Genomic DNA, 269,027 nt, shown 5'->3' on the forward strand with positions numbered 1-269,027 from the left:
TCTCTCTTTCTCTCTCATGCACCCCCAGCACCCACACATCTGCTCTCTGGCCCTTCATTGGCATTTGTGCACCGAGCTCTCAATAACACATCAACTTTAGTGAGTGCCAGCCCTCTGCATGCATGGAATCACTAATATGCTGTAGTTATTTTTGTTCTGAGGAGGAAAGCAGGGAAGAAAGGAAAAAAGAAAAGGTTTTGTGAGCCAGGTCTAAGGGTACATGAAGAAACAGGTTTCTTCTCACTGCTAAAAATCAATTTATTTCAGTTTCTCTGCAATTGTGCCAGCTCTTCACACTTTCAAGTACGGCTCTGAAGCGCTGATGCAGTGGAGCAAAGGTTTGGAGAGCTTGAATCACAACAGCATTGTGAGTGAAATGCTGGATTTTGTTCTTATTGGAAAAATTAAAAGTGACAGCTTTAAAATTGGTTCCACTGCTTTGATTGATTAGACAGAATATTTAGCTCAAAATGATTATGGCACGATTTTCTACAGAGGCTCATGGCTGGGATGGAAATTAATTCGGAGAAAAGGGGAGGGGGAGTTGTTAAAAAGAAATTATTCTGCAAAGGAAACTGTTTATCCCTGGAATCTGAGATGAGTAATCTCTCCATATTCAGCCTGATCTCAATAATTAGATATTCTGTGAGTTCCTATTTGAGGACAAAGGGGGCACAGGGAGATGGTGTTAGTGAGGCTTCACAGGTGTGTATCCCCTGGAGGTGCTGCCAGTGCTGCTCAGTGCCCAGCAGATGCAGATGGCCTGTCTATGGGAATGTCCTGACTGGGAAACCTGCCCTGGGCAAGGTTGGTGTTCAGGGGAGCTGCAGGGCACCCACTGGGGAGCTGAGGGCCACTGGAGGTGCTGTGGGCACAAGGCAAGTTCAGGCAAGAGCTGGAGCCACCTCTCCAGCTGGAGAACCAGGGCCAAGCACAGCTTAAAGCAGACTCACACAAGGCTGCTCCAGTGTCTCCAGCTGCTCTCTTGCTCTGGATCCATCCTGGAATGGGAGGGGACACTTGGGAGGGAGGGGACAGGCAGGTTGGGCTGTCACCCAGGGAGACACCAATAGCAGAATCACAGAATGGTTTGGGTTGGAATGGACCTTAAAGCTCATCTTGTTCCACCCCCTGCCATGGGCAGGGACAGCTTCCACTATCCCAGGTCACTCCAAGCCCATCCAGCCTGGCCTGGGGCACTTCCAGTGCTGGGGCAGCCACAGCTTCTCTGGCTGCTGCACAGGGAAGAATTTTTCCCTGATATCCAGTCTAAACCTACTCTCAGTTAGAACAGATTTCCCCTTGTCCTGTAACTCCAGACCCTTTTAAAAAGTTCCTCTCCATCTTTCTTGCAGGCTCCCTTGTCAGGTACTGAAATGCCATAATTGGGTGACTCCAAAGCCTTCTCCTCTCCAGGCTGAACATTCCCAATTCTCTCAGCCTTATAGCAGTGGTGCTCCAAACCTCTGTCCCATCTCATGGCTCTGTCCTGCTGCTGGTGTCCTGCCTTTGGCATTTATCTGATTCATCCTTGTTCCTTGCACTGAACAGGCAGAAAAGTGTTTCTACTCTCTTCATTGGGTTATCTTCCTTATTCCATTCTTTATCAGACAAAGTCACATTAAAGGGCCCAGCCAAGCCCAGCAGACTCACAGGCTGGGCATTGTGCACATTGTGCATCCAAGACAGAAACAGAAAATGGGTCCTTCAGGAGAGGACTCAGGCTACTTGCCCAGCAATTTTAAATTTCAACTTGAAAAATAGGTTTGAGACTTTGGGTGGTGCTTTTTCATTTTTGGGTTTTTTTACATTTTAGGTTTTCACATTCAGACATGCTTCCTCTTGAAATAGGTACATGATTTATGAAATAAAATATAAAAGAACTGTAACTGCAGAAATATGAAGTGGGTACTGTATAAGGAAGTAATTTAAAGTAGAGTTAATGTTTTTCTTTATACAGAAAAGCTCCGTTTTGACCAGTATCAGATATGAAACAAGGAAACTCCAGAAGCAAAGACAGCTGTAGCCACAAGCCACAGCTGTAGCCACAGACCAGCACAGCACTTAGAGGATGTTTTTCCATGGGTGTCTCCTGTCTCATGCACAGTGAATCCTGGATAATCCCCACATGTCTTTTAGGACTATGTGTTGGCCAGCACATCCTGGCTGGAAAGAGTAACGCAGATGTAACCTGGGCATTTAATCCCATGTAGGAATTTAGGCTGTGCAGGGGCCACGTTACAGCAGCCCCAAGGTCACTTTTAGGTAACAATCCACAATTTTCACAGATGGGTCACTCTTAGGCAACAATCCATGTGACTCTTCTTGGCCTGGCAGCCGTTCTGCCCAGGTGTGTGGGGGCACAGAGCCCATGGCTGAGGGATGCAGTGCCCACAGCTCCTGGGCTGAACCGATCTGCATCTTACAGGCACCACATGTTGTGAGCGACACGTTCATCTCCTCACCTGCACCTCCAGTTTGGGTCAAACCTGCCACCAAAACAATGCCGATTGCAGCTGGCGACACACCTGGAGCCCTGCAAGGAGGATTTCCCGTGGTGCTGCTTCCCGGGCTGCTGGGGAGCCTCTGCTCCGCCTCGCCCTGTCCTGCAGCGCTGCTCACCTCCATCCCCTGCAGCACCAGGCAGGAGCACCGGGAATCCTGGTGCTGCTCGGGCTCAGCACTGCTGGGGCCCGGTATTGCTCTGCTGCACAGCGATGGGTTAAACACACCTAAGGAAAAAGAAAAACAATCCCTTTTGGAGGGATTCCTTCCAGCGGCTCAAGCCCTCCCTGCAGCCGCGGGCTGGGTTCCTCTAGAGGGTGCTGCGGGCTCAGCCTGCGCTGCCCCGCAGGGATGCGGGGTTTGCGGGGAGCCTGCGAGCCCCATCCCGCTCTGCCCGCTCCCTGCAGCTCCCTGCAGCTCCCTGCAGCTCCCTGCACTCCCTGCAGATCCCTACAGATCCCTGCAGGTGCCCGCGGCCACAGCCCAGCTGCAGATAACCCACACAGCCCCTCCGGGCTCCCTGCTCCAGCCTGCTCCTGCGGGCTGTCCCCACCTCTGGCCTTGCTGCAGGTCAGCATCCCCCCTTCCTCTGAGCACGGCCACGCTGAGACATCTTTAAATGAAGCACTGCGTGTACCGTGACTGTTGGGGCTTAAATGCATTCCCTGCCTGCCCTGTCCTTCCCAGAAGGCTGCCCTGGCTCTCCAGTGACTCGCTGCAATGTGTATCTCCCCTTGGTTTCCTTGCAGACCATATCTGTACGACATCGATTGTACCGGCTAAGAATGCTTACAAACCTATTTCCTGCTGCAGGATGATCACATTATACACAATTACACACTCTAGGAATTTCTCCTGAGATCCAGCTGGGTACAGGCTGGAGTGGCGGAGGAGCCGGAGCGTGTGTGGAATAATGAATCACTCATTCAAGCTGACTCCAAGCTCTCGGGTTGTGCGAGCATGTGGTGAGCTGCACTAGCTGCTAACTGCCCCAAAAAAAGCCTGAATCACCTAAATCATCCCAAATTTGGTTTCCACTGGGTGTACACTTTCTGAGTCTTGCCACTTCATTATTATTATTTTTACCATACCAGGAAAGTTTGAGCAGAATTTATTCTGAATGTCTCAGCAGGAGAAATCTCCATGAGCTGAGACATGCTGTTCCAAACTGAGACTTTCTCAGCAGGAGCCAAATCCACGTCCACAAGGTTCCCACCCTCAGGAGAGACACAGGATTGCTTGTCCTGTTACTGGTGGTGATGGCAGCAGCAGCAGCACTGTGATGATGCATTTCCATTGCAGCTCCATGGGGCACCTTCCCAGGATCCTGGGATACCAAGGGATCCAAAACCTCAGCATTTCCCTGGCCTGGAAATCTCACAGTCTAAGATGGGACAGAGCTGCCTGGAAATCATGGAGATGTCATTGAGAAGGGCAGGGATGTCTCATGCAGAGTTTTTCTATAAACAAGGAAGCTGATGCTTTTCTTTGACCCACTGTTGGATCTGTCTGGGAAAGCCATGTGCTGTAGTGCCACAGGAGGGACATGGAGATGACCATGATGAAGCCCCAGTGAGGAGCACAAAGCCCATCAAGCTGGGCTGGCTGTCCCTGAGAGCAGCACTGGCAGAGCCTCAGTGCCAGGGCTGCAGTGTGGCACACTGCAACACCCAAAAACCTGACCCTCACCTTCCTCTTCCTCCTCCTGGCCAAGCTGCCCCAGGAGCAGCTCTCCTGCTCCACATGGTGAAACACCTCCCTGCACAGCACCACCTCCCTGGTATCCAGCTATGTTTTATCCACTGTTCCATCCTTATCTGCCAGCTCAAAAGGCTGCAGCATGTTTGTTAGCTAAAGATTTCCTTTTAGGGAGCTGGAGGCAGATTATCCTGGCTGTTTCTAACGATGTGTAATCTAAGCTGTCACCCACATTTCCAATATTTTACTCCTGCCAAGGCTACAGCAAGGCTGGAGTGGAGCTGAGGGGTTGGAGAGCCTTCCTCATGCTGGATGGATGGTGTCTTTGACCTGGGACCTCACCAATCCCATCACCTCCACCCTCAGGTCACCTAAACTTCAGTTTCTTTAACCCTCTCAGGGATCATACTCTATCGCTTTCCTAAAGTTACGACTTCCAGTTGTTTATTTTAAAATAAGAGCTAAAATTCATATATGGAGGTTCCCATCCCTGCAAAAGTACTGAATCTTGTGAGAGCTGGGAGAAAAATCAAGCAAAATGTCTCCACAGAAACACTTCAGACACACTGTTTGGAAGACCCACCCTTGCCAAGCAGGCTTGTGTACTCCCCTTTTGTTCATCATAACTTTTGTTTATGTCAACCTCTGCAAAGAGAATTTAGCAGAGGATTTATTGGCACACTGAATTTTTTTACAGTTTTCCAATGTGGCACATCCACCCACCTGAGTGTGTTTTAGAAAGTGCCCAGCCTCCTGTGATAATCTGAAGGGACATTTCCCTTCAGTGCCACGTGAGATAATGTCACCTTGACCCCATATGTTTCTTTCTTCCTGACTAAATGGCTGCTGCACTGGTGGTTTTGCTGTGCTTAATCTGAACTCAGTATAAGGCTGATGTGCTTGTTATGTTCTCACATTCCTTTATCTACAAAGCTGAAACAAAACCCAGGCAATTCTGTAAGGACAAACACAACTGTTTTGCATGCCTGGAAGAAATTGTTGTCTTGCAGTTGTCTTACAGGTTTTTTCATTATTTTAATGTGTAATCCCAGACCAGCTGCATCTCAGCTCTAACACTGGATCAAGTTAGAGACCGAAAAGTAATGAAAAACCAGGCTGAAAGAGGGCCTGCGTGTTTCAGGAGCTCAAGTCCTATTTTTCACAAGCAACCTGGGCTTTTAGCAGCATAATTGCCATTTACTAGCAGCTGGACTAGCTCTTAATGCTCAGTTTTGCAGAGGAAAAGGCTAATTCTCTTTCAGTGAACAGCGTGTGTCAGCCACAGCAAATGCAGAACTCAGCCTTGCTGTGTGTGTCATCTGGTGCTCCTGAGAGCTCACAAAGGGCTGAACCCACCACCTGCCTGTGCGGAGGATGGAGGATTTTCTGTCAGAATACGGCCAACTTGCTTCTTAAGATGTTGTGTAAAGCACTGAAAGCTTCTATAACAACTAAATAATTCAGAGAAATTTCGCAGAGAGGTCCCTTGTGGAGCTGCCAGCACCTCCCCTCTGTATTTTGGTGGGATGATTTGGTACAGAATGGCTTTATCCCCTCTGTCCAAGCATGTGGTGGAAGGGAACCAACAGGACACAGCTCACCACAACCACCTTTGGTCAAGTAGGATTTGAAAGCGGGCTGGACGACTGGTTCATTTTTACATCTCCCTTGGCAGGGACCAGGGGGGAGGATTCTTACTGTCAGGACAGGTTGGAGCTCTTCAGTATCCAAGGGCACAAAAGCACCTCCTGCCTTTGCCACTGCCCCAAGGCTTCCAGCTGACTCCTGGGCAAAGGCTGGGTTAGAGAAGCACCAGTAACAAAGCAGCAGTAACAGAGCAGAGCATGGAACAAACAATGTGCTTGGTATGTGCAGATGACTCAGCTTGCCAGAGCCCTCACTGAACGGGGCTGGAGCACCACTCTGACAGCAGTGATGGACAAAGAAGTCAGTCTTCAATCTCTGTCATCTGTGCTGTGCCCCTTCCCAGTCATCTCCGTGTGCTTTTGAGAAGCTTGTAACTCTTGGGGTGACAAAGGTCTTGGCAACCTCTGTGCAGGCTGCAGTACCGCATGTGCTAGGAGCCACAAACTGAGAAACACAAATTTCTGAGTTAATTAAATATATAATGACATTTTTTAAAAGTCTCTGTAATACTGTGGTTGCTTTGAGCCTGTAGGGGATAGAATTTCAAAGGAAATTTTCCGGCTTATCCCTCCCACTCAGAACTGGTGCACAGAGGAACTGGGTCTCAGTCATGTCTTTGTCGTTTGGGGTTGATGTGATTTTCTCACCAAGGTTCTCCTGAGTGTCCTGCCCATTCCCAGCTGATGGTTCCCTTGTAGTAACCTACTCATGAGAGCCCAGACTGCAGCTCAGATGTGGGCAGGGTTTCCCCCTGCTCTGAGGATCAGCCCACTCTTTTCTGCTTTCTGAACTGAAGATGGAGTCACTCCAGTGAACATGCAGAACGCCTTCATCAGATATTTTCAAAACCACACAGCTTCCTGCCTGGTGTTTTGGTAGTTATTCAGAAATCACATGTTAACACTAAAGTTATCAGCTTGTTTAAATGTACCCGTTTTATTTTGATCTATATATCCTTGTGCTGACAGGGTATATAGATCACACAAGTGTGACAGTGCTTTTCCCATCTTGGATGCTCCTTCATTCCCAGGTTCCTGCTGACCAGGAGAAGGTCCCCTTGTCCCTTCCTGCTGGGTAGGGAGGGTACAGAGGTGTCAATCAGTGTATATAAAGTCTACAGGACCTCCTGGGCCCAATGCCAGCCTCCATCCACATCCCTGCAGAAGGCCTTCCATATATAAATCCAGACTCAAGTGCCTCCTCTCTGAGATGGTGAAGTGGTATTTTTGGGTGCTCTGGTTATGATTTTCTCTTTCAGCAAGTCTGAAAGCCCATGCCTTGATATTCTCCACCCATTTCCAAAGCGTACAGCATGTCTTACCTTTGGTGAATATTTGGGTGAGCTTTTTAAAGCTTTTCCTTGTTATGACATGACCTAGAACATACCCCTCCTTCTTTTATTTTTCTTTAAACCATTTTCATCTAATTCCAGGAGAAGTGCTTTCATAGACTGCCACATCTCCATGAAGGCATGAGGAAGTAAACACCTCTGAGCGAAGCCTCCCCAGAAAGGCAACAGCAGTTGGCTCAAACCCCGTCTTCCTACTCAAACCTCACACTTTACTCAGACGATTTCTTTGAGTTCCTTTAAGTACCTCCAGTTGTCTTCTGACTCGCTTCTGCTTTGGGCATTGATGATGAGTGGGAAGCCTGAAACACAAAGTCTATTCTGTAGTTTAACTCTTTTTAAATTAAATTAAATTTTATTTTATTTTACTTTATTTTGTTTTATTTATTTTATTTTATTTTATTTTATTTTATTTTATTTTATTTTATTTTATTTTATTTTATTTTATTTTATTTTATTTTATTTTATTTTATTTTATATGTGTGTGTGTGTAAAAGACTTACACCTTTTGCAGGGAAAAGTGGCAAGTACTCAACGTGCTCCCAACAAGGCAGAAGCATCATGTGTTTGTGGCCCTCTCTTTGCAGAACAACAAATTTCACAAGCCATGGTGAAGACACTGATAATTTTTTTTTAAAAAAAGGGAAATCTGGAAAAATATATGTGCCCAGGAGGTTTAGGACTGTATTGCCTCCAGTCTCAGTGGTCTGAGAGAGCCGTGCATGCCTGGCTGCCACCAAAGCCCTGTGGGACCTTTGTTGTCAGCACGTTTGCCAACTGCAGTTCGAGTTTTGTAACCCCTTTCCCGAGGAGAGATGTTGAACCCTACCCACACCTCAGGATAGATTATAATTTAAAAAAAAACCCCAAACCTCACTGTTCCTGAAATGTGTCTTAATTAACTCTCAGCAATTTGCATTTGACAAAAGATAGAAGCCAGTTTCTCTTGTTCTACTGATCTGTGCTTCATGCCAGATGGGGGTGGCTTCGGGTCAGGTGTTTCCCAGACCTGGGGCTGTCTTTGGGATGCAAGGCAACCCAGGAGAGAAAAGGGAAAGAGAGAAAATAAATACTGGTTGGCTTAGGGTAGCTCAGCTCCAGACTGAGCCACATTAAAAAAACCATATTGGGATGATAAATAATTTTGATAAAAGGCCCTTGACAAATGGAGCAGCTGTTCCACCCCGTGGATGGGGCTGTAAATCCAGTATTTATGGGCAGGGGCTCCCAAAGGACTTCCCTGCTGTGGCAGGTGGGTCCTGGGGAACGTCCCTATTCTGGCAGCTCATGCATTGTGGATCTTACACACACTAATATCATTCCTGAGATGCAGGCACAGAAAGGACAGATTAGTATTCCTCAGCAGGACTGTGGGGACATGGTTTGCTGGGGGCAAGGCCACGTTAAGGTTTTTGCAAGCAGTGCAAAAATGGGGTTTTGATTGGTTTCTAACCAGTCACAATTGGCACATTTTAAATTACTTTAAAAGACCTGACACCCTCCTGAAGAATAGGGTCGCCCTTTAATGTATTTTTTTTTCTTTGTAGAGGAGGCACAAAGGAAAGAGGTTAATTGACAAACCAAAGTCCTGCATCTCTAGTGTGCAGTGTTCCCAAATAGCAACATAAAAACATATTGCCAAAAGAACATGTTAAAGCCCTGATCCTGCAGCCAGGCTGAGGGGAGAGACCTCAGCCCCTGCTGCATCTGCTGGTGAGGCACACACATTATCACATACAGCTCTGCTTTGGCCAAAACCTGAAATCTTACATTTAAATTTTAGCATTCTGGTAAATGCTACAGAGGCGCCTCAAAGGATGTGGGTGCTTGCTACCCTGGGGAAGCCTCCTTCAGCCCAGGCCAGACACAGAGTGAGTCTGAGCTGCACAAACCAGGCATGGGCACAGCAAACACTCCTGCTGGGGTGCCTTCTAGGCTGGAGTGTCCGTGGTGCCTTTGGCCCACAGTGGCAGCTCTCAAGAGAAGACAAATGCAACAGAAGGAGCATAAAGAAAACCCTGTGCTGGTTCTCAGTGTCAGATATTTTGGGGAAGAACAGCACTCCTGGAGGATGGCTGTGGGTGAGTTAAGCTCCTGGAAGTGAACCATCCCCTGTCTCTCTCCCCGTGGTGCCCCAGGAATTTGCTGGTTTTTCAGTGCACCACTCTGTTCCCTGGTATGAATCTGTAGAGGAAGGGCTTCCCAAAGAGCTCTTGCTGATTTTCCATTTACTCCCCCATCACAGTGATTACAGAGGTTTGTACTTCACAATGCTTAAATAAGGGAGTGATGAACTATTTACAGGGGGTTTTTCTTTTGTATACAGCTATAGGAAAAATCCTGACAGCAGGGTTCACTCACATAGCCCTGCTCTGCTCCAAGGATGCAATGGAAAAACACTTCTCTCCCTGGAGAGAAACCCACATCAGCAGGAGGACGAGCAACCAGTAAGTGATAATGAATCAGTTAAAGTGCATTTGAGATCAATAGATGTAGGTTAGGACACATGTAGCCAGTCATTTCTGAGTCTCTTTTAACACAGCTGCATGTTAGCCTAAACCCCAATTATTATGCATTTTACAGAGTATAAATTTTTCAGCATCTCTGTTCAGTTTGTTCAGTACTGTCTCACATGGGCTAAAAGTGGGGTAAACCAGCCTGGATTTGGAAAAATTGGGGCCACATGGTCACAGAATTATTGTGGAATAAATAATATGTTGGGGCCCAAATGTGCTTCCTTGTTTGCTTCATTCCTCTTCTTGATGATCTTTTGAAGAATGATCCAAAGCCCAAAGCACCTGAAGCTGTTGCTAACTGGGCAATGGCTTATGTGTCACTTAGATTTACTCATTCTACATACACCCCCTCACAATATAATTAACAGTGATGGCACTGTTAGATAATTAAATTTAGTTTCAGGCAGAGGTCAAATGACCTGGATAGTTTATATGAGGGCTCATGCCCTTCAATGAGTAAATCAAAAATTGTGATTTCAGGGTCCCCCACTCACTGCTGACAGCTGAGCTTTGGGTCATTAAGGTGCTCATTGCTCACCAAGGCCTGTGGGAAATATGGAATTTTCACATTTCCCCACTTCCCAAATGGAAATTAAATAGGAAAAACAATGGCCTGTCAGAGAATGATCCCAGTGTGTGGCAGAAGAAATGGCAATGGAGCTGATGAGGGATGTGGGGACTGAGCTGGGAGGGCTGTGTGCTTTTTCCATGGTTGCTGTTTAATGAAGGATGGGATGTGGTAACCTTATTTGTTTTATTATTTATTATTTATTTTATTAAATTCCTTTATTTGGCCTGGTGGTGCCCTGCCCGTGCTGCACCTCAGCCATAGCTGTGCCAGGGCTGGCTGGAGCTGCTGTGGCACAGCAGGCTCTGGCTGCCATGCCCAGGGGGCACCTGCCAGGTGGGAACTCAATCTTGTGCTGAAATGACTCACGGCAAAATATTTTGAGCCAGTTCAACTGAGTACTTTGTTTTGAGTCATGGTGACTGTAACTGCAAGGTTTGTTTAGATGCAGAAAAAAAAACCAGTGTACATAGAGACACAGATAGATAGGTAAATGTATAACTAAAAGAATAACATATTGGAAACAATTTTTTAATGGAAAAAGCTTCCTGCAAAAAATGACTGCTCAGTTTAAGCTTTTCCTGTAGCCTGGCTGGGTACAGCCCACATAGCACCCCTGGCATCTCCAGAGGTCACCGGGTGCTCATCTCCCCTCCAAGGCTCTGAATTTGCTCCTGGAAAGCAGCAGCCTGGAAAACAGCAGCCCTCTCTGGGATTTCCCTGTCACTTCCCTCCATCACTTTATGCATTTCTTATTTCAGCGATAACAGGAGGATCCTCTACATTTTCCCCATCTCTATAGGCAGTGGATAAATCATAATTAAATCACAGCTTAGCTTGGGACTTGGCACTCGTGCTGAGGATCAGGGCAATCTGTCTATTTGCAGGATTAGACATACATAGATATATATATGCATATATTAATCCTTATGTTTTTCACAAATAATCCTGTGTATTCTTGGATGGAAAGTACATTAGAGCAAGCCAGCATCCTCTCTCATCCTGTTTGTTCCTCCCTTCTCTGCCTGAGAACAAAGACAGCAGGAGGAAGTCTCGCATTGGTTTGTTACCAGTTTCCAGGCAGTTTTGCTTCCAGCTCCCCAACTACAAGCGCAACATTGCAGACCCTGGGCTGGAACAGACACAGACAACATCTGGTCTAGAAAAACATCACCAAAGCTTGGGGACTTTGTTGAATTTAGCATTTTGATAAAATTTGTTTCTTTATATGTGAGTGAGGGCTATTGACTGTGCACGATATTAAGGAGGGATGATGTGCAGCTCGGGAAAAGGGGTTAAATCCAGGCAGGCTGCCGTCACTGCGGGTGATGTGCAGCCCCGTGCGACTCCCGCTACCTGCCACTTGGGCAGTTCATTACCCAAAAAAATCACATTCTGCTGCGCCCTCGCAGCCCTGCAGGCTGGAACAGACACAGCCAGCGCTGCAATCGGGATTCGTACGTGATAAGGCAGAGATGCAGTCCCCGGGGAGAGCCGAGGGCAGCGGCAGCACCAACCCTGCTGTTTCTAGGGAGGTTTCAGCAGCTCCTTCTGGCCCTTGGTCCATCCGTGTGCCTCAGTCCTGCCTGGTGAGGCTGCACCTCCCACATCAGCAGCCTCCCCACAACTGCACGGCCGTTTGTAATACCATTTATTATTACATTTTGGAGCACATCTCCAATCAGAGAGTGTAAGAAAATCCCATCCGCCTGCCAGTTGACTCATGTGTAGGGTTTCCGCTTCCCAGATCTGCATATTGTAAGCTCCTGACACAAGTTGATGTTGTAAGTACAGCTTCCATACGGCTCTCTCAAAGGCAACAGATTTTTTTATACATATATATTTATATACGGCACCTGGTTTGGCAGGAACCACATCTGAAAAGGGGAAATAAGGAAAACTAAAAGCTGACTCTACCTAGCTATTGCTGGCTTGGGAGGCGGTTTGGCCAATTCCAAACACAGCATCCATCCCTTATCCCTACTGAGGATCAGCCTGGGAGTTGGTAGGGCTGGGATGGCTCCCAAATGCCGAGGGAACAGGTCGACAACCGGTCAGCAAAGCCAGCTGTGACATCTGGATCCAGCTGCAGAAGGGCCGAATCTCCCTGAGCATCCCGAGGAACACCAAGCAGGTTCCTCCGGCCTTGGTGCTCCCATCTCCTGCCTGCAGGATTCGGGTTCAGCACCTGAAACTCGGCAGTTTTCCCACCGCACCTGACGGGCACCGCTGCCGGGCTCCTTGCGTGAGGGAACCCACGCGGCCTGGAGCCCTGCGCCTTTCCGCCCAGCCCCAGCCCGGATTCCGGGACCTTTCTGTCTCGGGGGGATCTGCGGGCTGAACGAGCCCGTTTGTGCACCCCGGCGGGTCCCGGTGCCCGTTCCCTCCGCGGGTGCGGCCGCCCCACACGCCGCGTCCCCCTCCGTGCCCTCGCTGGTCGCAGCCGCGGTGCCGGCGCAGCCCCCGCCCGCCCCTGAGGGGGCTCTGCCCGCCCCCGCGCGGCGCCGCCCCCTGGCGGCGGGTCGGGCGCCGCCCCCGCGGTGACAGACAGGGGCGGCGCGGGGCCGTGCGGGCGCGGTGCGGGGCGGGCGCGGCGATGCGCCGCCGCCGCCGCCATCCCGGCGCAGCCCGCGGCGAGCCCTGCCTGCCTGGCCGCCCCTAGGCAGCCGCGCTGCGGGCGGAAGGACAGGGGCGGCGGCGGCGGCTTCTCCTTCCCGGCGCCCCGCATGAGGAGAGGCGTTAAATAGCGCCAGCGCCGCGGCGGCCGCCACTGCCCGGTCGGTGGCGACGGGGCCGCCTGGCCGGCGGCGGAAATATGGCGAGCGACTCCCCGGCGCGGAGCCTGGACGAGATAGACCTCTCGGCGCTGCGGGTGAGGCGCAGGGCCGGGGATGGCCGGGAGGCATGCGGGAGCGGCACCCCTCCCATCCATCCATCCATCCATCTATCCATCCATCCATCCATCTATCCATCCATCCACCTATGCATGCATGCATGCATGCATCCATCCTTCTCCCGGTGGCGGGGAGATGGGGCTGGGGGTCCGCGGGGCTCGGTATGTGTGTCTGTGTGTGTGTGCAATGTGCGCCTGCACGTATGTAAATGCGGGTAAGATAACCGTGTGCGCGTGCATGTGCGCGCCCGCCGCCGCGCGCTCGTGTGCGCGCATCCACACGTGTGTGCATCCGCACATGTGTGCGCGTATCTGCGAGTGTGCGCATCCGCACATGTGTGTGTCTGTGTGTATGTCTGTGTGTGTGTGTGTGTGAGTGTGCCCGCCCCGCAGGTGTGTGCGTGTCCGTGTGCGCGCACCCGCGCAGCGCCGTGGGGACGCGGGTGCGGGCGGCCGGGCGGGTCCCCGCGGCGGGGAGCGGGGCCGGTCCCACCCGGACACCCCCGCGCTCCGATCCCCTCACCGTGGGCAGGCGGACACGCAGGGATGGCGAGGCCCGGCACCGCCGGGGTGCAGAGCTCAGCCCCAGATTCCGCTTTCCCCGCCCCGGCCCCGCAGCCTCTCTCCATCCCTTCTCTCCATCCCTTCTCTCCATCCCTTCTCTCCATCCCTTCTCTCCATCCCTTCTCTCCATCCCTTCTCTCCATCCCTTCTCTCCATCCCTTCTCTCCATCCCTTCTCTCCATCCCTTCTCTCCATCCCTTCTCTCCATCCCTTCTCTCCATCCCTTCTCTCCATCCCTTCTCTCCATCCCTTCTCTCCATCCCTCTCCCGCTGTGTCCCTTCGCGCTGCCTCCTCCTCGCACCCCCGGAAAATGAAGCCCAGCATGTACCCTTGAAATGTCAGCCTCGTCAGACGTGTCAGCCTCGGCGTGGGCTGTGGCCTGATGTCCCCCCCGGTCCATTTCTCTTGTAACTTTCTTCCTTTTCCCCGTCTTTCTGGCCGTAAGAACGGCTCGATGGAAACGAGCATGGGGAGTCATTGAGAGAAACAGCATTTATGCGGGAGGCAGCAGCCAGGCTGCTCCACACAGCCCGCTGCATAGGCAAATAAATAAAATCAAGCAGAATCTGCTGAAGACTTGAACAAGTGTATTTTTAGAAATATTATTTGCTTCAGTGCAAGGGAAAAAAAAAGAGAAGTCTATCTTTATTCACTTGCCCTACTTTCTTTCTGGTGAGTTTCTGGTTGATTAATAGTGTAAATGATTGCTCAGCAATACACAGTGTAGATGAGACTGGAATGGGGGAACCATCTGCCTTAAAAACAGACTTGGAGCTGGTTTCCCCTCTTAGGTGGAAGGTGCCTTGGGAGGAAGGTTGCTGAAGCTGGTAAGCTGGTGGAGTTAATCCAGGAGAACAGTATAATTTGGGAGAGAGGGAGCCCTCCCCTTCTTCCCCACCTTTTGGTTGTTTTTTTTTTTAAATTTTAATTTTTTGTTTAACATCTGTGCTGGGAAGTGTATTTGAACTAGGATATAATGTCTTTTTAAAACCATATCCACACGTGCTTAGGTTTTTTTTTTTTTTTTTTTTTTTTTTCCCCTCCTGTTTGTGGCTTTTTAATAGCAATGCACAGCAGCCACAGTCGGGGTTTTGTTTTCGCTTTAGGAGGAAATGTATATTGCCTCCCTCCCCCTGAGACGCAGCAGCAGCAGCGCCTGGCTGATGAGCAAAGCAGTGCTGGCATTTCAGGGTAACCGGAGACAAGGGGGACCTAAAAACCCTGACTTTCACCGAGGTGGGATAGCAAAACCCTGACTGTCACCAGGGTGGGACAGCAAAACCCTGCTCTCTGCCCAGCAGTGTCCACTCTGCCAGCACGGAGCTGCTGCCGCCACTCAGCCCTCTGCCCCCTCTCATGGGGACAGACCTGCTGTGGCACTTTCCTGTAAATGATGAGGGATGTGGTGGTTTGCAAGCCAGACAAGAATAGGAGCTTAATTTGCCGAGGAATAGATCTCCTTCTAAACTGAGCTCCTCCAGCACTTAGAATAATTGTTAGAGGTCGTAAATTCAGCAGATTTAGGGCACGAGGCGTGAATCATTCCGTGGGGTCTGAATCAGAAATCGATAGTAAATTTGCTGCCTGAGCACAAAACATGGCAGGGAGGAGTAATTCCCCAAGCCTTGCAAAATTTTTATGTATTAGAAAAGAGGTGTCACATTGCAGTGGGTTTGTGGAAGGGTCTGGGTGGAGGAGATGTTGCTCTTGACCCGCCTGTGTGTGTAAAGGGGTGAGAGGTGCCTCTGTGAAATGCTGGGAGCAGGTAGTGACTCAAAAACCTGGCGATTTGTTCCCAGCAGCGGGGAAAGGAAGCGCTCAGGACACTTTATCTCTGTGAGTTTGAGTCACTGAAATGTTCCAGGAAGCTGAGATGAGCCACAGGCAAATGTGTGTGAGAAAGGTGGGCTGCCAGCTTGCCCAGTGCCTTGCTTTGGCTTGCCTCCTGCTGTCCCAGGGAAGGGAGCTGTATCTGCAGGATGGCTCTTGGAGGCTGAGCGCTAGCAGAACCCTGCACACCATCATTCAGTTCAGTTTGCCACTGCCCACGGGCTTGTGGGGTGGGATTTACAGATCTGGGCTGGAAGGTGACATAGGAGGTGGCAGGAGTTCTGGTTTTTGCCACGCTGTGGAGTTTATTTTGGCCACGCAGTCGGGCTCCAGTGCAGCAGTGCATCTGCTTGATGTGCTGGAGGCTGGGCAGGAACAAAGCACTGAATTCTGATTAAAATGCACGGCCTGGTGCACTTGGGGTTGGCTCCTGCCTTCCCTGTGACGTGCTTCTATCCATCACTGGGCACCATGCTCATTGCCCTGGTACCCAGGAGTGCCCCTGTGTGTGCCAGGATAGGAAGGATTCTCAAAACACAGATCTTCCAGTGGTGGTGCTGGTAATGGGGATCGTTAATGTTGCAGAAAAATGTAATTTAAAACAATGAGGCCAGCAAACAGGTAGCACTGCATATTATACTGACAAGAGATAAACTACATTATAATGTTCTTTTGTATGGGCAAGGTGATATTTTTGCTAGTCCACTCAGCATGTTTAATAGCCAGATGACCTGGCAGTGTTATTAACAGAATAATGATTAACATGGGGATTCACACAGGCTGTTGACAGGCATGTTGGAGAAGCAGATTTTTGCAATAAAATGAAAAAGTGTGAGAAGGGATGCAGTGGGCCATGGTCTGTGGTGGGAAATGCACAGCTCATCCCAATAGGAGAGAGCAGAAAGATGGGGCTGGGTTTGGTGGATTTTCCCCCCCTTTTTTCATCTCAGCAAATGCAAGAGCCTGTCATCTCTTGCTGAAGGCAGTGGCCTTGATCCTTCTCAAATATTCAGGTCAGTAGCTTTTCCCGTGCTGCATCCATCTGCAGGGCTGGGCCTCTGGCTGATGCTCTCAGAGCAGTGGTGCTGGGCTCTTCTGCAGTAGCTGCCACAGCTGGATTCATCCCAGTTGCTTTGCAAGGTGTGTGGGAGTTACAAAAGATCTCAGGGAGGAAAAACCTTTCCCAGGGAGCTGATAACCCCTGGGCTGGGTCTGGCTTGGGGCCAGCAATCCCCCTGCTCACAGCTGCTGCTCGTCTTGCAGGCAGGGGCTCGCCCTGGGCAGAGGGCACCAGGCTCAGCTGGGATGTGCAGCTGGGCTGGGGGTTTCCTGCAAGGCAGGGAGTTTAAAAAGAGCCTTTTGGGGAAGAAGCAATTGTTTTCTTCATGTACCTGGACGTTGCTTTTGTTTTGAGCTCATTAACGAACGCCAGGCTTTTGTTGTTTGCTTCAGCAAAGTGCTGACTGTGCACTCTTTGGAAACTGTATCCTAAAATCGTTTATTGTTTTGAAAAAGCCTGGCCTTTAATGCTCAGGCTTGGAGGGGAGACAGCAAAGAATTTAAGGAGCCGGTGAGTATTAGCTGTTGCTGGGAAGAATTGGATGAAACCCAAAAATGTCACTACTCTTCCTTTAGCCTGCTTTGTGTAGAAGTGAAGTTTCAGTGGCCCTTTGTTTGCATTAGTTGATCACTGTCAATGAAGATAAAAGCTGACATGTTAAAAACCCACAAAACTCAAGCATTCTGGCATTGTCCTGTTTCTAGAACTTTGTCAGTTTATGGCATATTTCAGCATCATTAAAGATTTAGGAGAAGCTCTATTGTGGGATAAGCACTGCAAGCCACCACTCAGGAGCATTACTCTGGCAACATTATTTTAGGTTTCTTCTTCCAGCACATTTAAAAAAAAATTCTGTAGCTCAACAGAATTTGGGCAGCTTTTGTAAAGGTCACCTTCCTAAATAGAAAGAGGAACAAACTTGACTGGAGATGACTTCTAGAGATTAAAAGAAAAAAGACATGAAAAGCTTATTTTGCTGTATTTTACATGATAATGCTATATTTGCAAATAACTTTGCAAATTAATATCTAATTTAAAATTAAAATAGTTTAACATTTATTTTGCAAATAACTTTGCAAAATTTGGGGCAGATGTTCAACAAATGAAAATATATATTCACAGTTCCTGAGGAAAGACACTCTCAAGAGTATTCCATCAGGAACTTAATCTGTCCTCTTCCAGTGTCATTCAGTGCACATGTAAGCTATGGAGCATGACAGCATCCATGTGCTTTGTCTGTTTTGGAGTCCTTTGAGTTCTAAACCATAAAACTGCAGCAGAATACTGGTCCTGAATCACAGAATCATGGAATGGTTTGGGTTTGAAGTGACCTCAGAGCTCATTTAGTTTTAAACCCCTTCCCTTAGCCCAGGCTGCTCCAAGCACTGTCCGGTCTGGCCTTGAACAATTCCAGGGATGAGGCATCCACAGCTCCTCTGGGTTTTATGTTGCAGTGCATTTCTACCCTCTGAGAAAATAATTTATTCCTAACATCTAATCCAAATCGTTCCTCTAATTTAAATCTTCCCAAAGGGATGGCAATGTCCAACTCCATTCCTTGAGCCGTGGGTGCAAATGTATCCTCTGTGCACCTATGCATGTTCTTGTGTGTGCTCATGCAAAGTTACCATGGAAAAGGGTCTGTCTTCTGTCACATCTTTCTCTGGGGTTGATTGTGTTCTTTTCTCTGCCCTTTGGAGTTGTGCAGCCCAGCTGCTGCTCTTCTGCTGTTACTCTTCAGCACTGGTCTTCCTTATCTTTGCAGTTCTTCCACAGCACAGCAGTGTATGGTGTGTTTGAGGGCATGGAGAATTCTCTGTTCTCACTGATGTTCTTTTGCTGGGCAGCCATAAAAATTAATAATTTGGAGTGAATTTATGGCAAAATGTATGCTTGAGCGGGCTGAAGTTTGAGCACAAGCACTTTGTTGAATCAAGCCTTGAAGCAACAAAGAGCATTTGGCTGGTGTGCATATTTAAAATAAAGGGTCTGTTTTTAATGCATGTGACAAGGAGGAGTTAGAGGAGGTTTTTAACCTTGCTACCTGAAGGTAGTTTTTTATATGCCAGGCTTGTAGCTGTAGTGGTACAGCCTGTATGAGGTGAGGGATGAGTTTCCATTTGATCTGTGTGTGAATCCCCATGGATGAATCACCCAGCTGTGGGAGAGGTGTCCTTGGAAATCATAATTCGTGTGAGGCCAGGTCAGGGGAGAGCTCCTGGGCTCAGGCTCTGAGCTGCTCCCTGCACCCCCTTCCTGACTCCTCCTGATGCACCCTCACCCCTGGCAAGGGCAATTACAGACACCAGTGGGGGTTCTGTGGCTCTGACCTGCAGGCCAAGGACAGGCTATTGATCCCTGTCTCAATTCTTCATGCCTCATCTGTAAAGGGGCAGAATCCTGCTAGATGTCCCGTGCTTCCCCAGGGAAAGCTACCAGCAGCCAAAAGGGTACATGGTGTGGAGAAATACCTTTGGCAAAAGCTCTTGTGCCTTGGGGTGTGGAGGATGGTTGAGGGTTCAGGACCTTCCACCTGAAGGCAGCTGGCTGCCAGGGGAGCACACACATTGTTTTCCCTTGCTGCAAACTACAGAAAAGACCAGGAGCCTGATGGAGTGAAGGACTGACCTGCATCTGCTCTCCCAGGATTTGGCTGATCCTTTCTCCCTGCTGGTGGCCTTTTTGGCCCTGACTACCCTGCAGGTGTAGAGCCTTTCTGTTTGCTGATGCTCAGGTGCCTTCTTTGCTACCTTTCACACAGCCATTAAAGCGGGATGCAGGTTAAAACCCACAAGCCTAAGTCATTTTTTAGCTCCATTGGGTGAGAGGGTGTGTTTCCCGCTTAGAAAGCCAGCAGCTTTAATTTCCTTCTCCCCAGCCCCCTTCCTCTGTCCGGTTTTGTCACTTTGCACTGTGGCTCCACATTGAAAGTGATGGCCAGTCTGCTCTGGGCACAGAAAGACAATTTATGTAAGTGAGATTTGATGTTTTCCATGTAAATTGTTTATGATTTCTAAAGGAGCTGTGGCCAAGGAACGCGGTCCTTGGGAAACGGATACTCCCCCTCTCCCTGTGCTCCTCCTCCATGGCTGTTTGTGGATGAGCCCTGCAAAGGGCTGAGCATCCCCTTCCTGCCCTGGGATGAGGATGCCCAGCACATCAGCCCCCAGCCCTGGGGAGCTCCTGCAATGGCTCATTAGAGAAAGGAGAGGAAAAGCCACCAAGGTTGGAAAGCACTGATAAGAACTTTAGTTGGCACTCAGTTCTATCTTTCTGCACGCTTGATTTTTATTTTGTAATGGCCAATCAGAAAACATTTCCCTTTGATCCAGAATGTCACTTTTCAGTGCTGCTTTGCTGCAGTGCTTGCCAGAAGTTCAAGGTTGTGTCTTGGTAATAAATGATGGCAATCAGACAGGCAGCACTGGAATGGCCAGGCTGGATAGCAGCTCCTGCTTCCATCCAAGGGAGCCAGCAGCCTGTCCTGCCCCACACTCAGAAACTGAGTTACCCTGGCCAGCAGAAAGTGTTCCCTTTGCTCTGCTCTGCCACAGGAGCCTTGTCAGATATTCATGGCTTTGTGCAAACAGCATCCACTGCCAGTCAGTGAGGAGCCACCTGTGCAGGTGACACTGTCCCGTCCTTCCTATGGTTGCAGTCTGGTGAAAACAGCCCTACCCTGTGGCAGGCACCTATTTGTGCTGCTGTGAGCAGTGAGCTGCTCCTCTGAGCAAAGCCTGAGCAGTGCAAGCTCAACATCCTCCTGGTTCTGAGGCTCCTGCTGCAGCGAGGGTGGGTGTTTCTGCTTGCCTGAGTGCACGTGTGGTTTTCAGCCTCACACTGCACACAACCTTTTGTTACAGATTTTGCTTGTTCCCTCCAGCACAGTGGCATTTCAGGGTGCAGAAAGTGTTGCTTTCAGAACAGCAAATGGTTCCGAAAGCAGCTCTCTTTAAAAGCCAGGGATATTGCCTCACGTGCATATTTCTTTATAAGCTAACAAGAAAAGTAAAAAATTTACATGGCTGACAGTTTCCCCTCCCCTTCCTTTTAAAAATTCCCTTTTCTCCTGATTTTGAAACTCAGCAGGAAAAAGCCTACTGCCAGCTGAGTCATGTGTTCAGTGCATGACAGAAGTGACTGTTTGGGATCATGCCCTGAATCTGCTGGATGGTGACTTTAGGATGGATTGGAGGTGGTAGAGCCTTTGCTGAGGAAAAGATCTCACAGCTTGAGCCTAATAAAATGTGTCTAATAACTGCTGTAGCATGCTATAGAAGTACAAGAGATCAAAGCTTCAGAGGCATTTATTTTCATAATTTGTGGGTCAGATCCTTGCAGGACTAATTGGGTGCTGTTTGATGTCCAGGCAACAATAGAAATCTCCCTGTACATCGGAATATATTTGTCTCTTCCTCTTTCTTTCATACCAAAGCATAAAAGCTTAGTGTGATTTTGAGATAAACTGGCAAAAGGGGAAGAGCAGACCTCACTGCAGTATTAGGAGGATAGTGAGGCACTGGGACAAGTGCCCAGAGAAATGGCAGATGATCCATGCATGGAAGTGTTCAAGGCCAGGTTGGATGGAGCTTGGAGCAGCCTGGTTTAGTGGGTGGCATCTCTGCCCATGGTGAAGGATGGCTTAAGGGTCCCTTCCAACCCAAACCATTCTATGCTTCTATTACGCTGGGGCCATACAGCTGATTCAGTGGCCAAAACAACGTGTCTGCTTACCAGATGTTGATTGTTTAATTACCATCAGTGCTTCAGGAGCACTAAGCCTCATGGCTGTTGCCTACCAGGCTGCTGCTCCCCAAAACATGAGCCAGGATGAAACCAGAGGATGAGTTTGGTGGTGCAGCTCAGTGTGCTCCCCAGCTGTGGCTCTCCAGTTGTGAATCTCTGGTGGTGTCTCAGCACCGTGGGTGGTCACCCCAAAACACAGCAGGTCAGAAATGCTTTGGGCTTTGCAGGGCACTTACAAAGGTCTTGTATTTATATGTATTAAAAGAAATTGTACAAATATAAATAAAAATAAGCGTGGGTCTAACTGTTCCCTCTTGAGTGGAACAGGACAGCACAGCTTGTCCTTGTGCCTGGCAAATAGACCTTCTTCAAAACAGGCCAGAATTTTCCAGGCTACTCACTCAGATGGGAGATGCCAAAACAGTCATGAAACATGGCTGGAAAGGAAGGTGCAGTGTTCTTAAACTTGTGGGTTTGTGTTTTATATTCCCACTGAATACTCAGGATAGGTGTTTGGGGAAGGGGATTCTCTCAGGTGTCTGCAGATATCACCATTTGAGGAGGAAAGAAAGATGGGTGTGCAAGGCAGATGTTTCTGGAGAAGAACCAGAGGCCAAAGGAACAAAATGAAAAGGACTTTAAATGCATTTTCTAGCCATGCAGACAGGCTGTCTTCAGTGCAATAAATCTTCAGCCTTTATATATTGATTAGCTTCAGTAAATAGTGTGATGACTCTGCTCTTCCCATCGCTATTCTGTGGAGATCGGTGTGTTAGTATGGCTGAAGAGGCTATAAAAGCTAAATGGGATTCCAGTAGTGAGAGCCGTTTACAAATGCACTCCAAAGTGATCCTCACAGCCAGTGGGACTGTGTTGGACTGCTGTAAATGTAAACAGAATGCTCCACTGGTGACCAGGCTCCTAATGGCCGTGTTTTCTAATGGGCAAAGCTGTTCTCTGAGCCAAGTGTCCTCCAGTGCCTGTGCCCTGCCCTGGCAGGGATGCTGTCTGCCCCTGGTCCCTGGCTGGGCACCTGTCATGGACACATTCTGAAGAGGAGAGTCTGAAATATGGGGATCCCTGGCTAGAAAACAGAAAATGGCTGAAAATGCCCCTTTTTGCACCAGCCATGTAAAAATTTCTTCAGTATTTGTATGATGCTGGGCATAATTTGAAGCGATTTTGCTTGTTAAGCTTTGCTCCTGCTCTTGGAGCCAGGTATGTGATGTGGCAGCCTGAAGGTGGTTGTGTTTGAGCTCTGGGCAAGCCCCAGATCCCTGAGCATTTGCTACAAAAAAGCATGGACAGAGCAGGAAGATGGCAGGAGCAGCATCTCATTGTCCTTGTGGAGGATGGATGGATGGATGGATGGATGGATGGATGGATGGATGGATGGATGGATGGATGGATGGAGAGCTGCTTTACCTGTTGCCATAGCTGGAAGCCCATCCAGAAGATTTCCATAGGCATCTCCCTGTTTTGTGACTGTCTGTAACAACACCCTGGTGAAAGAGCTCTTCCAGAGGTGGTTTGGACCATGAGCTGAAATCCCAGGTTGCTCTGGAGACAGCTGAAGGAAAGATAGGATGGAGCAGTTACAAAATTACCATAACAATGCACCTTTAATTCAGCTTGAAGGAAATAATTGAAGACTAGTTGTCACTTACGTTTGTGACCTCTGCCGGGATGACTCACACTGCAATATAATATGAGTCACTTGTTAATGATGGCCTGTTAAGGAGAAAGTGCCAAATCCCTGTAACTTCTTCTGTAAAAGCCAGGATGGGTGTTCAGGATATTATTGCCTAGAAGTAACTGATACTCAGGAGCACTGAACACCTTGAGGTGGCTCTGGGTGACTCGGGTGTGAAAAGGCAAAGGTCCTGAGCAGAAATGCTGCTTCTTCTTTGGCCTTGGTTTGAAAGAGCCACAGAACACGGTGTGGCTCTCCTCCCCAGTGCTGCCTTGACATGCCCAAGGGTGGGGACCCTGATAGCTTTCCTTCCTGCCAGATGGCCCAGCTGGCCAGAGGGCAAGTGCCTGCTGGTGGGACAGAGGCTGGGAGGGAGGGAAGGCGGGTAGTGGGTGCTCAGCTGTGCATAGATCTTTTATTTATATGTATTATGTCTTCATGCTCTTCTCTACAGAGCATGGGGAGGGAGGTCTTGGAGGCATCATGGCTGTCGGGAGAACGTGAAGGGAGCACTAAAACACTCTGTGGGAAGGTCCCTGGGGTAGCACTGATGTAGAGACCTGGGGGAGGAAGGTGAGGAGCTGCAGCCTGTGGTGCCATGCAGGGAGGGCTTGGCCAGGCACAGCTTCCCCCTGAACTCCTCGTCTCTGACGTGTGAGAGAAGTTTTTTATGGCCTCAGGAGCTCGCGGTGCTCCTGCAGCAATTGACTTGAGCACTCACTTGTTAATCATCTACCAGCTGTATTAAATGCTTCCTCTTACCGAGCTAGTGTTTTTCCTCAATAAATGAGATTTCACAATCCACAGAAGAAGTGAGGGACTGGTGTGGAGATGCTTGTGACCAGGGGTAGGAGCTCACCAAGAAGTGACCAGCTCCTGTGCTTGGGAGGGGGTTTCTCAATTGACAGAAGAATGATTTTGTCTGTAGTCAGGAAATTCTGTGAAGTGCTGACACCAGAAGTTAGCTTGGAAAAGGGAGTATTTTCCCCTTGATCTCATAATTGTAGAGAAGCATGGAAAAAGGTCTTCTGGAAAGACCATAATCCAAAGGGCAAATAGAAGACTTCAAGTAGCTTATTGAAAATTCAGAAGAAAAAATGGAGATAAATGTGTGAGGCTCTGCCTGCTTTCTTCCCCGAGTGATAAAACAGAGATCCCTGAGCTGCTTGTGCCATGCTTTCATCCTGCAGGTGAGAAGCTGCCTTCCCTCTCTTCTGCCACCTGCTCCAAGGTGTATCTTGCCCTCTGGGCTTTGCCTGGTGGCAGTCCAGAAGGACTGGTGCCCATACAGGATCCTGCTGCCTTAGGTAGCACCAGTGTGGGCACAAGGAGGCAGGAGGGTGGTGGTGAGGGGCTGTGGAGGAATGGACCTGAAGGAAGAGAAATTTACTCTTGGATGTTCCTATCAAGGCATGTACGTGTTGGTTGCATGGCAGAAAATTGTGTTTAGGACCTTAGGAATAGCTCTCTGTGAGGGGTGGGGGAATGAGACTTCCTGAAGAGAAGCTGCCAGCACAGTGGAACCCAGATCTTGAGCACATCTGTGTTTTGTCTTGCTCGTTTGATAACGATCACCCACTTCTTTATCAGTTCCTGCTTTAGCATAGTGTTCCTGCTGCTGTGGGAGCTCTCATCATGCCTCTTGAATAGGCAGAAGTTCATCATCTGATGGAACTGGAGGCACACCTTGCAGGTGGGCAGACCAAACCCCCCAAAAATGGAGCAGTGTGGTTGACCAGCGAGACGGGGCAGAAGTTCAGAGGTGAAGCTGGTTTCTCAAGGCCCTTTCACCATAAATGGTGGGTTTGTTTTTGCCTGTTGATGTGACCTCTTTGTGCTGCTGGTGTACAGCAAAGTGCCTGCACAGATGAAATGTCCTCGAGAGAAGATGCAAAAGCTCTGCTCATTATCAGAAACGAGTGAAACTGCTCCAAGCTAATATGGCTGCCTAAAAATAGAAGTGGTGTTAGGGGGAAGGGCTGTCTTCTGTGTTCATTTGCCCTTGATTTTCATGACATTTTGCTGCTCTATATTGTGTGTCTTATTCAGGAGACTGCGTGTCCTGGTCACACTGAAGTAATTCACAAGAATGTGTGCTTGTGTCAAAAAAACATCCTGAGGAGTCTGAAGAGCTTGTTGGGGGTTTATCAGTTAACTGGCAGAATGCAGTTATTCAGGTTTATTCCCTCATCCTCCTGCCCCTCTTGTGTCCCTTGCTGTGATCTTGAAGCCTTTCCTGAAGGAGTGGGAGGCCTGAAGAAGGGGATGTGACTGACAGTGAGGCTCTGGGATGGGTGCTGTGAGGTGGTGGTTGCACAGGCCATCCATCATGTGCAAACCTTGCCAGAGAGGACACTCATACCTCAGCTGAAGGTTGCAGCATCTACTTTGCAGTTAAGCGAAAAAAAAAAAAAAAAAAGGAGAAAAAATTACTTATGAGACTTAATTACTGAGTTATTGTTATTCAGTATTTAAAGCCCAAGTTTCATAACTGCCTTGTGATATCAGCATTCATGTTCTTTGTCAGTATTATGCAAGCAGCTCACCTTGTGATCATGGAATACTGAAAAGTGCTTTCTAATGCTCACCCTCGTTCCTCAACGAGTCCATAAAACCTCTTCTGCTTTCCATTAATTATGGAACAATGGAGCATTTTCCTCTTAAAGGGAGCTGAGCCTTTTTTGTTTTTTCTTCAAGTTCTTGAGCCAGCTGCTCCTCTGAGACATGTCTGTTCCAGAGTGGACATATCTCCCGTCCTTCACTGCATTGTCTTTTGCCACTGGGGAGAAAGCAGGAGGTTTGTGGGCCAATCTTAGGGGCAGAGGTCTTGCTCTGCTGAAGCAGTTCCAGCTGGTGCTTGGCTGTTTCTGGCACTGCTGTGGTTGGTGTGATCTGCCTTCAAGGTTAACTGAGGCAGCTGGGAAAGATGGGAGCAGGTCCAATGGGGATAACTCCATTTCCTTCCCAAAAGAGCTGAAATACTGGCTTGCTTGTTGATATTCAGTTGTTTTCCAAGTGAGAGTTTGTTTAAAACCAGAAGAATCCTTTCTGGCCCCAGCAGGAGCCGTGATGTGAGACCCTGGCACTGCAGCTCTGGTTTCACCTGCACCAGGTCTGGATTTTCCCCACCTTCCAGATTTTGCAGAACACTGAGAGCAGACCTCTAGTTTTCCTGCTGATCAGTCCAGTTCTGCCACTCAGTGGCATCCAGAGAAAGGCTGGGACAGGGAGGGTTGTCCTGTTCTGTGGGGGTTGCCTGTGAGGTGGTTCTGCAGGTGGCTCTCCAGAGGTGGTGGGGTCTTGTGATGTTCTTGGGAGAGTCTTGAATGATTTCCTTGACTTAAGAGATGCAAAATTTAATCTTCCCTCTGAGCTTTCTCGAGAAAAAGGAAATGATTGTTTTTTCCCTTCCCTGTAGGGGGAAAGGGTTCAGATGTTTCTCTGAGCCCAGATGTGGAGTGCTGAAGGGGATGTGTGCTCCCTGGCCAGTGCTGCTTCTCCATCCTCCAGACTTTTCCTCAGGTGCACATCTGGAGATCCATAACTCTTTTCACATGCTAATGAGGGCTTTACAGATAAGATCCCCTGTGAGGAAAGGAATGCTAGGACAGTCTCATAGCAGGGGAAATCAAGGTGAGGAGTGGTCAAACATCTTCCTTAGATTCACTCATGAGCCGTGCAGCCCCAGCAGAGCTCAGAGTAGAAGTCAGACCCTTTGGCCTCTCATCCCGTGTTGTGGCCATTAAACTCTGCTCTCCTAAGATTAGATAGCCTGTGGTTTTACTGTCTGCAAGCCTCGATGAGCAAATTCCTTTGGATAAATGCTTTTCTTGTACACTTGCCAACACTGAGTGATGTTTGGGACATGAGGGAAGGGAAATAACTTGCAGGCGTCAATTTTCAGGAGATGAATCAGATGAAGAGATGATACCTAACAGGTCTGAGCTGTTGGAGTGGCTCAGTGGTGAGGATCACATTCTGTGTCTCTGGTTTAGACTAAGTGATATGGGAAACCCAGGGTGCAGCTGTACTGCCAGCAGCTTACCATGAATTTGAATATTGCTGAACACTATCCATTCATGGATATTGCTGGACAATTGGATATTGCTGAACAATATCCAGTTCCTCTGGGTCTCTGGCAGGATGAGAAATGGCACTGGAGTTTGAGCCTTGGAATGGGTGCTAAAGGGATTGGAGTTGCATACTTGGTGTTACCCTGACCAAAAAGTCCATCCTGGCTTTGCATCACTTGCAGTCTGGGAAAGCTGATAGTTGAGGTGGTTTTCCTGCATAATGAATATTCCTTTTCAACACAGGTCTTCAGAGAAGGATTGCAAAAGCATCTTGGTGTTGTGGTAGTTTGTGTTTCTTGCTGCAGCGTGAGGCTGTAAGGTGGACCACAGCTCAGCTGAGCACATGCTGCCTTTGGCTTTCAATGAATCTGCAGCATCTCCCCTCCCTTCAGACCAGAGAGACAGTGATGGGCCAGCTGGGTCTGCAGAGAGGGATGAGGTGAAGCTTTCTGAGCATTCAGGGTGGCCTGGCAGAGTTTGTTGTGCTGTTTATTTTGCTTTCTGTGGGGTTGTGTTGTCGCTGAAACACGTGGGTTTGATTTCTGGTTATGAGCATCCTTATCTGCCTCTGTAGCCATTAGCTCTCTGTCTTGCCCATGTGGGAAGCTGTGAGCTGCTTCATCCGATAAGGCTTCTCTTATCTCTTCTGCTCTTTATTGTGTAGAATTGAAATCACTCTAGGAACTATAAAAAAGAGGATGAGCCTGGGAATTGCAGCTGAGGAGTTGTGTTTCTCTTCCCTGCACAGACCAACGAGATGTCAATAGAAAGTTTGAATGTCTCCAAGCATCAGCCAAAGCTGAGTTCTTGGTCATGTGTTATGTTAAGAGCAAAACATATGTCCTGAGATTTCCTTCCCTTACTTTGTGCAGCACCATCACAGCACCACGTTTGGCCTTCTAAACTCATCAGCCTGCTTGTGAAATATTCAGTAAAGCTGAGTTTGCATCACTGTCAGTGGGCTGCATCTTTTTGGAGTGACTTTGATCTTGCTTTTACTCCGTGCTGAGTAATTTACAGCCCTCTCCCTCTGCGAGTCTGGCCCTTGCAGGCTCTCTTGTTTCTCCTAATCATCGTAAGCATTTAAGTGGTATTAGAGCTGCTTATCCCCGTCTTGTTCTCTTGTAGAGTCATTAACACCTCTGCAAAGAAAGTGTCAAACTGTAGTAAAGTCAGCTGGTGGCACTTGGCAGTGGTTTGAGTGGTTCCAGAGGGAGCAGGGGGCTGAGCAGGGTGTTTGGGAGGGATGCTGGTGGTGGGTTCACCCTTGGGAGGTGGTGTTCCCCTTCAGCCTGGGGTCAGGGCTCCTTTCTGGGTATGACAACAGGCACCTCAAGCTTTTGTTGAGTTCTTCCCCCACCCCAATTCCCTAGAGCCCAGAAACATCCATCTCTCTATGTTTGCTGTGCCTCGTTCAAGGGCATGTCTCTAATGATGTCAGCGTTTTTCTTTTCTGTTCTGTTACCTTTACAAAGAGATGTTCAGGGGTGATCCCAGCAGGAAGTCATACAAGAAAACCCAGAGCTGGTTTTGCTCTTCACCTTGTCTGTGTTCCTGTGCCACAGTGGTCTGATCTGCCTCATGGCCATGGAGAAGTCCCACTCATTGCTTGGTCCTTGGAGCCAGTTGAGCTCTTCACTAATTAATGGGAGATTGTCATGCCTTATGTTAGGCTGGCAGGAAAAATTAATGGGGGTGAATAATAGCACAAGATACATGGGAATCAACGTTTTTCTCCTTGGAGGCTGTAGATGTAATCCACTTAATATTCTGTGGAACACAAGATTAATATTCTTCAGCATAATATATTTGAGGGCTTTTCTTTTTAGTTTGCTGGCAGAGGCATTGCTGCATTGCTAAAGCTGAGGGCAGGGGATTGGGAGGGGGGGGAAGGATGCTGACCCAACTTCCAGAGGATTCAGAAACAGAGAAATCTGGCTAGAGGAGATTAAACTTCTTCCTGGCTAGCAGGACTTTTATGCAAAAAATGTGTCTCACACTGGGACAGCCCCTGTTGAAAGCTGGTAGGGTGTCTTTCAACTCTCTGGATGCCTGAATTATTGGGGAACAGATCTGATTTGCTTGGACTGTGTGGTGTGACTCTGCTGGTGGGCTCCCAGTGCAAAGCTGGTGCCTGCAGAGTGTGGAAACCAGCCCCAGCCTTGCACTTGTCCTCCTTCACAACAGAGTTTTGCCATGATTTAAACTCATAGAGCTGCTAAGCTTCATAGAGGTTCCTTTAAAATAATAATAAAGCAAAGCCCCTGTTCTTTTTCTTTCACAGGATGGAAAGAATGCAGTGGGTTGCCAAGCTTAAAGAGGAGTAGATACAGCAGAAATAAATAAATAAATGAAGACCATTTATTTAAAGTTGATTAATCTGATATGTTCATAGTTTTCTAAAATAAAATCTAGCCCCAGAGAGTTTAGCAAATCAAATAACAATAACGGCAGTTAATTTAGAAGCAGTTACTAATGTTTCTCATCCCCTTTTCAGATCCTTAAACACTCATGATTAATCTCACATCTTATGACTGTGGGCCAGATCCTCGTGGGGATGTGCACTGTGTCTCTTGGGATGAAGGAGGTGGGTTTGAAGAGCTGACCCCATTTCTGAGTATGGGAAGGACTGAAGGGCTCAGAGGAGTGGCTGGTGGTTGTTGGCACCTTGTGCCTCCAGGAGGAATAGTTCTGATTTTTCAGTTGAAATTCCAATTATTATGGGCTTCCCCACCTGCTTTGTTTTCCTGTCTTGTACTGGTCTTCAGCAGGTCCCTGTGGTCTTACAGAGCTTGCTTAGCTGCTGTGTGTGTGTTTATATTAACAATTCCAGCCTGCTTGTGTGAACTAATAAAAAATGGTGGAGCTCTGCAAGAAGCCAGATAATGTCACAGCTGGTTCCAGGGACCAGAGCTAGCTCCCAAGGCAGGGAGGTGTCACAGGGCTCCAGTTTGACCTGTGGGTCAAATAAAGCAAAATATGGTGGTTGTGTTTATGGGACATCAAGGTGATTTGCAAAGCAAAACCTGCACATCCTCCTGGGGTGTCTGGGATAATGGTCCCTCACCTTGTCTCATCTAATGCAGATATCAAATGAGCTAAACTAAATAATCTGTGTGCCCCTGCCAAGTTTAGTAGTTCAAGACATTGGGGTTTGAAATAAAAAGCATCTCCTTCAATTTCTGAGTGTGTTTCACAATGTAGGAAGCCACCAAGAGATACAGAAGACTTGCTATAGGAAATACTTCACACCCTGGCAAAAAAAAATCTTGCAAATCACTTCAGCAACTGTGGACCAACCCTGATTTTAGGCTTTTTTTTGGGCGTGGATCAGGCAGGAGCTTGATTTTTGCTGTGGAACCTTGTTTTACACCCAGTTTGAGTGTCTATCATAACCAACCTTTTGGACTTCCTGCTGGGTCATTTCACAGCCTGTGAAATGTAGGAAAAAAGGTGAGAAGCCTTCCTTTCCCCTTCCCCACATCTTGTTAACTCTTGGGTGAGCCACGTATTTCTAAATTGAAACATGCAAATTAGTACAAATTTGATAATATTTTAGATAATTCTGCTGATTTGTCAAGACAATTCAATGTAAAAGTTTATAATACAAGGTTTTGGCATCTTATTGATATAGTTGTGGAGTTTGGGATTTTTCTACAGTCTATGCTGCAGAGTTCTGCTGAGTAATTTAAAGTGATTTGTTCCCCATATTGTCCTGGCTTGAAACTGCTGCCACTGGGGATTTATCTGCATTTCTTGCTAGCCAGCCCTTGTAGAGCCAAGTGTGAGCAGCTGATGACAAGTGACAGGCTGTGGGTAAACTCCTTGAAAAGCACAAAACCAGCAGATAACTCCATCTCCAGATGATCTGTGAAAACTGGGCTGATGTGAGAAACTGAATCCAGCAGGGGAGGTGGTGTTTCTCCAGACATGTGTACAGGGACAGGAAAATATTGAAAAGTAATGGCAGCTGCTTTAATCTGGGATTCGGGGATTTCTGGAATGCTTGCCTACACGCCTGGCTGTGTGTTGGTTGTTGCACAGATCCCTGCTGTTGAAGGCTGTAGTCCTTGGGTTGTTGATGCTGCAGTCCTTTCATCCCTGACGAGATTTCTGATAACTGAAAAATGGGCATAAGAGGTGCAAAACCATCCTAGTTTAAGAAAGCAAAAGGTTTTAAGATCGCTTTTCTTTTCTTGCTCCAAAATGCATCTGGGAGTGAGACGTTCTCCCGTTTTAAGCCATCCCTCTGGGCACAACTCTCACTGCAAGGAGGGAGCAAGGCTGTCATTTCTTGGCAAAGGTGGTCCCAGATGGTGACCCCAGCCCTCCTGTGAGGGCTGCAGGAGCTGGAGTGTCCTGCAGTGCCTCAGGAAGGTGCAGACTGGCTTCTGTCACCCCTGCCGACAATGCCACAAGCAATGTCCTGCTGTTGGAGACTGAATGTTTGTTTGCCTGTGTGTGAGAGGGTGCTCCCTTCTCTTGGCACAAGCTTGGCAGCAGTTGTGCTTTACACAGTGCATCTCCAGGAGTGGGATGTCAAGGGGCTGCAGTTCCCAAAACAGCTGCCTTGGTAAGTGATTAAACCAACTCCTCCAAGAGCCCATAAACCTTTGACAGCGTTCAGTGGCAGGTAACGACTTCAGCTTGATGCAAACATTTGCTGGCCAAGGTTGAAACTCTCTTTCTCAGAGGGGTGAGATCTAAACATTTAGGAATAATATCTTACTGGTCTGAAACTACATGAATGACTTCCAGTGAGGAGAGCATCCAGCTGCTGTGCTCTAATTGATGTCTGCATCTGAAGAAGTGTGGTACAATAGTGGTAGTGACTTCAGATCTTCTGGGGGCTATAGATGTGATTTATAATTGGCACTGCAGCTTTTTAGAGACACTGAGCTCAGCCAAGCCTTTTATATATTGCCTTGTTGGAGTTGTGTGCTTGAATTAGGCATATGTTGAAGGGGTTGATGGCGCTGAGGCTGCATTCATCTAGCAAGGCATTGAAAACCTTGGGGTTCACTTAGCTTTTGCTGATGCTTCTGGTGCGATTGGCTTCTGGCTCTCCTGGGTGAACAGTCTGCTGTGAAACTGGGAGGTGGGCTTGTCATACAGCTGCAAACAATTCATGGAGTCTGTCCTGGTGATGTATGGAATGTGCTGTGGAGATTTAAAGGGGTGAGAGGAATGGCTGCTTTGGAGGGAAATTAACTTCAAATGAAGGATAAGTACAGTTGTGTTGTCTTGAGGGTTATTGAATATCTCAGCATTTCCTTACCGTGCTGAGGCTCATGGAGGCCAAATGTTCATTTTCATTAGCCTCAAGTCAAAACTCGCTGCCTTTTACTCAAATGACATCAGGAGAGATGAACTCACCTTGTTGTGAAGGAGTGTCAACAACTCTCCATGCTTTTGAAGGAGTGGGAAGGAGGCTTGGACCTTTGTTTTGATTAATGTAAATGTGTAGCTTGTGGGTGGCTTTTCCTTGGCCTGGACTGCTCTGACATGCTGGAGGAAGGTTAATTTATATATGTCATTGTTGTCCTCTCCTGGTATCACTAGTGCATCTTGGTCTGTGGGACCCACCATTTGCAGTGCTGTAACTGCATCATTCTGGTTGGAGAAAACCAATTTTTTTCCAGGTCAGTATATATGTGTTCCTTACAGGCTTAGAGCTCCCACATTTCATATTTATGGAGAGGGTACAGAATGGCTGCTTTTTCTTTTGACGTGCTAGAAAGGAGAAACTAGGTCAGAAGAACTCTAATTTTGTGTGTGCAGGTTTGAGTCTGTGAGCAGGAAATCTGGAATACTCAGTTTATTGTAGCTGCAGTGGCTTGGCCTCTGCAGAACCAAATGGGAATGAACTGTCTATGTGCATAAGGGATTTTGTATTTTTCTTCCCTAAGCACTGGTGTTGGCTATTCCTCTGCTGGCTGGGGGCTACAAATCTACACTTACATCCTAAATTGAACAGGTAATAGTTGAAGAAGTAATACACTTTTATTGACTGAAAAGCCCAATGTGGTGATTAGTTCTTATTTAATTTTGCTGCTGCCAGCTATTGGCAGGTCTTAACATTCTGGAAAGGAAAGAGACGCTCACATGGTGGCTGGAGCTTTATTGCAGTGAGAAGCTGGAGAGGAGACTGCTGGAGACCTGGGAGAGAGAGTGGATTTATGGTTCAGGAAGGGGGAATGGACAGAGCACAGATGTGGCTCTCAGTGGGGCCTGGAAGAGCATCTCCTGGTGAGATGCTGCACAGGATGGTTCAAATAGATTTGTAAACAGCCTTCTCAGCTGTCCAGGGGAGAAATTTCTGTTAATAACTTTCCTTCTGTTAATAACTTTGCCTTGAGAGCAGTTTTTCTTACGCTGCGTAGTAATGCTGTTTCTTGACTAACATCTTCTTTTAAGCTACGGAGCTGGGTGTTTGGGGGTGAGGGAGGACAAACTGCTTCTCCAAAACGAAAACAAAGCCCTTGGGGAGTTCATTATTACCCTTCCAAGTGGAGCAGCTTGTATTGCTTGAGTGGGCAGGAGGTGCAGTGGTAGATGGCATTGATGATAGCTTGTTTTGTGAGTCTCTGGATGGGTGGGCGAAGGAGGGGAAGGTACCAGAGCTAGCAGGAGAAGGCGTGAGATTAAACAATCCCTGTGAGGGCTGAGGAACATCCAGGAGTCCAGCATGGTTCTGCTCCATTGCTTGGCTTTTATCTCAGAAATACCTGTGCAGCCTTTTGAGGTTTTTTGCACTGCTTTAATTAATGGGCAGCCTTAGGGCTATGTCTGTGTGATTGAAACTTGAAAAAGTCATGTCCCCAGCATCTTTTTTAGAAAGTTGCCAGTGACTCAGTCAGTATTTTGTTGCCTTGGCCTCTGCCTTCCTGCTTTGTTTGCTGCTGTATTAGCAATCCTCTGCTGGCTTGTGCAGTCCATCTTCACATTACTCACAGGGCTGTTAACTAGAAGTGCCTTGGAGATGGAGACAGCCAGCTGATTACTAAAAAGCAGCTGTGTCTTCAAGTGCTCTTCAAACCCCTCTGTTTTTCTGTGAACTGAGTGTCATTTGGGGTAACTTCCCCAAGGTAATCCAGACCTTGTTTTGTCACACAAGTGCTCAGTTCCTGCTGTAGAAGCCAGTGCAGAAAGTGCTGCAGAAGGAGTGAAATTATGCCCCTTCAGAAGGAATAGCAGGGGAATTTGTAGAGCTTGGGGTTACTGGGGTCCTGATGGCTGGGAGATTTATGGATGTTTACAGAGTTTCTAAAGCTTCCTGCTAATATGAGAGGTGGCTTCACAGAGTATGGCCCAGCCAGCATTTGGCCTTGGGGAAATGGAATCTGGGCAGGTGTACAGTGTGAGAACAAAAGGCTTCATCCTTGTACTCATCCCTGGCAGTGGTGCTTTGCATAATCAGGAATGTTACTCTGACGACAGGTTTTGCCTATTGAGCTCTACTGCTGAAAGGCTTTTCTGTCTCCCCTGCACTCCTTGCAAAACCTTTCTCACATTCTCAATCAATGATCTTTCTCTTCTGGTTGGAGCTTGGTTGGGTTGGAAAACTCAACTTTCTCCAGGCAATTGACACCTCAAGACAACCCCTTGGGTTGGCAGTGCTGCCATGCCAAGCTGTGTGGTGCCAGGTGGGATTATGGTTTTCCTGGGCTGTCTGGGCATTGCCATTAGTTTACAAGAGCCAGCTTTTTGGGATGAATGGCCCTCTGGTGCTTCCCAGTGCCAAAATTTCTCTTTGTAACTCCCAGGAGTTGCCTAGGCAGAGGCACCTGCCCACAGACAGAGCTCCCTGGGTCTCGTGTTGAGGGTGATGAGTAAATGGCTTTGTAAGCCTGCTTTGTTTTTTGTGGGATCTCCTGTTGAGGCTGTTTTATGATGGAGATGTAAGGCAGAGGCTCACAATATCCTGATGCTTGGGAGCATTAGTGCATAGGCTTTATATTTTGGTGGAGGTTAAAAAAACTCTTCTGATGCCGCAGAGCTGCTTTAGCTGATTGGAGCCTGGGGACACTCCTCTGTTACTGACCCGTAACTCTGCTGCCTCTGGTTACACACTGCTTTTTCCTTCTCTAGGGTTGTAACATTTGCTTAATGACTGGGTAGCTCCATGATTTTTGGCTGGAAGTTGTCATTAGCTGCTAGAATTGGGGGACTAAGTGCACAATGATTGCAGAGGCTCCAATCTCTGATTTCCCCTCTCGCGCATCCACAGCAATTGTGGTTTAATTGATGCGCCCCTGGGTTCCCCTCTCCTGAGCATCTTTCCACTGTCTCCTCATGTAACCCTTCCTGTTACATCCCCTTTGTGTGGGCTAGAAGAGAGAAAATTGAGTCTCCTTCAAGGAAAACAAGCAGATTTGGTGTACAGGCTGTGGGTAAATATTTCTCATGTTCATGGACACTTGCATAGTGGTATTTAAAGATGGCTAACTTGTGTTCTGCTCACCATAGCCAACACTGATACACACCTGCAGGCCTTGGCCCTCGGGTGACTTAGCCCTGGGTGTGGATACTGCTCTCTGAATTGTCTCCTCAAGAAAAGTGTTGGCTGTTTTGTGCCTTGGACTTGTTGGGACATTGTGGTGTGGGCAAGGACATCTCTCAGCTTTAGTTCTGTGGGTTAGGCAGAAGGAAAGAAGCAGTTTTAACCAGGAACCTGCCAGCCCCACTGTGTGCTCCATGCTGATAAGTCTTCAAAAGGGAGGCCTGTTTTGTTACTGAAATTTGAATGTGTCCTGCTTTATCACCCACACACAGAAGTCCCTTTTCTGATAATGCACCAGTTTCAAATGCACTGTTTACTGAAATAAAGTGGCCTTTTTTGTCCTTAGCCATGATATTGCTGGAAAGGATGATGCCTCTGTGTTCTTCTGTGTCTCAGACTGGTTTTAGCCACTGAGACGTTTGTGCCACTGATTTTCTTGAGAGATTAGGAGAAACATAACAATTTCCCACTTGAATTTGAGCCTGTCCAGGCTTTACTCGTGGCAGCATGGCCATACCCTGGCACAAGAGGCAGTTCCAGGCATGTCCCAACCCATCTCTGCCTGGAGGAGCCCTGGGTCTGCAGGTGCTGCTCTGAAACATTTCCCATCCCATGGGCAGATGAAAAGTCCTGTTGAGTGTTTTGTTGCTTTACAGAGAGAATGCTTTATGGAGAGCCTGAGTTTCTGTGTTTTCTGGCACAAGCTCTGAGTAGCAGGGAGGAGGGAGGGACCCTACCTTAGTTAAAGGCATCTTGGCAAAGTCCTGGTGCTGCTACAGCTGTAAAAATCCTTTTCTAGTTAGAGTGAGGCTAATGTAGAGCTGAGAATTATTTGTGGGTTTGTCTCAGATGCTATCTCTCTCCTCCCTGTTTTAAACAATGCACCTTCTTTGCCTAAACTAACAGCTCACCTCATTTTTTCCTTTTATTTGTGGGCTTGTCATTCAGTGCAGCTGTCTGCAGTTACACGAGGTAGTACTCAGTACCTCTTACTTGTGTGCTTACACAGTAGCTCTTGTGCAGGCATTCTGGGGTGTGGGAGGAATGGGTTGCAGCAGCCTTATCACCTGTGTGTCCCTCCTGCACTGAGGAGAGGCCATCAGCAGGCTGGGAGCAGCTGTGTGGGATGAGCCTTGCAGCCACCCCCAGCCAAGAGCTGCTGTGAGCCCTGATCTGCAGCACAGGCTATATTTGGTCTGAGATTATTCCCTGCTTGGCCTGGATTGGTCCTGGCTGGGGCTCTGCAGGGTGGATTTCTTTTTCCCCTGGCTAACATCACCCATGCTGTGTGCCTCTCTCTTTTTTCTCCCTCCCTGTCCTCTCCAGCCTGCCCGAGCTGCTCTGGTCCCTCCTGCAGCCTCAGCAGGGGCTTGGTGGGATGTGCAGGGACAGCCTATTCCCCAGCAGCCATTAAGATGCAAATCTCCTTTCTGTGCATCAGTCGGTCCAGGGGAGGCCAGTGGGAAGCAGGGCTTTTTTTTTTTTTTTCCTGGAAAGGCCATTAATAGCATATTATCCCTGTTTCTTGGGGAGAAGTTTTTCCCTTTAGCTGCCTGCTGGATGGGAGGAGGGCAGTGGGTCTGGGAGGAGGGATCCAGCCCCCTGTGCTCCCTGACAGTGCTGGGGCTCCCAGTGTGCTGGCTGTGCTGAGGTGGCAGCAGTCAGGGGAGCAGTGTCACTCCTGGCTGTGCTGAGAGATGCCCAGTTGCCTTGGCAATGCTTCTGGAAAAATGCAGGGAGAAAACAGGATGGAGAGGAGGGGACATTGCAGCAGGGAAACTGCCTGACTGGTGGGAGACAGGAGTGGAACTTGTGGGTGATGTGAGCTATGGGGAAAAGCCCTCCTGGCACAGAGCTACCCTGGGCACAGTGACAGCAGAGGCAGTTGTGGATAGCATCCCAAACAAGTGATGGATGGACTCAGGCAAAGCTATTGGAGCTACAAATGTGACATTTACACACATAAGACCAGAGAACCTGGGATGGTGGGATGGGGTGCTCTTGAGTTTTAGGATTTGTAGAAAGAGGCTGGAAAGCATGTTGCAAAGAGGAATTCTTTTTATCAGAAATGGCCAGCTGCATCCCCGCATGTTTCTCCAAACCTCCTAAGCATATGCCCTAGGCACGGCTTTCTTCTGCCATAATCTCCTAGTGAATATTCAAAAATAGATATACTTGTAGCACTGGAAAAGCCTCTTTCAGAGTTGTTTCAGCACTGCAGAGAACAACCCTTAGGAAAGAAACTCGAAAAATAAACAGCAGCTGCTGCCATGTTTCCCTGTCCCCACCTCCTCACCCACTGTGGAAACCCGGTGTCAGTTCCCTTTCCCATCCATTCCTGGCATTTCCCTGCCTGGTACCAAGGCAGCAAAACCCACAGGCTATCTACAGCCAGCTGAGATGCTGCATGCTGGAAACCTGTTGTGCTGCAGCTTCACCTGTGTCTGGCCCAAGAGTGTGGAGGCAGGTGTGTTTGTACATGTATGGTCTCCTCCAGCACAGCTTCCCTGCCCTTTGCTGCAGATTGTCCTGCTGAATCTGAGTGTTGTTCCCACCCTGGAGTACCCCAGGGTTTCCCAGGCAGCCTGAGGAAGCTGCTGATAGATGATGGAGGAGCAGGCAGAGGGGGGATGTGGCATTTCTGGATGATCAGAGTCATTATGTCACCCTGTCACGGAGCTGTGCCAAACCCCGGCTGCTCCACAGCAGCTCCTCGAGTTCCTGGCTGGGTGGAAAGCTGCCCCAGCCATATCAGGACTCAGATTGATTTACTTTTGTGGCCCTGTTAACTGGATGAACCTTGCTTCTCAGCTTCTCACAAAGATCCAGTGTTTGACTTTTGGACCCAGCAGCATCTTGAGTTCCTGCAGCTTCGTAATGAATGAACCCTCTGTGTCTGTAGTGGGGTGGTGGGTGTCCATCTCCTCTCTCCTCAGGAGTGCTGCTGGCTGATCCTCCTTGGGAGGCATCCCTGGGAGCTGGTATCCCTGGGTTCAATGGGATGCCAAGTCATTCAGCAGCTCAAGTAAACCCAGCAGGGAGGATGAGGATGGGTGGTGGTGTGGGAGGCAAGGTCACACACAGACCCCTGGGATGTCAGGATGCCTCCGCATCTGCAGCTTCCAGGGGGATTGTGCTCTCCAAAATTGGAGTGATGAGTACAGGAAAAGGAGGAGGAGCAGAAGGGAAAAACGCACCTAGAGGAGAAAATAGCAGCAATGGTTATTCTTTCTTTCTTTCTTTCTTTCTTGCTTTCTTGCTTGCTTTCTTGCTTTCTGTCTTTCCCCACCCTCCCTCTTATCTCACTGCTCCTATCATCTTTGGGCTGTGCTGGTGGGTGCACGAGTGTGTGTGACTGCACTTCCCCTGGCTGGGCACATGCCAAGTGCAGGGGGTGTGGGAACAGGGTTTCCTGCTTTGTTGCCACCTTTACAAGGTGTTGTGTCCTCATATATGGCATTGCCTTGGAGCTGCTTATCTCAGCTGGCAAACTGGGATGTCAATAGCCAAGATGCACCAAACCAAAAATGGCCTTTAGACCAAGTAACACTAATGGTGCTGACCTCAGGAACAGACCTGGAAACCCCTGCTTTGAGCCCCAGAATGGCATCCTGCCAGTTGGCTTGTTTTATTCCAAAGCTGATGCATAAGAAAATCTAACTTTTAACAGCAAATGTTTGCTGTTGCATTTAAAGCTTGCCCTGAGTGTTCATAGATGGAGCAGATGACAGTCAAATGGATGGATGCTCACTCACAGGCACCTGCCTGGCATCTCCCAGGCCAGGTGCTGGAGGTGGGCAGCACCTGGCAGCTCTGTGCTGCCCAGAGTGCTGGGGCTGCCCACACAGGGCTGGCACCTGGACAGTGCCACACTTGTGCTCATTGTCCCTGTAATTCCCATCTCTGGTCTGCCTGAAAACCTTAAACCACTCAAAACCCTTGTCAGAGAAATGCTGATCTTCATCAAACATTTATTTTTTCAGAAGTCTATAAATATTGCTTATTTAACATTCTTTCTCTTTTCTCCTAGGATCCTGCAGGAATCTTTGAACTGGTTGAGCTCGTTGGCAATGGCACCTACGGGCAGGTCTATAAGGTAAGAGCTCCTGCTGAAGTGATGCTGTTTGCCTTGGCTGGGTGTTGAACACGGAGCATCCCAGCACATCACCTTGACTAGGTTTGACCATTTCAAACCTGACAAGAAACCTTGCTGAACTCTGACCCTTTGGTCCTGTGTGCAAGCACCGTGCAGCATACACAGCTCTTACAATAAGGAATTCACATTAGCTCTGAAACTGCCACAAGAAAATGAATTGCTTTTTATTCTCCCCCTTTCCCCCCAGTTGCTTTTATTGATTAGATGATGAGGAGGGAGTGAGAAGTCTGTGCTTTAATAGCTAAATCTCGATCTCGTCTGAGAGCTGAGTTTACGGCTGCAATAGGCTGCCAAATGAGTTTGCTACAGTCTAGTGCTCTGCTTGCACACAGGCTGGTTGCCATCCTTTCCACTGGCAGCAACCTGCTACAGGATTAAAAACACTATTAAAATGTTTTTATTAAGGTGCCTGTTACAGTCAGTAGGATTGCTTTAAGTTTTTCTAAACATCTAGAAGCAGCAATCCACATGAGAATAGTGAAGGGACTGTGGAGAGCAGGATTTTTAAAACATGAACTTCTTTACAAGAATATTTAAAATGCCCTTCTCCTGTATTGCATCACCTGTCCCAAACACTTCTTAGCTTGGGGGATTTCAAGATGATGTTATCTTGGTGGGGTCTTTTTATGGACTGTTCTTGTGCATTTTGGGTGGGATTGAATTATTTCAAAGTCTGGGGTTATCTGTGTTTATATGTGGTGAGGAGTTGTTTCTTGTCATGGTTGCTTGAGGAATTTGCCAACTTTTATGGTTCTGCTGGGAGTCAGTACCTCCCCTGGGCCTCATTCTCCAAGGAACTCCCGTGTGTGTGTGTGTGTGGGCACAAGTGCTGTGTACACGTGTACTCATGCGTGTGTGGGCACACAGAGAGCCTGTTTACCCGTCATGCCCATGTTTCACTTTGACTACAGAAAAGAATATACTCATGTGCTCCTACTCTGTGGTTTTGGAGACACAGCTCTTGCTTGTCATGCTCTGAAAGCCAGCGGGCTGCCCCTGCTGCAGAGAATGGTGTTCAAAGAGCCAAAATTCCCCCATCCTCCTGCTGCTGTAGACTAATCCTGTCAGTAGAAGGATCAAGGGATTGAAGCGAACCGAAGATGAACTGGAACTTCTGGAGTTTTAAATGTGAGAATGTTTGAACTGAAACAGATTTTTTTTAAAAAATAACAAAAACAAAAGAGAAACCGGCCCACCCCAAAGCTGTTGTTATCAAGGTTATATTCCAGGGAGCCTTCCCCTCTGGTATTCATTGTTTTCCCACCATGTGCTCCCTGCCACGGGAGCTCCCTTCTGAACTGTTTTTATTCTCAGCTGCTAAAATAACGGTGGAAGGTGACCTAATTTTAACTGGTTCATATTTCTAACAATCCGTGGAAACTATGTGCCTGTAACAGCCTTTTCAAAGCGTCGTGTGTTTTTGTGGAGAGCAAAAAAGGGAAATAAGCTGGTGCTGCTGGTTGTGCGGCTCAGCTGATCGGGTTTCCTCTTGCTGGGTTCAGTTCTTTCTGTGTGTTACCTCAAAGGGGAAAAAAACTGCCCAGAAACGTCCCAAGTGTAGGCTGAACGTTTCTGTGTTCCTTTTCCCCGTGCTGTACAAGAGGAAAATCCTCCTGCTAACTGTTTTTAACGTGCTGGAGTGACTGGATTGTCCTCGGTGTGATTCACGTGGTGCCGGTGCCAGACGGGACGGTGACGGGGGTGGAGGGGAAAACGCTGCTGTCCAAACCAAATTAGTAACTATTGAGGTATGAGCTCAGGCTAAGCCTGACTCCACAGCTCCCTTAAACTGGAGTCCTGGAGTAGCACACGGCTCTATAAACAAAAGGAGACTTTGATATAAAACATACATAACTGTTTATGGTGTCCCACCCTAAAACCCAGTGTGGAAATAAGATCTCTGCCATTCTTTTTCTCCAGATACCACTGCTGTATTTATCTCTTGCAGCAAAACAAATGGATCAACTTTCAAGACACACAGACCTTCTGGCTCCATTCTAAATCAGCCCTTAGAAGTGATCCATACCTAGGAGCAGTGTCCTCTGTAATTAGATGGTTGTTCCATTGCCATTTCCAAGCCCTTCTCAGGCAGGGCTGGACTATTCACAGAATCATTTAGTTTGGAAAAGGTCTTTAAGCTTGAGTCCAGACAATAACCCAGCACTGCCAAGCCCACCATGTCCCTAAGTGCCACAGCTACCCATCTGTTGAGTCCCTGCAGGGATGGTGACCCACCTCTGTGTGCTGTGTTACCTGAGGTGCACCTTTGCTCCCCTCCTAGAGGCTGCTGCACCTCTGGTTGGGTTTTTGGGTTCTGGTGCTGGCTGCCAGCCCGAGCTCTGCAGGTCCAGCCCCTGTGCTCTCAGCCAGGAGCAGTCACCTGGTGAGCATCACCCCCCTTCTCATGGTTGGTCCCTCTCTGGAGCGAGAAAAGCAACTTTGCTGTTGGAAAGAGGCAGAAGTGAGATGTTTATTCCAGGCAGGGGATGATGTGCTGCAGCCTTGATGTTTCCCCTGGAAAATCTGATACAGCAGCAATGTCTGACCCTGCTTCATGGCCACGTTTGTGCTGGAGACTGCAGGTGTCCTGGTGAGAACCAGCTGGCCTGCCCAGGACCTGGGGGGAAAACGTGCAAGGTGCAAACTTCCCATTGATCCCATGGGATAAAGGGCATGGTTATGTTCTTACAGCTGGACGATCTCACAGGTTGAGGAGCCTGAGAAGTGTCTGGGGGTACCACAGCAACAGGAGCCCTCAGAGAGCAGGGATTCATGGAGCCTCAGCATCTGCTGTGTTGGAGAGGCGGGGAGCCCCTGGCACAGCACAGCACATGCCTTCTCCTTGCTGGTGGGAGGACAGCTGTGTTGGCCAAACCTGGAGCACCCTGAGAGCTCCCACAAGGAGGGCACCACTGCCAGAGCCTGAGCACTGGGGTGCAGCTGCTGCTGCTTTGATCCTGCTTTCTGAGTCATGGTCTGAAGATCCCTTTCAGGTGGTTCACTGTGCTCCTGTGAATCAAAGCCTTGTTTTCTGAGCCTTGTGCTTGAGGCAAAGGCCATGGGTTCTGTTTGACCTCGGTATTTTCAAGTAAAGGTCTTCCTTTGCTCAGAGCAGCAGGTTAAAATATCCCTTTGGTTCTTCCCAGTGACACCTGGGCACTGCAGGAGCCCTCAGCACAGACCTGCTCTGCTCTCACTTCTCTAACCCCAACCACAAGCTCCTCACTCTGGAAAAATGCAGAGAGAAATACATTCCTTGTTCGCTGCTTAACAATCTCCTGTGAATAGCTCAATTTTTATTTTAATGAGGGACTGCACTGGTGATGATTTATCTCTCTAATTGAATCGGAAGCTTTTCTTTATTTTCTAATAATCCTGCATCTGATGTTACAGATTGTAAACTGGTTTTGATGAAAGACTGAGAACTTGCTAGCTGCTGTGCCAGACATTGTTGCAGTAGTGAATTTTTGTGTCCTTGGATTTTATTTTTGTTATAGGTATTTAAGGAAATGACTATCAGGAATACAATGAGTTGGACTTGGGGAATTAAGCCTTTGCCTCACTGGTTTTTAGCTGATGGCTGAAAGCAACTCTAAACACAAAACTCACTAGGACTCTTCAGAGCATTATCTAAACTGTGAGGAAATGCTCCTTTTATGTCCCAGAACATTATTATTGCTGTTTATTTCTACTCTGCATGGGAGCAAACAAATACTCCTTAGAATACAGTGTGTGCTTAGATTGCCTGGATAGATCAGGGCCATAACCAGTGGGGTGTCCAGCACCAATAAAGAGAGGAGTTCAAAGGAAAAGGACACTGGGCTACTCAGAAATACCTGCCCAGTAGATGGGTGCAAAGCTTGGGGACACATCCACTTACTGTGCATTGGGTAAGTGAAAAACTAGAGCAATTCCTTCAGTGTTTTTATGGACTTAGCTATGGCCCATGGATGGTGTCAGCCAGGAAGGATTTTGATGCAAACCTTCACAGTAGTGAGAAAAAGAATCAGGAAATAGATGAGATGTAACCTTTGTACCTCTCATCTTGTGTGTTTTACAATGTGGAAGTAAATGATGTTGAGATTACAAATTCACGTGCTCCTTCCCCACTGTGCCAGGAGGACAGCGGTCATTAATGCCAAGTGCTGCTTCGCCTGGTTCCCTGGGATGTGGCTCTCCATTTGCAGCTCCAGCAAGGTTTTATTTTACAGGGTACAAGATAGAGTATGTGGGCACCTCTGTAACTGCACAATAACTATTGATTGTTTAATTATCTGGTAAATGCCATATAATCAGCGAGCTATTACCCAGCAATAGTCTGTGCTCTAATTTAGAGCGTGTGGGATCCACGTGCCGCCCGTGTCAGCTGTGCCCATCCAAGGAGCTGCTTTACCATCCCCACCTGATGGGGCATGGCAGGGAATCACCCAGGGCAGGTGGAGCACCTCTGCAGCCCTCTGCCAGTCCAAGTGAGGCAGATGTTTGAAGGGAATGTGGGGTTTGTAATTGCTTTTTGTTGTCTCTCTGTCTGGAGTACAATACACATGGGAAAAGATTGAAGAAATGCATCCCAGAGTCTTTAGTCAGGACTTATTTATTGCCCAGCTGGTTTTTGCCAGAAGTCAGGGCTAATCCACCTGGAGGCAAATGCCCAGGTTTGACCTGGTAGGTGGAGATGTTGAGGTGTGTGGGTATTAGAAAGTGAGTAAAATATTTGAAATCCAAGTCACCTATTGCTGTAGAGCTGGGACAATTTGGGTGCTGAGACAAGCCTGTGTTTGATAGTGTTGTCTTGGAGTTTGCAGGTGCCAGAGGAGGGATAATGCATGTTCTGCACTCCTGGGTGCTTTTTGTGCACTCCATGCACAGTGGCATCCTTCCTCCTGGCATCCCCAGGCATTCCCCCAGTGCAGGCTGGTGGGGTAGCAGATAAATATCTTAAAGAAAGACTATTAGAAGACTCCTTTTTCCTTTAACTTATTTTTGAGAAAACAGAGTGGAGTCTGTGCCATGTTTAACTTGCCTGACATCTGTCTCAGTCTGGCTGCTGCTGATCAAGTGCTGGGCCTTTGCATGTGCCCTGGTGAGAACAGAAACTCTCCAGGTTCCTGGGTCATTAATAGGAGTTCAGATAATTAGCCTGAGTGAAGAATGACAGTAATTGTTTTTAATCATCAGTTGGTTTATTGTCTCCCTCTCTGAAAGGCTGATGGTCAATAGCTCGATAATTAATCACTGCTGCTTTACCCGTGTGGAAGAAGCCACCATGCTGCACACAATTAATATTTCCTGGGGATTGTTGCTGTAAAGAATTAACTGTAGTTTACATACACAGCTTTTATAGCTGCAGACTGACTGCTGTGCCTTGCTTGAGAGGCCAGGCTGAATGTGTGCACACTAGTGCCTGCAGAGCAGGATGTGCTGCCACACACCCTTGTCCCAACACCTGGCCTGATGTGCTGGTCCTGAGCACACCCAGGGCACCTGCTGCCCCCACTCACAGGCTGCTGAAGGAATTCAGAGCCCCATCATCCTGCAGTCTAAACAAGCAGCTCTAAGCCTAGACAGCTGTTGCATCTGAGGGAGCACTGTGAGCATTTCTCTTTTCCCACCTTCGTGTTTATGAAATGAACTGTGATGTTGCAAGGTTGGGTGTGACTTGGGCATTGGTGGTTCTAGTGTTGTATCGTCAGCTTTGGGTCTTTGTTTTTATGTTTTCAAGCTCTTCAGAGGCTGCTTTTGGTGCAGGCTGAGTGTAACCACACGTGTGTGAATGTGTGTAGCCATCCCTCCTCATGCTCTTGTGGTCCCTCTGGTTTGGGAAACTTCTGGCCTTCCCCATGGTTTGGTGCAGCTCTCAGAGCCTGCTCCAGGGGACTGAGGCAGGGAAGCACTTTGTGTCTGCCCACCCTGCCCTGCCCCAGGCTCTTCCTTCATTGGGATGGTTTTGGTGTTGGCTGGAACGCTCACACGCACATCCACACACAGACCCTTGTGGGCAGGCCCTGGCTGCTCATCACCTTCAAGGTCAGGGATGGCCTGAGTGTGGAATGGATTTACAAGACTTACAAGCTGCTTTATAATCCTTCTGTATGACAAGCACAGTATTAAATATTAAGCCATTGTTTCTGCTGGGATGGCTCTGTGTGCCAGCAGAGAGGGTGCTGCTGCTGTGTGGGGATGCTCACCAGGGCTGGGGTCTCCATTGCTTCCATTGCTGGGCTTTTACCAGCTCTTTCTGGGTTGCAGGAAGGCGCTGGGGTGGAGTACTGGTGTGTGATAACTCCTGCAGCCTTATCAGAAGGAAAATGGGCAACCTCAATGCATCAGCTTCCCCACGATGTTATAGTAGCTCGGGAGCAGAAGGTCCTTTCCATGCTGACTCAAATGGAGTGTGTGTGTTTCTGAAATGCAGATTTGTTTTTGCCATGCAGGCAAGGAAGTCTGAACTGAAAAATGCTTAAAATGATGCTTCATTCTTATTAAAAAAAAAAAAAAAAAAAGGCAAAAGCTTTGTTACCAGAGCAACTGGTACATCTTGTGCTGCTTCATTTCTCTGAAACACAGAGCGAGCCCTCAGCCCTCCCCTCCCCCCGACAAGAAACCAGCCCCCACACACCTACACACCAATATGTCACATTAGCTTTGCTGCTTTCTGAATAATGTAAGGGAAAGGTGCTTTTTCAGTCCCGGAGAATGCAGGTTATAAAAGGTGATTAAAAATGTCTGTGTTGCTTCCCTTTAAATCTCTGCTCCCTTTCCCTCCCTGCTGAGTTTGTGAAGGGAAAGGGCAGGGTGAAGGTCAGGAGCAGGCTGATGTGTCTGTGGAGTGACATTTGTCCACTCTGCCTTGCATTGCTGGGTGCTCTCATTTTATAAATACTGCACAGCTTTGCAGGACAAAAAAAAAAAATATTTGCAGTGTCTTAGGGTTAGAAAAGCTGCTTTTGAGAATGCCAAGTAAAGTCAGTGGTGCTGCAGAGCGTGGGGAATGTGGTCCTTGGGCCTGCAGTGCCATTTGTGTGGGTGCCAGGCATGGATGGGGACAGAGGGAGAGCCCCCTCCTTGGCGTGTGGCATTGCAAGGTGCTCTGTGCAAGCAGCTGCTGTGCTGATCGTAGCAGCAAGCCCCATGTCCATCCAGTGCCACATCCCCCTGCCCAGAGGAATGCCTGGGCTGGGAACTCAGCCTTGGCTTTTGTCACATCTTCTGTGGGGGCACCGAGAGTGAGAGGTGAGGGTGCAGTGTGTGAGGGAGGTGTTTAGGAAAGAGCCAGCTTTCAGAACTGGGGTTACTGTGTGTGAAAGCAGAACTCTCTGTTTTGGGAGGGGTGGCTTCTCCTCTGCTGAAGCTCCCACTGCTCTGCTCACTGTAGTATCTTACCAGCAGTGCTCTACAAGGGTGTGGCTGTGGCTGGTGGGTGCTGTAAGGCTTGGGTGGGCTACAAAACACGTTTGCTTTTGGGTTATAGCCCTCTAATGGGAACCCTGGGCTGCAGGGCACAGGTGAGGAGCTTCTTGCTCTCAGCAGAAGCTGGTACCTGCTGTTTTTTGCAGTTGTAAGCTTGGATGCTGTATTTAGGAGGTAACAGGCTCTTGTAGTGAATTGGAGCCTGTGCAGTGCACAGGGAGCTGGGGACCAGGACCTCACTGCTGTGGATTCTCCAGTGACCTTTGCTAAGTGCCTCCTCTCTTCTCCTTTCCCATCTTCCTTTCCCATCCCTGTCCTTACCCCATTCCCAATATAATCAGAAACAGAGCAATGCTGGGGTGGTTTGGGGGGCAGAGCTGGGAGCTGCTGGGTGGCACCAGCATTGGAAATCCATCTCTGAGGCCATGGGGAGGCTGAGTGCCTCTGCACCAACATTTCGGGAACGAAATGCTGAGAGCAAGGCTGATTCCCAGAGGAGCAAGTGGAGCAGCTGCTGCTAGGTCAGCTGAGGAAAACAACCGAGAGAAGCACTGAAAAATAGGTTTTGGAGCTGGGAGGTGTTTTGTTCCTCCCAGCTCTGGAGGTGCCACTCTCAGCTAGGAAGACACTTTTTAGAGAAGGGGATGGGAGGAGCAGCAAGCTGTAAACGCTGGTCCAGGCTGTGGATTTGAAGCTTTTGCAAATGCTGTGGTGTTTGTCTTCAGAGACGTTTCTCGCTTGTCACTTTTTTGTGTCACTCCCAAGTTTTGATGCAGCTTGACTCATGGCTGACCCTGAGGACTGGGAGGCAAGTGATGCCTACAGGGAGCTGGCTGGAGCTCTGCAGCTCCTCCTGCTTCTGCTTTGAAGGCTCACTGCAGAGAGAATGGTGCCTCTCTTCAAATCTGCTCTTTATTCTTAGGTTTACCTGGGAAGCCCTTTACACTAATTACCTAAAGATGGAAAGTGCCAAGCAAACACAGCCTGCTTCCAAATGTTGTGGGATTTTTTTTTCCCTCTTCTTGCATAAGAATGGCAGATTGGTGTAATTTTTTTTTGTTTTGTTTTGTTTAAGTCTTCATATTTTTTGCGTGTCTTTAGGTGTCTTAAATTCTTGTGTTGAAATGTGCACAAGGCAGTGTGTGGCTAGAAACCCAGCTCCACCCTCCCATGCCCTTGTCTCCAGCCCATCTCAGCCTGTGTGTAGGTGGCTGGGAAGGTCAGTTTGGGCTGGAGAGGGATGTAGGGGAACCTGAGCCTTTGTTAGCACCAGCTGAGGTGATCCAGCCCAGAGAGTCCTGTCAGGTGCCACAGCCTCCTCTCCCTGTGCCCAGGGCTCATCTTTGGGTGTAGAGCATCCACATTCACCTGTCTTGGGCTGGGCTCCACACCTGGGCACTGATGTCCCACTCCTTGATGGAATTCTCTGACTTCCCTCCCCAAGCTTTTTGTGCTCTCCACTGGAGCAGGGCAGTGCTTTTAAAGTATAGGTAAATGCTCCTTTTTCTTTTTTTTTTTTCTGATGATGGTGTAAGGACCAGGGCATTGGGCTGGTGGGGCTTTGTGCCTGCATTCAGGTCAGTGTCTTGTGTGGCAGTGTTGATTTGCATTTAAAAAGCCCCAAACTTATGGTGGCTGTTGTTGAGGAAAGGTTGAATGTGTCAGCCTCAATGACAAAGGAAACAGAGGTAAGCAGATGTGCTGGGAGAAATGAACATCTCTCCTGCTCTGATATCTGGGCCAGCAGAGTGAGATGGGGACAGGGAGCCATTTTATCCTTCCAGCTTAACTCTGTTCTTCTTGCTTTGCATCCCCTTTTGGAAAAGATGGGAGGTTTCTATCATATCTTGCAGTTTATAACTCTTTATGCCAATACTTTCCTTGATGTTGTAATTTCTCCCTGAGCAAAGCCATTATTTGAGGATAAGATGCCTCATTCAGTAACTTGAGCATTCACAAGTCTCCAGCAACCTCCCCTGTCCCCACCTGGGACATAAAAAGAGTTGGAAGCTCTCACAGACCACACGAAAGGCTAGAAATGCATCTTTGTTTTCCAGAGGTAGAAATTCAATATGAGCAGTCATCAGGGCTAAGGAAAAATTGCAGATTCCACTGGACTTGCCATTAGTCTCTTGTTTTTTTTAGAGCAGTTGTGGCTGTAGTTGAAGTGGGCAGCACCAGTGGAAATTCCTTTGCATTCCTGGACTTCAGAGATTTTCCCTTTCACACTTTTATTCAGCAGGTCCAGGATCAAGGCCAAACCTTTTCTACGTAACTAATAGAAAGACAGCCAGTTCAGCAGAATTTCTGTAAATAGCCTGTTCCAGATGAGTTGTGAATTGTGCATGTGAATGCCAATAAGGCTAACACTGGGGGTAGTTTGCCAAAGAAGATGGAAACCTTGTGTTAGAGAAGCAGGCTTCTGAAACACAATGTCAGATCACATTTTTGGACTCTGCAGACACATTGTTTGCTGTAGTCATGAAACTGCCCAAAATGCAGAAGAGTTTTGATCCATGGCACTGAAGGACAGCATCCAGGGGGTGAGTCCTGGTCACACAGAAAACACTCAGCATCAGCTGAAAATCCTGCAGCAGCCCAGCAGTGAGCTGGGCCCTTGAAAGAACTCCTCCAGTATTTTTAATGGTTTTTTTAATTGTCAAAAGCCAGCATGTGTTGGGATAGCCTAGCAGGCAGTTTGCCAAAGGGCTCACAGAGAGCACAGTTTTGGGCTATGCCATGTGTTGCACACATCTTTTCATTAAAAATCCTTTCCTTAGGATTTTTCCCTTCTGAGAAGCTGAGAAGCCTCAGGAACAAAATGCAAACAATGGTTATCTGCTGCTGTGGAATGCAACAGGTGCATCTGTGATTGATCTCGTGTGGATGTTTGTAATTAATGGCAAATCATGGCAGAGCTGGCTCTCTCTCTGTCCGAGCCACAGACCTTTGTTGATTCTTTTCTATTCTAGCCTTCTGAGATGAAACTTTTCCTTCTATTCTTTAGTATAGTTTTAATCTAATATATATCATAAAATAATAAATCAAGCCTTCTGAAACATGGAGTCAGATCTACGTCTCTTCCCTCATCCTAAGACCCCTGTGACCACTGTCACAGCCGTGTGTCTGAGATCACTCTTCTTCCTCCAAATCACAGAATCACAGAATCACAGAAGTTCAAGACTGGAAGAGACCTATAAGATCATCAAGTCCAGTCGATGTTCTAACTGTTCACTAGATCATGGCAGCAAGTGCCACATCCAGTCTTTTTTTGAATTCTTCAAATCTGTCATCTTTCTTCTAGAAAGAGCCCTAAATGTGTGTTACAGTGCCTGGGGTTGTGTTTAGAGGACTCTGCACATCAGCAGATGGATTTAAACCCAGTGGGGGCAGTGTGTGAGCCCCTGGCAGTGCAATGTGCCTGCCTGTGAGGGTGCAAGAAGCCCCAGCCAGCTGTGAGAGCATCCCTCATCCCTGGGTAGGGGATGCAGCTCCTGGAACAACCACAGCAATGTGTGCCTTTGCCTCTGCTGGTCACTGCCTGCACACTATTCCAGGGCTAGGGAATGTTCCTTGGGCTTGGGGAGCCCACAGCTGAGCTGGCATGGGGAGAAATCCAGTGGCAGGCAGCAGCAAACGCTCTTGAAAGCTCCAGCAGATGCTCCCAGTATTGAGTTTTCTTCTTCCCTCACTGGTGACTGTCTACAACCTGTTTGGGAAGGCACTTGAGAAGAAATAAGGTAATTACATAATTGAATAACAGGTGTGAGAGTGGCATTCTGAGCACAGCAGCAGTGAGGAGGAGCTGGGGCTGTGGGACGTGACTTGTCTTGCACGGCACAGATTAATCACATCAGCTCCTGGGAGACAGGTCTGCCAGAGAGGTGCTTGTGCTGGATGCACTGTTCATACCACTCAAATTAGGCTGTGTACAAGAGCTAATAAAAACAGGGGGAGAGAATTCCAGCAGAAGGGATCAATAACTTGAAAGCATTTTAATTCAGAACTGGAAAAATGAGAGAGGTTATGGGCAAGAAGAGTGTGTTAATAAAGGAAAATGAGTATTTGTTACTGCTGGTGTGAAATGAGATAATTTAAGAGATGTTCTAGGTGCCTTTTGTCACAGTTAATGCCTTTTGTTAGGTTTCCAAGCAAAATGGAGCCTGCGACTTTCAATTTCAGGGCTCTCAGATGATCAAAATACTGTGGGGCAGCTTGATCATCTCATGCTTTACTGGAATGAGGTCATCAATAACTTTTGCCTGGGTGTGATTTACACAGTTGTCAGTGTCTGGATTGCCATAATATGTCTCTGCCCAGGAAAAATGCTGCATTTGGAGGGGGGGAAAAAACCAACAAAACAGAAGCTCTCTGGGTAGTTGGTTCACTGCTAATAATGGATACAGAAAAGTGATTACTTGTGATCCATTCAAACAAAAAGGCTCAGCCTCTAAAGCTGGAGGCATGGAAGCTGTTACAAGGTCAAGCAGTGTCCTTTAAGGAGAAATAGGTGGCAAATACTGTCAGTGGCAGATAACACATCTGCAGCATCGTGAGAAGTACATCTGAAATTAAGATTAAAGGTGCTTTGCACTCGTATGGAGAGGGGGAAAAGAGAAGATAGAGATGAAATCAGAAAAAAGAGGATTAGCTTTTGGCGGGTGACAGGCAATAGCTCTGGCCAGGGAGAGATTTAAGCAGCAAAGTGCTCAGTAACCCAGGGAATTATCAAAGGTTTCTGCATCTGCTTCCAACTGATGGTCTTCAAGAGCCCCAAATTCTTTGTGTTTGAACCTTTCTCTCACCCCAAGCCTGTGTGTGTGTGTGTGCACATGCAAAATCTCATCTGCAGCCCCATATGTCAAGCTGGGAATGCAAAGCCCAGAGGCCCTGGTCATTCTCACTTGCAGGAGTCTGCTTTAATTTTAGATGCCTTATTTACATTGAGGAAAAGGGGACCTGACCTGTAGCTATGGAGGCAGACCTCGTTCTTTGATTGACTTACGCTGTGGGTCAGGGCACCAAGAGTTTCTGAAAATGAAGTCCTTGTGTCTGGGCAGATGTTTTCAAGTCTCTGCTTTCCTAAATGGGGCTGGGAAGCTTTGCTGAAGGTCCTGCAGGAGAAAGTGGATCTGTTGACTGATGGGTAGGAGGTAAAATTAGCTTATTTGAGGTGTTGAAGAGGGTGGCACTAAGTTTTGTCAGTCACGATGCTGTGAAACCCTAATATTTGAAGATCGGTTTTGGCTGTGACCTCTTTGAGAAGTAGAAATACTTTGACCCTTAATAACTATGGTATGGCAGTGGCTTCACGGGTGGGAAATTTGGATTTGTGTTCCCAAAGGAAAACACGTTCCCTGAAGCAGAAGGAATAAGATCCAAGGCATCAAATGTGCTTCTCCTGCACCTTGGGAAAACACCACAGCCCGCCAAAACCTATGAGGTTTTCATTCACATTGGACCTCTTGGTGCAAATCTTGTTTTTGCAAAAACTTTAAAATGTCTGGAGTTTATTCCATTGTGGGGAAAAAAGAGTGTGTTTGCAGATCTCAGACATTTAGGAGAATGTTGTTGGTTTCCTGGTGGTGGTCAGTGGTGTCCAGGGCTGCTGGTCTGCAGTTCTGCTTGTTTCCTCTGTGGCAAGATGCTCACTGACATCCAGATTATCAGGTCCATAAATACCCAGGCATCTGGGAGCCCTTCCTGGTGTCTGGTCTGTAGCTGACCTTTCATTTTGCTGGCAGAAAACGAAGATTAGCCTTGAGATCAGCAGACTGCAGTGGAGGTTGCACATCCATGCTGTCAGATAGAAATAGAAACAGAAACTGGAAAGGGGAAATATCATATCTGTTAAAGATCATCTGTGTGCTATTAATGTACCAGTGACCAGGCCTCTCCCTGAGCTTGTGAGAGCTTTACCTGCTTTAAAAAGTTGTGTCTGAACTACAACAACCTCCCAAGTTTGTGTCCTTCTTGTACATATGTGGACCTTGCCTCCTCCATTTTCTCATGTGTCTTATCAAAGGAGCATAGTGTTTAATCCAAGGCAAGTCTCAGAAGAATAAACTGCTTTGGTTTTCATAGTCTGGTGCAAAATTCTTTCTGCATTTCTTGGCACTTGGTTATTAATGAGGCATTTGTTCTGTTTGCTTGAAAACCTCCCAGCAGCCAGCACGTGTGGGCTATGCAAATTATTTGTGGTTTGGTTAAATACTGTTTTACTAGGAAGGGGAATAACTGAAATTAGTAGAGGAAAAATAAGTAATATTAACCCTCTGTGGGCTGTTCCCTTGTTCATTGTTTTGGTGATTTGGCTCTTGAACTGAGTGTGCCACTGTTGTAAATGGCAATTTGGGATGTGGGCTTGAATAGTCACATACCCCTGAGTGCTTATTTTGTGTGGCAGTGGGCCAAAAAACTGCCAGCGTCCTAATTAACACACTTTTTCAATGGACAATATTAATATTCATACTATTATAATGTAAAATGAGTAATTTGAATAGACAGAATACCTTGCACTCTCTTGCTCTCTTGTGGATTAACCTACAAAAGGCCACTGGCACTCATCCTTTCAGGCCTTAATGGGTACAAAGGCTTCTAATAAAACTGTTTGGAGCAGAGGTTCCTAGAAATGTGTAGCAGATATAGTGCATGTGGTAGGGATGGTGATAATTTGTTAGAGTGGTGAAGGGAAACGTGAAGGGAAATGGTTTTGTAATAGATGAGCACCTCCAAATGATGGAGGAGAGAGGCAGCTCTCGGGGGTGACTGGCCCCACAACATCCATCTGAATGGTGTCAGCCTGGCAGCAGTGATGCAGGAGTCCCTCAGCTGAGCTGGTGCTCAGAGGAAAACAGCACTGAGGGGGAGGAAGCAGATATATGTCTGACTGGAAAACAAAGGACTCGCAAGGCTGGTTTGTTTTATTGATGCCCACCATTAGAGGCTACCACAAGATCTACTGCCGAGTGTAGAAAAAGGAATGGAAGTGCAGAGAATGCTGTGAAAGAAAAGGGAAAGCAGGTGCAACTGAAGCAGGAAACATTGGATTTAGCCAAGAGGTTGAGCTGTGAGGGTTGTGGGGTGTGTTTGGGTAAGCCCAAGTCAGTTACTGGAGGATCCAGGTTACTCCATCCTCCTGAGATATGTGCCTTGTATCTGCACAAACCATCCTCTGCCTCTCCCAAGGTCTGACTGACCTTGAGTCCTCAAAGAAGAACTGGCTTTGGGGTCACTATTGAGGGAAACTGCTGCTGAAAAAGCCAGACAGGTCTGAGCACATCTTCAGCGCTCAGTGCAGAGAAGGCTGTCAGCTGGGGGAATCAGCTTTGCAGATGCTCCATCCTCTAAAGAACCCTTGCTGGTGCAAAGGAAGCCTTGGTAGCTGCAGCTTTGGCTGTGGTCCCTGCAGGTCTTGGGGTCCTGCAGAGAAGCTGCTCTGTCTTCAGCAGCAGAGGAGAAAACCTGTGTGAGTGCAGAATTGATGACAACAGATTTGAGTGGCTTGGTGTAGGAACAAGATCACTTTTAGAAGCATCAGGGGAGACTTTGAAGAATGGATGAAAGGGAGCTGCGTGAGCAGGCAGCTGTGGACACAGATTACCTGGACCCAGGGTAGTTTTTGGTGGCGTCACACACAATCTGTGCATTCCCAGGGCCTGGCACTGCTCGTGGTCTCTTATGGAGGATGCAGACACACCTTAGAGCTCAACAAGCCAAAGGCATCTGTGAGGAACAGCATTTTCAGCAGAGGAAGGTGACTCTGTAGTGCCACAGGGTTCAGTGTTGAAACTGATTTAGTTCATTTTGTGTATGGGTAGCTTTGGCTTCTGAATGAAAACTTAACCATGGAAATTGTAGCTGCTCAGTCAGAGCTGCAAACCCCTTTCTGCAAAGCCTGGCCTGATTCTGCTCTGGTGCCTGTCTGTGGCCCGTACAAGTTGCTGGAATGGGGCAAACCACTTTTCCTGAAGGTTACTCATCAGCTCCTCTGCCGGCATCCAAGATGGGCAGACCAGGCTGAGTTACCCAGCTGACTTTGGGTGCTGCCTTCTGCCTGGGGGTAGGACCTGAAGCCTTTGTGTGTGCCTGCCCAGGATCATCCCTTGACTGGTCAAAGATGGGTGGCATCCCCTCTTCTCAAACAACTTCAAATACCTCTGTCTATGGTGTGTTCAGGATGAGCTCTTACCTTTGGTACCACCTGTGGGCTCTTCCCATAACTTGGGATTTGGTACATCCCATGTAAACCCTGAACATGGGTGATTTACACTCCATTGCACTTTCAAACCCAGCACGTTTGTGCATCCAACCAACACCAATAGCCACATTAGCTGTCACTTGATGCATCGTGTTCCAGTGGAGCACATCCCCATCTTCATTAAATAATCATCCTGAGAAATGGACTCATAGCCCAAAGATCTGCACTGAGCTCTGGTATCTGGAGAGCAGCTCTGTGGGTCTGTTCCCATCAACTTCTGGGCAGGCGCATTCCCTTAGATATCAGCAGGACTGCCACTTAGTCTTCCTTACTCTGTTAACTCAGTTTAATATTAATTATTATAGATCTTACTTTATTTTTTTAAAGTGAAAGGGGACAAGAAGTATGTTTTCAGGCTGTGACAGAGATTGCTTGAGTCCGTAAACAAAGGACCCACTGGAAAAGTTGGGGATATCCCATTAGCTGGGAGCTCATGGAAAAACTAGAAGCTTTTAGAGCCCAAGTTATTGTTGTGAATTAAAACCTGATTTGTTATTGCAGCATTACGTGAACTAGCAAACCTCCTACGAGGAGTTTGTGATTTAATCATGCAAAATAAAAGTCCACATCCCAGATGCTTCTCCATGGGGGCTGGCTGGGGCTGGCAGGCTCCCTGTCAGCCCTGGCTTTCACCCTCTGCAGCTCCCTTCCTTGAAGATATTTTGGTGAGCAGTGAAACCGCCAGCGAGGCAAGAAAAAAAAACCCCAAAGAAAGGAGAGAGGAATAATAATACATGTAATACTGAAGGCAGCTGGGAGGGGAGGGGAGCAGGGCCGAGTGGTGCAGAGCTATGAGTCACAGGCAGCTCGGCTCCCGTGCGGGCGCAATCCCGCAGCATCGCTGCTGCCAGCCTTGCCGTGGGGCTGCCCTGCTTCCACAGCCCTCATCCTCCTCCCCGCTCCTCTCCAGCCCCGTGTGTCCCACCATGGGCGCTGGGGATGCTCATGCCCGTGCCCTTTGCTTCGCTGAGCTCCAGGAATGGGAATTGTGTCTGCAGCGAGGTGCCCGGTGCTGGTGGCACTGCTGGGCATCCTCCCGCTGGGCACAGGCTCTGCTCAGCTGAGCTCCCTCGCTGCTGCTTCCATCTGCCCGTGTCTTTGCTGCCAGAGTTCATAGAAGTACCGAAATCCATTTTCCTGCCCACACTTGCTTGTCCTTAGGTGTCCTCTTTTCGTGGAGTGGTTTCATTTAATTGATTATTTTTCGGAACTTTTGGGAAGAAGCCTCAGAGAAGGCCTTAAAATAGAGAAATCATGTAAGTTTAAATATTTTTGAGGAAGGCTGGGAAAATATTGTGCAGCCTGCTCTGTGACCTTTCCATGTCTCCTAGGAGGCTGAGATCAACTTATTTTTGAATAATCCCCCATTTGCATTGAAAATATGGAAAAACTCATTTGTATAGCTGCATGTTTTGCTTCAGGGTGAACAGAAGTCTCAAATGTACTGAGTGGTGGCAAGCCAGGGCTGATGCCAGGAGGGTGCGTCCATCAGAACACCAAGGCACAGAGTATGATTTTTTTATTTTTATTCAATCTCACGAGAAGGCTGCAGTTAGCCAGGCCAGGCTTAAGGTCAGGCTCAGCTCCGCCTAAAAGCTCTCATGGTATTTTGTTCAGTTGAGCTTTAGAGGGTTTATTGCTTCATTTTTTAGCCTCAAGCCAGAAATTGTTTTCCCCCTTTTTTGCAGGAAGGATGTTTTCTCACAGATCCTTTGCTTTGCTGATGACGGAAGGAAATTCTTCCGAGCCAAAATATTCAAATCATGGTTTCCTTCTAAAAAAAAAATAATATCCCTTTTTCTTTGTTTTTTTTTTCCTCTCCACTGTAAAATGTGTGTATAACACAATACCTGTCTGGGAAATGTGCTGTATTTTTAAGCTTTGGTTCCCATTCTGGGGTTTTACTTTGTTTTTAACACGTCTTTGCAGCATGAGCTGCTGCTGTTCCAGCTAGCTCTGCTCACTCCACATGGAGACACATTTAATGAGAGGTCTTCCAAGGCTCCCCTTCCTGAGCCACATGCCCTTTCCTGCCCTGGCCCGAGGTGAAGCCTGGAGGAGCCTGGAGTGCCCTTTGTGGGGGCAGCTGGTGGTGCTGAGGTGACAGTGCCCTCCATGGCAGCTGGAGCAGAGCTGTCAGCCAGCAGCCCGAGAGGAGCACAGGAATGAACTCTGCATTTCCTAATTACTGTTGTTTGGGCAGGTTGTTCTGAAGGGCCTGTAACTGATCTCTGCTGCGGTGGCTTTGGCGAGGGGTGGCTCACTCCAGCCTCGCCTGGTGCAGCATTCTCAGCCTTTGTCAGGGCACTGTTCCTTGCTAATTTTCTGTAATGGTGGAGGTTCTTCAAGCTGGGACTGAGCAGGCAGTGAGAGCTGCAGTGGAGGAATCTGTGTGTTCATCCATCCTCCCTTGCCCCCCTGGCTGCCCCAGGCAGTGCAGGTAGCAGAGATGCTGTTCTGGAATGGCCACACTGATGTCAGGACACACATATTGTTTTGAACAGAATGAGGTATCTGCTTACAAAGCAAATGACTTCTCGTGGTTAGGTTGAGATCCTCACAAATTTGCAAATTCTGGGCTGTGTAGAGATGAGGCACCCAGCTTGCTTGGTGTTGCAGTGAGGAGAGGAGATCACCTCTGTGGTTATTTAAGGATAAATCAATCAGTGCTCAATCTCATCCATATTTGTTCCTAATGTGTTTATTTACGTGCTCAGCCCAGGCATATGAACATCCCTTTTAAAATCAAGGGGGAGAGAAGATGCTCCAATCAAAATGGAAAAATTACTTTCTGCAGCATTTTATCTTAAATCCAGTCTCAGTTATTGCTCCAGGACTAGCTGGGTGTGATGAAGAGCCAGGAGCCAGCAGATTACTTCCAATTCTTTTTTTTTTTTTTTTTTTTTTTTCCCTGAGGAGACAGAGGAGGGGGAAAAGCTGTCAGGGTTCTTACACCAAGAGGGAAGGGAGGGATAAGAGGGGAGCCCCAAGGGGTTTGCTGGTGCCAGGGTGGAGGCACAGGGTCCCAACCCTGCACCTTGGGGCCACATCCTGCCCTGTCAGAGGGTTCCTTCAGAGGGATGCATGGTGGCAGGACACCTTGAGACAGGCAGCTGAGTCATAACTGCAGCCAGGGGATGCTTGGGGAGCAGGGCCCATCACCCTGGTGCCCCCAGAGCATCCCTGCAGGGCTTCACATGGGCCCCAACATCACCTCCAGCAATTAAGTTTTTCTTCATTCCCCTCATCTTTCAGTTCTGAAGCAGCATTTACATTCATATCCATTTTTTTCCCTGGCTGCTGCTGCATTTTGTGCCGGGGGAACCTTTTTGGAGAATGCCTTTGACAGAAATGTGTTTTCTTATCCCTTGAAGCTGAAAGCCATAAAGAAAGAATGAGTTTAATGAACAGACCTTGCCGAATCACCACCTTGAAGCTCTGGCTGCTCATGTGAATCAAAACTGGCTGAAAGTAGGTCATATAGTAAAAATGAATTAGGCTTACTTCACATTTTATTGACTCTGCCAGTTTTTCATTCATAAAGGCCTATAGTTTGGAATGTATCTTGTCTTTTTAATGCTAGGCTGAGGTAAAAGGGGAGAGCACTGTTCCTATTCCCTCCCTTTTGCCTTGCATGTTTCTGGTGGTTGATTTTATGATGGCTGGACTTTCTCTTTCCCGTTTATTTATTCTTTTGTTCTCCTGCACTCAAGAACTACTTAAATGATGACCATAATATGTTCACAAGTGGGAATTCAGGCTGGTCCCAGAAGCTTGTGTAACACCTGAATTAGTCTTAAAGCTTCTGAGAAGGGTTGAAGGGGTGAAGTGGTGGTGGGGGCAGAGGGGTTACACTGGCATCTTCTCCATGGGCCTGGGCAGCAGGATGGCACAGGGAGGGGTCAGTCCTCTGCTTCCAGCCTCTGCCCCTGTGAGAAATCCTGGATTTTGGGGTGGTTGGAGCTACCTCACCGTCGGGCAGATGATGGGCTCCACCTGTTAATTCATTCAGTGATGCTCAGCTGCATCTTCGGCAGCGTATTGGGATCAAACTTTTAATTTTGGTGTAAATCCTTCAAGTGTCAGTGGTTCCACTGCTAGTCCATCCATCCCTGCTCGTGATTAATTAGTCTCACGCATAAATGGTGCTCTTTATTTCCCATTGGTCTTTGTCTGTTTTCAGTTTGGAGTCATTTCGTCTTGTGGTCTTGGTCTGCCATTTTCTGCCTCTGTCTGGAATTGTGATTTTTCCTGAAGTTTCTGCTGGAGTTAAACACTCTGGTCTTGACTTTACAAGAAGCTGGGAGAAAGGGGATGGAGAGAAGGCAGAAACATTGCAGTGGTGGGATCCCTGACTCTGTGCATGCAGTGTTCATTTAAAAGACATTTTTTAAGGGAGACACACAATACACAGCACTGAGATCTTGTCTTTGGGATTTCTGTTGTGGCTAGTGGCAAAACAGGGAATGAGGGCAGCTTCTGTAATGATGGATGATTTTTTTTCCTGCCTTCCTGTCTCTGTTGCCTACTCTAGATGGCACATACTTTAAGGAGGTGAAAAATCCCTACTGTTAAATTAGGATTTGTTTTGCACCCTTTTCTCTGCAATTACAGCTAACTGCTTTGATCTCAGCTGAAGACCTTTATCCAATGACAGAATATAAATCTTCTCTACCTGTGGTTTCATAACTTAAAGAAATACAGCCAGAAAGTGTCTGGGTAGGAAGAGAAAGTCCCTGCTGGCAGCGCTGTACCAGCTGACTGGGGAGGGCACAGCAGATAGTACAAGTACCCTCTGTCCTTATAATTACTGCTGGACAATCCACACATTACCTAAAATCCCAGCTTGAAAAAATTAAACCATTTAATCTTGTGTAATACAATGTGAGACATAGATGAAGGCCTGTAAGTAAGCCACTATTCTACTCCAGAAAAGACCTTCATTGACTATTATGTGAACAATAAATCTTCCATTTTCTGTTAAGAAACAGTAATTACAGAATCTTCAGCTGCGATGGGTATCTCCTGCTGACAATAAAAGTCTGTCCTCTAGCACATCATCAGTATCTTGGTGATGGATGCTGTGGACTACACTGTAAAGATAATATAAAATACTGTCTGTAGTATGTGCTGGCAGCCCCTTTTTTAAGCCTTGTGAGTACAGATTGGGAAGGTGCTCTGTGTATCCAGGAACACTTCTTGTTTGTCACACTTTCTGTTTTTACCAGTTCCAGGGTATTTTTGCTGTTTGGCTCGGTTGCTAGCAAGGAGCTCCAGGGAGGTAAGCGCTGGTTTTTGGTAGGTAGGAAGCTGCCTCAGCACACATGGCAGAGAGAGATGACCTCTTTCACTGCTTCACCAGCAGAATCGAAGTGGAAAGCTGAGTGGATCAATGGAGCCATAATCCAGTTTCCCAGGGTGGAACTGGGTCACGGGAGGCATGGGCTGTGGCCAGGAACCTGCCTGTGGGTGCAGCTCCAGCACTCAGGGACACCTCAAGGACACATCCAGCTGCTGTTCCATTCAATCTGATGGACACTGGCTGCCCCACAACAGGTATTGGTATGGGAAGCAGGCGAGGGGATCAAAAGGAATTGTTTTCTGTATCTGTGACGGTGTTCACAGGGGTCTTGTGTTTAGGGAAGAGATGAGGATCTGACTCTATGTTTCAGAAGGCTTAATTTATTATTTTATGATATATATTACATTAAAACTATATTAAAAGAACAGAAGAAAAGGTTTCATCTCAGAAGGCTGGCTAAGCTAAGAACAGAAAGGAATGAATAACAAAGGCAGCTGTCCCAGACTCTCTGTCCAAGCCAGCTGACTGTGATTGGCCATTAATCAGAAACAACCACATGAGACCAATCCCAGATCCACCTGTTGCATTCCACAGCAGCAGATAACCATTGTTTACATTTTGTTCCTGAGGCCTCTCAGCTTCTCAGGAGGAAAAATCCTAAGGAAAGGATTTTCATAAAAAGATGATGTGACATGTATCCATCATCATTAGGCTGATGTGGACGCTGCTGGAAGGCAAACGTGGAGTCTCTGGCTCAGGATCTACAGCTGGAGGCAGCTCTGCTGCCCAGGCTGTCCCTGGAAGGTTCTGCTGCACCTTGTCATGACTGCTAACAGGGGATCTTGGCTCAACATATCACAGACCCAGCAGGACCATGGAGCTCCTGATAGAAACCCTTGTGATGAGTTGGGCAGAAATGGATGAATAATTGTGATGAGGTCAACATGGAAAAGGAAATGTTGCCAAAACCTTGCAAAGTGTACATTTTAAAATACACTCCTCAGCACTAGCTTGATGCCCACCAGGCTTTGGCTCTGCTTCCAGGCCATCCATAGCCACTGAGGGCTCTCTGCCTTTAAAGGTGGATTCCATTTTTGTGGTGTTGAGGAAGACAAGTGCTAGATGGACTCTGAGCTATTTTTAGTTCTCAGACTGTTTCTTGAGAAAATATTTCTTAAAAAGAGTTGCAATCTTATTAAATGGCAGTACATCTAAATTTACTGACAATTTTGAGATTTTTTTAGTTTATTTCTTTTTTCGTGGCCTGATGTTTTATAGTCTTGCAGGAGTTGGGTGGCAGCAGAGACTTGGCCTCTGTTTTGGAGAATGCTCAGGTAGATCTGGTTTTCCAGGAGTCATTACAGAGCCTCTTTGATTCCCCTGGAATTCAGAGTGAATCAGGGTCAGGGTGTCAGGTTGTTGCCTGCTTTGGCTGTCATGTCACAGCACAGAATTCTTCCATGCAGGGTTCACATGATTGAGCCTTGAAATGCCCCAATAAATGTTGGGAGGTTTGTGTGTGCCTCCATCAGTGCTGCTGGGGGCTTTGGCCAAGTCCTAGCTGGGGTTCTTTTGAAAAGACTTCAATTAGACAAGCAGGTGCTGTGCTCTGACCCTCAATTTTCTCTCTTCTCTTCCGTCTCCCAATCTGTTCTTAAACCATTGTGCATCAGGCATGTGAGAAGCACAATAATAGTTTGAAGACAGCATTAAATAGACAAATAGCCAACTTTCATCTTTAGTAGCTTCATTTCTTTTCTCCCCTTTCCCTCCTGTAATGTACTGTTTCTCTGTTATTTCTTTTTTCCCCCATTTCCTCATTTATTTATATCTTTCCCTGCCTGAAATTGCCCTAGTTACAGCTGTCACATCCTCACTTGGTGGTGGTCTGATTTGGCAGCCCTGTTCCCTCGTAAAACTTAGAGACAAATGACGGCGTTTAACTCGCGGCATCCTCTGGATGCTCTGCACTGTCACAACAAGATTAGAGCAATTCACATAAAACTAGAAAACCCAGCTGTCTCCTAGGAGGAAAGTCTATTCCTCCATTCCTTCACAGGGTGTGAAGATGGAGCAGTTTTTTGTGGAGAGCTGCAGGCCCTGTGGTTGCATTTCTGTGCTGCATCCTCCATTGTTAGTGGTGGTTTCATGGTGTTCTCTGTCCACCCTCTGCTTCTTTTCTGAACTTGGAGTCAAATGGGCACCATTTCATTGCTGATGGTTTAAATCCCAGGCTGAGGCATGTTGTTCCTTGGAAATGAGCAGAAATAACTCGCTGAGATGACTGCCTAAATAGTTCACTCTTGGAGGAGCGTTCTTTGTGCACTCTCTGAAGCAGTGATGAGGAAGGAAGCAGAATGCTTCTCCTGCACAGCAGCACGTTGAAAAACATCTCCACTTCTTTTTCAGTGGCACAAACAGATTTTGCAGGCCATCCTAATGTTCTGCTACCTCCTGTCCAGTGACTGACGTGATCCATTTCAGATTATACACTATTTTTCTTCCCGTCAGGAGCAAAAATTGGCCTTGCCTTGTGGCTGGTGACAGAGGAGCTCCTGGCATTTCCTGGGGTGACTCATCTCTCGCCATGTTGACACATTTGGAATGACTTTGAACTCTGTGGTGCTTTGGTAATTAATTTGGCATCTTCCTGAAAGGGCTTTCAACAGTGACTCCTTGTGACTTCTTTTGCTGCGTAAGTCATTGAGGAACTTTGTGGAAAGGGGAACTTTTTTGGGTTTCCTTGGTGCAGGATTAGTCAGATAACACCCAGTGTGCTACAGCCTGCAAAGGATCAGAGGTGTGTGGTCAAGGCACAGGCTTGAGGAGCTGAATGTTTCTGCTGTGAGAGTGGTTTTGGTGTTTTCAGGGCTGTCGACCTTTCTGTGCCTCCCTTGGCTCATCAGTACCATCAGCCCAATGGGGACATTCCTCACTTTGTTGCAGTTCTTGGGTAACTGATGCCAAAACCGCATTTTCTACCCAGTCCTTCTGACTCCCTAGGGCATGCTGAATGGGTTTGTCAGCCTTGTGAAGTTCAGGGAGGGTCTTTGGTGTAGTCTGTGGGTTTGGAGAGGGGTCATGGAGAACCAGGTCCTGTGCTGCAGGAGGGCTCCCCAGACACGAATCTCGGTTTTTTGACCAAATATCTGGGACCTAGCTGTGATCTTCACAGACTGACTTTTGTACAGATGGTTTGATAAGAGCCTCAGCTGTGCCACTATGAAAAAGCTGGGATTTTTACAAAGGCTGCTGTTCATGGAAATAATGTAAAAATTTCATTTGTTGTCAATACATGAAAGCCCACGCTGAAGATGAAAACTCATCTTACAAACTGCTCTCTAAATTATACCCATGTGGTGTTTGGAACATTCTGCTCAACCCTTTTAATTAAAGACTAAACTCTATGAGACAATTGCTTTGCATCCCTCCCCTCATCCCCCTTTGCTTTTTTGGCTGTTTCCTTAAAACATATTCCCTCTGTTGGGAGGAATGACTGAATTCTGTTGCTCCTTCTTCTCCCAAATGTTCCAAAGGTATGTTCTTTCTGAGTGTATGCAGTGGGATGGGCTTGCTGTAGGACCAGCAGGACTTGTGGTAACTATTTTACAGTGAGCAGCAAAGCCCAGTGGATACCACACTCTGACCCCAACCTGTGGGTAAGTTGCCATGGCCAGATAATGTGTCACCCAAAAAGCCTTGGCTGTTACACACCCTGCTTTCCTGCTTTTACTGGCAAAGTGGTCCCATGGAGAACTGATGGTCACCTCGGGGATGGCCATCACAGCATTTTAGTGCCCTGTTGTGCCTCTTTGGTGAGCGTCACTTTTTGTGGCTTCTTTTGCCTTCCCATCTGTGATGTGGGGTTGTGAGTGGTGTTGTACATCCTGGTGCTCCTGCAAGTGCTGTCAGTGCTGGGAAAGCAGTCAGAGGCTTGATGTGTCAGGTCAGCTGAGCTCAGCCTAGCGTGATTGTGACGCCTAAATAAACAGCATTTTACCCAGTCAGCTCTGCTCTTCCTGCCTGCTTTGAGAACAGCCAGAGGTGGGGTCGCTGAGAGCAAAAAGGCAGCAGGGATGTGAAGAGATGAGTGAGGGGCTTCTCTGATAGACAAGTGACCATCACAGAAGGGCCTGGTGCTGGACCTTGCATGTTGCTGTTGTCTGTGGCCTGTGCAAGGAGCAAGGCTCTCTCTATAATCTGTTCTTGTTCTTCTTTATCTCTTAATGTCTATTTTCTTCTTGATACCTTGTGAATAAATGGCATCAGTCCTGGGATTAAAGTTCAGATAAGAATCTGCTGTAAGATTGAGACCATTTTCTCTTGTGAAGGCTGTGCATCTACACTAAATGGCTTAGGAGTCAGGGAGCAAACGACTAATGAAAAAATTGCTCTCATGAACCACTGTGTTCTCACACCCTGTTATAGGAGAATCCCAGAGTGTGTTCAGTGGTGTATTTGCAAGAAATAGATGGGCAGAAGGGACTGTAAGTGGGACAGGTGCTCTTATATCACACAGAAGGAGAGAGCAATCTCATTCTTGCTGTTCAGAGGAGCAGAATGCACCTATATCACAGCAGCAAATTGAAAAGTCGTGGGTAGAAGATTAGGTTTACTAGCTGTAGAATGCCTCCTGGAATTCAGATAGAGCTGTGCCATTAATAGAGCATTAAAATTTGATAGCTCTTGGCTTTGCTGGAAGTCTGAATTTACAGCTAGTTACTGGGGTGTGCTGTGGACCTGGAGGAGGTGGTGGAGGTTGACCATGGTGGCTGATGGATTGTCCACCAGCATTTCTGTGCTGTGGCCCTGCTCCCTCCTGTGGGTCAGCCCCAGCTCCTGGGTGGTGGTTGTGATCTGTGGTGGCCCTGCCTTGGACAGGGCTTGCACCAGATGGAGATCACCTCTAAGCCATATTCAAAAGCCACATTCAAAAAAGTCAGGATGCTGTTTTTGTCTGTGAGGAACTGGCTGAGCTGAGCAAGTCTTGGTTTAGCTGTGCTTCTTTCTGACTGTCCCCACATGTGAAGTGAGGTGACATCCCCATCAAGAGGCAGATTAATGTGTGATTTCTGCACCATCAGTACCGGGATGTGGTGCATGTTCCTTTTGCCTGTGCACAGTGGCTAATCACTGGGAACCAAGGGAACATCCCACTGAGCACCATCACCTTGTCTGGCAGCATTCCTGGTTCAGGGCCCTGGTGTTTCCCAGGCAGGCAGGGCTGGGCTGGGAGCAGCAGGGCTGGCTGGGCACCCTGCATGCCTGAGCACAGCACACATCATCCCCACTGCTCCCTTCACAAGGTTTATTATTTTTAGAGCAAGCAGGAGATGGGAATGTGCTGAGCTGGCTCATAAGACCTGCCAAAAAAAGAACATCTTTCAGGGCTTTAACTTCCATCCCCGTGTCGACAGAAGAGCAATCTACCTGGAATTGATAAGTGGTATAGCTTGGAGTCAGTAAGACTTTTGTAGCACCTCCATAAGGTATGAAATCTATTACATGACTGTTGGAGGAAATCTGTCAGGATAAACATTAGGGTTTAAAAATAAGCAGGTGTTTTGCACCCAGAAAAATTTAATGACTGGATTTTTAATGCTAGTGCTAAGAAAGACCAAGGTGTTTTGTGGGACGAATCATGGCAGCCCCTGTATGCACTGGGGCTGTTGGTGCTCATGACATGCTGTTAGGCCCACAGCCCTCTGGATGGGAAAAGCAGTGAAAAACGCCAGAATCCTGGTGCAAGGACAGGCAGAGCTGCTGGCACTGACATCCATGGGGTCAGGCTTTTTTCCATCTGTACTTCCCCAGTTTCATGAGTTAGACTCTTGAGTTGCTTCATGAGTTCGTTAGTGATCCTCTGCAGCTTTCCGCGGGCTGTGATGCCCTGAGGTGGTCCCAGTCCCTCTGGGCAGTGTGGGCTCCTGGGGACACCCTGGCTGTGGGGCTTGCCCCTGTCCCAGCGTGTGCCACAGCCCAGCAGCAACTGCAGAGCAGTTTGTGTGGCGGGAGGAATGCGAGGCTCCCATGACGTGCACCTTCAAATATGCTCCTTTATTCTGGGCCCTTGCAGCCAGCAGATAAACCCGTGACTTATAGGGTAAAGACAAACAGCACAAGCACACCCTTGAGTTATCTTGGGTGACATTATTACTGTGATGAAGTGCCTTGCAAGGACGTTATCACGTTGTTTTGCTCCATTATAAGGTCAGCAATTGAGGGCTGAGTCAAGGAGGGATATGGCGTTTTTGTTTTGCACAGTGAGCTTGATAGGGATAACTCGTTTTTTTCCCAGACTGATAAACTGCATTAAAAGTTTTCAAGACCTGTAAAATTAGGAGTAAACTTAAACTGTATGGAGTAGAGATAGCTTTTTTTATTTAAATCTTTTTGTGAAACTAGTCAGCAAAGCATTTATAAGTAGTGTTGGCTGTAGCTTCAGTGAGCCAGGGGCAGAAGAGCCCCAGGTTTGTAGTGAGAGGTAATGTCTTTTATTAGAACAGCAGTTTTTAGCCAGCCTGGAGGAGCTGCCTGAGCCTTGGGGCATGCTCAGCCCTTTCCTCAGCCTGGGAAAAGACGATGAAAATATTTTCAGCAGTCTGTTGACCGTGTTAGGCAGGATTTAAATCAGCTTCCTGGCGCAGTGATTCAGGTAGGGTGGGAAAGGCTGGTCCATCTCCATGCAGAATGGGTGGGATTTGTCTGCTGCCATAAGGAGATCCAAGATCCATGGGTCAATGGCTGATGTGAAACCCACTGAGATCAACTGGGAGGCATTAGGGATCACTTGTGTTTGGGGCCAGAGCCCAGGCAGCCTTATTTATGTCCCCCTCCAGCTGCTCCCACAGAAGACAACTTGCAGGTGTCCCCGGGAGCGGGAGGGCTGGCTCAGCCAGCTCAGCTTTCTCCTTGGCTATCAGTGCTTTGCTTCCATAAGTGAATGTTTTCTGCCAGAAAAATGTTCCCAGCTATATTTTTTTTTTCCCCCACTGGCTTTATTGAAACACTGTGCCTTTCTTCTCCTGGTGTCCCAGCTGGTGCCTGCCCTTCCTTTGGTGCATACCAAGTCCTCCCTTCGTCACGGAGAGGGGATGCCCAGACTCTCTTGCTCAAAACTGGTTTACATTAGGGAAAAAAAACAACAAAACTTTTGTGCAAGTTAAAAGTTTGTTTTCCATGGGGAGGCTTGGATTTATTTTCATAGTATCTTGGCAGTTTTGGGGATATTTATTTTCTTTTGTTATGGGGTTTTTAAACCATCTTTACTTGGTGCCAGCCTGGAATTGAGCATGGAAGCAATGATGTGCTTTTCAGCTGAATTTCCCAAAGAAATGAAGCTGTGCCAATGGCATGCTTATCAGTGAGTCTCTTCTGTCTCCCAGTCAGGGAAATTTCCAACCTCCCAGCTCATCCCAGCAGATGTAGCAAGAGTAGAGGTCCCTGGGACCAGTGAGAGTCCCTGAGACAGGTAATTGGAATAAGGAAGAGACCCTCCATGCTGCTGAGGGAACAGCTGCAAACCCTGACATTACTGAGCATCCACGAGTTTATATTTATGAGTGGCAAAAAATAGTTTTGATAAACTGCAGCGCTTGTTTCTCTTCTCCTTTTTTTAATGAACAGAATGGCTCGTTTATACAAGATGCTTAAAGGGCCTTGTGTGCACCACTTATTTAATGGCCTGTAGTGGAGCCTTCCTGGGAAAGTGACCTAGTTCAAGTCCCCTGAGGCTACTGCAATAAAAATGATTATGAATAAAACTGCTCTTATCACCATATGGCAGTTTCAGGCACTGCACATCCAGAGTCTGCAGCGGTTTTGTCCAGAAATGGTGAGCTTTTTCTTAAATAAATCTCTCCAGCAAAGGCAGCAGAGGAGGGGTTGCCATTATTATTGGTGCTGTTCCCTGTGAACCAGCAGCAAAATCCTCGGTGGCTGGAGAGGGGAGGATGGGTTTTGTTCTGCAGGCTGCCCTGGATAATGTGCTTTGGGGAGCTGAAATCCTCCCATGGAACAGAATCCGTTCTGCAGGTGCAGAGCACTTTACTTTTTCCTTATAAGCCCAAGCAGAGATTTAATTGCTGCTCTTCAGAAGTGCAAAACAAGAGAATGTAATAATTAGAGCTGTCAGGGTGTCCTTTCTTTCATGCTGATGCTGACATTAGCTGGTTTAAAGCCTATTTTTAACCTCTGCAACATTGAAGACTGACTGTGTATTTTCAGTCTGACTTTATTTGTTTCAAAGTTTGTAAATTTTAAGTAGTGTAAACTGGAAGAGGTGAGGAAAAACTGGATGAAAAAAGGAAAGAAAGAGGAAAACCAAACCAAATAGAATGAAAAATGCATTGGTAAATTATGTTCATCTTACAGTGAGTTTTTTTTCTTTCTATGATCCTGCAAAATTCCTTCTAACTGGAAGTTGAAAAATCTCAAAGCATAAAACCACAAGTGCCTGGTAAGATAAATATTGTGTTTAATGTACCTTCAGACAGTGCCCTGGATACAGCAGGCAGCACGGGGACTGTTTTTCTTCTTCAGTAGTCATGGCTTTATCCAGCTTCATCCCTGACTCCTCTGGGGTTACCCTGATGAGCCAACAGCAACAATAGGAAACCATGATGTGCTGATTTAGCATTTTGCATATATTGTATATAGGTATGTAACTCTGAGTGGATATCTATGTACATGGATTAAAAAAAAAAATTAAAAATATGTATAGTAAGTGTTAAAAGTGAGCCACTGCTCCCCTACAGCTTTTCTGGGGCAATGGGGATCCACTGTTTTTTTTGGAGGCTTACAAAAGGCTGAGCTGGTGGAGATGCCCCCATGCAGGGCACTGAGGACTTTGCCGTGTTGTACTAAAGGGTCTCTCCTTATCCTGGAGGAATGAACCAAAAGGACACAGTGAAACTGGGATTTCTTGGGATGTCAGAAAGGTCACAGTCCTCTGGTGCTGGTTAAATACCCCATTTAAAGTGAGTCAGGGATGGAAGAAGAGCAGTGTGGTTGTGTGGTCTCAGTCTTGCTAAATTAGTGCCAGAATGGGATGTTCAGACAATCTCACCACATGGCTTCCCATATATGTTCTCATATATTTTTCTCTGTCTGGCATTTAATTATCATTTTTTTTGGTACCTGGCAGTGCTGCCAGCAGTAACTGGGGGCTGTAGGGAGAGGTGGGGATGGTTGCGTGGTGAAGGAGTCCTCTTGGATCCATCTGATGGTGGCATGAACTTTGTCACATTGCTGATTAGGCACTGATATCTTGTGGCTGTAGCTGGACAGTCCCAGTGAAGGCAGTGGATCTCTGCAGAGGCACGTGTTACTCCCCTGTTGTTACAGGAGAGCTTAGAACGTGGTGTTGGCAATGGATTTTTTGTGTATTTTTGGTGTTTCTTGGCATGGATGGCTCATTCCTTGCTTGCCCTCTCGGTTCCTTGCAGATGGATTATCATGCCACTGATGCTGGCCTCTTGTCATGCAAGGTATTGACATCCAAAATACAGATTTCTAATCCTAAAATTACAGCCTGCTCCTTCATAACGTGAAATCAGTTAGTTAACCTCCAGATAGTTCCCCAGCCCCTCGTTAGTCACTTTGCACTATTGAACTCTGAGGCATTGAAGCACAAATGTTACACACACCCCCTGGCTCTGAACCCGCCGGCCCCACGTGAGGATGGAGTGGCAAAGGATGGAGCTTTCCAGCTCCAGTGGGCTCAGTGCTGCCCTGGGGAGTTGGTGTCCTCACCTTTCCCCCTCAAAGCCTCTTGGGGTGCATTGTGACACCCAGTGATCCTGATTTTCCTCTTACACTGGGGAAAGTGAGATACTGGAATTGCTGGGAATCACTGATTAAATCTGACCTGGGTACTGGAGTTGAAAGCTTCTTCCCATAAGGCTGGTTCAGCTGTAGTTTGTGTTCTGTAACCAGAGGTCAGCCAGAACCTGGCTCCCTCCATAATGAGCTCAGTTACTTGCCCATTGTGAGTGCCATGGTTCTAGAAGCTCTTGAGTTTTGGTTGGTTTTGTGATTAACTTTTCCTGAAAGATCAAGCCAGGACTGTGCTGTTAAGATTACTGATCTGTTTTATCCCTCCCCCAGTAATCAGGAATGAAATGGGCATTTCTGCCAGCACCAGAAGTAATAAACCTGGTTTCCGTTGTATTTATGTCTCTTGGTTGATTGAGTACTTCCCTAATTAAATTAGGATTCTATTATGTCTGCTTATACCTATAGTCTCTCACTCCCATTACTTTTTTGGCAACACTGAGGCTGCTATAATTGACTGGAGAAAGGGGCCAGCAGGATTAAAAGCTGTTGGAGATAAACCTTGTGAAAGGCTGCATCCAGCATCCTTTGCCACCCAGCTGCCTGTTGCCATGAAGTTGGTAGAAAATAATTATCTTTGATGTCTTTGAAGTTAGCTAATAGTGTTAAAGCTCCCAAGTGCACACGTGCATGCACCCATGTGAGTCAAATCCCAGCTTTTCCTGGGGAAGCTGGGATAAAATGGAGGAGGAATGGTATCTTTTCAATCCAAGCTGATGGTTTTGCTCTGGAAGGTGAGGAATAGGTGTGGCCAGCATGTTAAAGGGTGGTTTGGCAGGCGTGGATGAGTTGTACACCTGTGCCATGGTAGCACAGTGTGAGAGGGAGAAATGGGCTTGCAAGTGAGCACTGAGGGGGTTTTGTGTAAGCAACAGCTCTTCCCAAATGTTTCTGTTCACAGAAAACCAGGCTGTGCCTAGAAAATCACGTACCAGAGTGCTGGGGTAACTCTTACTGGTTTTGGGACAGGTGGGAGATGGTTGGGTCTGTCTGAAAGTGTTTCTCCTGGAGTGCCACAGTGCAGGCATCAGTAGGAATAAATAGAGTGGAATACCTCTGGAAGGCTCACGGCCCTCATTCCTGCCTGGGAAGGGGTGACATTACACCCTCTGAACAGGAGACCCTCCAGGCTTTGTCTTTCCACACAGGAACCCTGCAAGATCCTGGAACTGCATTTCAGGAGCACTGCAAGAGCTTTCCATTCAGTGTACCCCAGACGTGACAGTGGGACCTCTGTCCTGTGGCAAGGTTGAGAAGACAAGTTAGTAGGTTGAAAGGTGGTGGTGAAATCTTCCTCCATATGTTATGAAAATCATGGAATGATGGGAATCCTTGCTGGAAATCCGTCTTTAGGCTGAAATGTTTGTGTCAGGTTTAGTAGTGTAGAAAATATGTGAAAATAGAGGCTTTGCATGGCAGATACCCTTTCGTGAATAATTACGCGGCAGCAGAGCTCAATTAACAGTTTTTTTTAAAAAAGAAACAAAGCAAATTTGCAGAAACACAACCTTAGGACTGCAGTAAAAAAGGGAGTTACCTGAGAAACATCAATCTTTATGTTTGTCTATATGACAAGAAGGGGGAAATGCTGAATACTGGTGTGACAGCACAGCCAGGTCTTAGAAAAGTAATTACATAAATGTTCTCAGCCCACCTTCCCACCTTTTTTTGCCCTTTTTAAAAAATATGTAAATTCTTTTAGAACATGGAACAATTTTGCAGGCTTGGAATTGCCATTTATTCATTTTCCAGTAACTAAATTAGATGTACTTCTGCTTTTCTGAATTAGCCTGTTTCATTTTCCATGCTTTTAGGTGCTGTTAGCTCTAATTTGTGTGGTGTCCAGGTACCACAGTCAGAGAAGAATGGGTGGGGGAAGGAGAAAAGGAGAAACCCTCCCATCAGTCCTGTCCCTGCACCTTCTCCAGATGAAGCTGTGGGGTCAGTGGCTTTTTAACAAGTCCTCCAACTTCTTTTTCAGAGGGATGCCAGGTACCAGGGGGGATAGCTGGTATCAGCTGGATGCCTTGCCAGGACTGAAGTTAAACCTTACCAGAACTGTTGTTGAAATGAAACAGGGAAAAGCAGAATGTGAAAAACAGAGGAAAATGGAAAGAATGAAAATAAAGGAGTAAGAGGAAGGAGGCAGTAGGGGCTCGTAGGACTTGGATAAGCTGCTGTCAGACGATGCTGCAGAAAGCCTGAACTTGTATTTTTAGGGACACTTGGGTTTATACTTTACTATAAATAATGGGTTTGGGGGGGAAGAAGAGAAATGACTGTTCTTCCTGCAATCTGCCCCACTAGGCTTTGTTTCACTTCTGCTTTCCTTCCTTGGAACCACAGCATTTGCAGAGTGAGAGGTGCTGGCATCCTCCCACCCATCGCTCCTGGGGCTTGCCCCAGCACAGCAGAGAATTTCCAGGTGGCACAGGAGCCAGGGAACCACCCTGTACCACCCACCTCCTGGAAATCTGCTTTGCCCACTCATTCAATAACAATTTATCACCTCTTGCCATCCAGGATCAAGTTTGCTGTATGTTGGAAGATTTCCCCTAAGTGTTTGTATTTCTAGTGGCTCTGGGCTCAGAGCAGAAGAGCAAGGGCTGGTAATCTAATTTGCATGAAATCATTGAGTAAAACAGGATGCTTTTGGAAAGACAGGTGTATTTTTGACCTGTTCACTGAGCTTTCAGAAAGAGGAAATGATTTGAGATTTCCTCAAAGGGATTTCAAGCTGTCCAGGAATTTCAGGGGAGACCAAGAATCTGCTTTTCTGTTGTCACATGGGGTGTTTCTCACTTCTTCTTTCTGCCTTGTATTTTCACAGAAATGGGACACATTTGTGCTAAATCACAACACTGTGCATCACTGATAGTTCAGGCAGGGTTTATGAGCACTTTTAAAAGACTCTTCCCCCATCATCATTTAAGACAGAGAATGACTTTTATTTATCATCAGCAGGATGGGAAAGGACCATGGTTTTGTAGCACATTAATAGGCTGCTACAGATGGTGTCCTGAGCAGGTCTAAGGAGCTTTTCCCAGGCTGCAAGTGCTGCTGAAATCTCTCACTCTTAACAAGTGTCCTCCACAGCCACAAAACCCAACTTGCAGTCAGGGGACAGCTTGGCTTGCCCATCATTCAGGGCAACTAGTGGTGACTGATCTCCTTGCATGGCTTTACATCACATCAGGGCAGTTTATCCCCTCTATATCTACATTTATCTTCAGGGTGGGTTTTATTTGCTGAATTCCATTTCTTCCTGGTCCAGCACATAAGTGCTTTGAGAGCCTGAGAAGACAAGGAAAAATACTGCAACAGAAATTTATGGGGTGCTTGTGCATGAAAAGGAACAAGATTTATTGGATTCTCTGGTTCTTCTTGATCTGGAAAGTACTGGGAACAGCAGCCTTCAGGGAATACTTCAGCTCAGCTCTTTCAGAGACAGGAATTTGGAGATCTGGAGGAAGGAAACAAAATGTTAAAAGCTTAAAAAAGATAAATGGAAAAAAAGAGACTTGTAGCACAGGTACCTAATCCAGTTGAGACATTTGTGTCAGAAGTTTTGATGATGGCTCATTCTTTTGTCTGAAATTACTCATCTTCCTCCTTTGTTTGAAGCACTGGAGGTTCATGGGTTGTAGGCAGCAAGGATGAGTTGTGGCTTCTGCAGTCACCTCCTGTGCCATCCTGGTGCTGCTGCCAGTGACTTCCCATTCACATCACTACTGTGAGCATTAATCACAGTTCTTCACTTGCAGTTAAATAGCCAGGGTGGGTTTCAGTGGCCTTGCAGGCTCCCTAGAGTGAGCTTGGTTGGAGGCACCATCTAGAGAAGTGATGCTGGGATCAGCAAACCTGCTTAGGTTTTCCATCTCAAGACTGATGCTCCAGTGGCCCTTGGGTCTGGCTCTGGGTGCAGCTCTGCAGCACTTGTGACAGAAATCTTCCACCCATTTCCCTGTGCTGCCCTTTCCATGTTAGTGATGCATCTTCCCCTTCAGCCAGCACTGCCCTTTGTGATACAAAACAAGCTCTTCTCCGGAGGAGCTTTTTTGTTCAAAGGGATCTGTGTGTGCTTTTGTGAGGTGAGGAAAGGAACATCTTTCCTCTCTGGAGAGGACCCAGGTGGCAGACATGCACCCAGGAGAAGAACAGCCCAAAACAGAGACACATGCAGAGGTTTAAGTTCATGGCCCCCTCATGCCTTTGCTGTAAACATCCTCTGCTCCTCACAGTGCTGCTCCTGTGTGAGCAAATGCTGCCCTGGCTTTCCTTTATCCTCTGGGAGTCTCCCAGGTTCACCTCTTGCAGAATATGAGGAGCACCAGGACATCTCTGCCTCATCTCAGCCCATCACCTGCGTCATTTGGGACAGGAACAAATGGCTTCAAGCTGCATCAGGAGAAGTTTAGATTGGCTCTTAGGAAAAATTTCCTCACAGAAAGAGTTGTCAGGCACTGGAACAGGCTGCCTAAGGAAGCAGTTGAGTCACCAGCCCTTAGGGATTTAAAGGATGAGTAGATGTGGTGCTCGGGCATGTGGTTTAGTGCTGGACTTGGCAGTGAAAGGTTTACAGTTGGGCTCGTTCATCTTAAAGGTCTTTTCCAACCTAAACGATTCTGTGATTACTGAAACAGCAACATCAACAACAAAAGAAGAGCCAAGCACATCTTGTAGCTCCCTCTGGGAAATGTGGTGTCCGTGGAAATGTTAGAAACTGAATCCCAGGGTGGTATTTCTGCAGCCGGTGTGTCCTGCTGAGCTGCAGCTGCGGGAGGGATGAGAAATACCAGGCAATCTGATTTCAGTTTTCTGCTCCAAAGGCAAAGGAGCAGGTTACATTTATGATGGCATTTGTACAGAAAAACACATCTGTCCAAGGGCTTTGTGTTGTTTTTAGGGCATTAGGAAAGGGGTTGATCTTTTGCTCTCACAGGCTGCTCGTTTCCCCTCTGATGCTGGTCAGAAATTGGGTGATAGTAACTGAATTTTATCTTTTACCCTTCACATTTAAGGAAACCTTCCTCTGTTCTCTCAAATGCTGGCAGCTCAGTGTGTGCTGATTGGAAACAGTCAGTGCTGCACTGGCAGAGCTGGCTGAGGCCAGGGTTGAAGCTGCAGAAGCCTGAGTCATCTTGTGAAGCAGATCAGCTTTTAATTACAATTTCTAGTGCACTTTTTAAGCAGTCTTGTGGAAATGCTGTGCAGAAGCATTTGAATTAAAAATGTAAAGACATTTTGTTGACTTTTTTTTTTTCTTGTTAAGTTTTCTGGGAAAACAAAAGCCCTTTGCTTTAGAAAAAAATAATTAAGAATTTATAGACCGCTGTTGTTTGAAGGTGTGAATGCAGGGTATGGCTGTGTGAGGAACAATTCCTGATATTCTCTAACATGTCTCTACACTTAGGCAAGGCTTTGGAGGCTTTTTGCAATATGGCATCACCCACTGCATCATCATTATGGGGTAATTAGTATTATTTTGCCCAGTTTACCGGGGGATAGCATTGAGCAGCAAAGAGCCCAGACTCTCACCCAAGGCTGAGAGCACTTGGTGGGGATCCAGGAATAGCACCCAGCTGTTTGCCTTGGCCTTGGCCTTGCATCCCAGGAAATTGTCTCACACCACACAGCAATGGCTGTGCTTTCCAATCCTTTCTTGGAGTTTAAGACTCCACAGTGCACTTTAAAATCTGCATTAACTCAGTCAAGGCTCCAATGTAAAGGAAATTTATACAGCCTGGTATGTGTATACCAAAACTTACCCCTGAATGTGAGTGTTTGGAGGATTGGGCAAACTGACAGGTTGGGGTTTCTTTCCCTGGAAAAATACAGGGAGGTCGTTCCCTGCTCTTGCATGTTAGTGGCTTCTACAAATGATCTTTGCCCAGGTGAACAGTCCCTGAATACCAAACAGCATAACCAAACCAGCATTTTGTCTGACAGCCAGCTCTTACTGAGGGGAAAGACCTTGAATATGAAGGAGCTTTTTAATATGAATCTGCCTGTAACTATTGGTGACATTGCTCCTACTGAGAAAGGGCTAACAGCCTGCAGTGGGCTGGGAGGAGTGGCATGTTGTCCTGGCTCTAGGGAATGGGATTTCTGGGTGGCCTGAGCTGCCTTTAGGTAGGAGCAGGATGCAGCTGGTCCCGGCTGATGCTTCTAAAGCTGTACCTTACCAATTTCTTTCTCTTAGTACAGCTGAAATTGCGGGTTTGTGGCGTGACTCAGTGCAGTGCCTGGCCTTGGTTCCTTCCTGGCGTGCCTGCAGCATGGCATAGTCCGTGTGGATTAGCTGTGGATGAGATCTCACACTGAGCTTTTCAGATTTCCACTAAGATCTTTATCCACTGGAATAAAAGGCCATCACCCCCTGCCCATATGTGTTCTCCCTGCAAAGCTGCAGGCAGCCTTCCTGAGCTGCCCACGTTCCTGCAGGCAGCTTTTTGGGCTGCTTTGAGAGCTTTTTTGTCTGCTTTGTTTCGCTTTGCAAATAACTGTGAGTAAAATCCATAGCCTTCAGTCGGTTCCTTCAAACTGTACAGCATTGATTTGTGTCTGTACATGTTATTGCTCTCTAATGGCTGCAGAGCCCTCCTGCCTTGGTAACCACATCAGGCAGTGGCTGCAGTCCTGAATTGCCAAATAGTGACTGCTGTGCTGGTGCTGGGCTCCTCCCTCCTGTCCCCAAGTGCTGAAGGTGGCAGGGACACATGGTCCTTTCTGGCTTCCTCCCACTCATTCCTGAGCTGTACTGTTCCCATGCAATCCCTGGTACTGGCTTAACCTTCCCCTGCTAATCCCAAGTCCTCCTCCTCCTCTTCTGCCTGCTTTCAAATCCCTGGCTAAAGCCCCTCTCTGCTGTGCTGCCTTGTGGAAAGGCTGGATGGGGGGCTGTGTGCAGGGCTGGGGAGGGTCTTCTGCTTTGTGGGGTCTTTTAGGGCTCACTCCTTTCCTGGAGGAGCCCTTGCACCCCAGTTTATTTAGCAGAGAAATGAGGAGCAGTGAGGAGCCCTCGGTGTCCTGGGAGAAGGCTCCTTTGGCATGCAAGGGTGCCCAGTGGTGGCATCAGGTCTGTTTTGGAGCAACCTGGCTGCCTTACTGCTTCACAGAAAAGCTTTTCCTTGCCAGTGTGAGGGTAGGAAATTCCTGTTTGGGAGAGGAGACTGGGAGATGGAGAAGCTGTAGGAGCAGAGCAGTTTAATCTGCCGATCGACACTGTTGATCCCAACCCACAGGACTGGCTTAGAGGGTGAGCCACAGAGGGGCTGTTCTGCAGCACAGTCAGAAATCCTATCTTTCTCCCAGACAAAGCAGAGAGTGCCCATGTGACACACACAAAGCAAATACAAGGGTGAAGGGGTCTGCATGTCATTCATCAGCCTCCCCTTTCCAATAAGCAGTTCTGAAATTTTGCTGCTCAATACCTGACTTGCTTGAAACATTAGACAACATGAAAGCTTTGATGCCTCCCTGTGCAGCCAGATTAGTATGTTTATCACAGAGGATTGCTCTAGGCATGGCTGGGTCTTTTAAATCAGTAAAACACAGCACTGCAAAACGTTTATTGACTCCTGACAGTAAGTGACTCAGGGTTGGATGGGATGGACAATAAGTTGTCAAGGCTGCTCAAGGCAGACAAAGAGCCTGGAGGCAAGTCTGGATGAAAGGGAGTGTGATGTCCATCTGCCTTCAGCTGTGTGAGGTCTAAAATTGATATTTGAGCTGACATAGATAGAGAAATGTGCAACACAGGGTCTGCAGTATCTTGAGTTACAAAACCATTGGGATTAGGGGAGCACCTCAGCCCTCCACAGAAGAAGATCTGGGGTATTTATGTCATTCTTACACTCATTTTCCTCATGCTATGACCTCAGTCACCCAAGAGATACAAGTGAGACTTTCTGGCAGCTGTGGCATTTTCTCCTAAGCCCCATAAAGTATAAGTACCTTTATCAGCTTGTTCTTGTTCCTCCTGCCACCCTGAGACAGGGCCTTGGAGTCAGCTCAGGATTGATGAATGAGTGAAGCCTGAGTGTGTGAATTGGCTCAGGTGCCAGTCAGCCCTGCCACGTGGGCAGGAATCAAGGGGCTTAGATCTGTGCTGACCCAAGGGTCTGCAGGACTGGAAAGGCTCAAAGAGGGAGGCAGTGGAAGGGTTGGAAGGATGGCTTGCTAAGAAAGTGGTTCAGGGTGACTGGATGTGAATCCTGGCTCATGTTCAGCTGTTACCAACATTGGGACTGGACCTCAGAAGTCCCCAAATTTCTGCTGGATTCGGAGTGTTAGGGTTGGTGCACAAATGAAACCTGGTGGATTTGTGTTTAGGCTCCTTTCTACAAGCAGAGAGTCGTGGAGCAGGTGGGGCTGACAGAGATAAGAGCCTGTTTGATAACCTCTGCTGAGGTGTCCAGAGAGATCCATGGTGGGATCTCATCCTGGGCCATCGTGTCTGCAGACAAACAGGGCCATGGGGGGCAACTGTGCTGTGCTGTGAGCTGAGATAAAAGAGCACTGCCCTGCTGGAGTGAAACACGGAGAAAAGAAACATGGAGAAAGAAACACGGGGAACAGGACAAACATGTCAGGGAGAGCAGGCTGGGCTGCTCAGCCAGCTGTGGTGATCCATGGGAACATGGACACGCTTGGTTTGTGCCATTGGCAAGTCAATGAAATGCAGTGGAACCCCTTCATGAAAACCCATTGACAGCCATAGACTTAAACTTCCTGAATTAAATGGTTGGGAAAACACCACAAATATTGGGCTTTCCTTCTTACTCAGTTTTCTTTACACAGCCACAACAAAAATCACAAAACCCTCAAGCAGCTTTGGATAACAGATGCCTCTGTGTTACCTGGCTCCCCTGTTGCTGTCTCCTGCCACCAGTGCTGTCCATCCCTGCTGCCAGAGAGGATGCCAAGCACTCAAGTTCACAGAAGGTGGTTCTCCCTTGCTGTTGTTGGTTGAAAAATCACCTTGCACTTCACATGCCAACTCCAAAATTGGATCTTGCTACTATGAAACTCGAGCCGAAGTCAAGCAGATGGCAGTGCAGAGGTGTTTCCAGAAAATCCCATTTCCATCACTGTGTAGTGTTTTTTCCAGAAGGGCCATTTTTAAAACTCGGTTTGCAAGACAGTTACCGATTTGGGGAGTGGCTTAAAGAGCAGGTGACAGTTCAGATGTTGAAAAGCAGCTGTTTAATGTGAGGCACAAATAAATGGGGTACCAAACACCTGAGAAGGCTGAGGGGTACCTGTGTCCTTCAGTGTTCTGGGATGGATTGTCATGGGAGGCAGCAGCACACATTTGCAGGCACTAAGCCCTGTCTGCTCTGCAGCAGGGAGCAGGTTAGGAACAATCTCTTTTGAAGGTAATTGTTTTTCTTACAAGTACAGAAGACATAGCAGCAGCTGCCAGAGCACACGGTGTTGTAGAGACCATGCTGGTGCCCCTGAGCTCTGGACGCAGCAGCTCGTTCGCATGCTGAGCTTTTGGTCTGAAGTCATGAGCAGCTCCAGTCATTAAATTAAATCCCTGATGCCCTGGGATGCCTTTTCCTGTGTCCTGCACAGAGCCTGCTTCATCTGTGATGGGAGCTGGTGCCTGAAGCTGCTGGGCTCGTGCTGGAGTTTGAATGTTGGAGCTGAAGTGGTTCTGACTCCAATAAAGCCAAGGTGACCTGGGTCCAGGTAGAAATGGGTTGCAGACAGCAAAAATGTGTGGAGATGGGGATCTGTGTGGCATTGTGCAGGTGTGACAGCTCCTGCTGCAGCCCAGGCCTGGCCAGGTGTCCCATGTCAGTGGGACAGTGCTCTGGGGTAGGTGCCAGCTGTGGGCCTGGAGCCTGGCTCCTTCTTGGGCCACCCTTGAGAGCCAAGGATCTCTTTGGGAATGCTGGCTGATCCAGGCAGTGCTCCCTGCACGCTCACTGCTTCCCACTGGGAGGAAACCTGGTGCTGCTGTCAGGACATGGCCTCTGTGCAAGGGTGCCTTGTGGGTCTCCTCAAGGCAGATTTAATTTTAGTTGTGAGCTCTGCAGCATTGAATAGGCAGTGAGTGAAACAGAAGCACAGTGGGGGTGTTAAGGGTGGTAATAACATGGCTGTCATGAACTAATGCTGCTGGGAACAGGCTGTGCTGCCTCCTTTTAGCTGTGAAAATGTGCACTTGCAGAGGAGCTGGGGCAAAGGGAGGACAGGCTGTGTGGCAGGGGAAGGAGCACCCCAAGGCCTGGCTGCTGCCCTCCTTGGCAGAGACTCGTGTGGAATGCCCCATGATGGATCTGGGGATGCTGGGGAAGGGGGCAAAGGGAGGACAGGCTGTGTGGCAGGGGAAGGAGCACCCCAAGGCCTGGCTGCTGCCCTCCTTGCTGCTCCCCATGGCAGAGACCCATGGGGAGTGCCCCATGATGGATCTGGGGATGGTGGGCAAGGGGGCAAAGCTCACAGAGGGCCTGGGGAGGCTGCATGGGGTTCAGTGGTAAATGGTGTCATCTCTTTCCTTCATCCCACTGATATGCTCTTGAATCCTGCAGCCTTCAGTGTGGGATCAACTCAGTGAATATTGCCCTGAGACTGCTTGTCCTTCCAGTTTTTCTTATATATACATTGCTCTTTGTCAGGAACATCTCTCCTTAGGCCTTTGGTGCCTCAGGTTTCCATAGGCTGCTCCTAAAACCCGCTATTGGGGTAATCTTTTGTCTGTTGATGATCTCCATCTCTCTCTGCTCCCTGCTGTGGTGTTCAGCCCACTCCTCTTCCAGCCCAGACCTGCTCCTGTTGAGGCTTTGACCTCCCTTTCCCAGAGCAGTGTTCATGACAAATGCAGAAACACCTTGAAATCTGCTCTGCTGCAGGGTTTGCTGTGACCATGAAGAGCAGACCTTCAAAAGCTGCATCTTCAAACACTTGTGGGCAGAATCTGTCACGGTCCTTGGTGTGACCATGGAGGAGATGCACAGCCTGACTTGCCCAGTGGGCTGGTGCTGAGTGGTGCCACAGAGAGGGGGGACAGGCTTTACAACCAGTGTTCTTCCCTGGGTGGAAATTAAAAATGGGGCAGGCCATATCTAAAAGTGGGTTTTAGGAACCATCTGCAGAAGCTTCTGGAAGGATTCAGCTCTCTGATGCTGATTTTGGACTATTTAAGGCAATGGTTTTATCCATGGAAGAGGGAAACCTGGTTCTTCCTGAGCTGGAGGTGGGAGTCTCCAGCCTCATTTGAGCTACAGGAGAGATAGAGGATGGAATGAGCACAAGCACTCACCTGAGAGATGTGTTTCCATTATATAGGGAATATAAAACTGTAGTCTTGCTCACCTATAGGCTGTAGTGCATGTTATTTCTGGAGATGAATAATGTGCTAATTTAACAATTTCGTTTGTTAATCTAATAATCCTGCCTTTTCTTAACGTCAGAGCTATTGTGGAGCTGCACTAATGGAATTGCAGCTCTCAGAGCTGCAGGGTCCTGATCAGAGCTTGGATTGATACAGAGGGCTGGAATACACTTCAGTCCAAAGGCCAGCTCTGTTGGGTCAGCACAGAGCATTAGCTTGGCCCTGTGCAATTAGAGGCATCTGTGCTGGGAGCAGATTTAGGCTTTTCCAAGGGGAAGCTCTGATTGTTCAGTCCAAACTGAAGTATTAATAAAAATGCCCAGCTTAGCAGCAAAAAAGAAAAAAAAAAATCCATTTTGTTTAGTTTCTCTTTGAGTTTTTTGAATGTTTTTCAATATTTGCTCTCTAAAGCCTTGCAAAAGATGACAGTTGTAAGGGGAGGATTGGCCATGAGTGAAATTTGTGTTTTTCCCTCCCAGTGAAAGGTCTTCTCCCCAGATATAGCCCAAAGGAAGGTAGCATGTTGGGCAGAGATGAAAATCTGTCCTCAAGTGAGCAACCAGTGTTCTGAGAGCTCAGGAGTGAGAGGAGAGCCTATCCTGGCCACCAAGTGAGATGTCAAACACCGGATGCAGCTTTTTTTTGGTTTTCATAGGTTTTCCATTTCTTGGAGTTTCAGGTGTGTCATGTTTATTGGAGGATGCCATTTGCAGAGTGTTGGAAGTCTGGGGAAACGGGCTGTTTTAAGTGGGGTTTGCCCCAGGTGGAAAGGAACTGCAACAAGTCAGATGTGTTCCTTTGGTGCTTCGAGGCAGTGGGATCACTCTGAAGATCTGCAAATCTGTTTGTGGGACAGGAAATGATGGAGAGATGGAAGGAAGGACACTGCCATTGTGGCCAGCTCCTGCTGTAGTAAAGCAGAGAGATGGGGCTGAACAGAGTGAGGGCTTGGTCTCCAGCCCCAGTGGCTTGAAATCCCACTCCTATACTGGAGTTAAATGCAGGCAGCAACAATAAGGTTTGGCCCATGATGGTTCTGTTTTAATCAAAGAGATATGTTACTCTTTGTTAAAATAAACATTTTCCCCATCCTGTTACATGACTCAGTTTTTCTTATGCTGGCCTCCAGTGTTTAACTGCCTTCTCAGATACATGGATTTATTTCAGATGTATTTGAAGAGATCTGTAAACCAAGTGCAAAGCTTGGGTACGTCATTTTTAGCCAGCTTGTTTTGGAGATTGCTGAATTTTCACACTAAAATAAGCCTATTTTTTACATCAGTAAGTATTTTAGCCCCTCAGACTAGCTGGAGAGGGGATTTTGGCACCCTCAAGATTGTTTTCAATGGGAAACCAAGTACATAAATGTGCCTGTACTCTGTAAAAGCTGAGAATAAATCATGCCAGGTGCTATAAAATGGTCTAATGTACAGCAGGATGGCAGCTCAGCTTCACAGCTCCTGTCAGAAGGCAAAGCTCCTTCTCCCAGGAAAAATTGGATGCAGTTTTCAGTGCATTAGTGCTGAAGTGCCTGCATGCTAAAAATCTTGGATTGAGTCCCTGGATTGCCTTGAACTACAGGAAAAGAACTGGCAGACCTAGACCATGAGGCTGTGAGAGGTTCTGGCCCATCCCAGGAGATCTGAACTGCAGAAGGTCTTGGATGCTGAAGCAGAATCTGGAGGAGATGGGACTCAGCAGTGGACACCTTGACTCTTGTGTGTGCAGAAGTGGGGCTGGGCAAAGAGTTTTTTGTAGCATTTAGCAAAAATTATATGTGGACACAGAAAAGTGAGCTGGTGACTTCTAACCTGGTAAAATGTCTGGTGAGATTGTTCTAGGAAGAGCAGGCAGGGTGTGGTGATGCTGAGGATGTGCTGGGTTTGGAGGCAGGGGTTGGACAGTAGAATGGGTGATGGTTGGGCTGCTGGCACCAGGCTCAGTATTTTAACTGCAACAGAAATGAAATTGAAGAAATTTATTTGGGAGGATTCTCTTCAGCCAAAGTGGTGATATTTGGAATTTTATGAGAGTTTTTGTTGTTTGTCTCACTGAGATTTCTGTGTGAGACACAGTGTTCCCCAGTGGGGAGGGCTGACACTGTGGCCTGGTCCCAGCAGGGCTGTGCATGTTGAAATTTCAGCAGTGCCTTGCAAGATCCCACTCATTTGAATATTTACATGCAGCACTACTAAGAGCTGTGCAAAATGGTTGGATTTTAAGTGTTTTGCTGTAAAACATCAGGCATACAACATGGTTACTCCATTGCAGAGGGGATTTTGTGTGCATGGGGCATTGGTGCATGTCCAGGCTGGGAAGTGTAAGAGATGTTGCTCTGCCTGGCAGAAGGACGTGGGAGCTCTGCATTTCCCAGCAAAGTGACAATTCTGTCGTGTCCCACTGGCTGCAGCAGGTGGTGGGTCATTTATTTTGTGGGATGAATAAAAGCCGACAGCACGAGTTAAGTAAATATGATGGAATACATTTCTGGGTACAGAAACTGCAGGTTTTGCTTAGAGGTGAAATTCATGCTTGTGCAAGGAAAATTTTAAAAAGCAACAATCAATCATCCTCTTTCTGTCCTTAAAATGTGGGCTTCAGTTTTGGGCCAGGATATGCAGTTGTTTTCTACAAAGGCTGGTATTGAGGCCAGGGTTTATTTATTTAGTAAACATAATGCCTGAATGCACCAATTGATGTTTAAAAGCATTTACCAATGTTCTGATTGTGTGCTGGTCCATTACACTTTATGGAGTGTGAGGACCACAACCTTTGAAGAAAAAATTTGTGGTGCTTGCTTCATTTGTAGAAATTAGTCTTAATACTTGATATTATCAAGTTAGTGATAGTTGATATAACATTTTGAGAGTAATTAGGAGCATGAGTTTATGCTCAGATGGATGTTCAATTAAAAACTATGGCAGCTTTGAAGATCATGCTTGAATAATCCTGAGGCTGAAATGTGGGTTTGTACCCAAGTGAACCTTGACAGCAAATCTGGAGAGGGGGAAATGCTTTAGTAGCTCAGTTTTCCTGCTGTATGTTTTATGCCATTGTAGCCCTCTCCCATGCCCATCGGGGCACCAGAGTGGAGGACTTTTGAAAAAGTAGAGATTTTCTGTTGAACCACAACACTTCTTGCCTGTTTTGAGCCACATCTTTGGTGTCGAGGAGGCAGAGTTGAGTAAGGGAGCAGGAGTAGGGCTCAGTCTTAATGTGGTTTTTGGATAGGTGGTGGCTGATGGTGTGTAATGTTTAAAGGGAAAAAAACACTGCTGTGGTGATGGTTTAAAGGAAAAAACCAACAAGTTTTGGTGGGTGGAGGACACACAGGAGGTAGAAGCATCACAACAGAGCTTTTTGGTGCTTCTCTTGTATTGATACGTCAGTACTCTTTTGTAGCTTCCTTGCAGCAGTACAGATTAACACTGGACAAATTAACACTTGACATTAATTAATTCCCAATTTCAGCTTGTCTTGGCTTTGGCAGAGATGGTTCCACTTCCTGATCCAACTGATAATTTGGAGAGACTGCAGGGGCATGGGTGCTTCTGGACTTGCTTCCAGGCTTTGGGCACAGGCACTGGGATCTGCATGGCCAGGGTGCCAGAGGTGGCTGATGCTGTCAGAGGGGTTTATTGCTGCCATGGCATCTTTTAATGGGTACAGGTTGGATGTTGATTTATTTCCTCTGTTGCATCTCTCACTTCCAGTTCTTGGTGTCTTCCACCAGCCTGTCTGTATCTTTATTGCAAATTCAAGGACATCTGCAGTAGGGTAGAAATCAGCTGGGTTTTCTAAACTGTTTATGAAGGTTTCACAGCAAGTCTCAGTGCTGAGCGGTAGGTTGAATTAAAGGGGATGGTTGACTGCTGAGGAGATGCCTGTTTTCCCTGGATGGCTTCATCTGCCAGGGTGAAGCTCTGCAATCCATTATTGTGAACAAACTATAGAAAAAGCAAACCTTTGCTACAATATCCCAGGGTGAGCACTTACTGGTTCTACTCCACCTGATTTTTGCGTGACTAAGTGCCCCTCATGGCTTACATTAACATATGTTTCCAAGTGGTTTATTTTGTTTTGGTAAATGTTTACACGATATTAAGTTCTTACCATTGTCTGTAAATGTTTGGGAGGTGTGCGAGGAGGCAGCAGATTCCTGGGAGGAGGATGCTGTGAGCATACAGGGATCCCTTTCCCCTTGGCTGGTACTGAGGGAAGCAGGAGCACTTCACCACAGCAAAGCTGGGGCATTTCCTTAAAATACAAAATGAGGTGGTGGTGCATCACATGAAGGAGGTATAACTCCTAAATCATGGTTTGAAATGCTCCAGCTTGCTTCCCCCTCCTCCTCCTCCAGCTCGTGGGAGATGGGGATGCCATGGTCCAAGTGTTTACCCTGCTGGTGCTCTGTGGGCTTTAATTAAAGTGTCAGTACACGTGGGCACTTCCTGGGCAAGCCAGCAAGGACAAATTTAGGAAGAGGAGGATTTGTTTCTGCAGATCATGCTGTCTAAATAGATGGTGTCTCCTGACATGCCCCTCCTTCCCCACAGCCACATCCAGGGGATGCTTCAGCTACAGCCTGGGCTGCTGGGCTGCGCTTGCTTTCATTACTTTTTGTGTTGCACACTCTTTAAAGTAAAGCTCTTTTTCCTCTGCTAGAACATGGGCTTGCTCAGGACATATAAATTGTGTTAATAAATGAGCGAGGAGCCCTGGTGGGTGAATTGGCTTCCTGGTGAAGTCATAAATTTGGAGAGGATGATGCTGCCTTGCTCCACAGCCGGCGCGTGGGTTTGCTTCCCAGCGCCGTGCCTGGAGACCTCAGGGACCAGGGAGAGGTTCCCATGTCTGGTAATTCAGGGTTCCTGAGCTGAGGTGGTGTGAAAGACCATCTGCAGTCTGCAGGAGGGATGGGAGACCTGACACACACCCCAGCTCATCAACACACACACTGCTGTGGGGGCGGGAGGAGCCTCCAATTCAGGAAAAGCTTCTATTTTTCCCTGTTTCTGCCACTCTGCAGCTTGATCCCTCTTTGTCTCTGCTGCTGGTTCTGTCCTTGGTGTGTTAATTATCAATTAAGACACCAAGGACAGGGCAGGAGCTGCCACTGCCTCTGTGTCTTCCACACCGTATCTCACAAGATGGGGCCTTGGGCAGCTCCACAGTAAATAGGGATGCAAACTGGAAAATAGGGATGCTTCCCTTTGCCTCCTGTGAGAACCAGCATTTGCTGCCTTTCCTGGAGGAAAATCATCTTTTCCTCAGGCTGCCTGGTTTGGAAGCAGAGCACATGTCCTGCAGTTGGGGGTGGGAATGATTTGATACGAGCAATTTGGATGTGATGTTGGGTGATCAGTTTCTCAGGAAAGGAGGAAAGGCTGGGAATTGACTTGCTTGATAGCAGTTGTGTTGGTTTTAAGGCCTCATAAATAGTTGGAGCTCTTTTATATTTTCACCGTCTCTCCCAGGCATTTTCCCATTAGGATTAATGTAGTCGAGCACTGTGCAACAAACAGTTCATTGCAGTGATTTGCTGGTTTTTTCAGTGGCTGAAAATTGTAAAAACCTCTCTAGCCCGCTCACCAAGTGTTTCTGTAAAGAGATAAATTACTGGGCAGGGTGAATATGGTGCCCTGCAGGGCAGGGGTCCCTGGTGTGTGCCCAGGGAGCTGGGATGGAACCCAGGTGTGCTGAAGGCAGTGTGGGTACCCCAGCCAGCACATTCCCATCCTCTCAGCTCCAGCAGCCCATTTCCAGCAGAGTCATGCTCTGTGCTCAGCAGAAGCCCCAAGCTGGTTCTTTGTGCATGGCTGAGCATTAAAGGGTATTTCCAGCACTTGTTTGCCAGGAAAACACAGCACTGAAGGCCCTGTACTAATTAATTGTAGTGGCAGGAGGAAGGGGAGGGAATTGCTTTCTCATCATGGCTGCTGTGAAGATGCTCTTGAAAAAGCAACAAATAATGCATGGATGCTGCCAGGGCGAGGAGATTGTTTAAGGATATTGTTCACTGCGAGGAAAACATTGTCACTGAGCAAAACCAAACAAATTTCTCCCTTTTCTTTTGCAGGGTCGTCATGTTAAAACAGGCCAGCTTGCTGCTATTAAGGTTATGGACGTCACCGGGGTAATGTATCCTCCTCCTTCTGCATCCTTAAATTACAGATAAGAGGGGAAAGGGGATGGGGTGTGACAATGTGTGGGGGTGGGTGGAAGACTGATGTTTCCTGGGATGTAAATTGACTTTGTCTTAATAGGATATGTGCCATTAGGAGGTTTTAGTTTTAATAAATATGTGAGGAAAAAATACATCTGGAAGAGTTTTGGAAATTAAGTACTTCATGCTGAAGCAAAGCAGCATCCAGTTCCAGCAGTGGCTCTTTTAAACACCCTACTAAATTCTGGAAAAGATCATAGAATGATTTGGGTTGGAAGGGACCTTAAAGATAATCCAATTCCAATCCCTGCCTTGGGACACCTTCCATTGTCCCAAACTGCTCCAAGCCCCATCCAACCGGGCCTTGGACATTTGTGGGGATGGGACAGCCACAGCTTCTCTGGGCAACCTGTGCCAGGGCCTCACCACCCTCACAGGGAAGAATTTTTTCCCAATATCCCATTTAACCCTGCCCCCTGTCCGTTTAAAGCCATTCCCTCTTGTCCTATTGTACATGATTTTGTCAAAAGTAGCAACAGGATCGTGTATTCATATCTCCTTTCTGTTTCTCTGCATGTGTGATTATCACTGAAGAGCTTTTGTTCACCAAAAATATGTTGCAATTATTGTAATGAATAACTTCACGAGGCAAGTTGAATAATTCCTGTGCATCCTACTGATAAAGAGGAAAAAACCCACACCACCCTGGTCTCAAATGTGGCGCTTTTGAAACTTGTGTCAGACTGAGAACCGAGAATTTACAAATCAATAAATTAATAACAAAATTATAGGGAAAGGACGCTTTCACCATTTCCCAGTTGCCGCAAAAGAAAAAATTATTTAAAAACAGAGATACATTTTGGAGCATGACATGAAGATGCTTTTTTCTTGAGTATTTTTTTCCTAAGTGCAGTACTATCCCTCCCAAAGTTCCTGCACTGGAAACAATGCCAGGCTTGGGAGTAAGAATGTGTTTTGTTATGTTTTGTCTTTTTTTTTTTTTTTTTTTGGACTGGAATAACACCTTTCAAAATTAGGACTAGATCACAATCTACCCACCTTAACTTTTGAGTTATTGTTTTGGTAGCTTACAGGAGCTCAGCACATGCAGAAATGACTCTCTGTGAGAGCAGTCAGCTGGCCTTGGGAATCTGTTTTGAAATACCTTAGATGTTGTGGTGTGGTATTAATATCTATGGGACCTTGATCCAGGTTATTTTTGGTGCTAACAGGTGAAATGGTGTGTGGAAATCAGTCTGTAAATGTGAATGAGATTTGTTCCTGTTTACTTGTAGTATGTACAAGTGCCATTTATCTTGTTCTCGTGGGAAGCAGGCTCCAAGGGAATAGGCAAACTCACCAAGCATAAACCCATGGCATAAATAGCAGTGAAATTCCCATGGGATGAAGCCTGATGCTAGAATGAATTTTAGCTGAGAAATCAAAATATTACTCTGAGGCCAAACACAAGCTTAGATTTAAATCCACCTTTAATTCAGTTGTTTTAAAATGCTTCCAAGGAAAGATATTGGAGAAAAGGAGCAACCTGATCTGGTGGAACGTGTCATTGCCCATTTGGGGGGGTTTAACTAGGTGATCTTTAAGGTCTCTTCCAACCCCCAACCCTGATGATTCTGTGTTCAGTGAGCTCCCAGACAGCATTTCATCCTGGCCACGTGCTTCGTGCTAAACCCCAACAGGCTCCTGACAATCATGCTTTGTTTAACTCATCTCTGCTCTTACTTATTATCTGTTTGGGAAGATTGCAGAATAGAGGTCCTCACATTGCAGCACTTCATCAGTTTGGGCAGCTGCTCTCTCTGAGTTAAGGTTCAGATCCATTGTCCAGGGCTGGTCCTGCTGTGTGCTGCATGACCCACATCCAGCAGTGGATGTCACAGAATCAGCTGATGGAGGCAAAGTGAGGCAGCAGAGCCTGGCCTGTGACTTTTGTTGGATTTGGGATTGGAGTAGTTGCAGCAGCTTGCTGTGATGATTCCATTTCCGTCCCTACCTCTCTGGATTTGTTGAGGATGATCGTTCTCAGTAGTCCTGCTTGGAACAGGAGTTTGGGCTGGAGCCCCTGAGCCTGGCCATGCAGACATGTCCTCAGGTGCCATCCACAGATCTTGTGCTTAGGAGGCTTTTTCCACCCATTTTGAGTTCTTCAACGTGAAGATGGAGTCAAAATAAAACTTTAAACCAAGTGTTCCTCTGGCTTGCCTCCATTTCTTCCTAGAGAGCCAGGCATGAATGGAGGGATGACTGAAAAGCTGGATGGGTGCTCAGAGCTGGAGGGATTTTGTGCTGAGCACTGCTCCCAGCACTGTTGAGCATCCAGCTGCTTTTTAGGGCTTCAATTAATAGAATCATCTCTGATAACCTTCATGTTATGTGCCCTGGTTTCCTGGACAAATGAAAACAAGCAAAGTTGTGTTGACTGCTTGAAGAGAGGTGATAAAGGTTCTTCCAGAATAGTCCCCTGGTTTCCTTTGTAATGTTTGAGCCTGTTCCTCCTCCTCTTTGGTGCTTATACCCTCCCTGTTCTTACCAAAAATAAAACTGGAGGTTGTTTATGCAAGCTCCATCCAGATATTTCTCGTACTTTTTCCTCCTGTCTTCACCTTTGCTGTTGTTCCCTGGATGGTATTTTGGGAAGAGAGATGTGTTTCTGTCTGTGTTAGGTGACACCTGGTCAGGGGGCACTGCTCCTCAGGAAAAGCTGCTCCTGCAGCTCTGCTGCTCTCTGGGTCCTTGTCCTTTGCCCATTTGTAAAACTAAGGTCAGGAGAGGCAGGTGAGGGACACAGGGGAATAAAGGAGAATAAAGAACAAGCAGCCCTTCTGGTCCTTTATACCAAAGCTGGCTGACATCAAGGTGCTGAGTGCTTCCTGTGCAAATACAGGGGGCTGGAATTCAGTCAGCTTAAAATAAAACCAGGGCACCTTTGGTGGGTGTGAGAACAAAGAGGTGGGACATCAAAACAGGTATTATTGTGGCTCCTCTGCCTCTGCTGCTTCAGCTAAAGCCACTCTGCAGGTGGGACAGAAAGGAGTTGGGACAGCTTGGAATGGTGCTTGTCACCAGGACTGAGTTATCCTGATGGAGTTTGTGGGCAGGCAGCCCCTGCCTGTTCCCCATGTGGTGCCACCCCACCACCAGCAACTCCTGGTATCTCCAGAGGTCTTCAGGAGTGATGTGCCAGAGAGCTGGGAGCCCAGCAGCCCTTCTGCTGTGCAGTGGTTTGTAGAAAAACACCTCTGGTGTGTCTGTGAGGGTTGTTAATGCATCACTGGGGTAACACAGGTATGGTTGAGCCTCCCAGCAACATGAGTCTCCAGAGCAGCTCACAGAATCCACTGCAAAGTGGCTGTAAAAAATGGTGCAAAAAACCCCCTGGGATGCCAGTCAGGAATGGGGTGCTTGGAAGTTCACCCATGTGCAAAGACAGCTCAGACCCTGTGAAGTGCAGTCTCCTAATGCCTCTGGTTTTGTCTTTCTTTTCTTTTCACCTCATCCCAGGATGAAGAGGAAGAGATCAAACAAGAAATTAACATGCTGAAGAAGTATTCTCATCACCGAAATATTGCTACGTATTATGGTGCTTTTATTAAAAAGAACCCACCAGGAATGGATGATCAGCTCTGGGTAAGTTGCTTTCTTTTCTTTAAAATAACTGGGATTTAATAGAGATTTTTTACTCTGAATTGTCCTCTTACCAGCACCCAGCTTACACAGAACCCCTTATTTTGCATTCATCATCTTCAAAGCCATGGCTTTGATCAGGCTCTTGCTGCACTGCAAAACACATCTCCATTTTGCCATCAAATCTTTGCAGGCTGATTGTAAACCCATTTTTATTCTGAAGTGTCATTAGCAATATCTTTATTACAATAGTCATGTTGGAAATCATTCCATCTTCTGGCAGCTGGAGGGAGCTGGGAACATCTCTAGGAAGATGGAGGTTGAGGGTGATTCCTGCCAGCTCTTGGTGGTGCCTCTTGTAATTCACATTTCATGGAGCCTGTGCAGGCAGATAAAGAGGAGGGGACAGTGAGGGGAGGTCAGGGGCATCTGTGGCTGCTCAGCCACTTTGGTGGAGATGCTGATGTTGCTGAAGGGCATCGAGCTGCTCTGCATCTCCACAAATCCTCATCTGCCTCCTCCTGCTGCTTCCCTTGTCGGGGCCTTCTTGGTTATTAATTCAGCATTCCCAGCGCAGGGAGGATGGAGTTTGAATCTGCTCCATCCCTGGGGAGAGACAGAGCATCAGAGCCCACTCCCACAGCAGCAGCTGGTGCTCAGGGCAGGGCAGTGGCACCACGAGTCAGGGCTCTGGTCGTTGCTGTAAAATTAATTAAAGTTGTTGTGCTTGGCTGTGCTGGTTGGAGTCTCTGGAGCAGCAGCCTGCAGTGCCTCTGGCCATCAGAGCAGCAGGGTAGGACCCTGCTTTCCTTGGAGGTCTCTTGGAGAGAAGGCTGTGTTATCAGTACAAGGACTTGGCTGTTGTGGTTGAAAAAGTCTTTATTTCCTCACAGAGTTGTAAATCCAGTAAATTCTGCCTTACCCATGTGAGGGGGTTTTTAAGTCTGTGCCCAGTGTTGGGATGGTGGAGGCATTCCTGGGAAAGCTCCCCAGCCCTGGAGGAGAGGTGTGCAGGTGCCACTGTGTTAAATAGCTGTTGTTTCAGGATCTGATTGAATTAGGGCTCCTGTGAACTCTATCAGTCTTTGCCTCACAGATAAAGGCTTGTTTATTTTTCATTGGCTCTTTGTTGGAATAAAACGGTTTCTGATAATGCCCAAGTAATTCTTTTTATCGACACTCGGGAGGCTGATACGGAAATAAAAAATAGGGAACTCTTTCAGAGGAGATCAAAATCTCTCAGAAACGTGGCAGGCTTCCGACATGAGGTATTGTCAGTGCTGCTGCTCCATTCCACAGCAGCCACTTGCCCTGAAAGATGAGCTGAAGCTCACTGAACAACCCTGTTTCCAGAAATTAGGGAGCTGTGCAGGCGGTGTTATAGCAGATGCATCACAAATATGCTGTGTTAGGCAAAAAAAAAAAAAAAGGAAGCAAAAGTCATAGGGACAACCTTTATGGACCATTTAAAAAAGAAATTTAAAAATATGAGGTCGGTTTATTCTTGTGTTGGATAATGTGTTGCATTCTGGGGTGCTGTGGGTTTCAGGAGGGTTTGTGTATCTCTAGCTGAGGTGAGGGGCTCCTGATCTGGTGCAAGGGAACAGGGTGAGGGTGGGCTGCAGAAACTGGGGAAGTTCCCAGGGATGTGAGGATCCAGATAATCAGTAAACTGCTGCTTCTCAGAGTTAAACTCAATAAATTCCCCTTGCTCTTCTCAAATCTGAGCTATGGGATACCAGGCTGTGCATAACCCAGAGAGGTTGTTGAGATATTTTGGGGTGGGTGATTTTTAAATGGTGGCAGATGAAGCCTTCATTTAGAAGTGAATTTAGCATTCATTTTAGAGCTGGATGTGGGAGGTGACCCCATCCCAAAGGACCCCTTCCCTGAGCACTGCTGGAAGCTGCAGGCACTGTGACCCCCATACCCTGTGCCCCTGTGCAGGGTCGTGGAGGTGCCACTCAGCTGGACACTTGTCACCTGCCCTTGCTGTCCCCTGTGCCCTGAGGCCATGGACAGAGCAGGCCCAGGGGCTGTGCAGAGTGTGGGGGCTGAGCAAAGGCTGGCACAACCCAGAGCCCACCCAGGGCAGGGCAGAGCCCGCACGGTCCCCAGGGCCAGCGCTCGCTCCGATGGATGGGCTGCCATGGCAACCCTGCCCGCAGCTGCATCTGTCACCAAGGGGGACAAATTGCTAATAGGCAGGCTGCCAGATAGCCACGTGGTGGGGTGGCCTCTGGGGTGTCCTCTGCAGCAGATAATCTGGGCCAGTGTGGGGGAGAAAGGAGTGGGGGTGATGTGGGAGCAGCCCCTGGGGCAGGGTGGCACTGCTGCAGCTGTGCAGTGCTCAGGGCTGGGATTGTGTGCTTGCAATGTGTTTTTTTCACTCTGTTGAGCTCTAGGGGCCCATTGAATTGCTTTAGGGTGATGTGAACAGTCACACCAGGGATCTGCAGAGCAGAAATGGGGGCAGCAAGGCTCTGTTGAAAATTGAGCATGAGTTGTCAAAGCACTGGGTTACACCTGTGCAGCTCTGAGCAAGATTGCTCTTAATCTGTTTATATACCCTGAAAAATATTTTTGGGCAGTTGCTGATTCTTTGCATGACAGAAATTAGATCATGAAGCATTTGAGAGGGGTCAGTTTTCGGTTGAGCTGTATCTCTCTTTAGTCTCTCCAAGCTCTGCAGTCCCAGGGGAGTGAGAGAGGATCAGGGCTGCTCCTCTGGCCCCTGAGCGAGAGCTCAGGGTTACCAGAGCAGATTTCTTCTGCTGTCTGGCAGAGTAATCCAGCACTATTTAACTCTCGCTGCTCTTCAGAGCAATGTCAGTGCTGTAAACACTGCAGGACTGTGAGCGCAGCTCCTTCTGCTGCCATCCCTAACCCAAAGACACCAGCCTGCTCAGGATCCCTGGTGTCAGCTGCCTCCTCCAGGGGCATGGCTTGTTTGGCTGGGCTTGACATCCAGGGAGATGCAGGCAAGTCATTTATTGAGGAATTTGTGTGAGAGCACTTGGATGCTGCAGTTGGAGAGGAGAGAGCAAAGCAGTGCTGGCCCCCTGCTCCCACCCCAGCACCAACAGAAACAGTGAAAACCTGGCCTTGTCTCACTGCTGAATATTTTAGTTGCTGCTAAACACCAGTTTGATTGCTATTTCTGTTTCTGAAAGGGGCATCAGCTTTTCTGCTGATCCCCCAAGGGAAGGTCTCTGTGTTTTTAATGCTTCATCCCTGCCTCAGGTGCCACAGTGTGGGGCATGAGGGACTCCTTTGCATGGGAGCCAGGCTGAGGGGTGGGATGAGGAATTTGAGTGGCCTGGTCTTATGGGACCATGTTGCACCCAGGTCCTGCTTACACACACAGCAGAAGGATTGATTTCCAGCAGCATTTAGCCTGAGGGTGTTGTGTACTTTTTTCTGTAACTTCAAAGAAGTCAAATTGTTTCTGAGCTGAGGCATAGGGACACAGGAGTATTTGTCTTGTGTAGGAAAATATTTAATTTGGGGAGTTCCTCTGGACAAGCTGAAGCAGTTCACTGCAGGATGAATTGGCATTGGTGTTCTGGAGATGCTCAGGTTTGAGCTCTTCCAGGTAATACCCAGCAGTGATTGGAACAGAGGTCTTGCCATTCCCAAACTGAGTAAGTAGTGGTTGATTTGAAAACTGAAAAGGCTCTTTAAACAAAAAATTCATGAGACAGCAGGACACAGAGATATACAGCTGCAGCTTCTGAATTTGCCTTGCTTATGAAGTTTGCTGTCACTCTGGTATGAAGAGCTAAGTAAATGCTAAATGAACTGTATTTAAATATACTTCTTCAATAAATGTCCTTGCAAATTAAATTTCAGAAGATGATCTTACCTTTAGCCCATCTTGATGATAATTTTAATTATAGTTAATATAAATTCAATATGCGTTTGCAGTTTATTGTCTTACTCCATCATGGCTTCATCCCTTAAGAAAATTGGTGATGATGCAGGTGTGTGAGGGCAAAGCACTCACCCAGAGCTATGAGATTTGTGAGAAAGTATTTCAGTATCTAAGTGCCCTTTGAAGCCTTTTCTGAGTGTATTAAGTTCTGCCCTAAAATCAGCAGGAACTTATGCTCATTTTAATTTTTCTCCTGTAAGACTGTTGGTTTCCAGCCTAAACATACCCATAGTGTTCATAAATTGATATTGTGGTAGTAACTTCATTGTTCTTCTCCCTCTCTGGTGCTTATCTGTCCTTGGTCAAAGCCAAGTAAGGTATAGTCTGCTCAAGTGTTTTATTTAGCCTGAAGGTTTATGGCAGTCCTGTGTCTGGATTTTATGATCATTATAATTTATGATAGTCCTAAATCACTGCATTTGTGCAGTTTGGTCAGGAGTAACCCTTCTGCTGTTTTAATTCTCTTCTTGGCCTGTGCTTTTAATCATGATGTCACTTGCTTGGAGAACGTTAAATGCCATATAAGCCTCATGTGATAAGAAACTTGAAACATGCACATTGAAGAATCTGGCAAGGGAATGTCTTCAAGTAGGAAGCATTCTAATTGGAAAACATGGTTTCACATCAGAGAGGAAGGCACTTGCCCAGGCCTTGGAGGAGGCTTGTTGCACACAGGGGCTGTGCTCACTTTCTGGAGCACGCTGATGGCTCCTGCACACCCTGGGGTCTGCGAAATCCCAGGGAGGCAGACTCACATCCCGTGCTATTTTTGTAATTTTTATTTCACAGTTGTACAAGGAAGATTAAGTTTGGGCAGGGTTAGATCATTACATTTCTGTATTTGATATTCTAAAATTTTGGAAGTGGTACAAGTGGCCAGTCATGGTGGAACCAGCCTGAGCAGTAGGACAGCAGCTCTCTCCTGGGAAATCTGACACTGCTTGGTAACCTTCCTCTCAAAGGAGGTTTCCTGCTCAAAAACATGGTCAGAACCAAAGTTTGTCTGGTTAAATAAAAAATAAAAATTGAAAAGTACACCTGGTTTCTAAATCATAGGAAGCTTTCAAATATCTGCCTCGGTGCCTTTGTATTTTCAGGTTTGAAGAACTTGCATGCAAGAGGCAGAGTTTTGTTTTATTGCTGTTGGCACTAACATTGATCAGAAGTACAAAGTAGGGCATGTAGGGGTAGGGTTTGAGATTCTGATCTCCTCCACTGATTTTCAGCACTGGATTGATTCCTGTTTATTGCTCCCAATCTTCTGGAGGGCCACAAGCCTCTCAAGCCTTTCAAGCCTTTTACTGTTTCATTTTCTCTCAAACCCCAAATGGATTGCAAGCTGATAGGTCCAGGATGATGTTCCAATGGCTCTGTTAGCACCATAGTGTCCCCACAGAAGCAGTGCCAATGTCAGGATGCTGCTGCTGGTGTCACTGCACAACATTTATGTCATTAATGCCATTCCTGTTCCCTCTGCAGCTGGTGATGGAGTTCTGCGGCGCGGGCTCCGTCACCGACCTCATCAAGAACACCAAGGGGAACACCTTGAAGGAGGAGTGGATTGCCTACATCTGCAGAGAGATTTTGCGGGTACATGTCCAGGGGGAGCTGGGTGTTGTTGGGAAGGTGGCAGTTGAGGGCTCAGGGGACACAGGAAGCCTTTGGCTCCGCAGATTTCGTGGATGCTGTGCTACCATGGGCTGGAGCCTCTGCGCTGCCAGCAGGCGTGAATGATTCATGTGCCTGTATGATGCATAATAAATAAGCCCTGCTTAATGCCCTTTAGCTCTGTTAGTTGCCTGAATTTTAACCCTCTTTTTCCTTCAACAAAAATATAATCTCCTATTAGTATTTAAAGGGCAAAGATTTATTTACGTTTGAATTACGTTTGTAGTTAGCAGAAAGGTGAGGACTAATAAAGTCTGTGGAAAGAAGAATCTTCATGATTAAAAAGCATCCTATGTTTTATTAAATCCACATATCTGATTTTAATGAGGATGCTGCAGCTTTTATACTCACAGTATAAATGTTTGACTGAGATGTCTTAAAATGGGCCATGCCAGAGTTTCATGTACTGGGAACTGGCAGCTTCAGCAAAGACTTTCCTGCAGTTTGCATTGCTGAGCTTAGAGGATGGGGTTGTAATGGTTGCCCTACATTAAAATCTATTGCTGTGTGAGCCAAAGATTTGTTCAAGAGGAAGCAGCAATATTTGGCATGTTAAGGAAATCTGCACAAGAGCTATCAAGTGATAGGATGAGAGGAAAACTCCTCAAGTCACACTAGGGGAGATTTAGGAAAAATTTCTTCATCAAAGGGGTTGTTAAGCATTGGAACAGGCTGTCCAGGAAAGGATGGATCCCCATCCCTGGGGGGATTTAAAAGCGTGGCTGTGCCACTTAGGGACATGGTTTTGTGGTGGCCTTGGCAGCTGTCAGGGTTATGGTTGGACTCTGTGGTCTTAAAGGTCTTTTCCAACCTGAACAATTGTTTGATTCTATGAATGAAAATGAGGCAGAATGACCATTCCAAATGGATGTGCCTAACACTGAGCCTGCCATGGGTGTCCAGAGGTGACACAGCATTTCTGCATTGACCCTGAATGCCCCTGCCCACACCACAGTGATGTGCAGGAGGTGCTGGTGCTGTAACTCATCAGCTTTTGAATGGACACTGCTTTCAGTGCCAGGAGGGCACAGTTACATGGGCTTATTTTTAGTGTATGAGCTCCATGAGCCTCCTCCTTAAAATAGTCCTGGCAGTGAGTCAAAAGCCAGCCTCTGACTCATGTCCCAGGGCCAGCATTGGGTGTCACCTACTGCATTTTGGCCACGCATTGGGGTGGTGGTGGGTGACCTCTGTGGGGTGTGGGGTGAGGAAAGGCTCCCAGCTTCACACTGCAGAATGTGGCTCAGCCTTGGTTCAGACAGTGGTGGACAGTTGGAATTCTAACACGAGGCTCAATCCCACGTTGTTAAAGGATTTATTGAAATCCTGTGGAATTTTTGTTTTGCCTCAAATGCTGAAAAGTGCCTGTAATCAAGTATAATATGGCTAAAAAAAGGACTCCTATACAGATATAATCTGTTCCACAGTTTTCCCAAGGTAACGAGCATAAAATTACTAATAGCTACCAGAAACGATAGCTGAAATCCTTTTCTTCCTCAAATATGAATGTTTAATGTGAAATGCAAACCTAGTGCAAAATTAGTTTTTGAAGTAATCCATATTTTTCCTAAGCTGGCAATCTGGGTGGATTTTGCTTTAAAACTGAAATAATAAATGAATGAAATAAAAATGTGGGTTGCAAAAAGAAATTAATGAGCTAATAAACCAGCACAACAGCAAAGCTAGTTTACCTTTAGCCTTTGAGACAGGCTTTTCACTTGAGCTATATCTCTATTAGGGATATGTGCAAGTTATAATATTTGTATTTGCATGGTAGCTTTTTTAATATGAATTTCTCAGTGTACTGAAATCCAGTTTATTGGACCGATATAACAAGAGAATTGTTTTCTTCAGTTTCTGGATGATGGAAATGGAAAAGGGGGACAAACCCATTCTATTATTTCTGCCACAGAAATGGCTCCCTGAGGCAAGGGAGCACATGGAGGAAATCATGTCCGGAGTGATAGAAGAATTTGGGTTATTACAGGTTCCTGCTGGAACGGGAAAGATTGGGTTAAAACCCCACAGAATGGGCAGGCTCCTCGCCAGGCCTGTCCTCCCAGCATGGGACATGGGACAGTGTTTGGAGCCTGTGATAAACAAAAACATTCTCAAGTGCTTAACTCCAGCTGTGAACCTTTCATTTCTGGAGCATAATTGGTTGAGGAGGAATGTCAGAAAATAACATACTTTGAACTTGGAGTCCTCTAACCTTTCTCTGAATTCTCCAGGGCTTGAGTCATCTACACCAGCACAAAGTAATTCACCGAGACATCAAGGGACAGAACGTGTTGCTGACAGAAAATGCAGAAGTGAAACTAGGTAAGAGTGGGTTAGAGCTCCTGGAAACTGCAGGTGGGCTGGCTGGGGAGAAGCAGCAAAACTGGCTTGTGCATGACCTGAAGAAAGAGGATGGGTACCAAGAGCTCCTCTCTGGGCTTTGTTATGTTGGCTTTGATGCATGACCTTGGGTGTTGACCAAGTGCTGTGCCTCACACTGCCAGGGGTTGATGGCCAGGTTCTGCTTGCAGAGATGCACCTGCAGTGGTGTTTCTGCTCAGACAGCTCTGCCACCAGGTACAGGTTAAGCAACCAACACCAATTTTTCATGCCCTGGATTGAAAATTGCCCTGTGATCACCACCAGATGTTGTCAGTGGCTGTTCCCCCACAGCTGCATAGCAGTGTCCTGGAGAATAATCCATTTTCAGTTTAGCATGACATCATCCAGACTCCCTTTCCAGCTAACCTGATGAAGGGGTTGAATTTGCAAGAACTGCTCTGAATTTTGTGCACCCTGTTAGTCACTCTGGAGAGGAGCAGGCATTGGTGTGGAGATCATATGGAAGGCAGCAGATCAGTGGAGATTGTGTCTTCACATCCTCACTTGTCCAATATTGATGTTATTGAGGCTGTCTTTGCACAATTAATTTATGTTGGTAATGGAAGAGCCCTCACACTGGCCAGGTGTGGTGCAAGTCTGGTTTTCCTGTGCCTCCTCTCTCCCTCTACAGCAGAATAAACCCCTGGCTTAACAGATGGCACCACCAGCCCATTGGACTTTATGCTGGTGAGGATTCCTCTCCAAGGGGAAATTCTCCAGGGCAAATCTCTAGCCATTGTGTTGTGCAAAGTGCAGTTAGTGGACCATAGAGTTTTCTCTCATTGGTTTGATTTCATCATTTTTTGCTTCATTTTGCAGCTCTCTGCTTGACATTTCTCATTGGCCTTTGTCCTTGGTCCTTAGCTCCTTAAGTCTTTTGCATTTCTGCCATTTGCAGCAAGAATTTAGGTAGAAAAATGAGGCTTCCACCAGTATTTGGCAGGCTTCAATTCAAATGAGCAAGCACAGAACAAAGGCTGCTGCTTATTCATGTAGCTAACCCTGTTTCTCATTAGTATGAGGAGCTGTGATTTCTTTTCATTGCCTCCTGGCAAGGAGGAGAAGGCACAGGGTTTTGTACAAAACCTGGACATCAGATGATGAGGTCTGTCCTTGGCTGACCTCTGTTGATGCCAGCAGAGATCAAACAGGAATGTCTTCAGCCACGTCCCCCTTTCCTGGCTGTGCAGAGCTGTTCTGAATGAGCACGATGTTTTACATGGAGCAGAGCATTGCTCAGGTTTGTCCCTGACCTTGCCATGCCCTGCTGTGTCCCTGCTGCAGTGGATTTTGGTGTCAGTGCCCAGCTGGACAGGACTGTGGGCAGGCGGAACACCTTCATTGGCACGCCTTACTGGATGGCCCCCGAGGTCATCGCCTGCGACGAGAACCCCGATGCCACCTACGACTTCAAGGTACCTCAACCAGCCTCTCCCTGCTCGGGGAATCTTTGCAGCACTGAACAACACATTGGCAGGCAGCACAGGCTCCTCCTGCTTTCTGGCTGTGGGATTTTGGGATGCCAGTTCAGGTCCAACCTGAATCTTGGTTGTGCTGCTCACGTATCCAAATTTACTGTGAGGAGTCTTTCGCCGTGTGGAGAAAGTGTCAGACTCAGGCTCCCTACCTGCTACTCTGCTTTTTGGTGCTGTGTATTCAAATACTCCAGTCAAACAGGCTGTATTTGCTCTATTTACTCTGGAGAGGAGTCAGGTCAGGTTTAGAAAGGGTAAAATCACATCCTCTGGCCTGCAGGCTGATATTCACAGGGAGATGTGAAGGCTGCCACACAATCAGACGTTTAGGGGGCTGACCTACTTTTCACATGTCTCTCCAGCCTGTTTGAAGTTTATTTTTGGATCAGTGGCAGCACAATATCGCTGCTAAGTTATAATGTGGCACAGAGCCCTGTGCCATGCAGCAGATCCACAGGAAAGTTAGGAGTCCCACCTGCCCATTCAAACTACAGTGAGGTCTGATGTTTAAAGCAGAGAGAGCTTATTATAGTTTATCTATTATAGTTTATCCTGTTTCTGCCTTACTACAAGTTTCTGGCCACACATCTGTAGAAATATCCCTCGGTTTTTTGTCGCTTGGTTTTTTGAAGTGTCCCAGAACTTGAATTTCCAGCTCCAAACCTCCTAAGGTCCACTGAGTGTGTCCAGAGAGGAGGGCAGGGCATTGCCACATGAACCCTGGGGGGGAAGCTCAGGCACATGTGAAGCTTGCTGTACTTCTGTTCATGTGCCTGCTGAGAGGTCACTTCACAAGGTGATGTTTAAAAAGGACTTTGAGACCCTCTGGTGTGAGCTGCTTTCTAAAAGTAGAGCACTCCAATGTAGCAGAGCCACAGCCCACCATTGTGATACAATTTTGGCTGCAATTACTGATTATTCAGGGAAATATTTGAGAAATGAATGATTTTAAAGAAGTCAAATGATGCTTTTCTCTTGCAGCCATTTAAGTGCATCAGTCAACTTTTGAACTGAGGCTTTTCCAGAGAGCAGCTCTCCAGTCTGAGTTCAGACTCTGGGTTGCAGAAATTGTTAATGATGGGGACACGTAGAAATAGTTTAATCTCCAATTACTTATTACTCTTTGATTAAGCAATTACAACAAGCATTTCCTCAGCTCTTCTGAGGGCAGTGCTTCATGACAGGGCTGCACCCTGCACTGGCCGCTCTCACTTCTCCACCAACAGCTGCCTGTGCAATACTCTCATTAATCACAGCTTTTTGTCATTATTTCTTTTTAAAAGGACTGATATCTTCATAGGCTACTTCTACCCTCTGAAATCCCTGAGGATTTTCCTCCTGCCAGAATAACTGGGGCACTTAATATGCCATGGGCTGCTGCACAGGCTGCGGGAGCAGAATCCCTCTATTGTCCCCGAGGATCAGATGCTCACAGCGAGCCTCTGAAGTTGGCTCTGGCCGTTTTCCCGTGGCTGGGGGTGTGGAACAGGAGCTGATTGCTGCTGACACGCTCCTTGCAGGGTGCTTTCAGAGCTCCTGGTGGTGTGGGAGCCGCTGGACATTAGTCCATACCCCGGATCACAGCCTTGCACCTGATGCTCCTGCTTTGAAGTAGGGTGGGGAGGATGTAAATTATAATTATTTCTTTTAAAAGGGATGCAAATCAGATGCTCTCAGGTTTGGCTGACTGGCTTAAAATACTGAATGCAAAAAAATGAGATTTATAGGGTGAGAAAAGCAATCCTCACAGGCTTAATCTCTTGGACAAAAAGCCTCTGATCTCACTGTTTTCTTAGCCAGAAAGAGATGGCTGTGTAATCTATGGAAGGAGGCAGTAAATACCTCCTCACATAAATAAACCACTTTAAAAAAGAACAAATAGAACCCCCCCTGCCATTGTTGAGGTTATTTGTTGTTTTTTTCCCCAGCCAGTCTTCCTTTTTTCTTTAGAGATATCTTGTCAATAAGCTTAGAATCAAAAGGAGGAGGAGAAGGGAGCCTGCTTCCCTTCCCAAGTCAAGGCAATGCAAATACATTAGCACAGCATCCCTTTGCTGGATGGACTGAAAGGCTTTTCAGTCTTAAAAATAAAAAAACATAAAAAAAAAATCCTGAATTCCAGATCATTATAGAATGTGTGCTTCCCGCTGAGCTTTCTGCTTTCTCTGGGAGACTTAGAGAGATGATAATCCCTTTCTGTGTTCCTCCAGCTTTAAGATCACTTGGCATCTTGCATATAACACTGGGCACCTCAATATGGAAAGACACATTAGGAATTTGGAAGGAGTTCAGTGACAACCCAGAGGGAAGGGGTCATGTGTGCTGAATCATGTGGAAAGACTGTGATAATTAAGTATGCAGCAGAAATCCCAGCTGACCAGAAACAAAGGATGGATGAGACTGTGCTGTGAAAGGGCTGAAAATAATATTTGAGAGAGAATTTTTAAGCAGGTGCAAAGATGTGTAGCAAGGACAGCATTTGTTGAGGGAGAACTTGAGCTAAAAATGAGGAAAAGTGCCCTGGAATTGGAAATCCAAGTTGCCTTTCCTGGAGGGTGTATGTGAAAAGGTGATTGTGGCTCCTGGAGCTCTCTCTAGCTCTGGCTGGGCTTTTGGGACTCTGTACTGGGAAAAACAACCTGTCTGGGATTTATTCACTAAATGGTGGGTTTAGCGGCTTGAGGCAGTTTAGAAAGAGCAGCTCTTAAAGTGGAGAGGAGAAAAGTGAAGTGGGACTTCGGGGACGTGGCAGAAAGCAGGGCAAGGGAGAGCTGGACATACAAGAGGAAGGTGGAAGGCAGAGTCCATCCCTTCCAGCCTTGGTGGAAGCACCAGCACTGGTCTGAGTCGTGTTCCCAGTCCAGCAGATGGGTTGTGCTCATTTTCTCTCACTGGGCACGTCCAGCCTCTGCCTCCTGCACTGCCAGGAGAGCAAATCCATCCCCTGGGCTCATTGCCAGGGCTGGGAGCGCAGCCAGAGCTCAGGAGTGATGGTGGGGTGGGGAGGAGCATGGAGGACAGGGAGCTGGGGATTTGGGTGATCCTGCTGGCAAGGGAGAGGATGGAAGGAGGAGTGTTAGAGGCATGAAATCAGATTTTCCCAGATAGGTGCATTGTCTCTGCTCTGACCCTTCAGGAGACTCAGGGCTGAGCAAGGCTTGGGAGCAGGGTAAATAAATGTGTGCATTCCTCCTTGCACTGGCAATGTCCCTCTGCTTTCTTCCACAGAGTGACCTGTGGTCTCTGGGGATAACAGCCATCGAGATGGCCGAAGGAGCTCCCCGTGAGTAGTCATGGCTCTCTTCTTTACCCCTGGGTTGTAAAGGCTGGGCTTTGCTGAGCACCAGCCAGAGCTCAGCTCTGGGCAAGGAACACCACCCCAAGGATTTCCCTGGGATTGCTGAGCTGGAGCTCACAGCACCCATGGGGACAAAGCTGCCAGGGAGCAGGGTGGGCAGGGAGCAAAGGCACCTGTGTGACACCTGATACATCCTGGGGCACTCTGGGACATGGTTTCCTCAAATAAAACACTGATGAAGAAGGGATGGAGAACTGGAAGCAGTAAAACACCTCAGAGCTGGTGTGGCACTAATAGTGACACACTGGGTTCACCTGGGTGCAGCTGCACAGGTCACACTGCCACAGTTTCAGCGTTGTCCTCAGGCTGTCCTTGCTGGAAAATGGAAGTAAATAAAGCACAGGATTGTGCAATGTGGTGTGGCTGTCCCATGCTCTGGCCCACTGATGTCAGCACCTGGCAGGTGCTGAGGACCTGGAGCTGCAGGAGCAGAGATGTCCCCAGCCAGCCCCTGCAGTGACCCTGGCAGTGCTGGGGACACTCAGAGCCCTGAGATGGGGACACCAGACCCTGAACTCAGAACCTTGGGATGGGAACACCAGACCCTGAACTCAGAGCCCTTGGATGGGAACACCAGACCCTGAACTCAGAGCCCTTGATTGGGCACACCAGACCCTGAACTCAGAGCCCTTGATTGGGGACACCAGACCCTGAACTCAGAGCCCTTGGATGGGAACACCAGACCCTGAACTCAGAGCCCTTGGATGGGAACACCAGACCCTGAACTCAGAGCCCTTGATTGGGGACACCAGACCCTGAACTCAGAACCTTGGGATGGGAACACCAGACCCTGAACTCAGAGCCCTTGACTGGGGACACCAGACCCTGAACTCAGAGCCCTTGATTGGGGACACCAGACCCTGAACTCAGAGCCCTGGGATGGGGACACCAGACCCTGAACTCAGAGCCCTTGGTTGGGGACACCAGACCCTGAACTCACAGCCCTGGGATGGAGACATCAGCCCTCACCTGAGCCGCAGGGCTGGGGGTGTCTCTGGGGGCTTGTTGCTGCTCTCATCCTGCCACAATGATCTGGCAGCCTCAGAGGAAGCTGTGATCTCCCAGTTGGATGTGTGTGCTGTATTTAATGCCTCTCTTTACAAATTGCAGCTCTGTGTGACATGCATCCCATGAGAGCCCTGTTCCTCATCCCCCGCAACCCGGCCCCGAGGTTGAAATCAAAGAAGTGGTGAGTTTCTTTCTCCATCTTTAGGGACTGTAAAAACATTGCTGGAGCAGTCTTTTTCTGCAGCTGGGCACGCTGGGGACATGGTGTTGATATTTATTTATTTAGTTTTGGGGGTTGGTGATGGTCTCCGGCATCATGCTGGTGAGTGCAGGTTTGGGTTTTGGTCTTCCATGGAGAGGAAATTTGTTCTGAAGGATCCACAATGGCATGGAGGCCTTCCTTGGCATGCAGAGAGAGCAGCACCCTCACCCTGCCATCTCACAGTGCAGAATTTGCTTTTCCTGGGCAGTTTGTGCAGCCTGAAGTCTGATGACACTTTGCTTGGCTCCCATTTCATTCCAGTCAGGTTCTGTTCTCAAGTGGAAACATGTATCCAGGCCAAAGAAAAAAAAAAGAGGATGGTTTATCTTGAAGGCCCAGGAATGCAGAGATTTGTACTTTGTTTGGGCTTTATTTTAAAATTTTGCAGGAAAAGAGACATCACTGTTTTGGAAAAAAAAAAAAGCCAAAAAGGAAAGAAAGTGAGGCGTGCCAATAAAAACCCACTGGAAAAATATTCCTGAAGCCCAGCCAGATGTTGTTTTGTTACTGTATGTTCTGTATTGATGGAAGTGGAGTCCTTAAAAACACTTGTCTTTGGTTTGTGCTGTTTTCCTGCCCCAGTTCAGCAGTGGTTTAGTCAGGAAAGATCTGCCACATGTTGGAGAGACAGCACTGCCCCCTGTTCCCAGATGGGCTGAGCTCACAAAGGGAAGCTTTGCCTTAATCCTTTAAATTTTGCTTAATATCTTATTGATTGCACACCCGTAAAAAGGAGAAGAGCCCATGGTATGTACTGATGACAATTGGAGCAACAGCAGCAAATATTTTATTGCTGACAGAGAAGTGAGAGGGACTTGGAGCTCTCTGCGTTGGATGCATGGTGTTAGGTTTTTAGGACCAGCCTAAAAACTCACCCAGGCTTTGGCAGGAGGCATCTCAGGTTGGTCAGCCTGATCATCAGCTGCTCCAGTACCAAACCAGGAGCAGAGGGACCATTCCCAGCTGGCTCTGCAGAGGGTTGTCAGATATTCTTGCTCTCTTTGCATGACCTTTTGAGGATACAATTAGTCAGCTGAGAAAATAGTGTAGGTGCTTGTTTTCTGCCAGATCACCAGTCTGCTCCTTTGTTATCCTCACTCCTACAGCACAAAGAGGATTGTGAGACTTGAGAGTTTATTTTTCATACAAAAGTGCTGTTTATTCAGCAAAGACTCCCTCAGCCTCCAGGCAGAGGGGAGCTGATGAAAGCAGATTTTGAGCAGGATGTTTCCCCATGTCCTTAAGGTAAAAACAGAGCTGGGATGGAATTTGTGTTTTAATCCTTACCCTGCAAGGTGGCATGTTCCTGGGCACCCCCTTGCCACACTCATCTGGCAGCTGTGCCAGGTTTGCACATCCTGTGGGGTCTGCTCAGAGCTGTGCCAGGGGTGGCATCCTGGGTGCTTTGATGGAAAATCTCCTGGGAAGCCACAGTGTAATGAAACTCCAGCTTCAAGAGCAGCTTGGTGCTCACCTGGCCTCTGCTCCCCTTCCATGATCAAGCAGGCATCCCTGGTGTCCATCACAGCTGGGACATGTGCACCTCAGGTAGCTCAGAGCTCTGTTCATCCTCCAAGCTGTCATTGCAGTGGAAAGCTCCAAAGGATCCCGAGAAAGCTCCACCAGCTCCTTGAAAGCAAATTTTTGCAGCATTTTCAGTGTGGCACTGGGCAGATTCGCTGTCCTTGGCTCATTTCTCAGCTGGAGGTTTTTGAGCTTTGCTGGGATGAATCCTGGAATTCTGCAGGCCCATCCCAGGAAGAGAGGAGATGTTTGACCAGGCTTTTGGGCTTTCACAAGCACTGGTCACAAGAGCAAAGCAAAATGGAGAAAGGTTCAACTTGAGTTTGTCCTTGCTTTTGTGCACAGCAGCACATAAATAAAAGCACACTACATGGGCAGACAATCTTTTTCCTTGCATGTAAAAGTAGTGCAGGGACTCTAGCCCCTCTGAGGGTAAGTCAGGAAAGCCAAGAGAACACTGGTATGGGAGCCTGCCCTCAATTAAAAATTGCAGAGAGGAAAATAATTTTGTTGCTTGCTAAATCCTCAAACTAGCTTTTGAAGCAGTGCTGTATTCCAATGAAATTAAAGTCTTTGGTGTATCATTTTCTTTCCCAATTAAAGGCAGCCAGCAATGAAGTTTTATTTTCCTCTTCCCCTGGTTGCAGGCAAAATGAACTCAAACTTTAGTGATTTTGTTCCCATAAACCTTTTCTAGCCCTGCATTGTAAAAGACATGAAACCTCTTTGTTAATGAGGTGATATTTGCACTGTGGTACCACTTTTCATCCAAGCAGCTGCAAAAGCTTTGCAAACATTGATTTAAGCTTTACAAAGCCCAGGAGCTGGAGGAATGTGTGTGCTTCAGGAAGGTGGGCTGCCCTGGGCCTGGGAGGGGATGAAATGTGTGGTGGAATCCTCCTGGATCAGAGCCAGGGAGAAACCCTTGGTCCTCAGCTCCAGTGGGGGCTGAACCGTGCCCCTGGACAGGCTGGCTTTGAGAGAGGAAGATTTTGGGAAATGCAGCAGCCTGAGCTGGAAAATGGATGGGAAATCCCTGTCCATAGCTGCTCAGGTGTCTTAGGGCATCACAGGCACTGGGACCCCCATCCCATCACTTCCAGAAGGATAATTTTTCAGCTGCTTCGCCTGTATTCTACTTGCACATGCTCTGGACCACACATCCAGGATGGAGTCTCTCCAGCTTCACACCAGCAAGGGAGAATCGTATTTTAAAAGTGATTTTTTTTTTTTGAGCATCACAATGATTGTGCCTTCTGGGTACACTGATACACTGTGTTTCTCAAGGCAAGGTGGGGAAGGCAGATTTGCTCATTAGCAGAGCTGGAGGGAAGATTTAATTGGATCCAGTAGCATATTTTATTTTTGCATCTCCATTTGTATGGATTAGCACTTGAAAGATAAATCACTTTTAGTCTGACAGTTTAAAAGTAAAATCCCTGAAAGCTTATTGTTTTGCTTCTAATGCAATTCTGTAGTATCTGTTGGCTTCTGACATTAATTTATATTCATTTTCTTATTTGCTAAAGCAACATAGACTACAGTAGCCTGTCAACATTTTCCTTTCTTGTAAATCCCTGTTCTCTTGAGTTTATAATGTGGTGAAATTAGTTCCAGGAAAACTTTGGATATGCATCACTTGAGACTAAGACAAATTTATTTATTAAAGATTTGGCTGAAACCATTTTAGCTGAGATTGAATGTGACTTTGTGGGCAGAGAGGAAGGCAGGGCTCTGTTCCCATCTCTATAAGAAGAGCCTGTTCCAGTCTCCCAGGCCCCCTGTCCCAATCTGTTGGATCAGGGGCTCTGGGGCTTGCTGGCCCCCCAGCCCTGGTGGGTTGTGATGCTGCTGAGAGAGCAGGGAAGGGCTGCAGGCAACAGCATCACCCAAAAGTTGCCTAAGCTCTACCAAGCCCTGCAATGTTGACACTTAAATCTAAAAAAAAAAATTAACCTAGCTTGTCCCACTCAGCTTCACAAAGATTCATCTCTTGAAACACTGCCCGGGGTTATAAAATATGAGAAACAATCCACTCAGGCATTGTGCTTATATCTGTGTGTGTTGTATCTCGTTTCTACCTGCAGTTTCACAGGTTCAGAGGGGAGGGAGCAGGAACACTGCCTTTCCTTTTCTTGGGTGCCATTGGTGACATCTTGCTTTGGTGATTCTCTGGTCATACTGATGGTTCCCAGCTTTCTGGGATAACGAGCGAGACCTGGGAAAAATCATCTCAAACTTTCTAACATGAGAATCAATATATTTACCTATTATTTCTGTACCTTCCTTCCCTGTTCTTGACCAGGTCTAAGAAGTTTCAGTCCTTCATTGAGAGCTGCCTAGTGAAGAACCACAGCCAGAGACCAACCACGGAGCAGCTGATGAAGCACCCCTTCATCCGGGACCAGCCCAACGAGAGGCAGGTCCGCATCCAGCTCAAGGACCACATCGACAGGACTAAAAAGAAACGAGGAGAGAAAGGTCAGTGGACAAGAGAGAAGGGTCATTGGAGAAGAAGCAACACTCTGAGCAATCCTTAACCTCTGCCACGTGCTCAGATATGCCTGCCTGGGCAATCTGTGACCTCTGCCACGTGCTTGGGGATCCCTGGTGCACGTCCAGGCAGGTGAAGCTTATGGGTAAAAGAGGGAAGACAAAAAGGACTGGGTTGCCCAGTACTAGTTCCCCTTACTCAGATGGCTGAAATTGTTTGCAATCTTGTTGAATTCTATAGGTGTGAGCCTTCATGTGGTTTTGGGGACTGATTGTTTTGTTGGGTTTGATTCCTCTCAGTCGTTGAAATGAAAATAAATACCTGTAACTAAACAATGCGTGTTCATGCAAAGCAGACAGGTGACTGTCATTAGAGTTAATCAGTGTTTTTAAATATTTTTTTTTGCCTAATGAAAAATGATGCCATTTTTTAGGCCAGGTGGTAATTTCCACATGGAACATCCAAGCCTTGATTCATTAAAGCGTGTGTATAAAATTTACGTTTGCATAGATCCGTGCTGGCGTGTGGGAGGGTGAAGCTGCTAAGCTGAATTTTCCCCAGCTCACGTATTTCATGCCAAGTGTGTTGATCTACGTGACATCCCTGCAGCACCAGCGATGAGCAGAGCTGTGCAAACCAACATCCAGATAAGACCCTTGCCCCAAAGCAATTCCGCTGACTAGGAATAACCCATTAAACTGAATGTTTTCAGTGAACTCTCCAGGCCCTATCAAAGTCCTCTGCAAGAAAGATCAGATAGCAGAAGAAACTTGTTAAAGTATTCAGCTGCTTGTGAACTGAATTTTAATTTGAAAGCTCATTTGTAGGATCCAGCAAATTAATATGTTGCTATTTCTCTTCTTATTGGTAGCGGAATTAATTTTTCATGAGTACCTTCCAGCCCCTTGTAATAGATTTCACTACAATCAAAACAATAAAATGGGATCCCAGTGAAGTATTAAATGTGTTTAGTCTGGCAAATGAAGGTTGGACCCTAGAGATGGAGAGTAATTGGATAAATGCAAGCCTTTCTTTGACTATAATTCCCTTCATCCGATAAAGATGATATCCCAGCAGAAATTGCAGTATGTAACACAACATTGCAGTGAGCTTTTATGTGGATATCTTCATTGCCTGGAAATTACATGGATTTGCATAGGAAGAGCATATGTTTATGGAAAGAGGAGCTGGTGCCTTCAGAGCCTTGGTTAAATCCCACCTTCCTATGGCTGTGGCTCCACTGGCTGGTGATGCACCTCCTGTTGCAGAACCTGAAGAAGGGGGTCACTCACTGTCATATGGGGATAAATTCTTATTTTGTAGACACCCCCATCTTTACATCAAGGGGCTGTGGTTGTCAGGGCTGTTGCCCACTGTGCTGGTGCTTCCCTGCCCTTGTGGCCCCCATAAAACCACAAAATGCAGAGCAGTAATGCTGCTTATTCTTGGTTATGCAAGGTAAAGAGAATTGGCTGTTCTGCCTTTAGAGCTCTGGGGTTTTCAGCCACTGGAAAAACAAATGAGTCCAGCAAAGGGCACTGATGAGCAATTCTGTTCCTAGATGAGACAGAGTACGAGTACAGTGGAAGTGAGGAGGAGGAGGAGGAAAACGACTCTGGAGAGCCAAGGTAAGAATCAGCATTTCATTTGTGCCCTTACATCCCTTGAGCTGTGCATAAAATCAGCTTGGAGCATGGGCTCATATGAACTGGAAATGGAAAAAGGACATTCTGAGCACAGAGTCCTGTTCCCTGGCAGAACAGAGGGAATTCTTGCTGCTGGGTGGTGCGTGGGTATGAACTGATGCTCTGGAGCACCTTAACCAAAAGCTGGGGAAGAAAAACCCCATTGCCTGTTGGATCTGCAGCACAACATGGTGCTGTCATGGGAATACGGATATTGAGATGTGGAAAAATGTGAGGTGAAATTTAAAAATTCTTCAAAATATGGTTCCTTACATCCAAGTGTAACTAACTCCCAGTTTCCATGTAATTTTTCACCATGAAACCTCCCAGGTGCTGCTGCAAGCACCGTGGGGCTGGAACTTTCTTTGCTGACATTTTTCAGAGCTGTTGTAATTAGTATCAGGTTATTCCATTATTTCTCCGAGATAATGTAGTATTTTAATAGCTGGCAGTGATTCATGCTAAATGTGCTTTGTGCACAGCTAAATATAGTGCTTGCCAGCCACTGCAGCACCAGAGGCTTTGGTTAGAAACTTAATGTAAAGGAAACCTTGCCCTTTCCAGTGAGTAAATGACCGATGAGCCATGAGCAAAGCTCTGTCACCTTGCAGGTCCCCATCCCTCCACCCCTGCTGCCCTGACGTTGGCAGGGGGTTATTTACAAATCACAAATGGAATGGGACTGCTGGGGAATGTGCCTTGAGCTCTTTTATTTTTCAGCATTAGTTTCTTTACATGATTATGACAATGGGAAGATGCCAGCCGCTCACATCTCAGGCAGCAGACTAAGAATTTGATGTTACAACTTACTTTATAAGTTTTTTGGCCAATTACACAAAGCAAAAGCATATTGACAGTAGTTCTATTTAATCACCATAAGCACACATACCTTTGGTTAAAACAATGCTTGCTTACTTTGAATACAATACCTGCTTGTAAGCCTTAAAACACAACGCACAGAGCTCCATCAACCTTCCTAATATCTTGCTGGATAAACTTTTCTGTAGCTTAGAGAGTTACTCTAGACAAGCGTTAATACACAGACCGTTGTTCTATGCGTTAATTCACAGATCTTTTCTACAGTTTAAATAATTTTTCTGCTGACCTATCTCATAGCTGCTACTTAGCTCTGCCCACAGTTCTACTGTATCTAAAGCCAGCCTTTTGCAGCTTTCCCAAAACCCTCTATTTTTGCGGATTCCCACAGTGCCCAAGCTCTCTCGGGTGCTTGGATGCTGTTGGGATGGGAGGGGGACCACGCTGGGAAACCACACAGGTGCAACAGCTTCGAGGCTGCAGGGAGGGGATCTCTAACACTTCTGCTGCGTGCAGCTCCATCCTGAACCTGCCCGGGGAGTCGACGCTGCGGCGGGATTTCCTGCGGCTGCAGCTGGCCAACAAGGAGCGCTCGGAGGCGCTGCGGCGGCAGCAGCTGGAGCAGCAGCAGCGCGAGAACGAGGAGCACAAGCGGCAGCTCCTGGCCGAGCGGCAGAAGCGCATCGAGGAGCAGAAGGAGCAGAGGAGGAGGCTGGAGGAGGTAACTGGCCAGGGCTGAGCTGGCTGTGGGTGTGGAGCAGCAGAATTTCTGGTGGCGGGTCTCTTGGCCTCCTTGAGCCAGGTCTCATAAGTTGTTGGAGGTGTATTACTCACCCAAGATAGCTCAGCTACCTTTGGAGGTATAAAATCAGCAGGATGGCTTCTGTCGCAGTGTTGGAAACACTAAAGTGTAATAAAAGGCAGAATAACAAATAGAGAAAAACCGAGCCAGGTGCAAGAGGTTCTTGCTCCTGGTAAAACACCTCACAAAAGCGATTAGTTTCTTTGCTCGCTTCTTTTTTTAGTAAATTGACTTTTTGGCTCCTGTCCAATTAGCTGTCCTTAAGTCTGAGGTGAAGTCCCCTAAGCCTGTGAAATGGCTCTTTCAGCTAACCAAGGAGAGAAACTTCTGAGCTTCTTTCTTTTTTGAGGGGACAAAGGAGAGTTTTGTCACTCTGTCAACAAGGGGCACATTCCTGTAACTGTTCTCAGGTGGTTTAAGGTTATGTGCTGACCTCTCCAGTCAGTAATCCCAAACATTTTGTCACAATGGTCGAGCCCCATCCTTTTGGTGTAGCCTCCTCCAGCCACTCTCCCCACCATAGCCAAGTGTTGCCAACTTTTGTGAAGGTAATAGAACTAGTTTGCTATGATTAAATCCTTGGAATTCTAAACCTAAAGGGGTCCCTGGAAGTATTGAACTACTAACTACAGAGTTAGCCCATGACTGGGGTGACAGCTGTGTTCAGTCGAGGTGTGCAATCCAGCATCTGTCAAGTTCATTATCATTATTTGCTCCTGTGGACTGTTACAGTGGAAAAGGAGCTGAAAAGCTCAATTTGCCCTGTCCCTGGATCCATGTGCCATTTGTGTCCTATTTAATCCATAATTTCAATTTCAGTCTTACAGTCCCTGCCAATTACAATTTCTCTTGCAGGGGAGGGGCAGATGCCTGCCTGACTTGTGCAATGATCCATATGTGCCCTGAAGGATAAGATTTCATTACCCTTGTCTTTACATACCAGCCACAAATGCAGTCGGTCTTAAAATTATCCACCCCATTTAAAATCCAGCTGCAGGATTTGACCTCGTGACTTTGGGTGTCCCTGAGCTGCTCCAGCCTGGCCATGTGCTCTGGAGGCAGTGCTTGCTTTTGTTTTAGCTCCTGGTTCTTGTATTGAAGAAATTAATCAAAAAATAAAGGGGCTTTTCCCCATCTCTTGGGGGTTTTGATGGGGTTTTTCAAAAAGGCACCCATAGCCTTGCTCTGAACTCAGCCAAGTGACTCATTGAAGGGTTCATATGTTGAGGATCATTAAACTAGCTTTCTCAAGAGGTCACCAATATGTCTGATAAAAGGGTTTGCAGTAAATGGAGTGTTAGACAATCCACCCCCTTTATCTGTACTGGGTAATGCCTCAGGCCAGGGGCACAGACAGGAAGGAATTTCAGGCAGCTGATGGTGATGATGGTGATGGTATGGCCCCTCTTCGAGGTGGTCCTCTGAGCCCCTCCAGGGCAAAAATCAACACAGGCAAATCCCAGGCAAAACATTTTTTCAGTCTGGTAAATATGTAGGTCTGTTGTAGTGTTCAATACTTTGTAGGTCAAGGTTTGCTAGAGCCCTGCACCCATCCCAAGGCAGGCAAGCTGCTTTGGGAGAGGACAAGGCTTGCACACAGATGCACCCCAAAATCCCCTGCCCCAGTGGGTGTTTGTGAGGACTGCTGTAAGGGAGCTTGGTTCTGCCTTTGTCTCAGCCTGCTTGCTGCAAGCAGTACAGGAGCAGAACAACAGCAGAATAAAAGCAGACACCAGATTAACTGCAATCCTGTAATGAATACAATGCTTGCTGCTGTATTAATATGTTCTCACAGAAGAAAATTGTTCTCTTTGCTGCTTCCCAGGCAGGTTTTGAATGGAGGACTAATCCCTTTGCTAAGCAGGAGAGCTCTGCCCTGAGCTACAGAGTTGCTGCCTTGCTGGGCTGGGCTGTGCTCAGTCCCCTGGGCTCTGCCAGTTCCCTTCTGTCCCCAGGTCATTAAAAGTCACCATAGCCAGGATTTAAACCCAATGCCTTTTCTAATGGCTTGGAACAGCCCCTTCACCCACTGCCTTCTTCCCAGCTGGCTCACAGCTTTTGGACCTCAGGTGAAAGGGGGATGTGCTGGAGCAAAGCTGGCCAAGAGGTGTTTGGAAGCTCCTGCCATGTCAGGGGAGTGGGGAAAGGCAGGGGGCTGTGGCTGAAGAGCATCCTCTGCCCCCTTGATGTGATCTGTCCCATGGGTTCAGCCAGGATCAGGGCAGATGCTGGGGCCAGCTGGCAGCTGTGATAGCCCCAGCATCTTCTCAAGTGCCCATTTCCTCAGGTCCATCTGGCCAGGCTTAGCCTCACCTGCATCCAGCCAGAGCAAAATGAGCTCTGCTCTCTATTAGACACGGTTTGCGTGGCGAGCGAGGAGCAGCTGAGTTGCTATGGTGAGGATTAAAGCTGGAGTCCTTGAAAGAGGCACAGCCCTTCTGTTGCAAACGTGGTGGGTTGTGGCAGTGGTGGGGACAGATGCTCCCCAGCATGGCTGGCTGTGGCTTTGCCAGCTGCAAGGTGCCCCGAATCTGCAAAACCAGAAAATCTGCAAGGGCAGAGATTAGCAAATGAAGTTTCATGGCTGCTGCAGGGATGTAGTATGGATATAGTTTGGTCTTTGCCCTTGCTGGGTATTTTGGGGTGGGAAGCCTCTGATGGGAAGCCACCAGCAGCTGTCACAGTTGTGCTGAGTGTGGTGTGGCTGTCCTGAGGCTCCCAGCACACTGCATGGCTGTGGAGGGATGCTCCAGCCAGGCTGCTGCTGTTGGGCCTCTCTGCTTTTTCCTACACCAGCTTTGCACTAGCTTTCATCAATAGCTTTCTTGGCCAGGGATTTATTTTGGTTAATGGGAGCAGGATTTCTTCCATGCTACTTTATGGTCTGACTAAGATGGGGTGTGCCTCCAGCAGGCAGCAGTGGTACCAACAGATCTCTGGGGGAACAGACCAGTGGAAGACTCAGATTACTGTGTTTTCAAAATAAATTTGACCTTTAAAACACATCCCGGCAGAGCAGCCGGGACAAATAAACCCTTGGAGCTGGTGGCTTTTGGGTCTCCCAAGTCAGCCTGTTCAAGCTGCCAAACATATTACTGTGTTTACAGAAAGAGCTCCTACTCATCATAAGATGCTGTGGAGGTGTCCAGGCTGAGGGAGTGAGTTGGCATTTGGGACCAAGTGCAGCTCCAAAGGGATTGATGTAGAGGGATGCCAAGCTCAGAAATGCCTGGAGTTAATTTGTACTGGAGATGAACAGCAAAAGAGTTGAAGAAAGGCCTTAGTGGGATAACTGGCCCATTCCCCCATCAGTGCAGACCTTCAGGAGGTTTGTTTAGTGGTTTTTCAGTGTCTTTAAATGCTGGCAGGGGCAGAGCTCCTACCCTTTCTCGTGTCTCAAAATGAAAGAATCACATTTTTTTCTGTCACCTTGATCTTCCTTAATGGGGATTTCTGAACCTCTCACAAAGCACCTCCCACGTTAGGGCTTTTTTGGGGAAATCCACCATCTCCTGATGTTGCTGTGACAATAACATCAAATGCATATAGTAAAAAGTCAAGTGAGGAGTCTTCTGGAAGGTCTTTATGGCCTTCCTGGTGCCCTGCAGACCTTGCTGCCATCCTTTGCGTGTCTCCTTGCATCTGTTGGACACTTGGGTCTCCTTTTTCAGGAGCTGACCAATTTCCTTCTCTGAGGCTGAATCTTCTTCCAGGCAGTCAAAGAGATTTAGATTTGCAGCTGTCTTTAATTGCAGTGGAAGTAAAAATGCCCAAGCCAGCTTTGAAACCGGGGCTTTCATGGGAGCAGAGTTGCAGCTTTGTTTTCCCTCGCACAGAAAGTTGGTCTCATGAATTCAAAATGTGCACCAGAACTAACCCTCAAATTAGGAAATTAAATATCAATAGATCCAACAGCACTGCAGAAAATGTTTGTGTCATGCAGAAGGGTGAATAGGCTTGAATATATTTTAATTTTTCCCTATATATACATATATTAGATATATATAGTTCCCTAATCAGCCTTCCATTTGTTGCTGGCACAGAATGAGCCTTGATGCACTGGTTTAACCACCAAAACTCCAGCTGAGCTGTAGGAATAACACATCCTGGGGTCAGGAGCTTTGGGGATCCTGCAAGACAAATCTCTGTGCAGACCCCTTGGCAGCAGTGGTCAGATGGAGTCAGAGAGTGCTTTACATAACCTCATTTTTCTGCCAAATTGTGGATTTTTCTCCATTCTAGATATAAAATGAAGGTCAGATCATTACAGGGAATGTACCAGGCAGATCTAAGCATCTTGCTGTTTTCATTTGAGGTTCCAGTTAGTGCACTTACAGAGCTGGATGTTCAAGGGATAAAAAATTGCTGAAGCTCCTGTAAATGTTAACCAGCAGAGCACCATTGACTGGAAGCTCTTATAAAGCAATAAAAAAAAAAAAAATCAGCAGTTAGTTGTAGGTAAATTTAGGTTATCTAAAATGGTGGTTTGTTATTTTCTTCTGCATGTGCAGTTGTCCTATAGCTTGTAGGAACCTTGTCACTAAGATGACAGCCCCCTCATAGGTGTGGGGTCCATGGGGACCCTGCAGTGGTCCCAGCAGCATTCCTGCACCCATTTCCAGGGAGAGCTGGGTTACAGCAGCCCCTGTAGTACAGGTAGGAGCTAAACCTCATGTCCCTCTCATTTTTCTTTGGTCAGGAAGCATGTAGGGCTCATAGTTCCTGAAGCATGAGATTCCTCCTGCGTGGGGCATCCCTGCATGGTGATCCTGAGCAAAAGCTCTGCAGTGGTTCAGAGCAAATCAGATCCCTGCTTGCCATGGTGGGAAATTCTGACCCAGATTCTCTACCAGTGGGAAACACCTCTCCATGCTCCAGTGCTTGGTGTGTCAGAAAAGATGATGTTCCAGCCACAGTCACTCTTTCCCTGGTGGCTCAGATAAATGAGCCTGTCACAACAACGCAGCCACCTAGAATATTTGTTTTCATTTGTCACTTGGAATTCCCCTTCCACTTCTTTCCTGGCTCATGCTGGTGTTTGGGAGCAGCAAGCCAGGGTTTCCAGGAGCTTCTTCTTGCCGGTGTCAGTGCCTCTCTGAGCTCACAGGGTTCAAGGGGCAGCTGCAGCTCCCTCATTGCTCATAGCCCAGGATGTGTCTGATCTGGCAAAGTGAGCTCGCTCTTTGAAGTCCTTGTTTCATGCCAGGCCTCCAAGGGCCTCCCCACCAGAGGTTTTGCCTTTGTGTGTCTCCTCTCATCAATATTTAAAACCTGTCATATCTGGTGCAGTGCAAATAAGATCCCGTTCTGGCTTACAAGCAGCTACATATAGCTTTACCTGCAGAGTTATATAAATGCAGCCCTAATTAATTGGTGCTCTTGCCTTGCATGAATAATGGATCTGGATGGTGTAAATACACACAGCAGTTTAAGGCTTGGAGAAAAGTGGGAAGTGTGCTCTTGCAGTGGGAGAGGGAGGTCAGAAAACAGGGAGAAAAGGAGGCAATGAAAAGAAAGAAAGATCTTTGAATCTTTGATTGGTTTTTTGGGGTTTTTGGGATTTTTTTGGTTTGTTTGTTGGTTTTGTTTTGTTTTTTGTTTTTGTTTGTTTGTTTTGTTGGGGTTTTTTGTTTGTTTATTTGTTTTTTGGGTTTTTTGTTGGGGTTTTGGGTTTTTTTTTTTTGTTTCTACATGCACTTGTTTTCAGCTGCATCTCCCTGATCCAAATCCCTCTTTCAAAAATGGTCCATATCATCCTGATACTGGGTAGACTGGGGTTTTGCCCACTGCAGTGCCAGCTCCTCTCCAGATGTTTGCCAGCTGCTGCAGCGGGGCCATACAGGGAAGGCAGCTGATTCAGCCCTGCTCTTCTGGGCTGCAGTGTTCAGCTGAAGGTGCTGGTAATGCCACAAATGGTGACAAGTGACCTGCTTATAATGTGACCTGACAAATGTGCTGTGGAGCTGCAGGGCAGTGCTGCTCTGCTGGCCTCCATAAATGTGTGTGTTGGATCCTGCTCAGAGCCTCAGCCCCAAGAGCCTGCCTGCAGCAGGGTGCAGGGGGCCTTGGAGCATCCAAAAGAGCATCAGGCCTGGCTTTGAAGGAAAGTGGTCCCTGTGGGTCTCAGTTCTCATTCCTGTAGTTAAATATGCTTTTAGAAGGCTGCTGGTGAGGTGCTGCCTGGAAGGAAAGGGGCCAGAAGTGGGGCAAGCTCACTGGGGCATGTGGTACCCAGGAAGGATGAGAAAATTGCTTTTGCCTCCTTGTTTGGAAGGATTTGGATTTGTTCACCTACCAGATTTGAAATGAAGCCCGTTTGGGTGATTTTTATTTAAGAAATAGCTGTGATATTCAGGGCCTTGCCTCCTGCCAGCCAAGCCCAGCCTACACAAGCATTATGTGCCTTATTCAGCAGTGTGATAGTTTAACTAAAAAAGCCAGCCGTTAAAACCCACCCCAAAACCAGTGTGGCACAACTGGGACTGGAAGCTCAGGGTAATTTATTCAACACATTAGTCTGAAGATGTGTGCTTCAGAGGTCATGGGAGCAGTGACCAGCACCTGAGGACATCAGGGAGCACTGGTGAGGCCAAGAAATCCAGTAAACCACCAGGATGCTGCAGAGTGCTTGTGTCCTGGTGGTGAGCCCTCTGCAGTTTCTAGTGCAGAGTCCCAAAAGCTGCACCCAGGCCCACGTTCCCCTGTTGCCAGTGGGGACAGGAGTGCACACAGAGCAGCACATGCATCCCCTGCCCATGTGGGCAGTGCCAGGGACTGTGCCTGCAGCTGGCAGGTTATTTCAGGTTGGAGGCAGTTTTTCCTTCCCTGAGGCAAGTGGAGCAGCTCTGATAAATATTGCTATAGGTGGCACTAAAGCTGTGCTGCAGCTCAAGGAAATCATTGGAGTCCATGTGGATGTTACCTGTGGGTGAGGAGGCAGCAACAGGACAGGCAGTGGCTCCTAATGGAAATGCTGGGGTCTTTAAATGTTTGTTACAACAGCTGTAGATAGATTTATCTCCATGGATATCTATCTGTAAAGATATCCTTGGATGTGTATCTCCACAGAGACAAAAATATATAGAATATGGAGGAAAATACAGTATCTCTATAGGTATCTACAGATTGATACAGATTTTAAATCAGTCTGTGCAGTGCAGGTTCCTGCAGAGCAGCAGTTTCACACGGAGGCATCTTGGCCTCTGCAGTGCTCAGCCAGCTCTTCAGCTGCTGGCTCCAGCCCTCCCCACGGTTTAGAGAACGCATGGCAGTGCCAGCTTCTCCAGTGACACATTGCCATGCACTGCTCAGCCACCGTGTGTCGGCAAGGGAGGGGAAAAAATACAGGAAAAAAAGGAAGGAGAAGGGCCAGGTTTCTGCTGCAGCGGGTGCCTTCCCGCTGCCGTGTGGTTGCACCAAGGAGATGATGGGGATGATGGAGTCAGGGCAGGCAGCTCCAGAGCCAGTCCCGGCATTGGAGTGCCCTCTGCCGATGCTGCATGCGGTGCTGCATGTGTGCTGCAGTGAGGGGCTGCCCTGGCCAGCAGCCTGTGCAGCACTGCAGCACTCTGCTGCCAGCCCCTGCTCCCAGCGTGGTTTAGGAGGAGTCAGGCTGGGTTAAAAGCAGGTGTGTGGGAGCTGCAGGTGTGCCCAGGGTCACTCACAGCAGGCTGTGGGTTGTCATCACCCCAACACTCCCTGTCAGCAAAGGTGCTGCAGAGTGGAGGAGGCAGGGATGCACCCAGGAGGAGTGGGACAGGCAGGACCTGACAATAGCAAGGGAAGTCCCATCCTGCTCATTTGGTGCTTCAGAAAGGAAAAACCCTTGGATTTTGAGTCTTCCTTGTTGGTTTCTGGTCTCAGCAAACATAAGGAGGAATGCATTTCCCTCTCAGTAGGCAGTAAGTCCCCTGGCTCTGTCCCTGATCCAGGGACAGAGGCAATGGGTTCATGTAGCTCCCAGCTGTCCAAGGCTTCATTAACCTCCTGGTTGGCCATGCTGGGACATGGGGACCATGCACTGCCCCCATGGCTTCATCTGCAGGTGGGAGATAAAATGATCTAGTTCTGGCCAGGAGGATGCTGTGGGCTCTCCACAGCCAGTGCCAAGCACCAGAGTGTGTGAGGATGGAGTGGCATCAAGGAGTCCCTGTACCACCCAATGATCTCCTTGGATGGGTGGGAGCCCTCTGGGTGTGTGGGCAAGGTGACACCCCAAAAACAATGACAAAAAGGACTTTGAGCTCCTGGGGAGAGGGATGGGGATGCTGACCTGAGCCTCCTGCCCCCCACAGCAACAGAGGCGGGAGAAGGAGCTGCGGAAGCAGCAGGAGCGGGAGCAGCGCCGGCACTACGAGGAGCAGATGCGGCGCGAGGAGGAGCGGCGGCGCGCCGAGCACGAGCAGGTACCGGGCTGGGAGCACGCCTTCCTCTGCCTCTCATCACAGATCTTCCTGTAAACACTCCTTTTTTACCACTTGAGAGCAAATTGCTTAATTGTTAACACTGCGTGCGTCGCTTTCACTGCTGTTTATTTCTGTGTGGATCCACTTGCTGGCCCACAGATGTGAAGGCACTTGGTGCAGGTTTTCCATGCCCGCTTGTTCTTGGGGTCAGGTTTTTTGTTATTCTTGAGTAATGTTTGCCATTCCCCAGCAGTTTCCATTCTTGTAGAGTGGTGGACACCCTGGGCTCTTTGGGCAGGGATGGAGGGTGCCAGGGCTGATTGATCAGATCACTTGGGCGGGGTGGATGTGGGTGCCCACCTCATTCTCCTTCCTCCCCGGAAATACTGGCTCTTTTACCTTCTCTCTCTTTTTCCTTTGATCCTTGCTGCCCATGCCTCCAGGAGTACATCAGGCGACAGTTAGAGGAGGAGCAGAGGCAGTTAGAGATCCTGCAGCAGCAGTTGTTGCAGGAGCAGGCGCTACTTCTGGTAAATGGGAGGCCACGGCCACGCTTGCCGCTTGCTGCCCGTGTCGTGTCCGCATGCACCCGTGTGCCCCAGTGCCTCCTGGCATGCCCAGACATGGGGGACGCCGCTGTCGCCACCCTCCCTGGAGCCTCCTGTCGTGCTCCATGGCTGCAGCATGCCTGGATGCCCTGTTCTGCCTGGGGCTGGCTGCCCTCATGTTGCACGGCTCTCATCGCATCCCTCCGCAGCATTGGTGTGTTTGTGTGTGTGTGTGTGTACTCCTGAGAGGAGCAGCCCTGGTTGCTGCTGTGGAGTTTTGGAGGCTGTTTGCAGCATGTTGGGATGTGTTCCAGCTGTTGTGTGCCTGCATCCATCAAACCCACCCTGCCATGCTGTTCTTCATGTTCTAAGTGAGGGCTTTTGTTTCAATTTCCTCGCAGGAACACTGTCTGTTCCCTTGTGTGCTGTTTGCATTCTTGATGTCCTCTTTTTTATTTAATTTGAGTTTGAGTTATCCTTTTTACTGCTGGTAGCTGTTACTCTTACTGCATTTTCTTTTAATCTACAGGGTTGTTTGTTTGGGTTTTTTTTGTCTTGCTATTTTATTTAGGAAAAAATCCAAAGCCCTCACAGAAACCATTACCTTTTAAAAGGACTTCGCAAAATTATTTACTCCTTTAAACTCATAGAGCTATAGGGATTCAGAAAGATCACACAGTTGGCTTTGCAGTCTGACTCTTCTCAGGATCAATTAATTGGTCCTACAGAGGAGTTGGCTTCAGTTGAGTTTTGTCTGACCATAATATCATGAAATGGTTTGGGTTGGAAGGGACATTAAAGACAGTCTCTTTCCAACCCCCTGCCATGGGCAGGGACACCTTCCACTAGACCAGGTTACTCTGAGCCCCATCTTGACCAGGTGATGCTTGGCACATCGTTGAATTGATCCTTCTTTTCTCTATCCAGAAAAACTTGGGCAAAGTCAGTGGTAACTGCTAAGCAAACCTCAGCCCTCAGTGGGTTTTGCAGGGTTTCCCTGACAAGGCAGCACTCACATCCCCCATTCCTCCCAAATGGGGCAGAGCATGACTGGCAGAGTCACAACTCTGAATTTGCTGGCTCTGCTGTCTCTCCTTGGGGATTCTTTACAGCTCAGTCCCCAGCGTCTTCCAAATCAGCGAGCTCTGCCAGAAAACAGCCTTTCAGCTGCTCAGGCCCCATTGTTGACCCAAACAGATAAATCTGCAGGTTGCAGGCTGGCTGGGCACCGTGTGACTGTGTTTCTCCTGGGCAGGAGTACAAGCGCAAGCAGCTGGAGGAGCAGCGGCAGGCGGAGAGGCTGCAGAGGCAGCTCCAGCAGGAGAGGGACTACCTGGTGTCCCTGCAGCAGCAGCAGCAGCAGCAGAGGCAGGACCAGAGGCCAGCAGAGAAGAAACCCCTGTACCATTACAAAGAAGGGATAAATGCCAGCGAGAAGCCAGCGTGGGCCAAGGAGGTAAGGGAGAGCAGGGAGGATGGTGATGCTCGTGTGCATCTGCAGGGCTGGGTCTGAAATGCACTCAGCAGGTTGTGCTGCACAGGGTGGGGACCCAGGAGATGCCATCAGCTGTGCTAGGAGCACTCCCAGCTCGGTGCAGTCTGTGTTTGTACAAACAGGGGAGGTTTTTCCATGAGGGCATGTGAGAAGGAGAGTGAATCCCTCCTGGAGGGGTTCAGCCTGTCTGGGGGCTTGTGGACATAAAATCATATAATTCAATTAAGGGCTTGGAATGGACCTTGAAGATCACCTCCTCATTCTCCTTCCTGCCATGTCCACAAGTCTGCAGGGTCAGGGGTGAATGCAGAGGGTGATGGTTGTGAGGTTCTTTGCTGAGCCCTAATTCTGCATAGGCAGGGGTTGGACAGCTTTTCCCCAGGCTCAGGGCTGTATCCCTTGGGGTTGCTCTTTCCTGATTTTTTTCTCTCAGGCAAAAAGAGAGGATTGTAATACTTGTGAGATCTTGAATATTAATTATTGCTAGTCTGAATAGTCTTGAAAAGATTAAGACATGCATTGTCTGCAGTGCAGATTCAGAACCATTTGCAAACTCTTTCTCCTTAATCTCTTTGTGGTGACTCCAGTAAGACTGGTGCCTGCTCTTGCTATTAATTTTTCTAAAATTCCATCATCATTCTCCAGCCCTTTTTAGTGTAAGAAGAGGTTTGATGAGTGGGATTGCAGATGAGGTGTTCCAGATGTGCTGAGCTGCCTCTGATGAGAGAGGCTTCCACCTGGTGGTTCCTCTGCAGCTCTGGGCAGAACTGGGTCACTCTTGTCCATCTGCTGGGAGGCTGAGAGTAGGTAGTGGGCAGGGAAAAGGGAATAAACTCTGTCTTTTATTGCCTGGTTTTGAGTAAACCCTCTAGAACCTTGTTGAAGTGCTTCTGGCACTGTCTGCAAAACTTCAGCAAAGATATGTAAAAAAGAATATTATTTTTTTATCTGGGGTGAAGGAGAAGAGTGCTGGATTTAGCTTTCCCTTTCAAACACAAAGGCCCATTTCTTCTGTTTCATGGGGCTGGCATCGTTTTGATGCTGTCCCTGGAAGCAGGACATTGGGAACTGCACAGTGTTAATAAGAGCAGCAGAACATGGCCTCTTCCCCTTTGCCAAAATCATAGGGAAGATGAGGTTTCCTGTTGTTGGGGAACTTCTCCAGCTTCCACCAATTAGCTCTCCAAACCATTTATTCCTTACCTGTGTCACTCTGTCTGGTTTCTAATTAAATGCTCCAAGCTGTGGCATCTTTCTGCTGTTGGGAGCAGTAGTTTGATGTACTGCCTCAGCAAAGCCCCCTTGGGAATCTCCCAGAATGACTCCTCTTGCCTCCATCCTGTTTTATCTTCTGTTTAGTCCTACTTTTAACACAATTCAGGTACTTTGCTGCATATATTGAAGGCCCACCTTTGCTGGCTCCACAGATAGATTTGTGCTGATACTTAATGAGCCCACCATGGTTTTTGTTACAGTTTAGCAATTTCCATACCCAGCCCATGCATGCTAATTTAACAGAAATATTGAGACTTTGTTTTCCTGTGGGAACAATGAAAAGACAAGTCTGGTGCTCAGCCTACAGTTTCTGGAGGCTGTGCAAAGCTTATTTGGATACTTCCTGAGGATTTTGCATTACATCCCATACTGCCCTTGTTTTTACGCTTTTTTGGTATCAAGTCTTCTCTTGTAGGAGCTTGATCACCATGGCTGAGCCCTCCTCATGCTGTGCCTGTCTTTGCTTTTCACACCTCTCCTTTATGCACACATTTTCCCACCCCACTGGTTTTCACAGGGTGACCTCAAGACCCTGCAGGAGTGGGATGAAGCATCAGAGTGAGGCTGTGAGACTCACCCTGTGGTCATGTCCCTGCATCCCCTGGTTAAGGGGTTGGCCTGTTGGTGATGACAAAGCTCTGGGTGAGGATCCAGCCTGTGCTGCATCTCTCACAGCTTCCCCAGAGCACAGACAAGGATTTCTCTTGATGCTGAATGAAACAGTCTGAGCAGATAGTCCTGCCAAAACGCATGGATGCACACTCCCTTCTGCTGCCCCTTCTACTCATCTTCTGGTTACCCAGGGTTATGCACTGAAAGCTAACTTGGGATGTAGCTTGGATGCTGTCCCAGACATGTCCTGTTTTTCCAGGCACATCTCTTATAATTATGGACTGTTTGGGCTTTTTTGGAGATCATGTTGGGACCCTCTGGTGATCCAGCCAGGGATGTGGCATTAGCACTCTGAGCTGTGGTCCTGTAATTAGCAGCTCCCTTTGTTACTGACTTTTCTGTTATGGATCAGTATTTGCTGAACAAGGTGTTGCAGATAGCCAGGTACAGCTTGGTCAGCTGAAGGATGGATTTGGGCAGGAATATACCACACGTGATTGTGCAGAAAGGAGGGGACAAGTTTCCACATTTTCCACATGGTGGCTGGACCCCATGGTGCTTTCCCACTGTTCAGAGCTTCCCTGAGAGAACTCAGGGCTCAGCTGTGCATCATGAGCTGTTCTGTTCTCTGCAGCAGCCAACACCCACAATCAGCTCCTCCTTCAGTCCCCGTGGCTTTTATCCTGCTCTCACTTTGAAGTGATGTATTAAGACATTAGCAATCTTCTACTGGGACTGCACAGACACTGCTAAGGATGTTTCCTGTTTGGGGAACCTTGAGTTCAATTAGAGATGGTCTGTACTGGAGCAATGATGAACATCTGAAGGATTTTGCTGCTTTTTCCCCCTTTCTGCCTAACGGTGGAATCAGTAGGGCCCCACCAAGCACAGCTGGAGAATTGCAAAAGCATCTTTTGCTGTGCTGGTCCCACAAGGTGCAAGTGAGGAGACACTGGCAGTGGGAAATCAAGCACCTTTCTCCTTCCCAGTACCCAGACATCCCAATTTGATCCCTCTCCTGCCTTCTCCTGCACACCAGCTTGGAGATCCTCCACAATCAGCTGCACCTTGGAGCCTGGTGTTGTGCTGGGAGCAGCTGGGGCGCAGCGGCTCCGTCTCCGCCTGTCGCTGTCTGCCAGCGTTTGGCTGAGGAGGAGATGGACTGGAGCAGCCGTGACCCAGCACTCAGGCTGCTGCTCACTTTTCAGAGGCAGTTCTCCTTCCCACCCTGCTCCTCTTCTCATCCCTTTGTCTCCTTGGGCACTGCTGAGCAGAGCTTTGCACGGCCTCTGCTTGCTGGTGGGTCTGGGGAAGTTGTGGTGACCTTCTAGGACACAGCAGTAGCCCAGGCTACATAAACTGAAGAAACAGTCCATAACACAAATTTCTTACCTAGATTTAACTCTGTCTCGTGCTCGGTCTCTGAAAAGGATTAATTTTTATTCATATAATGGTTTTTTTTGTTTCATGAGTATTTATTTAAAGAAGAGCTGTGGTTCTTTCCAAGCAAACCTGTTGTCAAGATTGCCTTTTACTGTGGCATCATCCACAGTGGAACCGAGACACGCTAGGGGTATTTAACACTTTCATGACACATAAATAAAATACACATCAGATCCCGAGGTATCAAAAATTCTGCATAGCATATTCTGCCTGAATATCAATGCACAGCCTAGCTGCAGGATGGCACGGCTGGGTGAGCTGAAACCACCGTGTTCCCATCAAGGGGAGCTGAAAGCAGTGGGCTTGGGGTTGATGTTCTCTCTCAGTAAAAGAGGTTTTTCCCCTCCCATACATGACAAGGTGCCAGACTCAGTAAATTCAGATCAAAGCCAACATTTTTCTGACTGCCATGTTTATTCTTTTATTCAGATCAAACAAAACTACCCGTTGTGGTGTTTATAACAGTGAAGGAAAATGGTTCCCTTGCTCAAAGATCCATTTGAGAAGAAGCAAGAGCTTCTCGGGAGTATTCTTCTAGGAACATCTCTCTGAGGCGTGCTGCCTTTTCTTCATGTTTTCTTTTTAGTTTCTTTATTTTTTCCATTTCGTATTCAGAAATTAATGAAGCATATAAATCCAAGCATTTTCATGCCTTTAAAATGCATTTATTGCACAGTTTGATGGAAATCTTGGATTCCATGATCACAGAATCACTTAGGTTGGGAAACACCTCCAAGATCATCAAGTCCAGCCTGTGAGTGATCACCACCTTGGTTAAGCAATAGATATGCTATGCCTGAGGAGAAAGGAGGTTTCTGTATGTTCATGCCTACCCTGGATCCCGTTGGAATGGGTTTTTGGGCTCTGACTGTCCCGGTGTCGCGCAGGTGGAGGAGCGCTCGCGGCTCAACCGGCAGAGCTCGCCGGCCATGCCCCACAAGGTGGCCAACAGGATTTCTGACCCCAACCTGCCTCCTCGCTCCGAGTCCTTCAGCATCAGCGGCGTGCAGCCAGCCCGGACGCCGCCCCTGCTCCGGCCCGTGGACCCGCAGGTAACGGTGCTCCCCCCTGCCAGGGTGCTGGGGGTGCTGGTAAGGAGACAAGGAGTGATGGATGGCGGGGAAATAGCAGCTGGCACCCTGGATTCTCAGCCTTAAGCATGTTCATGAGTAAGAGCAGCATCTGCATGCATGAGTGTGTTCCTCTTGTCACCTCCATGTGTTAGCAACATCACGCTGGTTTGTACCTTCCTTTGAAGCATCACGTACTGGTTACTGCTAGAAACAAGCTGGAGGACCAGGAGGAGCTGCTGCTCTGGGCCAGTGCAGCTGTTGCTCTGATCCTCTTTGGATCTGGTTTATGTAAAGGCCTAAAACCACAGAGCCTGGTACAAAAGACCCGGGATGCTTTGATGCTGAGGATCATCAGAAAGAGGTTTTGCTTTCTTTGCCGCTTTGATTCAAGGTTTTGTTTTGGTTTTCCATTGAGTTGACATCAGTCACAAACACATCTGGAGAGGGCATAGATCACCATGACTGTCACAGAGGAGGGGCATTGTTATTTTAGAAGTTTCTCCCAGCCATGAGATCCGCAAGAGCTCTGCCACCAAAAGCTGTAGGAGTGTCAGTGCTGGCTCTGGTCGAGCCACTGGAATTGCTCCTACAGATCCACAGACTCCAGCAGGGATTTCAGAGGGAAATACAAAGCCTTTGCTCCAGGTTCAGCTGGGCTTTCTATGGAATATGTGCCAACTAAGTGCCAGCCACGTGTGGCACCTCCAGAACAGAGCCAGCCTTAAACAAAAATGTGCAGGAAAGCCCTGAAACATACTTTTTTTGTATGCAATTGGAAAGTGGGCAAAACCCCACTTCACTGTCATCCCTCTGACTGACCAAATAATTTTCAGTGACTTTCTTGGTGTCCCGTACCATCAGCAGCTACAGAGACTTTTGTTTGGCAATAAAATACCCATGAAAGAGTTGCTTGAAGCCCAGAGCCCCGTGTCAGTGTGTGTGTGCATACTCCTGTACCCTTGAGACATGGACACATACAGAGATCTGTATGTAGAAATTTCAAATAAAAGTCACAACCCTGTTGTATCAAAGGAGTGCAGCTTCACAGAGTCCTGGGAAGGAGCTCTGATTTCACAAACTGTAACCTTGTGATTTTCTCACATTTCCCAGAACAGATGTCATTATTCCTTAAACTTGCAACCTGTAGGGCTAATCCTTTGGAGCCACCAAGACCTATAGAAGCTCATGCCTCAAGATATTTTTTAAGCCATCTATGCCTCAGAATTCCTGATGATTTTTTTAATCAGTTATTATTTATTATCGTTTCCTTCTTTTTGTTTTTTCATTTTTAACATGGAAAATCCATGCCAAACCTCATTAGTACAACCACGGAGGTGCAGGTGTAGGAGCTGGACTTTGGGCCAGCAGCAGCAGAGCCTGGGGCGGGCACGGCGTGTGCGGGAGTGTGATTTTTAACAGATCTTGCCTTGAAGTGATGTAAGTCAGAAGTTCCTGAAATCAAGGCAGTGCTGATCTCAGACCAAGGGGGCTTTTCAGTGCATCCAAAGTGCTAATCAAAATAAATTTTTTTTAAATCAAATTTTAAATTTTTTTTAATTCCTTTTTTTATTTTTTTTTAGCCTCCATTTTGACTGATAGTTCTGTTTTGACTTGGTGCTTAGATTCCACATCTGGTCACTGTGAAATCCCAAGGAAGCTCCTTGTCTGGGTCTCAGTCACTGCATGAACAGCCTGCAAAGGGACTGGCTGGGTTTCAGGAGGCTCTGACGGTGACCTCTCACCGCACTGAGATGCCAAGGCAGAACTCGGACCCCACCTCAGAAAACCCTCCTCTGCCCCCTCGCATTGAAAAGTTTGACCGAAGTTCTTGGTTACGGCAGGAGGAAGACATTCCACCAAAGGTAACACAACCACTCCTCACTTTCAGCACCTCAGAGCTGAGTCCCTCTGGCAAAGCAGAGTGGGCAGGACTGAGCCCACCCTGAGGCTCTGCAGCAGGGGCTGACCCACCCAGGGGCTGCATTTCCTCAGGACATGCTGGGAGCTGCTCTTGGCTGCAAAATAGCTGCAAAACAGCACTGCCCTCCAGCAAAGAAAGTTCTAGAGCTCAGACAGAGGCCAAAACAAATTAATCTAATCTCTCCCTTGGATAAAAAACAACCTTCTGCTTAAATAGAATTATAGGAACATAAAATTTGTCATACTCAATAAGACAGGTCCTTTTTAGTCCAGTACCGTGCCTCCAGTTGCAATCAATATTGATGGAAGACTTGTAAGGGCTCCAGCAGCTTTATACATTCATTGACATTTTGGCAGTGTCTGGCAGTACCTCTTTAATTAGGATTCTTCTGGACCAGTATTTCGATTGTGTTGTTTATACACCTTCACTTGGGAAGAATTATAACTTGGCCATTAAAGCTGCCCTTACAGTGAATCAGTGCTCAGCCCGGAGGATTTTTACAGAGGAGAAATTATTATAAATTGATTAGTGACAGGGAGGCAGTATTTGTCCCTGATTGAGAGGCAATTTTTCTGTGTATTTACAAAGTGAGTAACTTGCCTTTTGAAGAGCAAAGTCACAGTCACCAGGTAAGCCTCCCTGTGCAGGGGATCTGTGGTGGTGTCATGGGTGTTGATAATGCTCCTGTTTCTGCTGTCACCAAGCAAGAGGGGACATCAGTGCTCTGCTGAAGGCAGCAGCAAGCCAACAGCTCCTGGAACTGTGTGTGTGCTTGGCTCCTCCATCGTGCAGGGGGGTGGCTGCCTGGTTTTAACCTAATTAAGAAAAAGCCCTGCAATTTAATGTTGGCTTTTGCCATGAGTCCTTGAGAAGGACACTCGGCCGCAGCGATGCGCTGCGTGGTGAGACCATGGCTGCTGGGAGAAAAGCTGTTTCTCCAGCACTCTGCAGTGTTTTCCCCCTTGGCTGAGGGAAGATGGACCACCAGATCACATTTAGGGCTGGTGTGTTGGCAGTTCCACCCCAGAGGAGCCTGACTGCACACTGGGCTGCCCAAGGTGTGTTTGGGGTGTTTGGAGGCAGGAGAGAAAGGACTGCCCTGAGAGGCAGGACAGGCTGTCTCCGTGGTCCAGGGTCTTGTTTCTGCCAGTGCTTGTGGCTGGATGCTTCAGAGGAAGGTGAAAAACTCCCCAAGTCCTGACTGCAGAGTACCCTACCTGGAGGGGAGACTGCTTTGTGCTGGGACACGCTGCAGCTGGTGATGCTGCAGTCCAGACTCTCTAAATCTTCTCTTATGTTACCTAATGGAACCGTGTGTTTATTCTTAAAAAAGCCAAGCCTAATCCTTTTTCTTGCTAATCCTGACAAGCCCTTGGCCTTTCTGTTAACTGGTGCAAGGTATTGAACCAGGTGAGTATTGATTTGCCTCTGCACATCACTGAGGTGCTGGAGTCACTGCACCTGTGACCATGCAGTGATGCCTGAGCTCCCACGGGATGGGGCAGAGTTCAGGGTCACCTGTCACTGCCCCTCTAGGCTGTGGTTGGCTTTGGATGCTCGTGCTGAGCCCTTCTGCCAGCAGCAAGGTTTTGGCAGTGGCATCTGAGGCTCAGTGAAGGTCACAGTGTCTAATCCCAGTGTTAGGTGGGTCAGTCTGGGTCTTCCCACTGTCAACCCTCTTGTTTGTCCACCAGTCAACACCTTTTGTCTGCTGGCATGTGTCATATCTGAGCTAGATAGAAAACCTCTGTTGTGGCTGTAGAAATGCACTTCAGTCTGAATTTTACCTTAAAAATTACTTGTATGGGTTTTGTTAGATTTAAATTATATATATGTGTGTGTATATATGTGCATACATTTCTTCTAGATGTAAGTGCCTTTTTTGGTGGTAGCCAGGCTGCTCTGGGGGCTCCTGTGCCAGGAGCATCCCTGATACCACCTTTGCTGCTTGCTGCTGCCTCACACTCCAGTGATCCCTTCTAAAAGCTGAGAGCCTTGTCTTTTATAATTGCCCTAAATACTGCCTTTCTCTCAGTGGGAAATCAGTTGTAAATCAGCCTTGAGGCAGAGCTGGAAGGTGATCTGTGATGGCTCAGGTAGGTGACTGCAGATGTCTCCATTCTTTTCCAGGTGCCTCAAAGAACCACTTCCATATCCCCTGCCCTGGCAAGGAAGAACTCCCCGGGCAATGGCAGCGCCCTGGGGCCACGGCTGGGCTCCCAGCCCATCAGGGCAAGGTGAGGGCATGCAGGGAATGGAGAGGATGGGCAGTGTGGAGGTTCCAGTTGTGGGTTTCTCTGGGTCTGGATTGAAGGCACTTAAAACAGTGATTTGTGTTTGGACTCAGGTGTTTATTATTTCTTATCAGTAAAACAGTCTCACTGCTGTGAGTTTGGCAGCTTGTCATTACAAGACACAAAATGGCCAACAATCTCTTGTTAGAAGGTCTTTTAAGACTAAACTGTCCAATTAAGAACTGACACCTAGATTATTTTCCCTTTTAACCCAATAACTGATTCCAAAAAGCTGCAATGGGGACTTTTCTGCCCAATTACCAAATGCCACCCAAACCCATGGAGAAGAAGGAAGAAGAAGCATGAAGAAGAAACCCAGGACAACACGCTGTGCCCTCCATCTTGCTTCTATCCACAACATACTAAAAATCCCAAAACCTAAATTTCTCACCAACTGACACACCTACACTACTCTCTGTAATCTATTTCACTTTTTGGACTTTTGTGGATACCAGTCTATCTTGAAGTCTGGGAAACTTTCTCCATGAATGAGGGTCAAAGTCAGTGCTGCCCTGGGGGTCAGGGCACCCCAGAGCAGACAGAGAAATATTCCCAATGCCCTGGGTTTCCACAGGGCAGGAGTAACCCTGGTGTGCCACTGCTGCACTGCCTGGCATTGCCCAGCTGGGAGCACAGACAGGGGCTGGGTCCAGCCCTGCTTTAGCTGACTGAACACCATCTGCAAGGCTTCTCTTGTGCCTGGGATGAATTTTTGCATCCAACAGTGATTTGTACTGACAAGGCTTGGAGCTTCCCTGGAGGCTTTGCTCCCTTCCTGAATGAATTCCTGGGCATTGCAGGGTTTGGAGGTGGATGCTGCATCTGCTGCTGTGGAGGCAAACAGGAGTTTGGGTGCTCCCCTTGCTGGATTTAGGTCCTGGTTCTCACCTCCTGCATGTCAGTGGGTCCCTGTAAGCCAGTGGGGAGGTCTCAGGGTACATTCCATACATTTCTTATGCATCAGAGTGGTTTTTCACAGATAATGACTGAGGAATGTGCTGCAGGACAGACACTCATGCAGCCAGCTGAGATCTTCTCTAGATGTTGATCAAGGATTAAATTCTTTCAGCTTCCCAGGACTGGGCCTTCACCTCAGGCAGATCCAGCTCTGGGAAGGTGCAGTGCCACTGCTGTGGCCCCATCCCTGCCGTGCCACAGCTGTCCCTGGGCATGTCTAAAACGAGCAGGGAGGCTGACAGGCTCTGCTCAGAGCTGGATGTTAAAAACACAGCTTAGTCATGCGAGAGCTTGTCTGTGATTCACAGAACAGACCTCAGACAGGCAGATCCTGGGAGAAATGCAAGTTCCAATTAGCCTTGCGTGAGGGAGCTCCTTGGCTGCTTCCTCCTGCCTTGTCCTCAGAGGGGGAGGTCAAAAAGTGACTGTGGGGATGTTCATGGGGTGTGCTGTCACCAGTGTGAGCAATGCCTCCCTTTCCAGCTCACTGCCCCTCTGCTTCAGCAAACTCACAGCCCCGAATCACTGCCAGGGACAGCAGCAGGAGGAAGAGAATTTTTTGGGTTTTTTGTTGTTCTTTTTTTTTTAATTAGAGAAAAAGCATATCATGGTTTGTTGCTCTTCTTTGCCAAAAGCTGAAACATTTTGAATTCTTGAAAATGTTGCTATTTTAATTAGCTGTTGCTTGAAGGACAGTTTAAAATGCAGAGGGATATTGGACTGCGTAATCTTTATAAGTGATGGTATTGAAAGTAAAAGGGATAATGGAAAGCTAGGATTCAAATTGAAGGTTGCCCAGTGTTTCCTAATCCTCAGCCTGCTTGGTGCAGGTAAACACATCAGTTGCCAAAATTTTCAAATATACTTCATTAGTTAATTTAGCTAAGGATTTCAGCCATAGAGCCTGAGCTGGAGGCCTTCAGTTTGATGAAAATTGGAAATTATTAGGATGCTACCACATGTCCCTTAAACTTAAGTTGTCATTGAAATTATTTTATACTTTATTTCTCTCACACTAATGTAATATTTTTCCTTTTTCCCCATTTCTTCTATTGGTTCTTGGTTTTCCCCATGCATAAATACAAATATTACAAAAATATCTCATCTTTTATTTGTCACCCTGTTGTGACAAATGAGGGAATATTTACTATACATTTTAAAGAGGCCTTTGAATAAGATCACTTCCAGAAACACTGTATAAAACCAAATTGCCTAACTCTGCATGAACATCTCTTCTGATGTCATTTCAATGCCAAATAAGAATTAATTTCCTAAAGGCATCTGATACCCAGAGAGATATTAGTCACTCCTTGTGTATCAAGGGCACTTTTTATTCTAGATTTATCTGTGTTCACAAGGGTGAGAGAAATCAAGGAGGAAAAGTGGATATCTGATGCAAGTTTGAAGTGAAGCCATGAAAATTTGGGACTGTGAATTAAGTGGTACAAGAGATCTGCAGCCTTGCTGCAAATTGGAGATCCTTGCTTTGCTGAAGTCTTTGTCTAACGGCACATCACAAATTCCTGCATTTACGAAGAATTTTGGTGGCTAATTAGGTAACTCCAGCTTTGCAAATCTACAGATCAAGAGCAAGGAATCTTTTAATGGTTGCCAAATTTTATAAAATAAGAGCAGAGAGCTACTCCGGGCAATTTTTTTTTGTTGTTGTGGTCATAGAGCACCCAAAGTTGGTGATCTCAGCCCTGTCTCCTCCAGCTGAGGAGGACTCTGGGGGCCTTTGCAGCCACCCCTGTCAGTGTGGGCAGGGTCTAGAGCCCTGGGGTGGGTGGGTGGGTGTGTGTGACCCTGGCTGATGGTGCCCCTCTGTTCTGCCCTCCTGCAGCAACCCAGACCTGAGGAGGACAGAGACCATCGTGGAGAGCCCCTTGCAGAGGACCAGCAGTGGCAGCTCCTCCAGCTCCAGCACTCCCAGCTCCCAGCCCAGCTCCCAGGGTGGGTCCCAGCCTGGCTCCCAGGCTGGCTCCAGCGAGCGCAACAGAGTCAGAGGTGAGCTTGGGCACGTCCCTCAGCCCCAGGCACACTTTGGGAGGGCAAGAGACGTGTGATCTCATGCTTGTTTTCTAAAAAACTTAAAAATCAAAGGATCCATCATTTCTGATGTGCTTTTGTGACCTGCTGGCCTCCATGCAGACAGAGTTGCCAACAGCCCCATTTCCCTGGAGGCTGATGTAAGATGGCCACAGCATCTCACTGCCAAGTAGCCCTGGCAGAAGGAGATGGGAGTTATGCTTTAGGGTAAACAGAGAAAACAAGCAGTGTGCTTCCTGTCTTCATCCACTCAGATGCACCTCTCCTGATGTGGTTTCTTTGGGAGTGTGTTTCACTTTTAATTGATATATATATTTTTTTTGAGGGGCTTCATCTTTGTGCCGGAGATAGAATCAGAGGAGTGACATGACCTATAAGAAGCTTTCTCTCAAGTGCTTTCACCAGGCAGCCGTGCTGACATGAGATTTATGTGTGTAGCCAAATTGTTCCCTCTCACCCTAGAGCCCCTCTTAAAGATATTCCATTCCCCTGTTTGATGGCAGTGGAGTAGTAGAGTTGCCACAGCTCCTACACCCACTCATCTGCATTCTGGCACAGCCCCACAATTCCATTCCCCAGGGCTGAAGAGCTTTAAGACAAATGCTGCCTCCATGCCTTGAATATTTTATGAGTTGGCCATAAGATGATGGTGTCTGTTGTTGAAACCATCAGTCCTCTAGGTACTCAATAAAAGGAGTTTGTAACCCATTGTCATTTCAGGTTTGGTTTTGCTTTTACTAATGAGGAATCCTGTGACAAATATTGTCCTAGCGATGTCAGATGCTGCAGAGCTTTTCATTTATCATATGCCCTGCTCTTCTGCAAAGTAAATTTGTTTCTTTAGTAGGGAAGGAGCAGTAACTCTGTGAGAGGGCTGTTGGTGGAGGATGGGCAGGATTATGGCTTCTCTTGGTCTCTTGGTGGAGAAGCAGAAAGGAGCAGGAGGGTTTTTCAAGACAGTAGAAGCAAAGTGATGCTGAGGCCCCTGTTCCCACCTGTCCCAGGTGACAGGATGTAGTGATGGATTTTGGCAGCATTTTAATTCCCACTCTCTCCTCCTGCCTTTCACCAGGGAATGCCAAGCCCGAAGGGTCCCCTGTGCTCTCCCATGAGCCCGCCAAGGTCAAGCAGGAGGACAACAGGGACGTGACACGACCGAGCCGACCCGCTGTGAGTGCTCAATTCCTTCCCATGGGAATGCTGCCAGCTGGCTCGGCCGCGTTTCCCTTCGGTGCGGCGGCACAACCGCGGGGACCCCAAAAACGAGGCTAGCACTGCTGCTGCTCCAGCTGAGAGACTGGACAGCAGCAGTACAGCAAGAGCCCCTGGGAGATTTGAATGCTTAAGAGAGTGCATGAGTTTTTACCAGGAGCCCAAGCCTAGGGGAAAGCACTTAAGCCCGTGTTTCCAGGCGAAGCAGGCGCTTAAGGGCTTTGCTAGCTTGGGCGCGGCGGTGGCCGATGGCACATGGTTGTGTTCCGTGCTGCATGTCCCCCGCAGCACCCGCCCAGGGATGCTCCGCTCGTGAAGGCTGGGGAACCAGCCAGCCCCCGACAGCCTTCCCAGCTTAAAACCCCACCTGGTAGTGGTCTCTGTACAATCCCCTTCTATTATTCTGAGCAAAATCTCATCCGAAGTGTTTCCTCCTGGTTTAATGCTGTTGACATTTGTGTCTTAAAACTGCAGAGTCGGCCTAAAAACTATATGAATTTCTACTGTTTCTCTATTTTAATGTGTATTAATGTTTTGTTGATGATGTTTTTTTTCTCTACACTCCACAGCGTTGAGCTAACAATTCTAATTTTATTTCTAACCTGCTTGCCCTTCCTCTGGCTTTTTCCTGTCCCGATCTGTTTCCTCTGATGCTGATTATTCTTCCTTTACCCACAGAGCTATAAGAAAGCTATAGATGAGGTTAGTGATATCTTTTCTCAGTGGGTCATGCCTGTGCAAGGTTGACTAGTTAGTGCTTAATTCCGAGCTGGGTTTTCTTGGTGCCGTTGATAAAGGTGGCGATGCGATCTCGGGTCGGACGGGAGAGCGAACCGGTGCCGTTCCGGTGTCGGGAGGGGACAGCACTGCTGGTGTGCTCTGCTCAGCCCTGGGCTGCCCAAAACCTGCTGGCCACGCCACTTGCATGGAGGCCAGGGCAGAGGCATCCCAGTGCACGCGTGGGGGAGCAGGTGGTGCTGCTGCTGTTGGAAGGAGAAGGAGCCAGAGCGGAGGTTTCTCGTGCTGGTGGAGGAGGTCGGGCAGCCTGGACCCCTCACCACATTCTGCTCTCAGCCACAGCCCCTGGCCACCTGCTGATTTCAGTGGGACCATCAAGTGCTTTTTGAAATGTGTTCTAAGCCTAATTCAAAACAAGGCACTTTAAAAACAGGAGTGGGTTGTTCATTCTCATGGACCAGCATCCACTGCAAAGCCTGTCAGCAGAGCCATCTCGGATGTTGATGGCAGTGCTGGTCCTCATTCATCCTCTTAAAAATGAGAGTCCTCAAGTGCACCTTTTTCACTTAGGATAATATTTTAAATGTGCATCTGGCAGTGGTGGATGTTTAAACATTCATGGGACAAGACCCAGCATTCCTGATTTAACATTTAACTTGCCTCACACACGCATCGCTGTGCACACTGCAGATACTGGTAACTGCAGGGCTGTAGCAGAAAGCACTGGTTTCAGCAGCCTCTTTCCTCTAAAAATAGAAGATATGAAAGAAGGAAGATGTGCTGGTTAGTTAACTTATTCTCTTGGATAAAATATGAGCAATACATTTTGTTTAATGAGGTGCTTTGTTAAGAAAAAAAGCACATAAATCAGTGTCTAAATAGGCAGCATGTGTGCTGAATTCAAGCTCAAGGAGCAGTGTGATTTTGGAAACCAATCTGACTTGATTCCAGCAAATATTAAATCTAAAGAAGGCTTTGTAATTAAAAGTAATTAAAGAGCACCGACACTGCTGATTTATGTATTATGTCACCCTCAGTAATAACACTTGGAACATGTGTGGAACTACAGAGCACTTTCTCTCTGGTTGTCAGATTGTTTTTGGTCCAGGAGCAACTTGGTGAAGCTGTTTAATCCTACAAAGTGCTCGTTACTTAAACAAAATTATAGCATCAAAGAATTAACCATCCCGAGGCAAAGCTTTAACTAGGAAATATGAGTTATCTGATGATATTGTCTGGGAGTATTACTGTTCTTATAACTTTCAAATTAGTTATAAAAAGTAATTAAGCTGATTTTTAAAGTACCTGACTGTCTTCTAGTGATGGCCAAAAAAGGCTGATAGGGTGCCTTGAAGCATATTAGAAGTGGAAGGTGTAAAAAAGAAATAATTTTCACAGTCCAGTGCTGTGACAGGGAGGAGATCAGTGCTAGTCCTGCACTGCAGAAGTCCAGCTGCAGTTTTAAGAGGCTCTTACACAGTCCTAAAATCCCTTTTAAAGTGCGAGGCTCTAATTCAATTCAAAGGCAAGTGCTCAATAAAGAGCATGTTTGATACTCTAAATGGAAAGCATTGTTAAGCTGCTCAAATTGTCACTGATTCGTATTTAGGAAAAGAAGCAGTCGTATCATAGAAGCTGCTACAGCACTAATTAAAATAATTAGTTGTCGTGACTGCAGATTTGACTCTATTTCAATCTCAAACATGTTGGCATCGAAAAGGAGCTCTTGAAATACCACAATCTCTCTTTAATCATGGTAAAGAGCCTTTCTTTAAAGGTACAGAGACCATTTGGAGGGACACAGAACTACAGAATCAGAGAATGGTTTGGGTTGGAAGGGACCTTAAAGTTCATCTTGTTCCACCCCACCCAGTCCATAAACCGGGACGCCTTCCACTATCCCAGGTTGCTGCAAGCCTCATCCATCCTGGCCTTGAACATTTCCAGGGATAGGGCAGCCACAGCTTCCCTGAGCCACCTGTGCCAGGGCCTCACCACAGCCTGAATAAGGAATTTCTTCCCAATATCTAATCTAAACCTACTCTCTGTCAGTTTGAAGCCATTCCCCTTTGTCCTGTCACTCCATACCCTTGTCCAAAGTCCCTCTCCAACTCTACTGGAGCCTCTTTAGGTGCTGGAAAATGCTCTGAAGTCTTCCTGTGGGACTTTCTCTTCTTCAGGCTGAACAACCCATATAAAACCCATCACAGATACCCGCTGTGAAACAGAGATTGACAAATCAAAAAAAAAAAACAAAACAAAAAAAAAGCCTTTTTTGGGATGCTTATACTTCTGGGTCTGATGCAAAGCTCTCCAACTCTCCAAAATCCAGGGGAGTCTCTCTGTCAGAGCCTGGGCAGGGCAGACCTGGGAGCAGAATGTGTGGCTGTCACCGGTGGGAGCCCGCCGGGAGGCGTGGGTCATCAGAAACCAAAGCACAGATTGCTTACAAAACATTCCTCCCTCACCATTAAAAACCAAACTGGGTTTGCATCTCAGCCGTAGAGCTTCTCCATCCTTCTCTTCATGTGTCGACAGGATAGGTTTTAGGAGCTCCTTTTGCCACAATAATTAATATTGCCGTAGTCGCCCTGCTGGAACGGTAAACTGGAAATGCAGTAAATGAGAGTATGGCCGTAAGACAATTGTGGAATTTAGTCTTTTTCAATGAGTTTCTTTCTCCCTGATCCTTTATCTCTGACCGAATGCACTGATGCCTACCTCGGTCACTAATATAGGGAGAAATGGTAAGACTGACAATTGCAATGCTTTGTTCGTCATGTGCATGTCTTGTGCAACAGAGTTCTCTAACCCATTCTAATTCGAGCTCTCATGCTTTTCTGCCCTACTGCTTCCCCCTGCATTGCTATAAAAGCATGTAAGATAACAAAAAGTCTCTTTTCTACACGGTGCCTGCCATGTTCCTTGTTTTGAAATAGCAGTGTCTATTTTATATGACTGTCGGGTCTGAGACCTCATCAAAGTCATGGTAAACTGAAAAATTATGACTAGGCTTTGGAACTGCTCCTATCTTTTTTCTTGTTTCGAGGCTTTTTGGTTGGTTTTTTTTTTGGTTTTTTTTAGTTTCTTTCTCCCTTAGCTTGTAGGCTGCCACATTTCACATAAAGTGCTTAATGGGTCCCGCTGAGGGATTTTTTTTTTTTTAATTATTATTATTTTTGATCGTATGGCTGACTCAGAGCTGTGACTCCAAAGTCTGGCTGAGCTGGGCGCTTCTCCTCGTGCTCCTCACCGCCTCTCGGCAGCCGCCCGACAGCAGAGACTCACCATGGAAGCAGCTCTTGACGTGGGGATTGCACCACTCCATGGGAGATGCTGTCATTGCTTCCTTCCCAAATGCATTTATTACAGAATAAATACCATTACGGGGTCTCTTTTGAGAAGTTTGAAAGAAGAGAAAACCCTGCAGGAGAAATTCTCCGAGCCAATCTTTGAAGTGACGTTGTTTTCCAGTTTACTATGATGGTGACTGAACTTCACCTTTTCCAACAAATATAATTTTGTCGTGTATATACATATAAGTGTGTGTATATATATGCACATACACGTTCCAAAGAGAAAAAGAAGAGGTTGGCTATTGACTTTTCAGTGAGCGTAAATCAGTTTTGTTTTGTTTAATAAATGCTACATGCTACAAACATTGTCTTACGTTTGTCTCATGTTTGTAACGACTCTGTAAAGCTATTTCTCGTTGCTCGTGCTGTTAGCATTGGCTTTTGGAGAGATGTGTGTGACCTTCTCCTCGCTCTGAGTGTAACAGCCGTCGCCTCCTTGTTTCCTTGCCCCCATCCCCTTTAGGACCTGACGGCTTTAGCCAAAGAGCTGAGGGAGCTGCGCATCGAGGAAACCAACCGGCCCCTGAAGAAGGTGACAGACTATTCCTCCTCCAGCGAGGAGTCGGAGAGCAGCGAGGAGGAGGAGGAGGATGGGGAGAACGAGACGCACGATGGGACCGTGCCTGTCAGTGACATCCCACGGCTCATGTGAGCAGCGCTTTCTTTTGGGGGGGCAAGCCATGAAAGCCCAGTGTGTGTTTTTATGGAGGTGGAATCCCAGTGTGTCCTGGCCTGGAGGAGAAACCCTGGTGTGTCCTGGCCTGGAGGAGCAGTAGCTGTGATAAGGGACATGGCCAAAGCGTGTCCATGTTTGGTGGCTGGCACTGGGAATGGCCTCATGGTTGCAAGGGATGATGTACTCACATGAGTGCTTTTCCTGTTCCAAACTAGAGAGAATTAATGGGGAAAACTGAGCTATTTCTGCTGCGTATTCAGTGAATGTTGGCGCAAAGCTGATGGAGCTATACCTGCTGATGAGCCAGGCAGGTTTTTGGCCAGAGTGGGCACAGCTGACCTCATCCACACCGTGGGTCGTGCCCATGGGATGGATGTGTTAAATTCTGCCTGCTCTTGAGCCTGGTCTTGCCCCAAATTAAGCCATGCTTAAGTGTCAGTACTTGGTGTCCTGCCCAGTGCCAACTGGTAGAGCCAGGATTACAATAATCCTGAATCTTTGTCTTGGATTTCTGCCCTTGGCACAGTCAGTCGTGGTGGGTTGAAGTGGTGAAATGAAGAGATCAGCAGACTGTTGTGTCCCATGGGACATTTGTGCTTTTGAGTCTCTCCAGATCAGGGCACCACAGCTTCAACACTCACAGGGAGCTGTTGCCATTCAGAGAGAGTTCCTGGAATATCTCTGCTCAGGTTTCCCACCCAGTGCTTTGCAGAGGCATTTCTGGAGGGCTCTGCCTGGCAGCAGGATCTGAATCCTGCCCCTCTGAATTCACAGAGGAGCTGTAGGAAAGTTTCAGGGGATTATTTGTGTTTTAATCAGTTCATTTCCATTTTTCCTGCTAAATGAGTTGTAGTTGACACAGGCATACCTGGCTTCAGGAACATGGTTTAGCAGTGAACATGATGGTGCTGGGTGAATGGTTGGACTCAAGGAATTTAGAGTCCTTTTCCTCTAAAGCTAAACAATTCTTTGATTCTCTGATTCATGGGGCATGGAGCAGCACAGAAGCCCTCTAAGTGGCAGGGAGACCATGTCTCCTTGGGTCCATGTTATTCAGAGTGCCAAGCTCCTGGGTTGAAGCTTCCTTCCAGCAGAAGAATTAAAATCAGAGCTCTTGAGTTGGTTGGAGCAGGTCAGGAGGCAGAGGGATGGCTCTGAACGTGCAGCAGTGGGATGGGCAGTCAGGCGTGCCAGAAGGGGCCTCAAGCTGCTCATGGCAGAGGAGTTTGATCAGGAGTGGTTAATTTGTGCTGACATCCTTCTTCAGACACCTTGGGTTTGACACAGCACTTCCCAGTGGATGAATATCCCACTGGATGCCTTGCAGCCACATGTGTGGGATGACAGCAGTGAGCTGGATGCCCCCAGCCCCTGCCAGCCCAATGCCACATGTCCCATAATGTCCTGTCTCCCTTGTGTCCCAGAGATGCAGGAGTGTCTGCAGGCAGAGCTGCACTGCCCCATGTCTGGGGAAAAGGAGAGCAAATCCTCTGAGTTAAACCCTTATTTCTCAAAAGGGACCTTAGCTCGAGTTCAGCCTCGATGTACTTTGGTGTTTTTTTCTAACAGAGATTTATTTTCCTGTGTTTAGTGTTTGTCATTGGAAAGTGGGACCAAGAGAGATAATTTTGTCTTCTGCTGCACCGTCTGAGTGATCTTTGTGTAACCCTTGTTTAAACTTCCCTGGGTATCCTCCCTGAGCACTTGGCTGCTCTTCATTCCAGCTCTATCCTGCTGCAGGATAAACCAACCTATCAATTTTTGCTCTGTGTCCCAGTGGATAGGAGGGATTGTTTATTCCATCCACCTCTGGAGATATCATTTCTCCATCTGAAAACTCTGATGACTCCCCTCAGCTCCCTCTCCTTGAGCTGTGCCAGCCAGCTCTTGCCCATGGCCAGGGAATTCTTGCAGGATGACATGGAAACTGTGCACTGATGAAATTTGGGACCCCAGGGCTGCCTCAGCCATTCATTCACTGGCTGTACAGTCTCAAAATTAACATAACCTCCTCTGGCCCTGTTCTCTTATTTTAAAGATATAATAACTGTGCTATTTTCTCATCCTTTGGTGAAAAGCTAAAGGGAGGTGTTAGCTCCCCTCATGGAAGGTGCTGTAGGGAATCTGGTGGGCTACTGTGTGGAGTGCCTTTGTGATACCCATCCAGTTGTAGGTTTGATTGGATGCAGGCAAGGATCCAGTCCCACCTCGGGGTCTCCCCAGGGCTCAGGTCCCACCCTGGACCAGTAACCCCATGATTAATCCAGGTTGTTATGGCTTTTCACCGACCAGGCTCCCTCACCAGCCTCGGGGCTTGTTGGTGTGCACAGGAGTTCCAGGTTGTATTGCCTCACACTGCTGGAAGCAATTGGTCTGTGAGGGTTTTAAATGCAGAGTAACAGGTCTGATCATCCAGGGGTGTTGGTTGTTTGCTTGTGGATTTGTTCCAGTTATATTTAAGCAGCCAGGCTGCCAAGTGAAGTAATGGGAGCAGCTCAGCACCTGTGACAGTCAGTCTCAGGCAGTACTAAAATTTAATAAATTCCAGTCTCCTTCTTCAAATAGAATCATGGAGATTTCAAGGTGAAACCACAGGTTAGGGCTGAATTTTCACTGGGAAACAGCAGAAAGCTACAGGACACAACTTGTCCTGCTCACATCTTCTCCAGACCCCATCCCCTCCCTTGTTATTTGCCATCAGATGATCTGGTGTTTCCTTTTCAGGGGTTGAGATGGGAATTAAAGGGAGTAAATTTTGGTTTTCTGCAGCTTTTTTAGGTAGGAAAAAATTATATAAAGTAGAGCAGGAGTGCCACTTCTTGTTGCCTGTTCATCGGTGCTCCTCTCAGGCCACCTTGGGATAAGGAAGAGAATGGTCTCTCTCTTTGGTATCTGTTCTTTATCAACCTGACCCTGGCCCTGTATTTCTGGCAGCATCTATCATTTCCCATAAATCTAAATGGATACATTTTTCTAACTTTTCTTCCTGTGAGATACAGAGCCTTACCCTCATTGAAATAATACTGCACCAGAGGATTTTTCACCTGGTTTAACAAAGGAATATTCACCATTAATGCTTTTCCCCTCTGTCCCCAGCCCCACAGGAATTCCTGGAAGCAACGAGCCGTACAACCTGGGCATGGTGACAACCCACGGGCTCGAGACTTCCCACGCAGATACGTTTAGCAATATTTCAAGGGAAGGGACTTTGATGGTGAGGGAGGTAAGTTGTAAAACAAACACTTCCATGGAGCATCTTCAGGAGGTTTTGCCCATGTAAGCACAAAAACTAACAGTGCTGTGTGTCCGGAACACAAAATGAGGAGTAAATTGTGCTCGTTAGTGCAATTTACACTCGGAGCAAATGTGACAAGTGCAAATGTTTCTCAGAACTACAAACAGCAGTGAATGGCAGTGCCAGGGCACGGCGGGGAGGAGGCTCCTGCAAAGGCTCTGCTGTAACCCCACCATTGCTCCGGGCAGCTGGAGTTACCTTCCATCTACAGCGTTCAGGGAATTCACTTGGAACTGGCCCAAAGTCTGCCTTCTTCTTCCCAGCCTCTGCCACTTGGGACTGATAGAGCCGTGCAGTGTTTGTAGAGGGTTTGGGGGCTTTCAGCAGAGGCTGGTGCTGTGGGAGGCACTGGGCATCCCAGAGGGATGTGAGCCCCCATCCCAGGGCTGTGGGAGGCACTGGGCATCCCAGAGGGATGTGAGCCCCCATCCCAGGGCTGTGGGAGGCACTGGGCATCCCAGAGGGATGTGAGCCCCCATCCCAGGGCTGTGGAGGTGAGGCTGTGCTGGGAGCAGGGCTGAGGGGTGGTTCTGCAGCAGTGAGGCAGAGCAGGCACCTGCAGTGGCTGTGGAAGATCTCCCTCGGTGTTTCTCGACTTGCCAGCTGCTGGAACGTTCTGGTGATGCTGGTGGAAGTGCAGATGGGGAGCTGGACCTCTGGTGAGAGAGCAGGAGGTCCTCATGGTTATGGAACAGGGGAGTGGCTCTGCCACCAGCACATCAGGGAGGTGGAAGAGGAGAAGGAAGGAGGGGAGCTTGGAGTCTGCAATTGTAGGGGAGGGATGTTTAGATCACACAAGACTTGAGCTGCATTTTAATTCTTAATTCCATTTATCTAATGTATTCACATATGAATGAAAAATATAAATGCAAGTTTGAAAGAGAGGAATGAGTTAGCAAAAGAAGTTACAGGATGTTTGTTGCCTTTCTCCATTAGTTTTGGAGGGGTTATAATACAGTCCACCCCATCCCTCAGTGGGATGGAGCTGTTCAGAGCAGGGATCCCCACAGCTCTGCACACCCCTAAATCAGGGAGGGTGCTGTGGGTGAGTGGGAGAACAAGGCCCTGTGTAACAGGCAGTTGTTCCTGAAATGAGCTTGTGTTCAGCATCACAACAGTAAAGCCTGTGCTGTGCCAGCAGGGCTGGATGGGAATTGGGATGAGAATTGGGATGCAGAATGGTTTGAAAGGCATGGGCAAGAGAAGCAGCTGGAAAACCTCACTGGGAGGAGAAAGCATGATAAGAAATCCAAACTGCAGCCTTGTGCTGGGTGCTTACTGTTTTCCCCTCACACCATAACCATCAGAGGATGAGCTCACAGAGGTCAGAGGGCTTTGGGAAAAGAGCTTTTCACTCTTTGGTGGAATGGCAAGGTGTGGTCAAAGGTGATGGTAATGAGCAATCAAAAGATAAATGTCATCAGGACTAGTCAGGCTTGGTGAGCCCAGTTAAAGTTACCACAAATCCCAGTAAATGGGTAAATCTCTGTAACAATGTCATTGATGTGCTCCAGGTAGGTGAGATCCATCAAAATGGCAAAATAAATTAGGAAGGGAGAAACTTCCCAGTGCCCCTGCCTTGCACAGGGAGGGGATGGAAAGGAAGGGGAACAACCCTGTGGAAACCCAAGGAACCTCCTGTGCAGGGCGAGCTGCTGGTGGTTCTGCCCCTCCCGCCCTGCTGCTGCTGTTCACTGCTGGTTTGGGTCACAGAAACATGGACAGGGCTGTGCTGGCACTTGCAGTCAGGCTGCTCTTTGCCATAGCTGTGCAAAGCTGTCCAGGCTAGGGCTGGCTGAGGGCTCAGTGTCACCAGTGGCTGTGTGGGAGGAGAGCTGGCCATGGGGTTTGCACCCATGGGGGCAAGCACAGAATCTGCCCTGAGTTCCTCATCTCCAACCAACAGTGACCAGGCCTCTCTCACTGTTTCGTGGCTAATTACTCTGCACTGACTTTGTCATTAATCCTGTCTAATTCTCTGGAGTGGGGGGGTTGGTTTGCTGCTTGCCAGGCTGCATGGGGATGGAACAGAGAGGGTCCTTCTCCTGCGCTTGCTCTGGGAGCCGCGGGACTGCCGACAACTTCGTTTGGTTTGGATTTTTCCCCTTCTATTTTCTCTTCCCTCCCCCCTCCCTTCTCTTTCTTCCTCATGCCTTGTGTCTCTGCAGACCTCTGGTGAAAAAAAGCGTTCTGGCCACGCAGCCAGCAATGGCTTTGCAGGTCACATCAACCTGCCTGACCTGGTGCAGCAAAGCCACTCGCCGGCGGGCACGCCGACCGAGGCCCTGGGGCGAGTCTCCACGCATGCGCAGGACATGGACTCGGTGCCTGAAGTACGTGCTGGGGGGCTCCTCTCTCTCCTTTGCACTGCTTGTAAATCAAGGATTAACATCTCTGCCCCCTGATGGGCTCTCCTGCTTTCCTCCCTGCCTTTCTTGGCTCTTCCCTCGCTCTGTTTCTGGTCCCCGTGGGTGAGCGTAGTGGAAATGCGAGGGAATCGGATGGGTTACTGCTATAGGGGTCTGTGGCTGATGGGAGAAGGATTTATTAGGTCTTTCAAGCCCACTAGCTGGAGTTCTGGTGGTGTGACACCAGTGCTGCCAACTGGTAAGAAAGCCCCATTTTTTTCTGACACTTGGATATAAAAGGAAGTGGTGAGAGCCAGTGATGCCATTAGCTTCAACTGGGCCCAGCTTCCATCTGTGCCACCTCTGATAATTGTCATGGCTGAAAAGTTACCAAAAACCAAAGCCAGCAAAATTCCACATTGTTCTTCAGAGTAGAAGAAGCCTGCACACTTCTAAAATCATGTGTTTCCTGTCATGGCAAAATGTTTGTCTCTGGTAGGTGTTTTATGGGCACATGACTGAACACTAAAATTGAATAAAGTGTAAAAAGCCTTAGTACAAGATGTGACAAATAAACCAAGGGAATTGATGTGTCCAGCTTACCATCCTTAGCTGTGGGAGCCAAACAGTTCATTTTTCCCATGAGAACTCAACCCATTTGGTGCTAATTAAGCTATTGTATTTAATGTTGTTGTTTCATTTGGTAGGTTGTACATCAAAAGTTCTGCCATCCTATGTTCTTTCATAGAAATGGTGTTCTCACTCTATGGTGTACTTTTACGAGCAGTATAAAAATAAAAATTTCTTGGAATTGGGCATTGATAAAACGTAAGAACAGATGGTGCCTGACTTGACCTCAAGTTTTTATCTGTTTCCTCATTGGCATAAAAAACAGGAATGAGAGAGTCGATCCTGAAAGTAACACCTTCCACAGTCATCCTGGGGCTGAAATGCAGCCTAGGATTGAGTTTAAATGTATTCATTTACAGAATATCAACCAAAAAGATCTTCTCCATTTCTAAAATTGTATTTTTAGAGTTGACTGAGCAGGGAGTGGGTGTGAGTGGAAACTTAGGGATTTTGTTCAAGGGTTTCCAGGTGACTCATGCAAGCACGACTTCAGCCTGCAGCTTGATGCTCTTTGTAAGCCACCACACAGGTTTATAGGCTGTTGAACAGGACCTGGGGGAAGATGAAGTCTTAATATTTAAATATCAGCCTTGGATGCTATTAAAATGTCATCTTCTGAGGAGAATAACTGCATCTGAGCAAGGAAAAATGCTCAGTGCATTGGGATGAGGGGTTTCTTTGTAATATATTTGCTGGAAAGCACCTGGCTCTCAGCTGGAAGTCCCTGCAAAATCTGAAATCTTCTCTTCCTTAAATTGCCATTGTTTTATGGAAAAGACATTCAGCACAGGGAAAGAATCTGTGTATTTCTTGGATAGGAGACAAGCACAAAGCAGAGGTATCTGTGCCCACAGCCTTCCCTGCTGCAGGCTGTTAACTCCTTCAGTTACCCTCTTCTGCTTAGAAATCCATCCTGTTTCTATGGAAACAGCCAGGCTGTCAGGGAACAGGGCTGGGAGGGAAGCAGGATGCACAGCCTGATTTTGGCATGGATGCTGGCTCACCCATGGATGCCAGCCCCAAAGTGCTGGGAAAAGTCACGAGCCACGAAGCTGCTCCTACGCGTGGTTTGTTGTGCCCTTGAATCACTTTATGGTTCACCGGAGGACAGGCACAGCCTGGTTTCAGTGGGGATGTGCCAGGGTGGTGGTGGTGTTCCCCATGGCACATCTCCCCGGGCAGGAATGTCACACAGGGACAGGGAGCAGCCTGGGCTGGGTGACTGGGTGAAAGCTGAGGAAGATTTATTTCACAAGAAGGACAATGAATGTCCCAGAGGAGAAAAACGTGAGCTGTAGTGGTGCTGCAGAGTGAGCTGGGTTTGCTGCTGCTGCAGCTCTAAACTGAGCTCATCCATAAAGCATGTCCTGGGTAAATGCAGGAGTAGGGAGGATAAGCTGCTCAAAGAAGGGGAAATTCACGTTCCTTTGACTCCAAAGACAAGGATTTCCTTTTGCTTGGAAGGAGGTCTTAGCCTCGTTTTCTGCCTTAAAGCAATGGTTTTAAAAAGAAAGCAGTGTGACACTGCAGTTTGTTCATCCCCAGATTCCCTCAGCATAGTATTGGCTCTGACATTTCCTGCCATACCTTCAGGTTAAGTTTTGTTAACTTAGAAATGCCCCTTTCTGCAGTCCCACTTGAAATGCTGGGGATAATTTAAAAAGCTGTGCCAGCTGCCCCAGGCCTCACAGGGACTCCCAGCACCACCTCAGCAGGAATGGGAAAGTGGGAAAAGCAAACCCTCGCCTGCCTGACGTCCCAGAGAAGGTTTAAGGCATGTGTGTGACATGCAGAGAAGTTACCAGGTGGATTGATGATCTTAAAGGTCTGCTCCAGTCTAAATGATTCTGTGATGGATTTTACCTGCCTTGGCTTCTGCCTCTGGCCCTGTGGCTTCTCTGCTGGCTGTCCTCATGGCTGTGCTTCTGCCTGTGAGGGGAGAGCGGAGCCAGGCCCTGCTCCTCCCGTTTTCTGTCGCTCACAAACACTCAGAAATCCAATTTAATATTTGCTTCTGATTAGTTATGGGGAGGAGGAGCAGATGTTCACAGAGGGCTCAAAAAGGGCACTGCAGAGGCAGGCACCATTTGCTAATTAGAAAGTCTTAGATGTACACAGGTGTTATTTCTATGCACTGAGCCCTCTCTTGCTGTTCATTTTCTAGTATGGTATGGGAAGTAGCACCAAAGCCTCTTTCACCCCCTTTGTGGACACCAGAGTGTATCAGACCTCACCTACCGATGAAGATGAAGATGAGGATGAAGAGTCATCTGCTAATCGTAAGAGCCAATGAGGCCAGTTTGAGATGGGAGGGAGAGCATGTCAAGGAGCCTGAATAACCCCAGTGAACTTCTCACATTTCAATGACTCCAGACATCCAGACATAGCTGGTGTGTGTGTCCTTGCCCTCTCCAGCTCCCATCCAACTTCTTCTCCTCTCCAGCAAAATGCCCCCAGAAAGATCTGGGAGGAAACGGGGAGCAGCAGAAATCCACCCTACAGTCTGCTTGGGCAAACTTATACCTTGTAACACAGCGATGACTCCTCCATGGAGAAATAAACCAAATATTGTCATTCTATCCCAAAACAGAGGTGATAGAGCGTTTAACCCATCACCCCTCCCTGTGTTGCCTTTCCAGCCCTGTTCACCAGCGAGCTGCTGAGGCAGGAGCAGGCCAAGCTGAACGAGGCGCGCAAGATCTCGGTGGTGAACGTGAACCCCACCAACATCCGCCCGCACAGCGACACCCCCGAGATCCGCAAGTACAAGAAGCGCTTCAACTCCGAGATCCTCTGTGCTGCTCTCTGGGGTAGGCCCTGGGCACTCCCTGTGGCTCCCAGGGGCTGGGAATGGGTCGGAATGTGTGGGAATGTGCCCCTGCCTCCGCTTGGCCCCTTCTCTGTGGTGGTGTTCGCAGGGGTTCCAGGAAGAGGGAAGAGATGAGGATCTGACTCCATGTTTCAGAATTTTTTATTTTATGATATATATATATTATATTAAAACTATACTAAAAGAATAGAAGACAGAATTTCATCAGAAGGCTAGCAAGCAAGGAGAAAGAACGGAATGATAACAAAATCCTGTGACTGGCCAGACAGTCCGGACAGCTGGGCTGTGATTGGCCATTAATTAGAAACAACCACATGAGACCAATCCCAGATGCACCTGTTGCATTCCACAGCAGCAGATAATCATTGTTTACATTTTGTTCCTGAGGCCTCTCAGCTTCTCAGGAGGAAAAATCCTAGCAAAGGGATTTTTCAGAAAATATCGTGGCTACACTTCTCCGTGCCCCAAGGGTCGCATCCCCTGCGCTGTAGAGTGACCCTTCCTGTCCCTGGATCGGTCACACTTCTGGTGGCAGCAGAGACGAGCTCGGGGTGTTGTCCTTGGCTCCTGGCACCCATGGCTCTCTGTTCTCTTCTCCAGGTGTGAATCTGCTGGTGGGCACGGAGAATGGCCTGATGCTGCTGGACCGCAGCGGGCAGGGCAAGGTCTACAACCTCATCAACCGGCGGCGCTTCCAGCAGATGGACGTCCTGGAGGGCCTCAACGTCCTCGTGACAATATCAGGTGCTCTCTCGTGCTTTCACCCCGTCACTCACCTGCTGGGCCTTGTGCAAGCCCTGAGTGGCTCCAGCTCAGACAGAACCTGCTCACTGGTGTCAGAGGGAAGCTCCCAGGGGAGCTGGACCTGGTTTATTCTGGAATCAAATCAGTTTAATCTGCTTTCAGCAGTTTGCTTCCTTCACCTGCTGACTGCACTTCATCTCCAGTCTCTTTGAGCAGGGAAGGGGAGGTGCAGGATGCAGGCAGGTGGCCCAGCAGAGGAGGCAGTCACAGCTTGAGGGGACAGAGAGCTCTGCTTGGGTCTGTTTGGCTCTGGCTGAGGGAGCTGTAATCCATGGCTTTAGATTTCCAGTTCACACCACAGATGTGCTTGGGCTGTCCCAAGCATTGTGAGGGCCACAGGCTTTTCACCATCTCTGTGTTTAGCTGGGAGCTCCAGAGTGCTCATATGAGGTTCATGGGGTGATTTCTGGCAAAAAACCCCAAACCCTCTGTAGTCCAGTCTCTGAGGAGAGCATCCAGCATCCTCCTGCAGAGCAGCCTGAGGAGCACATGGGTGACAGCCAGGGCAGAGCCTTCTCCTGCTGATACCTGTCCAACAAAGCTCACAGAGAGCAGCAAGAGAAGTGCTCATGAGGAAATTGTTTGATAGCATCCTTCTGTTTCCTTTCTGGCCTCGCTCTGCATTCACCTGCAAATTCCTGCTCGCCCCATCCAGCCAGAGCTCCAAACTCACTGCTCCATCCTTTACCTGCTCTGCAGCTCCTCTGTGGTTTTGGGATCCAGCTGTAGGGATGAGGGGTTTAGTACAGCTGGAATGGGAATAGCACCAAACTCCAGGATGAAGCTGAGAATGAGTCCTGGGGATTTGAGGAAACCTGTGAGCAGACAGGGTCTGTCCTTTGGGTCTCATCTCACCAGGCTCAGTGTGAGCTCTGTCCTGTCCCTGGCTCATGGGGGCTCTGCAGCCACAGGGATTCTGCAGCCACAGGGGTTTTGCAGCCCTGTCACAGCCATCCAAGAGCAGGCAGCAGTGCAGAAACTTGGCAGCCCCTCAGCATTGCAGAGCCCAGGCTTGCTGGCTAACAGCAGTGCCTGTCGCAGGCCAAGGAGCTCCTGCCTCATCTCCAGGGTGGAATTAATGTTGTATGAAGGAGAGGGAACGAAAGAAACCCAGTAGCTGAGTGGTTGGATAAGCTTTGAGCTGTAGGAGCTTTGGGATCACTGCCCCACTGAGCCCCACTATCCCTCTGTGAACACTGATTTATAGGAAAAGGAATATTTCCAGCCTGTGGGAATCAAAAGCCTACCTTTTCCATTGTCTGCCTGCAGCCTGCAAGACAGAGCTCTGGGCTTCACTTCCCATATATTTCTTCCCAAGGAAAAATCCCAAAACAACTAAATTATTATTTTCAGTTACTATTTATATTACTTTTATCATGAAATGGCCTTAAATTCTATCATCTTGTGACTGAAAATAAGCACTGAAACCTCAGGATGGTCCATGCAAGCATGCTCTGCTCTGACAGGGACATTTGCTTTGCCAACAGGAAAGAAGAACAAGCTGCGTGTGTACTACCTGTCCTGGCTGAGAAACAGGATTTTACACAACGACCCTGAGGTGGAGAAGAAGCAGGGCTGGATCACAGTTGGGGACCTGGAGGGATGCATCCACTACAAAGTTGGTGAGTGGAAATAAATGTCTGAAGAGATGTGGTTTTGTTCTCTGGCCTTAGGTCTGACCTGACAATTTGATATTAAAAGACCATAGCCAGGAGTAAATTTGGAATTCATCTTTATGCATTAGGTGGGCTCTATGTAATGAGAATCAACAGAGGGATGGCCTGAGAAGCTGTTCTGGAGATTTGTAGGAAGAAAGTGAATGTTTCTAAAATTGGGTTTGTTTTAATTTTAGTGAAATATGAAAGAATCAAGTTCTTGGTGATTGCCTTAAAGAACGCTGTAGAGATCTACGCTTGGGCTCCTAAACCATATCACAAGTTTATGGCATTTAAGGTATGTTTGTCTTTTACACTCTGTAATTGTAAATACATGATGTTTCTGTACTCTGCAGAGCAGAAAAGCATCTTGCTTATGTAGCTGAGCTGCTCAGGATGCCTGGCAGGCATGGGAGATGGGATCCTGAAAAGATTGGAAATGTTCTGCTTGCAGCCAACAATGAAGTGTTATTATTAGTTTATGCTAGCAGGCTTTACTTGAGGAATTTTCAGAAAGCTGATGTAATGCACATGAATAAAACTGAGTTGGGGATTTTGGTGAGGTTTTTTTTTGTGAGGTTTTTGTGTTTGGTGGGTTTTTTTCCCTCTAATTTTTAACATACAGTACAAAAATAGGTTGGCATGATTTTCTGTTTTCATTTTGCAAGGTCCTCTCCCCTTCTGCAATTTGGATTCTGTTTCAAGACAAAAAGTTTGGGAGAGTGACCCACTCTTTCTCTTTTCTCCTCTCTTTTCACCTGCCTTGGTTTCCTCAGTGAGACCTTCCTCCTCTCCAACCTGTCAGTGGGTATTTTGTGCTTATTCCTTCAGAGCACTTTGCATCCCAAGCTCTGTGCAGAGAAGAGTCACAAGGGCAATGCCTTGTGGAGATGTTCATGCTGAGTAATCTCATTTTACATCTTTCCAACACACATGGACTTATGCAGTATTAGGTCACATTTGGTTTTTCTGAACAGAAGCCAGAGTAAATGGGTTCAGTGACATGGAGAGCTCAGCAGCATCAAATGCTCTGGGATCCAGCTTCCCACAGGTGTTTGTGTCACTATCCTGAGCACCCAAGCCATGGTGCTTGATCTGGACCTGGCTGGGGTTGGTCCCAGCCTTGCTGCAGCAGGTTAGATGGAGCAGGGAAAGTAGGTCTGTGCTAAACTGGCTCATTTCAGCTGCCCAAAGCAGAGCAGTGATCCCTGCCAACACAGGAGGTGGGTGGTCACAGATCTCTGCTGAGAGAGACTGAACACACACTCATGTAAAATTGAGCTGTCTCCTTCCTTCAGAGACCAAATCCTTGTGTTGGCCTCAGGCTGCTGTGAGAGAGAGCTGGGCTTGGCAAGGGTGGGCACTTATCTGCTGGGATGACTGAATACCCTCTGAGGGGAACAGAGAGGCAGCAGTATAAATAACCATGTATTTAGTAGGAAACACAGTCAAACAAATATGATTTCAAAAGCATATCAGGCTGCTGCAATGGGGATTTGCTGGTTTTCTGTGATGCTCATGGAAGGTATTATAAAAGTCTTTTGCAGATCTCCAGCACAAGCCGTTGCTCGTGGATCTCACTGTAGAGGAAGGTCAGAGGCTGAAGGTCATCTTTGGATCCCACACTGGTTTCCATGTGATTGATGTAGATTCTGGGAACTCCTATGATATCTATATACCATCTCACGTGAGTACAGGGCAGTGCTGCTGCCTGAGGAGGGGCCACCAGTGGGGTTTGGGGGGCTCCCAGGGGCTCCCAGTGGGGACCAGTGATGGTGTGACATTCCCCAGTGCTGCACTCACTTAAAGAGGGCTCAGGGCTCTCACATACTTCATGCTCATCTGCACAGGCTGTTTCTGTCCTCGTGCAGGAGCAGTGAAGTTTAAAGCAAAGGTTTTTTACGTCCCACAAAAAGGACAATCTGTCTGTACACTGCATGGAGCAGTAATGGAGTTCTCTGTAGGATTTTCTTGTTGGGTCATGTAAACTCCATCTATACTGTTGGCCCACAGTGAACTGGTCAAGGAGAAAATGTGTCACTAAACAAATGTAGGAATTGTTGAATCTGATCCAAGCAACAGTCTCCTCTGTGAGAGCTAGCAAGAGCAGAGGGAGAAATACTGGGGCAGTTTGGGATGGTTTTGTGTTGTCTTAGCTATGGAAGGGCAGACATGGGTGGAAAGTCAATGCAGCTGCCCTTGGAACTAGAGGGTGATTGCTAAAAAGTAGGATATTTCCTCCCTAGGGCTGCCTGTAAAATTCTGAGTTGATTTACCTTGATTTGAACTGGTGATGGATTCATTGGCTCAGTCACTTACTTGTGCTGCAGCCAAGTGTCAGCCATCAGTCTTGGGGGCGTGTATGTTGTGATCTGTCTGTAATTGCTGAACCAGTTTATCCTTGCTGTGTCAGACTGCTTTGATGCTGGGGTAAACATGACAGTCTATTCCCCTTCAGGCTTATCTCTGAAACCCATTCCTGTGTGGGGAATGCAGGGAGGGCTTTGTTCTTGGGCTGGTTTGGGCTTTTTCCTGCAGTGCTCTGCTGCCTTCCCCTTTTTCCATTCAGGGTAATTGTGACTCTCAGGGTCTGTGTTCCTGCAGATTCAGGGCAATATCACTCCTCACGCCATTGTCATCCTGCCCAAGACGGACGGGATGGAGATGCTGGTGTGCTACGAGGACGAGGGTGTCTACGTCAACACCTACGGGCGGATCACTAAGGACGTGGTGCTCCAGTGGGGAGAAATGCCTACTTCCGTGGGTAGGTCACCCTTCCTCTCCACCTGCTTAAAACACAAGCCACAGGCGAGATGAGGAGTTGTGAATGCGGGGATGGAGTCATTTGGGATGAAGGGGATTTCCCTCAGGCAGCCATGAGATGCAATTACTTAATTTGTCCGGTTTGGTCCTCCATAATAAAAACAAGCAATTTCTTGAAGATTTGAACTTTTTGAGTATAAGATAAATGTGAGATAATGCAACCTGTTGCACTGTGTTGAGTGGAGGGGGGCTGAGTATGGAGATGGGAGCCCTTGAATTGCTCTTCTGGCTCTGCTGTTGCTCAGCTCCACAACCCGTGGAGGCAAAACACTGCCCAGCTCCTCACCTTGTGAAACCGGAAAAAGTGATGCTGCTTCTGTTTAAATTTCTCAGCAATTCCTGGATGAAAAGTGCTCTTAAAGGGCTGCTGTCCCTGCAGGCCATCAGAGCTCTGCCATTGATCTGCTTAGGCTTTGAGTAACAGCTTATGAGAGCTTTTCTGCTCATTGCATAATATTTAACTCAGCACAAGTTGTAACACCTGCCAAACGCTTCCTTTTGACAGCCTACATTCATTCCAATCAAATAATGGGCTGGGGAGAGAAAGCGATTGAAATCCGGTCAGTGGAGACAGGACATTTGGATGGAGTATTTATGCACAAGAGAGCTCAAAGGTTAAAGTTTCTATGTGAAAGAAATGATAAGGTAAGTCCACTTCAAAGCTTCTATCTGTGCTGCGAGCTACAAGGAGCTTTTAGAGCTTAGGTCTGGTTTGTCTTGAGATTAATAATTAATCTGAAGGTTCTGTTTAATAAGCAGTGCCCTTAAGCCTATTCCCAGTTAATTTTCTCCAGTGGATGGAGACCTCAGCCTGCAAGATCTCTTCTCCATCTAGCTGAGATCTGCGTTGACTTGGCTTGACTTTCTCCCAGTTCTTTCATTGAACATTAAATTGAGGCTGCCAAGTGAACTCTGAAAGTGGAATATTAGCAAGGGTGTGTAAGTGACCCTGATTTGAGCTCTGATGCAGAAACATTTTGATGCATCTTTCGATTTAAATTATTTTCCTCTCACAGCCTCATCCATTTCTGTGGACAGCAGTGATAAATGCTGCTCTGGAGGGTCTCCAGAGTTGCACGGCTGTCATGCAGATGCCCCCTGCCACAGGTGTTGCAAGAGGGGCAGGGAATGAGGAGAAATTGATGGAGGAAAAGGCATTTTTGTGTGGAAGAGATGCTTGACTGCCAAGGTCTTTCTGCAGGTGGTGTTCCCTCCCCTCACAAGGTGTCACTAAGACAAGTCAGGACCAAGCAGCAGGGAGATCTTTCATAATGGACATGATCACAAAACCAGTGAAGAAGCCAGTTGCTGTGTCCCCAGAGCAGGATTTAATAATGTGCAGTAAATGAGCTTTGAGGCCATGATCACTGTAGTGAACAGCTGCTCATTAGCCGAGCTCTGCCCTTCCTGGGGCATGGAGGTAGGCTGAGGCTCTGCAGGAAAATGTGTCCTAACTTTGCAGTTGAGTATGTTATGAGAAGCTGTCCAAGAAGCTGCATTTGAGTTAATTTTAGTATAATCTCATTCTAACCAAGCTGGAAAAAACACCGTGATCTTTTTAAAATCCTGGAACCAGCTGATCACTGATGGGTTTGAAATACTAAGCTCAGATGGTTCTCTTTCTGGAGAACTGATTAAACTGGTAAGATTAAATAATTTTTGGTTTTATTAAGGACAGAGGCTTTAGATAGTTCCCTTCAATATTTGCAAATTATAACTCATTAATTTTTTAATCCCCTTGGAATCAAATGCTGGTGGATCGTTCCAGAAGCACCAAAATCCCTGTTCTTCATACAGAATCCTGATATGTTTGTGCACTTTGAGCATGTTGAAGGGAAGTAGTTTTTTCTGGGCTTTACTTTCAGGAATAGCTGAAATACCAGGACTCACTTTTCCCAAAAAAAGCCATTTCAGACTGAGGCAGATATCGACCAAATGGTAAATGTTTAGCAAGATCCAAACCACTGACAGCAGTTCTTTGTTAGTACTTCATAATAAATGATGCTGTGGCAGTAAAATGTGATAAACCTGGTATTTTCAAGGCATTCCAAACTCTTTGGTAGCGAGGGAGAAGGAGGTTTAATTACTGCATTTACTAATGAGTGGCTCAATTTAATCCCAGTCTGGCATGGGTTAGCTCCATCCCCTGAGTATTAATAGGTGGTTTTTTCCTTCCAAACAGGTATTTTTTGCATCGGTGAGATCCGGAGGAAGCAGCCAAGTGTTTTTCATGACCCTCAACAGAAACTCCATGATGAACTGGTAACAGAGGAGCACTTGGCACTCACCGCCATGGCATTATTTCTAATTTAAAGGACATTAAACACGTGGACTAACACTGTAGAGGCAGGTGGAGGGCGCCGAGGAACCCCCTGCCCACGCTCCCCCGGCGCCGCCAGCCCCAGGGCAGGGACTGCAGCCAGGGATGGACTTTTCACGCTTGGAACCCCCCGAGGTCTCCTGATTACGCTGTGTTATAGTGGGTTATGAGTTTTCCTTTATTTTATTTTATTTTATTTTTTAGTTTTACTTTTTCTTTGTCCCCTACTTTGTAAGAACGGGGAAAGAAACAGTGTCAAAAAGTCTGTTTTTAATTCTGTCTGCCTGCTAGCATCAAATATATAGTATGTTGTAAAGTTACCAATTAAATCTGGTGAGAGACAGCACAATAAATGTACCTTTTATCTTTGTGATGAAGGCCATAACCATATAGCTGGGTAATTTTAGAAATCTTTTGCCTTCACCAACATTTACATGTTGCTTTTGGCAGCAACGGCTTAACGGATTTTTAAAGAAGAGAAAAAATAATAGGTTTTTTTCCCCTCTTTTGGGAAATGGATTTTAAATGGCTAAACTACTAGCCTTAGACTAATAAAAATCAGCTACCATTTTTGTCAAGTCTGTCAATCCATATTTCTATATGGATCTTCACATAATGGTGTGTCTTGATAGGGACAGAGGTGCCATTTCTTGTTGCTCCAGAGGTGCCCGCCTGCCCTGGGGCTTGGCCACGGGCACCGGGACAGGGGATCAGAGGAGGAGAGGACAGAGGAGCGGTCAGAGGAGCCCTGTGCTCGCCCCTGAGGGGGATTTGTGACCACAGAGGCTCCTGGGATGCTGTGGGCACTGGACCCTGCTGCTGAAGGTTGTGGGTGTTCATTCCCCCCAGTCCAGAGCCGGGCACTGGCGTGCAGGAGCAGCCGGCACAGGGATGGGGACCGTGGAACAGGCTGCCTGTCCCCCATGTTCTGGACTGGGCTTGTAAAGAGCTTAAAAAAGTATATATATGTGTGGTTTCTTCGGCCAAGGGTCTGAATCTACTCGTTTTCCACCCCCTCACTCCCTAGGAATTACCCAACATACAGTGAAAGACAACATCTGTGCCGAACCGTGTGTGTGTGTTTAGTTCAGGTTGAATCGTGTCCTTATAAACCTTGCTCAGTTGATTTCTGTTCTCAGTGCGTATCTGGGGTTTTCTTTCTCAGTAGCTGCAAGCATGGCCGCCTGTGGTGTTGGGGTGTCGCATAACAAGGTCTGTGTTGCTGGTTTTAACCTACCTCGTTTCGGTTGGGGTTTGTTTTTTGGTTTGGTTTGGTTTTATTTTTTTTCCGTTCCGCTGTCGATCACAGCGCTGTTACCTCCAGCGACATATAGAGAGCTTAACTGGCAATCTTGGTGTACTCAGTAACGATGGCTTTATTAAAAAATGATTAAATCAACAGGACTTGGTCAAACTTGAATCTTTATCGAGGGTAAGAGGTGATGTGGGCTGGCGGGGATGGGATGGGCCGGGCCACCCTCACCTGAGGCGTTCTGTGGGCACGGTGTCAGGGTTTGGTACCGCAGGGATTGCCAGCAGTGGGACTCCCAGGATGTGGAGTTCAGGGAAAAACAGGTGGGATGTGCTTTGTGGTGCCTTCTTTGAGCACCAGACACCTTCCTGTTGGGCTGGTGCAGCCTGGAGAGTGTAGGGTTGGCCACAGGATCAAATACTGGTATTCAAATCCCATCACAAACACTGATTGCCACCAGCTCTTTGTATTTTCATTGTGGTTAAAATAAAAATCAAATAAAGCCCAGAGCTTTTATTGTGTTGCAAACTGATAACTGTTTTGGGGTGTTTTTTGTTCTACTTCAAGTGACAAATGCACAGCTTTGGATGATTTTTGTTATTATGGGTTTTTGCATACAGTGATGAAATAGCAGGCAGTCATTGAGTTTAAACGACTCAGGTGGTTTGTGAATGTATTTTTTTAAATCTCAGAATAATTTGAAACAAAAATCACAGAAGCCAATATTACCATAGTCTTGTCTATGGCATGTGTGTATGGAGATAACACAGAGCAAATGCTTTTCTGGTGCCAACCACAATAAAACACAAAACTTCACCATTAAGCCATGCCTTTTATGTTTGGGAAAATAAAACCTGGGGTGCTGGAGGACGTGGAGGTAAAGGGGATTTTCAGGGCTCCCAGTCACAATGCTCTTTGTCTGGAGACTCTTGGGAAGGTGGTTTTGGAACAGGATGAGTGCAGGGAGATGGGACATGTCCTTTGTGATGCTGCCCAGCAGTGAGCAGTGGCCAAGGGATGTCTTGATGGACCATCACCATCTGAAAACTCCTCTTCTACAAAATCAACCCATGGTTACTATAAAGACATTTCCCCTCCAAATGTTACTAACTTTGATTTGCTTTTCTTTTGCTGAAAGTAAAATGTGCTTATGGTTGATTAATGCCCTCAGAAACTACTTATTAGTAGTGTTTAAAGAAATAAAACCTGCAGCTCATTTTAAAATCCTGTTTCTGGGACTTTTTGCCCAGGAAAGGAAATTTATTCAGCTGTGCAGTGCCACAGGAGGAAAAAGCAGTAATGTCTGTCGCTTGAGCCTGTTGCAGATTCAATTATTTACAGAGTTGCTATGAAATTGTATAACTTCAAGGATGAGTCATGGTAAATGGAAGAAAAGCCCTGAGAGCTGGCATGAGGCCATGCAAGGGCCATGGTTGGCTCCACCACCCTGAGGAGATGCTGGGTACCTCTGCCAGGGGAAGGATGCTCAGAGGTAAGGCTGTAGCAGCTACTTGTGAGAACTGAATCTTTTCAAACCTGTCTCAGCATTATTACCAAATGGCTTTTTTCTTGTTGTGAGATGGTTTGGGGGTTGACACTACATATTTTGGGATAGAACAGGGATGCCTGAGGTGACCCTGGCCCCAGCCCCAGAGCTGGACTGGTTGCTGGAAATGGTTGAAGTTAAACTGCAGATCATTGTCTCAATGTGAGCCCACTTTAAGGTCTTTTCCTGCTCGTGCACAATTTGATGCTCTGTAATTGGGGCCAGCATGGGCATCATGCAGGCCAGCAGGGACTGAACCTGCCTGTTCCAAAGGTGTGAGTGGAGCTCCATGTCTCACCCTGCCTGTGTCCAGGCTAAGCCACCCACCTGGCAGGGCTCTGAGCAGATCCAGCAGAGATTCCTCAGCAATCAGGATGCATTTCCTGGCACAGGACATCTGCCACAGCCACTGCTGCCCTGCAGCATCCTGCCCTGCCCTGTGGGACTTGCAGCTGGAGAGCTTTGCTGGGTTTGCTCCCCAGTTTTTCTCTTCTGGGAGATGCTGCAGCACCCAGAGCTGGGCGTGGGAAGGGGCTCATTAACCTCTGGTATCTTTACAGCAGTGCTGTAAATGCACCAAATTCTCTCTCCTAAATGGGTTTTATCAGCCGCAGCTGCTGTCTCTCATGTAGCCTCAGCAGTGCTGCCTGCCCCAGCTGATGTGCTTAGAAGGAGAAATGAAAGAGCATAATTTTGGTTTTGTGCCAGACACTGATGTGCTACATCAGCCTCTCTTTGAGAGCCCATGTCTTACAGACCAGATCTACCTTTTTTTCCTTTGTTTTGTTTTGGTTTATGGCATACTTTTCCTTTTTTTTAACATCAAAGCTGTCTCTGAATGACCCAGAGCAATAAAATGGATGTGCAAATTGCCCCAGCACCTGGGTATAGCCTCACAGCCCCTCTGGAATCTTTTAATTCCTTCCACTGAGGTGACAAGCATGCTCAGCTGTTCCAAAGCAGAGCCCCTCCATAAAATTAAGCCCAGTGCTTTTATCACACATAGTTAGATTATCAACACCACCAATTACTCTACACACAACACAGAGCAAGCAATAAGCGTGGCAATGCTGTCTAACATTATGCACAGTTCTTGCACTTTATTATTTAACTAAAGCGTTAGCAATAATGCAGACCCTGCTGTTTGCCCATCACCTAAACACTGCCTGGCCAGGCTCTCCAGCCATGGGATGGGTCAGTGTTGCTTTGGGCTGTGCTGTGCCACTCTCTGCACCCTCTGGAGTGTGATCACAGCTGGCTGTCAGGTGTGCAAGAGATTTGATGGTAAGTCATTGACCCTGGTGGAGCCAGGCCTGCTTCTTTATCCTGTAGGAACACTCTGCTTCTCTCTACCAAGCTAACAATCAGCCCCTTTGGAAAGTGATTGCAGTGAGAGGAAGATTTACACACCAACCTTTCCCATCCATGAGCCTTGAGACCAGACTAAAGCTGGCCTCTGCTACTCACCACATCCACATCCAGCCCCGTGTTCAGAGAATCACCAAGTCTGGAGTCTGTTAGTACCACTGAGAGTTCAGTATGTTAAACACTAAATTCCCTGGGGTCAAGCTGAGGAGGAGTGTGTGTCACAGCCCAGCTGGCACCTCCTCAGAGGCAGAGGTGAGGCAGCCTTGGCACTGGGTTGCAGCATCTTGCCTGGCAGGGAGGGTAAGGGGGCCCAGGGAGGGGTGGGAAAAGCCCGGGATTACTCCATGCCTTTTGCCAGCAGACCTGGCCAAGGGATACGTGTGCCTGTGGGGCCTCCATCCTTTGGCATCCAAAGCTTCCATGAAGTGGAAGGGCTGCTCCTGGGGAGGTGAGCGATGCTCACCCAGCCTCCCAGCACTGTCCAGCTGCTCCACACCCCATCCCCAGGAAGCTGGATTCCAGGAGGGCTCTGCTCTAAGCAGCAGTGGGCAGGACATGGAAAGGCCATCCTGCTCATGCCTTGTTGGTGGCCTTTGATCCCTCCGCTGGGAAAAATAGGGAGGGAAAGCTCTTTGTGCCAGGCACCTGCAACGGGATGGGGACCCCTGAGGGGGACATGTGTGCTGGCAGGGTTTTCACGGTGCCTGAAGGTTTGGTCTTGGGTCAGGGCCCCCATTTGTTTTCTGATTCAAGCCTTAGCAGCCTGGTAATTGTCAAATCCTGACAGTCCCATTGTGAAGGTATTTAACTGCAATGCAAAGAAACTGCTTGTAAATGCCTGGGTATCCACACACAGCGAGCAAACAAACACCATTGGCAAAGATTTCAGCAGGAAGGACAAATATTGGGGAAAACTAAAAAGCTCAGCCTTGGGGCCCTTCCTGTCACATCTACACCAGCCCTAGAGGGGAATGCAGGTGCTGTGGCTGGAATCAAAGCCTGCTTAATGTAATGAACTTTCCTCTCCCAGTTAAAGTTTTACCTTTCTGGAGACCAGTGCAAAGATTAGTGGTCTTACACTCATCTTTGTTGTTTTTTCTCTTGCTCTTCCTCTGTAGAAAGTACATTTTGTGCCCATGTGAAGCCTGGCTGACTGAGAGCATCATCCAATGAGTGCTGTAGCTTGGCTGCTGAACCCATCAGGGGCTGATCTGGAAGATAATGACTTTAATCAGCATTAATCACCTTCCCGGCTGACTCAGGCTTTGGCACGGTCTGCTGCCGCTAAGGATGCCACTGTACCCCCCCACCCGGCCCTGCAGCTCCTCTCTCTGACCATGTCAAGGACAGCAAATCCCAAGCCCGAGCAAGACCAACTCAGACCAGCTTGTGCAGATGTGCAAAGTTCGTGAAAGCCAAGTGAGCTAACGCAAAAATATTTGGCAGCATCAGAAGTATTTGGCAGCATTGGCAGTATTACCCAGAATCCACAATATTTGACAGCACAGCCATCAGCTGGTGGTGCTGAAAGGTTCACTGTTCACACCACTGTAGGATTTTTAATGAAAGCCTCCTTTAATGTAATATTCTGGGTAATTTTGTTGTGTTCTATATCCATATACACACAGAGCTATCTCTGATAGCATCAGAGCTGCCTGCTGAGGGGGCTCTGTGTATGCAGGTGTCTGTGTATGGATACACAGAGAGACCTGTATACATCTGTGTTTATATGTGGCTCTCTCTGTGGTATACACACATGAATATATTTTAAAGCAGGTGCTAACTGCTATTAAAATAAAAGTCTTAGTCATTTTCTAGCTGCTTTGCTACATGTGCTGGAGAGATTTCTTGTCCCTGATTCAGCAAGAGGATTGGGATGTGACATGCATGCCCAGCACAAAAGCTGAGGTGGGTGTTGAGCATCTCAAAACAGGCTCAAGCCCCTGGCACGTCACATTCCAACTGTTCAGCTGAGGGACAGCCCCAAATCATTTGAATTTTCCAGATCCACTCTATGTCTTTACAGGTCTCTCATTGTTTCGTGTGTGTCCCAAACACGGGGATTGGTGGTGGCTGCTTGAGCTGAGCGGTGGCCAAATAATGCGTGGAAGACTTGGGTTTCTCATTAACTCCAGAGTTGATATAGTCCCATCTCTCCAAGCACCAGCCCATTTTCCTGCCTCCATCCCAGCTCTGCTGTCCAAGCCCTCACCTTGCTCTGCAGCCCAGGACAGTGACTGTTCCCAGGAGGAGAGCGGAGGAGCTGCGGGGTGGATGACAAAAGGAAGATGCAGACAGAGAAGGTAATCATGGCTTGCTGGTATTCTTGCACTAGACTTTCCAGTGAAATGATCAGAATTTCTGCAGGACCCCAGACCTGAGCAACCCGTTGCCAAAACTGAAACCAATAAAAAAAAAGTCCCCTCTAATTAATTGCGCACAGGGGCAAAGGGGGAAAGGGCCAAGGGCCTGTTTTTAAGAGCGCTGTTCGCTTACGGGATAACTTTAACTGTGATGGGAAGAAAAATGCTTTAAGCAGGGCTGCTGAAAAACACCCTTTTGGTGTTTTCTTCCTAGCTGTTTTACTCCAGGGATAGGGATGGGGAATGAGACCCTGCTGCTGCTTCTTGCACCTCTGTACTGGGCAGAGCTTTGGCTCCCATGAGCTCCAGGGCGAGGATGGGCAGCACAGCAGGGAGAGCTGGACTGTCATTGTGGGGCAACACCACTCTGCCCTGGGGGCCTGATCTCCCCTGTCCCCATGGGCTTTCCTTCTCCTTTGGAGCAAGCCAAGCACCTGTGCTGCTGCAGCAGCATCCCTGGATGCCACTGTCCCAGCCAACTGGGCAGCAGGGTCCCCTGGGACATGGGTGGGATGCAGCCCTCCCCCAGTTCTGGCACTGCTGGGACAGTATGATGAGGTTGTTGTTTGCTTCCAGCACCTCACGGGAACATTGATCCTCTCTGTCTTCACTGCGGTGTTGGGCTTCTTCCAGTATGGCTACAGCCTGGGGGTCATTAATGCCCCCCAGAAGGTAAGTTGAGCCCCTCAAGCTGTGCATGGCCAAGGAAGTATGGCTTCAGGGCAGCCAGGGCCAGTTTGTCCCTTGCAGAAGCCCTCAGGAAGACTCTGTCCCTTCCCAGGCAGTTTCTCCCACAGAACAGGGGACAGGGCAGTGGGCTGAGAACAACCAGGACCCTCTGCTGGCACTTCCCCAGGGAAAGAAGTGGGGTTCTGCATGTAATGGAGCTGTCCCCACTGCAACACAGTCCCTGTGCCTGAGCCAAGGGACTGCACCCCTCCACCAAATCCAGTGCCAAATCCAAACAGCAGCTCAGCCCAGCCCCAGGAGGGGGATGCTTTGTGCCTGCCCTCGTGGCCCCTCCCCGCTGCGGTCTGCGTGTTATGGAGCTGGGGGACCCCAGGATTTTACCCCTGCAGAGCCTGCAATGCAAATCCTTTTCTGAGGCAGAAAAAAATCCAGACAGGGGTTGGGGTGGTTATAGATCTCAGCTGATGGCGTTTTTCTTCTTTACCTGTCACAGGTTATAGAAGCACACTACGCGCGCGTGCTGGGCATTGTCTCCCCGGACAGATACGCTGCCAATGCCTCTGGGGAGGATGGCACAGAGGGCACACTCCCACCCCTAGCTGACACCAGCGAGGACCTTGCTGCCTCCCCACACATCCTGACCATGTACTGGTCCCTGTCCGTGTCCGTGTTCGCCATCGGTGGCATGGTCTCCTCCTTCACCGTGGGCTGGATCGGCGACCGGCTCGGGAGGTGAGAGGCTCCTGTGTGCTCTGACTCTGGGCCACAGCACAAACCCTTCTCATTGATTTTTTCTCATAGAACCATTTCCACCCTGTAGAAATATCATTTGTGTTATTTTCAGCAATTTAGGAAAAAAAGGAAAAATAACCCTCGAACTTCCAAAATGCTGTTTAAACCATCACAGAGGTTGGGCTTTTCATAATCCTCAGTTACAATTCAGACATTTTATTGCAACTTGAGCATTTCAGAGAGCAGCTGATGAGCAGCCTTGATTAAGCTCTGAATTCCCCCTTCTCTTTCCATGGCAAAAGGAAGAGAAGGACATCTGCATGGTATTTGCACAGGATGTAAAGTATCATTTATAATATAATTTTAACTACTCTGATTGTACCCCGGTCCCTGTATTTTGCAGTGCCTGCTATCATTGTTTTTCCCCTGTAGTACTGATTGACTTCACAGCTCCTCTTGTGTGTTGCAATGGCTGCTTTGGCTGAGTGAGGTGCCAGAGGAGCTGTGCTGCTGCTGCCTTGCAGAGTGAAAGCCATGCTGGTGGTGAATGTCCTCTCCATTGCTGGGAACCTCCTCATGGGGCTGGCGAAATTTGGGCCATCCCACATCCTCATCATCTCCGGGAGAGCGGTCACGGGGCTGTACTGTGGTGAGTCCAGGCTGAAAGCAGCTCCCTGCTAGCGTGTCCAGGGCTGCAGTTCAGAGTTTCCCAGATTTTTCAATCCTTTTCTTAGTTCAGAAGGGCTTTCACAGCTGGGAATTTTCCTCTTCTCCCTATGTCTGCCATTCTTGATCTAGGATCTTTCCCAGAAGTGATTGGGTTGGCTCTATCATATCTTTATATTACACATCCTGAAAGGAGCAGGTCGCTCTGCATCTCAAGGATAGGTTTTGCTGGTGGCTGCTGCAAGAGCACACCACAAGCCAGGCTGGTTAACATGTTCCCTAGACAGAGACCACAGGACCACTGTACATTGAGAGGATATAGCCAGCAAATAATTGGGAATTACATTAGAATTAGCTTGGAAATAACAGCTCTTTATACTGTTACTGGTATGCAAATACAATACTCCACTCTGAGGTTTCAAGGCAAGTTTTAAGAAGGATCTTTACCCTGTGATAACTTCAGCAGATAATTCCTGCCCCGTGCTCTGATGTGTGTGTTCAAGTAAAAGGCTTCCCAGTTTGGGGCTGTGAATGCAGGGACATCCCAGCACCTTCCCAGGGTGCAGGTGGTTCCCAGCCAGGCATGAGGGGCTTGGTGGGGTGTGGGGTGCAGCACACAGGCTCCATCCTCCTTTGCCATTTGGGAAGTGCTTTCTGCTGTTGCTGAGCTGTGTCTGGAAGAGGTGACAGCCACGTGTGCTCGGTGCAGGGCTCTCCTCTGGACTCGTGCCCATGTATGTCAGCGAGGTCTCTCCCACGGCCCTTCGAGGAGCTCTGGGGACGCTGCACCAGCTCGCAATCGTCACGGGCATCCTCTTCAGCCAGGTAAGCAGGAAAACACACACATCCAGAGAGGCTGCTTCAGAGAATAGGAAGACCATAGTGATATACTGGGCTATTGTTCACCATTCCACCCCAAAACTGAAGGAGTGTGCAAAACAATCTGTTTTAATGGGGTTAAATCCCTGCCTTCAGTAAGAGGTGTCTCTACAAAGACAACTTCACAAGAAATAAAAAAAATACTTCTGCAAACAATTTCTCCTCTCCCTGAAGAATTTTTTTCAGCACCTCATCAGTGTCAGGCTGGATCCTGAGCATTAGACCCCTGATAATCAGGTTCTCAAAAATGGCTTCATCAGGCAAGTAGGGAGCCCAAAGCCCTCATCAGCATTGCCCACCATGGCACAAGTCCCAGCTACACAAAGGTGGGCACATAAATGTACATCCAAAAAACCAGTTGGAATTTGCTTCCAGTTTTCCCCCAGCTTGTCACTTCAAAACACCATAGTGGTCAATTGCTTTCTCTTTTTAGTGTGCAAAATGATCCATTCAAATATGCCTCAATTATTCCAGATCCTTGGACTAGACTTTCTTCTGGGCAATGACGAGATGTGGCCCCTGCTCCTTGGTCTGTCTGGTGTGGCTGCCCTGCTGCAGTTCTTCCTGCTCTTACTGTGCCCTGAGAGCCCCCGATACCTTTACATCAAACTGGGAAAGGTGGAGGAAGCTAAAAAAAGTAAGAAAGACATTCTGAGCTTGTCTAGAGTTGTTTTTATACTTTACATAGCACAACAGAGAAGGAAAAGCCTCACATGTGGCTGAGGACTCCCATGTGACTGTGGTTGCCCCATTTCAAGCTCAGAGCTGCTGAGATACAAACTAGCTCTGGATCAGAAGCTATTGAGATATTTGCATGGGACTAAGCAGCACTGCTGAGGGATGAGGTTTGAGAGTGATCTCAGGGCTGTTGCAGAGCTGATGTGCTGCTGCCCCTGACTGAGCAGATGCACCCTGGATTCTTGGCTTACCTTGAGTTTTGCCTAAAGAGATTCTTGTCCTTACATATACAACTTACCTACCACTGAAAATAAAATGTCAATCTTTTTTTTTTCCCTAAGATTTGAAAAGGCTTAGAGGAAACTGTGATCCAATGAAAGAGATTGAAGAGATGGAAAAGGAAAAGCAAGAAGCTGCTAGTGAAAAGAAAGTCTCCATAAGCCAGCTTTTCACCTCTTCCAAGTACAGGCAGGCTGTCATCGTGGCGCTGATGGTGCAAATATCCCAGCAGTTCTCGGGAATCAATGCGGTGAGTCTCCCCAAAGTGTCTGTCTCTCAAGAGATCCATGCTGAGCATGAAAAGGCAGCTCTGGCTCCATCCAAGCCATGCAGGGATGGAAGAAGGCTTTCCCATGGTCACAGTGGGCTCCTGGGTCCCTGCCAAGCAGGGGGGGAGAAGGGTGGGAGGGAGTCCAGCACAAAAGCAGCTGGCACAGCAGGCCCGTGCTGAGCCCTCCCCTACCCAAGTTTGTCAGCAGTTTGCTCTCTTTAATGACATCATGCTCACCCCAGAATCACTATTTTATAGCCATTTTTAACTAAACAACTTTTGCATCACCTCCTGGAATACCAGAAATCCATTTGACACCCAGCAGCATTAAGGAGCACACAGGGATGCCCAGCCTATCTGGCTCCAGGCCATGCCCATCCCATCCACCAGGCACCCTTTACCTTCTGCCCTTAACTTTCACTAGAAAGGAATCACCTTATTCTTGGAGAGAAGAAAGAAATGGGAGCCATTGCAATGAGAATATTTTAAAATTAATGTAAAACTTGGTCATAGTAAGATATTTGTCTTGAGTGCTCAGTGCTGGTGATCTTGATTTTAAAGATTAAACAGACTAGACTGAAGAAAACAGATTTAATGTGCAAATGCAGTAGTTCAAGAGGAGAATTTCAACAGGATTTTTAACTCCCTCAGGCTCCTATGAAATTTTCAGCTTTATTCATTATAACAAGCCATTAAAAGTTGAAAAATTAATCATAATTAAATTGCGCCACATCTCAGCCAAGCAAGTGCAACTCTTCACTCATGTGAACAAAAAGTTTCAACAGCCTTGTTGCCTAATCCTTCATCCTGATGTATTCTGATAGATCTTTTACTACTCCACAAACATTTTCGAGAGAGCTGGAGTTGACCAACCAGTTTATGCAACCATCGGTGTCGGAGTGGTGAACACGGTCTTCACTGTTATCTCTGTAAGTAAACACTCCTGCCCCCTGGACTACAAAGACACATTAGGTACAACGTGGTTTTGAAACATGATTTTATCCTGGAGCTGGGATTTGCAGTGTTGCAGGACTGACCCTGGGAAAAATCATTCCCTGGGAAAGTTGAATTTGAAAATTCAAGCCTTGACATAGAGCATGTGGCTATTGATCCACACTGCTAAATGCCTCGTGAGTGGAAACTGCACCACTCTGTTCAGGGCAGCTCTAAAAACTCTGCATTTCCCCCTACAGGAAAAGTTGCCCTTGAGACTGCAATTCTGCAGGTCCTATTTCCCCAGGAAGCAGGCTCTGATGGGGAAGTCACCAGCTCCCAATCTGCACTTACCTGTTATCTTTCAAACTGTTTTCTGTATGTACATAGCAGCTGCACGAGTGATATCCAAAGGCTATTCCACAGCAATAAAAGTAATCCAGCACCTATCCTCATCCTATCTACACAGGGCTCTGCAGCAATAAAAGGATGGTTCTGTTTCCACAGACCTCCCCCTCATTTGTTTCTCTCTTGAGAGAATTAACACAATTCCTATCAGCTGGCAATAAGTTTTATAATGTGGCCATTAATATAAGATCAGGAAATGCCAGGCCTATTTCCCTCATATCTCTTTAGAGATTTAGGGAGTAAAGAACTTTCACCAACATGATGCAGGACTGGCTGCAAGGCAGAAATACACAGCTCCAAGAGATTTAGGACAAGGAGACAATTTTAAACTGAAAGAGAGGAGGATTTGATTAGATATTAGAAATTCTTGTCTGTAAGGGTGGTGAGGCACTGGCACAGGTTTCTTAGAGAGGTTGTGGATGCCCCATCCCTGAACTGTCCATGACCAGGCTTGGTCTTGTGGAAGGTGTCCCTGCCTATGACAGGGGGTTGAAATTGGATGATCTTTAAGGTCCCTTCCAACCTAAACCATGTGTACTCCAGTATGTGTGAGAGAGGACATCTTAGAGTAAACCTGCCTTAGAGAAAGTCAATTGTAGGCCCCATGAGGAGAAATTATATTTATTGTGAAATGAGGCCCAGAGGTGTGCAGCTGGAAGAAGCCTTTCTTCAGCATGGAGGGTGCCCTCCAGCTCAATCCCCAGGGCTGTGGTACCAACAGCCTTGGGCATTTGCTCTCTGCTTCTTTTGTCCACGAGCACTTAAAAATTACCTGCTTTTGTCAATAAATGACAGACCCCGATCAAAAGGCAGAAGTGCTGACAGCTGGGTGGACCTTGGCAAGGGGAGAAGGGAGCAGAGACTCATCCTCTGCAACTTCACGTGTCAGCACATGAACAGCCCTCAGCAACAGAGACGGTCTCTGGGAAGTGCAAATCATGGCTGTAATGGCAGCAAAGGGGGGGCTGCTGGCCACAGGTGTCCTTTCAAGCAGAGGGGAAGGAGCAGGCAGCCTAACCTGCTGCAGGGTTAGGCCAGGACACCTGCACAGTCCTCTGGAGGCACCTACAGCTCCCTGTCGGGTGAGGTGTCTGGTACGGACTTATGTATCTGTCAAAGCTGGGTGACATGGCTGGAGTCCACCAAGAGGAGCTGAGAAGGAGCAAACTAAGCTTTGTGACTACCAGCGAAGCAAAAAAAGTCTGGGAGTGATTGGAGGAAAAATCCTGACTGCAGCTGCTACACAACTATCCCTGCCTTAGGACAGGCAAGGTGCAATGGCCCGTGATGTGACCTGAATTGTGCTACATTCTGAAGCCTGATTTCAAACTAATGCAGACCTAGTAAGTTTTTAGTTCCTGGAAGAAAAAAAGAAAAGGGAGAGAGAAAGTCCATAGTCAGCAATGTGTAGGAGCAGTGGGAAGTCCTGAGAGCTTGGAAATGCATGGGCTCTGATTGTGTATGCCTTTGCCTTGCCCTTGGCAGGGTGAAAGCTCAGTCAGGCTCCCCAGCAGCTGCCAGCAGAGTTTCTGACACTTGGAAACCAGCACATAAATCTGTACCACTAGAGCTAAAAGAGCAAAAGAACAAAAGAGCAAAAATGTGGCAGCGGTAACAGGATGGTTATTGCTAATGGACCTGATCCTGAGAGTGGTGGTGCTGGACACTGAGCTCCTGCATGTGTTTCTACAGGTCTTTCTGGTGGAGAAGGCAGGCAGGAGGTCCCTGTTCCTGGCAGGTTTGATGGGCATGTTAGTCAGTGCCGTGGCCATGACAGTCGGGCTTGTGCTCCTGGTAAGGATTTCTCTCCAATTTTTCTCCCTGGTTTGAAAACAAGAGAAGATCCCATCAAAATCAGTCTAAACTATTGCTGCAAGTCCCGTCAAGATGAAAAAGCAAATGAGGGGTGGCCTCCTTTGCTGGACACCCTAGTTATTAAAGGGTGCCATTCTGCCACATTTTGCTGAGCTGCAGGCAAGGAGAGGGCTCAAAGTAACAGCTGAGCTGATGGCTGTGAACTCCTCCAGGCAGCAATGCTGGCACCACATGCCCAGCCAGCACCTGGCACAAGAGTTTAAAACATTAATTATTCATGTCCAGTCCCCCTTTGTCAGAATAGAAAGAAATTTATGAAAAACAAACCTAAACAAAGCAATTAGTGATAATTAATGAGAGTTACTTGGGGACTATAACACCAACCTCTTGCAGAGCAAGTTTGCCTGGATGAGCTATGTCAGCATGGTCGCAATCTTCCTCTTCGTCATCTTCTTCGAAGTGGGGCCTGGGCCCATCCCCTGGTTTATCGTAGCCGAGCTGTTCAGCCAGGGCCCGCGCCCTGCCGCCATCGCTGTCGCCGGCTTCTGCAACTGGGCCTGCAACTTCATTGTGGGAATGTGCTTCCAGTACATAGCAGTAAGAAATCCCTTAGCCCATACAAATAAACAACTGACCCCATGTGAATGTGCCTCCCAGATTTCCATCCCCTAGCCTGGCTGGGCACACCTCAGCCAGCTGGGTAGGAAGGGGAAGCCATGCCTGTGGTGCTGATGGTGGTCTCCCTTTCTCCCTTTCCCACTGCAGGATCTGTGTGGACCATACGTGTTTGCAATCTTCGCGGGTCTGCTCCTCATCTTTTTCCTGTTTGCACACTTCAAAGTGCCGGAGACGAAGGGAAAGTCCTTTGAGGAGATTGCAGCCGTGTTCCGCCGCAAGAAGCTCTCAGCCAAAGCCATGACTGAGCTGCAAGACCTGCGACGCAGCGAGGAGGCATAGACATCCCATGCACCCAGAAAGGAGGGACTGGGCGTGCACCTCCTTCAGGCACCATGGGAAGAATGTTGGGCAAAAGTCTCATTTCACAAAAACCTTGCAGCTGGCAGACCAGGAGGACCCATCCATCGGATTCCTTCTGGCTGCTGCAGTTCACACCTCTCAGCCACAGGTGCTAACCTGGAATTTTACTCTGAGACACTTGGGACAACTGGGCTGCAGGAAGATCTAGGGAAAGGACAGGAGGAGTATGATACATGTCCATCTCAATGCCCTGCTGGAACAGCCCAGTGGGACAGTGATCTTACCAGACAGGATTGAGCAGGGCTGTCTCTTAGCTGAAATGAAGGAAAGAGGGGCTGGCTAAGGCTGCAGCCTCATGTTTTCACTTTTTTATCCCCATCTCTCTGCTTCATTCTGCTGAGTGACATGGTGCCTTTAAAATCCAACTGCTCATGCAATTGTGCCACCAGCACACAGCACTCATCACCCCCGGTGCTAAGGAAAACAGGTGGAGCAAACACCCCCTTACTCTTGCTTCCGCAGAGGAAGACGGTGGATCCCACCTGAACTGGTTGGGATGTACTTTCCTTGCTTTTCTATCTGTGCATTATGGAAACACTGTCTGATCTCATAAGGATTTCTCAGTTGCAGTATTTTTTTGAGAGAGAGAGCTGGGGATGGAGTGGCTGGATAGTGCCCAGGTGGAAAGGGACCTGGGGGTGCTGGTTGACAGTCGATTGAATATGAGCCAGCAATGTGCCCAGGTAGCCAAGAGGGCCAATGCCATCCTGGCCAGTATCAGAAATGGTATGGCCAGCAGGAACAGAGAGGTCATTCTTCCCCTGTACTCGGCACTGGTGAGGCCTCACTTGGAGTATTGTATCCAGTTCTGGGCCCCTCACTTTAAGAGGGACGTTGAGTTACTTGAGCGTGTCCAGAGGAGAGCAACGAAACTAATAAGGGGCTTGGAACACAAGCCATATGAAGAGCGACTGAGGGAGCTGGGGTTGTTCAGCCTGGAGAAAAGGAGACTAAGGGGTGACCTCATCACTCTCTACAACTTCCTGAAGGGTGGCTGTGGTGAGCTGGGGGTCGGCCTCTTTCTCCGGGCGACAACGGATAGAACAAGAGGACACAGTCTCAAGTTGCGTCAAGCTAGATGTAAGTTAGAAGTAAGAAGGAAATACTTCACAGAAAGAGTGGTCAGAAACTGGAATCATTTACCCAGTGAGGTGGTAGAGGCATCATCCCTTGAAGAATTTAAAAAAAGACTGGATGTGGCACTTGCTGCCATGATCTAGCTGAACAGTTAGAACATCGGCTGGACTAGATGATCTTATAGGTCTCTTCCAGTCTTGAAAATTCTGTGATTCTGTGATTCTGTGAAACTGGCTGGGCTGATGGGCACTTCCTACATTTCAGCCATACTATTTAGCTCACTCTCTCATCCCAGGAAGCCTCTCCTCTCCCCCTTCTCACTGCTACAGCACAAGGCACAGCACAACACTGACCACACAAAAGGCCTGGGCACTCTTGGCCTCCATGTGAGGAGACTCGAGCCCTGCTGCCACCTCTTCCATGGTGTGAACATTGCCAGGGCACCTCCTTCCCCATCTGCACCTTCCTTCCCTTCCTTTCACACAGTGCCCAAGACCCACAGGCTCCCGGTCCAGCCAAGGGCTCAGGCTGCTCATAGAGCAACAATTAATGACGACCCAAAGAAGAAATGGGTATTGGAAGGTTGACTGGCAGGTGCCACTTACCTAAACCCCATTTTGCATCACTTAGCATTTGGCTGGCTGGGTGTGCTTCAGCCAAGATAGTGTGCAAGCAGGAGGTCATGCTGTTTCCATAGCCTTGTTTTTACTCCTTTTGCTCTTTATGAGACATTTTTATGTGTCACAATCAAACTCCAAGGATTTTTCTTCCTTTTTTGGGGGCATATTTTGGAACCATTGTAAAAGCCTGCTCTCTGCTTGACTTTTAAGATTTGCATGTTCCTTGTTGTGATACCAGGTTACTTTTTGGCAACTTTCTCAGGGTAGAAACCCATTATTTATTTAGAGATGAAACACCAGCATCGCTTGGTCACTGTGTGCTCACCACAGCTGCTAGTGAAGCAGTGGCCAAAATGTAACAGAGGATTGAGCATAATGAAAAGCACAAAACAGATGGGCTGAGAAAGATCACACTGCTGCTGTAGGTTTGGTTTTAGGGGAGGTTCATGCTCCTTTCCACGTGCCTGAACTTTTTTTCCTTTGTAGACCTTACTGTCTTGGTATTAACCTTACAGCACACTCTGGTCACTTCCAAGTGATGGGAAGAGCAGCTACAGGTCCACTGGCAGAAATGCCTGGCCCTGGTGTGTGCACTGAAGCAGTAAGATTGCACCAAAGGCTTTGCTGGAGTGACTGCTGGGATTTAACTGGAGGAGAACTGGGTCAGTGCTGTCATGTGCTGCAGTGGTGGGTGACCTGGGTCTGACACGGGGCATGCAGGGCTGCAGGAACCAGAGCCCAGCTAGGGAGGAGAAGGGAGCAGCAGAGCTGGGGCACAGGTCGGTGTGGAGCTGTCCATCTGTGTGCTGCACACAGGTCTCCCCAGGTGAGACCAACAGCAGGCTCAGAAGCTCTCCACTGGCTGTGTTCACTGTATGTTAAATATAATGAATTATCTGAATGTACAAAAAGGAGAAAAAAGAGAACTCTTGCTATCAGCATTGTTATCTAGGTATGTTAGATAAAAGATGAACAACATCTATGTCATGTGATGGCTTGTGCTGCTGTTTTTCCCCCTCTGTACATCTCAGACATACATCCAGTGTCAGACGGGAGCTATTTTCCTCGCAGGACACATTTGCTCCACAGGTGGTAAAAGCTGTGCAAGCCCTCAGCTAAATCCCTTTCAAACAGGTGGTCCAGAGGTGAGCCTTGGGGTTGGAGGCAGCCCTGGAGCTGGTGGCAGCTGCCTTTGGGCTGGGATGGACCCTGACTGGAGGGGTGCCAGTGTCTGGCCCAGCTGTCCACACTGCCCCCTTCACCCCACTGTGAAGCACCTCTGCTTGCAAGTGCTGGTGCAGCCTAAAACCTGGCACTGGGGCCTCTGTAGGCACAAGGGGCAGGAGGAGCATTTGGGGAGAAGTGAGGTTCAAAGCACATTTGCTGCTGCTCTGAGGGCCCAGCCAGCCTGGGTTCCCTGTGGTCATATGGGGGTACAAAATTATTTCCTAAACTTCTGCTAAGTTTTGTCCTGTTGTGTGGGGGGCGTCGGTGACTCTCCCAGCAGCTCAGCAGTGAGGGGCCTTACTGATCAACACTGAGCAGTCAGTCCTGGTTTTCCTGTGTCACTGGTGAACGACAGTAGAAAGCCCAGCCCAGTTCTGTAGCACAGCACATAAATCAGTTTAACAAAGCCCACAGCATTAACATTGCCCACAGCTACAACACTGAACTTCCCAGAAGAGCTGCCTGGGGGTCCAGAGGCACCTAAGGAAACTGGAGTTTCAGGCCGTGTTTCCTTGCAGCAGCTGCCATGTGGAAGGTAAGGGAGTTTTCTCCTTCCAGCCTGGGACAGGATGAGCAGAGTAAGGCATTGCTGGCCCTTTGTCCTCCCCATGGCTGCAGTGAAGGATCAAGCTGGGCTTTACTACCACAAGAGCACTTTAGTCATATGCCAGCACAGGACGGGGTCATTAGAGTTAGTTAAATCTGATGATATGTTTACTTTTGTCTCGTCCCATCAGGCTGATAATTAGGACTGTACACTTTATCTGTCCTTGCTACATGCAAGTTCCAGTTAAAACTTGTTCTTGAGACACAGCTTGTTGAATCATTATTTTTATCTCTCACCATTACAGTTTTACTAAGCTGCTAATCATTAAGAAAATCTAAAAGACCAAGTCAAACTTATTAGCTAAATGGTCATTGCATTTTAGTAACATGCTAAATATGTTCTCATACCATGCCTGGCTAATAATGCAATATAATTAATAATCCCTGAGAAAGCATCTTGTCAGCAAGAGCTTTGACAGTGTTTTCCTAATGTGCTGAGACAACAGCCATTAGGACTTTTCTGTTGTGCCAACGGTATCTAGTCTCCCACTCTCTAGGCTTAATTTTAAAATTAGTTTGACTTCCCTAATTCAATAAACTCAGGACATTTGGCCCCATTAACGCTCTCCACACTAATTTATCACAGGTTTTTCTGCCTCACTTCAACTTGTTTTTCATCACTGAGAAGAACTACCCTCCATCTCTGGAGTCAAACAGCTGATAATGATGAAGCTAACCCAAGTACTAGGTATGCAGGGACAAAGTCTTTGAGGTATGATGAACTTTCTGAGGTGTTCAATGTCCTTATCTTTCACTGGAAATCTATGGGAGCTGAGGAATTTCAAGGTAGGATATCAGGTCTGGATCCAGCAGAATGTGTAAGCATCAGATAAAATTTAAGGTAAATGAGTGTGCTCAAGTATTTCACTAAATCCTGAAGCAACAGTGGCAAATTTCACCCAGAGGCACAGCCTGAGTAGCTGTGCTGAAAGGGAAGAAATCTCCTCCCCAGCATTGGGGCAATAAATCCTGGCTGCAGATCAGCAGTCCTTAAATTTTACAGGCTGTAGATACAACTGCAGACCCAAGGCTTGGGTAGTATCCTGTGTTTTGCCTCCCTGCACTCTGTTCAGGAGAGAGAGCAGCTCTGTGACTCTGGAAAAGTTCAGGCCCCCGCAGGTCAGGGTGGAATATCACTGCTGCAGCACTGTTGCAGGCCCAGGAGGAGGGAACAGCTGGAGTTACTTTGTGCTTTCCTTCTTCCCTGTGGGGAAGTTACAATTACAGCGGTTCCTGCTAGCTCACAGTGTCACCGTGCTGTCACCGCTTGTCCCTGATCCCCAGGGTGTGCCCAGGGTGATTCCCTGGGTATTCCATGGGAATGGAATACATGGCTCAGCACAGGAAGCAGACAGTGAACGCCAGGACTAAAGCAGTGCCCGGAGCAAAGTGGGTGCCTATGGCAAGGGCACTACAGAGCATCCCTGACCCCATTCCTGCAACACAGGCACACTGTACCTGGGAGCTCTGAGGGCCTGCTGAGCGGGGCACTGCCCTGTGGTGGGGAATCACTGACCCACAGCTTCTCTCAGGTCCTCCTGCTCAAGGCTGTGCCCACAAGCCAGCCTGAACCCTCACCCCACCAGCCAGGACACAGTGGGATCCCAGGAAAGTCAGCTCAGCAGCTGAAACAGGGACACTGCTCAGGTTGGAACAGGGCTGTTTACACCACTCTGCTCATGACCTGGTATTTCTAATCGTGTGACCTGACCCCACTGCCCAGAGGTGTAAACACCTCCTCCTGCCTTCCATGAGCTGCCTGGAAACAGGTGGGATGTTTCTGAAAACAAGGTGGGATGTTAACCCAGCACTGGCTGACATGCATTTTCTCAAGGCTGGGCTTTGATGAGGTGCTTTAGGGCATCAGACACTTCTCCAGGACATAACTGAGAATGGACACAACTCGCTCAGTTCAAATCTTCCTGAATTTTCTAGTCCCTTTTCACTTCTTAAGGACACAGGTAACAGAAGAAAAACTTGATAACATTCTTAGCCTACTTGAGAGAAAAGGTGTGTGATCCAGCTGTGCAACACTGGAAAGAAAACACCTTTAAATGTGAAAGGCCACGGTATTTCATTTACAAATATGCTTTGAATTAAATTGCTGTTCTTGTATAGAAAAGTGGGATAATCACATTAATACTATCAAGAACTGCACTTTAGAAAATTAATGTCGATCGAGACAAAAGAACGATGCCTGCAGGCAATAACTGATGGATTGGATTTGCAATGTTTTTTATTGAATCTCAAATAAAAGCTGTCTTGGAATATTTGTTTTGGGTCTGAAAAAATTAATATCATCTACAGCACACTTCAATAAAAATACTTGATTTAGCCCAGAAGATCTCTCAAGTAATTCAAAATGAATCTGTTAATTGTGGAAAATCAGCCAAATTTATCAACTGATACTTGAGGAAAAAAAAGTCATGAGTAGTGTTTAGCTCCAGGCTGCTGCAGTTTGGGTTCAGAACAGTTGGTCGTTTTCTCACAAAGTGTTTTTTTAAAAGATAAAAAGCCCTAGAGCATGTGCAACTGGTCACACACTTGCAGGTAAACAAACACATGTTAAAACACTTAACAGGATGCCCCAGATTCTGCTTATCAACTGAGACAGGAGTAAAACGGGCAGGAGAAAGGGTATCATCTCCAGAGCAGGCTGGGCGAGGCAGCATCCAGGGAAAGCCCAAGTTAAGGACAGAGATGATGCTGGGGCCTCATGAAGTGGCCCCATGTAAATGAGAGCCAAACTTAACTCCTTGGCTCTACAATTTGGAGCGTGTAAGCAAGAGCGGGACCACAGGCAAACAGATCACAAAAATTAACACAGATGAAATAAAACATCTCATGGTGAACCATTCAAAAATGTGATGTTAAAAGTGACTTGTGTAGCTACCCCACTAGAGCACAGATGACAAAGTCAGTGTCTCAGGGCAAAAAACATAGGACAGCACACAGCAGCCTGTGGTGGTGATGGCTGAGGCAGGTGCTGCCATGGAATCCCTGCATTTTCCTGGTTTTGTTGTGTTTGTAGGTGACCTGCAGGGAACCCTACAGAGACAGGGCTCATCCACCGGCAGCTCACAGGAAAGCTCCGGGTGAATTTGTTCAAACAGCTCGCGGTATGATGACATCTGATTAGGAGGGATTTAGTAAAAACAGTCCTTTGGCTTCAGGACCAAGCTTCCATGGCCACAGACTTCTGAGGCAGCGCATGGAATGGTTGTTGGACAGGATGAGGGCTGTGTAATAGTTCAGAATACTTTGGATTGGAAAATCTCTTTAAAAATCATCCATTCCAAACTCCTACCATGGGTACAGACATCTTTCACTAGATCAGATTGCTCTAAACCCCATCCACTCTGGCCTGGAACACTTCCAAGGGTGGAACAGCCACAGTTTTTCTTAACATGGTTTTTCCAAATCTTCCCTCTTTTCAGTTTGAAACCATTGGCTCTTGTCCTGTCACTACACCCTGGTAAAAAGTCTCTATTTTACACAGAATCCTCCTTTATATACGGTATCACTGCAACAAGGTCTCCTTGGAACCTTCTCTTTTCCAGGCTGAACAACCCCAATTCTGACTTTCTTTACAGAGGATCATCCTCATGGTCCTCCCCTGGATTTGCTCCAACAGATCCATTTGTTTCATATGGTGGGAACTGCCACATAGGGGTGGCCACAGTATTCCAGTACTAATAATTCCACCATTACTAGATTATCAAACAGAAGCCCTCGCTAAGGATCTCAGCCATCTCCGTCCATTTAGGCTGATTATAACGGTCTCAAAAGGCTCGTTTCTGATTACTCTGAGTAATCAGAACACACGAGGCAGACAAAGGAGTTTTGTGTGTACCGTCACACACGGCTCACACGGCTTTGAGGACATTTTGCGGACACAGATTCCCCCAGTGCTGGTCTAACTCCCTCCGCCGCACCCAAGCGGCTCTCAGGCACCGCGGCCGCCTCAGCGGCCCAAGATGGCGGCGGTTAGTGAAGGCTGTGGGGAGGCGCCCCCTGGCGGCCGCTGAGCGCCGCTTCCGCAGCGCCCTGAGCCCGCCCGCCCCGCGCCGGAGGGGGCGTGGCCAGCGCGCGCGGGTGGGCGGGCACGGGAAGCACCGCCGGCACGCGGTTCGGGGGAGGGGCTGGAAGGCTACGCCCGCCCCCCCCCCCCCCGCGGTATGGCCGCGGGCCAATCAGCGGCGGCGGAAGTGGAGGGGCGGGGCCGGACCGTGCGCGCGCTGCCCGCGCCGCCCCTTCCCGCCGGCCGCCGCAGTGGTGTCGGGCGCGAGTGCGCCGCGCCCGCCGCTCCCGCCCCGCTCCCCCGGCACCGCCGCGACCCCCGGCACCCCCCGATCCTCCTCACAAGGTAACGGGGGCCGCGGGGACGGGAAGGGAGGGGGGGCGAGGCAGGCCCGGGGGCGGGAGACCGGGGGCCCGCGGCACGTGGCGGGTCCCGCCCGCCGCGCACGTGTGCGGGGCGGGGGAGCCCGGGCCGCGCTCGCCGCGGTGCGTGGTTGGGTCCGCGTCCGTCCCCCTCTCCCCCTCCGAGCGCCGGGGCTCCGAGCCGACCCTCTCTCGTTGTCGCGCAGCCCCCCCGCCGCCAGCCCTCCCCCTCGCACCGCCATGGCCGACGAGCTCGACTTCACCACGGGCGATGCCGGCGCCTCCTCCACCTACCCCATGCAGTGCTCGGCGCTGCGCAAGAACGGCTTCGTGGTGCTCAAGGGGCGCCCCTGCAAGATCGTGGAGATGTCCACGTCCAAGACCGGCAAGCACGGCCACGCCAAGGTGAGCGCTGCCGGCCCGGCTGCCGCACAGCCCGCAGTGTGCGCTCCTGCGGCTCCCGGCTGGCCCACAGGCGAGGGTGTAGCGTTTCATCTGGCTCCGTGTCCCGCCTTTGCCGTTCTCGCACGGTGTCTCATCACTCCAGAGCTGGCTCAAGAGGTTTCGGTCCTGTAAAGCAGGAAGGATTGAGGACGGGGGGTTGGGTTTTTTCTCCCACCTTTAACTCGTTAACGCTTAAAAAAAATAATTCTTAACGCTCATAGGGACACAGTCAGTTTCTGTAGTGGGGGTAGAGTAAGTTCTGGAAGGGGGGCTGATGAAATCACTAGGGCGTGGTTGGGTTGTGCTGCCGCTACCCACCAGAGCGCTTCTGTGTCTGCCCGTGCCGGCAGACTTTTACAATTGCGGTGTTAGAGCAGGAGGGCCCGTGCTGTGTTACATAATCCCTAGCTCGGCGGACACGCGTTACTCTGAGGGCCCGCTCTGGCCCTGTTCTGCCGCCTTTGCCTTGCAGCTTCTTCCTTTATTCCAGCCCTGAGAGAGGAGTGCCCGTGTCCCTTTCTCAGCTGCTGTCTGGGGCTGCAGCCCTGCTGCCCAAGCAGTTGGCTCATGCAGCTGTCCAGAGCTTGGAGCAGGGCTGAAATCACCATTCATTCATTCATTCATTCATTCATTCATTCATTCATTCATTCATTCATTCATTCATTCAGCCACACTTTAGGGTGGGTGTATCAGAGTTTAAAGACAGATCTGTTACAAGCCTAGAGATTCGTAAGTTTCCACAACCTTGTGCGGTATGTGCAGAGGAGTAGAGTATTTGGATTTGTCCATGCTCTTCCTAGTTTTTTCCTTTATCCTTCCTCTTTTTTTTATGGCTTGTTTTAATAGACAGTTCCATATTTCTTAAATACAGAAACAGCTGTTAGAGGGAAAGGACGTGAAAAGAACTGGTTAAACTGGTCATCTAAGCTCTAGCTGCAGCAAGCATTGCAGCTGGCATGAAGGGAGGTAGGAGCTGCTATGATCTCTGTGCATGACCACCTATTTTCCCCTTAACTGCCTGTTTCTTCGAACAGCTAGATCTGGAAATAAACATGTTCTTAACCACTGTGAACTCTTAACTTGCTGCTGTAAATCCACAGAAGGCAGTAGAAGATAACAGTGGCTGGGCTTGCTCTCATGTAGGGTTTCTGTAGTGTGCTGTGGGAGGGAGTGAGAGGCCCCCTCTTGATGTGAGGGATGTTTTCATACCACAAGCAAAGGGTTGAGGCACAATCTGGGATTGCACATGATCTTGTAGGAAACTGAGTAGAACCAGCAATTCTGCTAGCAATAACATCTTGCTTCTCTAGGTCCAGCACTAACTGAAGTGATTTTTCTACTCCAGCACTAACTGAAGTGATTTTTCTACTCTTACAGGTCCATTTGGTTGGTATTGATATCTTCACTGGTAAAAAATATGAAGATATTTGCCCATCCACTCATAACATGGATGTCCCAAATATCAAGAGAAATGATTACCAGGTGAGTTAAGAGTCAAACGAGGCTTTATACTCTTAGTACCACACACAAACTCTATTCATCCCCAAATTTGCCTCTCAATAAAGTGCTGTTGTCAGAATTAATGGGACTTGCCTGTCTAGACATGACAAAGCTGAACTCATAGCGTTTACTGACTTGCTAAAACTGTCGAAACTCACTGATGGAGAGAGAGCTCCAGAGTGTATAAACAATTTCAGGTCAGAGTAGCAGTCTTTAAGCATGACAGGTAACGGACATAATTCATACCATGCTTTTTCTAGCTATTGTTATAAGGCTACTTCTGGATTCTTTGTGGTACTGGCATCCTTTAGAACATGGCGAGAGGTTTTCCCTGCTAATAAGTTAATATTAGTTAAAGGAGAATAAAGATCTCACATAATTAAATATGAACCTAAGCATAAATTGGTGCTTATAGTTTCACTCTTATACATGGGGTAGATGAATCCCCAGAACAGTCCTAAATGGCATCTGATGTGAATTTTAACTTGCCAAAGTTTTCCGCTCCTTGTGGGGAAAGTGGCTTTAGGTGACATCAAATAGTTTTGAAGTTCCCGAACTCTGCACTGAAATGAAGGGGGCAACTTCTGTAATGCCTTCTGTGATATAGTTGGTGAGCTCTTAAAAGCACAGTTAGTTGAGTTGTAAAATGTTTGCCATCTTCTCATTTCATTGGGAGTAGTTCTGATCAGAAGCTGACACATCCCCACGATCTGGAAAGCTGCAATTGCTTGACAGAGGCCAACTTCAGTGTTTTAGCAAACATTCTTTAGTGTCTTCAGGACAGCTGATGCTGTTGGAATAAGGTGTGGCCAGCCTGTCTTAGGACTCATACCTTCCAAGAAATTATTACTGTTATCTTGGTGGTCTATTGTTCTGGGATTCTGATTTTTTGGATTTGTAACGTGTTCAAATTCCCCAACCTGCTCTGTCAAAATAGTCATTCCCCTTAGCCCAAGCTTTTGGTTAGGCTGAAAACAGCATTATAAAAGGGGTCCATGTGGATGTTCCCTAATTTATTAGTGCTTATTGTAAATGATAGTATCTCACTGTAGAGATGCAGGTAGAGAAGTGTGTAGTTACACTGTTGTGTGTTTTGTACACTTTATACAAGCAGTGCAGTTGAGTGAATACCATTCCAGTTATTGTTTCTAATTCAGTGATAAAGAAAGCTGAACCATTGACCTGGAAGCAGGACATTTCCTAAATCACACAGATGGGATTTCTAGTGTCTCCTCTACTAGGAAGTAACCAGCAAAATTCTGTTGGTTCTTGATAGCAGAATGCCTTTTGCTACAGTTGCCCTACCTTTCAGCTGACTGAACTTCTGTTAAAAACGGATTTAAATAAAGGTTTTTAACTGTTACAGAGTACTAGAGAATTATTGTAACAGGTAGAGTTTACTGCCTTCTGCTTACATTAAGCTACTTACTACCTGCTGGTGTTAAACTTGTGAAAATGAACTTCTCTTTGCAGCTGATAGGCATTCAGGATGGGTATCTCTCCCTGCTGACAGAAAGTGGTGAAGTTCGTGAGGATCTAAAGTTGCCAGAAGGGGATCTTGGCAAAGAAATAGAAGTAAAATTCAATGCCAATGAAGATGTGCAGGTAAGTAGGGAGGGCAGACAAAGAACAGTTATGGTTAGTCCCACTTGATACAATGAAGAAGTCTTACTCTGATATTGACCACTTGTATCTCTTTGTGACGGGTGGGCTTGAGGGGTGCGGATTGGTCCGGACATTTGGACTGAAGCACTCAAAGGAGATGGGATAGATAATAAATTTGAAAGTTTGTAACTTCTAGGAGCACTTCCTGTGGGCTGGAGCTCACTCACCTCTGTGTCTTCTCTTGCAGATATCTGTCATAAGTGCAATGAATGAAGAATGTGCTGTAGCCATAAAGCCTTGCAAGTAAAGGAGATCGCCAGGCTCGGGCACCTGCTCAGGTCTGGACAAACCACAGATCTATAAATTTGGTCCTTATTGTCACCAAAGCTCTGGCCTTCACAAGCAACCTCATTTCCTTTTTGAATTGTTAAAAAGCAGTGCTGGATTCTGGATTAGTGTTGCAGGCTAACTGGCAGTTTTCAAAATCACTGAGATTTTAATTCCTTAATTGTAACTATTTTAACATTCCTGTGGGTTTCAGCTATGGATCTAAGAAACCAATCAGGTGTTACTAGTGGATATATTTTTATTTGCTTGAGCAAAACAGTGTTTGTCTGTATGAACAGACAAAATACAGTATTCAGGGGCTTTTAGATAAGCTGGTAGGTATCTAGGATTATAAAGTGACCTAGAGCACAAATAGTATTTTTCTTGACATCTTTAGGTAGAACTGACAATAAAAGTAGCTTTTTTTTTTTCCTTTTTTTAAAGCTTAAGTACTTTGTGGATTGGGACTCTTGCAGAACTGTAGGTGCCAATCACAACTTTTAGACCAAGAAACTCAAGTGATCAGAAATGCCAGCTGGCTTGACCAAGCCCCAGTGGCCATGTGCAACTAAACTGTATTACCTCTGTTTTCTTCTTTGCCAACTTGTTGGCTTATTGTAACGATAAAATGGTTTAAAAAAAAAAGCCTACCTGTGGTTTAGGCAGGCCTTTGGAATATTGAGTGGATAAGACATAGATAGGTCAAGGGGACACAAAGGTGAGAATGGATGTTAAAGCTATAGACTTTCACTCGAGGCCTTTGTCAGACTTGAAAAATAAAATAGAAAAATGCAGTTCAATTGCTTTCCTTTATTATATTTATCTTAAACTATAAAAGGGTGACAAAATCCATGGGAATCTGTTGCAGTGCTTCCAGCTTTAGGTTTTAACCTTCAGGTTCAGACCATATTTTTGTAGCAGAGGGACCACACGTTTTTCAGAAAGTGGGACAAACTGTAGCATTGAGCCTAAACTAAATGCATGTGATTCATTTTTTAAAAAAATAAAACTATTGTATTTTCAAAACATAAACTTGACAGACGATACCGAACAACCATGGCTTCACTAGAAAAGTAAATAACTTGCTACCTAGTTAGGGAAGCTGGCTCCTGTCCTGGGGAGTTCTGAGTCATAGCAACATGCATGCATGCCTCTGACTATTTAGTAGCTTAACAAGGCTTCACAGCAATAGTTATGGAAGGATAATTAGCCTGCTCCTCTCTAAGGTGTTCAGCTTGAATTCTAAAACTTGGTGACTCTTCATGAGTGGGGAAACTTCCTTAGTCCCTGGCTCAGACCTCTCTTCACAGCTGATAAATTGTTTCCTGAACTTGCCTTAATGCTCAGTGGCTGATGGAGGATGACACAGAAGCTGCCCCGGACAGCGCGCACAACTCACACTACTGGCAGCCAGAGTTGGACTCCATGCTGCTCTTAACTGCTTCAAATGTTTTCAGCTTCCTAGTTTGTACTCTCTAGTCCCCAAAGGGCTCGTGGCAACTGTCCTGAGCTGCCCTTGGCCACCCTGGGGCAGGGCTTAGCAAACCTTGGAGGTATAATGCAGGTGGCAGAAGCATGCATTGTCCACAGGCTTCCCACACCAGGGAGAGCAGTACCAGTGAAGGTAAAGACAGCAATAAATACACTCTGGTAATAAAGCACAGCTCTGGGACACCTGGCAGAGGTAGGACCTGCCACACGCTCTCACCTAGCACAAAACATGTTGCAGGTGAGCTGTATAAATAGCACCTTGACTGAAATGGCAAAGCTGCTTTTGAAGGAAGCTCTAGATTGAAATGCTTCTGGAATAGTTCTGAAGTGGAGGAGGAGTAGTTCAGGAGAGTCTGCACTGTGCTATCTGCCTCTCCATCAAGCTGGTACCTGGAAGTCAGGCTTTGATGGCTCTGGAGGTGACTGTAAGCATTGCTGATGATGCTGGCAGCAAGCTGAGCTGTGTTGTGTCACATGGGAGGTCACAGGTTGCTATGTCCAACTAATGCAAGTTCTATCACCACATTACAAATACTTCCAACATGCTTGAAAACTACAAGACTTGAATTTGTCCTTGCTCTGGTAGTGCTATTTTCAGGTTCCTGTCTGTCCTCTGAAACCGTGTTGGAAGACAGGTTCTTGATGTCACTGGCCCACAATCCGAGCAGTTACTGGGACAGCTCTCTGGGACCAGGGCTGCTTTAAGCCCTGTTCCTGCGAGTGCAGTCCTGGGCTGACTGGAGTTTTCAGGTACCACAGCAATCTGAAGAGAGGTTTCATGACCTCCAGCTTGCTGGAAGAGCCCTCCTGGGGACTTCCAGACGTCCTTCTATTGCAACCTTCAGTTCTGCAAGATTTAAATGATAAGTACTTCATTATAGGTTTGTTCTTATATACTTAGTTGTCTTTGTGAAGCACTTCAGACACCATGGAAGTGCAGAGCATCATGCATGAAGTTTCCCATAGGTACATAAGCATGTCTTAAAGCATAATCTCCAAGTTTCAGTAAGGTTAAAAGTTGCTTCTAAATTAAAACATGTATTTGGAGCATTTTTTTTCCAAAGTAAGACGCTTCAGTTTCCTGTCAGAATCGTTGCAACAAACTTTGTGATCAGTAGTCCATAGAGATGTGTATTTTTAATATCATAACCAAGTGCTTAGGGAAGTTCTCCTTTCATAGCTTTACTTTAAAACAGATCTTACCAGTGTATTTGTTCTGTATTACTGTCTTAACACTTAAATTGTGTCAAAACCATAAACTTCTTATAGCTGATGGCAATTGCTTTGAGTAAAGCCTGTGAACACAGGGAGGTGGTGAGAGGTATTTCCACTCCAAATAATGTGGTTTTTTATGGCTCCTGTTCATTGAGTTTCTCTTACTACTTCACACAATTGGAAAGACTGCAGTGTTTCCTGCCTCAAATGTTGGCAAATAATACTTTGAGAATTCAGTAGATCCTTCTAATTTTTGCTTATAATGGTGGTTTTTCAACTGGGCTCTTGCTGGTTGAGCCATGTTCTCAGGGCTGTTTTTTTTTAAGCTGAAGTTCTTTGTTTCTCTTGCAGGTTTTTCTAATCTGAAGTGCACCCAGAAAACGGTGCACGGTCTGTAGTTTCACAATACAGATAATTTTACATAATCTGTAAAGAAGTCAAGTTTGTTGACAGTTCTAACTCTTATGGTTACTGCAGGTCAGTCTCACAGAATTCAAAATTCAATAAATCCCACTATTACTATTTTTTTTTTCGGTTGAGTAATTAGAACATAGTTTGTTACAGTAAAACTAAACTTCAGGCTATAAAGAGACCTTGTTGAGGATATTTCGAGTATCCACGGGAATGTCACTGAAGGTGTGGCTCTGGAGCGATCACAGCTCACCTCGAGGTGGCCGGAGGCTCTCCAGCACCTGCACCGTGGCCCTGCAGTATTTGGCGTCCGAGAGTGACTTGGTTTGTTGAACTCCAAGGAAATGTTTGCTGTGCTTTGCTGTATCGCAGACCCCTTTGTCCTGTGCTGTGTGTTGTAAGCGAACCTGGCTGCTGCTGCTGCTGCTCCCGGGGCAAACCCGGCCCTGCAACCGCGAGATGCGGCAGCTCCGGTGTCCGTTCGGGAAGCTCTGTTACTGTTCTCAACACCATGGAACCGATCAGGGGAAAGATTTGTACGTGTGTGTGTGTTTTGCTCCAGAAATAATAAAGGTGTCAGTGCTGTGGGGACATGGTGCTCGTTACAGTCACGGGAGCGCGGTGGGGCTGCCAAGGGCGGGGGGGCTTCGCGGCCACTTCCAGGGGCGGAGGCAGGGCGGTTGCGGTTCGTGCGGGAGGAAGAGGAAGGCGTGGGGCCGCGTCCCCTCCCGCGGGAGTAACACGAGGAAATTCCACACGGCATTCCCTTCCCCGGGCCGCCATCTTCCCGGGAGCGCCGGCGCCTCCCGGCGTGCCCCGCGCGCCGGCCGGCGCGGTGACGTCACCACCTGTATAAAAGCGTGGCGTGGCCCAGCGCACTTCCTTTCTGCGGGAGCGGCGCGGCGGGAGCGCCATGGCGCCGGTGAGAGCGGGAGGGAGGCGGCGGCGACGGCGGGGCCGGGGGAGCCGTGGGGCGGGTGAGGAGCCGGAGGCTGCCCGGTGCGAGCGGGGCTTTCCCCAGAGGGTTTCGTGTGGGAGCCGGCCGGGTCAGGCTGCGCCGGGCTGGCTGCAGTGAGCCGCGCTGGCCGGGAGGTGGCGCTCCCGCCGCCATGTGTGTCCCCCCTTTGGGTCGGGGAGTTTGTTAATGGTGAGGAATTTTTTAATGTTCCAGCAAAAGGACCGAAAATCCAAAAAGTCAACCTGGAAGTTTTGCCTTGACCTGACTCATCCTGTGGAAGATGGAATCTTTGATTCCGGCAATTTTGTAAGTCGTGGTTTTGCTCATACTAATGACGCATAGTTTAATAAAAGCCTTAGTGCAGCAACTGAGTTACAGTTGAAAAGCTGCGTTCTAAATGAGTTAAATCATCAACTGTTCTTTAAAATACTGTCATTAAAAAAAAAAAGGGGTTTCATAACATGCTTCATACTTGTCCATTAATAGAACTGTTTGAAATTAATTTCTGGTTGAGCATGGGGGGATTTTTTTTTATAATTACGTGCTGTAAAATATTTTTGCATAGTAAACATTTCTGTCAGGACCTAAGTAAATGGTGGTTTTTAATGTTGCTTCCTGACTAGGGTCCCTTCCCTAGTTCATACCTAGGGTGCCATTCCCTAGTGTTCTACTTCTTTAATGTTGAAACAGGAGCAGTTCCTAAAGGAGAAGGTTAAGGTCAATGGGAAAACTGGAAACTTGGGCAACACTGTTCACATTGAACGTCTGAAGAACAAGATCACAGTGACCTCAGAGAAGCAGTTTTCTAAAAGGTTGGCATGGGTTTCATTCTGTTGTGTTTGTGGGGTTTGGACTGTGGGATGTTGGATGTAAAACCAGAATAATATAGCTTGGAACCAGAGTAATATACCTTAAAATCAGCAAGTCCAGCCATAAACCTGACACTGCTAAACCCACCACTAATCCATGTCCCATAAACACACATTAATATTCAGCTCTTGCCTGCAAAATTAATTCCAATTAGTGCACTTCTGATACTTGGAGAGGTGTTAGCTCTAACCTTCATAGCACTTGTAAATATTAGTGAAATGTGTAATTGAAACATTTGTTATATCAGATATTTAAAAATCACTTTTTAAAAAGGCTTGATTGCTAATTAATGTTGACTCTAAGCATATTAATAGAGATACTTTATATAGGTCCTTGGCAGTGTATCAGTGGAAGATGGACCTTTAAAATAACACTGAATTAATACAGTGGGTGGCTGTTTGATTATTTAATTGGTTGTATTATAACGATTGTGTGCTTGATGTGGGTTGTTCCAAACAAACCCTTCAAGCCTTAAACTGTTGAGTTTGTTAGGACAAACAACAGCTGAGTGCACTGATGGGAGGTACACATCCTCCCCTTTGTTTGCTGATACAGGTGCAGCTAAATCTGTTAGGTTAGACCAAGGTTTGGAACCAGTTACTAGTGCTGTCTAGTTTTTGGGATTTTGCTAGTATTATTCATTTAGTTAATTATTTATTCATTAGAGGTACAGATCCTCCCCTTTGTTTGCTGATACAGGAGCAGCAGAATCTGTTATGTTAAACCAAGGATTAGAACCAGTTACCAGTGCTGTCTAGTTGTTGGGATTTTGCTAGTATTATTCATTTAGTTAGTTACTCATCAGAGGTACAGATCCTCCCCTTTGCTGACACAGGTGCAGCAGAATCTGTTGTTGGACCAAGGTTTAGAACCAGTTACTAGTACTGTCTAATTACTGGTATTTTGCTAGTATTATTCATTTAGTTAGTTAGTTAGTTATTCATTAGAGGTACAGATCCTCCCCTTTGTTTGCTGACACAGGTGCAGCAGAATCTGTTGTTAGACCAAGATTTAGAACCAGTTACTAGTACTGTCTAATTACTGGCATTTTAGTAGCATTATTCATTTAGTTAATTAGTTATTATTCCTTTAGTCAAATGAATAATAAATTCCTGCATATCTGTAGTGAAAATATGCTTTTATTGCCTGCTACATGAGAAATTTTCATATTTCTGGCTATAACTCTGTGGTACTGCCCTGCTCATGACATTGTTGTGGGTGGAGTGCAGACAGCAGCCCAGGGGAGTGTCCATTGAGAAGCTTCTAAGGTGAAATTGGTGGTTTCAGGTACCTGAAGTACCTGACCAAGAAGTACCTGAAGAAGAACAACCTGCGGGACTGGCTGCGCGTGGTGGCGTCCGACAAGGAGACGTACGAGCTGCGCTACTTCCAGATCAGCCAGGACGAGGAGGGCTCCGAGTCCGAGGAGTGAGCCAGCCCGCCTTCATCCTCGCTGCAGAGTGCAGAAGACTACAACATCTATTTATGAGAACACTTTAACTTATTGGTGAATAAAGGTTTTGTACCCTGTTGGACAGAGCGTGGTTGGTTTGCTGGTATTTTTTGTGGAGTTCTGATTAGAGAACAGCACGGGAATTGTTTGGTTTGCAGTTTTTCCTTGCACTGCCAGGAATCAGCTGTTCAGTTGGCACCAGTGAAAGTCCCAGTAATAAAAAACGGAGCCCTTTGCCCAGTATGTGTGTAGGACAGTTAAATCAATTTTTAATCCTATTGGTACAAATGCTTGTGACTAAAAGTACCTCCTCCTGTGAATTTATGTGAAAGTAATGGCAAGAAGAAGTGAAAATTCACTCAAATTTTCTTCACGGCCTCAGGTCAAATGCATTGTTCTCTTGGGGGTCAGTGCCTCTCAGCACAGAAAGTCCAAAATTCCCATTAACCAGGGTTCCAACAATTACAAATCACAATTGCACTGGTAGCACAGCAGATGGGCCAAGGCCAGCACCTGCCAGCTCAGGGCTCAGCAGGCACCACAGTTCTTACAGGGCTTTAATACAGCCGAGATACTTACATAAATATACTTTATAAATTGATATAAATAAAATATGAGATATGTTCTTCCCTTTTTAATAGTTTCCCCCTTCATTTCTCAAAAAATGGTTTCGCTGCTGTCTTCCAAATAAAATCAGTTTATGAGAGACATCCCGCACATGTGAAATTCTGATGTCTGTCAAATAAGAAAAAGCAGATTTTAAGCAGATTTTAAGTGGCTGTTGCCAGAGCAGCAGTAGCAGCACCACATAGGCTATTTATATGTGAACATACAGAGATATTATTTTTCTGCACTGCCAGTCTTTTATCACTTTTGCTGCAGTAAAACTCTCACTGTGTTCCATTAAGAAAAGAGCAACAAACCCCACAAGACTTCACCAATTTTAAGCATCACTAATAACTTTATTTCTAATGTATCTGTATGCCTTCTGTCTGCTTGCCCTCCTGGCCAATAACCTCATCAGAAAACAGCTTCATTAATCTCCAGAAATAGTAAGATCAGAAATAAAGAGGTAAATAATAGCAGGAAATAGCTGAAAATGTGTTGTTTACAATGTACTCAGCATGTGGCCGGTATTAAAGGAGGTGCAGACTCAACATTGTCACATAATATCAGCACAAAGCAATTAGAAACAGAGAGGCCCGTGGAAAAATAAAGACTCAATAATAGCTTGTATGTACCCAGCAGCAGGAAATGAGGTTCAGTGGTGGAGGGATCTGATTACACCAAATACAGACAAAAAAAAGGAACAATTCTTGTTTTTACAGGCAAAAACAAAGCAGAGGCTTCTTATTGAGCAGATCAGAAGGAATCAAGTTACCTCCTCATTTTGGATAATATAATATTTACATATACTCTATATAGGTATCTATTTTATTTGTCCATTATTTCTTGGAAGGCTCTGGGGCTGCCTCAGGTGTCCTGGTGGGGCTTGGCAGGGATTCATGTCAACCCCATCCTATTGCAACAACCAAAAAACTAAATCCACCCAGTAAATCCATCCTGCTGCCTCTGTTGCTGCCCTGCAGACACAGGAATAACTAAATTCCTGTGGGGTGTGCATTTCTGGAGGGTGCTGGCATGAAGCCCCTTTTGGGCTTGCCTTGGCTGCTATTTGAGCCCTGACTCCTGCTGGAGCAGTGCTGGCTGGGATAACTGGGACAGCAACGTGCCCCAAACTGGAGGCAGCTGGATCCTGGGAAGTTCCTCAAGGAGGAGATGGAGGGATTGATTCCAAGGAGGGTTTCTGTGACTACTCTGAGCCTGAAAACTGCCCTGGGCAGCATTTTGTACCTAAATCCCTTTGGTCTGGCCATAAATAAACTCACGAAGCACTAAGGAGGCAACAGCCAGGAAAGATTTTCCATTGCTGTCCATCCCTTCTGGATTTAAATGAGAAATTAAGAGAGAAATGCTTTAATATATCAATAACAAATTTCTTTTTTTGTTGTTTTTTAAATTATATAGCTTGAAGTATCAAGGCAGTTCCAACACTCCATCCCAGCAAGCTTTAAAGCATGATTTAAGCCTCACATTTGTTATACGGTTTTTGCTGTAAGGCTGGGGGTTTAGCAGGGATTTTAAATGGGAATATGGGACAACAGGAAATTTTTTTAGTGACCACTGGGGCTCAATCACCACCCTGATGTTCCCTGCACACCATCAGGGTGCTCTGAGCCTGGCCTCCAGGTGCCAAAGCCCACAACAGCATCAGCATCTTCTTAATCACTGGCCCAGGGGGCAGGGAGAGGACAGAAGGCACTGAAAAATAGACACAGCAAAGTGCACAAACAGCAGAACTGAAAGCAAATAGCTAAAACTCTTCAGTTTGATACAGCAGAGTAAAATGCTTCTGGGACCTGTGCTGACACTGAGTGGGGCTGGAGAGACCCCAGTTATCCCCCAGGACAGATAAGGGAGTGTTCAGCCACCCCTGTTCCCAACCTGATAACATTTCCAGCAAAACTGCATTCGTCACTCCTCCTCGAAATTATTTAACACTGCTGCCAGATAAGGGTCCTGAGACAGGGCTGGTTTTGCTGGCACAACAGGCTGGGAGCTGTAAAGCCTCTGTGCTTCTGCCCCAGCAGCTGGTTCAGGCATCTCCCTCCTGCCCCAGCCATGCTGAGACCCCTGGGGGGTAAAACCCTCCCCACGGCCCCAGCTGCAGTGGGGCACAGTGTGGGGCTGCCAGGAGAAACCTGCAGAGCCTGGGGGTGGGCAGCAAGGAGCAGCTGAACTGGGGTGAGGAGCCCGAAGCCCAAAGCAGGATGAATTGTCTCTCTCTATATAAATTTGTAAAAATAATATAATATAATATAATATAATATAATATAATATAATATAATATAATATAATATAATATAATATAATATAATATAATATAATGTAATGTAATGTAATGTAATGTAATGTAATATAACATAATATAATATAACATAACATAACATAACATAACATATAATATAATATAATATAATATAATATAATATAATATAATATACATAATAAATGTAATAAATAAATAATATAACATAATAAATATTTATTTATATATTAATATGTAATATATAATAAAAATATATTTATATTTATATTTTTATATAATATATATTATATATAATTTATATATTTACATATTTATATATTTATATATCAATAAATGATGTAATGTTATATTATATTATATTATATTATATTATATTATATTATATTATATTATATATCATATATCATATCATACCATATCATATCATATCATATATTATATTATATTATATTATATTATATTATATTATATTATATTATATTATATTATATTATATATAATAATAATGTAAGAAATATATAATATAAAAATATAAAAATAGAATATAAATATGTATAATTCCCAGGGAAAGTGCCTCTCAGGGGACAGGGATCACAGCAGCAGGTGCTGACAGAGCTGCCCCCATCTGAGCTTGCACTGAGTACTCAAGTTCCAAACTCCATTAGGATGCCTCCATAATTACACACTGAAGCCATAGAAGTATTTGGTGAGTATCTCAGTGAGTATTTGGTGTCAATGCTGAACACCAGGGACTGGGATGAGCTGCATGGCCCTTGGAGGTTAGCAGGGAGAGGAAATCTGCTTATTTTCAGTGACTTCTGACCTTCCCATCCACCCTGGAAAGCTCAGGAGGGCTCTTTTCCTCTGCCCCCAAACATAATACAGAGGAACGAAGCAACCAGTGTTTTTACAGGTGCAGAATTATCTGTTGGGAGAGCAAAGTGCAGAGATTGTGACATAAAGCTGCAACTTTCCTGCTCACCTTTAGCAGGGAGCCTGTTTCCTGCATCAACACCAAAAAAACCCCAAAAAACCCAACCCAAACCAAACCAAAACAACAAAACCCACAAACAAACAAACAAACAAACAAACAAAAACCAAAAAACCAAAAAAAACCAAAAAAACCCAAAACAAAACCCAAACCCAAACCAAAACCAAATCAAAGCCCATGAAACCAGAAATGTTCCAGTGTATTTTGGGGATTTTGTCTGTGGCAGGGGTGTCTCCCTGCCCCAGCTCTGATGCTCTGTGCCACGTGGGATTGCTGTACCCATGCAGAAGGGGCATTGTGCTGCTGTACACAAAACCTCAGGGAGGTTTTTGCTTGCAGGCCAAGAAGCTGCTGCTGCTGCTTGCCTGATTCCTCTGGGTGTTTTGTATTGCACACAGCCAAGTAAAAAGCATTATGATTATAAGAGTGTTTATGTGTGCTGTCCTGAGCTTTGCTAAGCCCCAGAAGCAGCTGGGATGCCCAATTCCCTTTAAAACAAATGGCACTCCTGTGCCAGACCTTTCAAGATAGTTTTACAAATAGACCTTAGAGATATGAGCTCAAAAAATGACCCTTCCAGGGTGGCTCCATCCAGCACTGTTACTCAGAGCTATGAGTCAGAATCAGGGCTGACATTAGGCCAGATTGGACTGACAGAGTGAACACAGGCTGCAATCAAAGTCCTTCCCAGTTTGCCCATTTGTGACAGTCTTGTTTGCAGGCAAATGCCTTGCTGAAACCCAACATGAGATCAGCCTTGGTGTGGGCAGCAAATGGAGTAGGGTGGTGGTGAACTGGTCACAAACCCCGAAAGTCAGGGAAGGTCCACCAAGAAACCCCCTTGACTTTGTAATGGGAAATAATTGAAACACCAGCTTTTGTTCACTGTAGGGATATCAAATTATCATAATTTCATGAAAGAAATGGAAGAAATTCTTCCCTGTGAGGGTGGTGAGGGCCTGGCACAGGGTGCCCAGATCAGCTGTGGCTGCCCCATCAGCTGAAATGTCCAAGGCCAGGTTGGATGGGGCTTGGAGCAGCCTGGGATAGTGGAAGGTGTCTCTGGCCATGGCAAGATGATCTTCAAGGTCTCTTCCACCCAAACCCCTCTAGGATTCTGTGATTTTACTCTCATGCCTCTCTCCTTTGATCCTGATTTAGAAGAATGACAAATGAAAGTTGATCACCAAACAGAGAAAATTTCCCAATGACTCCCTTCAAGGTCTCTGCCAGCACAATTTAGATGGATGCATCAACATGTACAAACTAAAATGCACTGTGAATTAAGAAGCATTGCCCTCATAAGGGGATATTTGCTGTAATTTGTTTTGCAGGCACTTAGCAAAAACAGAATAAGAAGAAATGGGGAGAACACCCAACAAAGTAATATGAAAATGGAGCCTCTGGCAGCCTCTGAAATGCACACTTTTAATGCAATTAGAGCATGGACTAGCTGAGGGACCCCACACACAAAGCAGCCAAACTCTAGTTGTGCTTTTTTTTACACTGCTACAAGTCTGAGCACAATCTGTTCCACAAGTGACTGGAAAATACATTACAGCTGTGAGGAAAATGGATTTTTCTTTTCTTCTAAACCTACTGTGAAATATGAATTGGGAATTCATTAGCTATGAGCTGCTGCAAAGTAATGTTGTTCTTAAAATATTCTCCTGGTTCCAGAGGACCTTGGTTAACTGCAGACAGAGAACAGACAGGGGTCTTTCATTTCATAAAATGTCCTGGGAAGGATCATTAGAAATTACTTACAGGTTCTTTCAGAGGCTCTTTAATTTCCATTTGCAGACCCTAAGTGATGACAAAGCAGAAGGGCTTTAAGCTGGAGGAGGGTTGATTAGATTAAATATTGGGAACAAATTCTTCCCAGTGAGGGTGGTGAGGCCCTGGCACAGGGTGCCCAGAGGAGCTGCGGCTGCCCCATCCCTGGAAGTGTCTAAGGTTGGGTTGGATGAGGCTTGGAGCAACCTGGGACAGTGGAAAGTGTCCCTGCCCATAGCAGGGGGCTGGAACTGGGTGAGATTTAAAGTCTCTTTAAACCCAAACCATTCCCTGATTCCACATGAACAGTGGATCTGCAGCTGCTGAGGGGTGAAGGAGAGGGTGCCACAGGCTCTGCTGCTCACAGAGACAGGAGTGGGGAGCCAGAAGGGAGAGCACTGGGCAAAGCAGGCTGTGGCTGTGGTTTACCCATGTCCCAACACCCTCCTGTGGGGTGCTCAACAGCCTTGGACACAACGAGCAGCATTGATCCTTGGGGCCTGCTCAAGTTCCTGCAGGTCCATTGAAGGACAGGCACAGCTGGGAGACTCTCAGAGCTGTGTGGCCATTGCCCCAGATGTGCAGTGTCCATCACTGCAACATCTGAGCAAGGTTCTGGAGGTAGCAGGACCACCAAGATCCACCAATGATGGACACAGGCAGCAGGGGTGGGATGGATGCCCTGAAACTCTAAAGCCTTCTTGGTGGTGGAAGAGTTTGACTTCCACAGCCTCTGCAATATGTGATACCCTGACAAGAGGCCATCATCCTGCTGAGGGCTGCATTTCAACAAATGAACAGTCCTGCTCCCCCAAGGTCTGCTCAGAGATTGCTGTGAGCCGTGGAAAGTACATATCTGTACATGTCTGTACATGTCTGTACATGTCTGTACATGTCTGTACATCCCTCTGCTGTGCTCTGCTCAGAGATTGCTGTGAGCCGTGGAGAGTACGTATCTGTACATGTCTGTACATGTCTGTACATGTCTGTACATGTCTGTACATCCCTCTGCTCTGCTCTGCTCAGAGATTGCTGGGAGAGTACATATCTGTACATCCCAAAGCTGGGGCATGGTCTGTTTCTGTGGTCAGCTCCCAGCTATGCTTTGACCCCAAAATGCCCAGAGGAGCAGGCTCACAGCTTTGGCCCCTCACAGTGCCAGAGAACAGTGGGTTTGTTATCCAGAGAGCCCAGAGGATGTGATGGGCAGGCTCCCAGCACCATCATGCAGCTCTGGTTAAACAGCCAGACCATGGAAGTGGATCCCGCAGCAGTAACTCCACACCACCAGAGTGGGAGCAGCTTTTGAAGTCAGCACTTATCACCTCAGTCCATCACCCGCACAATTAAACATTTCTTCCCCCCACAAAACAGCAGATGCCAACACAAACAGCAGAACCCCCTGACTCCCTGCCAATCACTGAACAAACCCACTGCAAAGGTGACCCCAAGCCCCTGGGGAGCAGAGGGGGGACAGGGATGCTCTGGGGGATCTCAGAGGGAGAAGTCTGGTTTTGGGAATCCCTGTGCTGTGCTCTGCAAACCAAGGGAAACAGTGGCTGTCCACACTGATAGAGGCAAAGGTCCTCTGCTGTGTTCCCCTGCCTGGCCTGCCCTCCCACCACTTCTAACAGGTTTTGAGCCCGTTTTCCAGCATTGTTCTGAGGTGCTGTTCACAGAAGAGATGAGGACAAGGGAAGAGATGAGGATTTGACTCCATGTTTCAGAAGGCTTGATTTATTATGTTATGATATATATTATATTAAAACTATACTAAAAGAATAGAAGAAAGAATTTCCTCAGAAGGCTGGCTAAGCTAAGAATAGAAAAAGAAGGAATGATAACAAAGGTTTGTGTCTCGGACTCTCTGTCCGAGCCAGCTGACTGTGATTGGCCATTAATCAGAAACAACCACATGAGACCAATCCCAGATGCACCTGTTGCATTCCACAGCAGCAGATAACCATTGTTTACATTTTGTTCCTGAGGCCTCTCAGCTTCTCAGGAGGAAAAATCCTAAGGAAAGGATTTTTCAGAAAATATCACGGCCACATTGTTCCACATTTGGCATGGCAGTGATGCTCTCAGAGTGCTGCACTTGCTCAGGTTTCAACAAAGTGAGGGAACAGGCAGAGAAATGGAAATGGAGAGAGGCAAGAGCATCTCCTGCCTGAGGTCCCTGATGGCACTGGGGACCATGGGCACCTGGGCAGAGCAGGACAGAGGAGCCACAGAACCAGGCAGAGCCCAGCTGCCAGCTTGTCTGCTCATGGAACAATTGGTTTTCAAGGGCTTTGAATGAAAACTCAGAGGAGTAGCATGCTGGTTTTACAAGTACCTAAAAGAGGAGCTGGAATCTCCTTCCTCCTGGCTGCAGACACGCTGATTTTCCTTGAGGTTTGGAGGCAAAATGTCTTCAGTGCCCAGAACCTCTTGAGAAGCAAGAAGACACAAGCTGAGAATTAGGAAAAAGAATTGTGTGAGGTCCTCTTGAAAGCCAGAAATATCTTCAAAGCTGTAAAGACAAGATCTTCTTGAACAAGAGAGCCACTTCCACCTCCACTGTCACTTACCTGACCTTTTCATTTGTCTGGAGAGCTGATAAAATTCACATGACAAGATATGCCTGGAGAAGAATCCTTGCTTACAGGTTTTCAGTAGAAAAAAAATATGCTTCCCTCCAAAAAAATTCAAATCCAACCAATTAAAAAGAGGTTTCAAAAGAATACAAAAGCGATTTGAATTTTGGTTGTCCAGTTTTTCCATTTCATTCCAAAAGGAAAATATCTAAGTGAGATATTAACTCCTGTCAGTATGGATATTTATTTCTGCTGGCATGGTACCCTCATGCCAGTCATTTGAAAGTGGTGAATAAATCCCTGCCTGGAGAGCTTACAACGATAAAAATGAGAGCCTGAAGGAAGAACTGACAGCAGATAACAATAAAAACAACAATCACTTTTTCCTTTTTCTTCTTTTTTTTTCCTCTGGAACTGACGTTTTCCCGTGGAAGTGTGAAATGAAAAATGGCTTGTTCAGCAGGAAAGCAACTCAAGACAGGCAGTGCTTGCCAAGGATCCGTCCCATCTCAACACACAGTCAGCAAAGGAAGGGCCCAGCAGCAGCTTTGGGTCTGCAGATGCCAGCACAGAGGTGACTCCTCCTGCTCACTGCCCCAGCCAAGAAGGATGATTGATTTTATACAGGATGATTGATTTTATACAGGATGATTGATTTTATACTCTGCCAAAGACAGCAGCTCTGGGGAAGACTTCTCTGCCAGCTCCTTGGGAGCTTTGAAAGATCCATAATAATTATTTTTCCTGAAGAAAACAAATGAATTAATCCTTCTGATAGGGTTGCGGTTAGTTTTCCTAAAATTGTTTGTTTTTTCCTAAAGATTTCAGTAAGCAAACAAGGCTGCCTAGCACCATTTTTTCAAAATCATTCCCTGTCGTGCAGTTCAAGCACTCCATCAGATCTGCAGAAGAAAATAGATCAGATTTCTTAAGTGCTCGGTGGGTGCTGCTGCCTGCCACCAAGCTGGGGACGTTGCCTTGTGCCTCAGAAGAGAGCAGCAGATTTGGCACAGCTCTCACACATCGCAGATGGGTGCCACATACGCGCTCTCCCTGAGTTTTGGCTGCATTCTCTTTTCTGAAATGATTCATCTGTAGCCTTCAAATACGGAATACAGATAATTCAGGGGAGAAAACAGGGAAATCCAGCGATGGATGTGGTTCCTGTGCACAGTCTTGCTCCTCATGCTAGCAACACTCTGCTCTAAGCCCCAGGAAAAGATGTGAAAACCCTAAATTTTGCAGCATGGACACCTCATGACACAGATAGGAAGGTTTGCTAAAGGGGTTTGATGAGGCAGCCAAGCAAAAACCTTATTTTTTCAGGTGGAATTGCCTTCTGTGAAAGGCACTGAAGAAGCAGCTCTCAGAAAATTCACTCCAATTTCTTACAATTTGCTGTAAATGAGTTTCAATTTATGGGTGAATTTGGGGGAAATTTATGGTTTTATTTGGGGCGATCTGGGGGTTGGTTTGGGGGGAATTTATGGCTGAATGTATGGGGGATTTTTGGTTGTTTTATGGGGGATTTATGGCTCTATTTGGGGGGGGATCTGGGGGTTGATTTTGGAGGGATCTGGGGTTGGTTTGGGGGGATTTATGGCTGAATTTGGGGGAATTGTTTTTGTTGTCTCATATTGTCCTAATTCAAACTGTCCAAATTATTATTACTCTAATTGTATTACTATTTCTATAACCATTTTATTACTATTAAACTTTTTAAAAGTTTTAAAAACGAGTGATTGGCGTTTTTCACATGTGGCTGTGCAGACGAATCGTGACACAAAGTAGTCCCACTCGGTGTTAGGAGTGCGGAAGGCGACAACGCGGACGCACACCACCTTTCCGTTGTGGAGGGCCCCCCGCTGCGGAGGGATCTCTCGGTGATGCGGCCATGCCACATCAAGTTCCGCCATCCCACATCAAGGTCCGGCAGAGGCAGAGACGCGGAAGGATACATGCAAGGCGCTGCAGTTTTCGCCTGCTGCCGGTGCCGTGTATGGACCCGGTGGCTGCGGAAGCGGCGTGACAAGGCACGGCGATTCCGGCTGTGGCTGGACAGCGGCATGCAGCGGCTCAGAACCGGGACCGGGCTGTACCAAAGCTGTGGCCAAAGCAGTGGGGGGGAGGTGGCGGCGGGACCGTGGAGCTACAACTGCGCATGCGTGCGGCTGATCCTGGACGCCGCGCTGTGGTTGGATGAGTCGGCGCGGAGTGATAATGCTGGTGCGGGGTTGTAGCTACTGCGCATGCGTGGCTTCCTTCACTAGGGCAACCTGAGGGAGCCATCATGGCGGCCGGGTGGGGGGGTGCGGAGCCGCAGAAACGGGACACGGGGCTGCAGCTGCGGCCGTGCAAGGGAACGCCGGGGCGCCCGTGGTTGCAGGAGGCGGCGGAGCCGCGCCATCCAGCCGCTCTGAAGCGGGAGGGTGCGGTGGGGAAGGCGCGGCTCGGCCCGCCATGCTGCAGCGGCGGCAGGAGAGGGAAAGCCCCCACAGGCGGCGGCGGGGCGGCCCCGTCAGCGGGAGATGAACCCGGGGGGCTGGCGGGACGCTGCTGCGGTGCAGCCGCTGGGGGCTGGGCTGGCCCGGCGGGCTGGGCCGGCGCTGGCGGGAGGCTGCGCTGGAGCGCCGCGGCGCCGGCACGGGGTGGCTGGGCAGGCTGGAGCGCCCCGATCACAGCGCAAGCGGTTCCATGCCGGGAGCGGGGGATTGCGCCGGAACGCCGGCAGGGACGGGGTCAGCCGTGGCGTCTGCCCCGCCGCGGGGCCCGCGGGCAGCTCGGGGTGTGCTGCGTGCGCTTGAACGCCAGGGTGGGGGGGCGGCAACGCGCACAAGCGGCGCTGGGGATGCAGCGCGGCCGCGCCAGGCGTGCTCGGCACCGCAGAGCCGGGAGCCGCGGGGGACTGCAGAGACACAGCAGCGACGGGACTTGGGCCCCCAGCGGCGCCGGCTCGGCAAAGGGGGCGAGATGGACGTGGTGGGGCGGCAGGAGCGGCCGCACTCGCGTATAGTGCGGAGAAAGCGGCGGGGCGGGGCCGCGGTAAAGCCTCTGGGCGGGCTCATGGGGGCGGGATTGAGGGGCGGCACGCGGTAGCCGGAATAGCACGGACCAACGGGATGGCAAAGGCAGGGACGGCGGGAGCAGGGGGACGGGCCGCGGGGTTGGGGGACGGGGCGGGAGGGGTCAGTGAGACTGCGGGTGCCGGAGCCTTGGGGTCCAACGGGGAGGTGGGGCCGTGTCCCGTTCTACACTCGCGGCAGGAGCAGAGCGCGGCGGGGCAGCTGCTGAAGGCATCCCCTTGCAGCAAACAGCTCAAGCAGTGTTCTGCAAGCTGGGAGCCGATCTGCAGCAGCCATGTCCTGGAGGGAGATACTATTAAAGTGCTTTATTCCAACTGTGTCAAAGTCTCTGGTAAAGACAGCTGAACGGTCAGCATTTAGGAAATTCAATAAAGTCCATTCTAAGAGGTTTTTTAACTCCTATTTCGGTAACTGACTTGGCATGGAACTTAAGAAAGGCTTCTTCAGTTGCTTATGGAGATCTCTGTTGTGGGCAGAGTGAGTTTGTCCCATTATAAGACCAGTGTGACATCAACCTCGATGTCACAGAAGCAGGCTCCTCAGAGCATTACGACACCCCCTTTTACGACAGTCGCGCGTTATGGCCGTTTTTACGACAGTTGCGCTGTACGGCCGATTTCACGTCAGTTGCGCTTTACGGCACCTTTTACGACAGTCGCGCTTTACGGCACTCATTATGTCAGTCGTGCTTTATGGCACTCATTATGTCAGTCGCGCTTTATGGCACTCATTACGACAGTAGCGTTTTACGGCCAATTTTTACGACAGTTGCGCTTTACGACACCCTTAACAACAGTTGCGCTTTACGGCCGATTTTACGACAGTCATGCTTTATGGCACTCATTACGACAGTCGCGCTTTACGGCCGATTTTACGACACTCGCACTTTACGGCTCTTCTTTTTATGGCACTTCACTTTACAGCACTTTACGGTTTTTATTTTTTTTTGTGTCTCAGTTTACCACTGTGTGCAGATGCTCCCTTTTTATCGTGCCTCAGTTTCTCTCTCATTCCTATTTCTAGGTCTTAGTTTTCCACTGGGTGGAGATGTTTTCTGGGCCTCAGTTTCCCTCTCTCCCCATTCCTGTGCCTCAGTTTCCCTCATTTTCTCTCCCATGTCTCAGTTTACCACTGGGTGGAGATGCGGACCAAGATGATTGGTGGGAGGGTGCTGATGGATCTGTGGAGTGGGCGTGGCTTCCTCTGAGGGACATGGGCATGGCCATTCAAGCTTTGCCTCCCAAACCCAGAAAGAAATTTGCGTTTTTATTTAAATTTCTCCTGTAAAAAACCCGTTTATTGGTTTAAACAAAGTGAAAAAAACCCAAAAGTGACTTAAAAAACACCCCAAATTTGGGGAGGGGGGAGTGGGAATTGCAGGGGAGGGGCTCCACTTTTTCTCCTCCCCCCCACAGTGATGTGGGGGAGGGGCACAGTGTGGCACTAATTATTAATTAATAATTAATTAGTGAGGGGAGGGGCTCCAAACCCCTTCCCCAGCAGGTAAGGCACAGCCTGGGGTGGGGGGAGGGGCTTGGGGATCCCATCCCTGGGGTGGGGGATGGTGAGATGGGGGTGGGGAAGGGGTTGAGGGGGAGGGGGAAGGGGCTGACCCATCCTCCAACCCCCCGAAAATTGGGGGCGTGGCTTGGTGTGGAGAGGGCTCAGGGCCTGTTCGGCTTCCTCAGCTCTGTCAGCAGCACTGGGGGAGGGGCAAAAAAAAATTGGGGGAGGGGTCGTGGGGGGGGGTCATTGTAACCCCTCCCCCTACTGAGACCCAGTCCCCAAATTCACCCAGAGCCCCCCCCCCCCACCTTGGATGATCTCCTCCTTCATTTTGTGCAGCTCCTTCCGAAATTCCTCCATCAGCTCCTGGGGGGGCGGGGGGTGGGTGGCGTGTCTGAGACCCCTACCCAAGTTTGGGACACCCCCAGAACCTCCCCCAGACCCCTCCCCAAATTTGGGACACCACGAAATCCCCCCTAGACCCCTCACCAAATCTCGGACCCTTCAAAACCTCCCCAGACCCAAATTCCAGACCCTTCCCCAAATTCCATACCCCTCCCCAAATTTAGGACCCCCCCAAAACTCCCCAAACCCCTCCCCAAATCCCAGACCCATCCCCAAATTTGGGACCCCCTAGAACCCCTCCAGACCCCTCCCCAAATTCCGGACCCCTCCCCAAATTCCGGACCCTCCCAAAAACCCCCCCCAGACCCCTCTTCAAATTTGGAATTCCCCAAATTTCAGACCCTTCCCCCCCAAAACCCCCCAAGACCCCTTCCCACAATTCCAGACCCCTCCCAAAAATCCTCCAGACCCCCCCCAATTAAGCAGAAACGCCACCTGAAAGACCTCTAACCTTTGAATGTCAGACTTGGACATCAGCAATGCAAATGGCTCTTCTCTGCAACTGCTCTGCAGATAATCACAGAGCCATCAAATGTTTTGAGTTGGAAAAGACCTTAAAGACCATCTGATTCCAACCCCCTGCCATTGGCAGGGACAATTTCCACTAGATCAGTTGCTGAATTAAACACTCAAACCTTCTTTTCTGTGGCTATACATAAATAACCCCCACTTTAAAAACTGTTTATTTATCAAGCTCCTCTGTACAACTTTACAAACACTTAGATTTGGCAGGGGAGGTTGTGATCATGTTAAAATCAGTGGAGGTTTGCTCAGCAGCCCCACACGGCAGCATTTCACCTGCTGAGCAAAGATAAACGGGGGCAGCTGATCAGGACCCCAACTGGGTCTTTGTTTATGGGTTAATTAATTTTTTTACCTGAAGTAAGAGAGCACAACTTTATGAGCATAGAGAATTTTGGCTTACTTAGCTCAAAAAAAAGGCAGGTTGAGAGAGGACACAACTGCTGTTTATAAGTAAATAAGGAATATCAGCAGGAAAAGAAAATAATTAGGCTAACAACCCTTAGAACTAGTAGGAATGAGCTGCCCATAAATTATTCAGGATGGAAATGAGAAGTTTCACCCCATTAAAGAAATCTTCATAACAAAATCAATTCTTGCCTCCAGTTAGTCTAAAATATGGAGATGGGAAGGGGGGGGCAGAGGGAAGAACTTACCACAATTTCATTCTGAAAGAGAAGAATGGCAGCAGCAGAAGGGAAAAAGTCCCTTTGCACAGGGCAGCAAACACACAACCACAATCCAACACAAATACACACACTACAGATTGACTAACACTCTTGGGGAAGAAATGGCCAATATCCCTGGCTCCTCTTGCTTTATTATTTCTTTATTATTGCCATTAAGAACCTTTTTGGCATTTTGTAGGACGGTCTGAATGCAAATTACAGGAAGGTCAGTGTAAAAACACATTTGTTAAATAAGCTAGTACTTTTTTAACTTCCCTATGAAAAGAAATGTCTCTGTGGATCTTTAATGAGACAGCACTGCGGCCCTTGTCTAAACCCAGGGTCAGGGCATGAGAAAGACTGGGCTGGCTAATTGCACTCTGACTCTTATTTAACTCCCCAAAATAGAAGAAAACACTTGGGGAGTGAGGAGTCCATTAGAATTTTTTTCTCTCACTGTCTTGAAAGCAAGCAGTGATGGTGACCTGTGATCTTCTGACCAGAGAAAATTCATAGAAAGCTAAAAATAAGCATAATTGTCAGGTAGAGGGTAGTTTTGAGCAACACCCCTTCTGCCATAGGCACAGGCATGACATTGTCCCCTCCCAGGACAGAGGGGACATCCCCTTCACCCCCATGGGCCTGAATCCTGCCACAGGCACTGACAGACACATCTCTCTTTGAATTCCAGCATTTGAGGGACAACACCACCAACCTGCCATGCATTCCCAAGCTGGTTGGTTGCAATTCCTTGAACTTGCAATTTGTCTCTAATTGTAGCACTCAGTAAAGCTGTTTATAGCCATTAATTCTCCCAAAGGCCGCGCAAGGCTGTAACACCCAGCAAAAAGCAAAGCAGGCAGAGATGAACTGATCAGCACAGGGTATGTCACAGCTCAGCAGGAGGAGCCCTGTCCTGACCCAGATCACTGCTGTTTCTTAGCAAAAAATAAAAGGAAAATCACACCATGCTGAAGTCTGTGCTCTGTCAAAGCACTGAGTGCTCTGCTGAGCCACCAGCTCGTGGGCACTCAACATCACTGCCTCACAGGGGGACACTGCAGAAGGCAGAGGGGCAACATGAGACAGGAAAATTAATCTCCAAAGTTTTGGAGCTTGCTCTGCCTCTTTCTGAGGTGGTTTATTCCCAATAAGTCTCAACAAGCAGTTCCTGCTTTGGTCCTAGCAGGTAATTGTGACCCTTTGGGTGCCCCTGAGGACCTGGGGTCTCCCTGGGCACTCCCTCCTCACCACCACCATGAAGTCCCCTCTAAAACCAGGTCCCACCAGATGAGCCCACCAGCTTCTCCACACAGAAAACACAGCATGGCCAGATTTCTCTACAGCCACCCCAAACCTTTCCCCATTTAAACCACCCCAAATTTAGAGCTGCCATGGTTACAGGGCGCGTCCCATTCCCACCTGCCACTGATGCCTGACCATAGAACTTTCCCTGATGATAAATCCCTCCTCACACACCTGGATCATCCTTTAATGAGCTGCCATGGATCATCCCCAGGTCTGGTTCAGCCCAGCCTTGGCAGAGCCACCTTCACCCACTCGATGTCAGAGCCTGGAAACACCAGGCTTGCTTGGCTCAACACGTCCCTTATCAACAAGGACACTCCTCACAGGGCTCTCTGTCCCTGTTGCCTAAACAAGAAACATTTCTGTGCAAGCCAGGGGCTGTGCCTGGGAGAGGCAATTCCAGCCTGGAGATAACACAGATCCAGCTGCCTTTGTTCCCTGGGAAATGTGCTGACAGCAGGGAGGGAGGGAGGGTCCCACGGGGGAGCTGCTCTTTTGGGCCAGCCAAACTGATGCTGCTGATGGTTTGATGCGAGGTGGTGTGGCCAGGCTGGCTTTCCCAGAGTGCTGGAGCACGAGGCTGCAGGAAACCAGGGTTTTGTGCTGCTCCAGGCAGGGTTTATCTCAGGAAAAGGCACCAAGGATGGGCTGCAGCTATGGATGGACGGCAGGAGGAGAACAGCCAAGCACGGTGATATCACAGCTCTGAGGGTGATATCGCAGCTCTGAGTCATTAGCTGAGGCTCAGAGCTCTGCCCGGGGTAAGAGACAAGGGGCTGTAAATAGATGCCATGAATAAATGCCAGGAGAAAAAGGAGTTTCAATTTTACTGAGGAGGGTACTGTTGATTAACTGTTCTGCAGCTTGGGCTATGCTGAGGGCCTGATCTGAACATCAAATGCTCAAGCATGGGCAGCCAGGGCAGCTTGAACTGCTCAGCAGAGATCTCATCCCCCACCCAAGTCTTTACTGCCCTGATGCTGCCCAGCTGCACCAAGCCCAGGGCTGGGTTTGAATGATTTTCTACACCAGAAAAGCAAAGGCACACATTATATGTTTGCAGGAGCTAATTAGTTCTACAAATACACTCTCCTTCTGAAGATATCCAAAGTTATTAGTGATTTTTCATAGCTAAATGGTTTTGACAGGCTTTTCAAAATGATGGAAATCTGTTTAACTGAGGAGTAAACACATTCATGCAGATCCAAGGACAGAAAGCTGAGGGTGCATCCTCAAGTTGAGCTCCTCTGCAAAATCAGACCCTGAAATTTCCAGAACCCATCAAGCAGCAATAAAGGAGTAAATAATAAAAGTAATAATCCATAGAGCAAAATGCTGCATTTCCTCTCTGTGACAGCCCTGGTGCCCAGCTTGCTGTGCCATGGTAGCTGAGCATGATTTCTGCTAAGCACACACATCTCTCCCTCCTTAGGTATCACACACCGTGACGTTTTTCCAAATCATTTTCCCTGAGCATTGCTTAGCAACTCATTTCTGGTTATCTAACTCCAAGCAGCTCATCCTAATGACCATGCTGGGTTTTGCTTTTTCTTTCTTTCTTTCTTTTTTTTTTTTTTCCCTTTTTCAGCTCTTCCCATGCTGTTTCATCTGGTAAGGAACTGCAAGTGGCAGCAATTTGAGAGCTCTGGGCAGGGAAGGCCATGGTGTGCCTGCTCTCCTTGCTGTGAATGCTCCTGGCAGCCAGCACAGCTCCTGTGGCCCAAAATGCACAAAAGGCCCCACTCTCCATCTTGAAATATCCAATCTTTTCCATCTTTTAAAAAATTTGTTTGAGCACTAAATGCCAAAACATCCTTTGCTGGTGGAATCAAAGGCTGCAAAATGAGATTTCTCTGGCTGACATCCCCCCACAGCCCAAGGTGCTGGAAGTGCTGCCCTGTAGTGCAGGCAGCAGGTCCCTCACCTTCCACCTCTGAGGAAGGGTTGCTTTATGGGCTTCTACATTTTTTCCATTCTATACCAGGAACTAATTAATGTGCACAGCAAATTATGCTGGAGAATAATTGTGTGAGAAGAGACTGTCATCCAAAACAGAAGGAAAAGTAGGAGATGTCAGTAATTACATGCATTTATTCCATCAAAGTGTGCTTCTGGTCAGATCATTAACTGCAGAGCAGCACTCAGAGTGCAATCTGGTGTTTGGAGGAGTCAAACGTCTCCTGCCTTCTCGTGCCAGACGAACATTTCAGCTCCTGCATCAATCTCCCTCTCACCTCTCTCGGCACCACCCCAGTGACAAGTCCCTTTTCATGGCTTGTAGCATCTTGCCAGTTTCCTCAGGCAGAAAATTTCCCTTTCTGAGTCACTGTAGAATTTCTCAGGCTGTAGAGCAGCCAAAGCCTCCCCCTGCTTTGTGCAATTTGACAAAATCTTCACCCCAGCCTGAGGACAGAACTGCAGCCCCATAAACAGCCCAGACATTGGGGGATGTCTGCTAAACCCTGAGCTTTGCAAGCTACAGGTAAGTTTATCTACATGGTCTGAGGTGTCTGCAGAGGCCAAGGCAGGTCAGGGGGCTGTGACCCCCATTTGGTGATGGACACCTTACCCTGTGGCCTGCAGGTGTGAAGGACACAACTGTGGCTCAAATATTGAATTTCAGGATGGATCTAGGCACCTCTGGAACAGATCATCTCCATCCTGAAGCTCAGAGTTTACACACAAACCTGCTGCTAGAATTCTATATAAAAACAAATCCTACTTCTTTTAGAATGACCCTGCCTAAAACCCTCAGGGATGTGGTGGAGGAAGGCTGACTCTTCTGGGCAGGAATATTGTGGCCTCAAGCAATCAAGGGCTGTGCCAGAACTTCCATCCTGCCCAGTGTGGGTGACCTGCTCCAGCCTGGGCAGGCTCAGCATCCCAGGGGAGCTTGTGCTGTGCAGCAATGGTGCTTTGAGTGCAAACCCGGCTGATAAAATAACATTGGGGGATTGCACATAGCCCAGCAGCACATGACTCGAGTGATGAAAGCTGGAGATTTCCTTCCTGTGCGTGATCAGGCTCCACTGTGGCATTAAAATCAGGGCATAACATGGAAAGGGGGGTGAGGGGACCTGGCAGGTCACACTCCATCATCATCATCAGCTGCTGGTCCTGCCCTGCCCTGCCTTGGCCTGCAGCACTAGATCCTCATTCCTAGGCAGGACCTGGGGTCCACTGGCTGTGCAATCTGAGGCACATTACTTGGTTTTCTCGTTTCCAGTACACCAGCTTCTTGTATAAATCAGAGATATTTTGAAGGCGAAGGTAACAGAAAGGACTGGGGAATAAAAGGAGTTTGGCACTCACTAATATTTAAGTATAGTTTGCATCTAGAGAGAACAGAAGAGAGGAAAACAGATAAAATTTATCTAAAATTATCCCTTTCTCCTTTAAATAACATCCTTCCTTGGTTTGGTGGGGTTTTTTGTTTTGGTTTGGGGTTTTTTTTTGTTTTTTGGTGCAGGTACCTTGCAGCAGTGCCCACATCACCCTGGCTGGCAGCAAACAGAGGGTCACAAACACCAACCCCTAGAGAAGGAGGCCAAAATACAGGGCAAAAGCTGCAGCCATTTGGTGAGTAGCTGCAGTTTGTGGTTATTTCAGCTAATAAAACTGTAATCCTCTCAATGGCTGGTCCAAAAATAGGTTACAATTTTGGAGAGAGACAAAAAGGCATTCACGCTGCTGCTGGGGTCATTCACTGCCCTGCAGCTTCACTCTGCTTTCCAAAATAAGGAGAAGCTGGGCTGGAAGGTAATTAGGGCAGGACACAAATATTCATGAGGGTGCGTGTCCCCTGCTGCCAGGGGCATCCTGGGACAGGGCATCTTTTAGTACAGAAATATTCCTGCAATCTCCCAGAGCTGCAGCTTAGCGTAATAACGTCTCTCGCAGGCAGAGCCCTGGCAGATGTGCAGCAGCTAAATGGGCTCTGCAGCCTGAAGCAGCACCCAAACAGCCAAAGGGAAAGTGAATTCCCCTCCAGCACCAGGGTGCTGTGGGGGTGGCAGCAGAGCCCAGCCTGGGAGGGTGCAGTGGGTCAGGGAGCACCAGTGATCCCATTCCCCTTCATCCCACACCTTTTGGATGGGGTCCCTGCCCCTTTCAAGGCAAGGGTGTCTCTGCTTTTCATCCTAATCTCCTCTCTGGCAGAAAAAAATTGTAGTGAAAATGCCTTACCCTGATGAATTTATTTTAAATTTCTGCAAATTAAATAAATTACAGCAGGATGGAACAAACCCTGAGCACAGAAGGTATTGCAGGATCACAGCATTCCCCAAACACTGACCCTGCACCCCCACATTTCCCTGGTTTAGGCAGTGGAACACCCAGACCTGTGTTTCACCCTTCTCATTGCCTCAGGCTTGAGAGGCAGTTTAAGGTCAGGAAAGGATTTAAAGCAAGCAAAGAGTATCTTGGAGAGACTGAAAATATTAGCAACAGCGTTATCCAAAAATGTTATATTCATTAACTGATTAAATAATACAACAGTGTAATAATTAATTTTAACTGTGAGCTCTAGCACAGGGCCTAGATTGCCAAGCCAAAACATCTTTTCCAGTCTCAAAAGAACCTTTCTACAGTGGATGCTGGCATCAGCACAGAACTTAAGGCTGATAATGCAGCTCTTAAGAGACTCCCCATGGACAGCCCATTCCTGAGAGTGTTCAAGGCCAGGCTGGATGGGGCTCTGAGCAGCCTGGCACAGTTGAAGCTGTCCCTGCCCATGGCAGAGGGTAGAATGAGATGTTCTTTAAGGTTCCTGTCAACCCAAACCCTTCTGACTCTATATTCCATCCCCTCTCAACACCATCCAGCTTTTGCATTTTAAACTGGGGCCCATCAGCACTTGAGAATTGTGTGTTTCACTCCTGATGTTCAGAGCAGGCACTTCTCAGCCACTGAAAAGGGAACCTGGAAGCTGCCAGTGTTTGTAGAGACACTGAAATGAGCAAAGGGATGGAGAGGGCAAAGAGCTGCATCCCCTGGGAAAAATGCTCAGCAACAGCAGGAGCAGCATCAGCTGCCTCCTGACAGTGGGCACAGAATAATCACATATAAAACTGCATTTCAGCCAGTGTGGGGCACCAAGTAGAGAAGATACACTTCAAATGATGAATAAGAACCTCTTCCATCTCCTTCTCTTGTTTTTCTCTAATAAAATTGTTTTCTCTGAGCCCTGCCGAGGTTACAAGCACAGCCACACTTCAATGCAAGTCCCTCACCTGCCCGGACTCAGAGGGGCTACTTGCCAGTCAGTTTTTCAGGTCCTTTTGTGAGTCTAATTAAAGCTCTCCAATTTTTTTTTGTTTTATGTGAGAAGCAGAGCTGCTAATTAACTGCTGAAAATTATACTGGGGATCCAATATCTGCTGTGCAGCTACCTTAGTGCTCATCAGCTTCCCAGGGTGAGGCAGGCAGCAGCAGCAGAGATACAGAGAGGATGGGGGAAAAAAAAATCCAGCAACTTTTGTAAACAGTGGTGGATTGGAAAGGCCTTTAACCTGAATTTCACAAGAAGCAATAACAAAAAAAAACCCCCAAACAAACAAAAACAAACAAACAAACAAACAAACAAAAGATATATGTATATATATGTGTGTGTGTGTATATATATGTGTATATATATATAGGTTGGATATCTACAGTAGAATGCCAACCCACTCAGCATTACTCTCTCTTTGCATCCTTTAACCTGAATTTCAAAAGAAGCAATAATAATAATAATAATAATAATAATAATAATAAAAAGTTGGATATCTACAGTAGAATGCCAACCCACTAAGCATTATCCTCTCTTTGCATCCTTTCCAAATGCACAGGGGACTATTTCTATTTTTCCTGATTCTTTGCAACTCTTTTCCATAAAAATGAATACGGAAAAAAGAAATCAGATGCTAAAAGCACTTTTAGTTCCCTGCTCCTTCAGTGTGTGACAGATCCTGACATGGAGGAACAGAACACTTGTTTAGATTAAACTTTATATGACGTGAGAGCCATCCTGTTTGTGAGTAATCCTGAAATCCTGGGACTAGGGGTCTTTATTTCTGATTCAAGGGATTATTTAGCAAAAATGATCTCTGTGGGAGTATAGGGAACACCCCTAAAATCCCTGTGGAGCACAGGACAATGTGCATTGGCAACTGGCCCCTGAAAACGTGCTGCATTTGGTTGGTTTGTGTTAATTTGTCATCTTAAATAGACCTGGCCACCAGGAGAGGATGGGGTCAGGAGGCAGCTAATGGCACATGGAGTGCTGCTGCTTGAGGAGCATTTCAGGGAGAGCTGCAGCCAGGCTGGGGGGTGCTTTTAATTAAGATATAACATAAAAAGGCTTTTTTTGATGAAATGCCAAAAGCAGAAGCACGAGAGAATGAATCAAGTGATTTGGGCAGAAGTCTAACCAATGGAAATGATTTAATGTGTTGCCCTTAAACCAGCAACAGAGCTGCTGAGATGTTTTGCAGGTATCAGCAGAAAGGGTGATTGCACCAAAATCCTGGTTTTTCTCTTCCCCTGGCTCTGATGACCCCTCTGGACATCCTGTGCAGCCTCCCTGCAGCCTGAGGAGCCAAAGCTGCCACCAAGGCTCCGTCCTGCCCCATGGAGAGAAACCACTGCTGTGCAGGCTGGAGCCAGCCCTGGTGCTCCTGGTGGGTACATTTCACAGGAGCTTTGGATAATGAAAATTAGAACATCTGACCATGGCTAACAAATAAGATCTGCCTGAGCAGCAGCTCAATGCAGCACATCCCTCTGGGACTCTGAGAGAAACCCAGAGGAGACGTGTGGGACACTGCTCCTCTGGGAGCCCTGGGCTTCAGGATGGTCTTCCAAGGACAAGAAAAGCCTTTTCCTGCTTGTGGCTCAAACTGGAGGCATCAAACTCTGTTCAGATGTGGTTGCCGAGCTGTTGCATGTTGTTTGTGCTTTGCCCACTGAGTGGAGCTGGGGACTCTCCCATCCATCCTTCCCCTCCGGGCATGGTGGCAATGGTTCCTTTCCCTCCCTGCACCAAGGGACAGCGGATCTGCTGCCAGTGTGGCTGAGTTCTCACAGACACACCCGCTGGTGGTGCCACTTCACTCGTGTTTGGGGTTTCCCCCCAGTTTCTACACAGAGATTGAGATTTTGTACCCTGCTGATGAAGCCTTGTGCAGGACAGGAGCACCCACACCTTCAGAAGGTGAGGGATGACAGAACTTCCTCCTTCAACATTTTCCTGCTTCAGCTTTTTGCACAAATGCCACTCATTGACCTCTCAAATACCTACAGGTACTGACAGGAATGTCTAGTAACACTGAGGGTTTTCAGGAGCCTCCTCATAACATGGTCCCTGCTGTGTTTTTTACGCCTGCTTTATATAAACCACCTAAAGATATTAATGGATGAAACAGATCATCAGCAACAGAAATATTCCCATCATCCCATGAGGATCAATTCAACCATTAAATTAAACTATTTGAGAGCCCATCCAACACCTGTACAAGTTTATACATTCCCAGCAAAAGTTCCCTGGGAATCTGGGAGAGCAGTGATGATGGACAAATCCATCCATCCTCCACCACCTTTCCTGCTGCCAAAGATCACGTCAGAAATAACCTCAGAGGAGAGCAGAGCACGTCTCTAGGGAAAATAAAGGACATGGAAATAAACCAGGGTGAAATTACAGCTGTACAAAACTCATTGCATTACCCTGCAATGGGAGGATAATTAGGAAATTGGTTTTGTACTAATGATTCATATCTAGCTGGGCAGGAGCTATGTCAGGAACACGGCTTTAATTTAACCTAATACTGCAGTACAAAACATGGCTGGCAATATTTTTATGCCCAGAGCCTCCCAGTGTTGCTGCCTCTCCTCTCCCACCCCTTCTCCCCAAATGCCTGTCCCAGGCAGTGACATCTGGGGAGAAGACATCTGACCACCTGCACAACCCAAATAGCAGCAAATAATTGTCCTTAATGTTCTTGCAATGAGGCAGGTGCAGTCTGAAATGGCTGGGCTGGTGGGATTGTTGTCCATGAGCCTGATTATGGTTTCTGAGTCAATTTATTACCAAATGATCTTCTAATTGGTGAGGCTGGATAAAATCCATGAGGTCACTGGAACCTTATCCTAAGGCTGGCCCACATGGTGCTCCTATGAGGAAGTATTAAAAAAAAAAAAATCTCTGAATGTCACATTCCTGAAAGTCAAGATTTTAGGATATGTTCAAGCCTTCCTATTCAAATATAACAAACTTTTCCTTGTCTTAAAAGAGATCATTCTATTCAAATCATGTCAGCACATTGTCAGTGTTGACTGAAATAATCATAACTTGCAAAAACAATGTATTTATGCAGCAGATATATTAAGGTTCCATCTACAAGAGTTTTTCTTTGCAGACAAAAAATATTTGCCTGACAAAAAAATTACAATTCCTCATGGAAGCATTATCTGTGGAAACCATACTACTGATATGCAATGAGACACAAATGTCACCCACTCCTGCACAATAATCTGTGGATGAGGAGTAGATGGATGCATAGTTCTTCAGTTTGTGAAAAAAGAGTCTACAAGTGTTTTACTGATCACCATACATTTATGTGGCAAACAATGAGTTCTCTTTGGTGTGCAATTAACTTAATTAATGTAGAAATATTTAATGAATGGTAGATTTAATCTTTCCCCTTTTTCTTTGCATCCCAGACTTTAGAGTAACTCAATATCTGTTCCAAATTTATAATGGGAGCTTCTTTCTCAATAGTGGCCTCGAGGCACAAGAATATGCTGAATTTCATGTACTTACATAAAGTAAAATGAGGAATATCCTATTAGACAATTCCTTTTAATCTAAGAAAAGAGAAAAAGCTTTCATGGCATGAAAAATTTTCTAATACATTGAACCATATTGCCATTATTGCTTTATTGCCTGTTATCACAGGGCTCTTATCAGCACATCCTCCTGGTAAATGAATAAACCCTTTCACAGCACAGCTCTGGCACAAATGGTAACCCTGGCATTATGGGAGACAGAGGACTCCTGTCCTGCCCTAGGGACCCACCACTGATACGTGTGGGCAGCCCTGCTGTCCTTGGAGGCTTGCCCAAAGCAGAGATTTGGCGATTTAAAGGCGAGCAGGACCATGCCCAGCTCCTGCACCCTTCCCCTGCCCACTGCAGCCAAAAGCAGGGCAGGAGCTGGTGCCACACCAGAGGAACCCCCAGGGCTGGTTCTGCTCTCGGGCACCAGAGATTTCCTGGGTAGAATTTGCCTTTGAGGGATTGTTTCAGTGAGTGTCTCACTCCAGAGAGGATTTCACACATTACTGAGCTAAAACACTTAATAAACCCTGATGAGAGTGTCACAGAATGCAAATACACTGCTGGTGGGGGTGGGCTGTATTTTGGTTATTATATTTGAGAAAAAAGCCCCCATTTGCTGACCCTCCCAAGATGCCTGAGTGGGATCCTCCCAGTTAAATCTCTGCCTCTTTCATTATATATAAAACCAAAATACAGGTCTAAACTTCCACTGCAAAACCAGTTCTGTGCCAAGTGACCAAAAAATCACTTCACTGCATCAGTTTCCTAATTATTTACAGGCAGACTGGTGCTACCTTTCCTGTTAGATAGGGTTCCCATAGCAACATTACTTTTATCACATAAGAGGATTTACCAGATTAAAACAGACGCCTTCAGGTAATTAAAATACACGAAATTTTTTTGTTATTTACATTTCTGTTAGTGAAGAACCACAATACTCAATTCAAACCAGGATGTTGAGGATCTTTGGGACAGAACAAACAAGAAATAAAGCTGTCAGTGTTTGTCTAGTACAAAATGGGGCCATGCCAGCTGCAGGAGGCATTGCACACAAAAAGCCTCCCAGTTTGGAGCATGCAATGCTGAGAAGAGCAGGCTGTGCAACCTGGTATTTGCATTTGGAGGCAGTGCCAGAAGGTTGGGATGAATGGCCTGGTTTATTTTCTGGAGTCAGTTTTCAAGAGAAGACATAATGCTTTGGATGGGTAGGAGCTTTAACCCTGGTGTCGTGGGCTCAGTGGTGGTGGGGGGTGGATTTGAAGGTGGTCACCTGTTTCCCAGGGGATTTCAGCATTTTCCACCTCTGCCTTGCCAGGTCTCAGACATCCAGTTTATTAGAGACTGTGCAAAACTCATTCTTCCCAAAGCTGCAAAATTTGAGTTCCAGATTAAAGGGCTCAAGGATCAAACCCAATGCATTTAATAATTTCCATTTTCCTCCAAAGGATTTCCATTTTGGGTTTTGCGAAAGGGGCAACCCTTTAGCACTTCCAGAGGCTCTCTCCCACCTTTATACCTGTGATGCTCCAGGATGCCCCAGCCTGTTGCAGGTGAAGGCAGAGGCAGGGTCAATATCTCCTGTAAGGTGGTGGGGACTGGAGCAGCTCTGGGAGCTCCACCACTAGAGATGGAGCAAAAATAGAAAAGAGCAGGGAAATTCAGATGTGGGATAAAAACAACCTTTCTTTGGGAGATGAAGGGAATTTTTCACAGGGGAGTTGCTTCTGCTGGTGCTGTGGCCATCAGGTAAATTCTGGGAGGTTGGAAGCAGGTTTTGTCCCTGTCCTGAGGAATTGAGACTCCAGCACTTTGGGTTAGAGGGCCGGAAGAACCTGCACATCAGCATCAGTGAAGACAGGTCATGCAGAAAGCTGAATCTCAAAATGCTTCACTGTGAAACTACATCCCACAGCACAGTGTATTTGCATGGTTTCCAGTAAACTGAACTGCAGAAACCCCCTCTTGAATTAAATCCGTCATCAGTGTATTTCAAGATCTTTGTTTCTAATTAATGTACAATATGAGTGACTGCTGTGGAAAGTTTTCTTGTTTGAAAGTATTGGGAGTATTAAATTCAATGTTGTTCTTCGCTGTGAGCTGAGCTACACCACTTATTTACTCCACAGCTGAAGTCTGGAGGAGTGAGGACTTAAATCACTCCATGTAGGAGGCAACTTCAACTTTAACAGCAGAGGCAGTTCAGGCTTGCAGCCTTCTCCATGCCCACTTTGAGAGCTTCAGCAGGAATTTGGTGCACGCTGTCTAACCCTTGGGAAGCCTCGGCTCATCCCTGCAGCCACCTCTGCACAGACCAGAGGTGGATGAAAGCAAAAAGTCATTTAAATGCACAAGGGTGTCCTCATCGTTATCGCTGAGCCTCATCACAGCCTCTCATGGGGATGAGCAGAGCAGCTCTCCCTCTCAGAAGTGAGATTTGCAGTCCCCACAGACCCACCATACTGAGTCACATTTCAAGCTTCTTTGCCAGACATTATAACCAGGAACTTTTTTAATTAAGTTACAAAAGAAGAGCTGAGTTCCATTATTTGGTGCTACACACCATGTCCAGCTTTGCATGACACAGAACTGAAATTAAAACCTGACTGCTCTGATGACAGGCAGAAGTAAATTGTACCTGGAACTACATCAGGCCCTGGAAGTGCAGTTTAGCCCCTGGAAATCCAATTTAGCCCCTGGAAAGCCAACCTAATGCTGTCTCAGATATTTCCATTTCAAATGGCTCATGAAGCCCATATGTGACATCGTTGTGGCCTTGCGGTGTTCTTTTAATTGTCCTGGCATGGTTTCAGAAAGATATATTTGTTTTCAGAAAGATGAAATGGAAATAATTTTCAATGGAAAATGAGTACAGAAGGGATTACAGAGAAGGAAATTAAACCAATACTGTTATGCCTAGCAAGTCTCCCATATTTGAATAATCTGGTTAATTCTTGATTAAAAACCACAAAGAACGGGAAGACAGGAGAGTGCCCATAAAGCAAAGATGTAAGCCCAGCCAACAACCTTCACTAATCTGGGAAAAATGTTGATCTGGGGTTATTTGGAGCAGATTTAGGTGCTACCATGGAGAATTAATGATGCCACCACTGCAGAATAACCCAGTGGGCTGCTCAGCAGCTCCTTGCAAGGGCCTTGGGTTTGCACAGAATGAACTCTTTGTGGTGAATCACCTTTTCCTGAGAGCTGCAGAGTAAATCAAGCACCAAAGCAAATGGCTCACATGGCAGCCCATGGGCTCAGATGACCACCTGAACTCATGAAAGATTTCTATAGGGACAGAAAGGGCCATGATGGTGCTTTTGGAGGACAATGAAGATGCCAGGCACGTTTGGTTCCTCACTGCCCTAAGACTGAAGGTCATCCATAAATCCTCTGAGGAGGCTCTCTCAGCTTTTCACTCTCTTACAGCAGTGTTACACAAATGCCCAGGAGCTCCAACCTGACGTTATCACAAAAATAAGATGACACATTCCTACAGTCTGAGTGCAGGATGCTCACAGACTCACTCACAGAAGTGAAGGTCTCTGCTCTGGATGGTAAATTTACCAGCCTCAATCTTTTCTGGCTGTCCCTAAAGCACTCATCTACCTGAGGGCTCAGCCTTACCAATCTTTACAGCACAAACATCACCTGCTTGGACTTATTTGGATTAAAATTGCAAACCACTTATTTTCTAGACATTAAATTTTAGTATAAGGTTTCAAACCCCACTGTGAGCACTCTCCATTCCCTGCCGTAGCCAAGCAGCAGCCACTAATGCTGCTGGCACACACTCTTGCCAGGCTACACCTAATCACTGCCCACCGAGCCATGGCACAGATACAAGAGCAGGAATAAACAGAGCTGCTGTAGATCACAAGTGAGATCAGCTGGGAACCAGCTGGGAACAGCAGCTGTAAACTGTGCCATTGTCAGAGAATTGGGAAGGGCAGGTGCCTGCACTCTGGTGGTCCTTGAGCAGTGCTTTACCACTGCCTAGGTGGAGTTTGGACTTCAGTTTGCCCCAGATTAATATCTGCTTGGGCAGAGTGATGTAGACCCACAGAATCCCCTAGGCTGGAATTCTAGGGTCACAGACTCCAGCCATAAATCTAACACAGCCAATTCCAGCAGCTTCAGGGTGGTTTCACAACATAACAAGACAAGATGTGGCTGCCTGAAGGGTTCCTGGCTGGTGTGAGGCTCAGCCAGCGAGGGATGGAAGCACTTTGTGAGGACAATGCACCTCCCCTGCCCCAGATGTCTGTTCAGGAACCCCAGGGATGCTCACAGAAATATCTTGGGTCAGACATGACTCATGGAGTGATTCAAGTACCTGTGACTCAGCTTTCAATTGATTGTTGTGGTCATGGCCCAGCTGGTAAAATCTGATGTGAAGGTCATTTGAATGAAACGAAACAGGCATCTTCCTAAGGATCATTTACTGGCTTTGATTCTTCCCTATGGATTTTCTAATTTCAGAAAACAGAGTGACAACACATAATCTCTTCCATCCAAAGCCTGACTCATTTATCCACACAAACACAGCAGAAGCAGGGGGGTTAAAACAGTGATTTCTTACTCTGCCTTGGCTTTCCCCTTGGGCACAGCCAGTCTGTTCCTGTGATCCTGCTTCTCATGCCCCTGGTTTGTGTGTGTTCCTGCTTTCCTCCAGACTGCCTGGACAACAACTGTCTTGTTTAAAATCAAATTTTCAAATCATGCATTTTCTCATCTTCCCTCATAAGGGAAGACATTTCCTAGCTGGAAAGAATCATCCATTGTAAGTGGAAAGGAAACCCTGGGATAACTTGGTGTTATCTTTCAGCAAGCAACATCACTTACAACAAACATTACACCACACTGTGGTCCTGAACATACGACAAATATTTTCCTTTATATTTTTAAATTAAATCTGAACCAAAGCAATGAATGCCCCAATTCTGAAAGAAACCCTTGTAAACAATAGTTCAACTGGGCCTTTCCCAAGAGACAACTAATTTTATGCTTCATCAGAAAGAACACATTTTACTTCCAAGAATAATTTTAATCCTTTCCCTAATTCACATACATTAACACTCAGAGGTGATTAGAGTTGCAAGGCATGAAGTAATCAAGTTTAGGCACTGTACATAACAGTCAGCAGTTTCTGCACAAGGCAGAACAAACCCTCAACAAATTTACTAGCAGAGTTGCCCTTTCGAGACTATCTGAGGCTTCTCTGTTGGCAAAAATATTTCCTTTATTCCCACAATATTTGCCTAAAGAATTCCCTGGAACACCAAAAGAACAGGACAATAAAGAAGTTGCCTTTATAACTCTTCATGCACAACTTTTAGTCTGTATGGGCCCTCTGAGCTTTTTTTTTTCTTGGCTTTTTGACTCATCTGAACTAATTTACTTTGGGTCAAATCCAGAAGCCTTTACTGAGGCAAAGATTCATCACCTTCAAATGACCAAATCTTGAAAGAAGCTTCAGTCCCAGAAATGAAACCATCAATTCTATCAGCCTACCTCTCTGCTAATAAATTAAATAGCTTTGGGAGCATTCTCTCAGATACTGGCCAGCTGGCACAGGGTGATCTATGTCCATAATGCTTCACTCTCCCAATCTGCAGAACAAAAAGTTTTGTGAAAGTTGTCTGGGGGGGGGGGGGCATTGACCCATCCTGGTGCACCATGATCCCATCTCATCCCATCTGCACTGTGCCTGGGGAGTGCCATGGACATCTCTAAAAGCTGAATGGTATCAAGGACTGACCTCCTGCACTAAGAAATGAGACCCCAGAGTCCTTGAACATGAGCACAAATGTAGCCTCAAACTCCAGCCTGGGTCAGCACCTGTTGCTGGGTTTGAAGAGTCCTTTATCACAGAAGCTATCAGTGAATACAAATGTAAAACTGAGCCAAGGCTCCTGAACTTAGCAAAACATGACACTCTTTGGGTTAATCTTGGAAGCTTGAACTTGCAGTTTTCCAGTTAAAATGCTTTCCTGATACAGCTGATAGGAAAACCTGGATAATCCTTGTACAATCCACTGCATTACTATATTTCTCCCCTTAATCCCTCATGGATAAGAGTGAGAGGAATTATCAAGAGAACAGGATGAATTGGCACTATTGACAGACCAATGTTGTGAAATATGCTCAGCACTGAACATATTGCTGCCCCTGAGCAGCAGTGAGGGAGGTCTGGGCCGTGGCTGCCTTGGCACTGCACAGAAACCATGGTGTGATGCCTTACTCTGCTTTTTCCTCCTCCTCAGGCAGGGCTCTTGCCTAGGGAATGACTAATGCCATACTCAATTTCCTTAACATGGCTTTGTATTGCTTGTGCTGCAATGGAAATTTATATTGGAGTCTGAACAGAGAGAACCTGCTCTGAAGGGAGGGGAAGGACAGCCAGGGCCAGGGGGACATTTGCGCTCACCCCCAGCTCAGTGCTGGTGGCTCAAGTGTCACCATCCCTCAAGGGCACCTTCAAGGGAGCACTCTTCATTGAAGTAAATTATTTCAAAGGTTTTCTGCTTACTCCAATGTCTGCTTTCTCCACAGATCTCACAACAAAGCCAAGGGAAACCCTAAACATGGAACCAGAGCTGTGTTTTGCACAATAACCCCCATTTAGTACCATTCCTCTGGTGCTCATCCCCTCTGTCCAGTCCTTCCCTTCCTCAGGCCAAGCTTAAGGCTAAAGGATGTCTCAAAACCTCTGAGCATGATTTTTCTTTTCTATTGCTTGAAATGCATTTTAAAAAAGGAGTTAAATACCTTTTATTGTCAGTGTAATACAGGCAGTGCTGCACCATCTGTGTTTCACGGTCAGGGAGAGAGAGAGGCAGGAAGCCTTTTGCATACCCAAGGAAAGGCTATCAAATTAAATGGAACAATGGGAAAAAAAAAAAAAAAAAAGCCATCCTGTAACCTAGTTTGTGTTCCTACACTGTTTATGGTGATATGAAAGTGCTGCTTGATCAAAGAACAATTTCCAGGCTATTGTACAGTCAATTGGATTTTTCTTGGATACTGAGCTGTTTCCCGGCTCCCGAAGATATTGAACCTGGAAACGCTGCAGCAGCCAGAGCAGAGGAGTTGGAAGCTGTGTGCAGATGCACTGAATGCTCATCCATGGCTCACATGTGCTCAGTGCCCTCCCACACAGCCCATGGGACGTGCCCTGTGCGTGGCACTGCGCTGCACATCCCACAGGGACCGGGAGGGCTGGCAAAGGGAAAGGTAAAAGGAGGCCAACAGCACAAAGGATGGAGGCAGGGAAACATTCATGGCAGTCTGGGGTGAGGAGGGGCCCAGGACCCCAATTTATCAAAGCTGACATGCTCTTTCCCCAGCCTCCCAGCAGCTCTGTGGCATGGAGAGAAGCAGTTCAGTCCCTCGCCCCCAGACACCACTGCAGGATCACACAGCGTGTGCTGCAACTTCAGCATGAAAATGAGAATCTCATCCACACCCAGCTCTTTACAAACTTAAAGGGGGCAAAAAAAAAAAGACATTATAGAAGAGTGGGCTGGGCAAACCATGAGTAATAATTCCTGACCCCATGCCGAGGTTGTTAGCTATGAGGAAAAGGTTCATTCTCTCCTCCTTTACCTATTTTAAGTGCTTTGGAGTTCTTAATTCCTCTCACAGAATCTCAGGGTTACTTTACCAACCTCCAGAACACTCCTAGCACAGCATGGTGCTGTTACAAGCACTCAACAACAGCTTTGTGTGTGCACCAGGTGGGGCTGGTGCAGGCTGAGCTTGCAAGGCCTGGGATATTCTGAATTTACATCAGTCGGGTCTTTTACAATGTAAAATAGGAAAAGAAAAATAAAGAAAGTAAATTACTGCACTGTCAGGAAAAAACATAACTCCAGGAGAAAACAGCAAGGCAGTCCTAAAAATATTCAAATATTCAAATATTCCATTCCAGCTCAGAAAGAAAGTATTGGCTATTTCTGAAAATGCTGTTACTATCACTAAATTTGTATTATTATTTCAGAGATTTAAGTCCATGCCCCAAAGGTGTCTCTGTCCAGAATCCAATAGACTGCAAAGAGAGTGATGAGGACAGCAAAGTGTTCTGTAAAATGGCTTCTGCCATCTGCCAGTCCTGTGCTGCTTTCCAGCCCTCAGATATCACTGATAGCTTCCCATCTGCAAAGCCCCTACCTTGCTTCCAGCCCAAGTTCAATCTCCATAAGCATTTCTTGGTTTCCTCTGCCCTACAGTCCTTCTGCATTTAGTTACTCCTATGGAGATGGTGAGAAGCACAGAGACATTTTACTCAAAGTCACCCTGGAGAAGCATCACCCAGCCCTCCTGTTCCAAACCTGTGCTCAAGGAGGAGACTCCATCCCCAGTGCTACCCAAAGAGGGGACCCTGAGCCCAGCCCTGACAGCCTGAGGGGCTCCTTGAGCACAGGACTGAACAGGGATGGGAAGTAAAGCAATTGCATTAGACGAGACAGAAATTTTTCTTCTTTTTTTCTATGTGCACTCAATAGAAGAAAAATAACTGCAGGGAGAGACTGTGGGTGAGTGATGGGTTCTCAGCTTAGCAATATCTCCAGAAGAAATTCTGTATATTATATTTTGCTCTTGAGAGCAGTGATGGACGAGCTCCTCTCCTTCACATCTTCCCACAGTTAAACAGAGCAGACTCTCACCAAGCTGGTTTTGTCTTGCCTTGACCTTTTGGGAAGGAGCAGGGAAAATCCTCCTGGGGATTCACAGCAGGCTGTGCAGATGGGAAATGCCAGGGCCTCCCCAGCCCCTCCAAGCTTCTCTGGGCAACCTCTGCAGGGCCTCACCCCCCCTGAATAAGGAATTCCTTCCTAACATTTAATCTCAATCTCTCCTCTTTTAGTTTAAAACCATTCCCCCTTGTCCTATCACTATCTGCCTGTGCAAAATGAGAAATGTTCAGCTGAAAAACAGCAAAATGATAAATGTTCAGCTGAAAAACACCAAAATGAGAAATGTTCAGGTGGCAAAATCACAGGGGAAGGTGAAGGTTAAATACCCAGACAAAAAAACCCAACAAAGTTGTTCTCCACAATACAAAATCTGAAAACGGGGACAGAGCACATCCCACTGCTCTGCTATTACACACTGCAAATAAATTGTTTCTGCAAGAGAAATGGATCTTTCCTGAGCAAAGAAAAAATAAAAAAAGCAGAGTGGGGACTAATCAAATTCCATGTTCCTCAGCAGTGTAAGACTAATGCCTCCCACTCCAAAGCCATTTCAATAATTTGAAAAGAGAAGTAAAACCTTTAATGTCTAATTTGCTTTTCTTGTAGCTGTTTCAAGGAGCAGAGGACCTCAGTGTATCAGTTTCCCTCCACAAACATTCCTGAGTTCATCTCCAAGTCTCCAAAGTGAAAAGTTCACGATGAAGTTGGGTCATTATGGGACGGTGGCACAGACCTGAAGGTCTGGGGTCAGGCTCACAAATCAGAAATGTTCTGCCATCCCCAGGGCAAAGCTTTGCCCAACCACTTGTTCCTGGCTCATGTTGATGGAATGAGAGCTCTGATTGCTTTGGCTACTGGAAAGGGCCTGGAACTCCCCAGAGCTGCAGGCAGGGAACAGATATGTTCAGTTTGGGGCAAAAAGCAAGCACAGATGTCAAAATTCCACTTTATCAGACTCATCAATCAATGTGATAATTAAATAAACAATCCCAAACCCAGAGGTTACTTTTGTTTTTCATTACAATCTGTACTTATTGCTTCTCTTTCCTTCATTTCTGCCCAATGTTTGGCTGAACTTGAACCCACCTGAATCACAGGACTCCCATGGATCAGCCTCCCATGAGGCAGAGGAAAACGTGCATCCAGATGCAGGTCATGAGTTTGCATGCCCAAAAACATTTCACACATTTTTAGGATATACCTCAGCCTCACTGTTTAGAGCTTCCTTTTAGCTCATCCACTGGGTACTCAGGTGGGAGACCAGGAATCACATTACTTTTAAGAAAATGAAAGAAAATGTTCAATATTCTGGAACTGTTGAAGCTGGGAGGAGAATTAAAACCAAAACAACACTGCCCTTCCATACAGAAGAAATTACCACTGTCTAGCCATCTTTTATTTTTTAAATTTTATAAATCTCCCATTGCTATTAAGGATTATTTGCACTGCCAAAAACTGATTTCTCTTTGCCAGCTCCTTCTTGTAGTCTATAGTCTCCTTTTTCCTATGGAGACAAAGCCATGGTGAATAATAGTACTGCAGATTTGCCAGATAAACGACAAAAGAAATGTTACTACATACTCGAGACTTTGTCTTGACAGCATCAAGTAGATGTGCATTTCCAGCATTAAAAAAAAGTGAAATAAATAAAATGCACTTCTTGGACTAGACATGACTTTTCATTTTAAAATATAAATTAACTCTTGCTCGTGATGGTGCTGGACTGGCATGGAGGGGGCTCTGCTCAGTTTTTCTCCTACATTTACAAATGAACCAAAGCTTTCTTATAGGAAAACATCCATCTCTAAAGGAAATTATTTAAAAAGTTGGTAAATCTTTGTGAGGTTCCTAAGTGCCAACAAAAGAGCAAATGGGAGCCATCCTTCAGATGGATTTGATGATGGCAATGTCTGCCCTGAGAATGCTGCTGGATCCCTTCCCCAGCACATTCCACACCAACCACAAAAGCCAACATTTGCTCACAAAGCAATTGTTATAGAGCCAGCTCCTGACTTTTTAATTTATTGAATATTTGTTCCTCTTGACCGAAACTCCAGCAATCTCTCTGCCAGAACTAATATTTTAAATCGTGTATTTTAACATAATTTGAATAATTTTTTCAAAACAAGTTATCGCTGTCTGTGTCCTCCTATTTTACATCCTGCCTAATCCCAAGGTCAAGGAACTCAAGAGGGGCTGCTTGATTTTTTCTGAGCTTTGGACAAGAATTTCCAGACCCAGCAAGAGCACTCTGCCAGCAAAGGGCTGCATTTGCCATGGGCTCTCTCTGGTGTGCAATGGACACTTTACAGCAGGACCACTCCTGGTTTGTTTTTATTCACTCTCTGCCATGTATTTTAAACTTTTGTCCTCGCTCAAAAAGCCAACAATTGTTTTGCAACATTCTTTTGTAAGGTCTTCTGTGGCTACCACAAAACTCTTCAATCAAAACTGGAGTGACAGCTGAAATTCATCTTTTCTAAAGCATTTTTTTCCATCTTTTGTATTGTTATTATGAAAAAGTTTGGGTTGGTCCATATCTACTGTCCACAAAAACAAACAGGAATGTTTATCACAATGACAAATTGACCTATTTTGGTTTAAAGAGGTGCCCTTTTGCAGTGTGTTCTGTAATAACTTGGTTTTAAATAAAGTTCTTGGGGTAGATAGGTGACAAGAGTTACTAGTAGCAGATATATATGAAGCTATTTTGACTCCCATGTGACATAACAATTACAACCTGTTGTATCCACACTGATATTTTTCAATGGTTCTACTCTGTCCTTGCAGCTTCTTCATGAAAGAATCTCTTGTTTTTCAGTTCAGGAGGGCAACAGGACTGAGACTGTTTCCCTTCAGCACCAAACAGCACATTTGACAACCAACCCGACACAAAAGCAAAGGAAATTCTGCTTCTATATTAACACCAAAAAACCCCCAATTTTTAATTGGTGATAGCTCAGCTGAGAGCTGCCTCCTCAGTCACCCCCACCTGCTGTACAGGGAGGTGCTGTGAGCCCAGAGGAAGACACAGCACCCTGCAGGAGTCTTCGGTTCAGCCGGGTCTCCAGCCTGCCAGAGGCAATCTCTCCAGGAGAGGATTATTGACTCCGAGCTGCATCATCCGGGGGATGCAGCAAACTGATGAGATTTAGAGGATGGGGAGGAAAATGCAGAACCCAGCTGAAAGAGCAAGGAATATTGAGAACTGTGTGGACTGAACATATTGGAAGAATTGGAAAGCAACAGTAACAAACGGATAAAATAAATAAAAGTCGGAATCTTCCACAAAACAGCTGCTGGAAATGTTATTTTTTACTTGGTTTTCCCTGCATTCTGACTGCCGTCCTCATCCTTAATCCTTATAAAGAAAATAAATTTTAGAGAGAGCATTTTCTTCCTCTAATGCAAGATATTTTGAACAGAAGAAGAAACTTGCTGCAAGCCCTCCCAAGCCCACACTTACCACAGGGCTGGACAAGGAAGACACCATTCATCCTGCTGGGGTACACTGAGAAACATGAACAAAAAGCTGTTTTTCCCAGATCTTTAAATGGAACAGGAAAATTTTTTTTACTTTTTGCTTTCCCCCCCCCCCATTTATCTCCATCCCAATTGCCCTGACCAGTCTCTCAGGAATGGTGGGATGGCGTTTGTGTGTGGGATGGCTGTGGGTAGGAGCCTCCACCAGCGTGAATCAGCCCAGCTGAGGCCATCAGCTGATTCCTGCCAGCTGAGCCTCTGCCTGCGTGGCTCATCCTGCTGCCAGCACAGAGCCCCAGAAAGCCAGGCTGAGTCACAGCTGCTCTCAAGGTGGCACTGGGGTGGCTCCGGTGTCCCCCGCTGCCCCAGGAGGGGATGCTGGGCAGGAGGTTGTGGCTGTGGCAGCAAACCTCAAGTCAGGGCTCTGAAAATGACAGCAGGGGGGACAAGGAAGGGCTCTGAGGAGAACAAGTCCCCCCTTGCAGCCACCTTGTGTGAGAGCTCTTCAATCTGCTTCTGTCAGGGCAGGGGGGACAGGGAGGATGGCTGACGCAGGGATGACCGAGTTCCCCGGGACTGTGATTACATGGGATTAAAATGCAGAGCTCTGCAGTTACGTTTTGACAGAAATTACAACCTCCACAGGGGGAAAAGTCAGGGAAGGGCAGCAATAAAGCAGGACAAGCAGGCAAATCCAGCTCTGATTTAAGCACATCTCCGCTGCCAGATTTGGCCACTTGGCACCCACTGACAGCTGTGTATTACTCAGTGATCCTTCCTACCAGAGGCAAAACCACAAATTTCCTTAGGGATTGCTAAAATGGCTCTGGATTTCTGCTTCGGTGTTGGGCATCATTTCTTTCCTTCCCCCAGATATTCACTGCTTTTCCTGCAGAGATGAGCCAGTGATGTGTTCCCCTGCCCTCTCCTCTCCCTGGCCAGCAGCACCCTGGGCTGCCCCTGCCCTGTTCCCCCCTGCCTTCAAGAATCATTAATTATTATAAGGGAGAACACTTTCTTTAACTGCACAATGTCAAATGACTCTTCAATTTAAGAGCTTGTCTGTTTTCATCAATCCAGGGCCGAGCTGCTCTGCGGTGAGACTCACTGCTGGTATTCCACTTGTGAGCATGCCCTGGCTGGGAAATACTCAGACAATCCAACTGCCAGCAGGAAATAATAGCTTGTAAGTCATGGAAAAGCCAGGAAAATAAAAATTAAAAAAATGAGGATAGGCTTGGATAAGTGTTACAGGTAGGGAATTAGATAAGTGTCACAGATGAGGGTGGGTAGGGGCTGGCATTGGTTACCTTTGAGGAGCCCATTAGGTTGAACATCTGCATTTCCAAGCAGGACTAAACTCCATCAGGAGACTGGGCTTGCTCCGATGCTGTTTTAATGTTTAATTTATTCAGAATAATTTAGCTTCATTTGGGGAGTTGCAAATGAACTGTTACTTGTTCTGTGTCAACAAATCACTGGGGTTTCTTGCTTAGAAAAATAAAAATGAAAACAGACATATTGACAAAGCCAGTGCTGCTTGTTCATTAGCCACCTTTCCAAAGACCAGCTGGGGGAGAGAGACAAGGGATAAGTCACCCAGCAGTGGCAGTGATGCTCCACAGCAGCTCTGTTGAAGCACAGCACACCTCCAGACCAATGGCCAGCAGGAAAAGGGAAATTTCACTCCTGGGGCATTGGAAAGAATGGAATACCCAGCAAACCACAACTTCCTGAGCTCCCTCCTGTATGCTTGAACACCATAAAAGCCCCAGGATAAATTGACTTTCTGATTTGCCTGCAGGTGTGTCCATCTGTGATGCGTTTGAGGAACTGCTGGTGGTCAGGCACTGTGTGTGGCACTGTGCAGGTCACCAAAATGCAGCTCAAATGCTGTGTTATTCACAGAGCAAGCCAAACACAGCACCCACATGAGACAATGGTGGGTCCAGGATGTGAATGCCATCCCCAGCCCTGGGTGGTGAGCATCACTGAAGGTTCACATCCCTCTCAAGGAGCTGGGGCTGGAATGAGAGGGGTTTTCCTCACTCCCTCCCCTGACTGCAACAGGCAGGAGTTGTATAAACCGGGAGAAACATGAGTGAATCATATGCTTCCGAGTCCCTGCTGGTCTCTGTTCTCATAAATCAAGAAGGTAAATATAGATCAGTCTCTGCCTGGGTTTATCAGGGTGTGTTTGAGCAGAAGCTGGGCTGTAGATGCTTTATGTGGGCAGTGAGGACACACCCTGAGCACTAATCTGGTTGGTCTAATTGATGTGGTTTCTCTTTTGCTGACTGGATACATTAAGAAATTGTTCATTCATTCCTCCTGTTTTTTTAAATTGAAATCTACTGTACTGTACCCAAAAGCATGAAACAAAGCAAACCATTTCATTTTCCCTTGTGTCCTGCACAGAAAAGATGGAACCAACTCCTTCCTCAGCTCTCATTTCCAGCTCTGCTCACTGCTGGTTTCATGAGACTGAAAACATCACCCCACATTAGGTAAATCTTTTCATAAAAGCCATTAACTCCTTTGTGGAAAAGCCCGGTGGATTTTTCCATGAGATGTAATTTCTAAAAGCCTGTCGTTATAAATGCACAACATCAAAGGCCAGAAAAACAACAATAAATTTTAAAAAAGAGAGCAGCAGAATGGGTCAATGCAAGCAGCACTTTATTTATGTACATTCCACCTGATTTCAAGAGCTACATCACGTCTATACCTGGCCCACTCCAGAACCAATTCATCAAAACATGTACTTTTAGCATCAGATCCCATGGAACCAGAAAAGAAAACAGCACTTGCTTTGCATTGATCAAGTGGTTTTTTTCCTATGAAAAACATTTTTCCCCCTCAATTTTCCAGTCTTTTTCCTGCACTATGAGTCTTTTGCATGCTAGCTGGCACATCAGTGATGAAAAACACACTGTCCTAATATCCTCCTCCAGCTCTACAGAAGCTTGCTTGAAACCTATTTACTGCTGGGATGTGCATATTAATGTCTTGCCTTGTTTGCCTCCACAAACAGAAAGGAGCTATTTTAAGTTAGTAGGAGATGCACAAACTATTGAAAGTCCAATCTTTGTTTTCTGGAGAAGCCATCTGGCACCCATTCCCTCTTTTGCATTGGTTTCAAAGCTTCTCTGGGGTGTGGACAGCACCTCCCCGTGTATCAACAAAAGGTCAATCAGGAATGGTTGTCCAGGTGGTGGGAGATGTGCCAGGGACCTGACCCAGGGCAGGGCATTGCACCAAAGCCAGGGGATGGGGCAGCCACAGCTGAGATCCAGCTCCTCATCCAGCCAGGACCCTGATCTCTGATAGGGATATAATGAATACCAAACTAAAATCTAAAACTGTGCTGCCCCAGGCTGTGATGTTATCAGCCTCCCTGGAAAGCTGAGCTGCACCAGCCCCTGCAGGCCTTGGATGGGAGATTTCAGCTAATGTGCTGCAGGTAATTCAATCCGAGCTGCTCCGCTCTCCCCAGCAGCGCTCAGCCAAGGCTGCATTACGATATTAAACCCACAGTGACTTCAGAGGTGTGGGCTTTGGCTCCTTGTCCTTCGGCTGACATGCAAAATCAGGCTGAACAGACCTGGAATGGCCCAGCTGAAATATCTTGGCTGAGGTTCAGCTGAGAAGCTGTGTTTAGTCTGAGGCAAAGTGCACTGTGGTGCACATCTGGATGAGGCTTTTCCTTCGGTGCTGACCCTTCCCAGCACTGGCCTTTGCCTTTAGCAGTAAGGAATCATTGGGGAAGAGTAGATCAATAGAAATGTCAATAACAACAAACTATCAGATCAATACCTTCCTCTTTTGTTCTGCAGTGCTGTTGGTTTCAGAGCAGATGTGCTCTCTCCTGAAGAGCTGATGCTACTGAGCTTCAAACCCTGGGATGCTTCTAAACCTTCCCTTTCCTGCAGGGCCTGCTCCTGGGACAGCAGCAGTTATTCTGAACATGCAAAAAAGCTGCACTTTTGGTGAAAAACAAACAACAGACAATAAACCCTCTTATTTGCATGCAAAGCAAATGCACTCAGGCAAACAGCAGCCTCTCATCAAACCCTGGGATGGGCAAAGCCCTGTCCATCATTATTAGCAAGATGGATAAATCACACAGCCAGCTATGATGCCCAGGAAGCATTCATATAGCTTTCTTTTTTCCTTCCCCAGGGAAAAAAAAAAAAAAAAAAAAAAAAAAAAAAAAAAAAAAAAGCTGTTTTCTTTTTTATCCAAGCAGAAACAGTTCAGTCTCTGGGTCAAACTTGGCCAGCAAATGCTAAAATACTCTGCAGACCACTGATTTAACCTGGCGTTCTCAGCAGTGTGAGCGACCTTTTGTGCATGAACCCAAAACAAACACTGTGGGTAACGCTGCTGCTACTGAGGGCACCACAAACAGCTTCTCCTGTGTGTGGACAGCCCAGCAGGGACTAAGCTGGAATCATCTTTGTGCTGTTACTTTCTCTGTTACTCTCAGAACAGACAACTATGACCAAATCCTGCCATCAGCTTCACCCTGTGACTTTAATCAAAATCTAGATGAGCTAAACCCACCTGCAGGACAGCAGGAACTGGTCAAGTATCACTTGATTAATCCATAATCATCACAGCAGACATGGTGAGACCTGGATGGACACTTAGCAGCTACACAGTGCCCAAAACATTCATATTAACCCATGAGATGAAGTAGCTGAGAAAGCAAAAAAATAAGAGTTCTCTCTGGTTTGGTTGTTAAAAGCAGACTTCTCTGAATAAGAAAAAAATAGCGTGTGGTTCTTTAAATAAGGCAGCAGCCTCCAAATACTGAATCATTTAATCCCCTCTCCTGGCAGCTGCTTTATCCCAGCCTCACCCGGGTCTGCAGCCCCAGGGCAGCCCTGCTGGGGACTGCAGCTCCCAAAGGTGGGTGTCCCCAAGGTGTCCCCACCCCAGCAGCCCCCAGCCCCATCTCACAGCTCCTCCTGTGTCTCTGGTGGGGTTAAGGCTGCTCTTCCCCTTTGGGGATGGTGGTGGCACCACCAAAAGGCATCACAGCTTCTGCATGCACCAGCGGCAGCTCCAGCCAGGGGAGAGGCACAGCTCATGCTGGAGCCAGGCTTGGGCTGTGTGTTTGCATGGGGATTTGAAAGGGATTTATTTAATGCTCCATCACCCCGAGGGTCTCTCAACAGTGAATGTGGCTGATGGATGCATTACCCATCTTCTCTGCTCAGCCTGGCATGGATGACACAGAGCAGGAAGGAAAGGGGCTGGGAGAAATTTTAGCTGGATAACATCAAATGGCAAAGCACTGCCAGGGTTTGCTGTGCTGGGATTTCACCTGTTTCTGTTTATGCCCAAGCACCACTGATGCAGAGGGAAGCACCTGATATAGGTTTATGAGGAACATCCATGTGGATGTTTCCTTTCAACCTGGCCAAGATGCCTCTTAGCAATGCAGAATAACCCCAGAGTAATCCTTTCCATTGCTCTAAGCATAAATTAAACCCATGGCCAGTTCCACTGCACACAAGTGATTTAAATAATGAAGAGGGTGCACTGTGAGTGCTGGGCTCACAGGGGATGGACAGTGCCCAGCAGGGTCAGGGCTGCAGTCCCTGAGCATCAGGGTAAGAGCTCATGGGGTCAGGAGGAGGCAGACCCAGCTCACCTCTCCAGACACTTCCTTTCACCTGCCCAGCTAATTGCAAGTGAATTCCCCCAGCTGAACTGCCCCACTGAGGTCCCATAAGGAAAGCAGAGACAATCCCTCGCCAAAGGAAATTATAGCCTGTAATTTCTTCAGCCAACTCACTCCCTGAGACTGGGCAGCACTTCCAATGCCATTTCACATGACTGGGATACAGAGAACTCTGAACTCACCCAGGACTCCAACTGCAGAGCCAGTCACTCCAGTGAGGTTTTATAAGTCTCGAGTCAGGGCTTTAGTAACAGGACTGCCCTTCCTCATGCTGGTGTTCATCATGGCACAAGTCATCAGGTGAGACAGCAAGATTAATCCTTCTTCTTATCCTCCTACAGGGGTGCCTCCATCACTCTGACCCCTACAGGTACTCACTGAGGTTCCAACAATGCAAAGGGAAGAAGAAGAGAGGCCAAGCATCCTGGCAATGCTTCTAAAAATACCTTCTAGTACTTCTAGCAGGGCTCCACTGGGTCTCTGCTCAGAGACAAAGCTGAACTTTGCAGTGGATGTCTGGGAGCTGCTGCTATTCTGGGAGATGGCTGGGGATGCTACAGACCAAATCCAAGAGAGAACACTTGTCAGAGCCATGGCCATGAGCCATTGGACATGCAGAGTGAGCAGTGGAGGGGTGAGCAGCTCCCATCACTGCACCCCCGTGCTGCTCTCTGTGATGTTCCTGTGCAGCCTGGTGCCTGCAGACAGAAGTGCTTTTCTATGAAACATCAGTGGTACCTTACAGCCAGCTGTGCCTTCAGCCCTGCTCTCTAACAGAGGCTGCTGAGGGATGGCAGCCAGCACACAGACACACAAATGGCACAGGAAAGGTGCTGCAGCTTCTCCCTCCCAGTCTCAAATAGTTTTTTTCTTTGGAAACACAACCCAAACCAGTGCAGTTTTGTAAGACCAACAGAAATGTTTTGGGGTGACCAAGCACACGCATTGGGACCCCAATGTACATCCAAGGGGAACCCAAGCTGCTTGTCTTGAACATTCCTTTAGTCTGTTTCGATGGTGTCAAAACATTCTGAGAAACAGCGCTGAAGAAAACTCATCAAACCAATGGAAATGGCAACAAGCCTTTCCTCTCTGAGGAGTTTCATGGAGGGAGAGAGGGCCCATGAGGTGAGGATGCTGGAAGCCCTAGCAGAACCTAGGGGCCAGCAGGCCCCTAGAGATATTGATTGCTTTAATATGAAGCTGTGCAGATAAGGAGATAACCCAGAAAAGCAAGAACTGTGGTATTTAAATGGCATGATTAATTAGTCACGGATGAGAGGAGTATGAGGGGATTATGAGAGGTAAACAAACATTTTAATAACAGTAAGAAAGAAAGTCAATAGGGCAGTTTTGCTGACTTTCTCTTTCTGTATTTAGAGTCACAAAAAAATAAAAATTATGTCACATGAAATTGGAATGGCCAAATTTGATGGTAAGAAGAAAAATAGCCAAGATAATGAGATAGCAGCTGGTGGAGATCCCTGCTCCAAGGTGTTATTGAGGCCAAAGCCTTGGTCAAATTCAGAATAGGATTAAGTATTTAAATGACCAGTCAGATGGTCACTTCTACAGAAAAGTGGGCAGAAATTACCTTGGTCAAGAAATTGGACAGTGCTTGGGGACAGAGGAAATTCTGCAGCAAATGTGCCATCATGTGCTTGACTGCTATGGAAAATGTCACCTTAATCTGAGGGTGACCTCACTGGTGGGACTTGTTGGGAAAGTAACTTGTCCTCATTCAGTTCTTCATCCACATTTAATCTACCTGAAGAGGAACATTAGAGGGGTAGCTGTAAAAATTCACGATTCAATTCCTGCAAGATTGGAAGTTACAAAACTCATGAGAACAGGGTAAAGATTAATGGGAAAGAGCTTAAGTGATCCTCTGACAAAACGTTTGTGACATTTATTACTCAAGGTGGCAGCAGGTTGTTGCGCATAGCTAACAGCAGGTGCCACTGGGTAAAACAGAAGAAATCTTACAAAAAGGAGATCAAGGCTGGGATAAAACAGGGTATAGAAAGCTACAAAACAGCAAAGTCCTCTGAAGAAAGCTCTCTGAGCAGTAAAGGTGGAAGATGGGGGTGGTGTCATAGTGCTGCACAATGATTTTTTAAAGACCAAAAAGCTGCTACCAATCAAACTGCCCATGCTCTGGTACACCAGCCCCAATTAATAAATACAAATCAAATTATTCTGAACCCACACACATAAATAAATCCCCCCAAAACTCGGCCACACTGCCAATCCTTTCAGAAACACACCAGCCCCTGCCCTTTACCCACACACTGTACAAGCACCAAGGAGTTGGGTGTGAGCACAAGAGGCTGGCGGTGCTGTCAGCTGGAGCTCACCACGGTGTTAAAAGTGATGAAAAAAAGAGGGAATAACAAATGGAGAAGGTTTTCTCTTTTGCACAGATGCAGTCCAGGGGAAGCTCCTGCTATCAGCCATCCACAGCTCCATGCAGTGTCCAGGGACTGAGTGAAGCCAGTGGGTGTGAACAGAAACAACAACAAGCAAATGGGAAGCATCAGGACCACAGACAAGGACAGGAGAGCAGCTGCAGCTCTGAGTGTTGCTTTCCGGCAATCAAAAAATAAGGAAAATAATTAAAACAGGGGTTTCAAAACTGCTGGTTGTGAGGAAGGTAATCAGCTGACTGTGCTTTGTCTCTGTGCTGTGCTGGCCAGAGTGGCAGGAAGGGAACAGAGCATCCTGTCATCCTGTGATGACACCTTCTGCTGGCCAGCAGTAACCTGGAGAGGTTTTCTGCGCCTGTTTGGGAGGAGAGGGACTGCAAGGAGACTTCCATGAGGGAGGGAAGAGAGCAAGGTAAAGCTGTGCTGGAGAGAGGAAGGAGTCTGGTAATAAAGTGGGAAGATTGCGGCACTCATCTGGGAAGACACAAAAACTGCCACAGGAGTCAAGGCTGGAAAGGAAATTGGAGATGACATGTGGTCTGCTCTCCTGGCCAAAAACGAGATCATGGATGTGGAATCACAGAATAATTTGGGTTGGAAGGGTCACCCAGTCCAGCCCCCACCCTGCCTGTATCTGTGCAATGTCACTGTCTGTATGTCCCCAGAAGGTCACTGCTATTGATGCAGCTCTGCCAGGGTCACTCACGTTAGGCAAACATTGGCTTCTGAACTGAACTGCTTGCACTGAAGGATCCCACCTTTAACTTTTATCAGAAGAGGTTTATTTCAGTTTTTGGAGGATGAAAGTTCTCTCTCCACTGGAGACACAGCTCTCACAGGGAATAGGTCCTGTTAGAAGCTATAGAATGAAGCTGTAACAGATACTGAAACCAGATCCTCCCCAGGCATCACTGGAGATGAACCCAGTTTGGATTTGATGTCAAAATACAGATAGGGAGTATTTCTAGAGCAAACCAAACAGCAGAAACTGAGAAACAAAACTGCAAAAAGGAATAATCTTGATCATTAATTTCAGCTATCCTCTAAAGTAGCTATGGGTATAAAATATTAAATATATCCTGCACCTGATACCTAATTCCTCCCAGCTGGGCTGTGCAGAGGGCTGGACAGCACGGCATGCTGCAATGCATGAGGCATTATTTTAGTCCTGATTCTGCCTGTTCCGGGATTACAGCATTAACACCCAAATCTCAGAGTGCAGCTCAAGGAGAAAACAAAAACGAGATTCCCCACGCTCTGTGCTCTGTCCTGGGGTGAGGAAAGCCCTGCGCTGCAGGAGGCAGCCGGGAGAGTTAATTTTCACCAGCCAGCCAGTCTGGGGGAGGCCACCCCCAGCCCTCAGGACACTCGGCCAGGCAGGGAGGACCGGCAGGGAGGGGAGGTGGCCATGGGGGTGGCACGGAGCTCTCCCGGGGCCGGCACGGCCCGCGGCTACTGCCGGCGGTCACATGCGGCAGGCGGGGAGGGGAAGCGCTGAATAATTGAGGAGCTGCAGCGCCCTCCTCCCTTCCTCCCTCCCTCCCTCCATCCATCCATCCCCGTCTCCCCTCCCTCCGCCCTGCGTGCTCGGCCGGCAGCCGGGCTCGGGTCGGCGGTGCCGGCGCAGCCCCCCCGCCCCTGGGGCTGCAGCAGCAGCGCCGCCCCCGCAGCGCCGCCCGCGTCCCTGCGCGCCCGCGGTGAGTGCGCGCTCGGCCGGGAGGGAACGGGAGCGGGGGGAGCCTGGGGACTCCTCGGGGAGCGGGGACGGGCGGTGAGCCCCGGGAAGGTCCGTCCGGAGCCCCGGGAAGGTCCGTCCGGAGAACCGGGAAGGTCCGTCCGGAGCCCCGGGAAGGTCTGTCCGTCCGGAGCCCCGCCGGGCAGCGCGGCCGCGGCCCCCCCGCGCGCAGACGGAGCCGGTTCTGTGCCCCGCTGGGCAAAGGGAGCGCTCCGGATCCTTCGGGCCACGGAGCACCGGCCCCGGGGGAGCCCAGCCCGGCTGAGCATCCCCCGCCCCGGCCCCGTGTTGGCGGAGTGTCGGGCACTCCGCCGCGGGGAGGAGGAGGAGGCGGGGGCGCCGGGGCTGGCGGCGCGGGATTGATTGGAAACGGGGAAAAAAAAACCGGAGTGACAGGAGGGACACCGGGTGGCCTGAGAGAAGCGACAGCTCTTGCTACAGGTGACGGCACGGAACGCGGCGCGGGGAGGTCGGGACGCTGCGGGAGGGGGGCTGTGAGGGGACAGAATGCGAGCAGGAGGGAGAGGACGGGCGGGGGGCACCGCGGGGCCCGTGCCAGCCCCGGGGCCGGTGCCGGTGCCACCCCGGGGCCGCTCGGGCTCGGTCGGTCCCGCGTGCGGCCGCGGCTCCGGGCGGGCGCTGTCCGCGGTGCTGAAGCCCCGACGGGGCGGCCCCGACCCCGCGGACGGGCCCCGGTTACGGCTCCGTCCTCCTCCCCCCTTTGTGCGCCTGCAAAACTCCCCGCGACTCCGAGGCCGGGAATGGAGTTGGCTTCCTCTTTACGTCACCCGGCTCGGTGCTGTTTGTTGATTCCGCACGGGTATTTCGGAGCTGCCGGGCAGCGAGGTGCGCTCCGGCAGCGCTGCTCAGAATCCCCATCTCTGCTCTCGCAGCTGCTCTGCAACCCCAGTATTGTGCCCTATTATTTAATAGTTTGTACAGATCGGCTTGGTGCCCTCCTGGCACAGGCTGAGTGCTCCAAAGCAGGGTTTGTGCAAGCAGCACCGGCTCTGGAGAGGAAGGGGAAAGCCCGGTCTGGCTGACCCCAGTGAAGATTTTTGTCTCAAAAGAGCCATGTCTGATTTAATCTAGTGTATTAAGTGATTGATTCTCCCAGTGTCCCTGAGTAGCAGGCAAATGGGTTTCAGCAAGCCGAGGCATTTGTTTAACTGCTCAAAAACTGTAATGAGACTGAAAGTCTGTTTGCTAAAGATATTTACATGTGTTTGTTTTATTGGTACACATTGCTAAGGCATGTGACTTAACAGAGTTGAAAAACATATTGTAAATAAACAAAAACCCTCAAACAAGCCAAAAACAGCGCTAGAGAGAAAAGTTACCTAGATTAAACTCAGCATCTGTTCTTAAAATGTACTGCTCCATGGGGAATGTCTAGTGCATGAGAACAGAGAATTAGGGGGTCTTGCAGAGGTCCAAGGTCTGATTTCCCATTTTAATCTATTAAAGGTGGTAAAATTTCCCAACAAAACAGTTACTGATGAGTAGTAGATAGTGTAAACAAGGAATCTTGGGTCCTCTTGACATGAACTCAAATGTGCATACATATCTGAGAAGACAGCACAGATGCAAGAGCTGTGATAAGACAAGTCAGGGAACAAGAAAAAGGGGGAAAAAAGGCTTGTTTAGTTGCTCTTCAGTAAGTGGAGATGTAGGAAGGAAATTTTACCTCAGCCCTTGAAAACAGACTGCTAGAGCACAGCAGACATCAACAAAAATGACAACAAAATTGGAAGTAAGGGGAAAAAAAAAGGAAAGAAAAACCAAAACCTGTCAAGGACTGGAGAAAGGCCCTTACAGAGAAGGAATTACAGCACCTGAGAATTCACTTCATTAAAAAGCAGGGAGGGAAGTGATGTGAATCCTTGAATCTAAGAGCCTCTACAGAAAGAAATTACCAGGCACTGAGTTATTCCTCTGTCTGCCAAAGAGAGGCACAACGTGAGCTGGTGCTGAGATGCTAAAGCCAAAACATTCCAATTTAAGGGAGGGATCACATTTTTCAGCAGAGGAGTGCTGATGACCTGATGAGGAGCCATCAGAAAATGTGCTGGATTCTCCATCTGTTTGTGTCAAGGTTTGATGTCCTCCTCCCAAAATATGCAGCTTAGCCAAAGCAAGGCATTGGGCTCCCTGCAGCATAATTGCCTGGAAACCAATGGGCTGAGACTCAGACAGAATTAACTCCGGGGACTTTATGGTACCTTTGATCCTTAATTCCCCAAATAAGGCACGGAGATGCCACAACTTTAATTCCAGGTGCCCCAGCTGCCCCTGTAGATAAGCACTACCCCCTCAGTGGGTGAGATTTTTAACCATATGCCAAGAGCAGAGCTAATAAGTGACCAAATTCTATTTTGGATCCTCCAATTTTCCAACTGATTTCATTAATTAACTCTCCTCCAAAAGAATATCTTTCTTTGTGCATGTTGCAGGAAAGGGAAGCATTTTAAGACATAAAACATTCTCCTCAGGGAGTTATTCATGACTCTCAAGTCAAGACATGTTTTATCCTTCTCTAATTTTTTTTTTTTTGGATTATACAAAAATGATGAAAATTTATTCTTTGTGTAACTTCAGAGTCTCAGATGGGATCATATCAGGAAGAATTCCAGCCAAAATCATTTTAAAGGATATATTTGTAGGCTGGTTTGACACTACTTCCTTCTGAAGACAGTCTTTTTCTCAGTTCTGAAATCACGCACATGTAATAAAATTTCTTCCCTGTTCCCTTAAAGGCAATAGGAGATTTTCTAGAAAATTCAATGAGAATGGGAAAGCCTCCTAACAGCTAAATTAATGGTTTTTCTCTGAAGCACTGCAACATTCAAGCAAATAGGATGGCAAGAACGTACACAAACATAAACACAATCCTGGGCTCTTCATGAAGCCAAGAAAAAAGACGAGAATAACAGAGCAGTCTGTAACTGATTTCTTAGTCCCCAAATAATCAAAATTATGTTTCAGAGCACCCGAGCTATTAAAATCATCATAATGTTTAAGCAACATATTGTTGTTTCGATTATTAAGACATTTTAAAAACAAGAATGCAAAAATAAAGCAAATACTTCTTCAGCTGTAGGTAGCAGTGGGATCTGTATGTCACACAAAAAACAACATAAGCAGGAGGGCAGCATGTGTGACTCCCACATTAATAAAAAAGAATTTAAACCCCCAGATCACTCCCAGATTTGTGCCCTCTATAATATATAAAACCATGGTTGGGTCTGAGCTTGTCAGCCCGTGAGAGACAGATCTGGATATGTAAAGTATCCAGAGCCCAGAAATACAGCAGGCATTTTCCAGCTATTTCTATGGATATGAAAAGCTGGCCAGAGTCTCACCTCAGTCTAGGGTGAGTCTGCTGAACTCATTAAACCACCCACGTGTAAATGGGAGCAGACCCAGATCCACAGAGAGTCCTAAGACATTTTTCACTTACAAGGAATTAGACATAGCTAAGCTGTGGTTGTCAACGGGAAAATGCCAAAGCTGAAAGAACTGGAAACTGCAATTTTCCTCTTGTATATTGAGAAAAATTCTCCTGAGTTTCCTTGGCTCATTGAATGGCAGCATTGGTTCCAGACTCTGCAGTCATCTTCAGGGGACTGGGTGCTCTGGCCAGCATTATGCTCCCAGCACTGCCCATCCCCTGCTGTCACCAGGCTGGAACATCTCTGAGAGAAAACTATTTTTTCCCACAATAAAACTGTCAGACCAAAGCCCAGGCACTTATGAAACAAAGCCAGTGAGGTGGAGCCACAGAGCACATGACTCCATTGTTTCTGTTCCTCTGCACAGTCACTGTATCCATAATTCATTGAAAGCCATGACGCCATAAATTAAATCCACCTGGCAGGTGAACAGAAGAAGAGCTTTTGCAGCACATGTGTTTCCAGCACCACATCCTAATTCTCAGGACAGGATCAAAGTGGCTTGCTGCCTGCAGGGAAATGGGTTTCTGTTGCCATGCTACAACTGTCTGTGGGTGTATCTGTGTCAAAACTTCAGTAAAAATCTATAAAACAACACATGGGCTCAGGGCAGCCCCTGTTAGCACCCACTGGGTTTATTGGTGACCATGACCTCAGTTAGTGGTTCGGGCCATTCCTCCTGCACATCCTCAGCTCCCTGAGCCTGTGCTGAGTCTTCCTCAACAAAATTTTTTAAAGCTGAGGATAGAAACATCCCTTTGTGCATCACTTGCACACTTGGGAACATTCCACATGCAGCAGCAGAATTAAAACTTAGCTTTAAAAGTGTGCCTGAACATTACTGAACCAGGTCTCAATGATGGACCTGTTGAGCTGTGGTGCTCAGCAATGCCAGGGCGGCTCCAGGTAGGATTTGGGCACTCTGGTCTGGTAGTGAAGGAACATCTGCCTCTGCTGCCTGTCCTTCCCTCCCTGCAGGAAGCCCTGGGCACAGGTCTCACACCACCCCAGCCCTGGAGTGATGCACCCAGGAAGCATCTGGGATCTCCAGAGCCTTGTCTAACACACCTGGGCACCAGCAGGTGTGTTCCACTCATTAAACAACAGGGGCTGGGAGATGTGCAATTAACAACCAGGGTCACCAGCTCTGCTCCAAGGAAATTAAGACAGAAAGAAGCAATATGTCCTTTGGCTGGGAGCTCTGGCACAAACAGCAGCAACATTCCAGCAGCTCTTCTCACACTCCTGGGCAGGAACAGCAGGGGAATTGTGCTTGCCAGGCAGGGCAGCACACCTTGGAGACACTCTGCTGGCTGTGGCTGGGAGACAAATGTCTTAGGGAAAGAGGTTGGGTTTGGGGTCTTGCTGCCAAGGGAGCCTAAGAGCAAGGAGGCAATTAGCTGTTTTAATTTAGGCTAATCATGTTGGCTCACACTGATTCCCTTGCTACAAAAGGACATCTCTGGGCAGTGCGTGTGCATTGCTCAGGAATATTATCAAACTCTAACTTTTACGCCGTTATCACTTTTAAGGACACATAATTCTTCATTTAATTCCGCTTCTCTAGTGCCATCCTAGAGACTGATTTAGTGTTAGTCTGCAGTAAGTTTGTAACTCACTGGGAATAAAGCCCTCCTGCTACAGCACCAGGTATTACTCACACATCACTTAGGTGTTGCAGTGCCTTTGCCTGGGTGATGGTAATAAATGACTAAACACATGAACTCCATCCTAAATCATCATCTTTGATCCACTTGTGATCACATTACTCATATAATCAGTTGTGCTGAAATGGAGCAGAATTACTCATGTAAGGGAAGGGTTTTTTGTCCTAGTGAATAAGAATAAGCAGCAAAATGTAATAAAATCAGCAGGAGCTGCTATTCACTTCCTTGGAGGTGCATTGAACCTACTTCAAGCTTCTGCTGAGGAATTTAGAGACACAGGTTACAACCAGCCAAATTCCCCCCAGCTCAAGGCTCCTATTTGCATATGCAAAAAGCTCCCATTGATTTGCATATGCTACTACTGCTGCTTCTGGAACCTTTAGAAGGCTTGGGATTGAAGAATGTGTTTTTCCAGCTTCTTCTAAGGAAAGCTGTTGTTTGAGATCCTCTCCTGCATTAATTAGCTGATAGCCAAAATAGTGGAAGTGGGGCAGTGAGGCATAATCAATTACATTTGTGTAACTGCTGATGGAACACGATAAGTAATTAATGAGACCATGTGCACAAACAAAAGATAAATGCATTTGAAACTCGGCAAGAGCGAGTAATGGTGTAAGTTTGATGTGCTTACTGTGTAAAAGGCAGTTCAGACTCCTACTGAATTATTGCAGAAAGGTGAAAAGACTGCTGGTGAGTGAGAGTCAGCACTGAGAGGAAAAAAGCCCAGCAGTGTCTTAGTGGGGAATAAAGGAATCTTTATAAAACCAGCAATCTTCAAAATAAAACTAGAGGTTTAAAATCAGAGGATTTTCAGATCCTGTATTTGATATACAGGGGAATTTTTTCTTTGTTTGGATGACAAAGCCTTAGTGTTAAATCAGTTCTTTACTGAAAGATTTGTGTTTTCGTCACTGGGTTCAAACTGCTACCCAGAAATGAAATAAGTTGTCATAATGATGTATCAGCCAGACTCTCGCAAGAGTAAAAATCCATTTTGTTTAGAGAGCCTCACACATTAATAAATAACCCATTCTGTGAATTATGTCAAATGAAAAAAGCTCTCCTGTCTGGCCTGCAGCAAACCATAATGACTTTCATTCTGCGATGTAAAAGTATGGATCCACTGAGGAAAGGAAAAGAAAACAACACAGCCCAGTAATTACAGAGATTCCCTCTTGTGTGTTGTTAAAGCAAAGACAGTTTTAAAAGGAGTATAATTCTAGAAGAAACTGTCTGGTAGCCCAGGTTTAGAGTTTCAGTGGTACAAAGGCAGCTGTTGCCCATTCTCACTGTGAGATGTGGTACAGAAAATGTGTTATCTCATCAAAGTGGTAATTACTGGAAGTACAACCTACTACCTAAAACCAGGGAAAAGCTCAGAGTCACAAACCCAAGGCTGCCAACACCCCACTGATGCTGCTGGCAGTTGTACTGTCAGAGGAATCTATGGCCAGCATTGCAAATGGGCAACTCACTCTTTTCCAGAAAAATCAGATCATGCTTCTCCTCTTGTCACAGCTCTGGGTCTGGAACTGCTACTCCCAAAAACCTGGGTTGCAGAAGGGTGTTCCAGCGTATCTGCAAGGCCAGGCTGGATGGAGCCCTGAGCAATCTGGTCTAGTGAAAGGTGGCCCTGTACATGGCAGCTTGGGTTGGAATGAGGTGATCTTTGGGATTCTGTCCAACCCAAACCATGCTATGAACCTACGAGTCTGAGTGAGGCAAATCTGCATTCCTGGGCACCCCTCCCATGATGTTTAAAATGCCAGAACCTCAGTGAACAGTACATTGAAACCCTGAGCATCCAGACCTGTGAACCCAAATTTCCTTTAGGAGTTTCATTGTTTGACATCACTGCAGTTTGTGACTGCAGAAAGGAGGGGGAGGCTGTGCTCAAAGAATAGGTATCAATATCTGCACTTGGAATGCAAAATCACACAGCACCACAAATGAGCATTTGAAAGTGCACAGAGCCTCCAGGGTCCTTCTGCAGACGAGCACGTGCAGGTACAAAACCAATATTGACTTCAACAAGGCATGTCTAGGGGACTGTTAATCATTTTTAGCATTGTTTCTCATCTGCTTCTGTAGAAAACCCAGGCAGATTACCGCCACACACTCTGAGGCAGTGAATCTCTCCATTTTACTGGTGGAGCAACAAATTTTACTCTTACTAGTCTCCCAGAGGGAGCCTGTCAGAACAGCTCCAAGATGTTCCTGGTTCCCCATCTCCTGCTCAGCTCACCCATCTATTGATTTGCCATTTCCCTGCCTTGTTGCAGATTTTTAGGCTTTTACCTTCCCACCTCAAGACAGCAGCAACAAACGAGACCTTTTTGCAAATGTGCAAATTGATTATACCTCTTTCTCTGCAGTTATATTTTTTTTCCCTGGTAGTTAAATAGCTTTGTTGCAAACCCAAACAGAGCACTTCATGCATATTGCATTATTTCATCTCGGCACACACAGGCTCCTGTGTCTGTCATGCCCTGCATCCATTCCTACACTGTTCTGCACCATGAGAATGATTGGTAGCCCTGCAAAAAGAGCATAAAACAAGTGGAAAATGGAAAACCAAAATCCCAGACATTGGACTGGGACAGGTGGATTTACCAGGGGAGGGATGTGCCTGCAAGGATGTGCATGAGCATCTCCAAAAGGAACATTTCAGCTTCCATCCCATCCAGGCTGTAGGAGCTGTAGGTGCTCCACGTGCATCCAGCCCCCAGGAAGGAGGAAAACGCTGCTCCTTTCAGTCCCAGAGCTGTTTCTCACAGGCCTGCTGCTCCAGAGGACCCCAAGGGAACCTGGACCAGCTGCTTGTGAAGGTGGCATGTAATTAATCCTGGCAAAGTTTAGAACAGCTCAATGTCAAGGGATCTGCTGGCCCTCCCTGTGGCATGCTCCAATTTCACCTCTGAATGCATCACCTCATCTCCCACCTCATCCAGGCAGGAAGATGAGCCCTCAGCTACCAAAACCTTCTAATTGCTCACCAGCATGGGCACAGACCAGTGCTCAAATATTGATTTGCTATTTACTTAGGAAAAGGGAAACACCAGCTGCAAGACAGAAAGAAGCTTTGACATCACTCCCATCCTTCCCTCTGCCTTTTCCCTGATTATCCAGGCAGTCCAGTCTCTCCCCAGCAAGGACAGCAGCTAAACCATCACACTGTGTCCCCCTGAAGGCTGGGAAGAGGGAGAAAGGATGATCTCTATGTACATGCTAATTATATCACTGGGTTACACATTTATGCTCTTTTAATACTTGCACTATAGATTAGAATACAAAGTTTAGGAATTCCTTGGGGCTGCCTCTGCGTGCATGGCACCCTTGCCTTGTGTCTTTGGTTAAAAATAAACATTTCCTCATTTATTTTGCTTATTTGTCAAAAGAAGATAATGATGTTTAGCCATCTTACAGCAGTGCTAAAGCACTCAGTATAACCTTGATAAAAGCACCATAGAAAAGTGCTGTTCAACCTCTCCATTTCCATTTTGCCATGAAGACACACACAGAAAATATCCCATTTTTTTCAGTTGATGCACAGAGAAAACCGGTCTCAAACCCGAAGTGTTATCAGTGGTTTAATTTAGCAACTACTGTAGTTTAAATCAACCACAGCTCCACTTGAACTGCTCAAGCAGAGGTAAAAATGGAAAGATTAAAAATAAGAAAAGCCCCAAAATTACCAGCCAAGGCACCAGGCCAGATTGCTGGAGCTGGACCCACGTGAGCAGCACTGGGACCAGCCCTCGCTCTCGGCTCCGTGCCTGCCTTTAAATGGCTTTGGGGAGGGCTGGTGATGGAGACAGAGCCAGCTTGTACAGTGGCAGCCCAGCTGGGGACCAACACTGTGAAAACAAGCGCATGAAGCTCCAAATCGAGAGGCACTCGTAATGCAAACCTTCCGGGGAGCCCGGCAGAAGGCATCCCGGAGCTGGAGCTGCTGTCAGCCTCTCCCGCTCAGGAGCTGGGATGGAATTCAGCCTCTCCCATTGCAGGAGCTGCGATGGAATTCAGCCTCTCCCGCTGCAGGAGCTGGGATGGAATTCAGCCTCTCCCGCTGCAGGAGCTGGGATGGAATTCAGCCTCTCCCATTGCAGGAGCTGGGATGGAATTCAGCCTCTCCCATTGCAGGAGCTGCGATGGAATTCAGCCCTCGAGTGGCTGCAGGAGCTGGGATGGAATTCAGCCCCAGAGTGGGTCCCAACAAACCCGCCCCACTGCTACCCAGCTCACAGTTAAAGGGAAAATCGAGGGGCAGCAGGGAGGTCAGCCTAGCACCTTTGCTCCTTTTTTCCTTGTTTTTTTTCTGGGATTGCGGTGAGGTTTGCTGCCAGGAGATGCCTTTTCCATCATCTCAAGCTACCTCCAGCACCCCTTTGTGCCTCTGGGGCTCTGTTTGTCCAAGGGTGATGCTGGCACACAGTCCCTACTGGAGTGGGTCTGAGGGCTGATGCTCCTGCACCATAAACCAGAGTCAATATTCCTGGAGTCCACAGCAGGCACTGCCTTGGTGGTTGATAGGAACCTGCTCCAATCCCAGATTTCTGAAGCACAGCTCTCCTGAGAAAGGGATTTTCCCCCTAAAAACCTCTGCAGCAAACAGGTGTCCTGCATGCCAGGGCCAAATCCATGCTGTTCCAGCTGCTGGAGGCATCAGCAATCTTTCCTTTACAGCAATTACTCTGTGAGCCATGGAAAACCAGGGAAAACCCAACCTTTTCCTCTTAATGAGTGCCCCTGCCTGGCTTTCCATCAATACAACAACAGGAGCTCTCTTTGTTCCATTTACCACATCGATATTCTGCTCCTTGCTGCATCCCCAGCAGATTTTAATAGAGGTCTTTGCTCATGGATACCCCTACAGATTTCTGGGCAGAGAGGAGTCATTAACAGAAAATCAAAAGCCATCCCAAGGCACAGGTGTGGTTTGGGGACAATTTTCTAGAGAAGTAGGAGTTATGGGGGCTGATGAGGATGGGAGATGCTGAGGGGGCACTGTGCTGCATCTCCCCAGCAGTGTTTTATATGAGGAATAATTCAGCATCAGCCCAGACACTAAGGAAGATCCATGCCTGTAAACACCTGTGTCTCTCCTTCTGGCTTGATTGCAGTTTTAGTCAATTTACCCTGATGAAGAGGAGTGTTTTGGTACAAACAGTGGTGCTGACAGGCACATGGTGGCGGCAGCAAGTGCCAGCCAGTGAGGAAAACCAACCCCAGCAGCTTGATGGTGGAAAGCTGAGCAGCTCCAAAACCCAGCTGCAGCTTGTCCCCTCTGAGCCACAGCTCCCTTCATCTTCCTGGGTTTATGGTGAGGACAGAAGATTAAAAAAAAAAAAAAAACAAGTAAAAATTCCTTTTGCTTCCCAAGTAAATATTCCTTTTGCAGGATTAGTGGAGCAGAGCAGAAGTGAGCTGCCCCTGCCCCATGGAGGTGGTTGCCATCCATGACATATTTTCTTGTGGTTTCAAATGAAGATAAAGGATGTTTTCCAAGCTACATAGCAGCAATATGCTGGTCTTACTTAAACATCTGGAATAGTTCTGAATGACTGCTTTAATTGAGCATAGCAGCAATTATGGAGTTATTTCATTTCAGAAGTTTTGAAAGGGTTTTTTTTTCCTTGATGACTTAAAGGAGAAGACTAAACCCCATGAATTGCAGGGCTCTGTGGGGCTGCCATGCAGCAGGAGCTGGTCACAGCGCAGCCCCAGGCAGCTGAACAGCTCAGCAGCCTAAATCTGGGTGCATCGCTAATCCACCAGCCAGGTCCTGCTTTAAATTTAAACCATTTAAAATATTTAAGGGTTTTTTTCATCATTTTAGCAGTTAAGATTATTCCAGGACAAGACTGCCCTGTCTTCTCTTGGGGTTCTTTGAGATGCTGGTGAAAAAGTAATTTCATTACCATGATGTGGCTTGAGAGTGAGCTGGGCTGTCCAAATCAGTCATCTCTCTTCAGGATGAGGAATTCACTAATTTTTCCAGCGTGGATGTGAAATTCCTCCAGTAAGGAGCATATGCCACCCTTCCCAGAGCCTTCACCAGACACCCAGAGACACGATGATGAAAAACTGGGGTCCCAATCCCCCTTAAAACACAGGACAGGTCTTCCCATGCCCGAGCCTGACCTGGTGATGGCACCAAGGGCCAGCCTGAAGCTTGGGTGCCTTCATCCCACACCATCCTGCCTCCTCTAAGACCCAGCTGCTTGACTAGTTTAAGTCAATTTAGTGCAAACCCTACCACAGAAATCCAAGTATTTCAAACTCAACTCAGAGAAGCCACAAAGCTCAAGGAAAATAATTAAATAATAGATGGAAAGTGGGAGCACAGTAAGACCTTTCCCAGCCCACCTCTTTTCCAGCCCACACTCCAGAGGTGCCATGCTTTGGATAAAAGGATGGATTTTGAGAGGTTTTTCTCAGAGTTGTTGTTTTTTTACATGGCTAAAACACAATCCTGGCAAAGCAGAGCCACTGTGGAGAGGCCAGGACAGGAACATGCTGCCCTGAGGGGAAAAGGAGGCTCAGAGGGGAACTTATTGATCTCTATAACTGAAAAGATGTTGGAGTCAGGTGGGAGTCAGTCTCTTCTCCCAAGAAACAAGTGACAGGATGAGAGGAAATGAGCTCAGGTTGTGCCAGAGGAGAATTAGATTGGATATTATGAAAAATTTCTACATGGAAAGGGATGTCAAGCACTGGAACACACTGCCCAGGGAATTGGTGCAGTCACCACCCTTGGGGGGATTTAACAGATGCAGAGATTTGGCACTTGGGAACATGGGTTGATGGTGGGAGTCGATAATCTCAGAGTTCTTTTCAAAGCTGAACAATTCCATATTTATTCCATGAGAACAGGTCTGTTTCATCCTGGCTGGTGCAGACCTGCTGAGCTCTGGCTCAGCTGCCCTCTTCCAACAAAAACCTTCCTTTAAGCCAGAAAATAAAACCTCACCTGTGAGCCAGCCCATTCCACAACCGACTCCTTGAGCAACCCAAAAACCAAACCCAGGTTTTATTCCCAACCCAAAGATCCACATTTGCTCAGTAACAATTTCTCATTATTATTCCTAGCTAGAACATGCAGCCTTTCAGCCTGTGGTTGCTCAAGGTAAAAAATCAGCACAATTTGAACAATGATCAACCAAAACATGAAATGAATGCTGGGTTTCATTTAATAAACTTCAGCAACACTGAAGCTGCCTTGTGGACACAGTGTAATTTGTTTGGGATGTAAAGATGGGAAAAAATAAGTGGTTTGTCTTCAAGGCAATTAAAATAAAAGAATATTTCTGTATTGACAGGAAAGAAGCTGCCAGGTAAAAAATCATATTTGATAAGCTATTTTTCCTGTTCCCTTGTATTAGCTTGCAGCTTATCAATTCTTTTTGGTTTGCTCAAAGTCAAGAAGTCATTATGTGTCACCTGGAAGTTTCTGCTGCTGGTACTATGAGAACCACACAGTTTGCTAAAGAACAGCAGTGAGGGAGGGAGGAATGACAGTGGCTGAATTGCTCTTGAAAATATGACTGGAGATGAAAAAAGCACAGAGAAAGAGCAAACCAAAATAAGGCCATGATTTTTGAGACAATCCTAGGGCACATGGGTTCAGGCAAGATAATTTTAAACTATTAAAACAACTATTAAATATGGCTACAGCTGGCCATGCTGTTGGTCACTCACTCCCCAGTGGAGCCCACACTGTTCCTGCTGAGCTTCCCTCCCAGTCTGCCTCAACTCCAGGCTTGGAGTTACACTCTGTCCCCACCAGGGCCCAGTGTGCCTCAGTGGCCACCAGCACCTCACAGTTACATGTAGCCATCATCACTTTTGGCAGCAATTAAGCCCCATAATGAGACTTTGGAGGAAATCGGGTTCCTGCTGTTTGTAGTGCTGTAGTAATGACTGAGGCTAAACCCATGTGAACACAAAGGAGGGCAGTGCATCTCTGTTGGACAAAACAACTGAGGGTGGAGAAAGGAGATTTCTCCACAGCAGTGGTAAAAGCAAAACTCTGTCAGCACTGGAGCACAGCAAAAAACAACTTAGTGACAGAACACAGGAAATTCCTCTGGCTGCCCTGGAGGACTTGAGACCCTACCAAGGGTCTCAGAGACCTTGGCACCCCTGTGCCTTTGATTTGACCCATAGAAAAAACAATTACCAACCTTTATATGAAGAATTACAAGTCACGAGAGTTTAAGTAGAATAACAGTTAGTTTGTCACAAGGTGAAAAATAGACTGGACATGCTTAGATTCTTCCATCCTGCTTCTTGAAACCCCATTCTAAAAACTCTAAAAATCCAGGCATGTCCAGCCTTTCTCCTTCTTCTTCTTGGCCTCCATCTTCTGCTGTGATGGTGGCACTTCTAAATTAGTTTAAACTAGAAACTCACTGTCTAACATAAGTGATAAGTATTGAGAAGTTATAGTAAATAATATACATGTAGGTTTTAGTATAAAAAGGTAACACCACCCCAAAAACAGGCAGGGTACCTCAACCCGACCTGCCAGACAGACCTGCAGCGGGTCGGGGAAAGAATGTCATAGGTAAGAAATAATAAACAACCTTGAGAATGAGAACAAAAAATTTCCAATTTCTTCTTCAACAGCCGGGCTGGGAAAAAGAAGCTTGTACATGTCTCAGAGTCACTCTGACCAGCAGAAATTCTGAGAACTTGGGGGCCCTTTTGACTCTTTTTTTTTCTTTGCCATTTCAGTCACAAACTCGGCTCCCCTCTCTTGCAGGGCTGCCAGCGCGGGATGGAGACGCAGCCGCAGCCCTGAGCGGCGCTGCTGCCCCCGTCTGTGCCCAGCTGTGCCCAGCCCAGCGCCATGAGCGGGTTCCTGTCGCGGCTGGACCCGCGGCGGGTGCCCTGGGGGGCGGCGGGCCATGCCCTGCGCGCCCGCGTCCTGCGCACCAAGCCCGTGGAGTCCATGCTGGAGGGCACGGGCGCCGCGGCCGCCCAGGGCGCCCGGCTGGCCAAGGTGCTCACCACGCTGGACCTCATCTCCCTGGGCGTGGGGAGCTGCGTGGGCACCGGCATGTACGTGGTGTCCGGCCTGGTGGCCAAGGAGATGGCGGGGCCCGGCGTCATCGTGTCCTTCATCATCGCTGCCGTCGCGTCCATCTTGTCAGGTGGGTTTTTGGGTAATGTGCCATGTCCTGCGTCCTCTCCCTTCCTCTCCCTACTCAGCACCACAAGCTACAAGGAGGTAGCAGCCTCCCCATCAACTCGAAACCATTTCCCACAGGCGTCACGCAGCTCATGGGGTGTGCTGCCCCTCATTGCCCAAATATCAGACCAAACCTTGTACCAGGAACCAGCAGCCAAGCACAATTATCCTGATCAGCTGCCAATGGCTTCTACAAGGATGGAGCCTGCAGGCAATCATTTTAAGATATTTGTGAGTTTTGCAGAGTGTGTCCTAGGCTGAGAATGTGGCCAAGCCACAGGATTGGAGCAAGAGCTTGTAGGAAACTCAGTTCCAACAGGAAGGATGTCAGTGGCTTGGGCAGTACCAGGGCCAGCTTCTTTTGTTGACATGGCTAACAGTTAAAAAATTCCTCAATTAGTTCTGGAGTTGATTTCATTGGCTCCCATTCATGCAGGGTCAGTCTTTGAATTTCCAAACAAAAAAAAAAAAACAAATGTGCAGGGAGAGAGAAATTATGTATTTTAGTGACAACATAGTGAACTCTATCTCCTCTGTAGGAACCCAGCTGAGCATATGGCTCAAGCTGCAGTTTCTCCATGAAGCCAGTACTGCTGGCATTTGTCCTTTCCAGATCAGCGCTAACACGATGATGTGATGTTCCTGCTCTCTCTGCTCAGAGGACTTTGCATGCTGTGTCAGTCTGGTATCCAGCTTTTGTCTGTGGGTTGGATAAAGAGACCTGAGCAAATGGCAAAGGGCTTTGATAGAAGACAGGAAGAGACAACACAGAAAAGTGACCCAGATCAGCTTTTCAAAACTTTGGATTTTTGTCATGAGAGGTGGAAGCACATTATGGTCTTTCCCAGAGTTTGCAGTGCTCCTCCACGTAGATCCCACCAAAGGGAGTGGGAGTTTAAACCCCTGATGTCCCTGCAGAGGCACAACCCTGGCAGAGCCCAGGGATAGTCCTCAGGCTCCCTCCAAAGCCCACAACAAGAGCTGAGAGCTTGCACTGAGATCCAATGCTTATTTGTGTGCCCAACACAACAAATGAACCAAAACGCTTGTTTTTTATCCAAAGCAGTAGATAGCATCAGTGTCTCTCCTTCCCCGCTGCAAAGGTTTTGTTGGCAGTGATGCAAACCAAGAGCAAACGGAGTTTGGGTGGGTCTCTGCTTACACAAACACCCTGTCCTCCAAAAGGGGTTTTTTCACCCCAGACATGAGCCTTGCCCCACAGCAGGAGCTCCTCCCGCCTTCGCCCACAGGAGCCTGCTCCGCTTTCATCTCCCCTTGCTTTTGTAGCCCTGGGACGGTGTTTTGTGAGGGATGCAGTGTTTGGATAGTCTCCTTGGCTGCTTCCTCACTTCATCGTTAGCGCTGCTGTTGTTTGGAACAGCAACACTTCTTGGCAAGTAAAACCAAGTAAGAATTCAGGAGCTGGACGGGCTGTTAGACCCCTTGGGGATGTGATTTCAGCTTTCCTGTCGTGGTCACGCCTGGTGTGCCAGGCACTGAGTTTGGGCATGTGTGCATGAACAGATTTTAAGGAACTTTTTCTTTGTCCATCACGATCACTAAGTCAAACCCCACTACTTGCAGAAGTGAGCCCACAAGGGTTTTGGATTTAAAAAAAAAAATCAAAAAAGAGACAAGCCAAAACCATCCAGGGACACAGCCATAGGGAAGCCCTGCCATAGGGAAACCTCTTTGCACTATTAAGCCTGGTTTCAGAAAGGGACTTTTCCAATTTCATCTACTCAACAAATTCCACTTATGCCTTCCATAGTTTTAAGCAACACATGCCCCATCAGGGTACTTACAAACACACTATAATTGATTAAACTGATAAATTAAATCAATCTCCTGTTCTCTCACTAGAAGGCCTTTCATTCATCTCTCAAGTAAGAATGCTTGCCCAGCTTCTCTCCACAAAACCCGCAGTGCACTTCAGGCTCCTGCCATCAGCTGTGACCACCAATATTCCCCACTTTCACCCCTGTTTTTCCAAAACCCTTCCTTAGCAAAAATCAGCAGTTTGCATCTCACCCAACCCCATCACTCTCTCCACAGTCTTTCCCACCAGCCATTTAGTAACCTCTCCTAAAGCAATAACCTAGTTTGGAGCACAGTGCCACACTCTTACCTGAGAGTGGTACAGGAACAGGATCAGCAGCAGCCAGGATGGAGCAGGGCAGAGCTGAGCATGTGCCTCAGGTGCTGCTGGCTGCAGGATGAGGGCTGGGCTGAGGGGCTGCACCTGCCAGGGTGGAGCTGGAGAGATGGGAGTCCTTCCTCTGTGGGAGCTTTCCTTATGGAGCTGCCTTTTATACATCAGCACATGGTGATCATGAAATGCAATGGACAGGCTCACTGGCTTGATGAAAACAATATGCCTTCCTCAATAAGTTGGATGCTCTTTGTTGATGAAAGATGGTCCCTCTGAATTTCTTGTGTGGTAGCATGAATTATTTGGAGTTACCTCCAGAGCAGCTGAAAGGCCCCTCTCAGAAGTTATTTTTCCCCTGAATCATCCATGCCAGTGCCCTGTGGGATGTCTCATAGTTCCTGTGCAGCCTTGTGCCAAATATCAGTGGCAGGGTCAGCACCCACGTCATGGCCACCACCATGCCAACCCACCAAAAGCACCAGTTCTCATGCCACCAGTTGTGCTGCCCTGTGGCTGCTCTGTGGATGGATCTTGGAAGGACCAAGGCCACTCAGCTGTGTTTATGTCCTGCTGAACAATGTCAGTGACTGTGTAATTACACAAGTGTAATGACTGTCACACCAACTGCACAAGGGTAGCAGACATTCCAGGAAAAGAAATGATCCTCTGTAGAATGCTTGTTCTTTCAAAAAAACCCCACTGTATTGTCTTGTTTTCTTCAGAAATTGCAAACACTCTTGATTGAGGGGAAGAAGAGAAATCTGTCTCCAAATTAAACAGTTGTGACAGGGAGGATGTACCCAACCTCTCTCTGCAGTTCCAGAGCTGGGCTGGCTGTGCAGGAGCACTGGGAGAGCTGCATTCCTCTGCATACAGGGGAACAAGGTGCTGAACGACTTGAGCTGCCAAGGAGTAACTGAGTAACACAGTTTTATTGTCCAGTTACATTGTAAAAAAAAAAAAAAAAAAATAATAAAAATAATAATAATAATAATTTTAAAATATTAATAATAACAACAACAATAGTAATAATACAGTGTGAATGCAACAGATATTAGTATATATTATATATTATGTTTGTGTGTAATACATGCTGACACCTAATGCTGATACTCTCAACCTAGTGCTGTATCCAACCCCTAGTGAAAAACAGCTCTTCTATTTTGGGATCCAAGTAGAATAATCAAAAACTCCAACATTTTATACATATTCATTTCTTTGGTTTAGCATTATCGTTGTGTGTCGATAACCATCCTCTTCAATCATTATCTTGTCGTTGGCTAAAACGAGAGCTGCCTACAAGAAAGAGAGTATATATATGTATTTTTAAGGCCATCAAAGAGAGAAACTGGATACTTGTCTTCGTCAGAGCACCAGTTTCATAAATCATTCAGGCCTGCAGTTATCTGTGAACACTGTACCTTTGCCGAGTGCATGCATTTTTCATCAGCTTTGAATAATGACTGTCGGTAGGGCTGGATGGATGATGGAAACCTCTTGTGGCTCCTGTTGGGCTGCTTTACAGAAATCAAGTTTTGAAGAGTCCCATTGCAAAGCAACCCACATTCAAGTTAAGCAGTGAATGGAATATAAAAATCCTCCAAAAGCAGGAAAACAAGCACCACCAAATTCAGCTTAAGAGATTCAACAACTCTGTGTTTGTACAGTGTTAAAACAGCACTTAAGGAAGAGCAGCCACCTCATAACATTTTTATAAATGATTCATTCCCCTCTCTGTACTAAACTGATTGCAAATTTGAAGCAATTATTATCTTCTAAATGGAGAATATCGGTTGATAGAGAGCTCAATAATTACTACGTGTTTACTCAATGGTAGTAACAGCCTTAACCAATTCACCCATATGAACTTTACTGGGGTCTTTGGGGCAGGGACCTAATCAGTGTTAAACATGCAGGACCCTTTCAGCACTTGTCCTGAATAATATTTGGAGAATTTGAGACTAAGTACATCCATTCATTTAAAAAAAAAAAAATTAATGGTTGTTTTAATACATCAATGTGTCAGGGTCAGGTTTTTATTAAAAATTATCTTGACATAGTAAGTGCACAAGGAGTTCAAAAAGTATTGAAGTCTGATGAATCCTCCTCCCAAGTGTTTACAGTTAAATACTTTTTGCTTTTCTTTTCTTCTTCTGCACAGTTAGTTTTGCAAATATTCTTTAGAAGATTTAAATATAATATTTTTTAAGTGTTAAAATAAGTTATGTTCCCTATGTAAGACATCTTCAAACTCCTCTTGCCTGGGTGTGAACAAAAGCAAGGATGATCAGGACAGTGCTCATGTCTGGATCAGCAGAGTAATAATGCAGGATGAGTGTTTGGAGATTGGAAGTTTGGGGCAGGGAGAGGTGTAGCCTTCTGTGGCATCTTCCTCTGGGATGAGACTGTGCAGCACTGGTCCAGGATCCCATGTAAACATCTGGCTGGTTTGAACTGTGTCTTCTCAAAAAGAAAAGCCCAGAAATATTTCCTAGTGGAAATATTTCCTAGTGGAAATATTTCTGGTTTTCGAGAAGCCCAGAAATATTTCCTAGTGGAAATACTTCTGGTTTTTAAGCCAAGAAACAGGGGAAGGAGGGTCACCATGCAATGTCTCTATGTTCCTGACATTGACTGCAGTCCTGACACCTCCTAGCACCTCTGGGAAGGTGCCACCCATGCAGTTTTACTTTTTCCATTTCCCAACCTCTTTTTCCTTACACCTTTTCCTCTTTTTCCAACCAGGTGTTTGCTACGCTGAGTTCGGCGTGCGCGTCCCCAAGACCACGGGCTCTGCCTACACCTACAGCTACGTGACCGTGGGGGAGTTTGTGGCGTTCTTCATCGGCTGGAACCTGATCCTGGAGTACCTGATTGGGACAGCTGCAGGTGCCAGTGCCCTCAGCAGCATGTTTGACTCGCTGGCCAACCACACCATCAGCCGCTGGATGATCAGCAGCGTCGGCACGCTCAACGGCCTGGGTGCGTCCTGCTGGGCACAGACACCTCCATCAGTTTGGGCAGGAAAAGTAATTGGGAGCTCATCAGGAGTCAGACATGGATATTAGGCTTCATTCATTATTTACGGTCTGTCTGGCTCTGGTATTTTGCCTCAGCAGCCTGGCACACAGGCGGGACTGGAGGGGATGGGATATGGGATATTTTGAGCCCCTTTGGGATGAGCTGGCATTTAGAATGCAGGCACAGAAATAGTCGAATGTCACAGGGTAAGGGCAGCACAGGAACCCTTCACCCAGTGCAAACACTCTGCTTGGTCCCTTTGAGGCACACACAGAATTTTGTTAGAGGACACAAGCTGGTGTCTGCTGTACTGCTGGGGATGGGGGACTGTGGTGGTCCTGTATGACCAGCAGCTCCAGCAACAGTCCATGAATCCTACCAGTAAGCAAACCAGCCAGCTGTCCTGTACCTGTGTCATGAAAACTTCATGACTGATTGATTTTTAATGAGTGCTTGGCAGATACATGTTATGCAAATTGGGACAGGGTCATTGGTCTGCTGCTCTCCCAAAAGTCTGAACAGTGTCTTGAGACATCAAGATTTATCACCTTAATTAAACAACTTTAGCTAGTGGAGACATGGGCCTCTAGAGACCACTTTTGCAATGAGACCAAAGAGTTCTGCAAAACTTCAAGGTCTGAAAAGTGTTTAAAACTCCTCCACAGCAATTCTGGATATTCTGTGGATGGAGAGTAGCACATCTCTTTTCTCTCACCTAGGGAAAGGAGAGGAGTCGTACCCTGACCTTCTTGCTCTGGTCATTGCTGTCATTGTCACCATCATTGTGGCCATGGGGGTGAAGAACTCGGTGGGACTGAACAACGTGCTCAATGTCATTAACTTGGCAGTTTGGGTCTTCATCATGATTGCTGGTCTGTTCTACATCAAAAGTGACAACTGGGCTGAAGGGCAATTCCTGCCGTTCGGATGGCCAGGGGTAAGTCTGGGAGCACAGAGGGACACACAGCACCTGAGTGCTGCCACACACTCAGCCTGGCTCATGGGTTACACACCCCAATTCTGCTGCACCCTCCAGGTCCCAGCCCTGCTAAATCCACCTGTGCTTTGGCCAGGGATCTTCAAATCCCAGGAGTGCAGGCTTGGATCCAGACCTGCTCTTTCCACCAAACCCAAGGAGTATGGCAAGGCTTCATCTCCTAACTCCTCTTAGCATAAACCCAGAACTTTTCCAAAATGTCCCTTTGCAGAGTCAAACTCCTCATGGGAGTATCCCCAAGGCAATGCCACTAATTGCCAGGCAATGGAGCAAAATGCTGTGGCTGTCTAAGACAGGGAGCTCCAGAGAGCTGGCTCAGCCTCTGCAGAGCAGGGAGATACTTTTGTTGGCTGGTTTTCAACAACAATGTTCTCAAGCATTTGTTTTGAGCACTTCATAATGCCACCTGCCAGCACTTATTTTATGGATGTTCCCTCAAAGCTTACTGAGAATTTGGACATATTTGGCTTTTTTAGCTTGCTTGCACTGGTTTTTATCCAAGGATGAACAGAGACTGAAAATATCTCAGCTGGCCTAAACCCAAGATAATTTCTCAGATTTACACTGCTCAACTCCATTGAGGTTTTGTGCAGAAAAATAAGCAAGAAAGTAAAGTAAACCATGAATCTTGATTATTGAAAGGGTCCCAAACCTGAATATAGTCCCTGCACCTTCATCCAGTAAAACAATGCCTCTTTGCCACAGAACAACAGTGGGGAGATGAGCTCTGAGGCTCACTTGAGAGCAGAGGTCATATTTTACCTTTGGGTTGTGCTTGGGTTGTTATACCATACAACAGGAGTGACAAAGAGAAAATGGAAAATATCTGTTTTGCTCCAATTCAATGCACCAAATATCTCTTGGGAAACAAAAAGAACCAAAAAAAAAAAACAAAAAACAAAACAAAAAAAAGTAGTTTTCAAAGATAGATGCATACCCAAAACACAAAAAACCTCAGTAGTGTGGTCTCATCCTTTTCAGCTGGCTCATTGTCTCACAAGTTGTTTGTAAAAGTAAATCTACCACCAAGCACAAGTTTCGAGATTCCCAGCAGCATAGGGCATATTTTAAAAGGATAATTACAGACAGTCCCTGAAAGAGGTGAGTTTTACTGTGTGCAGTATCCCCTGACAGCTGAGATGACAGAGGTGTGATGGACAGGTGGTACCCAGCAAGCTGCAAGGGCTTCACAGCTCCAGATCAGCCAAGCTGTCTTCACCCTGCTCCAGCGTTCCTTTCCTATAAATGTCCTCGCTAATATTGTATATTTTTTAAAATCACATTAAAAAAAAAAAATAACCAAAGAGTACAAATAATTCCTCATCCAAGTGCTCCAGTGTGTGCTCCTAACCTGTCTGCAGCTTCCAAGAAAAACAGAGGTTGTTTGGGAAGCGGCTCACATCTGACGGCTGCTGCTCTCTCCTGCTTCCTCTGCAAGCGGATCTTGCTGCCACATGAGACATCTTGCTAAGGCAGAACATGTAAACATGTTCCAGATCCCTACTCATAAAAATGGATTTGGGGTGGAGGATTGTTAAAGCAAACCTGAAATTGGCTGATTGTCTCCTCTGACAGTGGCAGGATCTCCCAGCATATTCAGGCACTGCAGGTTTGTGGGGTGAGCTGCAGATGCCTCCATGGCTCAGGGCACAGGTTGAAATCATTTCCCCAGTTCAGATCAGTGGGTTAGGGGTGCTCCCAGGGTCAGTCCCCAGAGCTACACCCCCTGACCTGTGGCCACTCACCCTTTAACTCAGACAAGGCACAACAGCGCTGCTCTGCTTTTGCTCAGCTCCCTCTCCCTGGCTGGGTGCCAGCCTCCCTCCTGGCACCCAGATGTTCGATCCTCCCCACAGGTGCTCAAGGGGGCTGCAACCTGTTTCTATGCCTTCATTGGCTTTGACATCATTGCTACCACGGGAGAGGAGGCCAAGAACCCCAACACCTCCATCCCCTACGCCATCACAGCCTCGCTCGTCACGTGCCTGACAGCTTATGTGTCTGTAAGTAGTCCCTGCACAGGTGTGAATGTACATAAATATGTATGGATGCATGTAAATATATATATATGTACCATGTGAGTCCTTCTGGACACCTGCCCAGTGCCTGCCAAGGCTCCTCTCTGTTTGTCCCCAGGCTCCTGTCACCTGACAAGACCCCTCTGCCAGCTGCAGGGACAAGGTGGCAGGCAGGTTTTTTAGTCCCCTTCCACAGCTATTTTTGCACCCGGGAGAGAAGCAAAGAAGGAGCAGCAGCACTGCAGCATCCTTTCTCCGTGGTTCTGGGAAAAGCAGCACTGCCTCTGCTGGAGATACGGGAGAGGCTCCAAGTGAGGGGAAGGATAGGCAGGGATGGCTGTGTGAGATTGCACTGCTCTGCACCCCAATAAAAGCATGCCTGTGCTCAGAGATTTTCCTTGCAAAAGAGCAAAAATTAGTTATGAAGGAGAAAAAAGCACTGTTCTGATAATTTCAAAGAAACTCACCTCTCCTGCATGGGAGTGGGCTTCTCATGAAAACAAATTCTTTGACTCGAATAGGACCAGAGTGCTGCTCCAAGCAATGCAATCTGGATTTGGGGTCTGCCCCAGCATTATTTCCCACACAGGGATGCAGCCAAAGCGAGTGTTACTAACCCTGCCAGATCCACCAGCCTCACCAGTCCCACTTGGTTCCTGCATCACCCCTGAATTGAGGTTCAAGCATCCCCTTCTTGCCTTTGAGTAGCAGAGACTAAGACCCCACAGTTTTCTGGATTAACCACCCTACAGCAAAGTGCAAACAGACCAAATTCCAGCGTTTTACATCCCCTCCACCCTGAGAATACCCAGCACCCCCAGTGCTGATGCTGACAGCCCTGTCCTGCTCCTCTTGCCTTGCCAGGTGAGCATGATCCTGACGCTGATGGTGCCCTATGATGCCATCGACACAGAGTCCCCACTGATGGAAATGTTTGTGGTCCATGGCTTCTATGCAGCCAAATTCATCGTTGCCATCGGGTCCGTGGCTGGCCTCACTGTCAGCCTGCTGGGCTCCCTCTTCCCAATGCCCAGAGTCATTTATGCCATGGCTGGAGATGGGCTGCTCTTCAGGTCAGTCATACCTGTGCTGGCATTTATTTCTGGCCTCTTGGGATCTGAGGGGAAATTGTTCTGGGGGATTTGGGGGTCCCACACTGTCACTACAGGGAGCAATGAGCATGCACAGACACGGTGGGTGCAGAATGGGGCACAAGCCAAAGCGTTGTCCTGGGGGGAAAATATCAGGAGCAGTCTACCCTACAGTTTCTCATTTGGTGCTGTTACCTAGAGATTCTGATTATGTGGGGATGAGTGTTTAATTCAAGAGCTACTTGCAAAAGAGAGCAGTTTATATGGATAAAATCTGGGAAGTATCTGAGTGCTCATTGCAGAGCTGGTCAGACCCAGATCTAACTCCAAATTCAACTTCGGCACTGCTGCCAGTCCCCACCTGGAATCAAAGTTCCAAAAAGCAACAAGACCTGAAGGGATCCCTGAGACTGTCCCCTGCAATGAGGGAAGGGTTATTGCAGCCTCTATGATTTTAACTTCCTGTGACTGTTCTGCGCTCCAGGTTTTTGTCCCACGTCAGCTCTTACACGGAAACCCCTATCGTGGCTTGTATCGTGTCTGGGTTCCTGGCAGCTCTGCTCTCCTTGCTGGTCAGCCTGAGGGACCTGATTGAGATGATGTCCATTGGCACCCTGCTCGCCTACACGCTGGTGTCCGTCTGCGTCCTGCTCCTCCGCTACCAGCCCGAGAGCGACATCGACGGCTTCGTCAAATTCCTCTCCGAGGAACACACCAAGAAGAAGGAGGGCATCCTGGCAGACTGTGAGAAGGAAGCTTGCTCTCCTGGCAGCGAAGGAGAGGAGTTCTCTGGCCCACCAACCAACACGTGCGGGGCAAAAAATCTGCCATCGCTGGGAGACAATGAGATGCTAATTGGGAAATCCGATAAATCTGCCTACAACGTGAATCACCCCAACTACGGCACCGTGGACATGACCACGGGGATAGAGGCAGATGAGTCTGAGAACATCTATCTCATCAAGCTGAAGAAGCTGATTGGCCCTCGGTACTACACAATGAGGATTCACCTTGGGCTGCCGGGTAAAATGGATCGCCCGACGGCGGCGACCGGCCACACCGTCACCACCTGTGTGCTCCTGCTCTTCGTCCTCATGTTCATCTTCTGCTCCTTCATCATTTTTGGGTCAGACTACATCTCTGAGCAGAGCTGGTGGGCTGTGCTCCTGGTGGTGCTGATGGTCCTGCTCATCGCTGTGCTGGTGTTTGTGATCTTGCAGCAGCCAGAAAACCCCAAGAAGCTGCCCTACATGGCCCCGTGTCTGCCCTTCGTGCCTGCCTTCGCCATGCTGGTCAATATCTATCTCATGCTGAAGCTCTCCACTGTCACGTGGATCCGATTTGCCGTCTGGTGTTTTGTGGGTGAGTCCCAGGTTCATTTATTTTAATTTTTTCACTGACAATCTTTTGGAAGGGTGTTAATAATGACAGCTTCCCTAATCAGAGTGCATAGGCTGGAAATACCCAGTCCTTCTTGTCTGCCCCTTGCCATCCTGAAGTTTTTAGAAATCTCATTTTGTCCAGTCCCCGAACCACAGCTAAATGGAAAATTACACCTCCAGAAAACATCAGATTCATGGAAGAGAATGACTCCATGCAAGGTGACTATTTTGATGGCTTTTTTGATGCAAAGTAGGCGGGTTCTGGAAATTGCCTCACAGGCAGGCTTTGTACAGAAATCAGTTTGATTTCTTGCTCTGTCACCCACTTGAGCTTTTCAGCAGCCCACACCAGTATTTCAGCACTGCTTTTCCAAAGTCCAGAGTGCTCAATCCTAGAATCCCTGGGAAAGTCAGATCTGTAGTCTGTATCTCCTTTTAGCTCAACCTCTTAACTTCTGGGTAGGGGCATCTTAGGACTCACAGACTCTGTTGTGGATCCTTTTTTTCCCAAATTTAGGCTTTCTGACACATAACCAGGAGTCCAGCATATCCATAGTGCTTTACTTTGCAACTCACTTAGTCCACAAACCCAAGAGAATAAAGCAGATCTCATAGCTCCTCCAAGCTGAGCCATTGGGCAGGAGCATTTTTGGGCAGAGAAGACATACTCAGTGCTGTTTTGGGCCTTTAGGTTAATAGGTGAAACTGCAAATCCAGGGAAAGTCCTTCCATCTGGAAGAAAAGATGACTCCAAAGCATCAGTTTAATCTGGTGTGATTAAGCACTTTCCTCTGTGGGTACAGCTAACACCTCTTGAGCTGCCAGCAATGAGTAAATTAAACCACTGCATTAGGTGTGATGAACTCCACCAGCCCATCCATGGCTGTTGGGGGTGGGACATCCCATTGGTTTTTCTGGCACAGATGTGAGGTCCTGATATAACCTCACATCAGTCCTCCATGGCTAATCCATGTCATGTGGAGTCTGGATTACTTGGTGAGGATGTCTGGGGTAGGTTAATCCCATGATCCACCAGAAATCAGACCTCTGGCTGTATTTCCTGCCAGTGAAAGCATTTGTGCATGAAGGTGAAATCAGGTAGGGGTAGAAGGACTAGTGAGTAGCTGGGGTCCAACCCTCTCTCTCTTGCCCACCCAGGTCTGCTCATCTACTTTGGCTATGGGATGTGGAACAGCACGCTGGAGATCAGCGCCCGGGAGGAGGCCCTGCACCAGAGCACCTACCAGCGCTACGACGTGGACGTCGACCCCTTCTCCGTGGACGACGGCTTCTCCTTCGCCCCCGAGGGCGAGAGCTACCCGGCCTGGGGTCCTTCTGAGGACAAGAGCTTCTCGTACCAGCAAATGGCGGGCACCAAGGAGAGCCATCGGACAAGTGGCAGGTCGAAAAGCAAAGGCCGGCACAAACCGCCGTCAGATGCTCTGATCGCCAACGATGAGCTGGACTACTCACCCGAGTAGCGGGACAGGCGATGAGGAAGGGTCCCCGTGGCTCCCCCATCCTGCCCCATCCTCCCCGGGTCCTCCACCACCGCCCTGCTCACCTCTGGTACTCGGGACACGCCCTGCGATTGCCGCTGACCCCGAACCAAACCTGCCCAACTCCGTGGCCTGTCCCAGCTCCACCAGTGGGGTCTTGCTCTGGTGAACGCTGGCTGATCCCCCAGCACCGGCTGATCTCCCAGCACCAGCTGCACCAGCGAGGCAGCGGAGTGGGAGATGTGCCAAGCCAGGAGGGTGTTGAGAGGTGGAAGGAGCCACAAGGGGACAGTCAAATTGTCCCTGGGGAATGTTCACCCGACGGCCGCAGGGGTGGAATGCCACTCTAAAATTTTTTGGCCCTTTGGCACCAAAAAAACTTTGTTTTTTTTTCCTTTGATCCACCTAGAAATGATAGCTGAGCCGGAGGCACAGAGAGGTGGGTAGGTACAAAATGGAGATGGACACACTCTTCCCTGGGAGTAGCTCAGAGATGCATAGTTGGTTCCATCACACAGAGTTTCCATGGCCCATTCTGGTGCACTGCACAGAGCAGTGTCCCCATGTCCATCCCCACACTCCAAACCCCAATACTGTTATTCAAAATTAGTCCATGTCTTAGTCCAACCTTGAAGTCCCAGCACAGTCCAACACCCCAAATCTGAGGCGGGGAGCCTGATCCCATTCCTGGTCATAGTGAGGGCTGTGACCCACTCCTGGCTCAACCCTCTTTGTACAAATGGTCAACGAGGACCACACATTCCTCTGAGCATCACCAGTCTGAAGTTGGGCACTGCTTCCACCACCTTGTGTCTTTTACTAAAATGACTGTGCTGTCATTCCCTCACCGTGCTGGGCACCTTCCAGTGCCCACTCTGCCCTCAGTGCTCCAGACACCCATCCATGCCCTCACAAAACAGCAGCATCCATGGGTCAGCCACGTCTTGGCAGGGCTGGGCCATGGGTAGCAAGCAGAGAGGATTTGGCAACTGCAATCTGACTCCCTACTGCCGTCTGCACCTTGTACAATATTCTCTGGTTTTGACCTTGGCTTGGTGGGTGCTGTATGAAAAACACTGAAATGCTGCTCATTCCGTAAGTGTCCATATTTCAGTCTGAAACCAAACAGAGCTGGTGGATTGCAGGGCAGAGGTGGTCAGAGGTGGATGTTAAAGCCCCTGAACATGGCCATGGACCCCATCAGGCTCCCTGCTGCCTGTGTCCCCACAGAATTGTCGGTCAGCAGTGATGGGGTTTGGTCAGTGATTATCTGCAGGTCCAGTTGTGGAGCCCATCATGCTTCATGTAAAACACTGTGGTGGAGGAACATCTTTTGAATAAACAGTAACCAAAACCCATCAGACAGCAACTCCCATCCTTCCCCTAGCTGCCGATGGCTGCAGATGGATCCATCCCAGGGGCTCCAGTGCAGCCCAGACCAACCCCCAGTACCATGGGCTGTTGCTGGCATCCCAGGGGACAATTTAACATCAACAGGGGCAGGATTTCCAATACGGAAATATCCTTGTGGATATTGAGAATCTTTAATGCTTTGGTGCACTGGATGAGGCTCAGGCTCCCAAAACACCTGCCTGGCACCCTCTGTGGGCAAGGAGGTGCAAAGGGTGCCTGGACCTGTGCCCATCCCCGTCACTCCTGGGATGCAAGAGCTTGATGGAGACACTCTGTCTGGGGCTGCGAAAGTATCCCTCCAGCTCCTGTCCCAAACAGTGGCAAACTACAGTCCTTTTCCCAGTGGAGAAGAACATCCAGTTCTGCAGATCTTAACCCGGAGTGCTCCGGGCTAGCCAAGGGAAGTTTGGCTTCTGAAGCAGCTTCAGGGTGGGAGTGAGGATTTGGCTAAAGGACCTGTAAGCTTTGCTCTGGCATTGACTCCTGCTGCCCACACCTACCACGCTTCTACAAGGAGAAATCCTGAGTGGGTCCTACTGAAAAGCTGCTCATGGGCCAGCTCAGGAAAACTCTGCTGCAGCACTGAGCTCCTCTTGTGATGATCACTGCCCACCCATGCTTGGCTGCTCTCGTCCTTGATGCCTTAGAAGTACCCAAGAGAGATGGCACCTTGCAGGTCTGGCTGTGTGTTTTCAGGGAGAAAGATTGATGCTATTTTCCTACCAGCTCTTGTACTATACCATATCCAAGGCAGTCGTTTTCGTCCTGCTCCCACAGGGTATTTGGGCATCTGCTGAGCCACAAACTCATGCCCAAGCACCCTGTTGGGTCAGAGCCTGTTCTTCTTGCAGCCTTAATCTCTTGCTATGGAGCAGTTCCCAGTACCAGTGTCTGTCGTCACGTCCACTCAAGTCACGCCGTATAATTTGACAAGGGCTTGACCCCTTGTTCTTTGGTGTCTGTAGGAACTTCTCCATTGGATCTGAGCAGCCTTTTGGCTGCCCCCATTCCCAGCCACCCATCCCCCTTCCCCTTCCTGGGGAAGATGGCTGTGCCCCATCCTGGGACCACCAGGGAACAGCATTTGATGCCACCATGGCACGGTCAGATGTGGATGGGCTGCTGTCAGCCCTCGCCGTGCTGGAGGTGGGAGCTGCACCACATCCCACCCAACAGAGGTGTTTAAGGAGAAGGGGACCAAGCCACAGGTGTTGGGGGTTTGCCAGTGGCCAAAGGCTGGGTTTACAGGATCCCTGCTCCCAGTTCTGGGTGGCAGCTCCTGGGAGATGTGCGGGTTCAGCCTCTGGCAACTCATGTGCTGTCTCTTGTAGCAGCATTGGGCTCTTCAGTGGGCACAAACAAAGGCTGAGAAGGCAAAATGTCCAGGTGTGCCCATCACCTCTGGGCACTGCTGGCCAGGGGCTGGGAAGAGGTGCAAGTGCTGATTTTGCTGTAACCCCAACTCCAGCCTTTCCCTGGGGTGCCCTGAGGGAGGTTCTCAATCCCTGAGCCCTCAGGAGGATGTGGCAGAGCGGGACCATCCTGCTCCCACCTCTGGTGAGAGGCACAAAGCCCCTCCGTGCCTGCCTGCCCTCCCTGAGGGGCCAAATGCATGGTACAGATGGAGCATAAATACCTCAAACCTTCCAGGCCGGCTCTGTAAGATCTCAGCCCCTCCACAAATTCACTCCACATGGTCACAACCCCTCAGTCCAGCACTCCAGCATCCTCCACATGGCAGCAAAATCACACCCCAGCAACATGGGATGTTGTAAATCCAGCTTGTAAATGATCTTCACTTCATTTTGTTCAGTCTTTCTGATGTATATCTTGCTTTTATTTTTTTTTTGCAGGTGGTACTTTCTGGTGTAACAATTCTCTGCAGTTCTGGTATGAAGTTGGTGTATTTGTTAAAAGCAGTTTGTTCTATCCATTTTTATTTTTTTTTGTGGTTTCCAGAAGCCCATTGGTGCATTGTACAATGGGGTCTTGTAGTGTGTCATGAGAAAGAAAAAAAATATGCAGATATGTTATGGAGTGATTTTTATTTTCAAATGACTGTGTTGTTGACAACTATACATATAATACATATATATAATCGAGATACTAAGAAAAAAAAATCTAAATTTACCAAAATCTGTATATTTTAATAAATGCATAAAGCTTTACTGTGTGCCTTTACATTTAAAAATCAAAGAGGAACTAAGGGATTTGTAAAGAAAGCCAGAGACAAATGTGTCTTAGAATTAGTTTCCATAGTAATGTAAATCTTTTAAATGAAAGACTAAACCAAAAAGTAATAATAAAAAAAAATTCCCATGTAAATTTTGTTTAGCCAATCAGTACCTGAAGTTCTGATATTTTTTTCAGTGCTAAATTGAAGCTAGAAATTAACAAAACTTGCTTTGAGTAATTCAAAAATTCCATTTTAAAAGATCCATTTCAGCTGGCTTTGTCATTTACTTGTAGTGTTGTGAGAGAAAATGGTTATCTGTTTACACAATAAAAAAAAGGAAAAAAAAAAAAAGAAGGAAAAAAAAAAAGCCAATGACCACAGGTTGACTATTGCAGTGCAAAGGCCTGGGGTGCACCAATGTCTTCCCATCTGCTGGCACTCACCTTTCCTTGGGGGAGCTGGAGTGTCACAGCACTGTCCCCTGGACAGCAGGACAGTGTGGAGAGGCAGACACAGCTGCCTGTCCCCTTTGGGGTGCTCAGGGCTCCTTCCTGCTGTCCCTGTTATGTGGGGAATGGGGAGCTCGCCAGGTGCCCTCCCCATCATGGGCATGGGATGAAGAGCTCCAGCTGGTCCTGGTGGAGCTGCAGAGAGCTCTGCTGGGCATCAGGGACCTCCACACTGGGGTATCCACCACAGCCACTACTCCACACTTGGTGTTAGGAATGGTGTGGAGCAGTTTTTCGATTCAGGACAATTATATTTGGTCCTATTTTGAGTATTTGTGTCAGCAAATGAGCACTAAAAGTCTTAATGAGCCAACAGTGCTGTGGCCAATCCAGACCAAGAGAGCCCCACAGGAGAGCAGGGTGTTTTGGGCAGGTACAAAACAGGTGTTTCAGCTCTGATCCTTTAAAAACTAGAAAAGTTTAATGTTCTTTGTGCTTCCTCAGAACCCTTCCCCTCTGTGGTGCCAGCACTAATACCCCATCACATTCTTGTCCCCATCTCCTTGCACCCCATGATTGCAGGTGTGCATTTCCCGTGCAGCTGCTGCGGGGTTGATTTGCTTTGTTTGGTTTTTAATTCTCTTCCCTGACATAAAACTTCTTCCTTGCTCTGAGCATCACTCCCAGGGCCTTTCAAGAGTTGGTTTTGGGGTTGGATGCTGGTAACCTGTGGCTGTGGGCAGAGCACACAGAGCCCCAGCACCACACCCTGCCAAGGGTCCCCAGCACCACGAGAATGAGGATCATGGAATGGGTGAGCCTGGCAGGGCTCGTTCCCAATCACCTCATGCACCTCCCGCAGCACCAAAACCCTCCCCGGGCATCCGACCCGGGTGTTCC

The 269,027-nt window shown here is 47.4% G+C and overlaps 5 protein-coding genes across 9 annotated transcripts; all 5 read left to right on the forward strand.

Annotated features, from left to right (window-relative positions):
* The first annotated feature begins 12,941 nt into the window (after positions 1-12,941).
* TNIK (TRAF2 and NCK interacting kinase) lies at positions 12,942-159,899 on the forward strand. 3 transcript variants are annotated; one of them, XM_058812176.1, is made up of 32 exons: positions 12,942-13,154; positions 39,676-39,741; positions 88,034-88,090; positions 91,643-91,768; positions 97,179-97,289; positions 99,599-99,689; positions 101,034-101,164; positions 104,453-104,507; positions 105,693-105,771; positions 109,682-109,857; positions 111,432-111,498; positions 112,888-113,092; positions 121,468-121,578; positions 122,022-122,108; positions 123,382-123,582; positions 127,839-128,003; positions 129,647-129,886; positions 132,076-132,182; positions 135,040-135,203; positions 136,318-136,415; positions 141,015-141,199; positions 144,324-144,450; positions 146,691-146,855; positions 149,665-149,779; positions 150,140-150,310; positions 150,931-151,074; positions 152,622-152,756; positions 152,987-153,087; positions 154,327-154,476; positions 155,394-155,553; positions 156,118-156,257; positions 157,795-159,899. In XM_058812176.1, the coding sequence occupies exons 1-32, from the start codon at positions 13,098-13,100 to the stop codon at positions 157,876-157,878; spliced, it is 4,071 nt and encodes a 1,356-aa protein (XP_058668159.1). In that variant the 5' UTR covers positions 12,942-13,097; the 3' UTR covers positions 157,879-159,899. The 3 variants fall into 3 exon arrangements, with proteins under 3 accessions (XP_058668159.1, XP_058668161.1, XP_058668160.1); XM_058812178.1 differs by lacking the exon at positions 129,647-129,886; XM_058812177.1 differs by lacking the exon at positions 122,022-122,108.
* A 4,387-nt stretch (positions 159,900-164,286) lies between these two features.
* SLC2A2 (solute carrier family 2 member 2) lies at positions 164,287-175,325 on the forward strand. Of its 2 annotated transcripts, XM_058812008.1 has the most exons (12): positions 164,387-164,401; positions 165,038-165,133; positions 165,645-165,675; positions 165,751-165,883; positions 166,408-166,532; positions 167,259-167,374; positions 167,903-168,065; positions 168,448-168,635; positions 169,481-169,585; positions 171,690-171,791; positions 172,206-172,409; positions 172,578-175,325. In XM_058812008.1, exons 1-12 carry the CDS (start codon positions 164,387-164,389, stop codon positions 172,767-172,769), a joined length of 1,470 nt encoding a protein of 489 aa, XP_058667991.1. In that variant the 3' UTR covers positions 172,770-175,325. The 2 variants fall into 2 exon arrangements, with proteins under 2 accessions (XP_058667990.1, XP_058667991.1); XM_058812007.1 differs by having other exon boundaries at positions 164,287-164,401; positions 165,645-165,883.
* Positions 175,326-180,635: 5,310 nt separating this feature from the next.
* On the forward strand, positions 180,636-185,375 carry EIF5A2 (eukaryotic translation initiation factor 5A2). The gene is made up of 5 exons (XM_058811943.1): positions 180,636-180,746; positions 180,970-181,168; positions 182,585-182,689; positions 184,181-184,312; positions 184,560-185,375. Exons 2-5 carry the CDS (start codon positions 181,004-181,006, stop codon positions 184,617-184,619), a joined length of 462 nt encoding a protein of 153 aa, XP_058667926.1. The 5' UTR covers positions 180,636-180,746; positions 180,970-181,003; the 3' UTR covers positions 184,620-185,375.
* Positions 185,376-188,650: 3,275 nt separating this feature from the next.
* On the forward strand, positions 188,651-191,124 carry RPL22L1 (ribosomal protein L22 like 1). Of its 2 annotated transcripts, XM_058812338.1 has the most exons (4): positions 188,651-188,678; positions 188,928-189,020; positions 189,405-189,526; positions 190,872-191,124. In XM_058812338.1, exons 1-4 carry the CDS (start codon positions 188,670-188,672, stop codon positions 191,014-191,016), a joined length of 369 nt encoding a protein of 122 aa, XP_058668321.1. In that variant the 5' UTR covers positions 188,651-188,669; the 3' UTR covers positions 191,017-191,124. The 2 variants fall into 2 exon arrangements, with proteins under 2 accessions (XP_058668321.1, XP_058668320.1); XM_058812337.1 differs by lacking the exon at positions 188,651-188,678 and having other exon boundaries at positions 188,901-189,020.
* Positions 191,125-237,993: 46,869 nt separating this feature from the next.
* SLC7A14 (solute carrier family 7 member 14) lies at positions 237,994-267,723 on the forward strand. The gene is made up of 8 exons (XM_058812051.1): positions 237,994-238,055; positions 251,501-251,891; positions 256,827-257,063; positions 257,822-258,039; positions 259,956-260,102; positions 260,982-261,190; positions 261,693-262,570; positions 263,749-267,723. The coding sequence occupies exons 2-8, from the start codon at positions 251,588-251,590 to the stop codon at positions 264,069-264,071; spliced, it is 2,316 nt and encodes a 771-aa protein (XP_058668034.1). The 5' UTR covers positions 237,994-238,055; positions 251,501-251,587; the 3' UTR covers positions 264,072-267,723.
* Positions 267,724-269,027: the final 1,304 nt, after the last annotated feature.

This window comes from Ammospiza caudacuta, chromosome 11 (assembly GCF_027887145.1).
Source record: "Ammospiza caudacuta isolate bAmmCau1 chromosome 11, bAmmCau1.pri, whole genome shotgun sequence".
NCBI lineage: Eukaryota > Metazoa > Chordata > Aves > Passeriformes > Passerellidae > Ammospiza > Ammospiza caudacuta.

Excerpts from the sequence above, each read along its gene's own strand:
- TNIK (XM_058812176.1), top strand. The coding sequence starts at position 13,098 with ATGGCGAGCGACTCCCCGGCGCGGAGCCTGGACGAGATAGACCTCTCG. Across the intron at positions 105,772-109,681 it reads AGGTTGAAATCAAAGAAGTG|GTCTAAGAAGTTTCAGTCCT; the intron begins GTGAGTTTCTTT and ends GTTCTTGACCAG. Across the intron at positions 154,477-155,393 it reads ATATCTATATACCATCTCAC|ATTCAGGGCAATATCACTCC; the intron begins GTGAGTACAGGG and ends GTGTTCCTGCAG.
- SLC2A2 (XM_058812007.1), top strand. Across the intron at positions 166,533-167,258 it reads GGTCACGGGGCTGTACTGTG|GGCTCTCCTCTGGACTCGTG; the intron begins GTGAGTCCAGGC and ends TGCTCGGTGCAG. Across the intron at positions 168,066-168,447 it reads GGTGGAGGAAGCTAAAAAAA|ATTTGAAAAGGCTTAGAGGA; the intron begins GTAAGAAAGACA and ends TTTTTCCCTAAG.
- EIF5A2 (XM_058811943.1), top strand. The coding sequence starts at position 181,004 with ATGGCCGACGAGCTCGACTTCACCACGGGCGATGCCGGCGCCTCCTCC. Across the intron at positions 181,169-182,584 it reads GCAAGCACGGCCACGCCAAG|GTCCATTTGGTTGGTATTGA; the intron begins GTGAGCGCTGCC and ends CTACTCTTACAG. Across the intron at positions 182,690-184,180 it reads TCAAGAGAAATGATTACCAG|CTGATAGGCATTCAGGATGG; the intron begins GTGAGTTAAGAG and ends TTCTCTTTGCAG.
- RPL22L1 (XM_058812337.1), top strand. The coding sequence starts at position 188,901 with ATGGTGAGGAATTTTTTAATGTTCCAGCAAAAGGACCGAAAATCCAAA. Across the intron at positions 189,021-189,404 it reads TCTTTGATTCCGGCAATTTT|GAGCAGTTCCTAAAGGAGAA; the intron begins GTAAGTCGTGGT and ends ATGTTGAAACAG. Across the intron at positions 189,527-190,871 it reads GAGAAGCAGTTTTCTAAAAG|GTACCTGAAGTACCTGACCA; the intron begins GTTGGCATGGGT and ends TGGTGGTTTCAG.
- SLC7A14 (XM_058812051.1), top strand. The coding sequence starts at position 251,588 with ATGAGCGGGTTCCTGTCGCGGCTGGACCCGCGGCGGGTGCCCTGGGGG. Across the intron at positions 251,892-256,826 it reads CGTCGCGTCCATCTTGTCAG|GTGTTTGCTACGCTGAGTTC; the intron begins GTGGGTTTTTGG and ends TTTTCCAACCAG. Across the intron at positions 258,040-259,955 it reads TGCCGTTCGGATGGCCAGGG|GTGCTCAAGGGGGCTGCAAC; the intron begins GTAAGTCTGGGA and ends TCCTCCCCACAG.